A 288,358-nucleotide genomic window follows, 5' to 3' on the forward strand; every position below is an offset into this window, starting at 1 on the left:
GTATTTATAGAGAAGACTTCATGTGACAGGCCTTGTGATAAGTGATTTATATAGATGATGTCTTTAATTCTGACAGCAAGGCACTGAGGTCGTTTCAACTTTACAGATGATGAAACTATGCATTTGAGTCACACTGCTACTTAGAGCTCTGTGGTCAGACTTGAGGCTACGAGTTATAGAGCGTAAAGCATTTTCCTGGAATAACCTCATCTGGAGTAATAACCCAAATTGAGAATGGGATTCTGGATATTAAGAGATTTGTATGAAAGTTCTGAGTAGCAAAACTCAAATTGCATAAAGAATGCTGAAGACTAATTTGCCTCTCATTATTATTTTTTTGGCGGGGGGATAGGCTTTAGTCCTACTATCAAAGTCTTTCCAAAATCGGAACTATGATTTCCTGAGAAAATGTGCTTGATAACTTCTTAAAGCTCTAGAAGTCTAAGGGCAAAAGAAATCTTCAACAAAAATTTCTGAAGTAAAGAGAGTATTAAGATGGAGAAAAGCAATGAAAGACTTCCATGATAGCTCTCTACCTTCGCTCACTGGTAGCTTAGTTTTTTGTAATAGTTACATATTTAAGGCTAAAGAAATGTTATTAGCATTTTAGTAGCCCCGGGATCTTGATATACATACACAATATGTAAAAGCTGATAAAAACTTTTTATTGAATTGATAAAAACTTGTCTGGAATTTTAAAAAATATCTCAGATTTCCTCAAGGAAATCTTTTGCTGTGCAAATGCCTGAGGGAGGTCTGAGAAATGAATGGTTAACATAATCTGAAAGACACTTAAAAGATAAATACATTTTCAGATAATGCGATCTTGATTTGTGACCTCATTATGTCTATCGTCATTTGACTTCATGAAACATGCAGTTTTGTATACTGTTCTGGACTATTATTTGTTTCGCACATTTCTGGATTTTTGTTTTCTTTTTAAGCGAATAAACCTGCAAATACCAACAGCAACCTGAAATTGAAACAAAACAAAAAATTGACTAGACTCAGAAGCTCTGTGGAAGGAATCAGTTAAAAAACAAGTTTTCTCCCCAATTCTAAACTCTTCCATTGGACTGCAGAATTAGGTGTGACTATATTTAGAGCCCACTTGTTTATTTAACTTGTTAACTCTGCAGTGTTGTCAGAAGTAAGGTGTAGTCCTATGATGGAGACCATGGGCATATATCAAAAACTAATTCCTTCAGACTATTGGAAATAGATGCATCTCCTAAGTTAAAGCTTGCCAAAACAAGATCATCTGACATTGGAGCCCGTGGGGAAGGAGTGATAGAAAGATTGCCATATTCATAAATAACATCCATGATTTCTAACTCAGAGATGACTTATATATTCCAATGCACTCAGCTTTGTTATATTTGCTAACACATTTTTAATTGAATGGCAATTGTATTATTTTGGTAGGGCTGCCATAACAAAGTACTATAGCAAATGGCTTAAACAACAGAAATTTATTTTCTCTTAATTCCAAAGGCTGATGCCTCTCTCCTTGGCCATTCTTTATGATTGTCTTCTCCCAATATCTTCACATGGTCTTCCTTGTATGACTATCTGTATTCTAATGTCATTTTCTTATAAGGGCACCAGTTACATTGGACTAAAGCCATTTTAACTTACCTCTTTTTTTTTTTTTTTTTTTTATTAAAAAATTTTTTTTTCAACGTTTATTTATTTTTGGGACAGAGAGAGACAGAGCATGAACGGGGGAGGGGCAGAGAGAGAGGGAGACACAGAATCGGAAACAGGCTCCAAGCTCTGAGCCATCAGCCCAGAGCCTGACGCGGGGCTCGAACTCACGGACCGCGAGATCGTGACCTGGCTGAAGTCGGACGCTTAACCGACTGCGCCACCCAGGCGCCCCTTAACTTACCTCTTTAAAGACTTCGTCTCCAAATACAATCATATTCTGAGGTACTGGGGAGTTGACTTCAACATATTAATTTGAGGAGACCACAATTCAGACTATAACATAGATAATTATATTTCATATATTATCATATATAATCATGTGTATGTGTGTATGTGTCTACACACACATGCACACAAATATGATTCAATGTGTGTGCTTAAATAGAGAGTGGAAAAAAACAGGAAATTCTTTTAAGTTAGGGGATCTGGTTACATATGACTTGTATTTACAGAAGATAACAATTGATTAGATAACTTTTGCTTTTATTGTAGCAAACTTTGCTTACAAACTATGACATTTAGAAAGGCAAGCAGGGAAGCTGTGACCCTCTTGTACCTAAGGACATATGCTCATGTGTGAGCACAGTGCCTACCCAGATCACTTCAGTTATTTGGGTTACCTGACTGGCCTTTAGGCATTTGAGTTTAGAACAAATGTCCTGGCCACTTACAGACCCTGTCATGTTAACTGGACTGATTTCAGACCTTCTCTTCCTGGAGGGAAGGAATGGTGTTTTGATTTATTGTTTAACACAAATTCTGAAGGTGTGGCTTGCTTAAAGTTTATAGCTCAGCATCAAGTAAAAAGAATTCAGGATCCTTGATGTTTGCTTGGTTAGTGGGCTTTCCTTGTAAATACATTTTCAAACATAGATTGGATCTATGTTTGATACAGTTGTATCAATTCAGTTCAATTAAAACTGTGTCTATATAAAAAAAGTTGAAAAGTGAAATTTTTAGCCATACGTCTGTGGTTTTATAACTTACATTACGCCATGAAATTATCTATTTTATTTATTTTTCATAAATTTATTAGGGTTATATTCATAATTAGCTATCTTTTTTAGAAGGAAATGAAAAATGCCAGTGTGTGTGTTACATAATTTTGAAAAAAGCTATTTAGATGATTGAAATTTTTTACTCTTCCCTGGGTTGGCACTGTGGGATAAATATGACCACAGACATTTACACAGTATATGTTCTATGAAAGTTGGAAATTGGAGAGTATGCTGACAGATTATAAGCAGGAACAGACTATCATCAAACGAAGGATCTACCCGAGTTCTAACTCATGCCAACACTCAAGTAAATCATAGTAAATGAACTTCGTTATAATCTCACAAAATATTTATTATGTGCCTAATTTCATGGAATTTTAGGTTTGATCTGCCTTGAATGAATTTCATACAGACAGATTTTATTCTTCAAGGAATTTACATACCAGGATACATTATGCTAAGTTTCTTCATGTGGAAAACCAATTGTGCATTTTAAACCCTCAAATGATGCATACACAGCCGAGGTGCACTCAGAGTTGATGAAAAATGAATATACTAACTTAGATATTTTTCTTTGTATCTGCCATTTTTCTCATTTTAAGCTATTATTACTATTACTCTTATTACCTTCTGGTAATTCCCTTTCAGATGGCCATCCCCCCTTTTATTCAACACCTGTACACCTACATGTTTCTAAGTGTATAAGGTTTGCATTTTGACAGAATTAACTGGGAATAAATCCATTGGAAATTCTATTTATCCTGAGCCATGGTTTGAATTTTGCTAGCATCCACTCCTACTCTTGTTTCTTAATTTTCTCATCCTGGTCACTGAGATTTGCCTTAGCAAACTGTGTGACGTAGTGAGACAGGCAACAAAGTCAAGCCTTTGGTTCTGTGTTCCACTTGTCAATTCCTGCAATTACGTTGTGACTCAGGGACAGCCACTTCCAAAAGACCTAAGAAGTATTCCAAAAATGCCATGTTAATTCTGCAGTGACCTATGTTGTTCATTTTACTTGAGGGTTCACCTGATTTAAAACTTAACATGACTTTGGGATATAGGGATAATTACTAGGGCCTCAGTCACCTTCATCATATGCCTGTACATCTTGGGAAACTGAAAGTTTGCTAGTGTTTTGTTTCTGTATTGTGCTGCTGAGCAGGGAGCTGTTAGCCCAACCACACTCCAGTGGCTGACTGAAGCGCAGGACAAGCAGATTTTTAAGAGATGATAGTGGGAGATAGGGTAAAGAGAGTAAGAACCAGCTCTTGCTTAAGAGAAAATATTTCTTAATGATCCTGACATGAGCCCAGAGGCTCTGGCAGACAACAGAAGTGTGACCTTTGTGATTTGGTAGGCAGGCTGTCACCTGTCTTGGCATACTCTGGAGAGATTCCCTGGAGAAGTGCAAACGCCAAACTTCCCTTACACAACTGCCTGGAAACGTAAGCCTTCACCATTGACTTTCTGCTGGGTGGTCACCCCATTTTATTTTTGCTGATTAATTAACAACCAACTTAATTTCCAGCTTGCTGTCCCTAAATTTCTTACAGCCTATACTGTTTGATTTCTCACTAGTTCCAACCCCAGCTGATTGTTTTTCTCCCTAATCCCTGCATTTTTTTTGTGTGTGTGAAACTGGTGGTTTAAAATGAAAGGTGATCTTGCAGAGAAAAGACAAACTTCTTTATAGTCTCAGCAGCACCTCCAGTCAGCTCTTCATTTCTGATTCAAGGTGACTGCTTTTTGTGTTACATTTCTTATCTTAACATTCTGTTTCAGGAGCTGCCAGAACATTCATTTTGTTTTCAAAATGAATGCAAAAATCCCCAAAGCCTCTACAAGACCACTGAGGCTTACTAATTAGATTCATTAAATAGTACTCAACAGCAAAGGGAATTTGTCTCTTATTCTGTTTTCTTTTTTCTGCCAAGACTACCTCCCTACATTTTTTTAATAAATAATATGCTGTGTTTAATGGTCCCTTTTGCTAAAAACATTGAGTTGCAAAGTGTTGTTCTGTTTGACTTCGCATCAGTGCAACTTGGTGTGTTTTCCTTCCTATGGCTGCATCTGGTGTACTGGTATTCAAGGGATTATAAAAAAGTAAAAAATATGATTGGCATGATGTCTAATTTTGGAGCTGTGAATGTGCTAGAAGAAATAGCATAGAAAACCTTTTTGAGGATTCTTCTCCTTTTAAACATGAGAAAAAAATCTCTTACTATACTGGCTTTAAAAAATTCACACAAAGTCAAATTCACTTTTTTATTATAAATTTCTGAATTTTAATACACCTGTAAACTTTCTGAATGACCAATACAACCAGGATAGAGAATAGTTGCAATACTCCCAAAGAATTCCCTTGTGTTGCTCCTTGACCATCAAAACCTTCTCCAACCCTAAGTCTGGTAACCAGTAACCTTTTTTTCCATTGGGGTTGTTTTGCCTTTCCCAAATTGTCTATAAATGAGATCATTCACAATGTAAACTTTTTGAGAGGCTTCCTTTAATTGATAGAATGTCTTTGGAATTTTTTCATGTTATTGTATATATCAATTGTTAACTTCTTTTATTTCTGAGGAGTCTTGTGTCATATGTTTGTACCAGAGAGTCGGTTTATCCATTCTTTCCTTGAAGGTCATTTGAGTTGTTTTCAGTCTTTTGGTAATTATGACTCTACTGTCATAAATATCCATGTACAGGTATTGTAAGATTGTGATGGATTTTATGGTAAGTGCAAATTTAGCTTTATAAGAAATGATCAGGCTTCTGCTTTCTGGTGTGGCATGTAAGGAGCTTAGAAACTACCACTGTCCTAACAAGCAAAAACCAGAATATACTGAAAAATCAACAACTCACCTTATATTCATTTTAGAAGTGAGGTCACAGAGAAAACTGCTGCTCCAAAATTAGACAGATAGGTAGATACAGAGAATAGCAGATCACTGGAATTGAAAGCTTCATGGGAGTGAAGACTGGGGAGGAAACAAAAATTCTAAACTATAACTGAAGAATTTCTGGAGGTTCACTGTGGGCAAGTCAGAATTTAAAACTCCAGGGAATCTGACCTTAGAAGGACCCCCCCAAGTTTTTATGAGAACCCTAAGTTCTCATGGGGAATATTAGAGAAAAATCCCCTTGTACGTTTACGCTTCCTGAAGGGATAGGAGAAATCTAACCATTTCGAAATATGCCAGAGCATTCTGTTCTTGACAAGGCCTGCCTCTAGAAAAACTAGTTAACTGCCTTCCCTGTTTTTATCTTATTTTTCCTTCCCTGCCCTTATGTTCATCTATTTGGTTTTTTAAATTCCACATGTGAGTGAAATCATATGATATTCGTCTTTCTCTAACTTATTTTGCTTAGAATAATAAACTCTAGTTCCATTCACCTTGTTGCAAATGGCAAGAATTCATTCTTTTTAATCACCAAGTAATATTCCGTCATGTGTGTGTGTGTGTGTGTGTGTGTGTGTGTGTGTGTGTACACATACCACATCTTCTTTATCCATTCATCATTCAATGGACATTTGGGCTCTTTTCACAATTTGGCTATTGCTGATAGCGCTGCTATAAACATTGGAGTCCTTTCGAATCAGTATTTTTGTGTGCTTTGGATAAATACCTAGCAGTACAATTGCTGGATCATTGGGTAGTTCTATTTTTAATTTTTTGAGAAATTCCTATACTATTCGTCAGAGTGGCTGAGCCAGTTTGCATTCCCACCAATAGTGCAAAAGTTTTCCCCTTTCTCCGCATCCTTGCCAACATCTTTTGTTTCCTGGGTTGTTAATTTTAGCTATTCTGACAAGTGTGAAGTGGTATCTCATTATGGTGTTGATTTGTATTTTTCTCATGATAAGTGATTTTGAGCATCTTTTCATGTGTCTGTGCGCCATTTGGATGTCTTCTTTGGAAAAGCATCTATTCGTATCTTCCCATTTCTTCATTGGATTATTTGTTTTTGGGGTGTTGAGTTTGGTTAAGTTCTGTATACATTTTGGGTACTAACCCTTTATCTGATGTCATCTGCAAATATCTTCTCCCATTCTGTAGGCTGCTTCTTAGTTGTATTGATTGTTTCCTTCACTGTGCAGAAGTTTTTTGTTTTTGTTTTTGTTTTATCTTGATAAGGTTCCAAAAGTTTATTTTTGCTTTTACTTCCCTTGCCTGCAGAGATATGTCAAGAAGTTGCTGTGACTGAGGTCAAAGAGGTTGTTGCCTGTTTTCTCCTCTAGGATTTTGATGGCTTCCTGTTTCACATTTAGGTCTTGCATCCATTTTGAATTTATTTTTGTGTATGGTATAAAAAAGTGATCCAGTTTCATTCCTCTACATGTTGCTGTCCAGTTTTCCCAGCACCATTTACTAAAGAGACTCTTTTTTCCATTGGATACTTTTTTTCTGTTTTGTCTAAGAGAAGTTGGCCATACGTTTGTGGGTCCACTTCTGAGTTCTCTATTCTGTTCCATTGATCTATGTATCTTTTTTTTGTGCCAGTACCATACTGTCTTGATAATTACAGCTTTGTAATACAGCCTGAAGTCCAGAATTGTGATGCCTCCAGCTTTGGTTTTGTTTTTCAACAGTACTTTAACTACTCTGAATTTTTTCTGGTTCCATACAAATTTTAGGATTGTTAGTTCTAGTCCTGTAAAGAATGCTGGTTTTATTTTGATAGGGAGTGCATTGAATATGTAGATTGCTCTGGGTAGTATCAACATTTTGACAATATTTGTTCTTCTAATCTATAAGCATAGAATGTTTTTCCATTTCTTTGTGTCTTCAATATCTTCCATAGTTTGCCGTAGTTTTCAGTGTATAGATCTTTTACCTCTTTGGTTAGGTTTCTTCCTAGGCATCTTATTGTTTTTGATGCAATTGTAAATGGGATTGATTCTTTTATTTCTCTTTCTGCTGCTTCATTATTGGCGTAGAGAAATACAACTGATTTCTGTATGTTGATTTTATGTCCTGCAACATTATTGAAGTCATATATCAGTTCTAGGAGTTTTTTGGTAGAGTCTTTCAGGTTTTCCATGTAGAGTATCATGTCATCTGTGAAGAATGAAAGTTCACCCTCTTCTTTACCAATTTGTATGCCTTTTATTTCTTTTTGTTTTCTGATTGCTAAGGCTAGGACTTCCAGTACTCTGTTGTACAGCAATGGTGGACATGGTCATCCCTGTCATGTTCCTGACCTTAGGGGGAAAACTCTCAGTTTTTCCCCTTGAGGATGATATTAGCTGGGTATCTTTCTTTACGGCTTTTATAGTATTGAGATATGCTCCATATCCCTACTTCCTGGAGGATTTTTATCAAGTAAGGATGATATATTTTGTCAAATGTTTTTTCCTGCCTCTATCGAGAGTATCATATGATTCTTATCCTTTCTTTTATGGTGGTTTATCATGTTGATTAATTTGTAAATATGGAACCAGCCCTCAAGCCCAGGAATCAATCCCACTTTATCAGATGAATAATTCTTTTAGTGTACTGTTGAATTTGATTTGCTAGTATCTTGTTGAGAATTTTTGCTTCCAATTTTATCAGGGATATTGGCCTGTAATTCTCCTTTTTAGTGGGATCTCTGTCTATTTTGGGAATCAATAATTCTGGCTTCATAGAATGAGTTTGGATGATTTCCTTCCATTTCTATTTTTTGGAACAGTTTCAGAAGAATAGGTATTAACTCTTCTTTAACTGTCTGGTAGAATTCCCCTGGGAAGCCGTCTGGCCCAGGACTCTTGTTTGTTGGGAGATTTCTGATAACTTATTCAATTTCTTTGCTGGTTATGGGCCTGTTCAAATTTTCTATTTCTTCCTGTTTCAGTTTTGGTAATGTGTGAATTTCTAGGAATTTGTCCACTTCTTCCAGATTGTCCAGTTTTTTGGCATATAATTTTTCATACTATTCTCTTATAATTATTTGTATTTCTGTGTCATTGTATATGATCTATCCTGTTTCATTTATGACTTTATCTCTTCAGTCCTCTTCTTTTTGAGAGGTCTGGCTAGGGTTTATCAATTTTGTTTATTCTTTCACAGAACCAGCATTTAGTTTCATTGACCTGTTCTACTGGTTTGTTTGTTTGTTTGTTTGTTTGTTTCTATATTGTCTATTTCTGCTCTAACCTTTATTATTTGCCTCCTTCTGCAGGCTTTAGGCTTCATTTGCTACTCCTTTCTAGCTCCTTTAGGTGTAAGTTTAGGTCGTGTATTTGGGACCTTTCTTGCTTCTTGAGATAGGCCTGAATTGCAATGTACTTTCCTCTTAGAACTGCTTTAGCTGCATCCCAAAGGGTTCAGACTGCTGTGTTTTCATTCTCATTTGCTTCCATTTATTTTTTTAATTCCTTCTTTAATTTCCTTGTTAAGCCATTCATTCTTTAGTAAGATATTCTTTAACCTCCATGTATTTGAGGACTTTCCAAATTTTTTCTTGTATTTGATTTCAGGTTTCATAGTTGTGATCTGAAAATATGCATGGTCTCTTCTCAGTCTTCTCAGTCTTTTTGTACCTTTTCAGGGCTGATATGTGACCCCATATGTGATCTGTTCTGGAGAATATTGCATGTGCATTTGAAAACAATGTGTATTCTGCTTTAGGATAAAATGTTCTGAATATATCTATTAAGCCCATCTGGGACAGTGTGTTATTCAAAGTTTTTGTTTTCTTGTTGATTTAAAGGAAATTATTAGATCACCAAGGATGACTTAAATGATTCCATGAAATGAAGCAATAACCATATCATAGGAATTCCAAATAAAGAGTGGGGAACTGGGGCAGAAGATTTATTTGAATAAATTATAGATGAGAACTTCCCTAATCTGGGATAAGAAACTGGCATTCATGTCTAAGAGGCACAGAGGACTCCTCAAAATCAACAAAAACAAGTCAACACCATGACATATCATGCAAAATACAAAGATAAAGAGAGAATTCTGAAAGCAACTAGAGAGAAAAGGTCCTTAACCTTAAAAGGGTAGACACATAAGGTTTGCAGCAGACCTGCCTACTAAAATTTGGCAGGCAAGAAGGGGGTGGCAGGAAATTTTTAATGTGCTGAATGGGAAAACTATGCAGCCAATACTTCTTTATCCAGCAAGGCTGTCATTCAGAATAGAAGGAAAGAAAAGTTGAAAAGTTTCCCAGTCACAAAAAACTAAGGGAGTTCATGACCATTAAACCAGCCCTGCAAGAAATTTTAAGGGACACTTTCTGAGTGGAGAAAAAAAAAAGACCAAGGCAACAGAGACTACAAAGGACCAGAGAATATCACCAGAAGCACCTACTCTACAGTTAACACAATGGCACTAAATTCATACATTTCAGTAATCACTCTGAATGTAAATGAACTAAATCCTCCAATAAAAAGGCATAGGGTATCATAATGAATTTAAAAAAAAAATACAAACAACAACAACAAAGCAAGATCCATGTAAATGCTGCCTATAAGGTACTCATTTTAGGCCTAAAGACAACTGCACATTGAAAGTGAGGGGGTGGAGGATCACCTATTATGCTAATGGCAGTAAAAAGAAAGCCAGAGTAGCCATACTTAGACAAACTAGATTTTATTTTATTTTTTTAATGTTTATTTTTGAGAGTGAGATACAGTGCATGACAGTAGGGGAGGGGCAGAGAGAGACAGGATCCAAAGTGGGCTCTACACTGACAGCAGAGAGCCTGATGTGGGGCTCAAACTCACAAACTGAGATTATGACCTGAACCAAAGTTGGACACTCATCTGACTGAGCCACCCAGCACACAAAACTTTTAAACAAAGACTGTAGCAAGAGATGAAGAAGGGCATTATAGCATAATTAAGGGGTCTCTCCATCAAGAAGATCTAATAATTGTAGATATTTATGCCCCCAACTTGATAGAACCCAAATATATAAATCAACTAATCACAAACATGAAGAAACTCATCGATAATAATACCATAATAGGGGGGCGTATTGTGACTGATGGCTCAGTCAGTTAAGCACCTGACTTTGGCTCAGGTCATGATCTCATGGTTTGTGAGTTCGAGCCCCATATTGGGCTCTGTGCTGACAGCTCAGAGCCTGGAGTCTGCTTTGAGTTCTGTGTCTCTTTCTCTCTCTGCCCCTCCCCCACTTGTGCTCTCTCAAAAATAAATAAATGTAAATAATACCATAATAGTAGGAGACTTTAATACTCCACTTATAACAATGGACAGATCATCTAAACATTGATTTTTTTTTAATAGTGATTTTTAATGTTGCATTCCTGAGATCAAGTTCAGTTTGGTCATGATATTTTATGTTTTTTATTTATTGCTGGGTTATTTTGCTGGTATCTTATTGAGGATTTTAGCATCTGTGTTTATGATTTATATTTTCCTGTGGCTTTATTTTCTTGTACTGTTTTTGTCTGATTTTGGTTTGAGGACAATCATCAAATCATAAATTAGTTGGTAAACATTCCTTTTTCTTATTTTTTCTGAAAGACTCTGTAAGATTTGTATTTTTTTTCTTTAAACGTCTTGTAGGTTTTAGTGAGATCATCTAGACTTGACATTTTCATAAAGGGTTTTATCTGTGATTTCAGTCTGTTAGATATAGGACTATTTAGATTATTTGTCTTATTAAGAGAATTTCCTGTTATATGTCTTTCAAGGAAATGGCCCATCTTCCTCAGGTCAAACTTATGTTCATGGTGTTTGTGATAGACTAAATGGTTATGCCTCTTTCAGATTCTTATTTAGAAACCCTAATTCCAATGTGATGGTATTTGGAGATGGGGCCTTTGGGAGATAATTAGATCATGATGGTAGAACCTCCAGGAATCAAATTATTGCCCTTATAAGAAAGAACCAGAGAGCTAACTAGGTATTTCCTCACCATTGGATGATACAGCAATAAAATAGCCATCTGTAAAACAGAAGGAGGGTCCTTGCCAAGAACCTGACCATGCTGGAACCTGATATGGGTCTGTAGGTTATCAGAACTATGAGTAATAAATTCATGTTGTTGATAAACCAAACATTTTATGGTATTTTTAAATAACAGCCCATGCTAAGGTCATGTTGTTCCTAGTATTCCCTTATTAAATTTTAATGTCTGTGCAGTTTATAGAAATATTCCTTCTTTTATTCTTGATATTAGAACTTGATGTTTACTCATTTTCTTTGTCAGACTGGCTATAGTTTTATCAGTTTTGTTGATGTTGACAAAGAACCAGTCTTGATTTTGTTTTCTCTATTGTTTTTCTATTTTCAATTTCTCTGATATTTGTTCATGTTTTTATTTCATTTTTATGCATGCTTTGGGTTTATATTGTTTCTCTTTGTCTAGATTCTTAAGACACAAGCTTAAATTGATGGTTTGAGGTTTTTCCTTTAAAAAAAAATATATATATATATGCATTTAATGCTATACATTTTGATAACTCATGACTTTGGTACATCCCACAACTTCTGATATGATGTATTTCTTTTTCATTTAATTCAAAATATTTTTGAATTTCTCTTGAGACTTGCTCTTTGGCACAGTAATTACAGAAATGTGTTGTATAATTTTCAAATACCTAGAGGTTTCCAGATACTTTTCTATTTTTGATTTCTAGTTAAATTCTATTAGGCAACAAGATAAAATTTGTATAATTTCACTTTTTAGTAAATTTGTCAATTTTTTGTGACCTAGAATATGTTCTATTTTGGTGAATATTTCATATGCACCTGAAAAGAATGTGTATCTCAGGCTGTTGGGTTGAGGGTTGTATATATCTCATTTGGGTGAAGATAATTGATAGAAGTTCTGACACTGATCTCACTTCTGATTGCTAACTTAAATTTTCAGGACACAATCTAGTGTTTGTAGGGGTGGCTTTTTTTTTCTTTTTAACACCAAGCAATTCTCTAGGCACCACTAGGGTATTCTACAATTCAACTCAATTCCGATACTGTCTACCTAGAGATAGTATCAGATCCCACGGGTTAAGATAGCATCAGTCTTGTAACACCCCCCTCATCAGATCAGGGTGAATGTCTATATTTTCACCTGGGCTTCTGACTCCCAGGCTGTAGATAGAAACTTCCAATAACCTTCTGCTTATATTCTGTTAATTTGCTAGAGCTGCTCACAAAACTCTGAAACATTTTACTTAACTAGATTACGGGTTTATCATGAAAGGGTATAACTCAGGAAGAGCAAGATGGAAGAGATGCATAGGGCTAAGTATGGAGAAAGGAGGAGCTTCCATCCCCTCTCCTAGTATACCACTCTTCCCAAATCTCAACTGTGTTTACCTACCCAGAAGTTCTCTGAATATCCTCCTTAGGGGATTTTTATAGAGGCCTTAATTACATACCAACAATTGATTAAATCAATGGCTATTCACAAGTAATTGACTCTTCAACTTTCACCTTCCTAGAGATCAGGAGGATAGGACAGAAAATTCCAACCCTCTAGTCACATTATTGGTTCTTCTGGCAATCAGCACCCATCCTTAGATGTGGTTTAAAAGTCATCTTATTAACGTAACAAAAGACACCTCTATTGCTCTCAACTCCTAGGAAACTCCAAGGGTTTTTGGAGCTCTGTAACAGAAATGGAGATGAAAACCAAGTATTTATTTCTTATTATAACTCACAATATCACAAAGTATTGTTCAAGTCTTCTACTTCCTTGATGATTTTCCAGCTACTTGTTCTATCAACTATATTCAAGTGAATGTTGATATCTCTAAATGCATACACAGGTATTTTTAAGTTCTTTTGTTATACATATGCAATTTATACTTATTATATCTTCATGTTGAAACATTCTTTTTATCACTATACAATATCCCTCTGTATTCTGGTAATTTTCCTTTCTCTAGTCACTCCAGCTTTCTTTTGATTAGTATTTACAGTATAACATTTGCTACTTTTTTTTTTTACTTTAATCTGTCAATATAACTATATTTAAAGTGAGTTTTGCATAAACAACAAACATTTGAATATTTTTAATCCAATCTAATTATCACTGTCTTTAAATTGGTGGTCTTAGATAACTTATATTTTATGTAATACTAATGCATTCAGATTTAGATTACCCTTTTAATATTTTTTTTCTATTTCACCTGTTCTTTATTTTTTAATCTTTTTTGCCTTCTTTGGATTTTGAGAATAACTTTAGAATTCCATTTTAATGTATCCATTGAATTTTTCACTATATATTTTTTATTTATTTTACTGATTGGGGTTTATCATATCCACTTGCCAATTTTCACACTTAACACAGAGTCAATACTTTACATATTTATGTGAAATGTGGAACTCTTACAATCTTTTAAATCTCTTTACTCTCCTTATGTTACAATTGTCCTATGCTTTCTATCTGGATAAGTTGAATTTCCGTCAGCCAGTCTTAAATATGTATTATCAACTGCCACACATACTTAAAGGAGAAAGATAGTCTATTATATTTACAAATATATTTACTTTTTAAAAATTTTATTTCCTAATTTATCATGTTTTCTTTTGGCAATCATTTCCCTTTTGCCTGAAAAACTGTCTTAGTATTTCCTTTAGAACAGTGTTTCTAGAAAGAAATTATTTTAGTTTATCTTCATCTTAAAATATTTTTGTTTTACCCTCATTTCTGAAGGATATTTTTTCTGGATACAGAATTCTTGGTTAACAATTATTTGCTTTTGGCACTTAAAAAATGTGTTCAACTGCCTGCTGGCTCCCATGGTCTGTGGTAAAAAATCAACAATCATTAAAATTACTGTTTCCCATATATATTACATACCATTTTTCTGTCTATTTTAAAGGTTTTGGTTGTTTTCTTTTGACCTTGGTGTTAATCAGTTTGATTAGGAAGTGTATGGATATAGTTTTTTTAAGAGCTTATACTGTTTGTAGTTCACAGAGTTTCTTAAATCTGCAGACTTTTTCTTTCATAAAATTTGGGAAGTTTTAAGATACTATTTTTCTATTTTCAGGGGGTAGGACACAAACTTTCTCCTATACTTATGTGACTACAACAACACCTATAAGAGATCTTTTGGTATTGTTCCACAAGTCCGTAAGGCTTTGATCACTATGTTTTTCAATCTTTCTCCTCTCTGTTATTCAGAATGAGTTATTTCCATTAGTTTACACTCAAGTTCACAGAATCTTTCCTTTATAATTTACAATCTCCCATCGAGTCCTTCAAGTGAGATTTTTATTTTGGTTGTTGTATTTTTCAATTTTCAGAATTTTCACTTTTTAAGTAACTTATACTTCTAAAATTTTCAAGCTTTCTGTTTATTGCAAGAGTTCTTAATTTTAATTCAAGAAAGTTGATTATGGTAACTGTTTTTAAATCTGTGTCACCTCATTCCAGCGTATGTCTCTGTGTTTGGCATCTGTTGATTTCCTTTTACCTTGAATGTTGTTGAAATATTCATGTTTCTTTGTATGTCAATTTTGTTTTGTGTCCCAAGTATTTGAAATATTACCTCCTAAGTCATTAAAGTCCTTTAGAGAATGTTGACTTGTTTGTTTTAACAATTTTGTTTGGTCTAGGTTTTAACTCCTGTCTTATGTAAGCTGTGATTTAAATGTCAGTTCAGTTTTTAAAGAGTTAGTTTGCTGTTGGAATTCACCCTTATTATGTGTCACCCACGGACTTGTCTGGGAACTGGATGGTGGCCTACAGCATACATTTGTTCTCAACTCATTTGATTTTGGGATCATTTCTACAGTTTCATAGTTTGGATTTAATATATAGCTTTTCTTCTTGATCTTTTGGCAAAATTTCTTTTTTTTTCCCATGCTCTACCCATTTTATAGTCTTTCAGAGGCTACCATTCTTGTTTTCTGGCCAGAAAGCAGAATTTTAAGTTCTCGCATACTGTTGCAAATCTCCTGCGAACACTTTTTTTTTCCCTCCAGGGCAAATAAGTGAACCTGGTTGCTGCTACCAATCCCTACATCACAGAATTGAAGTCTGAGGAGTAGCTTATGCCTCCAAGTCAGGGAGAGTTGGGAGAGAAAAATGAAACACAGTATATTCACCATTCTCTCCCTGAGGTTCCCTCTTCCAGTCCTCTGGCCAGAGAAAGAGGGTTTTCCATGGCCACATTTCAGGCAGTCACCCATTCAGACTGCTCTGTGTTCAAGAAGGATGATGGAAGGGTAAAAATTAAAAAAAAGAAAGCTGGCCACTGTGCTAGTCTTTCTCCAAGTTTTGATTTTCCTCTCCAATTTACTAGCTATTACTTTTCACAGTTTTTGGATCAATGTTTTAAACATCCATCCAGAATTTTAAATTGTAATAAATGGAAGAGGTAGGCTGTTTAATCTACCTTAACCATACCAGAATCTTGCCGCATTGTCATTTGAATATATATCTTAAAAAATAATCTTCTTGTCCTAGAAACTTTGAGAATTAACTGTAAACTAAGGAGATAAATAGGACAGAGAATCCTTATTTCAGTTATCACAACATCGATAACAATACAAGTGGAATTCATTAATCTCCATGATCTTTTGGTTCTTACATTGTATTTCATATTAATGCTAAATGAGGTGAAGGATCACCAGGGTTAGTGGCAAACACAAAATTAATTAAAATTTCATTACCTGGGTAGCAAAGATACTCTTTTGTTTTGCCATTTGCATAGCCTTACTTCTTCAAAAAGATTAAGTTTCCAATAAAGTGAGAAAACACAAAGTGGACACTTCTGTGTTTAATTCTGAAAGAAAGCACCAGTTCCAATTATATTTCCAAGCAGAAATGCCTATTTACCTACCATGGAAGCTACTTAACTGTTTTTCCCTCATTTCTTGCGTCTACCAGATGAGATTGTGTGGGGGATTGCCAGTTTCCAATACAGAGAATATCCCCTAATAGATTCACATTTGAAGGAGCTGCAGGAGGCTGGTGTCAATCTAGCATTTTATTAAGAAGACAGCATATGTGAATTGCTATGCAGCAGATGTGTGTATATATGAGGCTCAACTCAGTAGAACATTTCTACAATTTCCTTCAAGGGGTAAAAAAGATGAATAAAAAAAAGCCTAGCAATTGTTAATCTGGATCTATAAACAGCAACCCAGTTTGTTCTCCAAAAGCTTCCAGATGCTTTATTTGGAAATTTGGAAGATTTTACTGAAACATTCTTTTCAGACAACTTTTCTCCCTTAGAGTGTGATATATATCCTGCCCCCTTAAGTAAAAAGATATTTAGTTATTAATTCATTTAAATGATCAATATTCACATACAGACCTCAAGTGATTTAAAATAGTTTACAGGAAGAATGATCCAAAAGATTTTGAACGAGGGCAAGAAACAACCTGGATATTGTTTTCCAAATCCTCCTGTTATATATTCCTTTTTCTGAGATTCACAGAATCACATCCTTGGCACTCATATTATTAACTTATTGGTGTTATCATTTTTGTTAATAGCTCTTTGGAGCACTTAGTATATGCTGGGAAGAGAACTAAATGTCTTATATACACTTAGTTCTCACAATAACTGCATACATCATATACTATTGTTACTTTCACTTTTAAGAAAAGTAACTGAAGCTTAGAGAAGTTAATTGCCCAAAGACTACTAGATATAAAGCAGCAAAACCAGGATGTGCATACTGTTCTATATGACTCCAATGTTCATACTCTTAACCACTATAGCATACCTCCTTTAAATTCATACAAAGAAGTTGAAGGCTAATAATAAATTAATTATTAACCTCCCCAAAACAAATATTTGAATTTAAATCAAGTTCTCAATACTGAAGGCCTAGAAGGCCTGGTTATTAAGGGAATTTCAAGCAGGTTGGTAGCTGGTATAATTTGGATTAGCGGTATTTTTCAGTAGCTTTCACATCATAAATACCAGGTAATTTACAATTGCATTTTTTAATAGGTTCCATCTCGGTTAGTACCATGTTCAGTCCCCAATACTGTGTGACATTGCACGGGGAAACTATTCCAAATCAGTGTGGTTCTTTCTATGGATATGAACCAGTTGTACTTGTGTGGTTGAGATTATACACATCTAGTACAGGATTTAACAAAGTGTAAATTATAACTTAGCGATGTGTTCAGAAAATATGATTTAGTAGATGGTACCAACATTAAAATATAGGGAGGGAAGGAGAAAAAGAAAGGAATACGAGAATAGAAAATATCAGTATGTATTATGAGAGCTAGTTACTGTTTCATAAAATATTTGTACCTGGTATAAGTGCTAACATTCACTCCAGCAGGACCAGCTGAACTAGTTACAATGATGAAGTATTTTTCCATAGTTGGCGTAAGACAAGGACTCCTTTGACCCCTAGTGCCCTCTGTCTCTGGACACAACACCTCCCCTGAGCCCTCCCATTAAAGCTCTTCAGAGTCTAAAAGATAAAGTGTTTTCCTGTTTTCCTGATGAATTAAGGTCTTCTAGCAATACCACTCCTGTCTGTTTTGATCTGTGTCCGTGCCAGAATATTTCATATATATTCCCATTTACATCTGTGTGTATATTCGGGTACTAAATTGTGATTTAAAATGTATATTTTTCTAAGGATCATGGCAAACATAATTTCAATCCCCCAAGTTAGTTAATCTATGCCATGGTTCCCAATCAGGAAGAGTTTGTCCTCTTGGGGAATATTTGGCCATGTCTGGAGACATTTTTGGGCATTTCACAAGTAGAAATGGGAGAATGGAGGACTGGACTGTCATTGGCAACCAGTGGTTAAAGGGCCAAGAATACTGCTAAATAACCACTGTGCAACACACAGCCTTTCATAACCAAGGAGTGTCTGGCCCCAAATGTCACTAGTGCTGAGACCGGAAAACCCTGGTCTGTCAATATATATGGAGATGCAATTTTCCATTTTCTTGTATATAACATGCTATAGTTGTTATTATTCTAAACCTTTTTATCACAAATAGATTTTAATTTTCTCTATTTTGTAAATTATGTTGCTTGAGCAAGATGTTTACTGTGAGATTTGGAGAGTTCTGTTCTTGACTTGCGCATACTTTTCATTTTATTTTCTGTTGTATCTAGATTGTGAAATGTCTTCTTTTTTGTTTGAGTTCTGATTTTCAGGACAGCTCCCACAAAATTATAGTTATTACAATCTCTGATTGGTTTCAAAGGATTTTCATCACCTGGATGAGGAATGAGTGTTTGTTTTCCTGATGAGAACTGTGAATAACCCTGGCACAGCCACTCCTCTGGGTAATGCTGAGTTTATAGGCTATGACTGGGTAAATATTCACAAATTGGCAGTGGATTACTCCTTTATACTATGCAAATTGTAATGTTAGGTTTAGGATAACTGCTACAAAGCTATTTTATTGAATTTTACAGTTTCCATTTAAACATGTCTTGTAATATTTTTTTCTGGAAATAATTGAAGCAAGCAACAAATTTAAAAAAGAAAATTAGTTTCTGCTATCTCTCTTGTTTATGATATTGTGTTTTTGTTGCCAACATGTTTCTTTTTAACTTAAAAAATAAAAAATAATGCATGTGCATGGACAAAAGATGAAATATTTTAGACCCTAAGCCACTATTGAATTTCTAGGGAGTTAACACTCTACAAGTTGAAAAATTACATTTGTTTTACAGAAATAGGGTTATTATACTTATAGAAATATGTTGGAAATTTTTTCATATCAACATGGATACATCACCCTTAGTTTCACATTGTGATTATATCACAATTTAACTATAAGTAAAGTATGTATACACTATGAGTATAATATATCATATTTTAATGTACTCATATCTCTTACTAATGTTTATTTGGTTCTCCTATTGTAAATAATGCTTTATTAAACATCATTTTACATTTATTTTTTTTTATTCAGGTATATCTGTAGAATCAGTTTCTAACAATGAAATCAATATGTAAAGTCGGATACTAACATTTATGTTGATATAAATTGTTAAATTGGTTAAATCTGATTTTTGAGACTAGGTTAGTTAAAACATTAACAATACTAGAGAAGGAAAAAATTTGTGGGGCTGAGATAAATAAAAGCTTGAAAATTAGTTTCTTTCTCTTTAGATTTGAGAGAAAAATTGAAGCTTAGATAGGATAATAGTAAAGAACATAAAAATTCTCCTTAGAGACCTCTTGTAGTTTGAATTTTTATGTTATAGCCCTGTAGTATCTGTTTTCTACTGTTTTAATTTCCTTAAATCTTGTTCTAAGCTGTATTATTTTTGAATAGGTACTGATATTTGTGTTTACTATTTAGTTAAATAGTATTAAATAGAAGAAGAGTGATTATTATAATCATATGCTACGAGCTAAGATTCACTTATTTGAATATGAATTTTATTCAAATTCAAACCACTAAGCCATGACCAGGGCACCAGTGTTCCCTCGTTGGCAGCTTGATCCAATTACATAAATAATGTGCAGGAGGAAATGAATAGCCTCATGTGTGTCAAAATATTAAGTGATAGCAAATGGAATATTTAGTGGTTAAGTATCTTTTTTTTTTTTTTAATTCAGTGATATACAGTCTAACAATTTACTTCCAACTTCATTAATAGCTGCTTACCATAAGATTGTTTTAATAAAAGTAGTTTCACAGATTGGGATGTAGGAGGCATGTTTACTGAAAACTAAATTATGGTAAGAAAGAAACAAGGCTGCTATCTTTTTTCTCTCTTCTTTGACTCAAGTATGTGACATTGTTTTGAAGACTAAGTTTAGTCCCAGTTTGTTAAGAGATGGTAAATCTAGTGAAAATTTTATCAATCCAAATCAAACATAAGAAGGAAGTTAGGGATAAAGGTCAGAGCTTCTACCCATGAATGAAAGCTACAACCATGTTGAGACACAAGGAAATGCAAATTATTTTTCAAAGCAAAGGGAACTACAGAATGACTCTCTGAGTGGTGTTTATCAGTATATTTTATTCATTTTCTTTACTTGATGTCATGGGACCAACTGTTACTTTTGTAGGATTTGCTTTATTGTTACACTTTTTTTTTCTTTTTCCATTGCATTCTACTTTTTTTTTTTAATGTTTATTTTTGAGAGAGAGAGAGAAAGAGAGTGTGTGCAAACAGGGGAGGGACAAAGAGAGAGAGGGAGACAGAGCATCTAAAGCAGGCTACAGGCTCAGAGATGTCAGCATGGAGCCCAACGTGGGGCTCAAACTCACTAACTGCGAGATCATGACCTGATCTAAAGTCGGACACTTAACCAAGAGTCACCCAGGTGCCCCCCATTGGGTTCTATTCTAACTAGTGTGGTTTTCAGGATCTGATTGCTATTCCTTATTGGCTCTTTAAAATAATCACTACATGTTTATTGCAGCAGTCCAAAGTTTATCTTCATTCATAGTGTGTATACATCTTCATCTAATAGTACTCTTTTTGTGATTGAAATTTCTCAAAGGGCAACAACTTTGTTGCTGTAAATTTTCTGCTTTGTGTCTAGTCTTGTGTCCTTTGCCAGTTGGCACTTCATTAATTATATTCTCACAAAGCATTATGAACTGCTCACATTTCTGAAAGAGAAGGACAAGTTAAGAGGTATGACTTCTAAAATTAAGGCTGTAAACTGCCACCTGGAAGATTCTGAAAATAGAGATTAAGTTAAAACTACAAGGAATGTGATATTTTTTTGTAAGGGCTTTACTTTTTGGAGAAGTTTTAGGTTGAGTAAAATTAAATGGAAGGTACAGAGATTTCCTGTACATTCCCTGCCCCCCATACAAGTATAGCCTCCCCACATTGCCAACACTCTCCACAGTTGTTACAATTGATGATCTTACATTGACCCATTATTATCACCCAAAGTCCATAGTTTACATCAGAGATCACTCTTGGTGTTGTGTATTTTATGGGTCTGGACATACATAAAATGACATGTATCCATCATTGTAGTATCATACTGAGTAGTTTCAGTGCCCTAGAAATACTTTCACTAGGCCTATTCACTTCTCCCTCCCTCCTAATCCCTGGCAACCTCTGAACTTTTTTACTCTGCAGTTTTATCTTTACTAGTATGTTACCTAGTTAGAGTCATAGAGTATACAGACTTTTCAGATTGGCTTCTGAAACTTAGTAATATGCATACAAGTTTCCTTCATGCCTTTTCTATCTTCTTTATTTATTGGGGGGGGGGGGTGGTTGGGGTCAGAGAAAGAGGGAAAGAAACAATCCCAAAATCCCAAGCAGGCTCCGCACTGTCAGTGCAGAGACAGACGTGGGGCTTGATCTCACAAACCATGAGATAAAGACCTGAACCAAAATCAAGAGTCCAATGCTTAACTGACTGGGCCACCCAGGAGCCCCTTCTCCATGCCTTTTCATGGATTAATAAGTCACTTCTTGATAACCCTCAATAATATCTCATTGTCTGGATTTATCACAATTTATTTATCTGTTCACCTACTAGAGGACATCTTGGTTGCTTCCAGGTTTGGGAAATTTGGATAAAAGTTGCTGTAAACATCTGTGTGCAGGTTTTTTTGTGAACACCATGTGGAACATCTTTGCATGGGCTTATTTGTCTTATGCACATCTTCTTTGATAAGGTATCTGTTATGATCCTTGTCCACTGTTTACCTGGGCTATTTGTTTTTCTTATTATTGAAATTTAAGTGTTTGTTGTGTATTTTGGACAATAGTCTTTTATTAGGCGTATCTTTTGCAAATATTTCCTTCAGTGAACTGCTTATCTTATCATTATCTTCATGCCACCCTGTTTTGATACTATAACTTTGTGGTAAGTTTGAAATCAGAAATTATGTATCCCAACTTTATTCTCCTTTTTCAAGATTCATGTAATGTGATTTTTTTTTTAGAAGACTGTGGTTTTTTTTTTTTTTTATTTTAAGGTAAAAATTACAACTTTAATTAGTTTAATGTCATATACCATTAAAATATTGAACATTGAAGAAGGGGGCTTTTATATAAGGTACAGAAGAGATGAGATAAGATTTAACAAAAAACTAAAACAAAGATGAGTGCTTACAGAATTTCTTTGTTCCATTTTCCTGCTAATATAGTGGAATACTTATAGGAAGATGATGTTCACTATAACAAAATAAAGCACTATTTAATATAACCTAGGGAATTATTAAGACTTCAGCAGAGGGGCGCTTGGGTGGCTCAGTCAATTAAGTGTGTGACTTCAACTCAGGCCATGATCTTGTGGTTCATGTGTTGGAGCCCTGTATCAGGCTCTGTGCTGATCGTGTGAAGCCTGCCTGGGATTCTCTCTCCCTCTCTCTCTGCCCTCCCCCACCCATGCTCTCTTTCTCAAAATAAATAAACTTTAAAAAAAAAGAAAAAACAAAAAACTTTAGTGGAGCCTTCATTTCTTAAAAAAAAAAAAAAGCTGCTGAGAGTGACAGGTTATTTTTATGTAGGAATTTACAAGTAGAATATTACCTGAAATTCATCCGAAGCAAGTGAGAAAATGGCATAAAGAATAAAAGGTATAGTATAACCCAGTTATTGTTTGGGGAACATTTTTTTTGTCTTGAAAAGAATTTAAGACTCATGCAAACCATTTATGTAATAAATCTATGTGATCATTGTATTTAGAGGAAGTGTTATATTTCCTTATATTTTGCTTTTTGAGTGGATTTTTCTTTATAAAGGCAAGGGAAGTGGCCCTGGTGCCAGGCTTAAAAGGCAGCTCCCCATGCAGGCTGTGGCTAAAACCATGGATAGAAAAGAGTCCAAAGATAAAGCAAGTATGAGAAAATCAAAAGTTGCCAAATCAAAGTAGACAGCCAACCTTTGTCTTTTATTTTATTTTATTTTTTTTATTTTTGATGTTTATTCTTGAGAGAGAGAGAGAGTGCAAGCATGAGCAGGGGAAGGGCAGAGAGAGAGAGCTAGACACAGAATCTGAAGCAGGGTCCAGGCTCTGAGCTGTCAGCATAGACCCTGACACAGGGCTTGAAATCACAAACAGTGAAATCATGACCTGAGTTGAAGTCAGATGTTTAACCGACTGAGTCACCCAGGTGCCCCCAGGAATGGGAGTTTAATGTCAGTTTATTAGGAGTCAACTCCTTCAAGCCCCAGGATACATTTAACAATAGTTAGTGGAATCATTTATTCGGCCTCCATGGAGTTGGGCTTGCTAACTTGTCAATCGCCCGAGTCTTTATGGTGAGGAAGATTTGTGTTTTAGGGATGCTGATTCCAAACACAGCCCTCTTCCTCAAGTAGATGACTTGGAAGACTGCCTCTTTCTCAAGGAACATCTTCCTAGTTCAGACACTTAATCCACCTTTCAGTTGTCCGATTTATTTTCTCTGAGTGTCATAATCATTGACATTCTAAACTTTAACACCCTCATATTCTTACTGATGAGCACATACCATGATTACAAAACAAAACCTGAGTACAAGATACTCAAGTACTCTCAACAAGGATATTCACAACACTAATCATTTGTACTTTTCAAATTATGTAAATATCAGGTTATATAATACCAAGTGTTCATGGATTTTGTTTTTCCCCACTGAAGATAGTAAGATGAAGTTTCCTGCCCAAAGTCACAAGGATGAGAACCCATGTCTTGAGGGTCTTCCACTGAACGCCAAAATAACCACTAAGCCAAACTCAAACTCAACCAATCCTGTGTTCACCAAATTTCCGTAACTCATGGTTTATAGTTGCATACATATGGCCTGATTTTGTTTTATATCTTCCTAAGCTTAGCTTTTCTAGTCTATGCGTTTAGTTAGAAGTTCCTTATGCAACCAACACTTATATTACTAATTCCAACCAAAGAAGATAAACTAGGAACAGCTTAATATCCTGCCTGTCTCTGCAATGCTAAAACTATTGGTTAATGGTCAGGCAACTTGATTGTTTGTTTGTTTTAATTAAGTGTATTTATTTATTTTGAAAGGGATAGAGACAGTGTGAGTGGGGAGGGGCAGAGAAAGGGAGAGAGAATCCCAAGCAGGCTCTGCACCGTCAGCACAGAGCCTGACATGGGGATTGAACTCACAAAACCATGAGATCATGACCTGAGCTGAAACAGAGTCAGATGCTTAACTGACTAAGCCACCCAGGTGACCCCAGGCAACTTGTTAACTATGGTAGAATTTGTGGTGACTTGTTAACTGTGGTAAAAATTGTGCCAATGCTTGTTCCCAAGACAAGAAGCAGAAAAGGATTTAGAGGAGGCAAAGTATCCAAAAGAAGGAAAATCCTTTCATTTAATGAAATAAAAAAAATTCTCTGTAATTTGCATTTTAATGAAATGTTAATTATTATTTGAGCGAAAAAAGTTCTTTGGGAAGGCAAATTAGAGTGTTCTAAGATGATGGTGAGGATGATCCAAATTAAATACTGAGATTGATGGTTTGATTCAAGGTTTTTTGTTTCCTTCCATTTTTCCTTCTTCTTTCCTTCTTTTTTAAATTCTAGAAGTGTGTGACACTTCTAACACTGTATGGAAAAATGAGGAAAAAAATCAATCTTAAAAAAAAATTCCATTCAAGGAGAAACAACCCTAAAGATCTTAAAAGTTCTTCACAATAAAATTACTATTTGTAATTTCTTATTATAATTGAAGTATCATCTGCTGGTGAGTTTTTCCTTTAGAAAGGCCAACTCCATTTATCATTGTTTAATTTTCCAAACTAAATTTTTCCTTCCCTGTATACAGTATAAGCAGCTTAATTTGTGTCTTTTCCTTGATACCTGCTTTCTGAGCTTCTGACTTGTTTGTTTGGTATCGCTGGCAAATTTACAAATATCTGAGATATATTTTTGCTAAGAATAATTGAACTTATATTTTTGTTTATTAGCATGGAATAATAAATCAATGAGTCCCTTCAATTATCTCAGAAACTCCATTTTTGGTTAAGTAAGATCAATTAATTTGGCTTACATATACGCTGAATTATCTCTTTAGGAAAAATGGCTAAAATTTGAAAATAAAACAAAATGTTGTTTATTTGACTTCAATATAGTATTAATTTTCCAATCAGCCTATCTAGACAAAATCTGATGCTCTCAGTGTAGCTTTGGCTAATGAATGGAGCTTGGATGTTTTACAACCCTCTTAAGTTAGCTATTAACTTGTAGAAACTGGTGTCTTAGGACTTTTTTTCCTTTTCAATAGGGAAGATAATCCTAAAGTCATGGTTATTGTTTTGTAGGATATCAATATTTTTCTAATACAGCAATCTTGTTTGAGCAGTCCTTTTCACAGTAAACATATATGCTTTCTCAAATCCTTTCCACATTATCTTTTATGTTCTGCTGATTCGCCCATTAGTACTCAAAGAAAATTTTGGTATCTGCTTAGTCTCTATTTGTGCAAAAATTTCACGTTTCACAATTTGAAAATCAACTTTTCTAATATCTTTAGACATTGTGGTTGAGTACACAAAGTTTTTCAAAGAACGTAAGTAGTACATGTAAAAGACATAGTCTCTGTGTTTATAATCTCACATTCACTTGGAGAAGCTATGATAAAGGCATTAAGCATGATTTTTTTAAAAGAGATATTTGTATCTTGGGACATGAATTTAGTATGTGGAAGGGTATGTTTATTCAAATTTTTGGTCTTATTTAGGTAATTTAGATAAACATTTTCCTGCTTCTAGATCACTTAGGGCCCAGACAGCAGTGTTATTACATATCTGTAGGAACACCTATCACTACCTGGCATCTGTGAATAGTAGATATTTTGCAAATATAAGGATTTTTTTAAAATTATTAGATAGCAGCTAAAGTAACTATAACATACCTATTTTATGATATGTCAAAACAAACTTGAGTTGCAAGAACGGTTTCTTATTTTGTTACAGTCTGCCATGTAACAAATTAAAAACAAAATACTGATGCCTCCCTCATTTGAGGGGCAGGGTAAGTCCCAGTCTTACGGAACTAGCTGAATTGAAGATGTTGGGCATACACAAATTACCTCTTAGTTTGTCTCCATATAACCAGATAGGCCCCCTGTTGAGTCCCTTTTGAATTATGAGAGAAATGAGCTCAGTAATCATTGCACTTTTGGTGGAGAGGATCTCTTGATGGGTACGTTCCTGTCTAAGCTAAACTCAATCATTCTTATACATACAGGGTCCCTGATTACAGCTATAATATCCTGAGAAAGGGGCCAACTAAAGAAATATGAGCAAGCCATAATCGCATTACAGTAGCCAATGACAGGAAAATTCTTAGTGTCAGTTGAGAGAGGAATATTGCCATTGACTTCCAGTCAATTCCACGGTTATCTTTTCCTGTGCTTTTGATCACTTTTAATGTTTTCCTTCATTACTCAGGATCTTTCAATTTTAAGCTATACTAATCTACCTCAAACAATTTAAACCAAAAAGAAAATGTGTGTGCCCATTGAATAGACAGTCCAAAGACAAGTTCATTGGACACACTTGGATTAGTGAGTTCAAACAGCATCAACAGAGTTCTCTCTTTCCTTGCCTCTTAACTCTGCTTTTCTGTTTGTCTATCTTCTGGGGTACATTCTTTTCATTTGTCATTAATAAGCCTACACATAGCCACAAACCTCCATTATCTTTACAGTTCTCTATCTGAAAAAGATACCATCTTTACTGAGCCCTGTAGCAAAAGTTTCAGGAAGAACTCTAACTGGTCCACTATGAGACATCCAACCATCCTAGGAGCTATGATTATGGCCAGAGGGCTCAAGCTCTCTGTAAGCCAGTACTATATATACCTTATTCAAAACATATACAGAATAAAATTCCAGAGAATAATCCATGTATACTAGGATAAATAACATCAAAAAGATTTCAATAAGAATTTTAATTCAAGTAGCTATAACATTAATTCTGACTAAGGCAACTTTCAAAGACATTTTGAAAGAGACAGCATTTCCTACTTTAGAATAAATATATACATATGTGATATATATATATATATATGCACATATATGTGCATTTATACACATGTGTGCACACACACATACATCCCTCCATATATTTCCAATATCACCTGGTAAATGGTAGGTGTTTCATAATGATTCAGATTCATTATTACAAAGGAAATCTGAAATCATGGTAAAAGTTTCCATAGCATTCTTACTGTACCACTTCACAGAAAGAAACAGGTTATTTACTTGTTGTCTGTGTGACCTTGAACAGGTCACGTAACATCTATAACCCACCATTTTTTTCATCTGTAAAATGGAAATAATCATACATGCCTTAATTTTGTCATACGATTGTCTTTTCTAACAGCAAAGTATTACATAAATGTGAAGTGATAGTAAGTTCCTTTAAAAAAAATCTCCTTAATTCCTTTTAATGCCCTGAGATATTCTTCTATGGCAGGATTGAATTTCTAACCCTTACTATTATTATTTTTTATCTCCTCACTCAAGTGATCTTACATGAGACTAAATAAAGGCAAAAATAATTTGTGAGCACACAAACACACGGAAATGATATTTTGAGGTGAAATCAAAGAAGCCAGAAAAATGCTTTATTTGTCTTGTACATAGTTACTGTGAAAAATCTACAAGACTTTTCCTTTAGTCTATGGAGATTAAAGACGTACTTCTTCCTTTCCAGGCCAAGACCTGAGGCAGGAGTCGAAAGGAAATCTAAGGGAGTAAAGAAAATGAGATCAGAGAGAGATGGGGCTTATTGACATCCGTATGAGCTAGACTTTATATGAGCTGCTTTTACACTATCTGGACTATATATGCAAGACTGCCTCTCACATATACAATGCCTTCATGGGATTAGGAAAAGGATTTATCTGCCTCCTCACTTCACGAGTTACAAAAAGTCACCTCTTCTTGGTTTATACAGCCCCATAAATACAGGTTGGCCAGGAATGTGAGGCGTGAATTTCATCCTTCATTTAGTCCCTTTGCTGTGAAAGTACAAAATCTACCAAAGTTTGTGTGAGTGTCTCTAATTGGCTAATAAAACATTGTCTTCATTATGCAAAAGGTCTATACCTGCTTGCCTTCCCAGATGTCATAGGAGTATGGAAAGACTTTATGTAGTAAGGAATTTCACCTTACCCAAACAGAGATCTGCGCTTTGTTCCAGGTTCCTGGGAAGTAATCTCTAAGCCCTTGGAACTTCATGCTTGATAGGAGAGTTTTGTTTTTCCTGGAGGCCTGGGTCACTCCAGAGTTTAACAATGTGATTCAGGGTAGAGCCCGTGGGTCATGTAGTATCAGCTCAACCTCCAGAGCAGCTGGGGACTGAGATCAGCCACAAGCGCAGTTGGTCATATTTACATGAAGGAGCCCCAATAAAAATTCTGGATTCAAAGCTTGAGTGAGCATCCCCAGATGGCAATATGATGCACATATTGTCGCTTGTCAGTACTTGTAAAGTAATACTCCCCATGACTCCATGGAGGAGAGAATGACTAGAAGGTCTGCATTTGGAGGTTTTTTGGACTCTAAACTATGGCCTCCTCCCTTGCTAATTTTAATCTTTATCCTCTAGCTGTGATAAACTGTAACATTTAGTGAAATCTGTGAGTCCTTATAGCTAATTTTCAAATCTAAGGGTCATCTCTGGGGCCCCCAAACTTGCAAATGGTGTAAAAAATGATGAGTCTTGTGAATTATGAATTATCCTCCCTCTAACCTCACAGGTTTTTATTTAGAAAATGGCACTGCAGTACATTTTAAGGGCTAATTTGCTCTAGTCCTTCTCTTCTATGAGGTTGCTTGCTCTAAATTTTATGAACACACAGGCATATATATATGAGTTTACTCTCGGTTTTAAAAAATCTCAAAACGGTATCAGTGACCTGAATTATTTCCATCTTCAACATGCAGCTTTCAGTATCCCTGTGCTCATTGATCGAGTCAAAGAAAGTATAGGGAGGATAGCATGTGGGAAATTTTTAGTGGTCTCCACCTGGAAGAAGCACTTATCACTTCTGATCACATAACATTGTATAGAACTTAAACCTGTGTTCATGCCTGATTGGAAGGTAATCTGGGGCATAAAGTATCTCTGTGTGCCCAGGAAAAAAAGGAAATAGATGTGGGAACAGCTGGCCAATGTCTGCCTCACACATTCATGTTTTGTCTCCTCTAATCTTCTCAGACCCGTTAGGCTATCAGTAGTTAATATGATTAATAGATTAATAATTATGTTTTAATAGGTGATTGTATCTTAATCATATATTACACATTTGTAATATTCTAATGTCTCAACTCACAGAAGTGAACATTTGTAGACATGTAGCTACCAGCAGGGAGGACTTTGGAGACTAGTGTCTATTCCACTTCCTTGAATGACAGCTCCAAGATCAGCGTTTGGGCCACCCAAATTTTGTAATCCCTCTGTCTCTAAGTTGAGGATGACCCAATTATTCTGCTGGTAAGAACGAAAGCATAAATGTAAAAATAAGGTAATAACTATCATTTACTTAGTGTCTAATATGGGAAAGGCATTATTCGAATAGTTTCACATGCATTATTTCATTTAATCCTGACAACAACCCTGAATAATAGATATTGCTAGGAATTGTTGGTGCTGGACCACCAGTCACTGTAGTTTAGCTCAAGAACCAAGCCACTCTACTATGCTACTTCTAATTTCATTGGATGGCCTATGGGAACTCGGCTCCTCTAGCTTTTCTGCAAGTTAGACACATTCGTACTTTTTGTAGTGAACACATACCATGTGTTAGGAACCGTATTAAACTACCTTCTCAGCTTCCATTGCTCTGTTAGTGTTTTTCTTTCCCACATATCCTACATCCTTTCAATTCCCTTGCTTCAAGTGCCACCTGCTCTCCTGAAAATGAAACGTGGCATTTGCCATTTATATTTGCTATGCTCAGCAGTGTCCTGGAAAACAAATATAAAATGACAGCTCCACTCCACACTATCTCTGGGTTTCACACTTCTGTTTCCCTTTGCAAATCTGGGGAAAATTCAGAATTCTTGTGAGAAAAGTTGTTGATGGAAAATGCGGCTTCCATTTTCTGACCTTTAGAAGACTCGTGTAGTACCTATCTCTTGAGCAACGAAAATGCAGAAGGAAGCAACCACACTGTTCCCTAGGGAGAAAGGGGAATTTTTATTATGCCTAGCCTGTCGTCATTACCATCACCAAATAGTGTTTGCTAAGCCTCCAGGAGCACGAGGCAGTGGGGTGGTTAAATTGGCATCCTTTCCTCCTCCCAAGAGCTTGCAGTTTAAATAGAAACCGAGCAGCAAAGACAAACATATACAAGGTCAGACTGAGACCAACACTAACACATTAACATACTCATTAAAATAGAGTAGAGCTCATTATAATTCAATAAGAATGGGAGGCAGCCCGATGCAATATGAAAATGTGCTAAACTAGGAGTCAAGGGACTTGGCAGCCTGCCGGTGTCTGCCTTTGAGCAAGTCACCTCACCTCCTCTGAGGTGGAAATGCTTGGGAAGGTTTAGGTGAGGTAGTTTGGGAGGTGAAAGAACAGACTCTGGAGTCATAAAGCCACACAGTCTCTGTAGACGTGAGGAAGAGATTTAAGCACCCGGAATCAATGTGTCTGTCCTCCTTGCAAAATAAAAGACTCCATTTTTTAAAAGGAAGAAACTGTGGCTATGGGAAGTCAGGCACTCACTGAAACATCATTTGACTGGAAAAAGCACAAGACAAACAAAACTAAGGTGGAATTTAAGGACTGGAATTCTAAGTTCGCCTTAGGGAAATTGAAAGTGAATATATAGATATCGATAGATCGATATCTATCGATATCTATAGATCTATAGGTCGATATCTATACATATCTATAGATATATATTTATTCACTCTGATTCAGATTAAACAGTGGCCAGAATCAGGGTATTCATCAACAATTTGATGAACATTACCCCTCCCCCAACTCTTTGAACAAATAATATAACAAATAATACAAATATGAGCAAATAGTATGAATCCTTAAGTGATTCTTCCAGATCTTAGGAATGTTAGAATGTCCTCAAGTTAAACACTTTTAATTCTTTTATTTGACCCCCAATTCTCAGAGGTCCTACATGTGTTACTCAAAAGCCATCACTCTGTGGTGGTTATCACCAGTAATGCCTTTGTGTTTTCGGTTGCTTACAGAGATCATCATGCTTTTTTTTTAGGGTGACTATGGTATGTGATGAGAAACATTGTCTCTAAGAAACAACAGGCTCAGAATTCCATCTGCCCTTCTGTCTTAATGTCAGAAGGAAAATAGTAACTGTTTCTCCTTCTTGTATTGTGACTATTTCTACATCAATTTAATTCCCTATCATCACCTCAATCCTACACTAAAGTAGCTTGATGCTTTGGACTCACCAGGGAAAGTGTCAAGCGCATGGAAGTGAGAAAAAGAAAACTACACAATAATATATTTTTAAGTATCATCTGGGTTATGCAGTAAAATCTCCTGTTTCTATCAGGAATAGCCTGAGAGTAGGGGAATTTATTGCATAAGGTTACTCTTTCCAGACAGTATGCAGGCAGTCTTTAACAGGGGGGTGCTTGTGGGGAGAACCTGGTGGGTATATAAGGTTTACAATGCATTTTTCTTAATATGGCCTAATATAGCCAAGTGATTAGAAAACCCATGGTCATAGGGCACCTGGGTGGCTCAGTCAGTAAAGCATTGACTCATGGTTTCAGCTCAGGTCATGATCTCAGGGTTGTGAGATGGACCCCCACGACCAGCTCCACACTAATAGCACAGAGCCTGCTTGGGATTCTCTCTCACCTCCCTCTCTCTCTCTCTCTCTCTCTCTCTGCCCCTTCCCCACTCACTGACTCTCAAATTGAATAAATAAACATTACAAAAAAAAAGAAAACTCATAACCCTAGAAATCATCACATCTTGTGCTGGATTTTGCCATTACAATTTGAGTCTCACATTGTGAGATGATGAGAAACTTGGACTTATCCTTATGTTTATTAATAGAAAATGATACCTAATTGACAGTTGGTAATTACGAGATTTCCAGGGCAAGGTCAGTGTGGCTCGAAAAGAATACATTGGAAAGTCTTGGGGTAACCGTTAGAAGGACAGAAGCTGAAGAGTTGACATTCAGACAGTTAAAGGATTTTGCTTACTTCACTTTTGGGAACGGAGCCAACTCAGCACTGATCTCTGGGATTCTGAGCAGTAGCCTTCCTGTTGGTATGAGAAAGCTATCAGCAGCAATATTCTTCCTCCAAAGAAATTAGAGCCAAGGGACCATCTGATAAGAAGTGGAGAATGTAAGTCCCCTAGGCTGGCAGGAGCAGACCAATTAGCATCTCATTTTCTACCAGAGCTAATTAAGTCATTGCTTGCTGCATTCTGCCTCAGCACCCTTCCGTCTCAGAACCATGTGCCTGTTGAGCCTGAGGCTGAAGGTTGTGCTTTACACTCTGCTTCTCTTGGGCTCGGACTCACTTTCCCCCTTGAAATTAATGGACTGAGACAGGTTCCAGTAGTGCTGGGAACTTTTATGTTAGAAAATTCTTGCCTGAGGGTGCTGGTTCCATTGGAGATTGAGAAATTCAGCTGAGAATGGGGCAAGAAAGGATATAAAGGGCAAATTTGAGGTTTCATTCCAGGAGACCACATCACCCTCCAATGGCAATAATAACTAACATTTATTAAATGTTAATATGAACTAAACACCATACTAGGAGTTATACATTCATTATTTTATATAGCCCTCACAACCATCCCATGAGATAGGCATTTCCACTATTTCACAGAGGAGAAATCAATTCACAGAGCTAGGAAGATACAGCCTGAATTCAAATACAAATCAGATGAACCCAGAGCCAGTGCTCTATCCATTATGGTCTTGGAATAAATACATATTAAACTACTTTTCTCCCCGTTTTCTTTAATATCAGAAGCAATGGCTCCTTTTCTCCCTTTCAGTTTCCAGGTAAGAATAAATAGATGATATTCAAGAACTAGTAAACCCATTATTAATTAATTAATTTAATTAATTGAATTTATATGCTTATATATTTCATATGTTTATATATGGAAATCTATATACATTAAGTTAAATATATTTATGTAAATTATATATTATATAAGGACATATAAAAATTTTTCCTGTCAATATAGTTTTAGGATTAAGAGGTGAGAAAATGACAGTGACAACATCAAATATAATGTTCACAATAAGTAGGCAAAGTCAGTTCATTTCATTTCACACCTATTACTTCTTTAGGATAATCCAGTTCCAACTCATCTTCATCATGACCACACTAAGGCCCTCCCAGAGATCCTATAATCACAGATAATATTAGATTTTTTAGAAGAGCTTCATTATGATAAGACTATATGGTGTATGAAGATTTTATTGAAAAAAAAAGGACATTTATACTTATCACTTCATTACTCTTGTAGTTGAATTCCCACACTCCATTTCTAAACCATTCTAGGAAATTAAAGTCTTCTGTATATAATTTGTGATTTGTTCAAAAGTTTTCCTCTTTGCTCAAATAAAATGTGTGTGGATACATACATGTATAAGTGTGTATAAAAAGGTGTCTATATGCATAATAATTTATGGCCTCACTTCTAGAGACCTTCAGATCTCAGTATAAATTCTCCTTACTTGCTGGGTAAACTTGGGAAAATTACTTAAGCTCTCCAAGCCTTGCTTTCCCATATTTGTTAGAGCTTCTGGAAGGATCAAACAAAATAACTGCATGCAAAGCACTAAGCATATTCCCTGGCTTATGATAAGCAAACCCTGAATAGTTCTGTTATTATTTATAATTCTCCTCTGGGATCACAGTTTGCTCAACTTATCCATCTTATGTATAAGAAACTGGAACGGATTACAAAGGTTTCTGAACTTTTTTTCAGTTTCATTTGTGATGGTATCACTCCTCATTTTCTTTCTTCCTCATCATTTCAATTATCACCAACTCTCTGCCTGTAGTGGTAACAAGTTTTGCTATTGAGCATAAAGGGAAAAAATAAATTAAGTATGAGTGTATTAACCATATCTTTTTTTTTTTTTTTTATTCTGATGCTTTGACATCCAGGACCTTGCTGACCCTGGAGGGCCTGTTTCTCCCAGGGTTAGCCGATTCCTAGAGATAATAAAAACTTGCTCAAGATCACCCTTTTCCAATGTACACCAACCAATCAGAGCCCACACTCTCAAACACTTCCTTTATGGGGCTCTCACACTGAGCCGATCCCCTTACCCTAATCATGCCAGAGGTTGGGGCACACAACTAAAGACAGCCCCGGTGCACTAAAGACCGCTGAAATTATTCAAATTATCCACTCCTAAGCATGCTTCCTCTGCCTCACTCTTCTTTCCCATGGAAACTACTACCAAGGCTATTGACTATATTTCTCTCCCCACTCCCTCTGCCTCCTGGCTGATCCCAGTGTTTCCCTATGTGCTGCCCATGGTGTGACATCCTCATTCTCAAGGGATCTGTGCATGTAAGAAACTAATTTTCAATGGCATTCATCTCCTGATCTGTTGGCTTTGCCATACCTAAATAACACTAAAACCTATATTTTAAAACAATGAGTAATTCCAAGCTTAGTAACAAATATATCTCCTTTTCATGTGACTGTAGGGACCCTGAGAATAGGGACCATGTCTGCACAAAGCCAAGTGATGCTCAGTAATTATTTGTTGAATGAATAAATTCACTGCATATCTAAAATATGCTGACATATCTTTATTGGAGAGATTGTCTGCATTGTTAAAAGTTGAATGCATGTATACTCTCATATTGTATGTCTCCTAGCTTGTTCCCTAACAGGAATTTGTTTGGTTACTTAAATGCATATAAATATGCTAATTTGTTATACCAATGGAAAAAACATGGCCCAGAGTAAAAGAACAGTCCTTTTAGGGCTCTGGAACACTGCCAAAGTAGGTTGAAGAAAGGGTTCAAGGTTAGGTGTCCTTAACTTTTGACGGAGGAGAGAAGATACATCATATTCTATCGGCCACATAATGCTGTTGGCAAGCTTCCTGAGGCTTCTTTCTTACTAAGATGTGATTTTTTTTTTAACAATTTGCAGGCTATTAGACAGGCTCTTTGGCAAGAGACAACCATTTCTGATGAATCCTTGGCTCAAGGCATACCAAGGATTTAGAGAGAGGGTGGATCTTGCCATCCTGGAAGAGCAAACAGTATGGAAATAACCCAGATACTAGTTTTGGGGAATTACCACAACAGGGACTCTCGGAAATATTAAAGACTAAATCCAATATGTCTTTCTGCTTTCTCTAGCATCTGCTCTGGCAGGTTGAAAAATAATATTAAACAAACTTATTTTACCCAGGCTAATTCTGTTTCTGCTTTCAAGTGCTTCATTTACAATCTGTATTCAATAAATATATGCTTAAAAAACATATATCTATGTTTAACACATGATTCTATGTTTAGATGCATCTTTTCTGATGAAGTCACCTAAGAAACAACCAACTCATTAAGCTTTACTTGCTAAACAAGATGAAATTTTCCTTAAGAAGCCAAACTTACATTAATGTTTTTTTTTTTTTTAATCTCACATGTACCTTAGGACATTGTCATAAAACTATAAGCTCCATTTAAAAACAGATTATAATATAGGGAAAATTATGAAAGACTGAAAAGGACCGAAAGATTATTGAGTGTCCTGTCCTGTACTCCTCTCCACGTTCTCTCTGCTTTTCATTACTTTTGAGCTATTTTAAAAGCCTTTAAGTTGGAGGAAGCTAATAGTTACACAAAGGTCCTTGTCCATGACAGTGTAAATTACGTCCATTGGAGATTTAGTTAATTGATGCCCTGTGGATATTGACCAGTTGTCCTAGTTCTGCCTCTCTTAAGTACATTCATTTCAGCGTTCCGAATAGGCCAGTATGGTCACACAGTCACCTTCCCTTTAGATTTTCTTTGGAGAATCTAAAGTAACATCTTACTGGATTCTCTCCTTAATTAATGAGTTAAATACCAAGTTTTGACCTGTGCTCATTTTATATCTACATGATTATACCCTCTTTTGAAAATGTTATCTTTAAACTTTTTTTTAAGTTTATTTATTTTGAGAGAGAGAGAGAGTGGGGGAGGGACAGAAAGAGGGAGATAGAATCCCAACCAGGCTCTGCACTGTCAGCACAGAGCCAGATGTGGTTCTCAACCTCAGGAACTGAGTCAATCTCATGAACTGTGAGTTCATGACCTGAGCCAAAACCAACAGTCAGATACTTAACCGACTGAGCCATCTAGGCGCCCTGAAAATGTTATCTTTAAACACTAGTATTGTACAAAAACAAAACAAAACAAAATCTCTGGTTGGGGGTGGGGGTTAGATAAATAACAAAGGCATAGCCCCTGCAATTCATGCCTGTCTAAATGGCTAATTTGATACAGGCATAGATTCTCCCAAGGCTCAACTCAGGAGTAGTTTCTAGTACTAGATGGTGAAACTTTTTTTCATTCTTCCAAGAGAAGTTAATGATTTCCTCAATAGTTTCTTTCCAAGTGACTCCCTGGAGCTAAGCCCTTACAGCTTCCTTCCCAGACTGCAGCAATTTCTTTGGTGCCTCTTGAAAAACTTCATTCCAACTATTGGAACAATTTCTGCAATTATCTTGCATTTAGAGTTTCCAATCTAAAAAAAGTATACAATGTATTGCATTGTTTTGTGCACAACCCTTATACTTCAGCAGGTAAGGCAACAATTACCAAATCAATTTCTCCAGCATGTTACCTTTAGAGATGGAACATCCTGGCTTTTGTTTCTGCTTTTTATGGAGTCTTTTAAACTGCTCTTGTATTCCACTCAATTGTGCTTGTGAGTGCTTAAGACGATCATTAATGCTTTATGAAGTGGTGCATTATTTGTTCAATGAAATTCAAAATCTGTTCTAAACAATTTCAAATCAGAGGTGACTGACTGCCGGGAACATTTACAAATACCTCTGTCTTAGGATGGTTAAATGCGCAACCAAATAGACAACAACCTCTGGGCAGAATAAGCTACATTTCTCTTAACTAAAATTTTCTTTTGCCTTAAGTAGACTAAAATAATTGAAAAAAATTTAAACCTGAACAGGTTAAGAGGAAGATGTAAATGTGACTACTGAAGTGATATCCCAAATAATGCAATGTATTTATTATATTCTGGTTGGGAGATAGCTTTCACATTGGATAATCTTAGATTTGTTTATAAACCCTCAGTTTATTAGCTGTGAGATATAGACAAGTTTCTCACTACCTCAAGTATGAGATTATTCATATGTAAAATTAAGATAACAATATTCATGAAGTTTTATGAGGGTGATTTACATAAGGCATGAAAATACTTAACATAGTGTTGACATATACTAAATACATGATAAACACCAGTTATTTTTATCTGATATATTAATTAAAAAGTCAGAGCTTGAATTGAATTCCCTGATTAGGTATATCCATTGATTTCTAATGCCAAGTGCAATGCCTTGTACACAGTAGAACAGTCCATGGTATTTCTTGGCTGAATGATTTATTCCATTCCTGAACATAATGAATTCCATTCCTGAATATAAGAGGTTTGAGCAATGATGGTAACGTTAAAAAAAGTAAGCAGAAAATGAGACCCAGGCTTCTGGGTGGCTTAGTCTGTTAAGTGTCTGACTTCAGCTCAGGCCATGATCTCACAGTTTGTGGGTTCAAGCCCCATGTCGGACTCTGTACTGACAGCTCAGAGCCTGGAGTCTGCTTCTGATTCTATGTCTGTCTCTTTCTCTGCCCCTCTCCTGCTTGTGTGTGTGCACACGTGAGCTTGCTCTCTCTCTCTCTCTCTCTCTCAAAAATAAACTTTAAAAATAGGGAAATAAAATGAGACAAAGTACAAGTATGAAAAGCAAACTTACAGGTTTTTATTGGGGCTGGGGGCTGATTTTCTCCAATTATTATCTCAGGATAATTGCATGTGTCAGAAGGAATCCTTTTAGAGACAAGATAAAAATGTAAGCAATAAGTGGATGAAAAAGAAAGGAAGGAAGGATATGCAAAGTATTTCTATTTTCTGGGTGAAATACTGAAACATAAAATGGCTAAATAAATTTTTATGGACTGCACTAGGAGTAACTTTATGAGTATAAATAAGTTTATTGGATAAATGAGTCGTATCCATTAGAGCTGACCAGGTGAACAACTACCTGCCATGCAGACAGGCTGCTTTGAGAACAGGAGTGTCTGGGAGACTCAGAAAGAAGAGGAGAAGGAGTCTCGTTGTTACTTGGGGTTAGAGGTTTATATTGGAAAGGGGTCTATGGTGTGTGTTCCTTCAGGAATCATAGGGTAGGGTCCAGTCAATGGTGAATGCCAGGAAACAATAGGTGTGTTTTTAGAAATCACCAAGGGTAAGATGTATTGATGCCAACCTCAGCCAAGATTTGTTTGAAACTGATATCTTGGAACATGTTTGGGATCTGGCTCTACTTAGGTGTTATCAGATGTTTGGGTCCTAGGACAAAGTTCAGAAAATGATGAACTTTCTTGTTTACCCCTTGAAGTGGGAACATGGCTTCTTTGGCTTGGTCAGAGGCAAAATACACAACATGAGTAAATGGGACCCAGCAGAAAAACAGCAGAGATGGAGCCTGTTTGAAATGGAGTACCTTCAGCTTCCTACCTCACCTGGAAATTCTTTTGCTGCTTATTGAATTTGTTTAGTGATAGTCTCCTGTTGCTATCCTGATGGAAGCACATGGGTAGAACTTCAGAGTGTTAACAAATTAAAAAGCAAAAAAAAAAAAAAAAAAAAAAAAAAAAAAGCAAAGCACTTAGAAGTTGAGGAATCAGAAGCCTGTATCATGAGATGAAATCAATAGAATAACAGATATTTAGCTTGAAGAAGAAAAGACCCAAGATGAGATAACTATCTTGAAATACTTGAGCTTCTTAATGAATTAAACTTGATTATACTTATTCAGCGAGACTCCTGAGAGGTAGCTGAGAGCCATGGCTGCCATTTAAGAACAGATGAACTTGTAAAACATACATACTACCCATCATGGTAATAAACCTCCTCATCAGAGAATTTCAAGTAGATGCTGGACCATCATATCTTAGGGATATTACAGGGTTGGAATAGATAAATGTGAAGGCCCTGACACCCCCAAGATTCTGTGTTTTATTACTGTTTAATTCCAGTAAGTGTTGTCAAGTTTTCAGACTCCAGGCTGGTTTTGCATGCATCAGAAAAGTCTGAGACAAATTTAGAGCCCAGAATTTTTTCTACTTATTCCATAAGACAATAGAATATGTGGTTCCCAACTTATATTCCTCTCACTTCATTTATCATGACTGAAATCAAATTGAAATATAATATTTGTCTATTATACTAATCCTCAGTGAGCAATTCTCATCCCACTGGGATCCTTTTTGAATAGGGAAAAATCGGGGCGCCTGGGTGGCTCAGTCGGTTGAGCGTCCGACTTCAGCCTGGTCACGATCTCGCAGTTCGTGAGTTCGAGCCCCGCGTCAGGCTCTGGGCTGATGGCTCAGAGCCTGGAGCCTGTTTCTGATTCTGTGTCTTCCTCTCTCTCTGCCCCTCCCCCGTTCATGCTCTGTCTCTCTCTGTCCCAAAATTAAAAATAAAAAACGTTGAAAAAAAATAAAAAAAAAATCATTTGAATAGGGAAAAATCTGACTTTAGGATGACAACCTGATTTTTCCCTTCTCATTCACCCAGAACACAATAAATTTTGTTCTTGTAACTGTTACCGGTTCTCCCAGAGAGATTCACCCAGCACATCCCCATGCTGGCTATTTCCTTTTCCCTATGGATGATATTACTCAATTTTTATATTTAGACACATTCAGGCTACCTCATAGAAGTTTCTGAGCTCTGCTAACAATGGGATCTTACCAGACATTAGCTGGTAATAGGAGACAAGTTTGGGGCAGTTGACAAAATAGAGAGTGATAAATGCAAGAGAGAGCCCTGACCCTAGCTATTTGAGTAAATTTAGTTTCAGACACTTCAGTCTTCTAAACTTCAGCCTCTTTCTCGGTGCCATGTGATTGTTTCTGCCCTGGTTTTTTTAATGAGTAGTTTTGATGCTTAAACAAGTCAGTGTATTTGGGAAAACTTCCTATAAAATACAAATTATTGCTAAAACATGAGGGATGCAGAAGATGGTGATTGTTTGCAATATCAAATCAGTTTATGAATGTGTTCTCTACAATGTACATACAATATACCTCAGTTATATATGTGTGATAATTCTTGTTGCTTCTTTTGAGTTGGGATAGTAAGGGTTTTTGTTAGGAGACTCTAATTCTAGGTCTGCTGCTCTGTGATGTTGGGCAAATCCCCAAACTTTTCTGAGCCTTAGTTTTCTTACTTGTAATAAGGAGATATTAGGAGTTCCTGATAGAATTTTGATAACAGTTAAGAAAGTCAGTCATATGGAAAGCATTTAGCACCGAGCCAGGCATATCATAAGCATTCAGAATGTAATTGTTAGCCTTGACTCTAGAGTTTAAACAGCAGTACAAATCATTTGTAGCAATAGTTGGCTTAAGCCCTTTAAAACTGCAGGGTTTTTTTTTCCATTTCATTAGAGGCAAGATAAAACAGTATTACCTTAACTATTCTTCCCAGAGATCACTAAGATCCTAAGTGGTGTTCTGGTTTTTGTTTTTTTTTTTTTTTATTTATTTATTTTTTTTTTTTGTTTAGTCAATAAATGATAAGATGATTTCCTAGAAGCACAATTAGCTCACAAGCTGGCTTGTTGCACTAGTAGTTTTCAGAAGACAGGGAGGCTGACTTTTTCCTGTGCCTTTGAAGATACAGTGCCATCATTTGTAATGTAGATAAGTCTCCTCTGTCTACTCCCCACTTCTATTTCTTAACATGCATCCATGTGGGGGAAGATCCTGGCAAACATCAGGCTGTGGAAAGGAATGATAAAAGGCAATGACAGCAAAGAAAAAAATGACAGGAAGTAAAAGTATATCCCCCTCTGTGGGTAGAGAGGGTGGCTCCTCTTGTTCCTTCCACTTGGCCTTTTTAAAGACTATCACAGCCTGGCAGGGAGAGAACTTTCAGTGTTAACAATAATGGCATTATTATTCCCTTGAGATGTTTTGGTCCTTTGGAATTCTTCTCTTTCTTTTAAGGGGCAGGTAGTAAAACAAAGCAGCCCATGTGGTTCTCAGTAAGATTTCCATTGCTCACGTCTGGGTCCTAGTAAGAATGCAATATTCATTGAATAAATGAATGAGTGAAATAGCAGTGCTTTGACTCAAAACAGATGTTGCAAATAGCAGAAAACCTGTTACAGATGGACTCCAATAGTTAATGCTCACAGTAAAATCAATGTTACTCAGTGGAACTTTCTGTCAGATTCCACTATAGAAGAAAAGCAGGGGACCTATGCAAATTAGCTGTTACAGTCCACTAAACAAATTAAATACAGTAATAAAATAAAATAATACAATAAAAGAAAATATTAAAATAAAATAATAAAAATAAAATAAAATATGGGTCCCTGGGTGGCTCAGTGGGTTAAGCGTCTGACTTCGGCTCGGGTCATGATCTTGACGTTTGTGAGTTCAAATCCCATATCCAGCTCTGTGCTGACTGCTCAGAGCCTGGAGCCTACTTCTGATTTTGTGTCTCCCTCTCTCTGGTCCTCCCCCACTCATGGCCTGGTTCTTTCTCTCTCAAAAATAAATAAAACATTAAAAAAATTTAAACAAAAAAATACAATAAAACAATAAAATAAAACAAAACAAAATAAAATAAAATAAAATAAAATAAAATAAAATAAAATAAATCCATCCTGAAAAATCAGAGGAAAACTTTGAAAAATATGTAAAAACAAGAGGGGATTATAAAAGATGTCCAATCTATGAAACTAAAGCAAGCAAGTGTGAAGTATGGGAAATATAAATTAGAAAAATACATTTGATGAGAAATACAATTGCTAAATTACAAATGAAGATAGAAAAAATCAAGCAATTATAGAAGATAAAAAATAGATTTGGGGGGGACAAAAGGTCATACAAGATAAGAATAAAGTGACAGAATAGTTGAAAGACATGAATAGGTTCAGGAGTTCCTGTTTCTATGTATGAGGATTACTTGATTTGGGAAGAAGGGGCACAGTGTTGCCAAGAACGCACAGAGAAGAAATATTCAGTGAAATAATAGAGTGTACTCAAATATCTTCCTGAAGGGAAGGTTTGACGATTGCAGATCAAAAAAGTTCACAACGTTAAAACAATTCAGACCTAGATATTTTATTTTAATTTTATTTAATTCAAGGATAAAGAACATAATCTTTAGATATCAAGGAATATATTAAAGTCATATGTATAGGAAAAATCATTCTCCTAAGCTTTGCTTCTAGAGTACAAAACACCAGAAAGAATGTAATCATGCTGATAGTTTTGAGAAAAAGAATTGTAACTCAAGATATCTGTAGTGATTTAAGTCGTGGTTTATATGGAAATATATATACACATTTATAACACATGTATTACTTGCATAAATGTGTGTGTGTAGAAATCTTAGGAATAAACAAACCAAACTATTATAAATCATTTGTGATGGAAATACACATATGCATACGTAGCTGCCTAAAAAAATGAATTAAAAAATTCAAGATTAGGTGATGGTAAAAAACATTTGATAATGCTCAATGAAGCCAATTGTCCAAAGTGTAATGTTGTAAAGCTGAATCTTCCCTGAATAGACTGTTTTAAATTCTTTTCTTTTTAATTTTTTTTTAATATTTATTTATTTTTTAGAGACAGAGAGAGAGACAGAGCATGAGCAGGGGAGGGGCAGAGAGAGACAGGGAGACACAGAATCCCAAGCAGGCTCCAGGCTCCGAGGCATCAGCACAGAGCCTGACGCGGGGCTCGAACTCACAAACCGAGAGATCATGACCTGAACCGAAGTCGGGCACTTAACCGACTGAGCCACCCAGGCACCCCGACAGCTGTTCTAACTTCAAGGGAATGAAGGAGGAAAGCTCATTTCAACTTTGGGCTTACACCACCTTCTCCAACATTGAGGAGCCCTTCATTTACTGAGTTAGAGAGGGGTGTTCAAGATTAATAAAGTGAAATTCTATTTCCCATTTGGATATTCATTCTTCATTCTATACTCCCCTAATCTTTCAGTCCCAGAGAGCAGAAGGATTGAGAGGTACCCCCTTTAACGGCAAACATGCAATTGAAATGAGACTGTTTTTTTGGAATCCTCAGTACACTGTCGTTACTGAGTGAAACCCTTCTTCATTTCACTTCCAATGTTAAGTATAAATCACTAACACTTTGGTAAAACAGATGTTGAAATTAGGCATTTTGAAAATACTGTGTCCTCAGCTTCCCTTGAACTCTAGGGGTCTTACCATAAGAAAGGCTCTTTTGAAGGGTAGGAGACATTGAAAATGCTACCTTGACTGTGCTCTGGGAGTTCTGGGAAAAGAACATTATTAGTGACAAGAGTATTGTATAGAAAAGGGTTTTAAGCATTTATTTAAAGTAAAAGATTAATTATAAAGAGCTTTCTCACTGTGTACTCCTTAACTGGGACATTTGTAAGAGGTTACAAAACAACCCAGCAACTTTTCCAAAGATTTTGCATTCATGACAACATCCTACCAGGCTATAGAGTGTGAGGTTTCAATCTTCCTTGGTCATGTAAAGAAATTTCTGGTTGTTTCTGAAGAGCTAAATAAGTAGGGAGAGGTATCCTAATTTCAGAATCCTGAGAAAGCAATTACTGCAAGGCTTCTGGGTTTTAAGAGAATTGCTTTTTAGGAAGGGAAAGAGGGAGAGGGAGTAGGAGGAGAGGGTGATGGGAAAATAATGATGAATCCTGTCAGTAAAAGTATATATACCTTTAGTTTATTACCAGGCTGTGCTTGACCAAAAGCCAAAATAAGTAATTTAAAGCTGGGTTTCATTTCACTCTATGACAGCCAAAATTTACTGAACAGAATATGCTAAACAAAATGTGGATGGAGAACAATTACACTTTGTCTCATGTAATTCATCTTTTTAGTTTTAAAGGAAATCCTAAGCATCGTCTTCCTAAGTCTTCCAATAAACTGGAAGGTTACCTCTTTCTAGTAATGTTTCTTGGCATCTGCTAGATTTAGTTATGGTTGAGCAATGCTGAGCCCATTGGCAAAGGATATAGATACTCTGCAACCTGAGATCACTGGCAGAATTGCTCAGCTGCTTTAATCACATGGCTGTCTTCACTGTTTACCCAGCACCTTGTCATCCTGATACCCTTGGAGTGACCCTATTCTAGCTAGGGACCAAAGTGTACCTATCTTGTAAGGTTCATCTCAAGTACCTTTTTCTCTATGAAGCTGTCTCCTACTTCTTTATCCCACATGGACTTTTAAATTTTCTTATCTCTTAGTTGCAAGGTGTCATTAGACTGATAGAACTTAACAATTAAATGACCTCCCATTGACTCAAGATAATCATCCTTGTACCCTGGATTTGAAGTTAACCTCTACCACTTATGAGTATGTGATATTCAGCAAACTACTTAATCTAAGTGATCTTTTATTTCTTTTTTATTCTTTCTTACATTAGTGTTTTTTGAAATTGCATTATATTTATATTTATTGCATTTAGTCCACTACTTGCACAACAATTTCTGGTTCTCATCTCCTTTTTCCATTCTCTTTTTCAGTTTCTTTTTGCCCTCAATGAACAAAAATACTAATTCATATATTCTAGTGCTGGGTAAATTGGATTCTTGACAGACAGTTAAAATGTATTTGCAGATTAAAAGCTTAATGAAAAAGAGTAATGATATTTTCTCTAGAATAGTGGGTCTTGAAAAAAAGAACTAGGAAAAAGTAACCATGCTGTTTTAGTGATAGGCTATTTAAAAAGAAAAACAGATGGAAAAGCAAATGGTCAGCCTGAATTAGTATTATAACATTTGTGTCAAGAAGGTATAATCTAGAAGACTGGGCTTTCTTTGCCACTCTGTGAAGCTACCCCTGAACTAAATGCACCACTGCAGCCTAAAACAAATGTATGGTTAAGGGAAATCAATACAGTTAAGAATACACTTCAGAATTTTAAAGAACTAAAATATGTCTGGAGGTTTTTAATATTGTTTTTCCCTTTAATAAATTGTCATGTTTATATGGAATCTGAAATTGAGACTCTTCTTAGTAATAGAACTCCCTTATCTTGTTTCCCTATAGAACAAATAATTTGGGGATAAATAATTTGTTAAGCTGCTTGTATGAAAGGAAAGCCCCTGAAGGGGTCTGCTCAAGTAATGATGCTGGTCACTGAACTGCCCTTTTAAGGGGGTGAATAGTTAACTACATAGATTTAACTTGGCCAAGCAGGGTAAGTCATCAGGGGCCAGAGAAGACATGCTGGAAGAGGAGGTTTATTGGTTGCATGAGAAAAGAGCTGGCAAGGAGACTGAGACCATTGTGGCAGAGGGCAAAAGAAAAACTTACAAAGTGAACAAACATATCTAATCTGTATTTTTAGTAAGTGGTCAAAAACGTAACATGAGTCTTTTAGGTAACCTCCTTAACAAACCTTATTTCAACTCTGCAGGCACTCAGTCGTGGGGGGATTTGAAGCTGACATCCAAAGAAAGATGTGTCTGATATAGGAAAATCATGACTGTTGCAGTCTCCTTTATGTCTCTGTTTTTAGGTATGTGACAAAATGCTACTACTTCAAGGTCAGTGCAGTCAAAAGCAGAAGCTGACAGTGGGTGGACACCCATTGCTAACAATAGTTTGCTAAGATCCAAGTGAAAAAGACAATATAGATGAACATTTTTAAAGGCTATCTTCCCATGAGTACCTTCCCCAATATTCTTACCTATCTTTTTGCCTTCTTTTCCATTGTGGGAGGCCTATTCTTTTTTATATTATTATAGTATAACTGGAGATGTTGTTGATGATTACTATAATTATTGTAATAGTGTTACTTACTATGTGCTAGGTACTTTTGTAAGTATTTTCCATGTACTCAAATAATTCTTACCATTATTTATATCACCGTGATCATCCACCCATGGGGTTTGGTCTTATACTAAAACCTATTTCCCACCCTCTCCTGTCTCACCAGAAAATCTATGAAATACACATACACACACACCAACAACCACCACTACCATCCAGAAGTACATTTCCCAAAGGTAGAGTTATTTGCTCCAGAATAATATCTTTGTAAGCTTCGGCACCTAAGATCCTGCAGACAGACTAGCTGTTCAGACAGGCATTAATTAATGTAATTAATATTACTGTAATTAATATTACTGAGGAAGTTCACAATCTGAACATTAATGATTTCAATGAAAATATTAGACAAGAAATAAATTCTACAACCAAATCTTTGTTTTATATTTTATAACTTTAATATTCCTACAAAGAACTAAAAAGTGAAGTTATAAAAAAAACATGATAGCAAACATCTCCCTGGTTCACAGTTTTGTTCCAAATTTTTTATCCTCAGTACTTTCAATTATTCATTCATTGAGTATTTTCTAAAGTTTTTCAATAAACTCAAATAAAATAAAAGAAGTGTTTTAGTGGGAGGTGGAGCCTGACCTTATGTGAATCTCCTGAGTGACATAGTGGCTCCTTAACAAATAAAAAAGAAAGTCTCTGCTTTACTTCTAAGGATGAACTTTAGTTATTTTATTATGATAGAAATAAGATAAGACATGGTAGAGATGTAAAAATACAAAACAAAAGGGATATGTGTTAAATAGAGACAAATTAGGGGTGTCTGGATGGCTCAGTCAAGCGTTAGACTCTTGATTTTGGCTCAGGTTATGATCTCAGGGTCAGGAGACAAAGCCCCACATTGGACTCCCTACTGGGCTTGAAGGCTGCCTAATATTCCCTCTCCCTCTCCCTCTCTCCTTCTCTCCCCCCTCCCTGCTTCCCTTCCTCCCTTCCTCTCTTCCTCTCTCTCTCCTTCCCTCTACTATCCCCCCTTGCTTGCATTCACACAATAAATAAATAAATAAATAAATAAATAAATAAATAAATAAATAAAATAAAAAAAAATAGAGACAAATTAAAAACCTTCTATGTAATAACAATAGCATTTATTTTGCATTTATTACATGCCAGGAACAATACATTGAAAACAGCTTATGATCTGAACAGGAACAAAATCTTTAGTGTGGAAATGGGAAATGTCCACCTTCTCATACAGTAGCTACAATAGCCTTTTAAAGTCACTGCCCAAGCAGGATGGCTCATTTGATTAAACGTCCACCTTCAGCTCAGGTCATGATCTCACAGCTCATGAGTTCAAGCCCCATGTCATGCTCTGTGCTGAAGCTCAGAGCCTGGAGCTTGCTTTGGATTCTGTGTCTCCCTGTCTCTCTGCCCACCCCCCTCAACCCCCCATTTGTACTTTGTCTCTCTAACTCTCAAAAGTAAACATAAAAAATGTTTTTAAGTCAGTACATAGGATTACTATTTTCTACAACCAACGAGGAGGGTGTCTGACTTGTTTGTTGAAATCTATCACTGGCGATTGAATGTGAGACTGGCAATACGTATCTTGAAACTGGACTAGAACCAAAGAATGAAGACCAAATTTAGGATCTCTAGAGTTATCGAATAGAAAATTGTTCCTGGCTCCAGTCCTAGTATTTTTCTTGGCATCTGTTATTCTTCAACCATTGAATGTCTCCATTTAAAACTACCTGGCTTTAGTCCTCAAACATGTAATATCTAGCAATAATACTAGCTGTGCTAGATCAGTATTACAAGGCTATAAAATGTTTCCTGATGGTTAATTTTATTGTTTGGTGAGGTCTATGGTATTTTTGCGCTGCCATGATAATTCTACAGGACAGATTAAAATTGACTCTGCTCATCCAATGCTACCCCTGGTGTTGAGGAGTAGGTCAGCTTAAATGTCTACAATATAGCCTCAGGAGAATTAGAAAGACCTAATAGAACATCTCTCATGGCACATGTGCACACACACACGGAAGGCGGGACGGAGGAGAATTCTTTAACTTCAATTCCTCCATAAGCGTTTTTCAGAAAGACTTTCATAGGTATTGCTGTTTGAAAAGTTGGAAAATAACCAAGCGGATGCATGTGAGTTGGTCCTCTTTTTGATTCATGAGTTATGCTGCACTGGATAGCTTTCTCATGCCCTCTAGATCATCTTTCTCTATCAGCCTGCTCTCTGCTTCCCACAGGATTGGCTGCGATTCTGGACCCTGTGCTCTCTTCCATTGAGTTGACAACTGGAAAGAAAGAAAGATGGTATTCAGGGTATTTATTCTCCCGACTCTGTGGCTTCTCCTTGGCCTGGCTGCATCCTTTTACTAAAGGTAACATCTCTTCTCCAGGTGGCCATCTCTACATGACTCTTGTTAAGAATTTCTGTAATTGCTCTGTCCACTCACCCCTTCAGGGGTGCAAACAGTTCTGGTGGTGATCCAGCCATATCTTTGTAAGTAGTTCCTTTATTAAAGTCCCTTGAGTTGTCCTAATTTGAATGTGCCATCTGTTTCCTGCTAACACCAGACTAATATATACATGACCAGATCTCAAAAATTAATAACACTAAGTAGCTTCTGATGATTGAATAGCTTTGTTAGAATAATTCAGAAACTAACTGCAAAAGGTCCCTTCTATTTCATGTCATGGCCAGTATATCAAGGATCTGCTAGCCTTCCTGGATTGTTCTTCCAGTTAGATAATTTCATCATGTTCTTATTCTGGTTTTCAGAGTGTTTTCTAAAAGCAGTTCCTTCTGAAATGAAAAATAATTGAATAGCCTACTTCATGCCTTCTTCTACTATACATAGGCCCCAAACACCATCCTTCACAATTTAAGTTCTCTTTTCTGTCTTCCTTTTTCAGGGTCAGTTTCAATTTTTCCACCCGTGAAAAACCTTGCCAGATGGCACATTATCAGGATCTGTGCCACTCTTCTGTTCCTTTAGTACCTTTTATTTATACCAATACAGAGTGTACTATAAAATGTTGAAATTGCCTATTTAATTGCTATCCACATCTATATATTTAATATGATATCCTTAAAGATAGGAATTTTATCTTGTTTGTTCATCTATTATATCTACCCTAGTGCCTGGCACACAGTAGGCATTTCAATATTGTGGGAAAACATCATGGACACAATAAGGTTGGATTGGGCTCACCTAGCATTTTATCTACAAACCAAACTATTGCCCTAGATTTGGGTAGACAGTGGGGATTATAGAACCCCCCAACCTCTAGGAAGTAATCTCTGAGACTTCTCATGATTTGTATAATAATCAAATAATAGTGTGATACCTGTGTGTTGAGGGTCAAGGCTGATATTGTGAATATAATTCATTGAACTGTTTAAACATCAGGGAAAGTATAAAGTTTAAATAATTTTAAAATAAGGTGCTAATTTTATTATTACTGTTCTAAAAAGTATATCAGGACTGGTAGACCTTTCTACAATAGTATTTCACTGGGGACATACTATATTTTCAAATCTCCACACAATATATTAAAATGTGTTTAATCCTTAATGGAATTTCTTCTTTCGATAGCTAAACAGTTCATTCTGGCATGCAGTTGTAAAATTGCTTTCTCTTATTTAATTCACTTCAGGGAGAGCAAAAGAGCATGTGTTCTAAGAACAATAACATTTTGCATTTAGATGATTTATTTTAAGAAATAGCCTATAATACTTTGGACCTTGAAATTATCACATGAAATAAGTCCTTATGTACTTAAAGAATGTTTTAAAACCTCGTGAATATTTGAGTAAAAGGAATAAAAATGTAAGTAGAATGAATGAATGGATGAATGAATGAAGTTTATAGATGAAAATTTGAAACAGTGAGTCCTAGCAAGATGGCATCATGTAATTTACTGGGATACAGGAACAGAGTGAGACATTTATTTAGTATTGGATGAATGTTTAGACACCTCTTGAGTCCGGTACAATATCGATTGTGATAATGCTATACGCTTGAAATATTTCCAGCTGAAAAAAACCCACTAGAAAAAGTTTGCAATTTCTCTAGTGTTCTCTAAGACAATAGATACTGTAATAATGCTAGATTCACATTTGCAAACATATAGTAAAGAAAAACACCTTAGTAAATCCCATGTGGTACAGATATAAGAATGCATAGTCCTACCCTTAAAGTGGAATAATCTTATCTGACAAACAATAGTGTTTAATAATTACTTTTTGAATGAATAAAAAAGCAAGGAAATATCAATATCATTAATAACTAAAATATATTAATTACACCTAAGGGCCTAACATTATACATGTATTTGCTTCATTTTTATTCTTATAGCTTTATACAACAGGTATTATTCAGTTTCACCAATTAGAAAACTAGAATTAAGGAAGCTGCTAATTCTATTCAAGGAATAAAGTTTGGGAGCCATAGTACCATGGTTTGAACTCATGTCCATCTGAGCTCAAAGCTGTTGTTTTTTTTTCCATAATCTAAATCAACCCTAGAGTGCTAGAAAGGGCCCATATATATAACTGGAGAGGTCCTAATAACTACCCAAATAGTAAGGAAAAGTAATTGTTGTCCAAAAGAGAGATTTGCTGCTACTTAGCAGTTTGGTGGAATGAGGTCGGTTTCAAAGTTTAAAAAAAACAGAATGATGAAAACAGCTAATTGCCTCTCACTAGCTTACTATCTCCAGGATGTTAGGTTCTCTAATAAGAATCTGCCTTGGTCACAGGTATAAAAAAATAACTAATTACAATAATCAGTGCGACCCTTTCAGCTGAGTATAGCAAAGGAGACTGGTTGAAAGGAAGAAAAATGACATTAATTTGGATGTATCTCTACTCATCTTCTTCACTCATTTTAGCAGAAATATCTCTTCCTTCCATTATACAGTGTGCAAGAAGCCATCAAGTTGGGTGATGCTCAGTAAAATTAGGGTGGCAACAGGGAGGGAGATAAATGGCAGTCAGCAGGAGTCTCTACAAGGCCCCAAGATGATGCTATGTAGCTGGGAAATCTGCGGAAGAGGTGATGTTCAACTTGTTGCTAGAAGCCATTGAATTGGTTAAAAGACAGGTTATTATAATCACCTTTGAAGAAAATGAGCCAAACTGCTGAAATATCCATGACATCTGAGGCAGTTGTGGGTATAGCTGGCGAAGAAGTAACTTAGGAGTCTTGGTCTGTTGCCCAGCATGAGTTAAGGAATTGAAAATCACTGCTGAGCTGGAACAGCATTTGGGTATCTTCTGAAAAAATTAGCACTAATAAGAACCAGCAGTAGAAGATAAGTGCATTTGGAGGCATGCCTACTGGCTCAGACTTACTCTCACAGTAGACACAGGATGTAAGATGTGGCAAAGAAATTGTAGACAGGAAAATTGGGTTGACAATGTGGTTGATACAACTTGACAGTGATGATAGTGAATATAAATGCTGATTTTATTTTAATAGAAATTACCTTTTTAAGTGCCAAATATATGTTGATTATAATTTAAGTAAGTTCTGTTGCCATTAAATTCATGTTTTGAATATGTGTTAAGGTCAGTAATTACTGGGTTGGAAGATGCCCTCCTTCTTCCTAAAAATATAACAGTGCCTGATTGCAGAAGTTTTTTTTTTAATTATTTTTTCAGGAGAATTAATTTAATAAATTTATTTGAAATCACCCTGTGAGCTTTGCAAGGTAAAGAATCATTTCTCGGGGCGCCTGGGTGGCGCAGTCGGTTAAGCGTCCGACTTCAGCCAGGTCACGATCTCGCAGTTCGTGAGTTCGAGCCCCGCGTCAGGCTCTGGGCTGATGGCTCAGAGCCTGGAGCCTGTTTCCGATTCTGTGTCTCCCTCTCTCTCTGCCCCTCCCCCATTCATGCTCTGTCTCTCTCTGTCCCCAAAATAAATAAACGTTGAAAAAAAAAAAAATTAAAAAAAAAAAAAAAAAAAAAAAGAATCATTTCTCATTATTCTCCCCTCAAAGTCTGACACAGTGTTCAATATGTAATAAATATTGATAATGTATATTTGTTGATGAAATATATGATTAAAATATCTGATACATCACCAAACCAGGGGTAAGTTGGATAATTCCTTTTGAATTTTAGCGAACTTTATAGCTAATGACTTTAAGAACTCATCCATTAGCAACATCATAATATCCAGGAATGGAATACGTTCCCAATGTCTTTCCCCCTGCCTCCCATAAATGTCTTACAAGGTGTTTAGTTATTTTAGATTCTGTTCTCAGGGGGATGGTGCCTTTTTTCCTTTTCCTCCTCTTCCTATACTTTCTTAACATTTATTGAACCCTTACTGTTAACCATGTTGTATGTTAATCTCTTTATTTGCAGTGCCTCCTTTAATTTTCAAACAACCATATGTGGATGGTTCTGTTGTATCTAAACAAGTGATAAGACAGTCCATGTTTGGGAAAATTAAGTACCAGTCCATGGTAAAGCATTCATAAATGGCATATTAGACTAAAAACCAGGACCATCAAAGTCCTTCATCATATATTATGCAATTGCCTACTCTCAAGGTTTCTTGGGGTAACTCTTTCCTACAACACAGTGATAGACATGGCTTCAGTTTCAGTCTTCATTTGTTTGTGTACAACCTTCATAATTTTTGTATGTATTATCAATACTGCAATTAGTTAACACTAACATACAGTGCCTACACTATTTCTGTCACTGTTCTGAGAATTTATTTGTATAAACAACTTTAATCCTCCAGTAATCCTATAGGTAAATATTAGTATCCCTATTTTTTACAAGCTAAGGCCCAAAGAAATTAAGTGGCAGAGTTAGAATTTATGCTAGAATCTGACCCCAGAGTTTAATTTCTTAAATATTATACAATATTATTATTCAGTATTACCAAAGTACTAAATACTTTTCTTAAATAGATTCACTATGCATTATCAGTGCAGAGTTCAAGGTTCCATTTCATGAACCAGGAGATCATGGCCTGGGCTGGAATCAAGAGACTCTTTCAATATTGTGGGAAAACATCATGGACACAATAAGGTTGAATTTTTCTTAGTGAATAACTCTGGGAATTTAATATACATATAACAAAATTGGTATGAAAGAAGAATTTACATCGACAGAAAAGCATCGACGTTTAGATCCAACTCTGCTATAAATTACTGTGTTACTTTAGGCTAGATTTTTAATTCTTAAATGTATCAGTTTCTCCTGTACAGCGATTCATTTGGTTAAGTTTATGATCAATTTGGGTTCTAGAAATTTTTTCTGTATTCTTTTAGGTGATGGTCACTCATGCGTGACCACAAGGGAGGACAAAAGAGGGGTTTAGAAAAACAAAGGCTATTATACTCACAGGTCCTGAAGTCACTGCACGCCAAAAGGGAAGTCACACAGGAGAGGTGCCAACCAAGAAGCCAGCTCAACCAATTTAGATAGAAAATAGAGAGCAAGGGCCTGTGAGCAGGTGCCTTTACTAACGGTCAGAGTGGAGTACACAAGGAAAGGCCTGAGACGATTTCACTGGTGTGTTCAAATGTTACTAGGTCATAGTTAGGGGAGATCAGGAAGAACTTTTAGCAGGGGCCAACTTTATCATTCTGGTGCATCTGATCACTTGTGTAAGGTGCTCACAGCATGCTTGTGGGAATGTTGAAGCAGCAGGAAAGAAGAAGAAATAAATAATAACTTTAAAAATACCATACAAAATTAGTTACTCCGATCCCTCACATATCCTTGCTCCCAATCCTTGCACCAAATTCGGATAAAAAAAATTAAGGCTATAAAAGTTATATCTACACTCTACAATAACAGAAGGAGACTTCGATATCTCACTTACAAAAACATATAGAACACCCAGACAGAAGGTCAATATGGAAATAGAGGACTTAAAGAACACTAGACCATTTGGACGTAACAGACTTATACAGAACTGTCCACCAAAGAATTTCCACCAGAAAAAGCATTTCCCTTGAGTGAACATGGAATATTCTCCAGGATAGACCACATGTTAGCCAATAAAGCAAGTCTTACTTAAGAAGACTAAAGTCATACAAAATATCTTTGTGATCAGAATGGAATGAAAATAGAAATCAATAACAAAAGAAAAAGTAGAAAATCTACAAATATATAGAAATTAAACAGTGCACTCTTAAACTACCATTGGGTCAAAGAATAAGCTAAAAGGGAAATTAGAAAATATCTTGAAACAAATGAAAATGAAACACATTGGAACTTATAGGATGCAGAAAAAACAGTGTAAAGCGGGAAATTTATAGTTATAAATCTTATATTAGAGAAAAAGGTCTTCTATTGTCAACCTAACTTTACACCTTAAGGAACTGAGAAAACAACAAATTGAACCCAAAACTAGCAGAAAGAAAAAAATAAAGATTAGAGAAAAGATAAACAAAATAGAGAATAGAAACGTATAGAGAAAATCAATAAAACCAACAGTTGTATCTTCAAAAATAGCAACAAAATTGACAAATCTGTACTTAGACTAAGAAGAAAACAAAATTAACACAACTAACATCAGAAATGAAAGAGGGAAGACTACTATTAATTTGATAAATATATAAAGGATTGTAAAAGAATACTATGAACAAGAAATTGAGTAATCTAAATGGACAATTCCTAGAAACAAACCTACCAAGAATAAATTGTAAAGAAATAGAAAATCTGAACAGACCTAAAACTGGTAAGAGAATTAATCAGAATTCAAATACTACCCAACAAAGAAAATTCCAGGACTACATGGCTTCACAAGTGAATCCTACCAAATGTTAAAAGAGCAAATAAAATTAATCTTCCACAACTCTTTCCAAAAGTTGAAGGGGAGGAAATACTTCCATACTCATTTTATGAGGCCAGCCTTACTCCAATACCAAAACCACACAAAGACACTACTAGGAAAGAAAACTACAGATCAGTATTCCTTATAAAATAGATGCACACATCCTCAATAAAATACTAGCAAACCTAACTCAAAGATATACCAAAAGGATTATACACCTTGACAAAGTGGAAGTTATTCCTGGAATGCAGGGGTATTTCACATCTGAAAATCAATCAAGAGAATACATTACATAACAGATTGAAAAAAAACAAAAAAAAAACCCAGAATCATAATGCAGAAAAATATATGACATCACTCAACAGCCTTTCATGATAAAAACATTCAAAACACTAGAAATTGAAGGAAATTATCTCTACATAATGAATACCATTTATGAAAAGCCCACAGCTAGCATCATACTCAATGGTGAAAGATTATAAAAAAATAGGGTGTTCATCTTGACCACTTACATTCAACACAACACTGGAAGTCCTACTCAGAGAAGTTAGGCAAGAAAAAGAAATAAAAAACATTCAAATTGGAAAGGATGAAATAAAATATCTGTTTGCAGGTGACAGCATATTTTATGAGGAAACCCTAAAAAAACCCCAAAAACCCAAACCTAAACTGCCACCAAAAACCTCTTAGAATTAATAATGAATTCATCAGAGGTAAACGATACAAATTCAGAACACAAAATAAGTTGTTTTTGTATAGTAACAACAAACACTCTGAAAGGGCATTTAAAAAATAATTCTAGTTAAAAATAACATCAGAAATAATAAAATACATATGAGTAAATTTAACCAAGAATGTGAGACTTGTACACTGAAAAGCACAAAAACTTTCTGAATAAAATTAAAGAAGACAACAATAAATGGAGAGACATCCCGTATTTATGGACTGGAAGACTTCATATTCTTAAAATGTCAGGACTGTCTAAAGTGATATACGTATTTATATAATCCCTTTTAGAATCCCAACAGTGATTTTTGCAGTAACAGAAAAATCCATCCTAAAATCATATAAATCTCAAAGGACCACGAACAGCCAAAACAATCTTGAGAAAGAATAACCAGCTGAAGGTCTCACACTTGCTGATTTCAACACTTATTATAAAGCTATAGTAATCAGTGGCGCCTGGGTGGCTCAGTCGGTTAAGCCTCCGACTTCGGCTCAGGTCATGACCTCGTGGTCCGTTAGTTCGAGCCCTGCGTTGGGCTCTGTTCAGAGCCTGAAGCCTGTTTCAGGTTCTGTGTCTCCCTCCCTCTCTCTCTCTGACCCTCCCCTGTTCATGCTCTGTCTCTCTCTGTCTCAAAAATAAATAAACGTTAAAAAAAAAATTTAAAGCTACAGTAATCAAAGTAGTTTGATACTGTCATAAAGATAGATGTGTACACCAATATAATGAAGATCTCAGAAATAAATATTTATACATATATATGTAGATATATATAGTTAAGTAATTTTAAACAGTGTTGCTAATTCAGTGAGGGAAAGACAATCTTTTGAAACAAATGATGCTGGGAAAACTGGAAAAAAATTAAGATGGACCTTTACTATACACTATATGTAAAAAATAACTCAAAATTGATAGAACAGATAAGCACAAGAGCTAAAACTAGAAAACTTTTAGGAGAAAACATGAAAAAAGCTTCACATTGCATTTAACAATGATTTCTTGGATATGACACCCAATACAGTCAACAAAAGAAAAAGAGATAAATTGGATTACATCAAAATTAAAAACTTTTGCCTATTAAAAGACAACCAACAGAGTCAAAGTCAATGTAGGGAACTGGATAAATTATTTTCAAATTTTGTATCTGGTAAAAGGTTAATATCCGTGGTATATAAAGAAGTATACAATTCAACAATAACCCAATTAAAAATGGGCAAATAACTTGAATAGACATTTCTGCAAAGACAATACACATATAACCAATAGGACATGAAAAGATGCTCAACATCACCAATCATTAGGGAAGCTCAAATCAAAACTACAATGGGATACCATTTTTACATCCATTAGGATGTAGGCTATTATAAAAACAACAGAACAGGAATGAAAAATAACAGTTGTTAGCATGTGGAGAATTTGGAACTATTAGTCATTGCTGTTGGGGTTATAAAATGGTGCAGCCACTCGGAAAACAGTATGGCATTTCCTCAAAAATTAAAAGTAGGATTATCATATGATCCAGCAATTCCACTTCTGAATATATACCTGAAAGAAGTAAAAGCAAAGACTTGAACATATGTTTGTCCACCCATGTATATAACAGCATATTGACAATAGCCAAAAGTCAGACACAACCCAAGTTCTTAATCAATGGATGAAAGGATAAATGAGATGTGATACAGACATATGATGAAACATTATTCAGCCTTTAAAAGGAAAGTCTGACACGTTACAACATGATGAACCTTGAAGACATTATACCAAGTAAGTCACAAAAGGTCAAATACTATATGATTCTATTTATATGAAATACCTAGGGTAGTCAAATTCATGGAAACAGTGGTTGACAGAGACTAGAGTGACGGGGTGAATCGGGAGTTATTATTTAATGGATACAGGGTTTGAGTTGTGGAAGATAAAAAATGTTCTAGAGTGATGGTTGCACAACAATGTGAATGTACTCAAAGTAGATTTTTAAATGGCTAAAATGATAAATATTATGTTATGCGTATTTTGCCACTTTTTTAAAGTAAAAAAAAAATGTAAGCAATCACCAAATCATCGTTGGTTTTTGACAACATGCAACCCAGAATTGGCCCTGGTTCCCTTAAATCTGCCATAGAATCAACTGACACAATCTCAAATCCTATTAGAAGTTTCACTCAAATCCTTTTACTGAAATGTCCCACCATTCCTTCATAGTGCTTTTTCCCTCCCTACAAGGTAAATAAATTATTTATATATAATCAAAATTTAAATTAATATGAATATATGTATATGTATAAAGTATATATAAAGTGAATCCACCATTTAAAGAATTTTTTCTGTGAATTATTTTTATAACAGAGACTCTTGCTACAGCACATATATAATGCCAAATATTTCATTTAGATTAGCATTAAGTTAAAATTTCTTATGTAGATTTTCATTAAACAGCCATGGAAACCTGAATCCACAAAACTCATCCCCTCACCCCTCAGTAAGGTCAACAATTAGTGGTGCTGCTTCTCCTGCAGCCTCTCAACACACATGCACTACTAGCTTAAGTTTTCACTCTACCTCACATATTACCCATGACACAAATTAGATGCCAGAACTATAATTTTGATCCATAGCATGCAAGATTGATCTTGTGGAATATTTTGTGCCATAGCTGTGAAAGTACAAATATGCATTAGTGAACATGAATAAAACTATAATAATGACTATAAAAATAATAATAACTATAATATAATAATAATCTAGATAATGATTTATTCATCAGAATGTCCTTCTTAATCTTATTTACAGCAAGGATAGCAAATCAGCTTCAATTCCTATCTCCATCCTGATTACATTGAGATTGTAAGCTCATTTTCTCTAGGGCACTGCTCCTAAAATCAGTGGTTATTAATATGCCCACTATGTAGAAGATGCTCAACAAATGTTTGCTGAATGGATGCGTGGATGGATGGATGGGTGATGTTTAACAGAAAATTGTCTTGAGAAAGAGATATTTTTTTTTAGGCCCTCCTCTAGCCTCAGTGTAAAAGAGTGACCTTACCTTGTTTCACAGGCAGAAATAGTGAAATTTTCACCCCACGCATTTGTCAAATTTGTAAAGCATTGCTTTTCCAACACATATGTACAGGCAGATAACTTGGAGATCCTATTAGAATGTAGATTCTGAATCAGTAGGACTGGGATGGAACCCAAATTCTGTTGATCTAACAAGTTACCATGGGATTCTGATGTTGCTGGTTTTCAGGCAACACTTGAGTATCACAGAGCTAGACTGAACAGTGGTCCTTGCTAAAACCCAGATTGTCTCGCCCACAGAGTTTCTGACTCACTAAATCTGCAGTGGAGCCTGATAATTTGCATTTCTAAGAAGTTACTAGCTGATTCTAATGCTGCTTTATCCCACATTACTACCACTGATGCAGACTATTCTCCTCCCCCATGCCCCCTGTAATGATACATGAACTGACAGGTTTTATGGCATATTAAGTCACCTTGCATTTTACAACCCCACTTGGGTTATTTCCAATGGCTGGTGCTTCCTTTTGCAGCATTCCAGAAAGAACCCTGGACTGTGATCTATTTAAAATATTTCTGGGGCGCCTGGGTGGCTCATGTGGTTAAGCCTCTGACTTCCGCTCAGGTCATGATCTCATGGTTTGTGGGTTTGAGCCCCGCATCGGTCTCTTTGTTAACAGCTCAGAGCCTGGAGCCTGTTTCGGATTCTGTGTCTCTTCCTCTATCTGCCCGCCCCCTCCCCTCACTCCATGCTCATGCTCTGTCTCTCTCTGTCTCTCAATAATAAATAAATGTTAAATTATTTTTTTAAATATTTCTAAGAAAGCAATGACATTTGCAAAATAACTACTGGTATATGTCTTGGGGGATGAAGAGAATTATTTTCTCCCTACCTCACATAGTTAAATACTACAGACATTCTCTGGGGTTTTAAGCTGACCAACCTGTCCCTGTAAAGAGAAAAACTACCTGATGTCTATAGACATGTGTCAGTCACAACCCATGACACTTTTCCCTGGCTGAGAAGCTTAAACAAAACAAAACAGAGTTATGAGCATGATTGTATCTGGCAAGTATCCATAACGAGCTATCTACAGCTGAGCTGAGGTATTGACTAACCTTTTAGAAAGTTTCATTTATCACTCTCCTATGAACTGTGAAATCGCTTTCAGAATTTGGTGAATCTAGTTCTGTAATTTATCATTTATCACCATGACATTGGGAAAACACTGTGCCATTTGAGTCCCCAGAAAATATATTACAGAGAAAAGGAGAATCTGATGATTTCTGAGAGTGTAATTTGCATACGTCAAGAGAAATAAACAAGCTCAAAACCCAAAGAGCAAAGGGTTGAAATGCCTAAGACTTGTCAAATGTGGTGTTTATAATAGAACAATTAATCTCGAATGAAAAGAAATCATCTGACTTTCGAGAAATACAGTTCTGCTCTGTGTTACCAGTGTTAAAGGACAATGGAAGCACATTAAAATTTTCATGACCTTATTTGAACATATCCTGATTTGAGTTGAGCACCACCCAAAGCAAAAGTGGTTAGCAGTGCTTGCAGGACAGGAACTGGGGGCAAGGTTTTTATAGAGAACTGAAGCAAAGCAAATAAATGAGTTGATTGGTTAAACTTAAACAGTTGCCTGATTTCGGAAAGCCTAGGTGCTTTTGTGATTGGTTGTTCTTAAGTTTTACTTTCTCAGATTTAAGTGTGTTGACTCTAGCTTAGGTTTTGGTTTGTTTACATAGATTAGTTACCATGGCATTAGAGCCACCAGGGTCTGATAGCCTCCTTGTTTAAACACTTCAATAACATCAGTTTGATTTCAGAAACTCATTCCATGACTTATAAAATAGCTTTATTTTATATTATTTTTTTTTAATTTTTTTTAATGTTTATTTATTTTTGAGACAGAGAGAGACAGAGCATGAATGGGGGAGGGTCAGAGAGAGAGGGAGACACAGAATCTGAAGCAGGTCCAGGCTCTGAGCTGTCAGCACAGAGCCTGACGCGGGGCCCGAACCCACGGACCGTGAGATCATGACCTGAGCCGAAGTCGGCAGCTCAACCGACTGAGCCACCCAGGCGCCCCATAAAATAGCTTTAAATAGCCAAAAAATAAATAGTATATAAATACCTACAGTGAAGATGCTATATAGCTGGACTACAGAAAATATTTTGACTATAGACTATAGTTTTTTTTGAGGGCTGGGCCTATTCTTGATCCCAATTTTATCTCAACATTTAGTAAAGTGTTGGTATGGTGTTGTTATATAAACTTCAGACAGCGTAATTTCCTTTGGTATGCTTCACCTGTTCTGTGTACTGGACATTTGAAGGGCATCTCATAAAATGGAAAACACAATTTTGAGAAACATGACGAGTCATCTCATATTTTCCCCATTTGCTTGTGATTAAAAAAATATATTTAATATATTTTAATCAATGTGATGGATTAGTAAATGGGAAACTGAGATTTAAAAATGTATCTTCTGCGACACCTGGGTGGCTCAGTCATTTGAGTGACTGACTCTTCATTTTGGCTCAGGTCATGAACTCAGGATTGTGAGATAGAGCCCCGCATGCCCAGCATGGAGCCTGCTTAAGATTCTCTCTCTCCCTCTGCTCCTCTCACCTCAAAGAAATAATAATAATAATAAATAAATAAATAAATAAATCTTTGTATTAAAAAAGTGATTTATTTTGAGAAAGAGAGAGTGCATGTGCATGAGCAGGGGTAGAGGCACAGAGAAAGGAGAGAGAATCCCAAGCAGGCTCCACACTGTCAGTGCAGAGCCCCACATGGGGCTTGATCCATGAACCATGAGATCATGACCTGAGCTGAATTCAGGAGTCAGACACTTAACCAACTGAGCCACACAGGTGCCCTAGATCTTCTGATTATATACACAGAATTTTCTTTGCAAAATTATACATTTAAAAAAAGCCTGAAAAGTTCAGATTTTTCTCAAAAGGAAATTCTTCCTTGAAATCTTAACTAACTTTCCACAATATCCCATAAGGTTGAAAGAAAGAAAGAAAGAAAGAAAGAAAGAAAGAAAGAAAGAGAAGAAAAGGAAGGAAGAAAAGGAAAGAAAAGAAGAAAGAGAAATTGATTTGAAAATTATCTTATTAAGTATGATCACCAGTGGTCTCAAGCACTGCATGTAGCATTGTCGAATAGCCAAATTAAACATTACTGAGTTGTAGGTTCATTGCTTTGATAAGTATATATTTACTATTTCTGTTGTATGTTTTCTGTAATTAGTATAATTGCCATACTTTACACAGAGAAGGCAAATGTTCTTCAAAATGCTTCTCACTAAATCATTACTCTTCTCAGAAGCATTCAGTGGCATACTGTCTTCAAAAACCTGGATGCTTAACAAATCAAATCACCTCATGTCTATGCCCAGTGGTCAAGATTCATAGTCCTTCTTCAGTTACCCTCTACCTTCTCAACCTATTTTCACCTCTTAAAGCATCCTTTATCTCCACAAAGCTTATAGACCCCTAACTTCACATTCTGTACATACATTCTTCTTCCTCAACCACATCACATACTCACTATTTATTTTGACTCCAGGTTAAAAACTCGCCCAATTTGAGATGAATTTCTTGAATCACTTAGTAGCGACTTTTGTTGTTTCCATAGCTTAGAATTTTGTAGCTTTCTTGGAAAATCCATACTCTGATTGCCAGTATGGAACTGAGCTCTTTCTTATTCTCAATCCATTTATTTCTGGTGAGTCTAGTAACACTGAATGTGGTGATCTAGAAAGAAACCCTGGGAGAAGTAATAGTTGGTCTGAGGCCTGAATGATGAGAGCAGTGACTTCTATGTGAATTTAAGGAAAGCATTCCAGGCAGGAATGGAATTTGCAGCTTTGAGCAAGTGAAAGACATAGTAGGTGAAGCATGTAATGTATGGTGGGAGACGAGTGGAAGATGAGGTTGAAGAAGTTTGCCGGATGAGACCCTAATAGGACTTTAAATGCATGGTGTTTGGATTTTGTGTGATGAGCACTGAAAGCTATTGGAAGATTTAAACTAGAAAGCCTATATGACCAGACATATATTAAAAAAAAAAAAAAAAAAAAAAAACATTTTGGTGACTGAGGGAAGAATGTGCCAAAGGGTGTTGGTGTAAATCTGCTCTGTGAACATGGACAGACCCTTACTGGCATCTTCAGCTGTCAAATGGAGGTAACAGCTTCAGTGAATAAGGAATAAATTAGGTCTTTTATATGAGAAAAGTTTAGGCAAGAGTGTGATGAACAAATACACATATTAGAAAAAAATCTTGGGATTTTCAAGAAATCAAACAAGTAATAGGAATAAGTTATTCAGAATAACAGAGGAACAAAGGAGAATAATATTTTCCACTGACTCACCTACCTAATTCATTGGTTTCCCTCATCCTTGTTTTTTTCATTCTCTGACTTCAAGAGTTAGTTTTGGCTATTTCCTGCTGTCAGTGTCACCTACCTTATTTATTAAATTATTTATTAAAGGGGCACCTGATTGTCTCAGTGGGTTAAGTATCTGACTCTTGGTTTCGCTTCAGGTCCTCATCTCCGAGTTCCTGAGTTTCAGTCCCACATTGGGCTCTATGCCAATAGTTCAGAGCTTGCTTAGGATTCTCTCTCTCCCTTTCTCTCTGTCCTTCTCCTGCTTACACTCTATCTCTCTCAAAATCAATAAATAAACTTAACATTTTTTTCAAAAAAATACTAAATATGTTGGGAGACAAGTAGAGTGGAATGGTGAGTTGGAGACAAAAAGGAAGGCTAAAAACAACAGAGAAGAAAAATTATTGTGGTAATCTTTTAAAAAATGCTTGAGATATCCATCTGTCAATTTTATTAGATCACTGCACTTCTCCCTTTGCTGCCCTCATTCATGAATCATCAATGAAACTTGCATGGCGAGGAGAAGTGAATGATGCAGTCAAATTGATCTGCTTATGTAAGCTCATATTTTGTGAATTAAGAGTGAGATATTAATATAGGCTTTCTTTGACGCTGTGCACAAGGGATGTACAAAGTATGAGTAGGGTATTTTTTAAAAATTAACATGAATTTTGCATATTATTTTTAGCATTGAAGTCATTGTGTGTGAGAGAAATATTCAGGACAATAAATTTGTATCTCTCTGTCTGAAAAAGAAAAGGGTGTGTTTCTCTAATGGGCACTTCTTATCTCTTAATGATCATTATTAATACAGGAAATTTTTCAAATTTTCTGTTCCCCTTTTGGCACATGATTTTCAATCTGTCTTAACACAGTGAATTTGCAGTGTTATATAACCTAGTTTAGATCCAAATGTAGAAACATTCCTTTGGCTTCATATAATTCAATACTCCTCCAAATAATTTTCCATTTTATGTTAATATTTTGTTGCACAGGTAATAGATAAATGGATTTTCCTTATAAGAATTTTAATTTGTGAGGTACCTGGGTGGCTCCGTCCAACTTTGGCTTCAGGTCATCATCTCATGGTTCGTGAGTTCGAGCCCTGCACTGGGTTCTGGGCTGATAGCCCAGAGCCTAGAGCCTACTTTGGAGTCTGTGTCTCCCTCTCTCTCTGTCCCTTCCCTGCTCATGTTCTCTCTCTTTCTCTCTTTCTCTCTCTCTCTCTCTCTCAAAAATAAATAACAGTAAAACAACTTCAAAAAAGAATTTTAATTTGTTTCTAAGGCTACAGTTTACTTCCCCCATTACCTACAATATTAGGCATTTCCTACACCTTGAGGTAACTACTTGTCGGTCAGTTTGGGAAAACTTCTAGTCATTTTTTATTTATATTTACACTCATGCAGTATATTCATTTATATAAATACATCAATTCATAAAATATATAGTATTTTTCATATAAATGTTACCAATTTATACATATTGTCCTGGATTTTACTTTAATTTAACACAGTATATTGGAAAATATTCCATATTTTCATACCAATTATTTTTTAGCTGTTATATATTTTACATGAATTTTTTAATGGAAATAATTTGAATGCTTTTAAGTAGGAGAATTAATAAGTATTTTCTATTACTTTTCAGACCAAGATGGACTTACCTCCCTAAATAGAATTTCTGAAAAAAAAATCAGTTGTCAAGGAGAAATATCAAACTTAATGATTTGCTTCCCAGTAATATAATCCCAATGATAATGAATTATTTCAGGGTTCTAATTTAGATTTAAATATTTTTTTCTTTTATAATCTAGTCATGAGAGTGACCAAATGAAATATAATGAATTCTGCAGAACCTCAATTTCTTTATCTGTAGAATGGCTGTTCTATTAGATCTGCTGCCTTCATGGCATTATCAAGAAGAAGCATTGGAATAGTAGATAGGAAGCTAGAAAGTTATTACAGACTATACCACAATAGCTAGTAGAAACACACATTTTTTTTTTTTTTTTTTTTGCTCTTTATCAAGTGAGTAGTTAAGCTATTGCTGCATTCCAAACCATCTCCAAACTCAGTGGCTTAAAATACATTTATTATTTCTCTTGCATTTGCATCATGTCTGGGGTTAGGGAGATCTAGACTGGTTTGGCTGAGCTGGCTTTCTTCTTTGTGACCCTCACTCTTTTAGACCATCAAGTTAGCTGATGCGTATTCTTCTGTTGCTGAGAGCAAGCATGCAAAGTGAATGAAAGCAGGTAGGGTCTCTTGGGCCCTAGGCTCAGCATATGTACCCTGCTCTTCTGTCTTTTTCTGTTGGTCAAAGAAATCCCATAATAAAAAAAAAGATGTCAAGAGTTAGACACAAATATGATCCCTTTAGTATGAAGAAAGTCATGTAAGTGTGAGTACAGGGAGAGGTGAATAATGGGGGCCAAATATGCAATCTACCATAGCAGGCTGGTTTTTCTTTCTTTTTTAAATTTTTTTTTAATATTTATTTTTAGAGAGAGTGAGAGACCGAACATGAACAGGGGAGGGGCAGAGAGAGAGGGAGACACAGAATCAGAAGCAGACTCCGGGCTCCAAGCTGTCAGCACAGAGCCTGACGCAGGCCTTGAACTCACGAACTGTGAGATCATGACCTGAGCCGAAGTTGGATGATTAACCAACTGAGCCACCCAGGCACCCTGGTTTTTCTTTCTATCTTAGCGTCTTCAAACTTCAATCATATCTTAACACACTTAAGGATATTTTATTTTCATAGGTTGATATACTGTTTTATACTTAGTAATTTAGCCTGTTTTGAAAAGAATTTCAACATCAAAAGATGACCACAAAATGAACATACATCAATATTTAATATATGATTCCACATAACACCTGTCATTTTATATAGCAGTAGTGGTATACTACTTGAGGAACCTTTCATCTATTAGCAAATCATAGAATGGTAAATACTAACATAAATGTCCTATTTTCTGAATTAGTCATAACTAATTATTGGTCACAACTCAGCATCATCCTGGGCTATAGCTTAGAATATATTAAAGAAGAAATAGTTAATATAGTCATTATACTATCTCAAACATAACCTGTCTCAAATGCTAGATTGTCATCAGTTCATTGTTGAATTCTATGAAGACACCAGATCTTCTCTTCAAATAAATTACATTTCTAGAGGGAAAAATATGCCTATGAGCCAAGTTGCTTTGTGAAAACACAGACAAAATGAAGAACATAGTGATAATTCGGTTCATAATTCATCTCCTTGAATGACACTAAGACAGAGAACCTTTTCCAGATGGCAAAATGGTTGGAGTAGATACCTTTTTCCCTTCTTATAACACTTTGTAATTAAAATAGCTGAAAATATTTTCTTTCTGATAAGAATAATGAGAACATAAGACAATCCTTTTCAACAGATTACTCGTCTGCCTTTCTATGTTTAAGTAGTATGCATTAATACCTAACATGCTACATGATTAGGATACTTAGAAATAACCTGTGGAATATACTGTTCTGGTTAGAAACGTAAGACTGAAACATTCTATAACCAGATCATTCTTAGCCCTTCATCCCACTAGGCATATGCTAGGCCTGCAGCTATGAGCCCTACAAAGATAAACTGAATCAAGAGTGGTTTGAAGATTGGTTTCCTAAAACGTGGACCAACTTTCTTAGTGGTGGGTCTAGAAGAACTGTTTTATGCTGGTTCTCTGATGACCCTGTACAATATAAGCCACATAGGCAAGGCTCAACCACAACTGACATAACCCTTAGCAGAATGCCCTGTGAGCTTCCAGGACCAGGTAAAGATAAACAGTTTTGTGAGGAGCGGCTGCCAGACAATTTGTCACTTAATTCCTTATCGTGAGGGAGGCTTTCATGGGGCAGTTTCTCATCTGTCTCTGTAATTCTGATAGGGTAGGGAGCTTTCTGCCTTGTCCCCTTTTAGTTTATAACTGCAAACTACAAAATTGCTTAATTGCAGTGTGTAATTGACTCCTCAGAAACAAGGTGTCCCATAACTCATTTGCATGTCATCTGGTCCCTTTTGCTTCAGTGTTATCCTGTGACACGGGGAGCTGACATCATTGCTGATCTTCTTATTGCTGTGTCTGTATAAGTAATAAATTGTGAACCTATTTAGGTTTAAATTTTCTTTACTAGGTGAATTTTTCAGCTTTCTTGAAAAATTTGTCCCCCTCCTTGGGCTGGTAAAGTCACAATGCTCTTTTGTAATAATGACAACTGGACTCCTTGTGTTTGTTGGTCAGGTATGGCACTGTGGAGGGTGGGAGTGGATATGGTTGCTAAAATGTTCAGTAACCACGGAAACAACTAGTTCTGAATAATTACCCCTGAGATGGCTGATGAGTTGCTTTGGTAGTTAGAATTAGAGATAAAGTAGGGAGAAGACTGTGAAGCTAATGAGAGTGTATGGTGGATGTTGCTCATTCTTCTGCACCACTGGCAAATCAATGGCACTTCCCTCCAACTAGTGGTTGTCAAAAGATGAAATACTTCCTAGAGTATTTCAGAGCAATTAGTTATTCAGAAAATAATTCTCTGCTCTTACAAGTACAGAAAGAGAGAAATTAGAAATCAATCTGGGCAAAAGCCTAGTGAGATTATAGAAATGTGACTCAGCTGGTTGGCAGATGAGGGAACTACACTAAGTTTGCTGGATAAGAAGGAATGGAATTAGTTGGTTAATGATCAACTCTATGCCCTAAGCCACCCTAGCCACAACCACCTTCTTCAAAGACATAGACACAGAGGAAGAACATGTAAAAACAAATCAAGACTTACTAGAATGAGTTTTCACATACATATGAAGCAGTGGTCTGCCCAGGATGAGTTTTCATTTTGTGATAAGCACTCATGGAAGGAAGCCTGTAGGAGAAGCAATAACTTTTCTTAGAACCATTGTAACTCCAGCCTGGACTAATAATAGAGATTATGAACATCCAGATAATAAAATAGTCACCTAATAGATGATATTATCCCTCACTTTTAAGCCATGAGAAGGACACACAATTTGAATATTTAGAAATAGCAAAAGAAAATCCCTAGCTAGCTTTGCAATCTCCTTTGGGCAAACAGGAGGCATGCCATGAGGACCTTAAACCCCTTTGGCTGAGAGGTATGTGCTATTTGGACCAATGTAGACCTGATATTTTTGATGCCACCTTTCCAACTACATTTTACTCTCTTCAAGAACACACAGGACTAGGTCAGAGACTAAAGTTACCAAAAGAGGACTAAAGGTCTTATTCACTGGTTAAGATGTGTTGAGGATTTTATGCTAACTAAGGGTGCCAAAACTTTTTAGTCAGGAAACACCTATGGGTGTGATTAAAAAAAAATACATAATTTGAAAAAAAAACTCTGATTAGACAGTAAGCTGATTAGATTTGTAGGTGGGTCCTTTTGTGGAAGTACACAATCAGTAACTGGTAATGTTGCATATATTGTAGCATTTAGACATGTTAAGGATGTGTAATCTGCTCTTGATTGTAAGAAGTGTTCTGGATGGGGAAATAACATAATGACAGCAGAGACTGTGGAAGATTATTTAACTGGGATCCTGTAAGTCTTCCCTTGTCTAGTCATGTAGTTACTGTGAAACAGTATAGGATACAAGAGGGGCATGAATATGAGGCAATCATGACATTGATCAAGGTGCTAGTGGAGGAAGAGCTGTGTATAGAAACATTATCAACTTATAATAGCCTTGTGTGGCCACTGAATAATAGTACTATTTTTCAGCCAGGAAATACATTGAGAATTAATTCAATACATAGTTGTTAATGTTTATTTTTTTTCTTCTTTTTTTTTTTTTTGGAATTTATTATTATTTTTTTTATATGAAATTTATTGTCAAATTGGTTTCCATACAACACCCAGTGCTCATCCCAAAAGGTGCCCTCCTCAATACCCATCACCCACCCTCTCCTCCCTCCCACCCCCCCATCAACCCTCAGTTTGTTCTCAGTTTTTAACAGTCTCTTATGCTTTGGCTCTCTCCCACTCTAACCTCTTTTTTTTTTTTTTTTCTTTTTTTTTTTCTTTTTTCCTCCCCCTCCCCCATGGGTTCCTGTTAAGTTTCTCAGGATCCACATAAGAGTGAAACCATATGGTATCTGTCTTTCTCTGTGAAGAAATGGGCAGAAAACATGAATAGACACTTCTCTAAAGAAGACATCCGGATGGCCAACAGGCACATGAAAAGATGTTCAGCGTCGCTCCTTATCAGGGAAATACAAATCAAAACCACACTCAGGTATCACCTCACGCCAGTCAGAGTGGCCAAAATGAACAAATCAGGAGACTATAGATGCTGGAGAGGATGTGGAGAAACGGGAACCCTCTTGCACTGTTGGTGGGAATGCAAATTGGTGCAGCCGCTCTGGAAAGCAGTGTGGAGGTTCCTCAGAAAATTAAAAATAGACCTACCGGGGCGCCTGGGTGGCGCAGTCGGTTAAGCGTCCGACTTCAGCCAGGTCACGATCTCACGGCCCGTGAGTTCGAGCCCCGCGTCAGGCTCTGGGCTGATGGCTCAGAGCCTGGAGCCTGTTTCCGATTCTGTGTCTCCCTCTCTCTCTGCCCCTCCCCCGTTCATGCTCTGTCTCTCTCTGTCCCAAAAATAAAAGAAAAAAAAAATAAATAAAACGTTGAAAAAAAAAAAAATAGACCTACCCTATGACCCAGCAATAGCACTGCTAGGAATTTATCCAAGGGATACAGGAGTACTGATGCATAGGGGCACTTGTACCCCAATGTTCACAGCAGCACTCTCAACAATAGCCAAATTATGGAAAGAGCCTAAATGTCCATCAATTGATGAATGGATAAAGAAATTGTGGTTTATATACACAATGGAATACTACATGGCAATGAGAAAAAATGAAATATGGCCTTTTGTAGCAACGTGGATGGAACTGGAGAGTGTGATGCTAAGTGAAATAGTTGTTAATGTTTAAATGGGGGCTGGATCACCAGGTATTTGGCCTTAGTCCACTGCCTGGGATAGAGACAAATGATTTGGACTATTGGTGATGTGTTTGTATCATTGGCAATGTTCATTTGTCCCTTAAGCATCTCAATCAGTGGTTTCTGATTTGAAGCAATTTTACCCCTCTCCCCATGGAGCATTTTGCAATATCTGGAGACACATTTTGCTGCCAGAACTGGAGACACTGAAAGTTGCTCAACATAAGACATTCTGTCCATGTGTGTGCACACCTGCACACCTGTCACATACACACCCTGTGGTCCACACTGAATATACAAGACATTCTAATAGAATGTGGAAAGCAACAGTAGTCACCTCTAGGAGTTACAGTGAGTATTAATTAAATGCAGGTTAAAGAACTGCACAGTTGTTTTCCACTATATCAGTCCTGTGGTTGCCATTATGTGGGTTCAGCCTCCTAGTGAGGTCATGCTTTAATTATACTTTGCTATAAAGCATTTGTCACTATGTATAAAGTATAAGGTTAGTGTATAAACTCTATGAATAATAGTTTTTTTAGTTACAGAATTTAGAGTAATAGTTTCAGTAGTTGTCATAGATCAAATGGTAGTGGAATATCTAAGAATGCCCAAGGGAGCCACTAGCATGGACAGTTAATCAGAGAAAGTCGTAGTGGTTGTTGTACTACTAGTAGTAATAAAAATAATAACCCATACTCAGTGAATACTTGTTATGTATGTCCAAGTATGGGTTCTGCAAAGCAACTCTGAGACAGAGTTAGCATGCCAAACATCAGTTGGGATCAGTACTTATGGAAGGGAGGAAGGCAGTTTGGGGTGGAGAAAAAAGTTGAGGTATGAAGCAATTTCAGCATATATGCTTCAGCCAACCTAGAAGGCCCCCTAGGGCTGGGATGACCTTTTGGAATTGCCCCTAAATTGGTACAAGGGATTAGGCCTGTATAACCCATGTTGATACATCACTGATGTAGACTGCTCTAGGGGAGGCATGACCTTGGGTGAGCAGTGTGCTTCTGCTAAGGCAATTTCCTGAGGTCTAGAAGCACTGCCAGCTGTTTTCAGCAGCAGCTAAGGGAATAAATCCATTCTTTCATCTTAAAGAATGCTCCTCAGGGAATCTACCACAACGTACAAGGAACTGGGCTTAACATCTAATGTGCATTTCCTTAAGTTTTCACAGTACACCAAGAGGTTGATGTTATTATCTCAACTTTACAGATGACGTAATTAGGGACTAGAGGGATTTCATAACTTTCCCAGGAAAAGCAGCATGATTCATTTTTATAAATATAAATTATATATTTATATTTATATTTTATGTATCAGTATGTGTCAATGTGGAGAGAATTGAGTCAAAGCAATGATGTTAGGGTCTAGATATGTGTATTTATTACTAGTGTCTCCTTCATTCTCAAAAGTGTCCAGTTTAGATGATAAAATAGAAGGTTGCCAAAGGTAGGACCAGTGCTAAAGGTACCAGAGGGCAATGCATGGAAACTTGATGCAAGGTGGTGTCAAAGACCAACAGAAAAGGACATAACATGGGTAGAAATTAATAGGACAGACTAGGGGTTCTTGGTGTAAAATCCCCTAGACCAGAAAAATCAGCATAGACTGGGAACTGGGCTCCACCCCATAGCTATTGAAACAGACAACCCGGTTAAGAGGTTGTACCTGTCTACCACATATAGTTTCAAGGAACCCTTCATGTAATTCTGATACTTTTGCAATTTTTTTTTTTAATTTTTTTTTTTCAACGTTTATTTATTTTTGGGACAGAGAGAGACAAAGCATGAACGGGGGAGGGGCAGAGAGAGAGGGAGACACAGAATCGGAAACAGGCTCCAGGCTCTGAGCCATCAGCCCATAGCCTGACGCGGGGCTCGAACTCACGGACCGCGAGATCGTGACCTGGCTGAAGTCGGACGCTTAACCGACTGCGCCACCCAGGCGCCCCTACTTTTGCAATTTTAAGAATCACTTGGATAAATTCATAGACTGATTTGGACAAGGTGTTTGTAACTACTTGACTATAGTCAAGAAGCACTAGTTTCTCAGCAAATAGAGGAGAGATTCCAGGAAGAAATGTTCATTTTAAAGTTAAAAATTTTCACAGCACTGTGATTCACCAAGCCTACAAGTTCTTTATAGTTTTTTCCTCTTATTTCAAATAGGTAGAAGCTTTGTATTAACTTTGAGAGTCAGCTGTGTAGCCCCAGAAACCTGGTTTCTGGTGTGGTTGGTTGGTCTTTCTCTCATTATATAATGGATATGTAAAAGGATATGATAAAAGGATTAATATATATACATATACATAACATATACATATCATATACATATACATATACATATACATATACATATACATATACATATACATATACATATACAGAATAAGCTTAGGAATTCCCTGAGCCTTCCCTGATGGGTTAACAAGGCATAAAGAATTAGAAAGCCATAGGATGTACACACCCAAGTTTGGGTAAACAAGATTAGGTAAATAAGAATAGGTAAAGTGGGGCAAAGTTCCCAGGATAGGACAAAGGTATATGAGGTAAGCAAGATTAGGTACTCAGCGTGGAAACGTCCCCCCCAATTTAGCATAATAGCAGAAAACTGCTTTCACAAGAAGGAAGGACCAAATTAGGTAAACAGGTAAATAGGGCTACAGAATACTGCAGGGAAAGTTGCCCAGAGCAGAGCTAATTAGTAAAAGAAAGGTGCCTTGTCGACCCTGAGGTAGCGTGCTCTGTCTTTCTTGTCCCCTAAACCAGTTTAGGTAAACAGAGGTGGTGCCTCACATCTGCTGTAAACAACCTTCTGCCAGGCGCCAGGATTTTGTTTTGTATTAACCCAAACCCCTAACCCCACATATTTTGAAAACCCCCTTTCCTTCATGCCCATGACTTAATGTTCACAGTTTCATTGTCTCTTTGTGTATGTCCATCACCATGTCTGATCCTAATAAAAACAAGAGCAAGGACCCTTAATTGGGGCTCTTGTCTTCTCCTGGACATTAGCCATCTCATGCAATTTTAATCCTGCATCCCACTTTCTTGCTGGATAGGAAAGAACTCCAGACCCAGAGTCTACAACATGTATATATAATGGAAAGATTAATGCCTGTTTTACCTCTCCCACAGGTTTTTCACGAAGCCGAAATAAAATCATATATGCAAAATTATGTATAAACTGTGAAGTGCTATGTAGTCATAAAGTAGGAAACTAATAGTGTGATTCTTAGCTAGATATTTTTAGCACCCAGAAAGCACAATATTTGCTTGATAAATCCATGTTCAATTTTTGTAAAATCTTCTTAAAATAGTAATTTTTACTGTGAATGTTTTCAAATATTGAGAGAGAAAAACAATTTTAAAAAGGCATTCTTTTATTATTTAATAAATCTAGTTTTCCTTCTGGCTGTGAGACCAGGAGTTAAAGTAGTATCTCTGGTTTCCTTTTCTTCCTGGGCATATCAGTTTCCTCTGGGACGCTCAAAATCACCAGTTGGGAAAGGCAAGGGTGAACAAATAAAGGACTGAAAAAAATCTCATCATATTTTTTGGATTGCATGAGTGTTAGTGAAACCATCCAACAAAATGAAAACTGATCTCTTTGTACTCTTAAATCCATGTCAATACTCACCAGGCCCTTCACAGAAGGCACACTTAGCTTAGGGACATCTATTTCAGCAATATTAATTGAGTCAGCATATAACTTATCCTGGTCCTGGTAAGGGAATGTGTAAGTTAGTTACTGCCAGAGCCAAACTCATGTCCCTGACTCCTCCCCCCCCCACCCCAGGATTCAATCTATTGGTGGTGGTTTTTTTTAAATTTTTTTTTTTTCAACGTTTATTTATTTTTTTTGGGACAGAGAGAGACAGAGCATGAACGGGGGAGGGGCAGAGAGAGAGGGAGACACAGAATCAGAAACAGGCTCCAGGCTCTGAGCCATCAGCCCAGAGCCTGACGCGGGGCTCGAACTCACGGACCGCGAGATCGTGACCTGGCTGAAGTCGGACGCTTAACCGACTGCGCCACCCAGGCGCCCCTCTTGGTGGTGGTTTTAAAAATGTCAGTTGTTTGATACTTCTCCCTTGAATTGGTCTTGACTTAGTATTTTGCTTCTAACAAATAGAGTAATTAATGGTGTGTGATTCTGATATAACCCATAAAAGCATTGGGGCTTCTCTCTTGGATTACTTTATCTGGGGGGTGAAAGCTGTCATGCTGTGAGCAGTCTGTAGAAAATCTCACAGGACCAGGAACCAAAGCCTCTGGCAAAGAGCCAAAGAGGAACTGAGGCCTGCCAACAACCTGTGGAGCTGTGAGATTTTAAAAGTTTGTTGTTTTGAACCACTAAGATTTGGGGAAATTTGTTACACAGCAACAGATAGCTAATGTAATTTATCTGTCACAACTAAATGATTGTTTAACTTAAAGTCTTTTGCTTTCAATTGATCCCCAGATGACCAGAGAGATATTTCATAAAGAGAGTAGATATGGAAACTTGTTCTTATCCAATTTAAGGGCTTTTTCTATAAAGTGTTTCTACTAAAAGATTTCAGTCTTCAAAGCTATCTCATAATTAATGGAGACATTTTTAGGATTTTTTTTTAGAACAGTTTTAGGTTCACAACAAAACTGAGAGGAAGGTTCAGAGATCTCCCATATACCCTCTGCCTTCATGCATGCATAACCACCCACATTATTAACACCCCCTACCAGAGTGTTGTATTTATTACAATTGATGAACCTACATTGACATGGCATAATTGCACAAAGTCCATAGTTTATATTTGAGTTCACTGTTGTACGTTCTATGTATTTTACAAATATATAATGACATGTATCTATCATTGTAGTGTTGTACCACATAGTTTCACTGTCCTAAAAGTCCTCCGTAATGTATTCATCCCTCCCTCACTCCCTCCTCTCTCACCCCATATAACCATTCATCTTTTTACAGTCCCCATAGTTTTGTCGTTCCCAGAATGTCATATAATTGAAATCATTTAGTATGTAGCCTTTTCAGATTGGCTTCTTTCACTTGATGATATGCATTTAAATCCCTTCAAATCTTTCGTTTTACTTGATAGCTTTTTCTTTCTTTCTTTCTTTCTTTCTTTCTTTCTTTCTTTCTTTCTTTCTTAGCACTGAATAATAATCCATTGTCTGAATGTGTTATAGTTTATCCATTCACCTACTGAAGAACATCTTGGTTACTTCCAAGTTTGGGCAGTTATAGATAAAGCTGCTGTAAACATCCATATACAGGTTTTGTATGGACTTAAATATTCCTCTCTTTGGGTAAATACCAAGGAGCATGATCGCTGAACTGTATGATAAGAGTGTGTTTAGTTTTTTTTTTTTTTTTTTTAAATATTTATTTATTTATTTAGAGAGAGAGGGAGAGAGAGAGAGAGAGAGAGAGAGAGAGAATGAATCCCAAGCAGATCCACACTGTCAGTGCAGAGCCCGATGTAGGACTTGATCTCATGAATTGAGAGATCATGATGAGCCAAAATCAAGAGTCAGACGCTTAACCAACTGAGCACCCCAAGTATGTTTAGTTTTATAAGTTAACTACCACACTGTCTTCCAGAGTAACTATACTATTTTTCATTCCCAACAGTGATGAATGAAAGTTCCAGTTGCTCCAGCATTTGAAGTTGTCAGTGTTCTGGATTTTGGCCATTCTAGTAGTCATGTAATAGTATCTCATGTTGTTTTAATTTGTATTTCCCTGATGGCATATGATGTGAAGCATTTTTCATATGCTTATTTGCCATCTGTAAATCTTTGGTGAGGTATCTGTTAATGTCTTTGGCTCCTTTTTTTTAAAAATTGGTTTGTTTACTTATTGTTGAATTTTAAGAATTCTTTATATATTTTGGATACAGTCCTTTAGCAGATTTGCTTTTTGCAAATACTTTCTCCCAGTCTTTGGCATATCTTCCTATTTTCTTGATAACTAAGTATTCAAAAACACATTCCTCTGACTTGTGTGTCAAAGCCAAAACTTGGGTCTGGGAGTTGATAGTTATGTTGCTGCAGCAAAGAGTTTTCTTAGCATCTCTTACGTGGTGGGCATGCTTATCGACATTAAGCATCAGACTGAACAAGGCAACTTCTTTCATTCCTTCAACACCAGCCATCAGGTCTGATTTACTCTCACCGGCTCACTGAATTCCTAAAAATTCCAAAACTATTTTGAAATAAAATCTCTATCATATTCCTTCCCTATTTCCTCTACTCTTGCATTATAGGAAAATAGTCTTCAAGAGAGAAGAGAGGTCATATTTCTATTAACTAGCGAATATGAGCATCAGATGATAAGAGAAATTACAAAACTGTATCCTTGTAAGAATGACTTTTTTTCTGAATACAGATGAAATAATGTTTATTAGCCTATTTTATTATAAAAGCAATGAATGTTCCTCCTGGAAACCACAATAAGTACAAAATCAAATGTCATATATAATCATATCAAAAATGATAATAATTATAAGGTGACTTCTAATCAGTCTCTCAGTGTCTTCTTCTCATTCTCAGTGTGTGTGTCTGTGTTATGTACATGTACACACACACACACATATATATATATATATACATATATATATATACATATATATATATATGTATATATATATATATAAAATACCATGGTGAATCCTTGCATTGGCATAATATTTTTTATTTTAAATTTTGACTTAAATAATTTCCAGTTCTGTAAATAGATGGACTGTGAAGCCATTAGGAGCAGAGTGTGCATCTTAAATATTTTCATATTTATCATCATGTCTATCATAGTGACTAAAATGTAGCATGTGAGTAATCATAATGTCTAATAGTTACAATGCCTAATAATTGTTGAGAGTATTATTCTATTTTAATGGAGTAAAATGATTCAAAGAGAGCACAAGGCTTATTCAAGTTATATGGTTGTTTCTCAGTAGATTTGGGATCAAGAGCCATACAATGGCAGTACAGCTGCCTCTTCTCTAAGAAGGTATATGACTTTCCTGGGAAGGCAAACTGCTCTCTTGGGAAAAGCATTGATGGAAAGAATGACTAGACCCTGAAGACCAGAGTGCAGTTGTCCTTTGATCTTAGCTTTCCCTTGTAGTTGTGAAAAACAGTGTTATTTTACCTAGAACTGATCAAAGCCCAGGTCCAGCCAGAAGTGAAAGGAGATGAGAGATGGACCATGCCATTGGAGTGTGCAGAATGTGTGGCTTCTAGAAAAGTGTCATGCTTTTCATTTCCAAAGTGTTGTCTTCAGACAGTATAGAGCAGTGAAACTTTGACTTTTTATTGTTTTCTTGACAAAAAGACTGCTTCAGAAACCATCTCAATGCTGCTTGCTCAATCATTCATCCACACTAGGCAGGAATTCTGTCAAAACTTGTCATTTTTATTTAAGCAAGGCCCTGCCATAGAGCAACTTTATTCTAATCATACTCACATTCAATTTGACAGTTTCAGATATCTTGTATGTCCGGTGTACATGCTCAGATAGATGATTTATCACCAAACATTTCTCTGTCGGCAACTCTGATAAGATTCTCACCTTCTTTTAGCCCAATTTCTGGGGAGCAAAGAAAACCTATATTAAAAATATCACAGTTTTCCAGTTCTCTAAAGATAGTGTGAGATGACACGTTATAGAAACAAACACAATTTATTGTTAGGAGGGGGAAAAGGCCAATGGAAAGTAGTATTAAAATGGAATACTCACTGAGAATTGAATCCTGAACTTTCTGATTTTCTCTTTGAATTCTATTTTCCCAGGGGAAAAGATTACATTGATCCAGTTAGTTTTGGGGGAGTTTATAAAACACTTTAAAATTCAATTTTAGTGTTATATTAATAATGTTATATAAACTGAATCTTCTAGCACACTAACCTTAAAAAGACTAAAGGTCGGAGAAGAACATTACTGAATTATCTGCTTAATTGGTGCTGCATGAAATACTGTCACAGTAATAGTATTAGCATTTCTCATTTCTTAAATGTGTATTATGGCTCAAGCATTCTATTTGCTGTATATATATTATTTCATATAATCCTTACATTAACCCTCTGAGGCATTATTATCTCTATTTGCAGAAGAGGCGAATGAGCCTCAGAGTAGTCAAGCATCTCATTCAAAGTCATTGTAAAGAGATCATTTCAGGGAAATGGTCATCTATGAATTTTCTGTATAGAAAATTAGGTAACTCCATGAGTATTTTTAGGAGATGTGGGACCACAGACTTGTGCCTCATAGTGAGCTAGAGAACTGATGAGGGAAAAATGATATAAATGGACTTTGACCATGAGCCTTTTCAAATAGTCACAGTCTATGTTCAGACTCTCAATAGACAGCGAGAGCAAAAATAAGTGACTCCCCAGGTATGGCAACACCCACTTTGCACAGGTTGTTAAGAATCAGAGTCCTCTGGCTGACTAAATGTGTCCCTAGAATCTTTGAAGAGACGAATTTTATTTGGTCATTCAACTGTCTAAAGAAAATGATAAGTAAAGGTTATTTGTTCCCACAAAATATTCATGTCCTCCCCTCACGTCCTAATCCTTGCATTGGGTTAGAGTTATATAATGAGTTCTGGCTCTGAGAAGCGACTCTGTCAATTCCAGGCCAAAGCAGTTCTAGAAAAGTACATTGTTGAACAAACTGATGGAATTCTAGTAAGGGCTGTAGTTTAGTTAATAATATTGTACCAATGTAATTTTTATCTTAAATTTAAAACAAACTATGCTTAATAATGTTAGAGCAAGTAATGGTAGTTATGAGTATTGGAAATATTGGGAGCAGCAACAGAATATTTACCAAGTTCCAAGCACTGTGCTAAGCACAACATGAAAATTACATTTTTAAATTCTAACACCAATCCTATGAGGTATAAGCGCTCTTAATAATTGGGAATATATAATGAGAATAATGATGACAATAATGAGAAATTGGTCATCAACTTTTCATGTTACTGAAACACTCTCGGGGCATCTACCCAAACTCTAGAAAAAAACATCTTTAGATTTGGTTGACACTGACATTCTCCAAGGTTATATAAACAGTGGAGTTGGAATATTTCTCCTGTTTTCCTGCTTTCTGTAACTTAATAATTTGAGTAACATTCTATCCCATTTTTCTAATTTGTCAAATGAAGTTAGATGAGGTAAATGTGTGTTTCTCTTCACGACTGAATTCTATAAGGTTACTGTTATAAAGATCCATAAATAATGATATTTTTTTTCCTCTTCATGTGCCTGAGTGTGTTTGAGAGTTGAACGGATTCCACAATCCCTTCTGTGTAAGAGAGGTATGACTCTAAACAAAGACATGGACAAGAGTCAGGCTTCCATATGTGTTTCAGCAACAAGAATGATAATAGCTTGGGGTGCCTGGGTGGGTCAGTTGGTTAAGCAATCAACTTCGACTCAGGTCATGATCTCACAGTCCATGAGTTCGAGTCCTGTGTCAGGCTCTGTGCTGACAGCTTGGAGCCTGGAGACTGCTTCAGATTTTGTGTGTGTGTGTCTCTCTCTGCTCCTACCCCCTTCACACTCTGTCTCTCTCTGTCTCAAAAATAAACAAACATTAAAAAAAAAGAATGATAATAGCATAACAACACATATTCTGCCTATAAAAATGTACCCAACAGAAGCTGAAGTTCCATTAAGACTATGTTGGCCAAGTCATGGCAAAGTGAAAAAAACAAAAACGAAACAAAAGCTATTAAAAAAATTAGCTTCTTGATTTAGAATTATGCCCAGTTACATAGCCTTCACATACATTTGGCATATGGGTGCTCTGGGTATAAGGTCTCAGGAAGAGATAGGAAGGGGATCCTGAATATCCATATCCTGAGATAGCACCCATGCAAATATTATTTTTCTCTGGCATTTTAAATTACTATTTTTAGACCTTTAAACCTTAGAATTAATACCCACTCATGCACTCAGAATAATATCATGGCACTCCTTATGTACCTTACGCTCTGCCAAGCATAGGGTATTTTTTGTGTAAGGAGTCTAATTCCATTTTTGATGTGTGATGGCTGAGGGCTTTTAAGCCCGTTCTCTTTCTGCACCACATCTGGGAAATGTTACAATAAAGCTTGGTTACTCCCTCCTTTGGAGTCGGACTTCAAATCATACAATACCTGGGCTGTGCATCTTAACCAACATTCCCCCAGTCTTACCAACGAGCCACCTTTAAGCCAATCTTTCTCTAGTTTCATTTTTGGACCAGTTAGGAACCTACTCCTGTTCTTCCCAGAAAGTCTCATTATGTGTAATAAACCTTTACATGCCATCTTGGTGCATGTGTAACATTATCAGTCTCAACATCCAATCAAATCTGGGGTGGAGTGGTCTATCCTATCTATGTGAAATAAGCAGAACATCTTGCACATTTGCTTTTATAAAATAAGACAATGATTTTTTTTGAAAAGTTATTAAGGGAAATAGGAATTCAGAAGAGATTAATGCCTTGACTAAAAGTCCCATTTCTTACTGCAAAGTGGCATGGACACACCCAAGATCTTTAGGTTTTCAGATGATATTCTCCTAAAAGTAAATTCCGAAAAGTCAACAAAGGAAATTAAATGCTTATAAAAAGATTACCATGAAAAAAGTAACAGTACATAGTAGAACTCAGCAATTACAGACTATTGCTGGTTCTACTTTAGTGTCACAGAAAAGAAGCAAAGAATAATAAGCAAGTGTCTAAATTATGTCTGCATACTTAATCATTTCTGAAGCCTTAAACTCTAGTGGTTGATTTTGACCTTCCATTAAATGGATGTTATGTTTATACTCTACTGTTTTTCCATTGATTTAATTAAGAGTCTACATGAAAAACTCTCATGGTAAGAAAAGTACTAGAATGAAATGAAGGAAAAATAACCACATTCTACATACCTAAAAAATTAAATCCTCTTGCCTCCTTTTTATTCATTTCATTTCATTTTATTTTCACTATAGTTAACAGTGTTCCATTAATTTCAGGTATACCATATAATGATGCAGTGCTTCCTTTAACACCCAATGCTTATCATAACAAGTGTACTCCTTAATCCCCATCACTTATTTCACTCAGCGCACCACTCACTTCCATTCTATTAACCATCATTTTCCCCCTTTATATATGTTCATCTGTTTTGTTTCTTAAATTCCACATGTAAGTGAAATAATATTATGTTTGTCTTTCTCAGACTGACTTATTATGCTATTTTGCTTAGCATAATGTTCTCTGGCTTCATCCACATTGTTGCAAGTGGTGCGATTTCATTCTTTTTGATGACATATATGTATATAATATGTATATTAATAATATAATATATAATAATATATTATATTAATATAATAATATATTATTATATTCTCCAGAATGGTTGCACCAGTTTGCATTCCCACCAACATTGCAAGAGCATTCCCCTTTCTCCACATCCTAACATGCTGTTTCCTGTATTGTTAATTTTAGACATTCTGACTTGTTTGAGGTGATAACTCATTGTAGTTTGGATTTGGATTTCCCTGATGATGAGCGATGTTGAGCATCCTTTCATGTGTCTGTTAGCCATCTGGATGTCTTCTTTGGAAAAGTGTCTTTCATGTCTTTTGCCCATTTCTCAACTGGATTATTTGCTTTTTCTGGGTGTTGAGTTTGATAAGTTCATTGTAGATTTTGGATATTAACCCAAATTATCATATATGTCATTTGCAAATATCTTCTCCCATTCTGTCATCTCTTTAGAAGTCATGTGCTAACAGTACATGCATTAATGGTGAAAGATAGTTTAAATAAGACAAAAATTCACAGCAATCCATTTAAAAAGTGGGCTTTTGATTTTATGAGAAGCAATTTGGTAATCCTTATAAATTTTACCTAGTAGATCACCTGTTATTATATAGTTTATAATGTCAGGCAATGTAGTTCACCCTTGTGAACTACATGTTGTGAACAACAGGTTGGTTAGGGGCACTGAATCAACTGCCTCCAATAATACTGTGCAGTAGAAAAAAATACGCATTTATAACTTTCGAATCCCTCAAAACTTAAACTACTAATTGCTTTCTGTTGTCTAAAAAGCCTTACAAATAATGTGAACAGTTAACACATATTTTTGTTATATGTATTATATTTTATATTCTTATAGTAAAGTATGCTACAGAAAATAAAATGTTATTGAGAAAGTCATGAGAAGGAGAAAATACACTTACAGTACTCTACTGTATTTATGTAAAAAAATCTGCATATAATGGATACACACAGTTCAAACCCATGATGTTTAAGGGTCAACTGTATGTTTCATGCTTTATGGCTTTAAAAAGCTAGGAAAACAACCAGGTAATCAGGAAAAATATGGTAAGGATTACAATATTTTTAATTTATTTACCTAATTTAGTTAATATACTCTGGGTTATTTGTAACAGAGATATACAAAATTATTGTATATATGGTTAAATTAAAAGCCAAGAGGCGGGGCACCTGCGTGGCTTTGTCTGTTGAACATCCAACTTCAGCTCAGGTCATGATCTCATGGTTTATGAGTTCGAGCCCCACATCAGGCTCTGTGCTGACAGCTCAGAGCCTGGAGCCTGGTCAGATTCTGTGTGTCCCTCTCTCTGTGTCCCTCTCCTGCTCACACTCTGTGTGTCTCTGTCTCTCAAGATTATATAAATGTTAAAAAAAAAAAAAAAAAGACTCAAGAGGTACCTGGGTTGCTCAATAAGTTAAGCCTCTGACTCTTGGTTTTGGCTAGGTCACAATCTCGTGGTTTGTAGGATGGAGTCCCCTGTTGGGCCCCGTGCGACAGTACAGAGGCTGCTTGGGATTCTCTCTCCCCCTCTCTATCTGAACCTCCCTGCTTGCATGTGCACATTCTCTCCCTCCCTCCCTTCCTCTCCCCCCCACCTCAATCAATCAATCAATAAGCATTAAAAACATAAATAAAAACAAGGACATTGCAATGTGGTGAATCAAAATGTGCCTTGCTTCCTTGAAGTTTTATTCTCTAAAATTGCTTTTCTCAATGAAATTACATATAATCAATCAATTTGACTAAACCATCTGGTGTTGCATTACTTGGGCTGAAATGAATACAGTTTTCTCCAAGAAAGTTAGCTCTTGGTGCTGTATTTCCAAACTAGTATAGTCCTCTGACATAGGTGTTTTCTTGCAGGTGGTATGCAAAATCCCAAAGTAATCATGCCATATTTTCCTGGAAGTTCCAATTCCACTCAAACAGTTTTGGAAAGATAACAAAAGAACCACAAGAATACATTCACTAGAATAACTAAAATTAAATGAAATGATAACAATAAATGTTTCATGTATATGGAACAACCAGAATGCTCATACATTTTTATGGGACTGTTAAGTATTAGAATATATTTGGGAAAAGTTGTGATTGTTTCTTATAAAATTAAATATATATCTACCCTATGACCTGGCAATTTCATTAGTAGATATATACCTAATATGTATGAAAACATATGCTCACACGTGATTTGAAAAAGTGTTCACATCAGCTTTATTTGTAGTAGCCTTAAACTAGAAAAAAATTTATTTTTCATCAAAGAATAGATAAACAGATCTAGGTATATTTATACAAGAAGATACTACTCTTAAAATATAAAGGAATGACTGATATGTGCAATAATCATGGATGAATCCTAAAAATATTACCCAAGTGAAAGAAGCCTTACATAAAATAATACACATGGTGTATTTCCTTTTATATAATCTTCTAGTACAGGTGAAACTCAACTATTGTGAAAAGGTCACAAAAGTGATGGTCTCTGGGGAGATGACAGATAGAATTCCTTGGGCAGGTAGGTGAAGGACCTCTCTAGGGGTGATGATGTTACATCTTTTGATGTTGGTTTATATTACAAGCAAATGCTTTGTCATATGATGACGCACTTATAATTTTTGCATTTCAATGTTTAGAAATTTTATCCCTGAGGGGTAGGTGGGTGGCTCTTTTGCTTAGGCGTCCACCTTTTGATTTTGGCCCAGATCATGATTTCATGGTTTGTGAGATCTAGCCCTATGTTGGACTCCATGCACTGACAGTGCAGAGCCTGCTTGGGATTCTTTCCCTAGTTCTCTCTCTGCCCTTCCCTCTCTCTCTCTGCCCTACCCCCCCCCTCAAAATAAATAGACTGAAAAAAAAAAAGAAATTTGATCCCTGAAAATGAAGATGGATTAAGATAGTGATGGACAGTTGAACTATTGGTTCAAAAGCAAATACAAAAAAAAAAAAAAATAGAAATTATATTAATGTACATATTAGAAGGGGAAGGATTGTAAAATAAATAGTTTTCAACATGAAATTACATAGAAACATTATTAAAAGTTCTATCTTTTGTGATCTTAATGTCAAAATTAAAGTACAATAACTTAAAATAATATTTTCAACTGAAAACATGGGCTGATGATCTGATATAAAAAAATTGGGGGCTATTAGCTCAAAACCAGCAAAAATGAATATACATATTAGGAGAAAAATCAGATATTCTCAACAATTTTGATGAGATTATCTATTATAAAAATAAAGGGAGAAGAAGGATACCATAAGAGTTACACTAACGCAATAAGATAATTGGTCTTTGTAGCATAATTTAAAAAAAAAGCCTGTGTTCTACTTACATGCTTGCTTGCAGTTTTATTTTAATGTTGTAACACTGCAAATGAACCTAGTTTTTTACGTCCTTCATATATGAGAAAATAACTATTCCTCAATTGTATAAACCCACTGACTTCTGATTCCGGCACAGTCATAGCTACAAACATCTTGAAATTCTGGTAACATAAATTATTCTGGAAGCAAAGTTGGAATTACAAAAGGAAAAGAAAATCTATAGGTGACAGAAATAAAGAGTAAACAACACCTAAGCAGCAAGAAGGGAATGAGGACCAGGGTTATCCATCATTTTAGTTGAGGAGTTTAGAATTAAAACATGACCCAGGATTAAGAGAGAAGTTCTTGGTCTGAAAAGGAACGAAGACTCCTGGTTAGTCATGTCACAGGATGGATTATTCTTCCTACTTGCTTGGGACCCTCTCTCAAAAATGTTTAAGTTCCTGAGTGACCTTAGACTTGTTAATTTTCCTGCTCTGTGTCTCCCCTTTCCTTATTTACAAAATGAATATTGTAGTTACCAATGTTTGGGCAGCTTTTATTCAAAGAGGAATCTGTTATGTTGGAGGATAGAAATGCACTAAATTTAACAAGTAGTCATAGATAATAAAACAGTCAACTCAAAAAATCTTAGGTAGAGACACAAAAGGTGACAGAATGGTGAAATCGTTATAACCACAAGAGTGAAGTAAATGGGAGTGCAAACAGAAGGTGGATTATTTTGAGTTGTTGGGCTTTTTTATAGGCTTCTAATCAAAATTGGTGGCTCCATAACACCTGCCTCTATGAGGTTTTTTTTCACATATTTTAGTCCCTTACTTTATACCTTTTGAATTTCCTACCAGTTTCTTTCCCATCCCATCACACTTGTCCAAACCAATCAACAAAAAGATTAAGATCCAAAGTCCTAATGGATTCTAGTTCCTTCCTCATCTACCCAGTGGTTGCCTCCCCACCTGGCACACTATCTCCAGCCAAACTGCTCCTGGAGTAACCTCAGTTGGAGACTGGAGACTGTGATATTTCTGTTCCCTCTGCCTTAAATACTCTTCCCATGGATTTATTGCAAGACACTCACTCCCACTCAGTTCATGTTTTTACTCAGATGTTGCCTCATCGATGAGGACATTCTGAACACACCAGGTCAAATAACATCTCCCCTGCCTTTCAGTACAATTCTCCAAAGTTAATGCAGTCAATGCATCAGCGTGTGTTCTATTAATATATGAGATAGGGGGACCCATCCTTTTTGGCTTGATAATACATAGTTATGGCCATGAGTATGATTATGGAAACGGAGATATACACATCTAATTATATAGATGGTTCTTTTCTTTCTGGTGGTACAAATAAATCATTTGTGTTGTATAATATTAAAGCCATACATACCAGTAGAAAGAAGAAAGTAAGCCTTCTTCTTCTTACTGTTCCTCTTCCCTTGCACCCTCCTGCCTCCCTCTTTTCTTTCTTCTTCTCTCTCATTTGCCCTTCCTCTCTTTCTTCTTCATACCTCAAAGATGACTGTTGTGTTGAGATGAGCATTCTCAAGATTTTAGTAAACCCTTCTATATGTTTTAATTTTACATCTATTATGTATCTGTGTATATGGCACACACACACACACACACACACACACACATATATATATATATCCTTTTTTTACATATGGAATATACGTGCCAGATGCAACTTGGTGACTGTATCTATATCTGTTTATGTAATTTTATATTCTGCTTTTTACACTTAGCAATATATTATGGATTTTTTCATGTCAGTGAGCTTCAATCCACATCATTGTTTTAGCTTCTGCATGATAATATATTACCTGGATGTACCATGCTTATAATAATCAGCCTAAATAATCAGGAAAGATTATATAGGTAGCTAGACAGCTAGCTCTATAGCTAGATAGATAAATTTATTTTATGACAGAAATAGTAGGCACTTTAATGTGGCAAATAATTGATTAGCGAACAATTTTTGTTGGGTTAATTAAGTTTAAGCATATAAAATAACTTAGGTCCTACTTTAAGTCATACAAAAATAAGTTTTAACTAGAATAATTAATGTAAAAATAAAAGTAAAAAACTATTATAAGATATACAAATATAGTTTGTAACTACTGTTTAAGGAAGACTTTTTGAAAGAAAAGTACATAAACACTTCTGTGAATTAAAAACTTTCTATGCTTTAGAAATCATAAAGCTTAAATAGTGGGTAGACTGAGAGAAGGTAAATACAACATCTGTGTATGACAACAAAGGCAAAATATGCTCACCACAGCACAAACACCTACAAATGAATAAGAATGAAAAAGAAAAAAAAAAGAATGAAAGAAGAGATAAAGGGAGAACAATATACAGAGGATATGCATAGTCAATTCACAAAAGAAATTTGAATGATCACATACATAAGGAGAGGTTTTGAACCCCATGAACACAAAGAAAAATGCAATTTAAAACAAAGCAGCACAATTTCACACCTAGAAGATTAGAAAAAGTATTAGAAGTCTTAAAGTGATATGTATCAGCAGGAATAAGAAAAACATTATTCTCTCATATTCTTTCTGGTGGGAGCCTAAATTGATGAGCCACTTTGGAGACAAATGTTAGTAGATAGGAAAATCAAGAATAAGAATAGGATTAACACAGCTAGCTGCCATCTCTTTTAGACTATAGGTAGTGCATGTAGGTTCTTCTTTGATTAATTTGACTTGGAAAAAAAAATGCACCTAAATTCAGAGGATTTATAGAATCCCTAAAATCTATTCATTAATATTCTAAGGTGTCCATTAACTTCTACACCGAAGATCTCTGGTGTATAACTTCCATGTTTGCAATCTAACATCATATAATAAATATCCAGTAACTAGCAGAGCCTTTATTAGAGACTGACAACAATTTAGACATCTCAAAGCTACTGGTAGAGCAAGAAATGGGGCTTTCTCTGTAATAACTTCACCCTTGGGGTAGTTCTAGCTGAGAGGCAGATGACTGACTGCTGTACACTGATGTTTGTGCCCCTCCAAAGTTCATATGTTGAAATCAAATCCCAAATATGATGGTAATTGTAGGTGGGATGTTTGACAGGTGACTAAGTCATGAGGATGGAGCCCTTATAAATGAGATTAATGCCTTTATAATTATAATTATATATATATATATATAATTATTATATATATATATTATATATATAATATATATAGTTATAATTATAATGTCTTTACAATTAATGCCTTTATTAAGGCATTATAAGTATGTGTGTGTGTGTGTGTGTGTGTGTGTGAATGTACATGTATATGGATATAACCTATTCTTTAACACGAACTAAGTCACTGCTTCTCAAAATGCTTCATAAATTGAATCTACTTTTTTTATAAAAATTACTTGGAAAGTTTTTAAAACAATTTTTTTAACATTTATTCATTTTTGAGAGACAGAGACAGAGCACAAGCAGGGGTGGGGCAGAGAGAGAGAGAGGGAGACCCAGAATCTGAAGCAGGCTGACAGCTCAGAGCCTGATGCTGGACTTGAACTCACGAACCATGAGATCACTACCTGAGCCGAAGTCAGAAGCTTAACTGACTGAACCACCCAGGCACCCCTACTTGTAAAGTTTTTAAAAGTACAATCTTGGGCCCAATATTCAGATTCTGATTCTACAGATCTGGATTGGTGTCTGGTAATCTGTATAATTTAGATGTATTCTGTGACTTTTCACTACAACCATCTCCATGAGTATTTACTTTCTTCACTCTCCTTCCTAGACCTTATGGTCCATCAGTTACATTATAGTCTTCATGACACACCATCTTCACATCTCATCACATCTGCCTCAATTTTTTTGCTCCTCTGTTAGTCGTGATCTTAAAGATGATTTTCCTTCACCGATGAGCACGATCCCATTGCATTTAGTCCCCTTAAGATTCTGGATCATTACTGACACAATTATTTTCTTTATCTTCAACATTTTGCTTATGACTCCTTTCCAACAATATTTAAACATGTAAAATCATCTCCTATATTCAAAAGATAAAAATTTCCCTTCACCTCTTTTAAATCCCCTGGAGCTATTTTCTTATCTCTCTCCTTCCATTCACAACCAAGAGTATTAAAGGAGTTGTCTGCAGTTGCTGTCTCCATTCTTTGACCTTCTATTTGTGCTTTAGACAACTACAGTCTGACTTCTGCCACCTCCACTCAGCTGAAATTGTTGTAGATAAAATCACCATTGACTTCTTTGCTACTAAATTCAATGGAAACTTCCCAATCTTGGTCTTAGTTAAACTTTGTGCAGAACTTGATCTGTTCATTAACCTCTCCTTACATTGCACTCTCTTTTAGAGGAGGTGGGGTTCTGTGACACCACACTCTTCTTGCTAGGTCCTTCTGAGCCTTTTTATGGGATTTTCCTTTGTTTTCCTATACTTATATTCACTTTTTTTTTTTTTTAATTCTAAACATTTCTCTTAGTAATCCTATCCAGTCTCTGATCTTGGTATACTGTTTTTTGTTTTTTGGGTTTTTTTTTAAATGTTTATTCATTTTTGAGAGACAATGTGAGTGGGGGAGGGGCAGAAAGAGAGGGAGACACATCATCTGAAGAAGGCTCCAGGCTCTGAGCTGTCAGCACAGAGCCTGATGCGGGGCTCGAACCCATGAACTGAGAGATCATGACCTGCGCCGAAGTCGGACACCTAACCAACTGAGCCACCCAGGAGCCCCTCATTTACTGTTTTCTAATAATTTAGGCTATCTTTCGAGTCTTTATCTGTCTCTTTGGTTCCAGTCTAAGTATCCAACTATCTACTACATATCAGAACCTGGATAATACTATTATTAAATACAAGAATCATAATAATTGAGAAATAACTGAATCAGGCTCTCCATTAAACCCATTTCATGAATTATCTCAGCCTTATGTAGAGGTTCAAATAACGTCCCCATTTAAAGGAGAGTAAACTAAGGCTTAGAGATATTTAATAAATTACTCAACACATGTAACTAGAATCCTAGAATCCAGAGATAGTGTTTACTTTCTAATACCACACCACTCCCCATTTCTTATACCTCTTCTCAGGATAAATATTCTCCACCAAAACTCAAATCCAGCAGGTCCTAAACTGAAATCTTCCATTTAATTCACTATCACAATGATTTTCCACTTCTCCATCAATTCACACAAGCAAGAAACTGGACTTTTTGGCTTACAGATCATACCTAATAAATCACAAATCTTATAACTTCTACTTTTCTAATACCTTAAAAAGACAGGGCTTTCTATCTATCCCCACTGTTTGAAACATAATTAATCCTCCCCTGAATCAATGCAGCAGCTTCCTAACTGGTGTCCATGCTTCAGGTCCTGACCCTTCCAATCCATTTTTCACAAGGCAGTCTGAGTGATTTTCTAAAGTCAAATCTGATCATGTCACTTCCTTGCCTACTTAAAGTCTGTCAATGCCATTCCACTGCCCTCCGGATAAACTCCTTACCAGGGCATACAAGGTCATTTCTGACCTAGCATCTCCTTAAATCTATGGCTTCCTCTACCTAAAGTACTCACTTCATTTTAAGCTCCAGCCATTGGACACTATTTGTAGATCCCTGAGCATGCTGTACTCTGTTTCAGTTCTAAGATTTTAAAAGATTTTTTTCTCCTGCCTAAAAAGTATCCTTCCTCCCCCATTCAATGGGTCCTTCACAATTCAGCTTTGATGGAGCTTCCTCTTGTAAGTCTTGTCTCTCCTGCCAAGATCCTCCTGTGTTCTCCCAGCATAGTTGTTTTTTTTACTGTAGAATTTATCACACTGTATTATCATAACTCATTTTCTTACCTGTGTCTGTGCACTTTATATCCCTTCAATGGTGGGCATCATGACATTAGTTTTCCTCAGAAGCAGAGCCTGAGGGAAGGATTCAAGTGCAAATAATTTGGAGGGTGATCTCAGAAAACACTGGAGGCAGAGTAAAGAAGTGAGACAGGGAAGGGAAACTAGTCATTGAAGAGCTCGGGAGCTTAGGTTAATGGAGCTCAATATGCTGAGGTACTCTGGGAGCCAATGTAAAACCTGTGCTTCAGAGTTACCCCATCCTAGGAGAAAGTTTGTGTATTCACATATCATCCTGGTTGCACTGAAGGTTACAGTTGTAGCGCTGATTAACCCCTCAATCCCAGCCAAACCTGAGTAATCACCCTAACCACCAGCTCTCACCAGTTACTAGTTGAAGGCAGTTAAGGGAAGAGGGCAGGTGAGTAGAGGAGCAGGTAGTAACTCCCTGACGCTTTTAGTGTGCTGTGTAGACAACAAAATTAATTCCAGTGATCCAAAAGCCCTCAGTCGAAGAAATTTAGGAGCTGGCATTTGAAAGTAGGTCCAGTAAACACTGGATGTTGGTGATGAATATGGGTCTCCATATTCATTCATTCATTCATCCATCTTCATGCATGTAACATTTGCTACAGCCTTGTTTACTATACTAGACTTGATGTCTCCCAGTGTCTGGCACATAGAGAGTGCTCAAAAATATTTATTAAGTAAGTCTCTCTCTCTCTCTTTCTCTCTCTCTCTATAGGTAGATAGATATAGATATAGATATAGATATATTTATATAGATATATAGATATTTCTTTTTAAGAAGGAAGCAAGTTTCTGTGATTTGTTTATTTTTTTGTCCTCAGCATGGAGCATTAATTCCAGCACTTAGTAAATGTTTAATAAATATTTTGAACGAATAATTGAATGAAGGTCTTACTGAATGAAGTAGATGATCCGTAAGGTCCTTGTAAGCTGGGACATTCTATAATATTTAAAAAATCAGTATGTACCTTCCACTGTATCCTCTTCAAACACGTCACTTTATTATCTGTGTGGGTGCTATGCAATGCAGAGCACATGATTTAATCACCTATACCCAGGCCACATCAGGGAAGAGGAATGTTACAATGTTCTTTCATCAGCCTCAGAGCAGAGTGATGGTGACTAATTGGACAAGGGCCACCATGACCCAATTTTGGGGCCCTGTCACTTCAGAAATATTTAAAACCACACTGTGGGATGGTAGAACATAGATTGACTGCTGCCACCTGACTCCACTAATGATAGAACTATAAAGAGAGCTCCAATCTCCAGAGCTATTATTCTGGTGCTTCCCATGAGCATTTTCTGTATTTAAAAAAAAAAAAAATGGAATTTAAAGGGAGGTGTGGGTGTGGAAGAAGCTGAGTCTTCAAATAGCTTTCTGAAATACCATCTGAAACAGGAAGGGCTTTGAGGAAAGGACTGTGGGAATGTGTTTAAACAACAATGGAAAGTGGATGTGCTCTATTTCTGGTTTTTAGAACACTTAGCCTTTAAAAAACCTTTTTGTTTGTTTTGGCTAATTGTGTATGTACCACTGTCATCTGCTTTGCTGGTATTTTTTTTTTTTTTTTTTTAGGTAGAATTCCTTGTTGTCTAAGAAAGCTCTCTCTTATACTGACTACATATAATGTATTTTAAAAATCCAAATTTTTATCATGGCAATTTTCTAGTTCAGTAATATATCCTTTTCCTGATTATTAGATCGTGTGCACAGATAAGGATTTTAGAAAACTCAGAGAGTGATTTTTTTTAAAAAGCACCAATAATCCCTAATGTTCCAGACAGTATAAATATTATTAGCATTTTTTTATATCCATCCATTTTTTAGTACATATGCTAGCTTCCTACCAAATTTGGAAGTTATCTTTATGATTTCCTGACTTAAAATATGCTAGGGTACATACTAAAATTTATTTTGGGGGCCAAGAGTTAGTATCCAGAGAAATTACAGGTCATGATTTGCTTTTAATGGGAATGATTTTTGTAGTGCCTTCTCATATGGGTGGCAAAAGACTTTATTCTTATTGGATGACTCTTTTTGGGAGCTGGCTTTCAAAGCAGTTGAGAGCTAGGCACAGCTAGAGGGCATGTGACTCTGGTCAGGGGAGATGGACCCACATCTCAACTCAGTACTAAAACTGAGTAGAGAAAACAGTGATTTCAAGTCACGTGTCACAAAGGCAGTTAATTTTTATGTAACTAATTCTTGACAAATGTATATAGCACACATCAGGGGAATAGCTTTTAGAATTTCCTAATTTGGTGGCACCTCGCTGGCTCAGTCTGTATGCTATTCTTGATCTTAAGGTCATGAGTTTGAGCCCACATTGGGGGTAGAGATTACTTAAAATAAGAAAATAAAATGGTTGATGTGGCAAAGATCATGTGTATTTCACCCCAATTTAAAAAAATTTAGGGGCACCTGGATGGCTCAGTCAGTTAAGTGTCTGACTTTGACTCAGGTCATGATCTCATGGTTTGTGAGCTCAAGCCCCGCATCAGGCTCTGTGCTGATAGCTTGGACCTGGAGACTGCTTCAGATTCTGTGTGTGTATCTCTCTCTCTGCCCCTCCACCCTCTGTGTGTTAATTTTTAAAAATTTTTTTTCAATTAAAAAAATTCATTTGATGAGGGCTCATGATTCTCTTAAATTAAGAAATGAAGGCTATTCTATGGGTGAGATATACATTGTAGGTATATTTTCCACAACAACTGGATTATTCTGTTCATACATCATGCAGAATATTTTCCAACTATTAATATGTTATTTAAGTTTTTCTGCTTATGATTACATAGTTAAAACTTCTGACTAACCTACAAAATGCATTTTGTAAAGTGAACCAGTATAAACCTAAATAAACTTAACACTGGATCTGCTGATCCTCAAGAAACTACATCCATATCCTTCATTCTTTTTCAAAGGAAGTATTAGTACTTAGGATGTTTATATGAAATTCTACTCATAACATATAATATATAAATGGTAAACCTGGAATTAATGTAGTCCAAATTTCTCATGAGGAAATTCTGAGTCTGGTATTTTTTTTTTTTTTTTCAACGTTTTTATTTATTTTTGGGACAGAGAGAGACAGAGCATGAACGGGGGAGGGGCAGAGAGAGAGGGAGACACAGAATCGGAAACAGGCTCCAGGCTCTGAGCCATCAGCCCAGAGCCCGATGCGGGGCTCGAACTCACGGACCACGAGATCGTGACCTGGCTGAAGTCGGACGCTTTACCGACTGCGCCACCCAGGCGCCCCTTGAGTCTGATATTCTTATCTTTAGGTCACAGTACTGGTTAGTTTCAAAAACAGAGTCAGAATAAAATTGATTTGATTTTCTTTTTCTTTTACTTTTTTTTTATTACTCTTTGTTTTTTAGTTTTTTTATTTTGAGAGAGAGTGACAGAGCATGCAAATGGGGGAGAGGTAGAGAGAGGGAGAGAGAGAAACCCAAGCAGGCTCTGCACTGTCAGAGCAGAGCTCAATGTGGGGCTTGAACCCACGAACCGTGAGATCGTGACCTGAGCCTAAATTAAGAGTCAGATGCTTAACCAACCAACTAAGTCACCGAGGCATCCCTGATTTGATTTTCTATCAAGATTCTTTATATTGTTCCCATGCTTAACAGCCAACAGGTCTATTTCATTTTTATGGTAGATTGATAATGTTTATGGACAGATATAAATGAATACAGAAAAAAATATATATGTAATTGTATCCCTTTTAGTATTTTTGAGTTTTTAAAAAATAAACATATATACTGAAAAGGACACATCAATAATTTTCACAAAATGACCTATCCATGTACCCAGAGTGCAGATCAAGAAACTATTAACAGTTCTCAGAAGCCTCTCTTGTGCTCAGGAATCTTCTCCTCTACCTGTTCCCATAAGAATTCTCCTTACTCCATCACTATAGATTAGTTTTTTATTCTTATTGAATTTTATATAAATGGAACTTACAGATATCCTCTTTTGAGTTTGGCATTTTGCTCTGTCTTATAGATGTGGATTCATTCATGTTGTTACTTGTAGTTTGTCTGATTCTTGTAAATTCTGTAGTGTAGAATATGCTATTGTGATAATATTCTACAGCTTTTTTTTTATCCATTCTGCAGTTGATAGGCGTTTGAGTGGTTTCAATATATAAGCTATTAAAAATAGTACTCTGATTAATCTGTTTCAAAAATAAAAATATACATACATTGTGAATATTCTAAGTGACAATTTCGCAAATCATAGTGAGTGGCATTCATTTCACAGCCTTTATTTTGAAAATTCTCCTTTATCTCTCTATTGCCTATTATGTATAAGGATTTTCTATATTTTAAGAAAGATTCAGAGGTAAAAACTGTGGCCCCCACTTTTAGGATGCTTATAGCTTTACAGGAAAGGCCACGTCATGTATACATTTTACAAGTTTGGAGAAGGGTAAGGATTTTGTGATCAGATCTTCACTTCTGCATTAATGGTTTTTACCTACTAAATTTCAAATTCAGTATACTTTTTTTTTTTTTGGCCACTATATTGTACATGGTGCAGGTGTATTAGTTTGTAATGTAAAATCATTTTCTACCATAGCTCAATAAAAGCTTGAAAGCCCTAGTTTTCATGGTAGTAGCAGGAATATTTTTACTTTAGTTTTTTAAATTTTTAAAAAATGTTTATTTATTTTTGAGAGAGAGACACACACAGAGTGTAAGCAGGGAAGGGGCAGAGAGAGAGGGAGACACAGAGTCCAAAGCAGGCTCCAGGCTCCGAGCTGTCAGCACAGAGCCCGACGTGGGGGTTGAACTCATGAGCTGTGAAATCATGACCTGAGCTGAAGTCGGACACCCAACCGACTGAGCCACCCAGGCATCCCAGGAATTTTTTTTACTTTAATAAATGTTACCAATTCCCTACTGACAAACTAGGGAGGTGAGCAATTATATATTTTAGTTTAGTTTAGTTTTTAGTTTTTATTTAAATTCTAGTTAGTTTACATATAGTGTAATACTAGTTTCAGGTATAAAATTTAGTGATTCTGGGGCACCTGAGTGGCTCAGTTGGTTGGGCTTCCAACTTCTGCCAGGTCATGATCTCACAGCTCGTGGGTTTGAGCCCCGCATCGGGCTCTGTGCTGACAGCTCAGAGCCTGGAGCCTGCTTTGGATTCTGTGTCTCCCTGTCTCTCTGTCCCTCCCTCATTCATGCTCTCTCTCTCTTTCTCTCTCAAAAATAAATAAGACATTTATTAAAAAAAATTAAAATTTAGTGATTCAATGCTTACAACACCTGGTGTTCATCACAAGTACACTTCTTAATCCCCATCACCTATTTAACCCATCCCCGCCCCCCCCACCACCTCCCCTCTGATAACTATCAGTTTGTTCTTTATAGTTAAGGGTCTGTTTCTTGATCTGCCATTCTCATTTCTTCTTGTTTGTTTGGTTTCTTAAATTCCACATATGAGTGAGATCATAAAAATATGAAATGCTTCACAAATTTGTGTGTCATCCTTGTGCAAGGGCCATGCTAATCTTTTCTGTATTGTTCCAATTTTAGCATATGTGCTGCCAAAGTGAGCACAGGAGGTCAACAGTTAAATATAAAACACTTTTCAGAGTACTTTAAGATTCTGTATTGTTCAGTCCTTGGGTAATGTCACTGTGCCTAAAAACCAATATACGTTCCAAAGAAATGCATGTCGGCTATGTAACTGCATATATATGCCAAAAAGGACAATTTTGAAAGAAACACTGTTTCATTACTGTTAGGTACTAACAAAGATTCTCTCCTTGAGCAAACCATAGCCAGCTTCTCTGAGCCCTTTATCTCAAGTAGGCTCAACTTTTGGACTGTGTATTCATTTTTGCATTGCCCAGTTTCACCAAGAATCCTGTTGAGTCAGTCTAGCACATATCCCTCTAAGCCTTGATGTTCCCTTTTAGTAATTTTCCATCCAGTGACCCCTACTGTACTCCTTGACCATAAATCCCCACTTGTCCTTGTATTCAACTTGTGGTTGAGCCCAACCTCTTCCTCCTACTGCAGAATCCTCCTTGCAGTAGTCTCTCTTGAATAGTCTTTCTTAATGTTGTTAACAAGTGCCTTGAATAATAATTCAAGTGCCTTGAATATTCTAGTGGGGCTTTTTTAAAAAAAATATATTCTCCTAGGGAAACCCAATAATCCACCACCTTCTAGTCTCCTTTCTTATTTATATCTTACAAATATAAATAAATATAGATAGAAAATACATAAATACAGTTGAAACTTGAATAACATGAGTTTGTACTGTTTGCATTATATGCAGATTTTTTTTGATAAATATAGGAAAGTACTGCAAATGTATTTTCTCTTATGATTTTTTAAATAAAATTTTCTTTTTTGTAGCTTACTTCATACTAAGAATACAATATATAATACATATAACATACAAAATATGTTAATCAGCTGCTTATGTTATCAGTAAGGCTTCAGTCAACATTAGTAGGCAATTAGTAGTTAAATTTTGAGGGAGTCAAAAGTTATATGCTGATTTTTCATCTGCACAGGTCAGTACCCAACCCCTGAATTGTCAAGGGTCAACTATATATGAAAATTAATGAAAGAAAACCAGCATAAGGCATCCTCCATATATATGTATATGATTTGGGAAGAGGTAAGGATTTTGTGATTAGATCTTTCCGTTTTACTCTAATAATTAACACCACCTGTTGAATTTCAAATTTAATAAAAAATTTTTGGCAATACAGTGTAAACTCTGTAAGGACAAAGCCTGTGCCAATAGTTGTTACTTCCAAAACACAGTGTAGTGCTTGACATATGGTAAGTACTCAACACACTTACTCAGTTGAATCCTTACTTTACAAAGGCATCAAGTATTTTGGGAAAAAAATAATAAGAGTAAAAGGGGAGAGACAGAGTCAGTAGAAGCTTAAAGAAGGAAAGGGACTCAAATTTCGGTACCAAATATAATTGGACTACTCTTCTGTTCAGCAGGGTTCACATCTGGTCTTCATGAGGACTTGGTTCTTCCTGACTTTCAAGGAAGTCAGGGCCCTGTTCAGTAAGGAAGTCATAGTTTTATACCCTGTCGGATGTTGGGTTCAGAGGGTCTATGGGTTGATCCGTTCTCCATATGGTTTTATCCATAGTCTCTTTAGGTTAAGTTGTGCTAATAGTCTCTGTTGTCCCTATAGTCATTTTATTTACAGAAATAGGACTCTGGCTTTGCTATTTTTAGCTTCAACCCATTATAGAATTATACCCTTGGGGACCCCTTAACTCAGAAGCCACATCTCTCTTTAAACTGAGTGAGAGCAGATGCGAAATATTGGCTCAGATGGTCCACACTTGGTTAAAGTAGCTCCAGCCTGCTTTGCCCTATAAATCACTGACTTGGCACCCTTGCATGGGGCTCACCTGAGGGCCATGGCTATTAGCCTATATTAACTCTCCAAAAGCAGTTTCCTGAAGGCATTTACCTGTTATAAAGCCAATTGGAAAGTTGTTCATGTTGAACAGAATACACGGTATAAAATATATCAGTTTTTAGTACTCCAATAAAATTCCTTTTAAAGACTACTTTTTTCATAGACTAGGCATCAACTGAAAAGACCTATATTTAACCTTTAAATTTTTTAAATATTTATTTATTTTTGAGAGAGAGAGACAGAGTATGAGTGGGGGAAGGGGCAGAGAGAGAGGGAGACACAGAATCTGAAGCAGGCTCCAGGCTCTGAGCTGTCAGCACAGACCCCAACGCAGGGCTTGAACTCACCAACCATGAGATCATGACCTGAGCCAAAGTTGAATGCTTAACCGACTGAGCCACTCAGCCACCCAAACACCCCCTAAATTTAACCTTTATAATCAGAGTTATGATGACTGTTGTGCAAATAAAGAGGCTTTGTCATGCACCACATGTACTAATTTTTGGAGAGATTTATTGGGTAATTTCTATCAATTTCTCTAGAGCTGTTCTCCAGGCTTTCTCACCATGAGGTATACCCCACGAGGCTAATCTCTCTAGTCCACACTAGCTGGTTTTCCATGCTCTCTAGTTTCCATTTGGTTTGACCAATGAGATGCTTTAGGTAGGAGAGGAGAGAATTCTGGGTACTTGTTCTCACCCTCCCTCCCTGCCTGGCCACTGTTTGGCAGTAGCTATATCATCTATCTAAAGCCACAGCTCCTGTTGGTGGCTTCTGTTCTATGGCATTTTCTAGGTTCCAATACTGCTCCTTTCTCTTGCACTTTCAGGACTTAGAGTGGTGTGGTAGGCAGAATAATGGTGTCCCCAACATGTTGATATTCTAATCCCTGAAATTTGTGAATATGAGGCCTTACTTATCAAAAAGGACTTTGAAGATGGGATTAAGCTTAGAGTATGGAGATGAGTGGGTTATTCTGGATTATGTAGGTGGGCCCAGTGTAATCACAATCGCCTTTATACATGGGAAGCAGGAGGTTGGAGCTAGAGTTATGAAGAAGGAATCAGAAGTTGGACTGATATAATTGCTGGCTTTGAAGATGGAAAAGGGCCATCAGCCAAGAAATGCAGGAAGCCTTTAGAACCTGAAAAAAAGCAAAGAACCAGTTCTCTCTTAGCGCCTCCAAAAGGAACTTGGCCCAGAGAACACCTTTAGGTTAGCCAGCGAGACTACAAACTTTGAGGTATGATCATGAATTTGTGCTGTTCTAGATAACTAAATTTGTGGTAACTTGATGTAATGGCAATAGGAAACTCAGATGATAATGCCTTTCCCATGATACTACATCATCCTTTTATTGGTGGACCTTTGTGAATAATTTCATTAATTTTTCATTTATCCCCTTTGAGTGTGCCATCTTGATTTCAGCTAAGATGCTGTTAAATGCCTATATCTCAGTGCCGGAGATAAATATAGATATTCATTGTATCATTCTGTATAACAATACAATTTTCAGAAATTATGTTAAGAAATAACATAAATTTTGAGAATACGGACTGGCTAAATAAATTATGGTATTGCTATCTGATATAAAAATAGAACACCAGAAACTGTTTGTTATATATGTACATAAATACATGCATAACTGTGTGAAAAAAAATCAGGCTACAAAACAGATCTATATCTATACCTATCCTTCTGTTTGTATCCATATTTATACCTGTATTGTATAGTTAACTAGCTAGCTAGCTAGTGTCTCACTATATAAAGGAAAAATATAAATGATGATTTTAGTGGTTAACTCTTGCTAGTGGATTAGGATAATTTTTTTTTTAGTTTTTCATATTTTTTCAAAACTTCTACAAGGCTTTCATTAGTGTTCAGAGAGAAAGTTCTAAAGCAGTAATGAGCCTTCCTTACATATCGTGGAATGCTTTGTATTACAGAGAAAATCTTTTCTAGTTTCACCCAGTTAGAATAGTAATTTCCTCTACCTACAACTATTTAGTGCAGCTCCATTTTAGTTACTTATATTCTTATCTGACTTCTCTATCATATTAAGGGCATTTTGAAGCAGAGAATGCCTTAAAATTTATTTCTTCCTATACTTACAGTGCCCTATGTGAGGCTCTTGATATGTGTTTACTGAAAGCTTTATATTAAGTTGATTTTACAGATGCTTCATCCAAACTTCTTTGATGAGGGACTTATTTTCAGACCCATAAAAAATACAAGTGACAGAAAAAAATAAGAGGCAAACTCATAGAGCAGGGAGATAGAAGATAACCTGGTTTAAGATGCAAATTTTGCTGAATTATTTATATCAGATTCTTGTTACAGAATTGTTCATTTAAAATTTGTTTACTAAGAGGATTAAATAAATATAAGTACTTAGCTGAGGTAAACATTAGGATAAGGCTACTCAAAAATCCCATCAAATACTGAAAGAAATAAAAGAAAATAGCCTATCATACTTTAGTCAGACTGGAAAGTCTCCATGGACTAGGTAGAATCTTTAATTAGCAACTCTTCAGAAAATGAACAGAGAAAGGCATTCCAGCAATGTGTCACTGTTTTGGAAAAGACTCAAGGAGGAAATAGGACAAATGAGTCAAGACAACTGTGTGGAAGATATGACAGAGTTTAGGAGGGTCTGAATGTTAGATGATATCAGTTAACATTAGCAGAGGAGTGATAGAATTAACATCAGTCAGAAGAGACCAATTACCTTCATTTACATATGAGACTGAGTCTCCCAAGATAGGAATAGTTAGGAACATCCCCAGATGTGACTTGAATTCTCTATCCTAGGCCCAGTGACATTTTGTTTTTCTTTTAATGGCAAGAGTCCTCAATTATGATTGAGTCCTCATGTTGATTTCTTTAAGGATTTTATAAATTAGCTACAAAATAATTTATTGACTTATAAAAATGTACTATATTAAGATGTAAGTACACCTTTGTTGATAATGTCACTTATGTTTATTTAGCAATCCCATTACACATTTCCATGTTTTTAAGGGAAATCTTTACTTTTTAAAAGATAGCTACACTTGTGTCTTTATATGTATCATCTATGGTAATTGAAATGATACACTGTTCCACTTGGGAGTAATTGTTAGTACTTGGCTCTATTCTTTATATACATGAATTTCCCAAGTATTGCATGCCAGTAAAGATAGGTATTGTTTATTATCTATGTTTATTATTCCCACAAAGTGGGAATATGTAGTAATTAACTTCATAAATGATAATCCATATTCTTAAGCAAGATAGACTAAGATCTCATGCCCTTTCTTTTCTGTGCTGAGGAAAATTATTAACATGCAGTCCTTCTTTGATATTAACTCAGTTACTCCTTACAACAAAATTATGAGTTATAAGCCATTATTATCCCCTATTCAGGAATAATAGGTCTTGAGAGGGCCTGGATTTGAACCTAGGTAAACTGAAACAGCCTCTGCTTTTCCATTTTGCTCTAAAAATAAAAAGGGAAAATGTTTATATCCCAAATATGGCAGAAGAAAGTTACAACTGGATTTATAATTGGCCTATGATTTTTATTGTCAGAACTGGTAACAATAAAGCAGTCATAGCACTTTCTTGATATAATAGAAATAATGAGCCTATACCGAGGAGCCATAGGAAAATCTTTAGTTGTCTATTGTCTCAAGTCCTAAGGGACAAAGGCCAACTCTGGGTCTGGAATTTTTCAGGTAACTGGAGATGTCCTCTTTCAAACAGCATTCTGAAAGCAGCAGGTAACACCGAATATTGTTTGATCATTACATTAGAAAGAGAATAAAAGAAATGCAAAATTTATCACATTATCTCTTTTACTGCATATTCTAAAATTTCTGTCTCATTGTAATAAAATATTCAAAGCGAGGTCAAGATCAAAGAAAGGCATCCTCAAGTTTGGCGGATCCTCAAGTATTAACAGAAAGATAAAGTATTATAGAATTTTACTTCCAAATTCTGAAATGCTCTATGACCCAGTAGAAAGAGCAATGGTCAGATGCCTCTCCCAGGTTTGCCATTAACTGGCTGTGTGACCTTTGGCAATTCAACCAGCACTAAAAAACATAGCAGAGCTTTTGGTCTAGGTCATCCTCCCTTTCTCCTACACATTTGACAAAAATTCATAGTGACAAAGCATACAGACAGCAATTTTTGACACAATCCCCAAAGACTGCATCATTTGGTTAATTTAATTTGACCTTCATCACAGACAAAAATTGTTGCTACTAGTCAGAATAATATGAGACTTAAAAAGGGGGCTGAAGGCCATACAATGAATACGCACTCAGCTAAATATAAAGGCATTGAGTTAGACAGAAAACAAGACCTAAGTGAAATTGTTTTTTAAACATGTCTAGAAGGTGAGAAAGATGTCTAAATTGGATGCAGGCAGCCATGAAAAGCCAAGAGAATGACAGGCAGAGGAAGGTTAGGGCAGCTGTGCTTGTAAAGGATTATGCTACTTTCTTTTGAGAATTTCAGAGGACTTCAATAAAATATGACACTGTCTCTGGAGCATATCTCCCTATGTTTTTAAGTTTGGGGGTACAGGGAAAGGTTTTTAGGCCTTAAAAGTAATCTGTAAGATTTCTTCAATAAGAGACTCTCAGATTTGTATAGTTTAAAGGAATGTTTGCAATACAAATACTCTTTAAAAATGAAACCTCATGCTGCAGAGTCACATTAAGACATATGTGAGTATTGTTGGATATTTTTAAAGACAGCTTATATGATGGAGGTGGGAGGATCATGGTGGCAGAATATCGGAGGCCCTGGAAGTGAAAGAAGACATTTTGATCATTTGTTGAGTGTCACTACATGAGGTGGCATTGTTATACCTTTTAGCTGATAAAATGGAGGATTATAAAGGATGAATTAATAACTGTCAAACAACAGGCAAATGGTAGAGTCGGGATCCCAATTATGTTTGACACCAGTGTCCGTATTCTTAACCACACCACAAGTTTGGAGGTACAGAAGGCTTGAGCTTTACTTACTTGATGTTATTACTTCCTTCCATTTCCATTTCACACCTCAAATATATCTCTTAATTTCTTCAAAGTGAGGAGCATCACCTTGCATAATATGATCACACTGCTCACAAATAAAGCTCACATAAAAGGAAAGCAGCATTGGGGAATGCTACGAGAAAGAAGTCACGGTCTTCACGACAAACAAGTCCAACCAGACCACTGACATGCCACCATCAATTAGAATGCAGCATTTTTATTGGAAAAGTCCACATATTAGGCAATTCCCTTTGTGAAAAGGTTTTGAAATACACAGATGGGGAGCAGCTAATAATTAAGATTATATATAACATATATTCATACTGCCAGTACTATGCATACATTGGAAAGCTAGCTTTTTTTTTTTTGCGTGTCCCCATTACAGAATACATTTCAAGTTGACAATAATGTGTTTCTCACCATTGAAAATTTGCCGACAACTCTCCTAAAGAGTCAACATTAAATTGTTAACAATTCAAAACATGAAAATAATTAATTCTATTTACATGTCTTTGAGGTTATATATGAGAGTACTGATATATTAAAGATTTGTAAAATTGGCAGCTAAATGTGTTTCAAGATTCATCCAGATGACTCAATGAGGACTTCACATAGCTTTATAACAAAGCCACTCTTTCTTTTCTACTCTTTTTAGATTATCTATCAAGTTATACTGGCTATGATTGAATTCTGACTTTAAGAAATGGTTGCTATAAAGAAGAACTGACAAAGGGTGTTATTTTAGAAAAAAAGGGGATTCAGGATGAATACTTAAAGGTGGAGCTCAACTCATCATGTTTGAAGTCTGGGACAACCACTTCATGTGATTATCATTTAGTTGAAAGAAGCCACAGTCATAGGTTCAACCTCCATGTAAGTCATTCATTTTTTGTTTTATTTTTAGAAGTTAATTTTCAGTGTTTTTTTTTTTTTTTTTTTTTTTTTTTTTACAGAGCATAAAAAACAACATTCTGAACACTAGTCAGGTATGTATCCTGCTCTTGCCTGTCCTATGTCTTCAAGTGGAATTGTGGATGGGTCAAAGCTAACTCATCCCCAAACCTGGAAAAAAATATACAAACTCTAATTATGCCCTAGTAGACTCATTTTTGTTTTTTGCATAAACATATGACTTAAGTATTATTTTAAAAGGAGTGTGGACTTTGGCTATTGTTCATTATCAAAAAATTATTTTAGGCAAAGTTCTTTGGATCCTTTTGTTCATTTTCACAAGATCAAGTATCACTTGACCATGCCTATGTTCAAAAGATGAGTCACTGGTTCCAGGCCAGCTCAGAGAGATTCACAGAAGCATATGAAGCCAATTTACTTCAAACCCTATCTGTTGAGCACCAACTATGTGCCAGGCACTATATAAGGTGCTGAGGACCCAAAGAGGAAATGACAAGGATTCTGCCCACAAGGCACTCACAATCACTAGAAGCAGATCTTGAGATGGAGAATAAGTTCTGTTATAATCTACCAACCTAAAAGGAAGAAAAAATAGCGGCAAGCACATACAATTACTTTATACTCTATGAAATTGGGCATATTTAGAAGTGGCAAATGTCAATTATTCAGTCTATATTTTACTTAAAGTGTTCTAATCTGTCCTACAAGGAAAAGAAAAAAAAAAAAGCTGTTTGAATCTTCATGCGTGAGGGGAAGGTAGAGAAAATTCCTCCCTCCAATTCCAAACCCAAACCCTTATCGTTACATTCATGATTCTTTTATTGCCCAAAGACACAGAATAAAAGACAATGCTTTGTGATGTTAACTTCATTCCATTTATTTTGGTTCTAAAGAGATGCATGCATTAAACTTGAAGCATTCTACGTTATTGAAATATTTACATCATTGTACATGTGATGTGGAGGAAAATTTCTTCCTATCTTGGGATAGAGGTGTAATAGATTTCTAGTCTAGGCTCTTATATTTAAAGTGATTTGTGATTTTTCTCAAAGGAGGGAGATATTCTACTGGGATCAAATTTACCACAACCTGCCCCCAAATGAACATAGGGTGCAGTTTTGGACATTTTGCATCTAATTGTATTTTGAATTAAGGACACCACCACTGTAAACGGTCATGGCTTTCACTATTTCAGTTGGTGTAGCTGAAAGGTATCTTGTTGATTTCAGTGTTCTTGCTCTAATTTCACTCTGCCTTGCAGGTTTGAAACACAGCAAACATTAGAGTTCAAATTACACTTACCACAGGAGAGTTGGGCGCAAACAATATGACATTAATACAATTTAGCAGGTTAGAACATAGAAACAAATTCAAATTATCATAAACCACACAGGGGATTATTTAAGTGGACTTTAGAAAGGACATCTCCTCTCCATGAGATTTAGTGAATAAGACCCACATCAATAAAACCCATATCTCTTTCACAGGTAAAGGTAGGAAACCCAATAAACCAGATTGAACAAGCAGAAGGCAGTGGGGAAGAAGATCCGTGCATATGAGTCCATTTTGGCGATACGGATATGTATCCTCCCATGTCTCCAAGCTCCTGTTCGGCAATCTTCAAAACAGCAGAAAAAACTGGCACAGTCCTTGCCATCGAGACACTCATACCCATATTCTTCATCTCTCTCTTGAAGGTGAGTGGCATTGTTCATTTGAATGGTTGCTGATCTTGGGCGGATATCAATGGTAGGGGCCTGAGACAGGGTAGGGAAGAAGAATTAGATACACTTGATAAATCCTAGATTAAGTCTCCACAATGTCACCAATGTGAATGATGAATCTGAAAATGAGTACTCAGGAAATTGCTATGACATCGTGATCTACAATGGTAAAATTGAACTTAGAAGGATAGCACATTTGCAGATTTCAAATTTTGAGCTTAAGCAGTGCAGCTGAAAATAATACCATCAAGCTAATAGCTATAGCAAGAAGATTGAACACCAAAAGAACTCAAAGTTTAAAGATTTAAATCAAACAACTACATGGAATTTTAGTCTAGTAAATATTAGATGTGAGATTGGTTACATGAAGGCATTTAATGGTGTTGCATGTGAGTAGAACAGAGAAATAAAATGCATTAATTTTGAACTCAAATTTTGTGTCATGCTTACCTATAGGCAAATGGTAAACCCCATTACACTGAGCAAAGTATAATGTACTAAATGCTATTAAAAGAAAATGTTAAAATATATACAAATGTAGGAGTTTCTTAAGTATAGGCCACAAATGGTATGGCTTATGTTTTAAAGACATATAGTGCTTTGTCTAACATTTACCATCTAGAAGCTTTAGAACATCAGCAATGTTTACCTATATGTGAGTCAATATTCAGAAAAAAAAATGCTACCACCTTTTTAGCACTTGAGAAGAAACTAATATCAATAAACTGAATGATAATTTGATCTTTGCTGTCATATAAATTATGAAATAACTAAATCTCAATGATTAATTTAATTTGGAGGAGTTTGTTTTGGATATTATAAACACAAATCCCAGTGTCTCTGAGAAAATTATCAGAATTCAACTGGGAAAAGAAATATCATTGCAGTATTGCATGATAGAGCCAAAAGGCCCCTGGATTATTCTAGAGGAAAGGGATGGATATTTTAACTTAAAGCATTTCAAAGAGTATTATTTTTATAAAACTGACAGGTAGGGTTCAGACCAATGGAGATTATTAAATTTACTTAACAAAAAACAAATCTTATTTTGAATTCAGATTTACAGAGTTACATTTTAAGAACATATATAGTATATATGTTAGGTGCTGTCAGTGAAATTGGATCCTATTTTTATCTGGGAAGAGAGGATAAGTTTTGGTTTTGATGTTTAAAGAGGCCCTCTTTTCTAAGGACATCTCATAGAGTTTGCAGCTTTTGAGCTTCATATAGGGTCAACACTTCTGTGAATTAGTGTAGGGTTGATGACTCAACTCTGGAAATCTATAAAGCTTTCTTCATCTCAAAGCCCTTATCTTTAGTAGAATGCTTAAAGGTCTACTCACTAAAAAACAAAAGAAGTCGAAACACCATGTAAGCGTTAATAATTAAATTCAGCAGTTGCATGCAGTGAATTTTCATTCCAAAAACATTATACCTTGAAGGAAAACATCCGAAGAAGCTTTGGGTTTGTAGACAGAAAAGAGAATTGCATATTTTTTTTTAATTAAAAGAAGGAAAAAAAGAAAAGAAAAAGACAAAATAAGACAAATTAAAAATACATTTTAAAAACATAGTAAGTAAAATGAACTGAAATTATAAACACAGAAGGACAATTCTGAACTTGGAATAAAGTATATGCCTAACGTTGGAAAATGGAATTTGGGGATTTTAATAAATTAATCCACAATTACTTAACTATAAAAGCCAGTGTTGTCCACTTGTGAGGAAGCTTTCCATAGCCTGGCTTCCCTGTATAGAAGTATTGTGATTTTTATTTTCTAATTATTGTCAAAGAAGCCTTAATAGGTAAGTCTTAATAGAATGAACCAAAGAGCATATTAAATGGAAAAATAAGGTTTCAGCTTTTCCTTCACAGCTTAGTCTCTTTTTGTTTTGATAAATCACTTGATTGTCTTAAAATAGGGAATCCATGAAATTCTCAGATAATTTAATTTTTTTTTCAGTTTCTTTAATCTCCTCTGCAATCATATAGCTGTTAGGGCATAAAGGCTTTTTCCGCAGGACTCTTGTTTAAAAGCACACCCTCACATCCTTATTAATGCTGGAAGGTAATAATGCTGAATGGTATAGAACTCTATTCTTGGGAAAAATAATGGAAACTGAAGAATGGGGAGAAATAATAATTTAAAAAAATACAACAACAAAAATAAAATAAGGTTAGAAAAAATGCAAAGACAAGCAAAACAGAAAGGGAAGGAAAGGACTGCATAAAGCATAGTGAATAGTTGGGAAATTAAGGATAAGCATTTCTTTTTGTTTTAATTACCAAGAATAATGATGATTTTTTTTCTTTACCTGTTGCAAATTGTTACATTCAAGTAAATATATGCCATTTGTAGAATCTCACCAGGTTTCCTGGAGATCCATCAGGATACAACCTAGAATCAGCTATATTTCCTCATTATAATTTAGTTCCCCCTAAGTTGGTGGGCCAGATAGCTAGCCACTATCAAGGCCCTCATGGCCCTTACAGCAGACAAGGAAGGGCTATAAACTGAGGAGGCTAGGGTGACTTCCTTTGCCCCTGACTTAGAAGGGAATGGACCTTAACTTCCACAGGGCTTCCTATGAGCCAGCCGGCCACATTCAGGTGCATAAATGGGTATACTTGCTCTCTTCAACATCCATATTAAAAGATAATTGCTTTAGGCTTGTTTATCTGTGCCTTTTTATTTAAAGTTTGATGGCAAGGTGAAGTCATCCTACCTTTTTCCAAATCATTGAAATCAATCCTTGTCGGTAAGTGTATAAATCATCAACATCAACCATCGTCATCATCAACTATTAAAGGTAAGGACTTCCATTTGTAAGGTACCATGTAATGCTTTTTACCTTCATTGCCACAGTAGCCCTTTGAGGTAATTATTATAAAAAATACATATTTTGTATATGAGTAAACAAAGTAACTTGCCCAAACAACAGAGTATCATTTCATTTAAAAACAAAATGATATACATTTTGGTATGAAACCAATAGTAGTACTCTGGTGGTAACATGCACAGAGACAATTACTTGCAAAAATGTGGTGATCTTTGAAGTTTCAAGAACATTATGGCTTCCTAGTGGAAAGCCTTGAATGAAAATGTTATTTTAAAATAACAATAACTGGGGCGCCTGGGTGGCACAGTCGGTTAAGCGTCCGACTTCAGCCAGGTCACGATCTCGCGGTCTGTGAGTTCGAGCCCCGCGTCGGGCTCTGGGCTGATGGCTCAGAGCCTGGAGCCTGTTTCCCATTCTGTGTCTCCCTCTTTCTCTGCCCCTCCCCCGTTCATGCTCTGTCTCTCTCTGCCCCCAAAAAAATAAACGGTGAAAAAAAAATTTTTTTAAATAACAATAACTTAAGAATGTTATTGTAAGGAACAGAAAGGTGACAATCAATAGAAAATAAATGCAGGTGTCAGCAATATTTATAATTCCCATGAAATGAAAAGAGTGGGAGTCTTCCTTCATGAATCAGGTCTCTCCCAAATAACTAATGACCAAAATGAATTCTTATGTCCTAGACAAACTCATACATTCTGTTTTCATTTTGGAACCCAAATCACTGAGGTTTAGTCCGCAGACAAAGACCCAACAAAAACAAAACCAGGTGGGCTTCTACATAAAAATCTCCATGATCCCAATGGGAAATGATACATACAGGGTTTTTCTTCTTTTTGTCTTTATCCTTGCTTGGTTTCCGGTTGCTGACAAAATAATGCAGGGTGCCATACTCCACCAAAGCAGAGAAGACAAAGATGAAGCAAACAGATACAAAGAGATCCATTGCTGTGACATAGGAGACCTTGGGGAGTGACTTCCGGGCAATAGTGCTGAGGGTGGTCATTGTCAGGACAGTGGTGATACCTGAAGAAAGGTACAGTAAAACAGACCATGTGACCTTATCAGCAAGTTGGGTAACTGAGTCACTACTGAAACAAAATTTGTTTTGTGACTGCTGATAAGCAACCTCAATAAGGGAAAGGAGGCACAGGTGTAATCCATTCGCTCTTCCCACAAATATTTATTGCCTGCCTACCATGTATCAGTTACTATGACAAGCACTGAGTATATGCTGAAAAATAAGATGAACATGTTCCCTGAGCATATGTACCTTACATTTTAGTGACAAAGAACACTATAAATCAAGTAAGCAAAGAAAAGTATACTTACAAATTATGGTTCATGCCATGGATAACAGCATAGGTGTTGAAAACCTAGTTAGATGGAATGCTAAGGAAAGGCATCTTTGAAGAGGTGATAGTTAAGGAGCTTAAAAAGTTAGAAGACACCAACTTTTAGCTAATTGCAGAGTAAAAGCAAGATATTGAGGAAGGGACACTATGTCTTTTTTAAAAAAAAATAGAATACCTAGCATCTGGGGAGAGGCAGGGGTGTCAAGGTGATACTGGGATAACAGAAGTTGTATCATGCATAGCATGCAAAGGAGTTTGCATTTCATTTAAAATACAAGGAGAATCCATTAAATGCTGTTAAATAGAGGAGATGTGCTAAGTGACACGTTCTGATTAATGAGTTTTTTAAAGGATATGATATAGAAAGAAGATGGTGGAGTAGAAGAATCATAAGTTCACCAACCTCACAGATATACCAAGGTGTAACAACTACCTATATTGCAACTCACTCTGAAAATGACCTGAAGATTGGCAGAACAGATCTTCTCTAACAGCTAAAGTAATAAAAAGAAGGCTACATCAAGAAGGGTAAGAGGAACAGAGATATGTTGAGGAACTTAACTGCTGCAGCTACCAACAAGTAGGAGGGACATCAGAAGCATGGAGGAACAATGGGATCAAGCCCCATACTGGGCCCCCCCAGCCCTGGGCTCCTACACTTGAGATGAGTCGCTATGTCTGGTTTTAAAAATCAGCAGGGCTTGGGGCAGCTGGGTGGTTCAGTCAGTTAAGTGTCTGACTCTTGATTTTGGCTCAGGTCATGATCTCACAATTGTGAGATAAGAGACCCATGTTGGGCTCCATGCTGAGCATATAGCCTACTTGGGATTTCTCTCTCTCTCTGCTCCTGCCCCACTTGTGAACACTCTCTCTCAAAATAAAAGTAAATAAACATTTTTTTTTAAAAATCAGCATGGCTTAACTCCAGGAGAGCCAGAAGGTTATAGGACACCAAGTCTTGACTTTTAAAGAGCCAGCACTGAAGAAGCAGTAAGAAAAGTGCCAACTTTTCAAACACAGAAGAACCAGTTTAAAAAGGATATTTATGACTGATTTTCAAATATGTGCCAGAGGGTCAGAAATCTGCAGAAGCTTTCTCCAGGAAAAGAGGTACTGACAGGCGCCATTTTTCTTGGCATGCTTCAGCCTAGATGTCTGGATGCTTGCAAGGGCCATTTCTGAAATTCTCTTCTTTGTGAGCAGCACTTGCACCACCCCCTCATTCCTCAATAGGTCCATCCCACATAATCCACCCTCCTCAGCAGGCACCCCTCCAAAGTGACTGCTGTCCTGACATAACCGGCCAGGTAGCCTCAGTTGGGACCAGTGACCCCTCAAAGAGTCTATTGCCCCTATAAACAGGCCTCTCCGCTAGCTGTGTGAGGGGCAGACCCCACCCACCAATGTGCCCACAGCAGTACAGCCACAACAGGAAGATGCACACACAGGGGATATCTCTGGGGCACCTGGCTCTGGAAACAAAGGTATATTATGCTGTGGGGCACCACAGGATGCCTTCACCATAAAGCCACTAATTTCAAGATCAGATATAGCTGACCTACCTGATACATAAAAACAAACACAGGGAGTTACACAAAATGAGGGGACAGAGGAATATGTTCCAAAAAAAAAAAAAAAAAAAAAAAAAGACAAAACCACAGAAAAAGAGCTAAACAAAATGGAGATAAGCAAAATCCCTGGAAAAGAGTTCAAAGTAATGGTCACATGACTTGAGAGGTGGGTGAGTGAACACAATGAGAACAAAAAAATAGAAAATATAATGAACTAGTCAGAGCATATAATAACTGTAATTAAAAATGCACTAGAAGGAATCAACAGAAGATTTGAGGATGCAGAAGAACAGATGAGTGAACTGGGAGACAGGGTAATGGAAAGCACCCAAGCTGAACAGCAAAAAGAAAAAAGAATTTGAAAAAATGAGAATAGGTTAAGGGATCTCTAAGACAACACAAGCATACTAACATTTGCATTATAGAGGTCCCAGAGGAGAAAAGAGAAAGAAGGGAATAGAAACTTATTTGAAGAAATGACAGCTTAAAAACTTCCCTAATGTGGGAAAGAAAAATGACATCCAGGTCCAGGAAGTCCCAAGCAAATCCAAGGAGGTCCACACCATGACACATAATTAAAATGGCAGAATTTAAGATAAGAAAACAGCAAGAGCGGGGCAAACAGTTACCTAACAGGCAAAACCCTCTAAAGTCCTCAGCTAATTTTTTCAGCTGAGACTTTGCAGGCCAGAAGGGAGTAGCATGATATTAAAGTGCTGAAAGGAAAAACAAACCTATAAACAACAATACTCCACCAGAAAAGGCTGGTATGTAGAAGGAAAGAGAGTTTCCTAGACAAATGAAAGTTACAGGATTTCATCACCACTAAACTGGCCTTACAGGAAATGTAAAAGGAACTTCTTAAGTGGAAAATAAAAGGATATACCTAGAGGAAAATTATGAAAGAAAGAAAAATCTCAATGGCAAAAGCAAATATACATTAAAGTTAGCAAATTAATCATTGAGCTAGTATGAAGTTTAAAATGCAAAATTAGTATAATCAACTATATCTACAAAAATTGGTCAAGGAATACATAAAATAAAAAGATGTTAAATATGACATCATATACATAAACATGGAGAGTAAAAATGTAGTGTTTCAGAATGTATTTGGACTTAAGCAGCCACCAACTTAATACAGACTACTATATACTTAGGATGTTATATATGGACCTCATGGTAATCACAAACTAAAAACTTAAAATAGATGCACCCTCAAAAAATAGAAAATAATTGAAGCATAACACTAAAGAAGGTCATCAAACTATGAGGGAAGAGAGCAAAAGAAGATAGAAGTATAGGGGCACCTGGGTGGCTCAGTTGGTAAGCATCTGACTTCAGCGCAGGTCATGATCTCACAGTTCATGGGTTCAAGCACTATGTCTAGCTCTGTACTGACAGCTCAGAGCCTGGAGCCTGTTTTGCATTCTGTGTCTCCCTCTCTCTCTCTCTCTGTCCCTCACCTGCTCATGCTCTGTCTCTCTCAAAAATAAACATTTAAAAATATTATTACTTAAAATTTTTTTAATGTTTATTTTTGAGAGAGAGAGAGTGGGTGATGGCAGAGAGAAAGACACACACACAATCCAAAGCAGGCTCCAGGCTCCCGGGTATCAGCACAGAGCCCAACGTGGAGCCCAAACTCACAAGCCATGAGATCATGACCTGAGCCAAAGTAAGATGCTTAACCAACAGAGCCACACAGGAGTCCCTAAAACAAAATTAAAACAAAACAAAACAAAACTATAAAACAATGAGAAGACAATAATTAAAAATGGCAATAAATACATACCTACTGATAATTACTTTAAATGTAAATGGACTAAATGCTTCAATCAAAAGACAGAGTGACTGAATGTATTAAAAAAAAACAAAAAACAAAAAACAAGACCCATCTTTATGCTGCCTAAAAGAGACTCACTTCAGACCTAAAGACACATACAGACTGAAAGTGAAGGGATAGAAAAAGATATTTCATGAAAAGGAAAGTAGGAAAAACTGGGATGGCAATACTTTTTTTTCAGACAAAATAGACTTTAAGGCAAAGGCTGTAACAAGACAAAGAAGGGCATTACATATAATAAAAAGACCAATGCAACAAGAGGGTATAACACTTGTAAATATCTACACACACCCAACATAGGAGCACCTAAACATATAAATATTAACAGACATAAAGGGGAGAAATTGTCAGTAATACAATAATAATAGGGGACTTTAAAAGCCCATTTACATCAATGGATAGATCATTCAGATGGAAAATCATTAGAGGAACAGTGGCTTTAAATGACATATTAGACCAAATGGACTTAATAGATATACACAGAAAAATCCATCCCAAAACAGAATACACATCCTTTTCAAGTACACATGGAACAATCTCTAGGGATAGAACACACATTGTACCACAAAACAAGTCTCAATAAATTTAAGAAGCACAATTATATGAAAGTAGAGATTGGGACACCTGGGTGGCTCAGATGGTTAAGCATCTAACTTGGGCTCAGGTCATGATCTCACGGTTTGTGAATTTGAGCCCTGCATGAAACTCTCAGCTGTCAGCACAAAGCCTGCTTGGATCCTCTGTCCCACTCTCTCTCTTTCTCTGTCCTGCTCTCTCTCTCTGTCCCTCCCCTGCTAGTTCTCTCTTTCTCAAAAATAAACAAACTTAAAAAAATACTTTATAAAAAAATAAAGTAGAAATCAATTATAAGAAAAGAACTGGAAGAAACACAAAGACAGCCCACTGCTAAAGAACAAATGAGTCAAGAAAGAAATCAAAGAGGAAATAAAAAAATACCTAGAGACAAATGAAAATAGAAATAATATGGTTCAGAATCTTTGGGAGACAGCAAAAGCAGTTCTGTGAGGAAAGTTTATAGCAATACAGACCTACATCAAGAAACAAGAAAAATCTCAAGTAAAACTTAATCTCAAATCTAGCTTTACACCTCAAGGAATTAGAAACAGAAGAATGAAGCCTAAGGTTGGTAGAAGGAAGGAAATGATAAAGATCAGAGTAGAAATAAATGAAATAGAGACTAAAAAGGAAAAGAAACTAAAACTTGTTCTTTTAAAAGATAAAATTGAGAAATCTTTAGAAAGACTAATCAAGAAAAAAAGAGAAAGGACTCAAAGTCAGAACTGAAAGAGAAGTTATAACTGATAAGACAGAGATATAAAAAATAACAGACTATTTTGAAAAATGTGTGCCAAAAAAATGGATAGCCTAGAAGAAATGGATAAATTCCTAGAAATTTACAATCATCTAAGACTGACTCAGGATGAAATTTTTTAAAAAATGAGCAGGCTAATGGGGCACCTGGGTGGCTCAGTTGATTAAGCATCCGACTTTGGCTCACATCATGATCTCCCAGTTCGTGAGTTTGAGCCCTGGGTCAGGCTCTGTGCTGATAGCTCAGAGCCTGGAGCCTGCTTCAGATTCTGTGTCTCCCTCTCTCTCTGCCCCTCCCCAGCTCACACTCTCTCTCCCTCTCTCAAAAATAAACATTAAATTTTTTTTTAATTTGAAAAATGAACAGGCTAATTACTAGTAATGAAATTGATTTGGTATTCAAAAAAACTCGAACAAACAAAAGTCTGAGACTAGATGGCTTCACAGATGAATTTCACCAAACACTTGAAGATGACTTCATGCCTATTCCTCTCAAACTATTCAAAAAATGGAAGAGAAGAGAATGCTCCCAATTCATTTTATAAGGCCAGCATTACCCTCATAACAAAACCAGAAAAGACACTACAAAAGAGAGAGAAAGAAAATTGCAGACCAATATTCCTGATAAATATAGATGCAAAAATTCTCAACAAAATGTTAGCAAACTGAGTTTAACAATACATTAAAAGGATCATTCAATACTATTAAGTGATATTTATTCCAGGGATGTGAGGATGGTTCAGTATGTGCAAATCAATCAATGTGATGTACTACATTAACAAAATGAAAGATAAAAATCATTTTAAAAAATCATATCATCTCAATAGATGCAGAAAGGCATTTGACAAAGTTCAACATCCATTCATGATAAAAACTCTCAACGAAATGTGTATAGAAGGAATGTACCTCAACATAATAAAGGCCATATATGAAAAACCCACAGCCAACACCATAATCGTGAAAAGCTGAAGAATAAGACAAGGATGTCCACTCTCACCACGTTTATTTAACATAGTATCAGAAGTCCTAGCTATAACAATCAGATAAGAAAAAGAAATAAATGGGGGCACCTGGGTGGCTTAGTCGGTTAAGCATCTGACTTCAGCTCAGGTCATGATCTCACAGTCTGTGAGTTTGAGCCCCGTGTTGGGCTCTGTGCTGACAGCCTAGAGCCTGGAGTCTGCTTCAGATTCTGTGCCTTCCTCTCTCTCTGCCCCTCCCCTGCTCACACTCTCTTTCTCTCTCTCAAAAATAAACATTAAAAAAAAAAGATTAAAAAATTTTTTTAAAAAAGAAAAAGAAATAAATGGTATCTGAATTGGTAAGGAATAGGTAAAACTGTTAACTATTTGCAGATGGTATGACACTACATACAAAAAACCCTAAAGACTCCACCACAAATCCTTTTAATTGCATCAAAAATAATAAAATACTTAGGAATAAATTTAACCAAGGAAGTGAAAGACCTGACTCTGAAAATGATTATAAATTGAAGACAGCACAAACAAGTGGATAGAACATGCTCATGATTTGGAAGATCTAATATTGTTAAAATGTCCCTATTACCCAAAGCAATCTACAGATTCAGTGCAATTTCTGTCAAAATAACAAAAGCATTTTTCCCAATCCTACAATTGTGTGGAGCCATACAACATCTTTCATAGCCAAAGCAATCTTGATGAAACGCAAAGTTGGAGGTATCACAATCCCAGGTTTGAAACAATACCATGAAGCTGTAGTAGTCAAGAGTATGGTACTGGCACAAAAACAGACACATAGACAAATGGATCAGAAGAAAAGAGCCAAGAAATGAATCCATGCATATATGGCCAATTAATCTACAAGAAAGGAGGCAAGAATATGCAATGAGAAAAAGAAAATCTCTTTGATAAATAGTGTTGGGAAAACTGGACAGCTATATGAAAAATAATGCAACTGGATCACTTTCCCGCATCATCTAAAAAATAGACTCAAAATGGATGAAAGATCTAATGTAAGACCTGAAACCATAAAACTCCTAAAAGAAAACATAGCTGGTAAACTCATGGACCTCAGCCTTTGCAATATTTTTTTTCTGAATATGTCTCTCCAGGCAGGGAAAACAAAAGAAACAATAAACAATTGGGACTATATCAAACTAAAAACCTTTGGCATAGCAAAGGAAACCATCAAGAAAACAAAAAGGCAACCTACAGAATGGAAGAAGATATTTGCAAATGATATCTCTGATAAGGGGTTAATATCCAAAATATATTAAGAACTCCTACAACTCAACACTAAAAAAGTAAAGAATCCAATTAAAATGATCAGATGATGTGAATAGACATTTTTCCAAAGATGACTCACAGAAATGGCCGAGATACTCATGAAAATATGCTCAGCATCACTAGTTATTAGGGGAGTGCAAATCAAAATTACAGTAAGATATTACCTCACACCTGTCAGAATGGCTAGTATCAAAAAGACAAGAAATAGCAGTCTTGGCAGGGATGTGGAGGAAAAGGAACCATTGCACACTGTTGTTAAAGATTTAAATTGGTGTAGCCACTCTGGAAAACAGAATGGAAGTTCTTCAAAAAACTAAAAATAGAAGTACTACATTATCCAGTAATTCCACTTCTGGGCATTTACCTGAAAAAAATGAAAACCCTAATTCAAAAAGATATGTGCACCCTTATGGTTATTGCGGTGGCATTTAGAATAGCCAAGACATGGAAGAAACCCAAGTATCCATTGATAGATGGATGGATAAAGATAACATGGTATGTACACACCATGGACTATTCCTCAGCTACAAGAAAAATAAAATCTTTCCTTTTGTGACAACATGTATGACCCTAGAGGGTATTATGCTTAGTGAAATAAATCAGGCAAAGACAAATGCCATGTGATTTCACTTATATGTGAAATCTAAAGACAAATGTACAAATGAGCAAACAACAACAAGAATAGAAACAGACTCATGAGAACAAACTGGTGTTTGTCAGAGGGGAGGTGGGGAGGGATATAGGCAAAATAGGTGAAGGGGATTAAGAAGTACAAACTTCCAGTTATAGAATAAATAAGTCATGAGAACCATGTGGCTCTCTTGGGCCATTATGTCTTAGTTAAAATCAAGTTTCCTCTGATTTTCTGTTATGAAATTCTCAAGAGGGGAAAGATCTGTGCTGGTTGAAATCACTTCACAGAAAAGAGTAGCCTTTCACAGAGAGGGAGGAACGACCAGGGAATTGCAGTTATAAATCCTATCCTCTTTCCTATATTATTATTATGGAATAACCCATCTCCCTTCCTAGTCTGTATACTCTGAGACAACAGAGAAGACCTCTATCTTAATGTCCTTTGTGATTTTATGGACAAGTGTGGTTCTTGGACTCAATATCTTTTGAGTTCATAAATGAAGCAATCAATGAATAGTGTATACATGAAAGGACAGAGACAGTTACCCTACATTTGAAAATAGGATTTCATATTGATGACTTGGAGGAGAGAGTTTTAACTGCACATAAAAGCAGCTAACATTTATGGATCTCCTTCTTTGGCCAGGTACTGTGTCAGGCACTTGATGTATTATCCTCACAATGAGGATTATCACTGTTATCCCTTTTTTTTGCAGGTGAAAAAAAGCACCGAAAAAATAAGAAATTTGTCCAAGGTAGTAAGTGACAGAGATGAGATGAGATGCAAGCCTGTGGAATCTGATTTAAAGCACAATGCTCTGGGGCACCTGGGTGGCTCAGTAGGTTAAGCATCTGAGTTCGGCTCAGATCATGATCTCGTGGTCCATGGGTTTGAGTCCTGTGTCAGGCTTTGTGCTGACAGCTCAAAGTCTGGAGTCTGCTTTGAATTCTGTCTCACTCTTCTCTCTGCCCCTCCCCACTCATGCTCGCTCGGTCTCTCTCTCAAAAAAAAAATAAAATATAAATAAATAAATAAAATGCTATGTTCTGACCCACATTGTTATATTCTTTCGTTCTCTACAAATATGTATCTAATATGCAGCATGAAGCCCCAGACACTTGGAAGCTAGTGTATATTCCTAATCTGGGATGATGTGGACTGTGGGTCTTCCATATTGCCATGGTAGAACTTCAGCAATGGCCAAATTTCTCCTCTACAAACTGGGATGGTGTGGAGAGGGGCAGACCCCATAGTATTCTCATGAAGATTAAGTAATGTTCATTAACTGTCAATTCCTAGTAAGATATCAGTAAATGTAAGATATTTATTTTAGAGAACAGTCTGCTTCTCAAACTGAAAAAGCTTCACTTTTGTTGTCTATGCATTAATTCATGTAGAAGTTCTTGACTACTTAATTACAGTTGATATTTGGGGGAGGAGAATTTAAAAACTAAATTGGGACCTGACCTTCCCTTCACCTTCAGGCCTCAAGCCACACTTGACCTATGGAGGAGTGAAAATGTCAGTATTTATAGTAGATACCATAGATAAATTCACTTCAGAAAATCTGACAGATCTGACATGTAAGTTAAACACTTATCAAGCAAGTTGAGAAAATGTTATTTAGGCTACTTGGAAGTTCATCACAGCCATTTAAAATAAAAACCTTAAGGAAACTGTTTCATGATATTTTCAAGTTTCTGCTGGGAGCCTCAGGAAAGAGAACAATGAGTGGCAGACAAGTGTAGTTTTAACTCATTCACCAATCAACAAGATAGCTGGGGGTGGTTTTTAAGCGCAGTTTTGCTAAGCAAAGAATTAGACTTCTCTTACCTGGGATGGATGAAAAATATCCACAAGTTTTATCAATTCCTCCAGTCCTGGCATCAAGTAAGCTCTCAGGCATGTTACCTCATGTTACTTAGGTGAAAAATAGGTACTTAAGTACCTCAGGTTACTTAGGTGAAAAATACCAACTGGTATTTTTACCATTTAATCCATCATCATTAAATCATGATTAAGGTTTACCAGCTACCGCCTGCATACCAAACTACATTCAAGTGTTACAAGCTCCAAGATAACTGCTCCCCCCATGCCCTTGTGGTCTGAGCTCAGAAAGCAGCCAGAATCTGAGCCACACAGGTATATTTATCTCACTTACTAAACAACTTGCCTATCACTATTCTGCAGCAAGAAACTTATGATCCACAGGGGTTTAGAGTCATCTGGTTTAACTCCAGGTTATAAACACTGAAAAAGGTAATATGATCACACATTTGAATCACCTGCAAAATTGCTTTTTAATCCTGACACCCAGGCCATGATTTCAAAAATGAAATCGACATGTCCTGTGATTGGACTGAGGCAGCTGTACTTTTAATGGCACTCTGGTGATTTAAATGCACAGTTAAATTTAAGAAGTTCTACATCAGGAGAAGACAGCAAAGTTAATACAGAGAAACTGTGTCAGTTCAGCTGGCCCACCTTTCCCCACTACAGCCTTCAACAAGGCCTCACAGAGCAAATATAAGTCCCATTATCCAAGGTGCAGATAGATGTACTATCTGCTGGTCCTGTGACTTTGTTAATGTCATTTAACATTGCAGCCCTCTGCTTACCCCTAAAATATGTGATAATAATTTTTATTGTCATTTCAACTTCTATATGCACTTGTAAAGAGCAGAAAGGGCACAGGTGCTATATTAAACATGCAGGACTTGTAGTCAAAGATTAACAAATAGGAACACCTACCTGTTATTTGTTCAGGGACCTCTCCCTCATTCCTTAGCTCACTCACCTAGATCCCTTCTCCTACCATGGTGCTTTGCCAATGAGCATTCACTTAATGGGTGGTCGAAATGAATTACCAAATGGTCTTAAGAGGGGTTTTGACCAGCGGAAGTCTGAATTTCAAGAGAAGAGATTGATTTAAAAGCTTTTCCTTAAAATATCTTTGACAGGGGTAGATTGAAATGCATTAATGCATTTGTTCCATCCATTCTTAAGAGCATACATTACTTGAATAATCACTGAGGTACCAGCTATGCACCAGGCACTATACTGGGAATGAAAAAAAACATTTACATTCTGTTGTGAGAGACAGACATGTGAGCATGTAATGCAATGCATTCTAATCACAGTGACAAGTAATGGTCCTAAAGTAATAGTCTCAACATATTTTGGATTTGTTTCAACTTAAAGTATCAGACAAGATCTCATAACTTTTGAATAGGATTTTTAATAAAGTACTCCATATAACAGAAAAATCAAAATACAACTATTTTGAAACATGGGAAAATAAATTAGGTTTAGAAGAGGATAAACATGCAAATGATGTCTTCTTCCCATAACATCTTTTGCCCTCAGTTTTAATAACCTGGTACAGGTCATTTTGTCTGAAAATGACTATCTAGTTGACCCTTGAACTACATGGGTCCACTCTATTCAGATTTTTTTCAATAAAAACAGCACAGTACTGTATTTTCTCTTCCTTATGATTTTCTTAGCATTTGCTTTTCTCTACCTTACTTTACTGTAAGATCATACAGTACATAGATCATGTAGCATACAATGTGTGTGTTAGTGGTAAGGCTTCCAGTCAACAATAGGCTATTAGTACTTAAGTTTTGGGAGAGTTAGAAGTTATCCATTGATTTTTGCGCAGGTGGAGTCAAAGCCCTTAATCCTCACATTATTCAAGGGTCACCTGTAGTTGCTAACATTTCTAAGGCCTTACTATATTTCATATGTGTTACATAGAATATGTAACCTAATAAAACCCTACAAGTTAGGTACAGAAAATGATATATGTTCTCCATTTGAAGAAACTGTGATTTATACAAATTAAAGAGCATTTTCAAGGTTATATTATACATGTGGGTTGAAATCCAGGTTTATTGGATTTTAAAACCCAAGCTCCTGACTATTGCAATTGTATTGATTCTCTAGCCAAAGACTGAGCAAGAGATGTGGTTCTAGTTTTCACAGAGCTGATGAAAGAGGATTGTGATTTTATAATTCATCTTTCGACAGCTCTATTCTTAGTTATCTAAGGGATTTTACGTAGTATGAAAATATCATTCATGGACCTAGACTGTAATGTCCCTGTTAGTCTGTGGCTTTGTAATAATCTATGTGAACCTTCTTCCTCACATGAGGAAAGATGTATGAAAATACAAGGTAATATCACATATACAATACATCAAGCAACCTCAAATAATCTTAAAAGAATGTGTGTGTGTGTGTGTGTGTGTGTGTATGTGTGTGGTGGGGGGTGAATGGTGGTGTTCCAAAAATGTTATAGGTATTTTTTCAAAAATAGCATTTTAAATTTGTTCTTCTACACAGAGCCAATGGCTGTGTATATGTCTTCAAATGTCATTATAATAATTGTGGATGTTGGAATTAATAGACATCAGTTATGCACTGGTAAATGTGTGACAATTTACTGGGGAAAAAAAAGGCAGTCCTGATTTTTAGTGTTTGCCTATTTCCATGATGTTAATACTCTCACCTGGGCTGACTTCAGTCTACCAATGTGACATCTCTCAATACAACTTTTGGAAAGAATAAACACAACGAGCTCTTATGAGTTTGCGTGAGCAGCTCCAAAATATAACTGCCCAGAGACCAAAACAAAAATCTGTTGAAATTAGAAGTTTGATTTTTTCCTAGTTAATTGAAATTTATTAAGAAAATTTACCAAAGAAAGCAAATAAAGGTAATTAAGGAAAACTAGAACTAGAAAACTTTTAAACACTTTTTTTTAAAATTTTTTTTTCAACGTTTATTTATTTTTGGGACAGAGAGAGACAGAGCATGAACGGGGGAGGGGCAGAGAGAGAGGGAGACACAGAATCGGAAACAGGCTCCAGGCTCTGAGCCATCAGCCCAGAGCCTGACGCGGGGCTCGAACTCCCGGACTGCAAGATCGTGACCTGGCTGAAGTCGGACGCTTAACCGACTGCGCCGCCCAGGCGCCCCTAAACACTTTTTTTAATGCTAATTTTCTTCAAAATGAAATAGGGGCACCTAGGTATCTCAGTTGGGTGTCTGATACTTGATTTCACTCAGATCATGATATCAGGGTCATGAGATTGGGCCCTGTGTCAGGCTCTGCGCTGAGTGAGGAGTCTGCTTAAGATTCCTTCTCTCCATCTCCTACTCGCTGTCTCTCTCTATCTCTCTGCCTCTGTCTCAATATGACATAACACAGCATAACATAACAGCATTTCTATGTAATTGCTGACTGAGGTAAAAGCAAATCAACTTAGGGGAATGAAGATTATTGATATTGGGTACTTGAAACACTAAAACACAAAGGAATGTGTCTCACCTAAAGAAGTCCTGGCTGGAACAGCGTCCTTATTGATCCAGAAAGATACCCAGGATAGGACTACGATGAGTGTGCAGGGGATGTAGGTCTGGATGGTGAAGTATCCCATTCTTCTGCTCAGGTCAAAGTAGACAGACATGACCACATAATCTCCTGGAACAGAACAAAGATAGCACGATGCAAACCCTTATCAAAACTGAAAAGCATTTAGAATAGGAATCCCAGCAATAAACCCATGCTGATATGGTCAATTAGTCAATGACAAAGGAGGCAAAAATGTACAATGAGTCTCCAATGAATAGTTTTGGAAAAATTGGAGCTACATGCAAAAGAATGACACTGGATGAATACCTTACACTATATGCAAAAATAAATTCAAAATGGGTTAACTTGAATGTAAGACCTGAAACCACAAAAATCCTAGAAGAAAACATAAGCAGTAAGCTCTTCAACATCAGTCTTAAACATATTTTTGGACCAGTCTCAGGCAAGCACAACAAAAGCTAAAATAAACAAACAAGATTACTTCAAACTGAAAAGCTTTTCAGTGGTGAAAGAAAGCATCAGCAAAATGAAAAGACAACCTACTGAATGGAAGAAGATATTTGCAAGTGATATATTTGATAAGAGGTTAATATCCAAAATATATAAAGCACTTACATAACTTAATATAAAAAATCCAATGAAAAAAATGGGTGGTACTTGAAAAGACATTTTTTCCAAAGAAGACCTACAAATGCCAAGAGGCACAAGAAAAGATGTTCAACATCACTAATCATCAGGGAAATGCAAATCAAAACCTCAGTGATATATCACTTCATACCTGTCAGATTTGCTATTATCAAAAGGACAAAAAAAAATAGCAAGTTATTGGAAAGGATGTGGAGCAAAGTCAACCACCCTTGTGTGCTGTTGCTGAGAAAATAATTTGGTGCAGCCAATATGGGAAGCAGTATGGAGGTTCCTCAAAAAATTAATAATAGAAATACCATACAATCTAACAATGCTACTTTTGGCTGTTTACCAAAAGAAAACAAAAACACCAATTTGAGGAGAAATATTCATTTCTATATTCATTGCTGCATTATTTACAATAGCTAAGATATAGAAGCAACCTAAGTGTCCATCCATAGATAAACTGATGAAGATGTAATGTATGTACGATGGAATATTATTACACCATAAAAAATTAAATCTTGCCATTTGTAGTAGCATGGATGAACCTAGAGGGTATGATGCTAAGTAAAATAGAAAAAGACAAATTTCACTTATATGTGCAAACTAAAAAACAGAACAGAAACAGATTCATAGGTATAGGAAACAAACTGATTACCAGAGTGGGGAGGGGTTGGGGGAAGGTGAAATAGGTAAAGGTGATTAAGAGTTACAAACTTCTAGTTATAAAACATAAGCCGTAAGGATATAGCCAATAATATTGTAATAATTTTATATGGTAACAGATGTTAACCAGATGTATCATGGAGATCGTTTTGTAATGTATAAAAATACCGAATCACCATGAGGTATACCTAAAGCCAGTAGGTTATTTTATGTCGATTATACTTCAGTAAAAAACTGCAAAGCATTTGAAAATAAGCATATGTTGAATTCTCATGTTCACACATTTGAGAGTTCTGTACAAGGGGTATGTTGAAAACTATCTTTTGCCCATTTGGGTTAAAAAAAAAAAAACAGATTAAACTGACTTCTGATCCTTTCATAAGTAATGTGACCACTAGATGAAAGGAAACCTTTTGAGCATATTGATAATATTTTTTTCTTTGAGGTGTTTTTTGATGGTGCCTTGGCTGCCTACTTAAATATATACAATATAAAACTTTTTGCTTCGTGGGTAGGGAAGGAAACAGTACCTATAATGAACCCTAAGATTTGTAACAATTTCCTCTTATTCTCAGGACCTTTCTCTATGCAAGCCACAGAACAATATGCTGGTGACTGACACCAGTAAGTACCTATTTTACCCAGTTTATAACCAAATTTCTATGCTGAGACATTTTTCTCATGTTTCATTGAATCTTATGGCTTTCCTTCATAACACTGCAATTCTTAGTTTCTCATTCATATGTGTGGCTATTTTTATAAATATCTGTCCTATTAGAATTTATTGCACGAGTTCACAGTGTCTCTTTTAGCATACCGTTGCACTATCAGTACTTAGCATCCTAATTGACTCCAAATAGGTATTCAGTAACATTTGTTGAATGAATGATCAAAAGAAAGAATCATGTCTTTCATTTTGTATGATTCCAAGTGAAATTTTAGGGAATTACATTTTTTAACTAGATAATATGCTATGGAGACACATTTCAGTTACTATACATTTATATTTTCTTTATACTCTTAGAGAATATTAGTTTCAAAGACTATGTCTGCTCTTGCAATGGGAGATGAACCTGAGACCACTTCTCAAATCTTGTTTCTTTTCTTTACTAAATTATAATTTGTCATAGAATACATAAAGAACAAAATACAAATCCTGTGTTTTGGTTTAATTATTTGGCTTTGTGCCTATGTTTCTCTACTTATTTAGGAGATTTAGATTTGATTTGAAAATCAAGTACTTTAGAAGCCTCAGGCAGAGATGACTGACTTAGCAGAATGAGTTGTGACTCCTCAGTCCAGGTCTTCCTTCCCACTTGCAAGTGTCATTCCACACCCTTCCAAGCTGATGAGACAGGAAAACCCCTTGGTTACTCCTCCAAGGAGTAATGACTTTCCTCTAATCCTGCAGTTTCCTAAGTGGGGTTATGAAACCTCCTAACACTGCCTTTTGGTGGATTAATGTACTGTCATTTGTCCAAGTCAGGCTTGGTTAAGTCAGTGACAGTGACCCAGACACTAACTGGGAAATTCAGCTTCCATTTGACCACAAGTTCCCTCTCAGAGATCAATGAGTAGCCATTATTTAGCAACTATTCCGGAAGACATAAAGGTAGGAATTTCTCACTGATATTAAGTAGGTCTTGATTAGTTTATGCTTCTCTCTGTTGATTTATCTGCACTTAAGCTCTGTAAAGTCATGGCATTTCATAAATTAGTTTGGTCTCTGCTTTTCTTCTAATTTAGAATATAACAGACACAGGCTATGATCGTGGAGTAAAAACATTTCATTTGAGATTATCCCAAGGAATGTCTGTCTTTTTCTTTCCTGTTTCTTTGATCAGAATACCAAAGGCAAATTCAAGTTCTCATATGCTAGATAGGAAAAACAAGGCAAGGTTTTCTTTTTACATAATTAATATTCAGTGGCACTTTTTCTCCCTATTTTCAGAGTCCTTGAGAGTTTTCTGCACATTTTAAACATGTGTTTAAGTGAGACTTTACAAATTAAAATATTTTAAATAAATCTACACAATATTAGTAACTTCGTTTTACTTCGTATCATGTAAGTGAATGAGAATCTATACTTTGGCATTAATGATCTGATTCTTTTAAAGGTGAACTTTAATTTTGTCTGAAGTTAACAAGATAATTATCTAATTCAATTCTCCACTTCCTTTCAGGTCAGAATCTAAACTTCCATAGCTTATTTATCTATCAATTTCTATTTTAAGGTAATAGCTTCTGAGCATCTTTCATTTTTGCCAGCAAATCCAAAGCTTTTCTACCACTAGATTACGAATTCAAACTTGGGAACAGGCCATTTAAGAGCAAAGCAGCTTCACAGTGACAGCCTGATGCCTGTCTTATCTCTAAGGCCACATCCCTTTTTGTATTTTTAAAAACTCTGGGCCAAGAAGCCTATAAAATCAAATCCTCTGAAAGTGCCACATCAGTGATTCCTAAGCCCAAAATGTTTAAACGCCAACCAAGTCAAAAGTGGTTATTTCACTCACTTCAAATATATTTCATCTATTGATTTATTCTAACATATGATATTTAAAGTCATAGCATTTTATAAATTAGTTTAGTCCCTGTTTGTGTCCTAATTTAGCATATAATAGACACAAGCTATAACTGAAAAGAGAGGAAAGAGTTTGAATGACATCCACTAAGGTCCATTCTTTCTTTATTGTTTTATAAGCTTCTCATGTCTGGTTTTATGAAGAGACCATCAATGTCAATTAATAATGAATTTCATTTTTTTAAGCTATGTTGTTAATCATATTAAACCTTTAAAATTCAGCGTTTATTAGGGTGTTTAGGATTTTATTTCATATATAAAACTATTTCCTAAAAACTTAAAGATTCCACAGTAGAAAAGTCTTCCACCCCAATGAACATCTGAAATAATGAAAACAAGTATTTTCTGGTTACCTACCATATAGTAACAAGGACCTACTGTGTACAGAGACTGGGGCTGAATGATTTGCATACATTATCTCAACATCATCAATACTTTGTCAGGATGGTGAGTAAAACAAATACTTCACTTTGTTCCTCACTCATGACTCTTATTCCACTTAAATATCATTGAATAGAGTATATATTATTCTACTAGATTGACTTGAAGGCATTATTAGTACTATGCTTTTCTTTACATTTTTTTTATAGTCTCTTCTTTATTTAAATCAACAAACATTTTTGAATCACTGCTATGCATAGAGCATTCTATTAGGGAATATGGAAATTAAGACCAATGGAATCTCAAAACTTATTCTAAATTAAATAGATTAAATGGGGAAAAGATAATTTTCTTTTGACTATAATTAAGATAGAGACATGTATTGATAAAATGCATTAGATCTAATTTTATCACCCCTTATTAAATGCTTGAATCTGTGGTATCCTTCTCTGAGGTTGCTTTTGACCATAGGAAAGCAGGAGAGTTGATTGGCCACATTTTCCTTTGGGGAGTTTGTTTTTAAATTAGATCTGTAAATCACCTCACAAAAATAAATTTAAAATGGACTGAAGATCCAAGTGTGATCCTACACAAGGAAAACTACAAGAGATATAAATCCTACACAAGGCAAAACTACAAAAGAATATCTTTATAATCTTACTGTAAAAAGGCATAAAACATAAAAAGCATAATGGAAAAAATATTACGTATTTAGCATGTAAAAGAACTCATGGGGCACCTGGGTGGCTCAGTTGGTTAAGCATCTGACTTTGACTCAGGTCCTGATCTCACAGTTGGTGGGTTCAAGCTCTGCATGGGGCTCTGTGCTGACAGCCCAGAGCTTGAAGCCTGCTTCAGATTCTGTGTCTCCCTCTCCATCTGCCCCTTCCCCGCTCATGCTCTGTCTCTCTCTCTCTCTGTGTCAAAACTAAAACAAAACATTAAAAAAATTTAAAAAAAGGTACAACTCCCGTATTATAAAGAATGCTTTAGGGGTGCTTGGCTGACTCAGTTGGTAGAGCAATGTGACTCTCCATCTTGGGGATGTGAGTTAGTCCCAGGTTGGGGAGAGAGTTTACTTACCTAGATAGACAGACAGACAGACAGATGACAACTTAAAAAAATTTTTTAAAGAATGCTTTAGGCAATTTTAAAAGGCAAAATACCACAGCCGAATAATCTATCTCCACAATAAGAAATCAAAGTCTAATATCACTGATACATAAACAATTCCCATTAATCATTGAGAAAAGAAACCCAAATTTTTAACTAGGTTAAACAAAATGAATGGCAAATGAATGGATAAATGAAGAGTCTCAACTTTGGTAGTGATCAGTGAAAGGCCAAGTGAAAGTATTTCATTTTCAGCCTATTACATTGGGGGACAAAAAATTTACAGTACAGACAACATGTAAACAAAGAGCTGCACACTCTAGGTGGGGGTATACTTCACTTTTTGAAAGGTAATATGGAAATAGCTTTTTCAAAAACATATTTAACTTCAAGATATCTAGAATAAATACTTTTTCCCCCAAAAAATGCTTTGTAAATATTGCCTTTCAAGTGGCATGAAGTTTTCTCCAGGTTTGTTGTGTGCTCAAAAGAATGAGTAGCATACCTTGGGCAGAATCACAGTCCCTGAGCTTATGGAGTCTAGAGTATTATGGGGAAGTAATGACTTCAAAATTTAAATGGTAAATGGCTGCTAACTTCTATACATGCTGTTCCCATGTGTTTCTGTGTCCATCACCTGCCCACCATTCCCAATGACTGCTCAGAGTCCTATTAACTTTTCTGGAATTACATTCAACATTCTTTCAGTAACTAGATCCTGTGAAGTCAGGGGAAGGGAAACACGACTAAACTGTAATCCTTGCCATCAAAGACTCCTCAGGCTAAGAAAGACCTAGGGATATGGCATCACTACTCAATGGCAAAGGGTCTATCAAAACATATACATGATAACATGCCATGTTTTTTTTTTTTTTAAGTTTATTTATTTTGGGAGAGCGCACCTTCCTGCAGGGGAGGGTCAGAGAGAGAAGGAGAGAGATAATCCCAAGCAGGCTCTGTGCTGTCAGTGTGGAGCCTGACATGGGACTCCATCCCATCATCCGTGAGATCATGACCTGAGCCCAGATCAAGAGTTGGATGCTCAACTGATTGAGCCAGTCAGGTGGTCAGTACCGTAATTAAGTTTCTGGCAAGAAACATATCTGAAATTTCTGCATAAATATTCCAATCTTTGAGAGCCTTAAAGAGATCCATGTTCCTCCTCACAGTCCAGACCCCTTAGTCTGGCATGGGAGGCTGTCTATAATCCGAATTTAACCTAAACTTTTCTATTTCCTTCATGTTCTTTAAGCCCTAGACAAAGTAAATTAAATATTTTTCATTTCACACTTCTATGATCTTTCTGTCAGGAAGATCTGACCTCCTCTGTCTCTCTCAGATTCCTAGCTCATCTCCTTGCTCCTTTTCCTCATTCCAATTTCCCAATGTCCCAACACCACCACACTACCATACACACGTGCTCTGTACTATGACTAGACTTGTGCTAAGATGGTAGTTACCTTAAGTAAAATACAGAATTAAACAAAATTCAAAAATCTATTCCTCCAGTTCATCAAAGGCATTTCAAATGCTCAGTAACTATATACAGTTTGTAAGTACTATATTGCGATAGTACAGATTTTAGAAAAGCTACTTCATCTTGGAAAACTCAGTTGGACAGTGCTAGTTTAGACCAATCTTTCTAAAATGCATTTCTGCTCATGCCATTCCCTTCATGTTTCTCAGTATACAATCCATACTGCTTAACATATGCTTCTGGTCCATTTTACCTTGATCCATACTGAACCATCCCAGCTGTATCTCACACCATTTATCATCTCTCCATTTAATGCCCACCCAACCTGACTTACTTTCTACTCTGCCAAGGGGTATTGCTCATTCTTATGTCTTCATATCCCTGTTACCTCCAATTTCTGGAATACCCCCTGCTCCTTTGATCATGTCACACACATATACATTCCTCTAAACCCTTCTATAAGTATCCAATGATATCAGTACACACTAAAATCCTTTAATTTGCCCTTTAAGACTTTGTATGGTCTTTCCCCTGACTCTAGCCTCTAACCTCATCTTAAATAGTATTCCCTACACTCCAACTGGGGTTCTTGTGATTCCTTAAATGGCCCTGCTACTTCTTGCCTTCGGATCTTTTCATATGCTGATTGTCTTGGCTAAAATTCTAATATCCCTATTTTATTTAATTAACTCCATTCTGCCTTCAGATATCCATTAATTTATCCCATCATCAAATAAATCAATAGATCTAATGTCTTCAGTAAAACCTCATAGTAGGTATGACTATTAGAGAACTGATCACAATTCAAAGTCTATGATTGGTGTGAATGTTGGATTACAATCTATAATTAGTTCACAAGTTCCACGAGGGAAATAGCCATACCTATTCATCTATTTTAGTCACAGCATCTAGTACAGTGCCTGGTACACAGAATGAGTTCAACAATTATTTGTTAAATGAATAAATGTTTTAGCTTAGAAAGTCATGCAGAAAATCTTGGGTGAGCTCTATATCCAAAACATTTAAGAACAAGGCAGAGATCACCATGAGCTTTTAAAATATTAAGCTTTCACTTTAGAAATTATTGCTTCTGGAAATATTTTTAGTGGACACCTTGCTGAACTTAATCCCCGGAGATGTGAATATAAGGTCACAGTGAGCTGTTAGCAATCTTAACCACTTGCCAAGAAGAAAAAAGGGATAGGAAATCAGTTATATCAGAGTGACTGCATTATGCTTATTAAAAAATCAATTGGCGATTTGAGTTTCTCAGCCAGATTCAATTAATGAGAGAAGAAAACAAAAGGGCTTGGCTGCTGAAACAGATCAATCAGTCTTCTCCATTAAGTCTAATAGTGTGTTTTCATTTCAAAACGTCGCCATTTTTATTCCATCTATTATTTCTTTAAACTCATATATGGAAAAAAAATAACAATTTGAAAAATTAAAATGGAAAATTAAAGTATAATTTATAATTTTTAAATTTTTTTCTAGGCTAAATCTATCTTTTAAAGTCTCCCTCTGACTTCTCCACTGAGCAAAGAGAGGATAGGATTATGAAGACATCTGCTTCAAGTTATATTCCCTAGAAACAGAGGTGGAGTCAAGAATTCCTGCTGGGTTGAGTTACTTGTGGGTTTAAGCTTTCAGAAGAAGGGGAGTGAGAGAAGGAAGCAAGAACTGGCAGTGGGAAAAACTGCTAAGCATAGATTTGCTTCAGTCTAAGGAGGAAAGCTTCTAGGAGATTCTGGAACAAAGTACACGACAGAGTTAGTGCCACCTGGAGGCAAGAGCAGCAGCCACGTGTACTCTGTAGGCTAAAGTGTAATGGTCTTAATCTCCTTGTTGAGATGGTTCTGTCTTGGTCAAAGGCAATTCTGGAGAGAAGGAACAGTGGTGAGCTGTCAGCAGTCACCCCTTACAACACCTGGAGGATGGATACACCAACTCAGAGAAGATGGGAAGGAGGGTACATCAAAAACATCTGCTCTAAGGACTGTGATGTCAGACTGGCTTGGTTCAAAAGTCCTAGTCCTGTCACTAACTGGTTGTGCGATTTGGGGAAAGTGCCTTAACTCTCTGAGTCTCAAGTTCCTTATGTGTAAAGTAGGGATACTAAGAAAACTCACCTCATAGGGTTATTTTGAACCTGAAACGAGTGAATGTATGTAAAGTGTCTGGTATAATTCATGGCACATAATAAAAAGCCCATTAATGTAATTTATAAGTACAAACTAGCATAATCTATGTAACATTATTAACACCATTCTGGCACATACAAGCATGAAGGAAATAGTACTCCAAAAAAGAACTGGTTAGAAAGGGTCTGAGAATTTATCTATATCAACCTATTCCATTCTCTTAAAGATAGAGGGGCAGTTGAGATCCATCAACCAAGTTTGGTGTTTTATCTAAGAACACAGAGCTATCTTGTGGCAGACCCCAGACTTCTGCCTCCCAAAGCAACATTATTTTTGTAAACAGCTCATTTAAAAAACAGTTCATTTAAAAAAAAAAAAGCTTCATTTTTGAGAGAGAGACAGAGTGTGAGCAGGGGTGGGGCAGAGAGCGAGGGAGACATGGAATCTGAAGGAGGCTCCAGGCTCTGAGCTGTCAGCACAGAGCCTGACACGGAGCTCAAACTCACAAGCTGTGAGATCATGACCTGAGCCGAAGTCAGATACTTAACTGACTGAGTCACCCAGGTGCCCCACAGCCTGTTTATTTTGAGCCAATGGCTAGGATCATGGAAAAAAAGCAAAAAGCAAACACACAAATAGAAAGTCAAGCAATTATTGAATATAGTTAATACAGAAAGCTGGTTTGGATAACTGGGGGCTCAAACCACAAAGAGAAAAATTCTTTTCATTTGCTCTTGAACCTTTTATGATAGGCAAATTACTTTTAGGAGAATGGAAACTTAACCATACTAGAGATTTCCTCCTGGAGAATAGCTTCGCATAGAAGGAAGCTTAGTATTTGTAAAGATTCCAGAGATGAGTGATTTTCTCTAGATTCATTCAGTGAACCTAAGTGTTTGCTAATAACTCAGTTCTCTGTATTTCTGTCCTAGAAAATTCTCTTTACTAGTGTAAATCACTTCTCTTTCTCACCCTCTGAAGAAGCCACCACAATTTCTTAGCTCAGTGTGACCTTTTGTAATACAATTCATTGTTTTGGGTCCATTGTCAAATTCCAACAATGTAGCAAATAAATTCACCTTGGGATTTATATAAATAAAACAACTCTGGCTCAGAAGTCTAAAGCTGAAGATACAAATGAATGTGTTTGCCACTTTGATCCATCCAAAAAGAATGCAATTTCTCAGCATAATTAAATCTAACTCCTACAAACATCTGACTAGATACTAAAACATGTTTTATGTAAATTCAGAGTAGGTTGTAGTAGCAGGAAATATACTGAATCCAGTTCCAGAATTCAAGTTACTACTAATGACATTAACAAGGTTCAGAGACAAGGGCAAATTGTTTACATTCTCCCAGTAAAATAGAGATAATCATACCTATTGCTAAGGCTGCTGTGAAAACCACATTTGCTAATTGTAGCAAAAGTGCTTTGTAAAATTCAGAGACGATGATACAGTTGTTTTGCAAAATAACTTCTATGGCATTGGTAAGTGAGCTTCCTCCTGAGGTGATATCTATATATTTTTTATCCTTTGTTAAAAGGCTACCTGCAACCATCAGGAATAATAGTAAAGCGTTCAGTCTTGTTCTTGTTTGTATGAAAATCAGTGTGTCCATGAAAATCATTAATACCATCATTTGAACATAGTTCACAGATTTGTGTCATAAAAATCATCTGTTCAATGATTCACTGTTCAATATGTAACTGAAGTATGGACTAGTTATATATCAATAGCTTGGTAGTCAAAGGTGACAAAATATCCTTTTATGTATATACTGTGACACCACCAGATCTCCTAATTTCTCTCTTTGAGAAGTCCCATTGTAGGGGAGATTTTAAAGTGTGAATTCATATTCCACTCAGCTCTCATGGCTGTAAGTTGCTGACTGGAAATATTGTCAATGGCTCAGGAGAGAGATACCCGTAAGAAGCACACACCATAGCATAGTTAAATCTGTCAACTTGAACAAGAAAATTAAACTGGCCTAATAGAGGTATCACTGGATATTTGAGAAATCCTAAGAAAAGTAGCAGTTGTTTACTTCCAGCCAACCACAGGTAAGTGCTGGATGAGGAAGGACTTCATGCTCCTTGTAATTAGAGGTTATAACTGATTTGTCACAGTTGTGATCCCAGGGCCACAGCAAATGGGTCAATATGTTATATTTTCCCATCCTGACATGTACATGATGAGACTGCACTTTACAAAGGAAAAGTACAGAAATTCTACTTGTGGCCTGCAGAAAGAAACAAGATTTCCCAATATGAAAGGCATGGTCCAAGGTCTGTTCATGAAGAATGGAGTCTTTAGCCACGGGCAGCCAGTTTCCTCTATTTTCCCTCACCTATTAAACAGGAATTTCCACACTTTTGGAAAATACTGGAAAGTAAAGATTCCACTCTTTCTTCTGCTTCATTCCTTCTGTTGTCTGATAGGCAAAATTGAGACACATGCCCACTTAGGTGTTTCCTTACTGGATAGATCTAATAATTTCTTGCATCTGTTCTCCATTTGGTAAGGTCTCCTGAGTCAAGCCAAGGACTAATTTTTAGAGGCTAATCTAGAAGTTTGTCCTACTCAGTCCCTACTTTAGGTACTGAATTGTTCTCAGCCAGCTATTCTAAGCGAGTAATTGGTCTTATACACCAACTTCTCCTCTGAGTTGGGTGATGCCAAAAGTTAGATATGCATGATAAATTAGTAAGAATCCTGACTGTGATTACAAATGTATCTTCCAAATCAATGCTACCAGCAATAAAGATGGTATTAGAATTCTATCTGTTGGATTTATAGATGTATGCCACAAATGGTTTCAAAATCAGGAGGCAAAGAGCAAAAGGTTGTTAATGACTTTAATTCAAACCCAGAAAACTGTTCCAGAGAAATAACCATGTCAGTAGAAATACTGTAATTTCTTGTTTTTATTCATTTGATGGGCCCAGCATAATTTTGTGTTTGAAGCCAGACCTGATTAATCTAACCCAGGCACTGACATTTTCTTAAAGAAAAGACTCCACAGCAGTTGAGAAACCTAGTGTTATCAGAACACCAAGCTTTCTAAAACAGCTTTGAAAGCAGCTGGAAAAAGAACATCCAAATTCAGGCAACTGCAGGCAATGGTTGCAAAAGGTCAAATCACAAAATGTTCCCCAAGATGTCAAATCACTCCTGGGGATACTCTGCAAAACTGTAAGCTTAAAAACTTGACCTCACTTGCTCTTTGTTCAATACCCAAGCAGTCAATTTTAAAGCTTCCCACCCCCATCCTCCACTGGAATTCTCTCACCCTGGAAGTTTTACATTTTGTGATATTCAAGATAATTTTTAGGATGTCTGGTAAAAAATTACTAATATATTTTTTAAAAACTGTAAATCATATAAAACTACATATAGTTCTAAAACACTCAACTTCTCTGAGAAAGGAAGCTTTATTTTGGTAGGGAAAGCACTAGACTCAAAGTCAGCAGACCTATGCTCTAATTCCTGCCTGTTTATGATCTTGTTGTGTGATCTTGGGTAAATCCATTTTCCTTTCTGTTTTTTTTTTTGTCTTTTTTGTAAGATAAAACTAAATCAGTTAGATAATGAATCTCGTCAAGACCCTACATAAAATGTTAATTATTCTTTTAATATTAAATTTATTATTAGGGATGTTTAAAGCTACATATTAAAACATATATTCAAATTTCACCAACAGGAATTGTAAAATCTATGAAAAATGAAGAAATATTTGACAAAAAGTAAAATAAAAACTGGCTATTTCTTAGTTTGGCATTAATTCGCTCGACAACCTTAAGCAGGTTTCTTAACTTGTCTGGTCTCAGCTTCAGCACATGGAAAAATAGGGATAATAGTCATCTGTACCTACTAGAATTCTAGTGAAGGTTAAGGGGAATGATTGCTGTAGAGTGTTTGGAACACGGACTGAGGCATCCTAGGCCTTAATAAACGTTACTGACCTTTATTACCGTTATTTTTTTTCCTTTTCCTAATGTTTTCACTGAACTGAGAGGGTCTTATGACCTTGAAAAACTAGTTTAGATCAGAGCTGTTGGTTTTGATTTGTATCTACAATAAACATCCAATTTTCTCCACCATCAGGAAGTCAAATCTTAATCCCATTCCTTCCTTCTCTGATTTTAAATGTAAGAATTCTATAGCTGTACATCTGACAGAACCTCTTTTCTTGCACTGTAATGGCCTTGGAGTCAAAGACAAGAGAGCAGAACAATCTATCTTCTTCCTTCCCCTGAAAAGACTCCATTGCAGACATAACAACTTAAGAAGCCACAGTGTAGCCAGGATATAAGAATGCCCCTAGTAGGGGTCAGCAGGCCTTATACTCAATACCTGACACTATCTACTCAAGACTCCACCCCAGGGCTGATGAGATGACATGTGTCCTCTACTCAACTATGAGACAGAGTCATCTCCTTTTATCCACCAAAAAGCCCTTGTTGTGACTTGATTAATAAAAGAAAGTAATATAAAGAGTTGAGAAAAGCATGCAACCACATCCATTTTCTGATTATACTGAGATTCACATCTCAAGGCTTTTTGCTTTGTATGTCAGAGAATGAATTCTAGCATTGACCTGTTTGCCACATGGAATGTTGTGTCTCTTTCACTTTATGAAGGATAGTCTAGATTAGGGGGTTGATGCTCAGCATTCTTTGTCCACAGGGAAGATAAAGAATTGTGTTTTTGAACAAAATGGGCTTCTGGGAGCAAATGTTCTAGGAGAGAAATTATGTGAACCAATGTATGTAGGTATCTGCCTCTTATTTGGCTTCTGCTATTGCAGGATTGATATAAGAGATTATTAAAGGCCCTCCAAGTCTTTTTTTTTTTTTTTTTTGAGTTGGCACTTGTTTTATTTTCACAGATGGTATTCCATGTCTAATTAGCATCAAGAACAATGGTGTAATGCTCTGCTCACCAAAAACTGAAAGTGTCTTTGGCGTCATTATATAGAGGGTTTTCAGTACTTTCATTGCTGAATTAGAATTTGGATTTGATCCTAGGGTGTCAAAGCTGAAAGAGAATTTAGAGATCGGGCCAGTTCCTTCATTTTCCAGATGAGAAAGTAAACCTCTGAGGAATACCAGAGCTTGCCAAAGGTCACACCATAGAACTTTCACCAGAAGCTAGGTCTCTCAATTTACCTCCAAGAGCTTTCTTATTTTCATTAATACCATCATTTGAATAACTAAATTGTGAGTTGTAAAATTGAAGCATGGTTTTATGCATTAAACATTTAATTAGATGTTCTCTCTCCTTTCCCATGCTTGAGTTCCTACGTAAACTTCAGAGTTAACCAATTCTTTCTGTGGAGTAACCATTTTTATGGTTTGCAAATAAGAAGGAAAAAATATTAATTGTAGAGAGCTGTTATTTGCCAAGAACTATTGTTCTGTCAGCATTGAGGCAAGAACTTCTTGTCAGCTGATCCCAAGAGATCTCTCAAGGAGGATTTGATGTTGAAATTCGTAAAATTGTAGCCTACTTGGAATCTGGTATTTAAATAATGGCAAATTGAAGTCCCTTGCTTCCCTTCTATAACCTTCTTGGAAGGAAGAAAAAAATACCACTCTTTGTTTTCAATCAGTTTCTAAAGGATGTGTGATTTGTAGAATTTATTAACATTAATCTATAGCTCCTTTGGCCCAACCAATTCTTTGACAACATATTGGATTTGATGGCACGAAGAAGTAATTGTAACAATTCACAAAACCTAGTTTTCAAGCTATAGGATATTAAAGAATTGAAAATAGCTGCTTTAAATTAAATATTACTATATTTAATCTTTATATTGGTAGGGAAGATACTCCTGGCCATGTTTTAAGACTTCCGTTCTGCAAAAAGAGAAGCTCTCTCTCTCTTTTCTTGTTTGCCATGTATGTTTTGGTGAACAATCTGCAATCTGCCACAATGTCAAATTCACCAAGCTTACATGCAGCTCATCTTGTTTTTAAGCTATAAGATTTTAATTTCATTAGTAATTAAGGGTACACTACAATGTGTATCTCAAATAAACTGAATTATGGAAGACAGACTCTTATAGTAGTCATACAATGAAGAGAGAGGGAATAGGAACCAGCCTGCTGGAATAAGACATCCGTATTACACATCAACATCAATGGCAAATATTTCTCCGATTCTTCTTAAGAGATAAATACCAGGCAAGTTAGAAGCGGAAAAGTTTTGTTAAACAAACAAAAACAACACCTATAGGCACAGAAAAAACTTAGACCCTCAAAAAACAGATAAAAATTGGCCAAGTAAAACAAATAAGAAAAACTGGTTAAACTTCTCAGGCATACTAAATTTTATCAAATATATCATACCAAGGCATTTTAGCAAAATAAAGTATTAAACTATACTTAGTAGACATATACATCTATTTTCATAACTATTTCATTACAGATTGATTGACTTTAATGTACTTGAATAAAGAATTATCTGAGATCAGTGCTGACTAAACATAAAGTAAGGAAGGCAAACATCCCCAGCCATTCTTTGCATGAACATGAATTCTACAATTTAATGCAGACTCAAGTCCAAAAATTATTGGGGTAGGTTTTACTTCCAGTATAGATTCTTTTCATGTAAGATCATAAAAATACAACACAAGGCGATGTGCCCAATTTAGAAATTACGTGAGGCAGCTACTATTAACACAGTTCCCAATAAGGGACAAGAAAAGCTAAATCTGATATACCAGAGCTCATCATGGGAGCAGAATAATCAAGTACAAGGAACTAGAACAGTCTGAAAATAGGAAACATCATGCCCTAACAGTCATTCAATCAAGGTTGATTTGATTGTTTTGATGACTAAAATAATCCACGTGAGAAATCCAAAATGAGTGTGAAGAATTCAGTGTCCTGTACACACATACACACACAGTGCTCAAAGCTTAGTTACAGCCATCTCTACAAAAGCTGAAGAAAACATTGCTTGAAATGAAACATAGGGGCAGATGTGTTTTCAAAAAACAATGGTTACTTTTAAAGGAACTGTTGACATTTAACTTTCAAATCTGAAATTAAAAATGAAGTAGAACCTGGTGCAGGATATGTCTGAAGTGAATTAGAGCCTTGATTTCCCAGTGGCATAACTGAGACAATGTTTGAATTTAAAAACTGTTCCATATTTTATGAGCACCCTAAAATTTTGATATAGAATAGCAATCCTAAAATGACTTTGGCCAAAATGAACTACCAAAGACCTGCACTGAGAGAGACCCCAGTTGCCAGGAGTGGATATGCAGATGGGAGGGGGGCTCACTAACTGCCCAAAGACCCCTACTGCCCTTTGACCTCACTATGCAATGAACCTAGAACATTTTTAGTAGGGAAGTCTTTTATAAAAGGCTTTTAATTATTGGGCAATACTTGAGACAAAGTGAAAACTTTTTAGGACTACATTTTTACCATATTTTAGGCATTTTAGGGCTATTCTTTTAGTTATTTTTGGCTGTTACCAAATTGAAATCTCTGAAAGAAAAGAACAGCTTACCACAGGGTTCCAAGGGTATCCTTCTTCTATAGCTCATCTTTGGAGAAATACATAAAAAAAATGTGGTGACATAAACATTCCCTGCAACCCCTCATGGCTCCTCTATAGAGTTTGACCATTGTTCTTGTTAAGAAAAGACACTGATAAAGAATAGAATACAGACAGATTCTCTTTGTTCCTAGTTCTAGAGTAATTCCTTTAAACAACTGTTACTTTAGAGTTAAGTGAAAGATGTACTAATAGAAAAAGAGAATGCATGTAGCTTAGACTTTAGAATTAGAAGACATCTCAAGGATCATCTAATCCAGCTGTAAGTGAAGCTCAGGGTTAAAATGATACATCCAGGACCACACAATTAGTTAGCATCAGATCTAAAATATGGAATTCCGGGAGGCTGATTCTCAATTTCCATGCTGAATTTCCATTAAAAGTGTTGTACATATTTTTTGCTGCATGCACTGACAAAATAACACAATAACCAAAACGACAGAAATATGTAATTCTAGATATCAACTTGTTCAATAGCTGCATCTTAGAAATGAAGAGAGGGAAGCCCTCACTCCTCAACCTTCCTCCCAGAGAACTGGAAGCTATCAGTGATCCTCTGTCATAGGTTCCTATGTGTAATGTGGCGTAAGAGGGAGAGGAGAGAAGAGAAAGGAACTTGGCATTGGAGAAAATTGATTATCTGCCTGCTGGGAGCTGAGCTTGGAGCAACAGCATTTTGCAAGTACTTATGTTTCCTCACTACATGTCACAGGAAGGGAAACCAGTGCAGTTTCTAGCATTGTTCCTTGAAGAGCTGTGGCATGCCGTTATGTAAAACAAACCCAGACAAGGGAAAGGATGCCAACAGTCTCTCCACACTTAGTCAACTGTCCTCCAGGGAGGGACTGACTGTCTCTCTGCCTGCAGAAGTAAAATAATGCCACTTGCAGAATGTAGGTTGAATGACCAAGATGAAAATCTGAGCTGAAATCAATCCACCTCCTCACTGTATCTCAGCCAGGGAAGAGAGCTCAGGATAGCTAAGCAGGAGAGATAACATGGTTTGGCATGTAGCCATGTTCTCTAATCCCCAGGAAAGGAAGAGCATTCAGAAGGTTGGACCAGTAGTTACAAGAAAACATGGTTTTCCCTTTTTTGGTTAATTCTGAAGATCTAAGAAAAAACATGATAAAGGCTGAAATTGTATATTATGTTTTCCATTTCTCTGGTCTTTTCCTCCTGATGCTCTCTGTCCTGTTTGGCCAAAGATCTCCTTTCTGCCCCCTGCCCTACTTCATACAGGACCTTGTCTGACCTGCTTGCCTTGAGCAACATCTACATTCTAGTCAAGATTATGCAATGAAAACAGTGTGGGCTTTGAGATCAACTCTGGAAATACATCTTAACTCTAGTTCTTAATAGATATACAACTTAAGGTAAGTTACTTAACTCTATGGAACACGTTTCTTCACATCTACACTCAACTCTTTTCTGTGTCACATGCCCTCCCTTTTGACTTATCTGGTAGAAAGGAAGACAATATGATAGACCAGGGGTCTAAATGATTATCTTTCCTAGCAGCATTGCATTTTATAGGGGATTCCTGGAGACACAATGCTTTAACTCAGTCGACAAGATTTTCAAAATTGGGATCTCTGGGATTCATGAGTCCAGCCTCATATCCAGAGCCACTGAAACTAAACTGAGAAGGCTGACAGCCTAAACCACCATAAAGTCAAACCTTAGTACTGCTCACATCTGGAGATATGAGCTTCCAGTGATGGTTGGATTACATGATGAATAAGAATAGTCCCAATTCTATAATCTTATAAAAATCTTAGATTTAGTTGTAAATCCTAAACAGATTACATAGATGATTAGAGAGAAAAGACAGGCTAAAACATTCCAATATGAACCTAGAATAATCTTAATTTTTTTTGAGCACAGTTTTAATTTTGAAGGAAAATCCATTTATTCCAAATATCTAAGGTGCATGCAATAGTGAAGATTTTCCTGTGAAGAAAGATGACATTTATGTTCAAAACACACACTTTGTCAGTGTGTGGAGATTTGATAACTTTGCTAAAAACAATCCTTAACATGAACCATGGAGCTTCAGGCAATCATGGTCTCTTAAATTTCTATTACTTATGTGTTTGTACTTACTTGTTTTCCTCTCTTATCATCTCTTAATAGTGCCACTGTTGAATTCTAATAATGATAGGTTTGCAGAGGTAATGATGCCTGGGAATTACCTCTGAAATTTTGGAATTGTAAGTTTTAAAAAGTTAAGGAATATTTATTACTATTGGAAATTAAATATATTTATAGTAATCAATGTTTATTGATCATCTGCTATAAGCCACCCCCAGTGGGAGGAATTGAAAATACACGGGTGAATGAGAACTTCTCGGCTCACAAAGTGCCACTCATGTACAATGAGAAGTAAACAGGTAATCCATAACACTGTTACAAGTGCCACAAAAGAAGAGAATGAAGGAAGAGAGGTGCAAACATTGTCAGGGGTTGCTTCATCTCAGCTGAATCATGAAGGACAGAAAGAGTCGTCAGGTGAAGAATCCAAGAAAATGCTACGTAGAAGAAAACAGCAAGTGCAAATTCCCTGAGGCATGTGAGAGCCTGAAATATTTGGGAAACTACAAACAGTTCTGTGGGTATCAGGTAGAGCTTCAGGATTGAGTGAAGAAGGCAGAGAGAGAATGCTTGGAGAAGCAGATATTGAGGCTTACATATATTATGCTAAGGAATTTGGAATTCGACCTGAGAGCAATGCCCAGCATTCCCTAGGCCTTCTGCCACATTATCACAGTGAACAGGGAAACCTCATGATAACGTTTGCCTTCTTCTAAAGTTTCAACTCTATTTAAAGCTTGCAGGTAGAGTCTCACACTTGGTATAAGCTCATTCACCCACAACTGAGGTCAAGAGTGAATCCACATAGTAGTGTAAGACTGTGATTTCCCTAGCCTTTTCCAATTGTCACGGATCAGTTGGGGAGAGGCCTGGATCACATACTGGCATAAACATATGATTTTCCAGAATGCCTTTCCTCATCTGTAAGGTTGAAGGAGGAGACACAGATAACTTCTCCCTAGCCATACCCTCAACAACAATCCCAGCAGTAGCCACCTTGAGTGTTCCATATCTAATCAATATGCTCAGATCATTTCCCACTTATTAAAGATTTTTAACTCTTGGCTCACTATTGCACTCTCTGACATCCTTTATGTAAATTCTGAGTTGTCAAAGATCACTGTATGATCTTTATAAAACTCTTTGAGTTCCTTAAATCCCTCTAGTCTGCTGATATAATGACAGTGACCTCAGTGCCACTTTATTCACCCACTTGTGTGGCACTGCAACACCACTTTTTTTTAAAATGTTTTTTAATGTTTATTTTTGAGAGAAAGAGAGAGAGAGCAGGGAAGGGACAGAGAGGGAGACACAGAATCTGAAGCAGGCTCCAGGCTCTGAGCTGTCAGCACAGAACCCGATGTGGGGTTCAAACCCACGAACTGTGAGATCATGACCTGAGCCGAAGTCAGATGCTCAACTGACTGAGTCACTCAGGCACCCCTGCGACACCACTTTTTAAAAATTAACTGCAACTGTTCCCTAATCTCTACTGTTTGAATCCTACTATGTGACTAAAATCTCTTGTTTCTAGTTAACTTTCTCTGGTACTCTGGTCTCCAAAATCTTTTGACCCAACAGGGACCTTCAATCCATAGTTTCTATAAGCTTTTTATTCTCCCTTGTCTCCTCGGTATCCTCTCCTCCCTTACTCTTTGTAAATTCTTTGTCTGATCATTACACCATCCCCTTATACTCGCTCAACTTTGTTGCCATTCATCACATGCATCTGTGAAAACCACCACCTTGGTTAAAGTAAAATTCCTTGTACTAGATGCCTATTTCTAGTCTCGCTGATCTTCTTGATGTTCCTGAGACAGCCCAAGAATCCTTTTGCCTTAGGAACTTCACAGTAATTAACAAGTAGTATCTAGAAATCTGAAAATCTTAACTCCAAAATGGTGTATAGGACCCCAATAAACCTTATATATCAGACCTTAAAGTATAACTACTATGTTACAATGAGGCCTCTTTAGTGCCCATGTTACCCACAACCTTGGTTGGAAGTGGTTTGGTCAGTAGAACCCAGATGCCTATTATTTTACTCTCCTAACAAAATTTAAAATTATTCATAAAAACAAAAATTAATGCTAGAAAGGATACATGAGGAAATAGTGAGATAATATTGAATATCCAGAGAATTTAAAAGGACTCTAGCACCAAACATAGTTGGCCCAAAGATTCAACTGGAAACAAATAAATATAAATTCTAGGAATTAAAACATATGTATCTAGGCCATAAATTTTTCTAGTTGTTTCTCTACCAAAAGTGAAAATCTTAGGATATAGAATATTTATCCCAAGGCCTTTTGTTTTCAGACTTAATTATTTGAACTACTGAACACATAGGAGGTACACTTGGAAAGATACCATGATGCGACCTGAGAAACCCTGTCTGGCATTCAGTTTTTCATATGCTTAGGTGCAAACATGTCCCTCTATTCCAAAAGGAACCGAGAACAGTGTACCTTATTTAAATGCATTTAAAAGGCACTTAAAAAATGCTCTTTCTGGATGACTTATGAGATCCCTTGAGCTATTTTGTATGGCAGTATTTCAGTTCTGTTTCATGGCTTTTGGAAATATTTAAGGCAAGCTAGGAATGAAGGGCTGGATCTCTAGCATTATGTGCCAAGTAGAAAATTAAGAAAGGGAGTCAATTTTTATGATTTTTAGGTATAGATTTTCAAGTTAGACCAAGTTGAAGGTATGCTTCATCTCCACTCCCAATGTTTTCCACCCTGTGAAAGAACTTCATTAGAATAACACTACTATCCACTCTATAGAATTTCAATCCATCCCAGGGAAGATGGAATTGTTTAGGTGAGTGATGAGCTTTAGAAGAAGCTGGACAGTCATTGCTCAGTGCCTTCCTGTTCCTCCTTCTTCTTGGCAGTGAGTGCCTAAAGGACATACCTGTTTCACTTGTTATCCAGGTATGGGTGATCTTAGTTCTTCTGGATGGGTAATTCTAGTTCTGGGGTTTAGTATTGTCAAGCTCATGCTCACATAGGTATATGTGAGATTTTTCAAAATCAAATTCTCTCCCTCTCTCTCTGACCTTCCACTGCATGCACTCTCTTTCTCAAAATAAATAAACTTTAAACAAACAAACAAACAAGATCAGCCTTGCCAGTAATGAAGAAAACACTTTGGTTGCTTTCCATTTACTTGTTTACTTTTTCAATCGTTTTAGAACAGGAGAGGCAAAAATGTCATGTTACTAATTGGATTCCTTAAACACTCAACATTCACAATTGTTTGAATAAGCTTGGTCCTTCCTACATCTGAGCTCTTATCCTTGGTTAAATGCCTCTCCTCACTCCTCAGCCTAACAAAATCTCACATTAAAACCCCATTCATGCATGCAATCTTCTAGGGAGCCTGCTCTGGTTTATTTTGCATCTCTAAGCCTATACTGAGCATTGCTTTAACTCAATTTACTGTCCTAATCTTGACTTGTTGCTTACTGCCCTGTTTTGATATGTGAACATAAGGGATTGACTTTCCTCATATATTTTGTGCTGATTTATAATTTAAAGATGGTGCCCTATAGTGGGAGTTATTTTAAATGTTTCACACACAAATGAAAGTGTTAACACAATGATTATTTAAGTACATTCTTTGGAGTCAGAAGGGCCTGTTTTCAAGTCTTGGCTTTGCCACATACTAAGTGACACAAGGCAAGCTTCTTAACTTCTCCAAATCTCAGTTTGTCATCTGCAGAATACTAATAATTCAGTTCCTCACAATTACTTTTTCTCAAATATCTAATGATTATCATGTTTAATATGTTCTAAAGTGCTTTAATTAATATTAAATGTTAATATTGGTGGTTTCTTGGCTGTATCAGAATCTACTTATCTTACAGGTATTGCAAAATAACATAGATTTTAAAAGGTGTCTTAGGGGCGCCTGGGTGGCTCAGCCGGTTAAGCAGCCGACTTCGGCTCAGGTCATGATCTCCTGGTCTGTGAATTCAAGCCCCGCATCGGGCTGTGTGCTGATAGCTCTGAGCCTGGAACCTGTTTCAGATTCTGTGTCTCCCTCTCTCTGACCCTCCCCCATTCATGCTCTGTCTCTCTCTGTCTCAAAAATAAATGTTAAAAAATTTTTTTTTAAAATACAAGGTGTCTTAATTTTAGAGATACTAAGATATAAAATGAATGTGCACTGTAGAATCAGAGATTAAGTTAACTTTTCAGAAGGATTTATTGAGAATATATGGCAGATTCTATGTGAGGGTATAAAACATAGACCGAGAGACAATGTTCCTACCTTAATGAACACCAACAAAAATTATATGGGAAATGTATGAAAAATAATAAAGTTAGGGATTAAAAGCATCAAAAATTGAAGACAAATTTTTATTCAAAGGTAATTTTGACTTAACTACAATCGACTAAAAAATCAAAAATAAACTTTAAAGGATGTTAGTAATGGTAAGAACAAGAAAAAAATAATCGTACAGATGTCCATTTTAAACTGTAAAAAAAGAACCTATATCACACCAAACCTCCTGATGAGACAAAAGTATAAAAATATTTTTAAAAATAAAATGGATAAAGTTTTTTGACAAGAAATGAAAGCACATAGTTTGAAGGCATCAGGTAACAAAGGAGGCATCCAGGACCTCTCTCAAAATTCTAGAAAAAAGAAAACTACAGTCACTTATATTTGTTGATTCAGCACTTTCATGTTGCTAGGACAGTAAAAAAATGGAGTTCCAGGACAGACCAGAAAGGGGAATCTGGAAAACAACCTAAGCTTTCAGTTGAGTTTCTAATTATTATTTCTAATATAGAGAAATAATAGTGATTTTTCTGTTGGCATTTGATTTAGTGATTTTACTGAGTTTTTATTCCGGAGAGAATCTTTCAATATTTCACCTCTGAATATTTGCCTTCGTTTTTTTTTTTTTTTTTTCTTTTCTTTTTTAAATGCTGTTTATTGTATTGGGGACATTCCTTTTTATTTTTAGTTTACTAGTAATTTTTATTATTAACGTTAAGTCTTCTAAATTAATGTTTTTGCATCCAGAGATAGAATCATATGTATATCCTTTTTTATTTTAGGACTGTGATAAATTTAGCATGTAATTATTGATTTTATAATATTAAGCCAGTTCTGCATTCTAAGAATAAACTTGACTTGGTCGTGAAATAATATTCTTCTTAAATAACACTGGAGTAGATGTGTCAACACCTTCATTACAATTTTACCTCCAAGTTCATGAGCAAGGTTGGTCTGAGTTTATTTGTATGTGTTCTTTTTTCTTGCTCTTTTTGTTTTTGCTTTTGTCTTTCTTGTTATTATTCTTGCCTTTCCTTCTTGTTCTCCTCCTCTTCTCCCTTCTTTTCTTTCTCCTTCTTGGGCTTTTTCTATTTGTCTTATAATGCGCTTTTATGATGTCTAATGAAAAACGTGCAGGACTTATACATGCATGCATGCACATGCACACACACAGACATCCACACAAAAGGTATGATTAAGTAACAAATTAAGAAGATCTAAATAAAAGGAGACATATACTTTGTTCATAGAAGGTTGATACTATAAAGATGCCAGCTGTCCATAAAAGATTTATAGAATCAATACAGCATCAATTGTCATTTCAGGTATTTTTAAAGTTGATAATATTGCTTTAAAATTTATAGAAAAACATAATGATATTTTTCTATATGGTAACCAAAAAAATCAAGCTGAGGAATTATTAGATAATTAGATTAGGTAACAAGATGTTTACAAACTAGAGTCATTCAGACAATGTGACACTGGCACAAAGGTAGAAAATCATACTACATTTACTCTAAGAAACATATATATGGTCACTTAACCCATTATACAATTGCCACTAACCTGCATCTGGAAAAGACAGTCTTTTAAAAAAAATGCTGATAACATCATTGAATATACATTTGGTTAAGTTTGTTGCTTGATTGCTACATGACACCTTACACAAAAACAATTCCAGATGGATCATGGATGTAAATATGAAAGGTCTAACAATAAAATGTAAATTCTAGAACATAGAAAAATTTCTTCTTGACATTGGGATAGGCAGAGAGATCTTCAACATGACACAAAAGGCAGTTAACCATAAGAATAAAATTTTGTTACATTAAAGTTAAGAACTACTATTGATGAAAAAGCATCATGGAGAAATTAAATGGCAAGTCAGAGAATGGGAGAAGACATATATCTATCTGTCAAAAGCCTTGTATCCATATATTCAAGAATTCCCACAAACCAGTAAGAAAAACAAAGACAAAAAAGTTGGATAGTCTTGAGCAGACACTTTGCAAGGAGAAATAAGCAAATGACCAATAAGCGTATTTCAGAAGCCATTAGGAAAATCAAAGTTGAATCTACAAAGTGATGCCACCATTCATCCATCAGAGTGGCTAAAAATTAAAATTAAAACTTAAAACAGTAACTTTTCATGGAAATCCCAAGACTTGGCTAGAATGCACAGTATCTAAAACTTATACTGAAAGTATAAAGTGATAGAATCACTTGGGAAACTAGCAGTTTCTACAAAAGCTGAACATCTGCTTTCTTTATGGCCCAGAAATTTCACTCTTGGTTATATATCCAAAAGTAATGCATAAATGCACCAAAAGATATGCATATCAATGCTTATAGCAATGTTATTTATAGTAGTCAAAAGTAAAACAATCAAAATGTTCATCAGGCATAAAATAAGTTGTGGTATATTAATGAAATTGCATATTACATATCAATGAAATGATTTATTGCTGCTCAGAACATGGAAGAATGTATTGAATCTAAGATACTAGATGAAAAAGTTTGCATACCATATGATACCATTCATGTAAACATCAAACTGATAAAATGTCATGTAAATTTCAAAACCTGATAAAAAACATAGCTCAGAAAATAAAAAACCAGAATAGGGATTGAGGTAGTGGTAGGTAGGTATTACTAAGAAGGTGTATTAGGAAGGCTTCTGTGGTGTTAGTATTATTCTATATTTTTATTTGGGTGGTGAAAACATGAATGTGTTTATTTTGTAAAAATTCATCAATCTGAAAACATTGTTTTTGCACTTTACTCCATGTGCTTTATTCTTTAATAATTACATTGGCCCAGAGATAGACACAAGGATCAATGGAACAGAATAAAGGAGCCCAGAAATAAATCTACACATATATGGTCAATTAATCTGCAACAAAGGAGGGAAGAATATACAACGTGGAAAGGATCCTCTTCAGTAAGTGGTGCAAGGACAACTGGACAGGTAGATGCAAAAGATTGAAACTGGATCCCTTTCTTATACCATACATAAAAATAAACTCAAAATGGAATAAAAACCTAAATATAAGATCTGAAACCATAAAATTCCTAAAGATAACATAGACCATAATCTCTTGGACATTAACCTTAGACAAGTGAAACAAAAGGTAAAATAAACTATTCGGACTGAATCAAACTAAAAAGATTTTGCATAGCAAAGGAGCCATCAACAAAACTAAAACTTACTGAATGGAAGAAGCTATTTCCAAATGATATATCCAATAAGGGGTTAATATGGAAAATATATATTTTTTAAACTCATAGAACTCAACACCAAGGAAACCCCACAAATAATCCTATTAAAAACGGGCAGGCGGGGCGCCTGGGTGGCGCAGTGGGTTAAGTGTCCGACTTCGGCCAGGTCACGATCTCGCGGTCCGTGAGTTCGAGCCCCGCGTCAGGCTCTGGGCTGATGGCTCAGAGCCTGGAGACTGTTTCTGATTCTGTGTCTCCCTCTCTCTCTACCCCTCCCCCGTTCATGCTCTGTCTCTCTCTGTCCCAAAAATAAATAAACGTTGAAAAAAAAAATTAAAAACGGGCAGGCAATATAGGCACTTTTCCAAAGATACACAGATAGTCAAGAAACACATGAAAGGATGTTCAACATCACTAATTATCAGGAAAGTATAAATCAAAAGCACTATGGCTAGTATCAAAAAGATAAGAAATAACAAGTGTTGGATAAGAAATAAGTGTTGGGGAGGATGTAGAGAAAAGCGAACCTCGTGCACTATTGGTAGGCATATAAATTGGTGCAGCCACTATGAAAAACAGTATGAGGTTTCTGCAGAAAACTAAAAATAGAATTACCATATGACCCAGTAATTCCACTACTGGTATTTACCTGAAGAAAACAAAAACACTCATTTGTAAAGATACATACACCCCTAAGTTTATTGCAGCATTATTTACAATAGCCAAGATATGGAAGCAACCTAAGAGTCCATCAACAGATGAATTGATAAAGATGTGGTACACACACACACACACACACACACACACACACACACAAGTACAGGCACACAGGCATGGTGGAATATTACTCATCCATAAGAAGAAGAAAATCTTGCCATTCACAAAAACATGGATGGACCTAGAAGGCATTATACTAAGTGAAACAAGTCAAACAAATACCATAATATTTTACTATATATGCAATATAAAAAACAAAACAGGGGCATCTGGGTGGCTCAGTTGGTTAAGTGTTCAACTCTTGACTCTGGCTCAGGTCATGATCTTACAGTTCATGAGATCAAGCCCCGCATTGGGGTCTGTGCTGACAGCACGAAGCATATTTGGGATTCCCTCTCTCCCTCTCTCTCTACCCCTCCTCTCTTTCTCTCTCTCTTTCAATAAATAAATGTTTAAAAGTGAACAAAAAACAGAAATAGACTCATAAATACAGAGAACAAACTGGTGATTGTGGGAGAATGGGCAAAACAGGTGAAGGGGATTAAGAGGCACAAACTTCTAGTTATAGAATAAATAAGCCACAGGGATGAAAAGTACAGTATAGGGTGTATAGTTAATAATATTGTAATAATTTAACATGGTGATGGATGGTAACTACACTTCATATGGTGAGTATTTCATAATGTATATAATTGTCAAATCACTGTGTTGTACGCCTAAAACTAATATTTTATGTCAACTATACTTCAATAAAAAGCATTCATAAAAAAGCAGAATATTGTTGCAGGTGTAAAAGCTATAGTAAGCAAAGTTTTAGGTGGTATATGTTGTCTAGAAATATCTATTTAATTGTTATTTGGCTTATATGATTTATATTTTAAGAGATCATAAAATGTCAGTCATTAACAGGTCATTTCCATCTCATGGAATTTCACAGACCCCATAATAAAATTTCAGGATTTGTTCTCAGTTTCATTGGTGGGGCCTGTAATGCCACTACTGGAAATGAGGCTTAAAATATATGATCATGAATTGCAGATGGGAAAGCAAAGAATAAACTCATAAAATATTTTAAGTCTGTACATTTATGGTGCAGGTATCATCAAGTGATGTGGCTCCTGTAGTGAATAAAACACTAGATACAACAATAAAAGCATGGTGTTTTAACCCTAGCTCTGTCACAATTTAACCCAGTGTTCATTAGGCCTCAACTTCTCCATTTCTAATGAACAGATTGGGCTTGAAGTCTAAGAATTCAATATATGTACATAACGTGATTAAGAATGTTAAGACAAAGACACAAATGAGCAACTTTTGAAATTGGACCCTTCAGAATTTCTTTTACAAGATTCCTGTCTTCTATTTCTTAGCTTATACATTTATATTTTATCATTCACGCTATTGATTTCAACAGAGTTTACAAATAACCAGTTGGATAAACAGTTTTATTCCTCTTTAGCCCACACTCACCTCCACACCACCTTTCATGTTGTCACTGACACTCACAGAGGTTACTCATAAATTGCTCAACAGTTTCACTTCCTTGGGGTAGAAACTTGCACTTGAGCTGTGTATGATAATGCTCATAAGTGTATCCTGATTTCTTATCTGTAGATATTTTCCTAAGAAAATAATCCAATTCTAGAATGGATTGAAGATAGTGTTCTGTTAAATAAAATACAAAACACCAAACTATATTTTGCCCTCTATATTATCCATTTAATCCAACTAAACTTTGAAGTAAATACTGTTTTTTCCATTTTACAAAGAAATGGCCATTTAAAATAGACCACATGAGTGACTCACTAAACTGACCAGTTGTGGGTTTGTGGTTTAAACCTCAACTTTTCCTACTATTGAACCCATATTTTCCCAATGCTTGTTTAAAGAACCAGGGCCAGCTGGAAGTTAATAATTCTAAGTTAAATCAGTGTCTTCCTAGATGTCTGCCTTTTGAAATATTAGAATCTTTACAGTATTATTTGACCATTGAGACTCCCACATCACCACATAGCTCTTAGTCACTTTGGTCAGATGTTGTAGTAAGAAAGAAGCCATACCTTTTGTTACATTCCTGTCATATCTACAAAGAGAACAAGAGTTTCCCTGTATCTTTGCCATGTCTGGATTAATTTTCTGAAGAAGGTCAATGTACTCTCCTTTCCTAGGAGCTATTCCAAGACCTCTACTTAGCACTGGTGGTAATCATAGGCAATAAAAAAAGTACAACTAAATATGCCAGGGGACTAAAAGGCATACAAAATACAATAGGAGGGACTTCAAATGATAGCAAATACAAGACAGGAATACAGGATGCATTACGCAATATAATATGGGAAGAAACTTGTTAGGGATGGACTGAATCACTTATGCAATAGGAAATAAAAAGGCCAGCTTATCCTTAGCATCTGAGGCAGCACTTCTAAAACCTTATTATGCCTAAGAATCACCTTGGGATCCTGTTTATAATGCTGAGTCTAGGGCTGCACATCTTGGGATTCTAATTCTACAGATATGAGGAGGGGTCTAGAAGTCTGTATTTTGAGTAAGTAGCAGGAGCAATGCTGGAGTACCCATAATGTCTTCTGAGAAAAAACACTCTAAAAATATCAGAGGAGTAAAGGAAAAATTAACAAGGTGATTCTACTTTGTTTTATTTCAGAGCCCTCACATTGCTATAAAAGAGGAAAGAACCAATTGTCTTTTTAAGTCATTTTAATGCCCTGCATGGGTGAGAAACACAATCATTTGGATCAACTGCAGAGATTGAAGTAAAGACATAAAATCCTTTCCCCCACTCGTCTTGGGGATAAATGTGTTCCGAAGCCATTTTCTAAAAAGATTTTACAAAATGAACACTATGCATATGACATGGATTATGGAACAATTCAGAAGAGTCTGGAGCAGTAGCCATAATCAAGCATATTTGTGTTACGATAATATTCATACTAAATGGGACATAATCTATAACAAGCCTCATGTCTTTATAAGTTCTTTCAACCAAATTTGTTGAGATCAAGTTGTATTACTTTTATGATGAAATAAAAACTACAACTGTCAAATTAACACTTTTACTTGAAATTAATTACTGTGAATAAGACACTGAGGACTTTAACAGCTATACTTTATTAAACACTTAATATTTGCCTGGCATTGTATTTAGTGTATTACATATGATCTTATTGTTGTTTTCACTATATTCCTATGAAAAATATCTTTGTGGTCTTATTGTAAAGGTGAGGAAACTGAGGCCCAGAGGTTAAAGTGACTGGTTCAAAGACAGGCTAGTGAGTGGCAAAGCCAGAATAGGAGCATGGCTGAGACTCTAACGATAGTCTTCTTTATACTGTGCTTTTGCTTTGCTCAAAAATTCTCTTGTTCACCATTAAGTTAAAAAAGAAAAATGTGCTTCAGTGGCCATATAACTACAACTTTGAAATCTTTTTTTTTTTTTTTTGTTAATTCCTAAAATGTTTTACTAAGTGTCTGTAGAATGCTTATGCAGTTTACAAATATTCTTTCTGGACCAGGGTAGAAAACCATTCACCCCCTTTGAAGTTAGACATGGCCATGTGATTGCTACTGTAGTATAATCTAATCTCTTTGGATTGAGACAGCACTCATAATCTGCTCTTAACTGTTTTATATTATTGGCTTCACTTTCATTCCTAGTTTATACAGTGACCGAAGTAAACATTAATAATGTGTAAATTTTGCTACTGACAATACCACTCTTTCCTACCTTGGACCATTTCCACCAAGAATGCATTTTTTAAAGAATACAAGAAAAATATGTTCTGTTTAAGCTCTGATACCAAATATATATTTTTTTTAACCTCTAGGTTTTACATTAAATGAGAAGTGGTAAATTTGATACTGATATATTTTTAACTGATTTTTCTTTTTACCTATTTATTTTTCTTGGTACTAGGATTTTATTCAAATATTCTCAAGGTTTAAGAAAATGAGCATCATTATAATTTACTTACTATCTCCTCCCTCCCTCTTTGAACCAAGTACCTTCCTTTCTTACCTTTGGGTATTTACTCTTCTTTCTCAGCCACTCAATTTGGGAAGTACTCATCCCACTCCATATCCTATGGAGAGGATTACTGGGACAATCCTATCCTCATGGCTAGAACAATTGGTTCAGGAATGTGAAACTGACCAAATTCAAAGTTAATAGGGGGCGACTGGGTGGCTCAGTTGGTTAGGCGTTCAACTGTGGTTCAGGTCATGATCTCATAGTCCATGAGTTTGAGTCCCATGCTAGGCTCTGTGCTAACAGCTCGGAGCCTGGAGCCTGCTTTGTATTCTGTGTCTCCCTCTCTCTCTGACCCTTCCCTGCTCATGCTCTGTCTCTCTGTCAAAATAATAAATAAACATTAAAAAAAATAAAGTTAATAGTAGATAAATACCAGGAATTCCAAGGAGAGATTTTGTCTTTGACAATGTTGGGGAGATATGAAGTCTGTTGCACTGTGGCCATTTACTACCAAAAGGTGAGGAGTCAGATGTTTCCTCTAGCTGTCTTCCTTCAGTTGTACAATAGACTTTTATGGAACATTCTCTGTGTCAGGTCCTGTGCTAGTTGCTAAGGAGATAACAATGAAGATGGACTTCCATAACAAGACTTTCAGTCTTATAAAGGAGAAGCCCTCTCCTCAAATACAAAGAGCTTGTGGTAGGCTGTCTTTAGGTGCATTTTAACCTAAAAATTTACAAAAAGTATACTTTATTCACCACTTAAAAAAATAGACCCAAGACTCTTTCTTTGGAGAAGATTCTACCAATTGTTTATCAGTGTTACCTTCCCCACATAAATAGATCCTAAAATTATAGACCATAAATCTAGATTCATTTACTTTAAAAATTTGAAGTATAACATTTGTTTTAATATCTATTATTTTGATAATCACTCACAATTAACCCACACCCAAATATATGACTTCATGTAATGTCTAGTGTGTCATTAAAATAGTTTGCCATTCATAAACATATTTGGGCAAAAATAGAACTCTGGATAAATAGTAAATTCAGCAGAATTACATAGACATGTAATAGAGTCAACCATGAACCTCAAATGTTCAAATTACCAAGGGCATCAGTCAATACTTTTAGTTGAGGGAATGGAAAAAGTAGCTATGCAGACTAGTTTGAGTTGAATTAAACAAGGAGAGTAAAGAGCTTCTCTCCTCTACAGTTTTATAATTATTTCAATGAATAACTAGGTTTTAAGCTTGACAGAGAGATTGATATCTCATGTAACTTTGAACCTAGTATCATGTTTTAAATAAACATTTTCTTTACCACATGTGCTCTGGAATTACCAAATGAATAATGGACAAAGTAACTAACTGAACTTATATAACACTATACAAATGATCCTGTGGAGGTATGTAGTGCTTTTCAATTACAAAGCCAATTTCATATACTTTAATCTCATTTAATTATTAGAGATATTCTCTATGGTTGAGTAAATACGATATTTTGGTTTTATTTATAGGCATGGAAACTGTGGCTAAAATAGGCTAGAAACTTGCCCAAATCCATGCAGCTTACAGAGATGGCCCCAGAGCTCAGGTTACCTGACTCCTCTTCCAGAATTTACCCAAGTCAAGAGGCTAGAAAGATTGATTATTCAAGTGAAACCTACAGGCTGGAGTGCTGACTGTAATTTCCTAATATCACCACTATACAGACAATTCTAGTAGATATAATGTCATGTTTAGACACGAAATTGCAATGCTAGAGCTGTAGGTCTCAAAGAGAACTTGGTACTCTTTTCTTTTTCTCCTGATACCCTTCTTGCTATGACCTATTACAAAATGGATTCCTGAGGGACTGAGCATGGATTGAAAGGTTGGATGAAACATTAAATGACTATCAAATCTGGAACTACAGACAGATCAGATTTTTCTGGACACAATGCTCATGCCTGGTACTTACATGGGCCAAAAATTGAATGAAAGACAGGGAAGTCAACTAGAAACAGTTCAGAATTTTACTCATCATTAAGCCAGCGTAGGTATAGAAATGCCATACTGGCTGGTATGTTAGCAAATGCTCCCCAAATTGGTTCTCAGAGTGCTAGACTGGTAGTTGGCTTCTGCAGACACCTCTCTCCCACCAGCTTCTATCTGGGAGGCATTGAGCATCATAGGTACAGGGGCAAGCATCCCAACTGCCAGAATGAGGGGTGGATGGAAGTAGGCAACTCACTAAATGAAGCCCCTAGAGCAGTCACAATTAAGAACTACAATGTCTCTTAAACAAGATAATGAGCATACTAGTACTTTCAAATTATGTTGCAAATGTATACTAATGTATTTTAAGAACTTGAGATGTTTTTAGAACAATAGTTTCTTCATTCAGGGGGAAAAAAGACTGAGGATGGCATGCTATTGAAGCATGTATGCATTAACATGCTCTGGTTTAGTGAAAAGTATGGGTTTTTGTGTGTGATACTTCATCAGTCTTGTCACATAGAGATTCATGTAAAAGTTATTTAAAATTCAGTTAGATGCAGCTCATTGTCAATCCATTGGACTGTGGGCTGCTCAAGGGCAAGGACTATGGTTAATTTATTGTCTTGAACCCTATTAATGGTGCTTAGAACATAGGAGGTCCTGCGTAAATAAGCAACAAACGGAACTTAGGTGACCTCAAAGAGGTCAGAGCTTTCAGCCACTCTTGGTAGAGTTCAGCAGCATTGCATAGATATACAGAGGAAGGCTTTGTGGTCTCAACTGAGTCTGAATCCCAGCTCTTCTGCTCACTAGCTGTATGACCTTGGGTAAGGTATTATCCTTTCTGAACATCGATTTTTCCACCTGTAAAGGGGCTGTACTGGGGCACCTGGGTGGCTCAGTCGGTTAAGCATCCAACTTCGGCTCAGGTCATGAACTCACTTTTGTGAGTTTGAGCCCTCCATCAGCTGTGCTGACAGCGCAGAACCTGGAGCCTGCTTCGGTTTCTGTGTCTCCCTCTCTCTCTGCCTCTCCTCTGCTCACGCTCCATCTCTCTCTCCCTCAAAAATAAATAAAGATTAAAAAAATTTTTAAGTGGCTGTACTAATATACCCACAGCATGGGGTAATTGAGAGAATTAAATAACACTGGTAGTAGGGATCAATCATTCCAATAGCAAAAAAAAAATCTTTTTTAGATTTTTTAAACATTTCCTAAAAAGGTACAGTTTCTGTAAAGGATTTAAAATCCTGGGCCAGTTAAAACAAAACAGTGGAGAAACCATCTTTCTATGCAGTATGTTTTGAGCGGGTTTACCCACTAATTTTCATGAATCCCTCATCTACACTGACTTTCTGACTATTCTTAGAGTTGGTGAAATTCACCAGTACATAGCATTTAAGAAATAAAAAAGCTGAACCATTCAGGGACATGGCAGGTGACCTTTACCATTTTTTCTTTTAATTACTTAACACAGGGTGAGGGAATACTACAGAGAAATGAAGCACAATGTTGAACCTGCCTTAGGCAAAATCTACTAACATCTCTAGCAAGTGCTCTGGCCATGCTGGTCTCAATTTCCAGTGATTTCTCAAGTAAATTTTAACTACAGAATTATTTTCCCTCTTCCTCTTCATCCCCTGTCCCTCACCAAAAACATCCTCCTAAGGAATTCTACTAAGTACAATGTTTAGGAACCTGGGATATGTGACCTGTTCAATCTGATTTCAATTCCTCTATTTCTCTTACTGCTTGGGAGGGCTTGGACAAGTTACCTAATTTCCTTGAGTTACAGTTCTCTTATCTCTGAAAGGAGGGTAGTTGATCATATCTACTTGGAGGTTTTTATGGGGATTAAGAAAGAAGTTTTATAGAAATTACCAGGGGCAGTTTGTTGTACATAGTATGTTTTCAATAAATAAATCATGTTATTAATTGTCCCACTGAATAACTGTGATGTCTTAAATTAAGCAGCATTTATTCCTAGAGAAATGTTCAGTGAGGATACTCATTCTTAAGAAGAAATAAGCATCTCTTTTTCTTAGTCCCAGACAGAATGGAGACTGGCACTAATGATGACTCTTGTCCTTATTCTTTTGTTTTTTTTCTTTTTTTTAATTTTTTTTTCAACGTTTATTTATTTTTGGGACAGAGAGAGACAGAGCATGAACGGGGGAGGGGCAGAGAGAGAGGGAGACACAGAATCGGAAACAGGCTCCAGGCTCTGAGCCATCAGCCCAGAGCCTGACGCGGGGCTTGAACTCACGGACCGCGAGATCGTGACCTGGCTGAAGTCGGACGCTTAACCGACTGCGCCACCCAGGCGCCCCTCTTGTCCTTATTCTTGCACCCACACTTGCAATCATGAGAACACATTGAATATTTTGAAAGGAAAAGATAATTTTCTTAAAATATGTTTCTAAATCCCTACATGAATTTTAATTTCAAAATGTTTCCCATCCTATATTCTCCATATAAGAGTCTAACTTTTGGGGCTCCTGGGTGGCTCAGTCAGTTGTATCTAACTCTTGATTTTGGCTCAGGTCATGATACTAGGGTGGTGACATCAAGCCCTGCATCCGGATCTGCACTGGGCATGGAGACTGCTTAAGCTTCTCATTCTCATTCTCATTCTCATTCTCATTCTCTCTCTCTCTCTCTCTCTCTCTCCCCTGCCCCTCCCCACTCTTTCTCAAAAAAAAAATTTTTAAATAAACAAACAAATAAATAAATAAAAGTTTAACTTTTGATCTCAAGAAAAGTGAAAGCATTGAGTTTAGCCTGCTTGGCTCTCTCACAAACCCACAATGACTTAAAGATTGTCAAACGAGCAGGCTTTTATTGACTTTAGGTGAAAATGCATTAATCCTAAGGAACATCCAAATTCCATTTTCCTGTGCCTTCCACTGAGTATAACTTTCATTTTCCTTTCATTTGTACATTTAGCCTTGATCTTTTAATATCAGATTCCCCCAGAGAGTAGCAAAAACAAAAACAAAAACAAAACAAAACAAAAAAACCTGTTGCTTTAATAACACCCTTAATTTTGATCAGCTTGTCATCCTCATCAAGTCCTGATGACAAAATCTGATCCCAGGGACCCAGGACTGAAAGGCAAGAATTGAGTCACACTCCCAGCCTTGCCCCATCTGGGGCTGAGATCAATGATTCAATGATTCAGGTTTGTTTTGTTTTGTTTTGTTTTTCATTTCTCAGCTTCCTTACTGGCACAAAGATATATACATCTTTAGGCCTTAGCTTTATGACATGACTCTGGAACTTCAGATCTAGAGGAAGCCTTATAGGTAATTGTTAAAGTGATGACAATGATGCTTTGGATATGTGCTGCACTCCCAACATGTTATAAAGCATTTTCACTTCCATTATCTCATTTGATTCTCCCCACACCTCTATGAGAAAGGACTCCCGCTAATGCCATACACATCTTACTGACAGAAACTAAAACACAAAGGGATAAAAGGATTTGATCAAGGTAATGCAGCAAGTTAGACGCAGACTGTGAGTGGAACCTGGGTTTTAAAACTCTTATTCTAGTTTTTCTGTCACCACTCCATAAGATTCTAACTAATAATGTAGACTTATGCTATCAGCACTGCTAAGCCACATATGACTTATTTCTCAGACAGCACTGAATGCAACATCTTCTGCCAACATAGAAATAGAAATAGGTCATCTTCTTAACTCAGTCATTCTTTCCCTTTTGGTTTTTATTTTTCTTCATTTTATTTTACCTCAATATCTGATACATGGGAAAGGACCTGCCCATAAACTTTTGAGTTATAGAACTTAACAGAGACACTTGAGAGAGTCTGTTGGAATGAAATCTGGAAGCCAATTATTAGATGCTTCATTTCCTATGAAACTAGTTGGGAGACCTTAGGCTGGCCATGTCACTTCCATGGACTTTATTTTTCTTTTTAATATGAGAAATAAGGACACTTTGAGTAGGCAATTCTGGAGTCTCTTTGACTTACATGTTTTTGTCTTTATTACATAACTGCAGCATTGAATATTATTGGTACTGTGGAATGGAAAATAATGAATTTCTCTGACACATTTAGCGTGCGTGTGTTTGTGTGTGAGTGTGTGTGTGTGTGTGTGTGTTAGAGACCCCAATCTGGTCATGGCCAATCAAATCAACAAGTCCACTTAACATCCCTTTCCTAAATCTTTCCAAAGTCACTTTATGGGACAGCTATTAAAAGAGCACTCCCACACACACATCTGCCCTTTTTGGACAAAATTCAGCCTTCTTTCTTTTTTTAGTCTAAATTTAAGGTTACAAAAGCAAGCAGAAGTGAATCATTGCATCAATCACTATCTTCTATGACCTTTCAATAAATTATAAATCACTTTTCTTTTCTCAGTCATTAAATATGCCTGAAATCATCATGCAGAAATATGTGAATTTCAAAGGTTAGGGAAACGAATGAGAAAGAGGGGAAAATACAATTATATTATGATCATGTTGTCCTCTATTTCCAAAGCTATTCACAATTTTCTAGGCATTTTCAGATACTCATACCAACTCTTGTAGGGCAATTATAATTCTTCCATTTTACAGATAAACAAAGTGAGGTCTGACAGGTTAAATGACTTGCTCAGATATATAAACCTATTAATAAAGTTAGCTAGGACTTAAGGCCAGCTCATATCACCCTTAGCCAAGTATTCTTTCCTTTCAACTTTTACTTAAAGTCATGTTTTACTAATATAGTATACATGTCATTTTGTATAGAGTTTTGAGTCATAGAAAATACTTCTAGTAATAGAAAGCATTTTAACTAGCCTTGTTCAAGATGCTCCTGTTACTTCCTCATTCTTATCTTTGTAAAGAAAAATTGACTCTAGCTTGATATATCCAATTATCAACATTCTAAACGTTGCCATCAACTTGAATAGTGGAACATATTAGGTTGTTATGGTATGCCGGGGCATGAGGTACCTTGAAAGCATGTGCCCTTTATTGTATACCACACACACACACACACACACACACACACACACACACACACACACCTGTTGATGTGAATAGCTTTTTTCCTTAATAAAAAGGAAATTGCTATTTTCTACAAATGAGACCCCCCCAAAATGCTATGGCTCAGTCTCAGAGCACAGGTTCAAACCCTGTCTCTGCCACTTCCTAGCTACGTGATCATAGAAATGAAAATAAGGTCAGCCTTCTAAAGCTGTTGCAGGTATATATTTAATAAACCTTGTAAAATCCTTAGCACTGAGCCTGGCATACAGGAAATGCCCAAGAAAACCTGGCTTGAACATTCTCATCATCATCCTCATCACCACTACCACCCGCTCATTATCAACACTACTCATCTGTGCGTAGATTAATAGGAGCAGATCTTTAGGACCAAAATATCTCCTATTACTCACTTATTTGGCGTCAGCCAGTGAAATGAAAATTCCATTTTATATTAGCTTCATTTTAGATAAATGGCCAGGGAACAGTGACTTGGGGACACAGATTCTTGTTGATTAGTTGTAATTGTACTGATAACTAGCCACGCAAAAATGTTTTAATTATTGTTATCCTACACTTCATGTGCTTCACCTATAGAACAGAGGGACAGAATTAATTTTAAGAATGTTTGTGAAGGAAAGTGTTAAAATTATAGCTTTATTGTTAAGATTAAATAAAATAATTCCAATTTTACTTGAAACTACTGTATTTATACTCTTTTGTTATACAAGACTACTACAGATTTTTTAGCATGACAAAATAACAGGAATCAAGACAGCCTGACCTTTTCATTATTTTGTGGCCATTCTTTATTAAATCATGTTCAATTACTTCCTCCTAGTGACAAGAGGATGATGCTAGTTTATTTTTTCTTAGAAGTTACACTGCCTAATATCTGTAAAATTTGATTTAGTATGGGACCAATATTTACAGACTTGTTTTTCAATGTAATTAATAAAGCTGTCCCAGAAGTATAGCAGGGAAAATCCTGCCCATGTTTATAAAATGTGACAGTTCATATCACCCTACAATCATTTCCATGTTAATATTGTATCTTTTCATCTGCTCTTTCTGAAGTCAATTTAATATAAATAGGAAATCATGGCTGGGTCATTGACAAAATAAGCAAGCTTGACCAAAACAGTCTCTTTTAAAGAGAATAATTCTCAGAATCAGAGACATTTTAAAAACTGGTTTCTGTTTTCTTTGAGAGTTCACCATTCCTCCCCCTTGCTAGTGGGTTTTTTCCCTGCCATATCATCTCAAGCTACACCTGCTCACCTGGCCAGGGGATGGGCCATGTACAGCAGAAAGGATTATAATAATGGTAAATTTTGGTTATGACTTGGCAGTCCAAATATTTGTTATCTCCTTCTACCAAGTCTTCCCCTACAAAGGCCTTGACCAGTGACCCTTTGTGTAAGAGAAGCATGCATTCTACCCCATGGGCAACAGGCTTGTCTATGTGACTTGCTTTGGCAAAGGGAATATGAGCCAAATCACTTATGTTTATCAAAGCAGGAAGTTTAAGAATCAGTTTATTCTTCTATTGCCCCCTCAGCCAATAGAATAGTATGCCAAAGAATGGAATATATTTTTTTTCAGCTTTAAATCACTGATATTTGAGGGCTATTGCTACCATAGCATAATCTAGCTTAAACTGACCAATATAGTCCAATTCTGCCATACACAGATGCACAGATGAAAGCTGGAGAGGAAGCTCTCTGTTTAGTGACCTACTCTATGATTTGGACAAGGTCTTTGTCCTCTTTGGATACTTTTCTACAAGACTGGTTATACATAATCATCTCACCTGGAAAATGAACATCACATTATAGAAATACTGTGAAAAGTTAATGAGGTGATTTATATAGAGAGAGCTTACAAATGCTAGTACATCATATTATTTTAGAAGTAGTAGATCAGTACTATTTTAAGGGATCACCAATTCTCAGCACAATATCCATTAGCCAAATTTATACAATTAAGCTCTTAAAAATAATACATTATTGGGGGCGCCTGGGTGGCGCAGTCGGTTAAGCGTCCGACTTCAGCCAGGTTACGATCTCATGGTCCGTGAGTTCGAGCCCCGCGTCAGGCTCTGGGCTGATGGCTCAGAGCCTGGAGCCTGTTTCTGATTCTGTGTCTCCCTCTCTCTCTGCCCCTCCCCCGTTCATGCTCTGTCTCTCTCTGTCCCCAAAAAAATAAACGTTGAAAAAAAATTTAAAAAAGAATAATACATTATGGTCATACTAAGCACACTTGAGGGCAAGTGTTCTTTTTGTTGTAGGACACCAAGTGCCTCTTCTTTCTCCTCTCTGAAAGCCATGCCAAAGCCACTGCCTTACCTTTGCCCTCTCCTAATTTCTCATTCAGAATAAAGGTAGTTCACATCCATCCTCTCTCCCCACACCCACTGTGGGCCTATTTTTCCCATGCCAAATTCATTTTTTCAGACCTTAACTAACTCACCAACCATCTCGATGGCAACACTCTGGGCCTCTTGCCCCCATGGTTACCACTGAAGTTCTCTATACATGATAGATAAAATAGATCTGTTAATTTCTAAGTTTCATGGAATAAGAAAACATTAGGAAGTTTATAGTAGGAACTTGTGGGGACATAAATGCCCACCAGAAGATTGCTTTATAACAAAACTGCCAAATATCAGGAAATACAACACAGCATTTTAGAGGTGAAAGAAGCTTCAAATTCAATATACTCTGGGGTTTTTTTGTTTGTTTGTTTGTTTTTTTGAGACAGAGAAATTGAGGGTCAAAACAAATTATGACTGTTCAAGGTCATTCAACTATATGATAGTACAACCACAAAGACAACTCTTACATAGGAATCAGGTTTTTTTTTTTTTTTTTTTTTTTTTTTTTTTTTTTTTTTTGCTCTATATCCAGCTGTCTCATTTTATCCGGGATAATAAAGAACAGAGCTTTATTGCAGAACAATAATTGTATCAATCTTCAAGAAAGTACAACAGGAAAAAGTGTCAATTGACTATGCAAGGCTGCTACTCAGTAATGTTCAGGAAAATTGCAACCAAGCTTTTATCTGCTTAGATGTGAGCTGAAAAAGACAAATACAGACAAGACTAGATGCACAGATGTCCATCTATGTAACTGCACCACTTTATGTTTATTTATATACCAATATATTTAAGTTTATTTATTTATTTTTGAGAGAGAAAGAGAGAGAGAGTGTGTGTGTTCAGAGTGCACAAACAGGCTCTACACTCTCAGAGAAGAGTCCAATGTGGAGCTTTATCCTACGAGCCACAAGACCACGACCTGAGCTGAATTCATGAGTCGGACACTTAACCAACTGAGCCACCTAGGATTTTATTTAAAATCCATCTGCCAGGAAAGTGGATTATAGAGATAAACTGAATAAACTTAAAATTGATTTGCACTGAATATACTATATATTTATGACAAATAAATCCAGCTGTAGAATATAAAAAAGCAAGTGAAATGTAGATTGGATAGGTTCTGGCACTTCCCTGCAAATCACTGTCTATTCTCAAGCAAACATTGGCTGAATAATAGTTTCCATGTTCATTTCTTTTTGCCTATTAAAAGTAAAAACAACAGCAACAAACAAACAAACAAACAAACAAAAACTTCATTTCCAGGCATACATAAGTGCTCATTTGGGGATTATCTTTCATTTTCCCCAGTTTTCCACAGAGATATAGATGCACTTAGTTTTCAAAATAAGGAAACAGTAACAGAAAAAAGACCCAAAGCTCCAAAAATACAACAGGGACTTTGGTAAACTGGTAATGATGCACCTCACCTTTCCAGAAATGTCACAATCCAACTCTACTCAATCATGTTCAAATGAAAATGAAGACCCAGATGTTTAAGATGTAAATATGTTTAAGATTTTCACATGAAAAATTTCAGTTGGTCAGTACTGACTAAAATTAAATGAAACTCATCCATGTCTAATGATTCATGCTCTAAGCTGGAGTTGGACAAGTGGCTACCAAGTTACAACCAATGACTCTACCTCTTTGGACTAATTTCCCTGTAAGTAAAATTACAATTGGGCTTGATCTTCAAGATTTAGCCCTAAAACTTTACCTTTCTCTATCCATCTCTTTCCACTCTCAGTACTGATACTGCGAGCAAGAAATCACCAGCTAAGAAAGTATAATCATTAGGTGGTTATAATTGATGTCCATGATTGCATTGTCTGGTTAACAAGGAGCTATTACACAGCTCATGAATTACACATTGTCTTATATGTTATGTAGCTCTTCACCACTTACCAATGAAATTCCAGGTGCTTAGTGCTTTAAGTCATGTGAGCCTAAACATACTAGAAATCATGTTTGGAAACTATTCCAGTAAACTCAGCGTTCTTGACTGAAGCTTTATCTTCTAAACAAAGCCACTTATTTATTGTACTTCAATGTTCTTATAGAGCTGATAGAGAAGCATTTAAGGGCAAATCAATTCGATTTGTGATGGGGATGGAAGAACAACTGTAATTTTAAGAAAATGCTATTTTTAGTATTCTTTTTGTCATTATTCTGATAGATAATTCATAGCAAGGAAAAGCTAATTTTGGGGAAGATAAATTGGAAGACAAATATGAAAAATCAAACATTTATGATGTGACTCACCTGTTAATGAGAAGCACTGTCAATTTCTTAAACAGTGGAGATATCGATATATAAAAAAAATAATTTAGTCATGTTTAAGATATTTGTCAATTATCTTTTCCTTGCACTTTCTGACCTATTTCTGCCCTTTGGGAATAGACTGTTCTTGCTTTTCTGAATGAGATAGATTACATGAGAGGTAGGTGAACATGGTAAACAAATTCTGGTCAGCCACTGCTTATATGTCCAGCAAATTCTTTTCTGAGCTGTTTAGCACTGCAATGTGTCGTGACCTTCTTAATAAACTCTTTTTGGGAAAAAAAGTGAAATATTAAAAAAAAATTTCCTCATTGCTGTTTGCTTCCCTTTTCAGTCTCTGATATGCTTAAATTTGCATATCTATAATGCTTGAATAGCATTATTTTCTGAAAGTGCAAAAATAAGAAGAGGAAATTAGTCAATTGCATCAAACAGAGTGAAAAGAATCATTAATGAGTTTGTGTGGAGAGCATGATGTCTGTAGACTCAGTATATCTCCCATTTTTATATTTTAATACTTATTTAATATTTTACATTTATTTGGGGCAGCAGCTTGACAGGAGGGCTCTATTAGTCATATCAGTCACATGGATGAATGTGTCTTTTAAATATGGCAAAGTAGGATTTTCAATTGAATTAGGAAACACCAAAGACTTGGATAAAAATTAATGTCTTGACCTGGTTAGTTCTCATAGACTGTCACAATAAAGTATTAATCCCCAAAATTACTGTAAATAGTAGTCATACAAACCCTTTATTAGGTTTTCTTTCTTATAAGAACAAATAGCAAATACACTGGATCTGACAGTTTCTTAATTAAAACCTTATTTAGATAGTGACCAATTGGTCCACCAAGCAAGTGAATAGTATTAGCTCATAGGCAGTAAACATGCTTCTGAAAAATGAAAGGCTATCATTGCTAAATTGTTTCTCACTTGTTATTGCTATATACAAATATAATTCCTATTCTTATAAGTTAACATTTTTTTGATGCATATATATAGGGTTATTGTATGACTTCATTGCATTGTTTGTGTAATATTATCTATTTTCAAGCTTAAGAATTAACTTTTTCTTTTAATTAATTCATCTCTTTGCCTAATATGTTTATGAGAGGCAATGGGATAAAAATTTGGTATCTGGATAAATAACTCTGCTTTATTGAATATCCTTGAATAAATTATTTAGCCCCTCTAAACTTAAGTTGCTTCATGTGTCAAATAGCAAAAAAATGTATTTCTTAGAGGCTTGTTGTGAGAAATAATATGATAGCACACCATGTTGCACAGATGCTAGAAAGCCATAAGACCCATTGTTCCTTCCTAGCACACAACTGAGCTACATTTCCCAGACTCATTTTATCATCACGGGAACATACAATATTCTTGCCAGTGGAATGTAAGCATAAATAAAGTGTATCACCTTGAAGCCAAACAATTTTCCTTAGATTTCATATGACTTCCTATGCAACCTCTATCTCTCGAGCCCTGTCTCCCCACTAGGCAAGGTCAGAGCAACCTTGGAATTTAAAATTCTGATGTGGAACTTTTCAAAATGTAATATATAAATACTGCAGGGTTACAACTGAAAGAAAGAAAAACATAAAATTTTGGGTTAACATATATACCATCATATGTCACTAAAAACAAATACATGCATGGGACTGTTATTCCCCTTAAATTAAAAATCTAAAGGAGTTTGTTTCTGCATTTGACTTGCTTTGAAAACCTATTGAAAACTTGATGGAGAACATTCCAGGAAAACTTAATTTATAAAAAAAAAAAAGGCATTCCTACATTAGGACATCTATAGTGTAACTGTGGTGACGTCAGAGGTTCTGGATAGGTCTAAGAACAAGGATTTCAAAGAAGCATCTAGTAAAATGCATTCATCTTATTATAAGCAAGGAACTTTCATCCCAGAGATGGCTATTCCTGGTCCAGCTCTCTTTACGTTATTCTAATGTTTTCTTCTATTGAAACCAAACTTATTTTTTTTTTCTAAATCAAAGCTTAAAAATAAAATAAAACTCAATTACTATGAAGTTTTCCATGGATTTATTTTAAGACATTACATTTCTTCAACTAGTTTGAAAGTATATTTTTGACTAAAATGAACTCACAGCTTATTGTGACCCAAAGTCACAGGAGACTGTGAGATGAACGCACAGTTATTTCTCTCCTACCAACTAGGTTTCTGAATTTTTTGGTTTATTTCAACCTCTTCAGAAAAAAAATACTGTTAACTTGTATCTTTTTTCCCCCTTTTCTTTCCCTTAAAATAGTTCACCTCCATTATGAGTAAAGTTTTCAAAAGTGTCTCCCTGGTTTGCCAAAGACATCTAAATTAAAACACATCGTGGAAGGTGGGAGCTCTTCTTTTTTTTTTTTTTTTTTTTTTTCTACTTGGATAATTATTTGACCAATACATATAGGCTGATACAGGTAAAGAAGGTTGGATTTGAGCTTGGTATTAAATAAGGAATATAGGACACAAAGACATGAAGTACGTATTACCTATACAGAACACCTCAGGGGGTTAAGGGTATGGGGGAAGAATAGTGGTCAAGCTTTGAAGGTATAGGGTAAATTTTAAATATTTTAGAAATGAAGCAATGAACATGGACTCTATCCACAGAGCTGGTATTTCTAAAATTGTAGTCTGACCGGTACTGTTGGAAAGTAAGGTAAATTGAGTGATACAGGGACTTTTTATTTTAATATTTATGTATTTCTTATAATAGAAATTAGGAAAATACAATAAGCACATGGAATCCTAACCAAAATGGTGAATTAAAGACAAAAAAAGTAAATAATATCTAATGTTCATGGGTTCACCAAAAAATTTATGAGGATTTTCATGAAATACTGAAGTTTGGGGGCGCCTAGGTGGCTCAGTCGGTTAGGCGTCCGACTTCAGCCAGGTCACGATCTCGCGGTCCGTGAGTTCGAGCCCCGCGTCAGGCTCTGGGCTGATGGCTCAGAGTCTGGAGCCTGTTTCCGATTCTGTGTCTCCCTCTCTCTCTGCCCCTCCCCCGTTCATGCTCTGTCTCTCTCTGTCCCAAAAATGAATAAATGTTGAAAAAAAAAATTAAAAAAAAAATAAAAATAAAAAAAAAGAAACACTGAAGTTTGCATCCTAAAGAAAATATGGAAGCTTTCGTGGTATTCTAACATGGGAAGAATGTGATACATTCTTTGTGATTCAGAATGATGGCACTTGGATCACAGATTCTCCTAAGAAACTTATTTGCCCACTTTTGTAGCCCACACATCAGGATAAGAACATGAAGGAAAAAAGTTCTGCCTGATACTAAAAATCATGTAGATAATTTGGTGAACTGGCAATGGTAACATGATCAGAAAGAACAAAGTCTTCTACTTTAGAGTAAACAATGAGTAATGAGAATATACATAATAGAATTCTGCACTGCTTATTAAATTGAGAGAAATTTTGCAGGTTTATCAATATAATTGTCATAAACAATCAATTCTACAATTGCTACTCATCAACAACTCTAAGCAAGCCACTATATTAATAACATCATGGGTACAAAGATGATTAAAAGAAGTGAATTTTGTGAAATTTGTGATTTATTGAAATGAGGGGGCAGAAAGGGGTAAATAAAAAGTGCCCAAGTCCTATGATCCAGCAATTGCACTATTAGGTATTTACTCAAAGGATTAAAAAAAAAACCGATTCAAAGGGGGTACATGAACCCCAATGTTTATAGCAGCATTATGAACAATAGCCAAACTATGGAGAGAGCCCAAATGTCCATTACTGATGGATGAATAAAGAAGATGTTGTGTATGTGTGTATATATATACACACACACACACACACACACAATGGGATATTACTCAGCCATCCAAAATAATGAAATCTTGCCATTTGCCCTGATGGAGATGGAGCTAGAGTGTATTATGCTAAGCGAAAAAAGCCACTCAGAGAAAGACAAATACCATATGATTTCACCCAGATGTGGAATTTAAGAAACAAAACAGATGAACACATGGGAAGGGGAGGGGGAAAAGAAAGGAGGGAAACAAACCATGAGACAGAGGGGGTGGGGAGGGGCCAGATGACTGAGGGGTATCAAGAAGGGCACTTGTGGTGAGCACTGGGTGTTGTATATAAGTGATGAATCACTGAATTCTAACTCCTGAAACCAATATTGCCACTGTATGTTAACTAACTAGAATTTAAATCTAAATAAATAAATAAACAAATAAATAAATAAATAAATAAATAAATAAATAAATAAATAAAATTAGTAGGGAAAAAAGTGCCTTAAGCAACACAAAGCAGAAATTATGTCTTCATAAAGTGGGTGAAAATGCTCTGAGGGAGAGTTAATGGAATGATGACGATGATGATAATTATTAATAAGAATATCTTCTATTACAGTCTTTTCTGTGTGTCAGAGAAAGTTTTAAGCATTTTTAATTGAGTGTATTACTTAATCCTCAGAACAACCCTGAAATATTGGTGATACTGAGCTTAAATATATTAAATAATTTATACAAGTTAATATTCAAACTTGAGCTGCCTGACTCCAAGAGTACACATTTAAAAATCGCTCCATGTTGTTTTGATGAAAGGTAGTAAAGACCTCGTTGAGGAGATGCTATGCTTTTAAGCCTTAAAGTCATAAAGAAAGTAGAAAGGATTTGCGAAGCCATTCAGAGAAGAAAAATTAAGATTCAGTGTGTGTATAGGATTGGCTATTTATATTCAGAAAAATATAGTTGGATTAGTTCTGTCACAAGGTGGGAAATTATAGAAAACAATGTTGGAAAGTTCCTGAGAACAAAAACTTGTGCTTAATTGACCTACTAAATTCTTGAAACATGGTGAAAGTTGTGTTTTCAGAAGATCCATTAGACCACAGTGGGAATAAAATAGCATAATAATTAAGAGCACAAGTCTAGGAACAAATCACTTGAACTCATAGCCCAGGTTTTGTAACCGATCCCTGCAGTAAATGAGCCTCTAGAAGTCTGTTTCCTCATCCACAGTGATACCTTGGGTGTGATGTGTAGGAAATTGGACCATGGCTATGAAAATTCAACTAGGTTGTTTGGATAAAAAGTTTGCTACAGTACATGTAGTTAGTGCTCAGTAAGCGCTAGCTTTTATGATTAATGTGTAAAAGATAGACTGTGGAAGACAGAGACTGACAGCAGGGACATAACTTAATAGGCTACCAACACAGTCCAGATGGGAACAGACAAATCCTGAACTAGGACAGGGGCATTGGCAACAGAAAAGAGGACAGTTACACAAGATGCTTTAGAGGCATAAGTGCCTTTGTGATTCATTAGAGGTGGGAGGTAGAGACATGACTCTAACTGTTCACGCCTGGCTCACTGAGACAATGATGGTGCTATTCCCAGATGCAGAGCAATTATAAAGACATGATGGTTTGGAGGAAAAATCATGGATGCAGAATCTGTTTTGATATATTGACTGTGAACTAAAGATGTTCTTCAAGTCATATCCATCTACCACCAAGGCAATATTATTCTCAAGTATGATACAGATGTGACTGTGGGGAAATTAAGGTGGGAAATTAAGAAGGTTCAGGTGTTGTGAGCAAAGGTTGTCACTGATGACATTGAATTACATGGTGAGAAGATTCTTTCCTGAGAAATGGTCCTACTCTTCTGTTTACATCAATGAAATGTTTTACTTTGGTGCCAGCTGCAATTTCCCATTTCTCAAGTATCTTTCCTTCCCTCATTTTCAATATACTCAGTCTGCAGAACACTAATATATGCACTTAAAATTTAAGAACATTTGTTCGCTTTTCATTGTATTTTTGCATCAAATTCTATTGTGTCAAATGCTTCTGCTTTTTCATTATGGCCCTAATATGAACTTTCTTTTTAAAAATTCATTTTACTAAAAACAATAATGAATCAATTTAAAGAAAAAAATACTAAGGAATCAGCAGTATAGTCACCACTTGAATATAATAAAATCATGAGAGGTGGGCTTGAATGAATGAAGGTTAGAAAGCCTTGCAGTAAGCTAGGTCAGATATTAGGCAATATTCCCACCCAGTTTTGACCAAGGCTTCTTAAACTGATATACATTTATGGTAAGTCTAGGAGAAAATCACATTGTAATAATGTATTTAAAAGGAGTATAAATTTAAAAGGAGTATAAATTTAAAAGGAGTATAAATTTGATCTGATAATTTCCCAAGAAAGCTGTTTTTATAACTTCCTTGTAGATATTAACTAGTTGTAAAGCTCTGCTTTGAAGGTAAGAATGGCATCAGAAATCAAACAAAAGGTCATGCAGAAACTTCAAGTCATTACAAAATCAACTGTCATGAGAATCAGGCTGCCTCTCAGCATTGGTGTTAAGTTTCCATTCAGTCCTTTCTCTTCACAAATACAACTAAGATGGCGCTGCACACAAAATACAAACCAACAAGAGCAGGGAGTGAACAACAAGACCAACAGGGAGGCTAACCACCGTATTAAAATTCACAAATGATGCAATCAATTTATTCATGCTACTCAGTATCAAATCTGATATCAATGCAGCCTTGCTTTGATTTCCCTAGGAAGATTAATAGCTTTGTGACACCTTGGTAATATTTCTTGCCATGCTTTAAATAAGTAGGTCGTTTTCTTCTGGAAATATCTCATAATAAACAGTAAATACTCTAGATCATTCTCAAGATGAAATATTGGGGAGGGAATGATTTAGGCCCTATGATATAAAGCCAACACTTCCCTTACCACCATTTGGTTTTAATGCCCCTCCAGGCTCAAATGACTAAAAAGACTGGCTAGTCATCAGTTTTGGGGTTCTGTTTTAGGGTGCTGGAGCAATTACAGAAATATGAATATACAACACAATTTAATGCCCAATTTCTCATTCTGGAAGCATGCAGACTTAGAAATTATTTTTACACATGTTCTTCCTTTCACAGATGGAAAACCAGTTCTAAGGCAATCCTAAATCTTTTTTAGGGACCAAATAAAAGACTGTTCTAGTACTTGATGTTCAGGATTTGCAGTGAATAAGGGAACAGAAGGCCACTTTTCAAAAATATACTCAAGCATTTCTTTGACCTTCTTTTATATTCTTTTTGCAAATTAAGAGAGTTGGAGAAATATGCAAACACTGTTGATAATAGTGTTAAGACCAGATAGTTCTTTGATTTGGAGAATGATGGTTATGAATATATAATCTTAAATTTCTATTTTTGCATAGGTCCTTAACTTGCTTCTCTATGTATAGCAGACCAAGACCTTATTCCAAATTAGTCAACACAAAAGTATATTCTATGAATTTCAGGGAAAAAACTCAGGTTTGTGCAAATAAATCAACAGAAAACAGTTCAACTCACAGGAATATATATCAAAATACATGTCTTAATAGACATTAAGCTGAGAACCCATCATTTATATTTGAAACTGGGACATATCAAACTCACTTAATTTTAAAAGGAGTAGCTGGAATAATTTGCTTGGAGTATGTACTCAACATTGCAGAGGGTTTATACTGGCCACCCAGGAGACAGATATGGTCTCTGAAATAGGCTTAAATTATATCACATGGGTTTTCAAATAAATTCAATTAATGCCATTGAAATCCATGATACTTGTTGTAAAAATAAAGATTTTTAGTTTCTTTTAAGAAATCTGAGCTCCTGACCACGTTAGGTCCCACACGCACTTGTATTAGTAAAAGCTACTATGTATTGAATGCTCACTAAGTTCCAGGTATCATTCTAAGCACTCTTCTTTTTTGTTTTTTTGTTTTTTGTTTTTTCCTTTATACACACAGTATGCCTGTGAAACAGGTTTTTTGTCCACATTAGTTATCTGGGAGATTTAATCCCTGAGAAATTCGGTAATTTTCTCAATATCTATAGCTAGTAACTGATGCAGTTGGGGTTTGAAACGAGGCCTGTCCCTTATCCATAATAGAGCCAGTTCAAAAATTTAAATTAGTGAATGCGGAATCAGTCCATATCCATTATGATCACATTTCTGTACTTGCAGAAAGTTAATTTTCCCTGTGTGATTACTTTAAATGCTGCTATTTTAATATACCATAAAACTTATTTCCTAAAAGAAACATTACACCTACACCTAATAAATATTGTCTGCTTTTAAAATAATTGCTAGTCATTTTTGGTTAAAGAAATTAAGCAAATAAGTTACTAATCCAATTTTAATCCATTTTGCTTCAAACTGATAGAATCCATTTATATTTATCTATTATGCTAGAATACCAATTATAATTTTCTCTGGTAAATTAAAACACTTCATTTAATTTTCTGCATATCATTTGTAGACAGGTATTGAAAAGTCTGTGAAGTATTTATACCAGAATATTAACTCTGGAAGGGGTCACTCAAAATTGCTTTCAAGAGCATCTTACCAGAAGTTGTCTTCACTACTTCAGTGGTATTTCTTAGTCCAACAAATGAAAACTGATAAAGCCTCCACGATCTTGTGTCACCTACTTCAACAGAACTACGCTTCCATTGGTAGACAATTTCTTCACGTGGATAGCCATCTGCCATAAGATGGAAAAGCACATATTTAAAATTATTTATAAATGAATGTATGTAGCAACCACCTTCCATAACAAGACACTGAGGTGAGTATGAGAGAGATGGCGTTTTAAGTTAGAAAAGGATCTTGAACTAAAGAGCATCACAATAGAGGAAATAAATACATGACATCTTATCCCAACAAGAAGTTAAGAAGTCATAAGGTCAAGATTACCCTTGAAAATAACTTAATTTGCATAGAAGATATGCTATACATGTTTTCGGATATACTATATGCATGCTTTACATTGTCTGAGGTAAGATATAAAAAGTATCCAATATATGATAAATAGAATAGCACATATGCAAGATATTATTTTATGATGATGAGGAGTAAACAAGGCAAGGTTTTGAGAGTCTTGCAGAAACAGAAAATAATGAAAGAGGAGACTCAAATGCCTCTCCAGGGTATGCCCTTAGAGTGAAAATAACCTCAACTATTTACATTATTCTCTCTCTCTCAATTTGTTGGGACTTCATTTTAATACATGCAGAAATCTACAATTAACAGTAGTAAGTAGTGGGACGCCTGGGTGGCTCAGTCCATTAAGCATCCAACTCTTGATTTTGGTTCAGGTCATGATCACACGGTTCATGAGTTTGAGCCCCATGTTGGGTTCTGTACTGACAATGTGAAGCCAGGTTGGCATTCTCTCTCTTTCCCACTCTCTCTGCCCCTCCCCCCCCCAAACTAAATAAACTTTACAAAAAAGTAGTAAGTAGAAATGCCAAGGGGAAGATACCAATGAGCACTATGTAGATTCTGAAGAAGTTAATTATGTTCAGCCAAGAGAACAGAAAGCCTTCATGAGAGAGGTAGTGCACTGATTATGTAGAGATTATCAGTACCATTTGCTAGCCATAATACCCTAGACAAATTTCTTTGTTTTTTTTCCCTCAATTATTTGTTTCTTTATGGAGATGATGGTCGTACTTATTTCATGACTGATGGCCAATGTATAATTGTTGAGTGGATAAACATTATGAAGTAAATTATAGAATAAACTCTGTAGGGGTGCCTGGGTGGTTCAGTCACTAGATCATGCAACTCTTGATCTCAGGGTTGGAAGTTAAAGCCCCATGTTGCGTGTAGAGATCACATAAAAATAAAATCTAAAAGAAAAGTATAAACTCAAGTAAAAACAGATAGATAGATGATAGATAAATGATAGATAGATGATAAATAAAACTAGACATCATCTCAACTATTTATGAACTAATAATGCTATATAAGTCTTAATTTTGGAGGCTGATTGACTACCTGGAATAGGATTCCTAACGTGTTCCCTTTTTCTTTTCTTTTGGTCCAACTAGGCTTGTGTTGTGTGCTTATTAACTAAGATGCAAGAAAAAAGAAAGCATGATCCCCAGACTGGCATGGAGAAGGGGTAGGGGACAGGATGTGTTGAACCAAGAAAAAGAATAGTAATGTTAGGGAACTCCCTATGGAGAACATGTTGATGATTTAACTTTTTTGATAGCAGTAAGAAACATTAAGTTGTGTTTGGGTTCAGAAGACAAGTGTCCATCAGTGACCTAAAGACACAGAAATCACCAGCTCTAGATTTTATCTGACTCAGAAGAGTAGTCCCAGTTGAAAAAATAATAGAAAAGAAGTCTCATCTCCTAAAGCTTGGGGAGGATTTTACTTAAAAATATTCCATTCTTGGATAAAGTAAAACATATGAAATAAGATTTATAATGGGAAATTTTCTTTTTTTAATTTTCTTAATGTTTTATTTTATTTTTGAGAGAAAGAGAAGCAGAGCATGAGTTGCGGAGGGGCAGAGAGAGAGAGGGAGACATAGAATCTGAAACAGACTCCAGGCTCTGAGCTGTCAGCACAGAGCCAGATGTGGGACTCAAACTCATGAACCCATAAGATCATGACTTAAGCCAAAGTCAGGCGCTTAACTGACTAAGCCACCCAGGTGCCCCCATTTAATGGGAACTTTTCTAAATAGATATGATAGATAGTGATATTTTTCCTCTAGTTCCTTCTGGAATTTATGTAATGATGAACAGATGATTGCTGCTTTCATCATTGATTTTTTTTCTTTTTGAAAGGACAGCTATTATTATTTAGTTGGTTTGTATGGGTCTCTGTCACTCCCTGCCTGGGAAATTCTACTTATAGAAATATAAACTTAAAATTCATAATAAGTTTTTCATTCTGCCTAGTATCCATAGTTGTCAGACCAAAAATAAGAAAGAGGTGAGCAACCTAACATGGACCTGAACGATTAGTGAGGCAAACATCTGGGGGACACTGAAGCTTGGGTTTAGTTCAGGCAGGAAATTATCTATGAAGCTTAATTTGTATTATAATCATCACAGATCATTTTGCTATATAATCTATTGCCTGATAATAATAATAATTAATAGAAATAATAGAGATTTTTACTGAATCCTATTGTGTGTGAGGTAGCATATCAAGCATTTTACATATATTGCATCAACAAAACAATATTGTGGGAGGGCACATCTCAAAGTCTCTGCTGGGCACCTGAGATTGTGGACTCACTGAAAGATTTAATAATTTGCTCAAGTCTATAGTGATGGAGTTGGGATTTGAACTAGACCCAAAAGACACCAAAAATTAGTCTTTTATTCACTGGTAGATAACTAGTTCTAGATATTATTCAAACTCCATATGAAGTGGGTAATTTTCAATTTTGCTACCTTTAATGCATATACTGAAATCAAAATAAGCAGATGATACTGTAAGGGAGAGAATAAATAGCAAAGATGCTGCTATTCTCTTCTTCTGAGCCAATTGGGGGCAGGTGGGAGCCGGGAAGAAGGATGTAAAACCTACCATTATAACTTTCCAGTGAGTTCAGGCCTGGCTTTACAATCCTTCTTGAGAAAGGTGTCTGGGTGGGGCATCTGGGTGGCTCAATAGGTTAAGCTTTGGACTTCAGCTCAGGTAATGATGTGGGGCCTGTGGGTTTGAGCCCCACATTGGGTTCTGCGCTGACACCTCAGAGCCTGGAGCCTGCTTTGGATTCTGTGTTTCCCTCTTTCTCTACCCCTCCCCTATATGTGCACTCTCTCTCTCTCAAAAATAAATACAAAAAAAAAAAAAAAAAAAAAAAAAAAAAGAAAAATATCTCCAGGCAACCACTGTGAATTTATTAAAAATTTATGCCCCAGTGAAAGCTACTTGTAAATTCTAATAGAATAGATCCTTTTTTGCAGGAAATCACTCTAATAGGGTTAAGCTGGTATTATGATGAAAGTAACTGTCAAAATCTTCAAAGTCAACAACATTGCTTGTTTCTGCATTCTCTAGGAGTATCCCAATTAGTTGGCATTGCAATTAGGAAACTGTTGGTGAGAGAGGATACAGAATACAGAATGAGATTACTTACAGCTGGAAAACTCCAAGGGGCAGGAATGTTCGTCCATTGGAAAATTGTGCAACTGCAATTGGCACTCTGCATCAATTGTCAACCTAAACAGAAGGATATGAAACACAAATAGAAAGAGTTTAGACACAGTTTTAAGAATGTACATGAATGCAATTTTTAATGACTATTCTTCATCTTTGTTCCTGGAAAATATATCTCATATTCCTATTGATAATTCAAGGTGATTCTCCCTGAAGAAACCCACCAAGTCCAGAAGAAAATTACTTAAGACTTAATGTAGTCCATTCATTTTCACAGAACAAACAATAGGATCTCATTGGCTTCAATTCCATTTTTTCCAAAATTTATGACCACATAATTTTTTTGGCAAATTAATTGCACACATGAAATTGCTTGGTGAATATATTTAACTTAACAGAACAAATTGTTTTAGGAACTTAAGCTCATTTACTGTTTGCATGTAAATTAATGCTGATAATTCTCAGATCTTATCTGCTAATTAAAGCAGAACCTTCTTTCTGTTTGTAAGTACTTGGTAGCTGTTAGATTTAAATTACTATATGTGAGTTTTAACATACTTATATTTCACAATGGAGTATTATGCATTCTTATAATGGAACACTATGAAGCCATTAGACAGGATGTTACAGAGTAGAAGAATACTTAATAGCAAACAAGAAATGTTAAATACACATATACAGACATGTTCGAAAAATGTTTGCCAGTGAACCTCAATTAGTTTGCATCTGGGGTGTTTATTAAAGTTACAGATTTTCTGGATCTCGATATAGGCTAGGATTCTAGGATGGAGAAATTTAATGGAGTCCCAGATGTTTTGGACCATCTTTGGACAAGTAGGAATATACTCTAAAATTGTAATGGCAGTGGGTTGATTATTTTTAAGATTTCTTATTTGTTAGCTATATTTCTTACAAAGTACAGAGAATAATCTTGAACTAATAAAAGTATTATTTTATAAATATTAATTTATTTTAAAAGATTTTATAACTCAGCATAATTATTAATTGGGGAGATTTCATTTTTCTATGGTATAATAGAGCAACTACTGATCTTAAAATATAAGTAATAATTATTCAGCCTTTAATCATCTATGTGACACTGGGTATGATAAATTTTTCTCTCATTTAATAGATGTTATTATCACTTTAATGTACTTTAACTTGTTCAGTCACAAAACTAGCAGCACAGTTGATATTTGAACCCAAGATTATTTGTCTCTAAACCTGAAGGTTTTAATCATTGTCATTCAATAATTATATGCTCTTCCAAAGAAAAGGTTTTATTTGTAAGTGAAATTATAATTAATTTGATATTTTATTATTTTCAAGTTAAACTGGAATTATTAAAATTGAAAACAGCTTTAGAAAGATTGCAGATACAAAAATAGATACACACATATATAATCTGTGCACACACAAATATTCATAACTTATAGACTGGCAACAAGAATAAAATCATCTCTATAGATTCACAACTCATTCAAACTTTGAATCTTACAAGTGGAATTTTTGAAGTAACTTCCATAATTAAATATTGGATAGAGATTCTGCAAGTTATTACAAGTTAAAAAATGACTATAGTTACGAGGACAATAAAGGGACTTGAGATAGTGTGAGTGACTCAATTTTGCAAAAGCTAGACTGAGCTCTGATTTATCAAACTTTGATTTCCACTAGATTCTAATTTCAATCACTACCTTATCTCTCATTTAATGAAACCCATGATGAATACAAACTATATGCAATGAATTTCTTTTGTAATTGTGGCCATTTTTCCTAGTTACTGATCTTGGTGGGGGAATGTGTCATGAGGGTGGTGGTGCCTTATTTCCAATAATCTCCATAAATTCCTACCTAATTCCTCTAAATAAAAATGTAACCAAGTAAAAACATTAAACTTACTAATAAAGCTTTGAGATATACCTTCTAGCATCAAGACCCCTGCAACCAGATAGCTGCCCTTAAGTCATATACATAGAAATTCTGGAGAGCTGCCCTAATTCATATTGATAGTCAAATAGAGCTAAGAACCACAGTCAGATCTGTCTGGTTCTTAAGTTTATATACTTACCTATTATGATGTTTAATAATATACTTTCACCCATTTGAAACCTCAACATAAAAACATTTTAAATGCATGTAAGTAAAAGGGGCGCCTGAATGGTTCAGTAGCTTGAGTGTCCAAATTCAGCTCAGGTCATGATCTTGCAGTTTGTGAGTTCGAGCCCCACACGGGGCTCATTGTTGTCAGGGCAGAGTCGGCTTCAGATCCTCTGTTCCCCCTCTCTGCCCCTGCCCCGTTTGCACTCTCTCAAAAACAAACATTTTTAAAATAATAAATAAATAAGTAAATAAGTAAATAAATAGATAGATAGATAGATAGATAGATAGATAGATAAAAATAAAGTGCTAAGATAATGGCATACAGGAATTTAAGTAGAAAATCTCCCAAAAGTTATTTCATATTTAAGTTCTGAAAATAAAAGATACCTCCTGCAACTTATCCCTAAAGAAGTCTATTCCCAAAATAGCCAATAAATTAAGTCAAATAGCCTATCAGTGTAGTGGGGAGTGGGTGCTGTCAGATAGAATTCATTGTAGTTACTTGCTATTGTGCAGAAAAGAAAAGGAGGTACAGGAGATCTCCACACCAAAATTTCTCCTTTAGCAATGGTTTCCTTGGAAACAGAGACATTTCCAAGCATAACAACTGGAGATCCCAATGGTAACTGTGTTTCAGTCTCCTTATTTTAAAGTATCAGGACACACATGCAAAAGCCAAGGCAGGCACAAAGATCAGGTAACCTTATGAAGTCATGGGACATTTCATGTCCGTGTGAGAAAACAGAGTTCTTACATTAGTCAAAGAAATAAGTTCTACCTATGACTTTGCAAAGCATATTGAAAACAGAAAGAAATACAAATTTTGTACTACCACATACTGTTTTGATCAAACATGCACACCCTGATGTAGGTTTTAAATTTCTTTCATTCCTCTTGTCTCAAGAGAGTGTGGGTGATCTTTCTTTTATTCCTAGAGATTCCTCTTTTTGTTTTTCAAAAGAATACCTTAAAGTGTAGAGCACTCGGCCATCATTCCAAATTCTCAGCATCCTATTAGGGGTGGTTATCCAGTGTGCATCAGCTTTCTTGGAGTTTCTGAAGAAAGTGTCTGGAATCCAGATTTTCCCTACCATGTTGCTATTCAATCGGAGGACTTTAATGGTGCTGTTAAATTTCAGACGTCTGTCATACCACGTTTGAGCAAAAAATATGTCAATTGTATATTCCTGTTTTTTTTTAAAAAAGAAGTGAAATAGAACATTTTAAACACAGAATTGTAATGTAGAACATTTGTTTGTATTTATCATTTGTATTCTCATTACCAACATAAAGCAAAGGTACTCTGGTTTTAATTAATTTAAAGAAGGCAAAAGCTTTGCTAAGGAGATACATCCATCTTTTATAGGCAAATTGATAAAAAAAAATAGACCTGTTTAGATGAATTCTAGCAAAAGATCATAGTTGTAATATAGTCATTTGCATTCAGTGTCTGTACAGCAGTTTCTCATGTTACTTTGGGCCAGCTAATTCTTTGTTGTGGGGGCTGTGTTGTGTATGTTCGAATGCTTAGTAGTAGCATTCTTAGCCTCTACCCACTAGATGCCAGTAGCACCAACACCACCACCCCCAACGCAACCCCCTGCATATTGTGATAGCTAAAAATATCTTCAGACATTGCTACATGTATCTTGAGGAAAACAATCACCTACGTTCAGAATCACTGCTAAAGAGTGAACAAAGTCCATAATACTCAAAACAGTCCTCAACTGGAGCTCTGGAGAATGGCTCAGTTGCCTCAAAATAAAATTGGGATCTTTAAGAACCTGCTGTGTTAGGTAGTGTGAAGATGGAAAAGGAGAATTCACATAAAATCGTTTTGGTCTGGCAGATAGCAAAAACCAAATGCAAGGTAACTTTTAAAATATTTTTACTATTATAGTTGTCCTTTTCACTAATAACAAGGAAATTAACCCATTAAAAATAATTTTTACTAATGTGCTAACTCCATCACAAAGCACATTCACAAAGTGCTGTGATGAGACATGATTCTGTAATGACTATGCTCAAGTATACATCACTAAATTGGCAAGTGATTGACCCTACTTAAAGAGAAGTAAATTTGATGTGAATTCAGACCATTAGACCTGGAATCTGAACACCAAAGTTCTGGTTTGTCACATTTAGATATTATTTAACATTATTTTATAACAATTTCACTGATGCCTATAAATGAGAAAAAACTCAGTGTTCTTAGAATATGAGAGCTGAGTGTTGGGAATCATCCACATTTCTTGTCTAATACCATCAACCAACCACCACTTTATAATGAAGAACACACATAAAACAGGAAGGTTACCCAAAAATACATAGCCTGTCAGGATCAGACTAAAATCTTCTTCCTTTGCCTCACTTGCATTGCTCTGTGTGATTTCTTTGCACCTCCTGCTGAGGTGTCTCACTGTAACTGACTACATTTCCACTGGCCTAAGCCACATAACACTTTGTTCCATATTTGTTGTCTGTAAGTAGTAAGAAAGGAACCTATCTTATGAAATTCTTTATCAACTAATTAGTGACGTACCAGTAGATAAAGTAATTAAATAATTCTAAACTACATTTTGGCAAGAAGCATGCATAAATAAATAAATAAATAAATAAATAAATAAATAAATAAATCCATCCCACAAAAATAAAATCTGTTTTTCACTGAACTGGCATTTCATAAAATGCGATCCTGGGATAACAATTCTGGGGACTAGTACTCCCGAAGTTAAAAGTTCTATGTTTAAATAAACTACCCATATAGCTTCTTAGATATTTACATTTTACATTAGAATGCTAAATATGCTGAAAATTTTATTTATAAGGAAGAAAACTGTTGGTATTTGTTTCATTGTTAAACAAACGAACTTACTTGCTTGGAGTATGTAGGTGATATACTTTATCATCACTGTACATGAGAACACTTAAAGTTTCTCATCTCTCTGACTCAATAGAGTGTCCTTATTGCTAGCTTGATAAACACCATTTCAAAATTATAGTATCACTAATATTATGTTAGGTTAGGTATTATGTTATAGCATGTTCTACTCTATTCTATTCTAGACTCCAATCTAGTTTCTTAGGTCAGATTTGTGCAGAAAGAATCATATAATAATAAAGCTACATTTATCATTATATCTAATTCACTATTTTCTCTGATAAATAATTCTAGTATGAGGCAAACTCTGTTCTCTCTACCCCATCATTTTCCAAAAACTAGTGGAACACTGTATTTTATTTTGTAGTAACAAGTACTCACCAAGTAAGCAATGATGGTTGAATTTTAAAAGTATAACATATTTACAAAAATTAATTTGTACACATATGATCACATTTAAGTCTCATAACAAATTATAAAAAATAATTATCTTCATATTACAATAAAAAAATCTGAACGACTATCTCTCCCTTATGGATTTTTTGTTAGCATATTCTTTGCTATTTTTATGATACCACATCTCCTCTCTAATATGTTAACAAAATTGACAAACCATTAGAAACTTACCATATTAATAGCATTCACTGGACCGATGCTGTTCACATACATGTCTGTGTGAATTAACGTTGGTTTCACTTTAAAGAGAATGATAAAGATATGTGAATTAAACATTTTAATGTTTTAGTCTGTATTATTCTAGAAATAGATTAATTTTGCCACATTAGAAGTGATTTATTCACAACTAATTTGGTGTCGGTGACTAATTTATTACATTTAAATAACTATTTACTTTCAAAAAATCTCCTTTTAAGCACGTAAATGCAGTAACTAAGCATATTAGAGTTTTGAAACTGATTAACCTTTAAAATTACATTAAGATGAACAAATAAGAAAACACTGCTTAGATTTTCTTTAGCCTTCTCTACATATCGTGAATTTTACCATTTTTCTTCAAGCCCCAGAATCTTTTGGGCATCATAATCTGACTTGACCCATGTAGAAAAAATAACTACTTAGTGATCTAGAAAAACTAAGCATTAGAAACACGAAGTAGACATTTAGTGCAACAAATATTGTAAGTTTCTTTTAAAATATTTCCCTCTGTTGATTCCTTTCATGACCACTTAATTCTCATACACTTCAGCCAACACAAAATCAATCTTCCTAAATGATTTACTCAATCGTGTGACTCATCAAATAATATGAGGAAACCATATGGAAACTCAATACACACCTATTTGTCAAAGATGAATGATATTAAAACTCATGAAGTATTTCATCCATGACCAAATGGATGTGCTCCATTTTCATTTAACAGTTAATGAACAAGGATTCATAATATCCTGTACTTCAAGTCAACAAGTACATTTTCTCTCATCTTTATCCACTTTCCCTGAAAGTGCCATGCCCTAATTTTCTGTGTTGGATTGAATTCTTCAGTAGTCCCTGCATCTATGCCCCTGCATTTACTCCAGTGAGGCTACTTCTCTGCCTCTGAATTTGGGGCTTGACCATCTGATTTGTGTTGGCTAATACTACACAGATAACTGAGTACACAAGTTCTAATCCCAAGCATTAAGCCTTATGAGCTTCTACTTTCTGTCTCATTCTTCGTGTGTGTGTGTGTTTTTTTTTTTTTTTTTTTTTTTTTTTTTTTTTTCATGATAAAGATACTCCTGGCTAGTCTGCTGCTCCCAGGAGTAGAATGAGAATACAGTTTTCTTAAATGAGCAGCCCTAACCTGGCTTAGTTTAGATTAGACCACCCTTGGCAAAACGTTAAATAAATGCTTATTACTATATGCTACTGAGAGTTGTGATATTTTATTTCACAGAAGTACGTAACTAATATATCCTTTCTTCTACTATTATTTTGATATTACTTCATAACATTTTGATATTATATATACATATAACATATAACATTTTGATATTACTTCATAAATCAATTGTCACATTTCTTCTACAGCCTTTGTCTAAGATGTCTAGGAAATTTTGAATTTCTAGTTCTCAGGCCTCACTTGAAGATCATCTTTCTTCATTTTGCATTTATCAATGCCCTCCCACCTCCAAGCCTGAATGCTATTTATACATTCTGTATCCATCTTTACAACATATAATGATCATTTAAGTATTTCTGATTATTAAAATATGCTAATTTTTTCTTCCTAAGTGTTTGCCTCTGCCTGTGCCATATCACAAAATATTTTAATATACCTCCTATATCAGGCCGAAGTTTATTGTCATATCCTTCCAGGAGGTTATTTAAGATGACAGTGACATCCCCCTCAGGAACTTTTGGAGTCAAGACCCATGTTTTGTTAGAAGCATAATCTTCATAGTCATCGTCAGATTTTTGGCTGGTGAGGCTAAGAAAACAAAAATATTGGTCAGGAAACATATAGACTACATCCAAGAGGACTTTTACTCACAGACCACTGCGGAGAAAGGAGAAATGAAACAGAATTACAGGAAGGTATTACAATGGATGAAAATGACATTTTTCACTGAGGGTTAGTCTAGCTAATTAAACTGCATAAATGTAAATTAAAATGTATTAAAGTGTACTCTCCAGTTTTCCAGAATGCTCCGTCTTCCCATCTGTAAGTATATTTTTGCCTTTTCCATAGTTGATTTTCTTCCTGTCTACCTGCCCAACGTCATGAAGGACTTATTAAGAAAAAACAATTTTTGTGAATGCTTAAACTATTTTAAGTAATGCTTAAATGATCATAACGTAGTTCAAGAATTCAGATGTAATGTCTACTTCTTCCTCCTCTACGAAGTTAACGTGCTCCAACCTATTAATGAAAGTAAGAGACTGATAATTAGATTCACTCCCACAAACCACCAGACAAGCCTCTCCCCTCTCAATTGAACTACTAAGGAGAACTCAGTCTTGCTGCTTTTTCTTCCCCCAGGGTGTGTGTATGTGTATTTTTTCCTCTCACTTGCACTGAAAGCAAGGGCGGTTCATTTATCTTTGATTGTTTAGAACCTGGCACTATGGAGGTTGGTTGTAGACTTTAAACCAGTCTTTATTACAGTGAAAGTTCCTGATCTGAAAACTCATACTAATGGTTAATGTACTATAATTGTATAATTGGAATTACCTACTTTGAGTGATCAAAAAGCCATATAATATCCTGTGATTCAGATTTCAATGCCTGAACCTGGGAGAAACCCCCCGCATGTAGACCAGAAGTTAAGGCTGACTTTGGAAAGATATTGGAATTCCTAGACCTTGCTTCTCCTCTTGCCCCAAGGTCCAACTCCCCTCTCCCTGCCACCCACACAAGAGAATTACATTTTTCAGATCTAGGGCCAATGTAAATCTTGCAACAACTGCCATTTTCATTTTTAGCAGCATTCAGTGAATATTGGTTATTTCTATGGTTTATGGTAAAATTTTTAAAATTACAAACTTAAAATGTAAAGTGTCCCATCCCTATCTTCATTTACTTTTGTAAATATATGGTAAAGAATGGATCTGATCAGAAATCAAACCATTGCCACATTACCCTGAATATACATACATACGTATGTACATACACACACAAACCATATTTATCATCTTTCTTCAATCACACTCATTCATCAATTTACATATATAAAATATATGTATGTATATGTGTGTATGTATAGGTAAATAGATGACTACATATGGCAGACGAAAGCTGATTGCATGATTAACCAGGTTTGAGAATGTGGATGGGAGATGAAGTTTTAAAAGTAATCACTGGCATGGATCAACTTAGTAAGCAAGTAATCTCCTCTTTCATTCCTTTAAAGCTTTATAAATAGGAAATGTTATAAAAACTGAGCCACACATCTGCATAAAACCTAACATAGCCAGCCTTACATCTTGCACTTCAATTGCCTTAATGACTTTAAACAACATTTAAATTTCATAAAGCACCCATATAGGGGACGATGGGCTAGACAAAGCTTCAGGGAGCTCTCAAAGAGAAAGGCCTTGGTGCTGGTGGAGGCAAGTTCTCTGCTAGGAAAATCCTTCTTGGACCTCAATTCATCATTTCTCTAGAGCACTGCTGAACACTGCCTAATAGAGCTCTAATCCTATGACCTAAATCCTACTAGTTTAAGAAAAAATAACAGCTCTCTGATAAAGAAATTTTCAAATCCCTTCAACAACTTTGAGAAAAGACTGTGCTTAGCCCATTGAACATCATCACTATGGAATTGTACCACCATTTAATTCATCCATGCAAAAATGTCTTTAAAAAAAATTTTCTCCCTCTTCCTTTCCCCTGCCTTCTGTGTGTCTCTTTCTGTCTCTGTCAGACAAATGCACCCTATTCAAGTTTCTTCAAGGGAAGGGAAGAAATGTTAAATCATTTGGCTTGCTCACTTACAGCAACTCCTCATACTAACAACTAAATGACCCAAGCATGATGGTGCTGTGTTACTGGTGTTACCATCATCTGGCAGACAAGTAGGAAAAATACATTAAGTAAAAATACAAAGGATACTTGCTTAGAAAGAATACCACTTTGTAGAATTGCACCAATAATTTATTTAGAGTCATCATCTGTTAGATGCCAAAACAATAAATAAATCAATTATTTCATATAAAAGTATCAGTGACAGATTTTATCATACTTGAGGATGCCTACTGAGCCAGAGAGAGGTTAAAAAAAAAAAGAGTTGAGAAATTAAGAGTATACATTTTGAAGTTAGGAAGTACTAGTTCTGCTTTCTAGATTTATCATGTCTTTCCTCTATCACTTACTATTTAATGGCCTGGGGCATGTTATTTAACCTTGCTAAACTTCACAAAGTTATCATCTTTAAAATAGAGTTAATGCTAGTATTCTAGCATTTTTTTGACATTTTTATGTCAGATTAAGATAATGGTTATTAACTGTTTCACACAGTACCAGACACACAGCCCTGAAAATAGGTCCATTGTAATTATTGTTATAAAGTGACCACTGTTAGATTTATACCCACAGGTCCAACCATGTAACTAAAACCTGAATCTATAGAAGCTGCTTCCAGGCTTTTATGTAACACATGCTGAGAAGAACTAAAAACAGATGTTTTCCAGGAAGAAAAATAATGAACCCCTACATTATAATAAATGAAGTTTTTATTCTCTAGAGTTTTCCCAGCTGAGGTCTAAATTAATGGGACTGATACATAATCTGGGATTGTTTCCAGATTTGTCTTAAAAAAAGAAAAAAGCATCTCTTTCATTCAACATCGGTTGTTTCTTCAGAATTCTGAGGAGTCAAGACTTCATTTATAGGTAGGCTGTCTAGAAATAAATGAAGTCTGATCATTAGAAAAGGCATTCTGCGGAACTGTTAACTCCATAAGAAGGCCTGGGTGGAAATAAATTGATAATGATTCAAGAAAATGCACTTGACCGTTGAGTGCGCGGAGCACAAACATAAAGGTGAACTTCTAGCTAACAGCATCTATCCAAATGCAAGTCTTTAGAAGCAATTACTTCTTCTTGTACACTTTAGTTTAAAAAATAATCTTATAAAGAGAGAGAACCAGTATTTAAATTAGTCTTAAATGAATTTAGCATCCTGAAAAACATTTTTTTGTAATCTGAGTAAAATTTGTCAAAGACAATACCCAAAAAGGTTGTAAATTTTTCATCCTTGAAAGCTTTTTATTTTTTATTTTTTGAATGTTTATTTATTTTTGAGAGAGAGAGAGAGAGAGAGAGAGAAAGAGAGAGAGAACGTGCAAGCAGAAGAGGGGCACAGAGAGAGGCAGATATAGAATCCGAAAGAGGCTCCTAGCTCTGAGCTGTCAGCACAGAGCCCAGCAGTGGGGCTCAAACTCCTAAACCCTGGAGGTCATGACCAGAACAGAAGTCAGATGCCTAACCTGACCCAGGTGCCCCTCATCCTTAAAAGCTTTCTAAAAAAAATGTGAGAAAGCCATCTGACCACGAACCTTGGACAAGCAGCATGAATATCTCCTAAAGATATTAATACAAATGCAGAACCTTAGGCCCCACTGAGATTCCTGAATCAAAATCTTTAATAAATTTACAAGCGATTCATCTGCACATTAAAATTTGAGCAACTCAGTCTGTGTTTAAACCAGTGATGTGTACTCCTGGGCGGAGCGCTGCGGGAAGGCTCTTTAAAAATACAGATTCCCAGTTCCCCCTTTAGATCTGAGTCTCCATGTTGTAAATTAGGTTATTATATTTTTATTTTCATGTTTACAGGTTTATGCATTATTTTCATTTATGCATGATTACAAACATGTTTTGAGTTCATGTTTATAATCAGAAACAAAAATTGATTTTACTTAGAAAAGTAAAAGTGGCTTAGAAAAAAACAAAAAAAAAGAGGGCAACTGGGTGACTCAGTCGGTTAAGCTTCTGACTTCAGTTCAAGTCATGATCTCATGGCTTGTGATTTCAAGCCCTGGGATGAGCTCTGTGCTGACAGCTCAGAGCCTAGAGCCTGCTTTGGATTCTGTGTCTCCCTCTCTCTCTGTGCCTGCCCCACTTATGCTGTCTCTCTCTCTCTCTCTGTCAAAAATAAACAAACATTAAAAATTTTTTTCAAGAAAAACAAAAAACAAATACTTGATTGATGTTCAGTGAAAGTTCAATTATATAGAAGAAGCTAAATATTCAAATTTTGGTACATATTCTAGATGTTTGACACTAAAGATTAATCATGCAGTTTATGGAATTTTAAATTTTAATCCATGTATTTCACATTTCCAGAAATTCAATAAGGATCTAAGTTTTGTGAGAGGAAAAATCTCGTCATTGTATCCTCCCAGGGTAATATAACAGCAAACGCTTGGGTGAGATATAAAAACATCTGTCATTTCATTCAGGTATCTTAAAACCCACTGGTATTTGGCATCATAAAGGCAGAATATATATATTTTTTTTCTTTCTCTGACATATGTAGGTAAGTAGAATAAAAAATATACAAAAACTCATTCATTTTTATGCTTGAGCTCTTTTTAAATAATTCGTGTTTCATTCGTTCCTAACATTAGCTTCAATATTTTGTTGGTACAAATCTCGGTTTATTTTTATTTTATAGGTGCAATCAGTTAAATACAGGGTATTTTATATGTCAAAATAAATCTCCCAAGACATATATGTCAACAAAATAAAACCTTTTGAATCTTTTCTATTAAAAGTTCCTACGCATTGGATTCTCTCCTCTGTTAACATTACCTCTTGTGAATCTCCACTGCTTATATAACATAAATCTCTGTTCTCAAAGAGATCCCATTCGACCTCGCATTCTCATCAGGCCATAGAATCCAGTGAGAATCCTCACACTCCAAAAGCATCAGGAACAGAAGAATGTGCTATTCCTTACATCATCATGTTACCCAAGTTTGATGAGTTCTAAAAACTTGGCCAAGCTCCAGTACATTTACACATATATTCCTTCCTCCTACAATCTTTTCCTCTCTTCACCTCCTAAACCAGTATTTTGTATGGCTTATCCCTTCTTACTTTTCAACAGAAATAACCTTCACATAGAAGTCATCCCTTATTGTCTTATCTAACACTGTCACCCACCCCACCCTTCATACGCAATAGCCAGTCCCATGATTGCTTCATAGCATTTGTTACAATGTCTGGGTACTGATTTGCTTATTGTCTGTTTCCATTACTAGACTATAAATTCCATGAGTGCATGCTTAATTAAGATTTGTGAAAAAGAAATATTCTTGCTAACCAGTTTTTCTGAGGTAAATAATAATACCAACAATAGCTACTTTCCAATATTCACCATGTCCTAGGAATAGCTTAAAAACTTCACATACATTCTCCCACTTAATCCTTAAAACAGTGGTATTCCTTTAATTATCCCCATTTTGCCAATGAAGAAACACAATGTTTCCACTAGTCACTTCAGTTTGCCAAAACCAAAACATTTAACCATTATGCTGCAAGGCTTTGAAAAAGAAACTGGTCCAAAGAATCTGCTACCATACATTCATGAAAAAATAAGATCACCCAAAATAAATAGTTGTTCAAGCTCATTTTCCTTTAGGACAATAAATTTGTTTATGCCTGAGCTCAATAACAGTATGGCAACCTCAGCACAAAGTTAATAATATTCAAACTTCATAAGCTTGTTATTCCAGATACCAAAAATTTGATCTCCCCATACCAAGGACTAAAAGCAGAGATGCCTGGGTGGTACCTGGGTGGCTCAGTTGGTTAAACATCTGACTTTGGCTCAGGTCATGATCTCACAGCTTGTGAATTCAAGCCCCACATTGGGCTCTGTGCTGACAGCTCAGAGCCTGAAGCCTGTTTAAAATTCTGTGTCTCGGAGGATCCTGGGAAGATGGCGGTGTAGGAGGACGCTGGGCTCACCGCGCGTCCTGCTGATCACTTAGATTCCACCCACACCTGCCTAAATAACCCAGAAAACTGCCAGAAGACTAGCAGAACGGAGTCTCCAGGGCCAAGTGCAGACGAGAGGCCCACGGAAGAGGGTAGGAAAGGCGGAGAGGCTGTGCACACTCCACGGACTGGCGGGAGGGAGCCGGGGCGGAAGGGCGGCCCGCCAGCCAAGCAGAGCCCCTGAGTCTGGCTTGCAAAAGCGGAGGGGCCAGCTGAAGTGTGTTCCGAAAGCAAGCGGGACTTAGCATCTGGGAGGTCATAAGTTAACAGCTCTGCTCGGAAAGCGGGAAGGCTGGAGGACAAAGGGAGGGAGAGTTGCTAAGCCCCGGGACAACAGAGCTCAGTTTGGCGGGGAACAAAGTCGCTCGCCAGCGCCATCTCCCTCGCGCATCGCCCAGCCAAAATCCCAAAGGGAACCAGTTCCTGCCAGGGAACTTGCTTGCATCGCGCAAACACCCAATGCTGTGCTTCTGCGGATCCATCCCTCCAGCGGGTCTGACTCCCTCCCAGTGCCAAAGGGCCCCTCCCGAAGCGGATCACAGAAGGAAAAGTGAGCTGGCCTGCCCCTCCCAGCCCTGTGCACCTTGCCAATCCACCCCAGCTAATATGCCAGATCTCCAGCACCACAAGCCTGGCAATGTGCAAGTAGCCCAGACGGGCCACGTGACCCCACAGTGAATCCCGCCCCTAGGAAAGGGGAAGAGAAGGCACACACCAGTCTGACTGTGGCCCCAGCGGTGGGCTGGGGACACACATCAGGTCTGACTGCAGCCCCACCCACCAACAAGTTATTCAAGACAGCACAGGAGAAGTGCCCTGCAGTCCTGCACCACTCCAGGGACTATCCAAAATGATGAAACGGAAGAATTCCCCTCAGAAAAACGTCCAGGAAATAACAACAGCTAACGAACTGATCAAAAATGATTTAAACCATATAAAAAAAAGTGAATTTAGAATAATAGTCATAAAATTAATCACTGGGCTTGAAAACAGTATAAAGGAGAGCAGAGAATCTCTTGCTACAGAGATCAAGGGACTAAGAAACAGCCAGGAGGAGCTAAAAAATGCTATCAATGAGATGCAAAATAAAATTGAGACAATACGGCTTGGATTGAAGAGGCAGAGGAGCGAATAGGTGAACTAGAAGATAAAATTATGGAAAAAAAAGAAGCTGAGAAAAAGAGAGAAAAAAATCCAGGAGTATGAGGGGAAAATTAGAAAACTAAGTGATGCACTAAAGAGAAATAATATATGCATAATTGGTATTCCAGAGGAGAAAGAGAGAGGGAAAGTTGCTGAAGGTGTACTTGAAGAAATAATAGATGAGAACTTCCCGGATCTGGGGAAGGAAAAAGGCATTGAAATCTAAGAGGCACAGAGAACTCCCTTCAGACGTAACTTGAATCGATCTTCTGCACGAAATATCATAGTGAAACTGGCAAAATACAAGGATAAAGAGAAAATTCTGAAAGCAGCTAGAGATAAACGTGCTCTAACATATAAAGGGAGACCTATAAGACTCGTGACCAATCTCTCTACTGAAACTTGGCAGGCCAGAAAGGAATGGCAGGGGATCTTCAATGTGATGAACAGAAAAAATATGCAGCTGAGAATCCTGTATCCAGCAAGTCTGTCATTTAGAATAGAAGGAGAGATAAAGGTCTTCCCAAACAAACAAAACCTGAAGGAATTCGTCACCACTAAACCAGCCCTACAAGAGATCCTAAGGGGGATCCTGTGAGACAAAGTACCAGAGACATCGCTATAAGCATGAAACCTACGGACATCACAATGGCTCTAAACCTGTATCTTTCTATAATAACGCTGAATGTAAATGGACTAAATGTGCCAACCAAAAGACATAGGGTATCAGAATGGATAAAAAAACAAGACCCATCTATTTGCTGTCTACAAGAGACTCATTTTAGACCTGAGGACACCTTCAGATTGAGAGTGAGGGGATGGAGAACTATTTATCATGCCACTGGAAGTCAAAAGAAAGATGGAGTAGCCATACTTCTATCAGACAAACTAGACTTTAAATTAAAGGCTGTAACAAGAGATGAAGAAGGGCATTATATAATAATCACAGGGTCTATCCATCAGGAAGAGCAAACAATTATAAATGTCTATGCGCCGAATACAGGAGCCCCCAAATATATAAAACAATTACTCATAAACATAAGCAACCTTATTGAGAAGAATGTGGTAATTGCAGGGGATTTTAATACTCCACTTACAGAAATGGATATATCATCTAGACACACGGTCAATAGAGAAACAAGGGCCCTGAATGATACATTGGATCAGATGGACTTGACAGATATATTTAGAACTCTGCATCCCAAAGCAACAGAATATACTTTCTTCTCGAGTGCACATGGAACATTCTCCAAGCTAGATCACATACTGGGTCACAAAACAGCCCTTCATAAGTATACAAGAATTGAGATCATACCATGCATACTCTCAGACCACAATGCTATGAAGCTTGAAATCAACCACAGGAAAAAGTCTGGAAAACCTCCAAAAGCATGGAGGTTAAAGAACACCCTACTAAAGAATGAATGGGTCAATCAGGCAATTAGAGAAGAAATTAAAAAATATATGGAAACAAATTAAAATGAAAATACAACAATCCAAACGCTTTGGGATGCAGCGAAGGCAGTCCTGAGAGGAAACTACACTGGAATCCAGGCCTATCTCAAGAAACAAGAAAAATCCCAAATACAAAATCTAACAGCACACTTAAAGGAAATAGAAGCAGAACAGCAAAGACAGCCTAAATCCAGCAGAAGAAGAGAAATAATAAATATCAGAGCAGAAATAAACAATATAGAATCTAAGAAAACTGTAGAGCAGATCAACAAGACCAAGAGTTGGTTTTTTGAAAAAATAAACACAATTGATAAACCTCTAGCCAGGCTTCTCAAAAAGAAAAGGGAGATGACCCAAATAGATAACATCATGAATGAAAATGGAATGATTACAACCAATCCCTCAGAGATACAAGCAATTATCAAGGAATACTATGAAAAATTATATGCCAACAAACTGGACAACCTGGAAGAAATGGACAAATTCCTAAACACCCACACGCTTCCAAAATTCAATCAGGAGGCAATAGAAAGCTTGAACAGACCCATAACCAGCAAAGAAATTGAATCAGTCATCAAAAATCTCCCAACAAATAAGAGTCCAGGACCAGATGGCTTCCCAGGGGAGTTCTACCAGACATTTAAAGCAGAGATAATACCTATCCTTCTCAAGCTATTCCAAAAACTAGAAAGGGAAGGAAAACTTCCAGACTCATTCTATGAAGCCAGTATTACTTTGAATGTAAACCAGACAGAGACCCAGTAAAAAAAGAGAACTACAGGCCGTAGCAATTTCTTACTTGACACATCCCCAAAGGCAAGGGAATTAAAAGCAAAAATGAACTACTGGGACCTTATGAAGATAAAAAGCTTCTGCACAGCAAAGGAAACAACCAACAAAACTAAAAGGCAACCAACGGAATGGGAAAAGATATTTGCAAATGACATATTGGAAAAAGGGCTAGTATCCAAAATCTATAAAGAGCTCACCAAACTCCACACCCGAAAAACAAATAACCCAGTGAAGAAATGGGCAGAAAACATGAATAGTCACTTCTCTAAAGAAGACATCCGGATGGCCAACAGGCACATGAAAAGATGCTCAACGTCGCTCCTCATCAGGGAAATACAAATCAAAACCACACTCAGATATCACCTCACGCCAGTCAGAGTGGCCAAAATGAACAAATCATATAGATGCTGGCGAGGATGTGGAGAAACGGGAACCCTCTTGCACTGTTGGTGGGAATGCAAATTGGTGCAGCCACTCTGGGAAACAGTGTGGAGGTTCCTCAAAAAATTAAAAATAGACCTACCCTATGACCCAGCAGTAGCACTGCTAGGAATTTACCCATGGGATACAGGAGTACTGATGCATAGGGGCACTTGTACCCCAATGTTTATAGCAGCACTCTCAACAATAGCCAAATTATGGAAAGAGCCTAAATGTCCATCAACTGATGAATGGATAAAAAAAAAATTGTGGTTTATATACACAATGGAGTACTACGTGGCTATGAGAAAGAATGAAATATGGCCCTTTGTAGCAACATGGATGGAACTGGAGAGTGTGATGCTAAGTGAAATAAGCCATACAGAGAAAGACAGATACCATATGGTTTCACTCTTATGTGGATCCTGAGAAACTTAACTGAAACCCATGGGGGAGGGAATGGAAAAAAAAAAAGAGGTTAGAGTGGAAGAGAGCCAAAGCATAAGAGACTCTTAAAAATTGAGAACAAACTGAGGGTTGATGGGGGGTGGGAAGGAGGGGAGGGTGGGTGAGGGGTTTTGAGGAGGACACCTGTTGGGATGAGCACTGGGTGTTGTATGGAAACCAATTTGACAATAAACTTCATATATTGAAAAAAATAAATAAATAAAATTCTGTGTCGCCTCTCTTTGTTCCCCTCGCCTGATTGTGTTCCCCACCCCCTCAAAAATAAATGAACATTAAAAGAACAAAAAAAAGCAGAGCTTGTAATTTAACTTCATGGATGTGGTCAAGCATCTCAAACTCTTTATCAGTTTGGAGAGCCGTGCACACTCCAGGAGCTAGACATACATATCAACCAGTTCATTTTAAACAATGTCCCCCAGCCACTGCAAAAAGTGTCAGAGCAGGTATGGAAGGTGAAATATATGTCTCAAAGGACATGGGGACTCATAATGTGATCATGGGAGGAAGGGACTCCACTCTGCATCGTCCAAGAGGACTGGGAACTCTCACAGGATGCTGTGGTGTTCTGTAAACAAGAGCAGTGGGGCACCAGTTACTCTTTCACCTAGGGCCTTTAGTGGCCTATGCGATTCTGTACCTCCCAATAAGGACATGTAAGGAACCTGTGCATAACCTGTTGGGAATGCTCTCTGCCCGTGTGTGTACCCAAGTGCAGATATACAAAAAGGGGAGTGTTACAGCAAGGAAGCAAATCCCTAAGTATCAATTCTGGTAATGAATTTTCCTATTTATGATGATTTCCTTAGCTCTTACCAGGTTCAATTTTTTAATATTAGGTTAACAGCTGTGGAGCTGTGGGTAAATATGCTTATTTGACTGAGTCCATTATCACACATATATATTCCAGTGTGTAAATGCAAACTGTTTTTTTTTTATTAGCAATCACCAACGATCCATATCAAATAACTGTCTGTGGGGTTTTATTAGGTAAGATAAATTTCAAGGCAAGTCTCAGAACATTCAAACTAAATTGGGGAGCACTGGAATATATAATCATAAAGCCTAATGTAGGATAAGCTTCATGGTGCCCTGGTTAGCTTCACAACTATGTATTTAAAAACTCTGATTCTTTGTATCTCACCCTTCTATCCTCCACGGTGTCAGGTTCAACGCAAAGGTAGCTTGACTTTGCAGTCAGGAGAAGCTAACTCCAACTCCTAACTTCTATGCCTCTTTATTTGCATCTATGAAAACATAGAGAAACTCTTCCAGAAATTCTCTCAAAAAGAAGGAAGTCCTCAGAAAGTCTAATTTCGTGCATCACTAGCCAAATACATAGGAATTCACACATATGAAACTATGATCCAAGGCCGAGGGTGGGATTATGTTAATTATTTTAGTCTAACTATCCTACCACTAGTATCCAAGATGGAATTAGCTTCACAAAAAAGCATGAGGACTTCACAGACACCCAAGGGAAATTGGGACAATTAATAAAGTGAGGAGAGGAAATGTGGAAAAGGCAATCACAACACTGATTGGGGTCCAGGGGTGTACACAGACAAAAAAAAAAAGAAAAGAAAAGAAAATCAATGTTAGGTCTAGAATTATCCCTGAAGTCCATTTTCTGTGGGTTAGCCACTTCACCATCCTTGTTGGTTTGTTTTAACTGTTCTTGAATAAAAGTGGGAGACTGTGGAGCAACTAGGACTCATTCACTACTGGTGGGAAAACATTTTGGCATTGTCTGCTAGTGATAATCACCCCCAAAAAGTCCATCCCTAGATTTATTTCAAAAAGAAACACATGCACATATCCACTCAAAGACTTGTCCAGAAATATTCGTAGTTGCATTATTAGTAATAGATATAAACATAAAACAAAACATGACCCAAACAGATAAGAACATAATTCAGTAGAATGGATTAATAAAATACAGTATATTCACATAATATTATACAACAATACAAATTGGTGAACTATTACTAAATTCAGCAAAATGAAATCTGAAAAATAAAAATTTGAGCAAAAGATACTACACATACACTCATATACACACACCCACATGCTGTTTCTGCATATAAAATGTAATAAAAGGCAGAGACTTCTGGGTGGCTCAGTTGGTTAAATGTCTGACTCTTGATTTTGGCTCAGATCATGATCTCATGGTCGTGGGATTAAGCCCCATGTCTTGAGATTCTCTAGCCTCCTCTCTCTACCCCCTCCCCTACTAGTGCTCTCTCTCTCTCTCAAAATAAATAAACCTTTAAAAAAATTTAATAAAAGGCAAAATTCAACTATCGAGCTCAAAGTCAAAACAATGGTTTCTTTGGGGAAAGGGAAAGAAGAAAATGAGGAAGGAGGTGAGGCTGTTTCCTAGGGTGCTAACAATATTTTATTGCCAGTTGTGGTTGGTGATTATATGGATTTTGTGATGATTCATTGAGCCATCTTTAGTCCTTTTGTACTTTGCATACATTTTTGCTTCACAACAACAATAACAACAACAACAAAGCATTTAAAAATTAGGTTTAGGTGTGAGCGTTAAAAGTAGAACATTAGGTTCCTAAGAGCAAGAAATGTTTCCGTCTCCAACAGTGTCATTTTCAGAAAATTTGCCAAGTGCCTGCCACTTGACAAAACACACAATGAATAGTTTCCAAAATACTGAATGAATCAAGGAGAATGTGGGTTATTTTTAAAAATTGAATGTTGGCAAAATTCACATGGTAAAATTTACTCTATTTAAAAATGTACACATGTAACAATTATAGCTAATATTAAAATGAGCTGCTCATATAATATGCCATCATATAATTGCCATCACCTTTTTTGTTAAATGCTATAATTCTTTGCATGTGAAAACTCAGGTAACATACACTGAAGATGTCTTTGAGAGTTAAAAAGGAAACAAGGCCATGGCTAACTCTAAAAACCAGACACCAACTGTCTCTAGCTGTTGGATAAAATAGAAATAAAGTGTTGATGGTAAATTGTGCTAAGAAAGAAATGTCAATGAATACTAGAATTCTTATGGTGTAAACATTGATATTTATATAGATAATAATGATTTATTAAACTGGCACATTCCTAATTTATCCCTTTACTTATAAAGTATTTTTATGTCATTTTTTTTACCAAGTAATAAAAATAATAATATTCTCAAATTCTTGTTTGGGTAAACTTTGCCACAGAGTAAAAGCTATGGCTTCAAAACCTGAATGATCTTGGGAAAGTGAAACAACTCTTCTTGCAATCTATATACTAATATGGAACTTTTAAAAGGCAGTACCCTAAAGTGGGGCCATAACATGTTGATCTCATGCAACAATTTTTTTTCTATGAGGTAGCAGAACTTAGCCACTGCACTTGCATTATTGTCGGACTGTGACAACGCAGTGACAAACTCGGCCAATATAATTTAGGGGGGCTGCTCTCCTTCATTCTAGAAATACACAGTTTTCTATTTTTAGAAATAGTGTTTCAGGGTACACTGGAAATTCAAGATAGCATTATCCTCAAAATTTATGTCCTATTAAGATCATCCCATATCAGTATTTCCAAGAACTTAGGACAATTGTCCTTGGTAACCAAGGCAGCTTTAAATGTCACATAGGAATAGCATTAAGACACTGAAACATGTAATTTGAAATTTTTCCCTTTTTAATTTTCTTTTAGCATATTCAGTTTTATTAAGGACACTGTCTTGGTTTATTTGTAATTTGTCTTTAGCCACATTTGCCAATTTACTTATCTGCTTTCTAAGGAGAACATCAAGCTTAGCACTTCTAGTAGAAAGTAATATATACATTTAAAATGTGAAAACACCACCCTGGTTTCATTGTATTTACTTTGCAGTTGTCTTGCACTATGAAAAGTAAAAATGATTTTTAAGATTTTCTTTTATTATTTAATGTATTAAATAAAATAATATGCTTTAAAAAGATACCAGTTTTATGAAAGATATCAAGGAAATAAATGATCAGATGTCACTGAGATGTGGCAAAAACCATGAAGGTAGCCAAATTTGGGAAATAATGCCTTATAGATTTAGATTTCTTGGTCCTTCACTTAATTAGCATGTATTTGAGATTCTTTTGTGCAGAGCACAACTGCAGATGGAAAGAAATAGAAAGTTCAATGCTGATATCAAAACACCTTTCATCTATTTGAGGAAACAAATACCTGAAAAGTTAGAAACAGGCAACACTTATCTAACAACACAAGGCAATAATAAAAACACTGTCATATGGTACACCATGACTAATCTCTGTCTGCAGTACCTCCAACTCAATGTTAAGGTTATTTCTATGAATGTGCTTTTGCATTTGCTGCAAAACCTTAATTTCTGTAGTAAGAAGGATAGTTTTCTCTGGAACATAAAACATTTTGAAGAACTGATACAACTTTTGCTCTTCCAGCAAAATAAAAGTCACACATATAAAAACTGTTCCCATATTTGCAAGGAGGCCACACATGTGGTTAGGAGGAACTCTGTGTACTTTCTCCCAAAGGTTAAACTGTCCCAGATTTAGGTTAGTTTAAGGGTCACTGAAAACTAGTGTAAGAAAATGAAGGATGGGGGCACTTCGTTGGCTTAGTCAGTAGAGCATGTCAGGGTTATGAGTTCAAGCCCAATATTGGGTGTACAGATTATTTAAAAAATAAAATCTTAAAAGAAAAGAAAATAAAGAAAGGAAAAGAAAGAAAAATGAAGGCTGATTCTATTATATCCAATATCTACATATATTCAGATGTTTATTCAAATATATTCAAAATATATCGAAAATTCCTATCTTTGGACACTGTTCTGTGAGAGCAGAAAGTAAAATATTCCAATTTTGTTTTAATATTCAGATGTTTGGAAATATGGAGCTCATTTATTCAGGTGGCTGATTGAATTTTCACTTTTATGTGGAATTTTACCAACATAAGTACATACATCTGAGTGAGCATAATTATAGAAAATTTTTTTTCTCTCCTTTTTTTCTTTATTTTCTAAAATTGTACTGTATCTTTAAGTTCAAGTCAATACAATTTCCAACACCTTCTCTGTGCCCATGGTTACTTCTAGATCACTCTTAATGTTTTATTATTTGGCTCTTCCTGCCTAAAACATTTTCTTAAAATCAAGGTTTTATTAGTCACTTTAAAAAATTAATCAAATCTGTGGCACCTGGGTGTCTCAGTCAGTTAAGTGTCTGACTTCAGCTCAGGTCATGATCCAGTGGTTCATGGGTTCCAGCCCGGCGTCAGGCTCTGCGCTAACAGCTCAGAGCCTGAAGCCTGCTTCATGGATTCTGTTCCCTCTCTCTCTGTCCCTCCTTTGCTCATTCTCTCCCTCTCTCTCTCTCTCTCTCTCTCTGTCTCTCTCTCTCAAAAATAATTAAAACGTTAAAAAAATTAATCAAGTCTTATCTTTCAGTTTTCTTCCTCCTCAATTTCCCTATCCCTGTTATATAAGTAATCCATTTTTATCTCATTATAATGTAAATTTACATAACTAGGAATTATAAATACTCCAGATCATAGAAATTTTTATTCAATCATTAATTCACTTTCTATTAATCATTATGAAAGTATTGCAGATGTTAACAAAAAAAACTGTACTGAAAATGAGAATAAGTGCTCTGTAGATGTATTTTACAGAGTCCATACTTACTTTCGTTCTTAGAATTCCAAAACAATGTAAAAAAAAGAAATCCCAATAGAATTTGAAATCACCCTAACTTCGCCCCAGTTTAAGCACATTTTAAATTGTCATGCTGGTTCATAGGCAAATTAAAAATTTTAACAGAGAAAGCCCAGTTTTTATCATTTATGTACTAACAAACTTAGATCCTGTATCAGGAAATAAGGTTAAAAGCTTTAAGTGATAATGAATTCACATCATGTACAGAGTGCCTTAATGGAACAACAATGTCAATTAGTGTCTTTTCTAGATAGTGTATTATTACTTTTTTCAAGAGACTGATAACCTAATGCACAAACTACAAAAAGAGGCTCCCACAGAATCCATACTTCCATGTGTTCCCTAACGGTATTCTTTCCATTCTTTCCAGTATCCTCAGGTACATAATCACCAGTGGTGTCAAAGTAGATCAAATTGCTGGTTACCATTTCAGTGATATCACTATCAATGGAAAAGTCCGGATTAATTCAGTCAAGAGTACAATCTCGAGTCAATATAAAAGAAACTTCCATCTCATCTGGAAAAACTTAATATGATCATGTTGTGTAAGCATTCCAGAAAAAAAATAATCTAGTAATCCATTTTTAAAGTTATTATTCCATAAGATATTTAATTCTGTCATACAAATAGTAGATTGCTGAGTAATAGTATGTACGTTTAACCTTATACAAAATTGTCCAATTATTCCCACTAGCAATGTATAAGAGTTTCAGTTGCTCCACATCCTTACCAACCCTTAGTCTTGCCAGTATTTTTTTTTATTCTACCCATTCTGATAAGCGTATACTGGTATCATAATGTACATTTACATTTAATGGCTATGACAGTTGAACTTCTTTTTGTGTGTGCTTACTGACATCTCAATAACTTAGATGAATCTCAAAAGCACTATATGGAGTCAACTAGATGATGCCACTTATATAATATTCTTCAAAAGAAAACAACTACACTAATGAATAAAAGACCATTTTTTGCCAAGATTTAAGGGAGGGAGAATGGTTTGACTACAAAGGGTGGTAGGAGGGAGTTCTTTTGGAATGGGGAGTAATAGAACAAATCAGTATCCTGATACTGAGTTACAAGAATTTATGGTTGTATTAAAATTCATAAAACTCCCTACCAAAAAAGTTATGCTTGATGTTAACCTAAAAATGAAACAAAGAGCTATTATGCTGTAAACTTAAATCACTGAACATTTGAAAATATTCTTTAATATGAGATACTTGTGAAATTTCCAGATACTAAAGTATGAGGTAATTGAGTCTAAACATTTAAAAATCTTCTGGGGAAAAAGGAATTTTATTAATGAAATGGTAATGTGATTTCCTTTTAAATTGGTACAATGATATTTGGATTTCTTTCAGCTTTTTAGATGGAATATTACTTTTCATGGCTTTGTTATTCACAGATTACGTTCAGCAACATATTTTATGGATAAGAAATAAGTATACTTTTGTTAATGCTCTTGGAGAATCCCTTAAAATCTAAAATTCAGTCATCCAAATAACTGCTCTTAAGTCATATTGATTAATTTGGAAATAAGAGACTACGTTGCTACTTCTTAGATACAGAATATTCATCTTTATAAAATGTATTTGTGTAAACACATTATTTAAATATAGTGCAATCATTTCATAACAATGCCACAAAATAATTACTACACTTCAAATAATTGACATAATAGCAGAATTAATAACTAACTCTTGATCCCACTAAGATTCTGTAGCAAACTGTAGAACGCTACTATATATAACTCTAAGGAAGGTTAAAGACAAAAATTTCATTAATTGCAGGCAATTGAGAATTGGTAGGTAAATTGCAACTCTTACCATTCCCCAAATCATAGAGGCACATTTCTTCCTTAAGAAAAAAAATTGATGGTGTTATTATATAAGGCATTTCCCGACACAAACCCCTTATCTGGAATATAATTCAACTTTTTCACTAAAGCTACAACTCCATGTAATAGGAAGTAGATTTCTGCCTCCTAAATCCTATGTCCTGACTTTTTCATTCTTAGTTACTATCCTCCAGCCATCGGGGCCTTTTTTTAGTTCCTAAATCACACCAAGTTCTTACTCCATTCAGGACCCTTGCACATGCAGTTACCTATGATAAGAACCATCTTCACTTCAATCTTTTCATGGAAAATTTTTTTAATACTCATATAAACTCAATTTCTTATCCATTAGTCAGAATGGCCTTTCCTGACCATTCTACCTAAAGTAATTCTTTTCTTTTCTCCATCATATCAAATTTTTATTTCTTCAACACTCACCTCTCTTTGAAGTTTGTTTGTGTACTGTTTTTCCCTAGACTGTAAGGTCTAAAAGAATTAAGAAGGTATCTATTTTTCTCATGGTTTTATCTCCATCCCTTAGTATAGTGCCAAACAAGTATTAGGAATGCAGCAAATATTTATTTATGGCAGGAAAGCAGGAGACAAGAAGGAGGAAATTTGTCTGCTTTACATTTGTTAAATTCACGTTTAACATAGCAATTTAAAGCTCAACAAGAGTCTAATGACATCCCATGTTAGCCTATTTCAAGGAGAAAATGGACAGAATCACATGGACCTATAGGTTGAAAAAAATGATTGAGCATGAAATGTTTACCTGGTTACACAATTTCCTTAAATCAGAGGCAGTAAGTGAAATAAATAAATATAAAATAGAATATTTTCTATAAGTAAATTTATAAAAGTATAATTATAATATATAATAAATAGTATAGTGTTTTGCTTTTAAAAGCACGTCTTTATTCTAGAAAATAACTTCCACAAGAGCAAGGACTGGTTTGTCTCATTCAATGCTTTTCAGCATCCGGCATAGTGCCAGGAACATAGTGGCTATGGATTAAACAAAAAGTGATTCACAAAATAAACAGGAATTAAGAAGGGCACTATTCAGATCACCTAAATCAGAGTATGTAACCACTAATTCCAAACTTCTGCTTTATGTGCATTTTTCTGATAAATTTCATTTATACCTAAACATCTACTAAGATTCTACTTAGGAGATTACTTGGAATCTAAGGTCCAAATAATAAAATTAATGAGAAAATATCTCTCTCCCTATTATGATTCTCTACAGAGTCTACTTTCATACTTATTCATCAGAGAAATTGAGCTGTATATGGGAATGGTAGCATATCTACAAAAAGGAGCTCTTATCATGGACCTCAGAATCTGTAAATGGCCTGTTGACCACAAGGGTATTTGAAAAGTCACATGTTTCAAGGAGTACTTAATGGCCAACAGGGCCATTATGTTGTCCATTGAGTTCATTTTATTTGTTGTTTATTGTATTATATAAATATTTGGGGGAGGTGACATGTGGTGTGACTAAGAAGTTTTCTTTTTCCATTTAGGTAAGGTATCACTACCGGATATTTTTCATCCTTTTAACTATAAGAATTAGTTCAGTTAAATATCTTTTACTATGATCTCTCCTTTTTAACCATGAAATAGAAGAGATTTATATTAAAAATATTCTTCAATCCTAAAACATCTCAATGATGGAAATTCTGAATTATAGAATTTCAAAATCTTCAAAAGAAAATTGAGAGGGAAGAAGCTATGAAAGTAGTATGTGTAAAGGAGATAGGAAAATTAAACTAGCATTTGAAAGAAAACAGTAAAATATAGTGGGAGAGTCAAGTTGTATCTGATGAGAAATCAGAGGCTGACACTTGAGAGGTTGTCAGGGATCAGATCATGAAAGACCATATTGAGTATTCACATGCCCAGTTTGCCTGGGAAAGTTCCAGTTGGCACCTGTGATCCTGACAGAATTATTAATAATTATACCCTTTCACTATAAAAATGTCTCCATTTTGTATAACAAATATATGGTATATTACCTGCAAGTCTACCTAAGACAACTGGATCTTATGGTATTAGGGGAGTTACTGCAAATATTTAATGTGGCAATATAACAACCATATTTGTATTTCAAGAAGTCATTCTGGGGGCCCCTGGGTGGCTCAATCGGTTAAGCCTCTGACTTCAGCTCAGGTCATGATCTCATTCATGGTTTGTGAGTTTGAGCCCCGCGTCAGGCTCTGCGCTGACATCTCAGGGCCTAGAGCCTGATTCGGATTCTCTCTCTTTCTCTCTTTCTCTCTCTCTCTATCTCTCTCTCTCTCTCTCTGCCACTCCCCCCCCCTTTGTGCTCTGTCTCTCTCTCAAAAATAAATAAAATGTAAAAAATTTTTAAAAAATAAGTTATTCTGAAGTAGAACTATTATTATTTGCAGATAACAATATTGCATATAAAAAAATCATAAGGGACCTATAAGAACTACTGGAATAACTTTTAGAACAAATACCAGAGGATATAAAAGTAATATACAAAATATATTGTTTTTCTATATAATAATAATAAACAGAAAATAATTTAAAAACCTAACTTAAAATGAGACAAAATACTTAATAAACTTAAGGAGAATGTGCAGTGTCTACATTGAAATATATAATTAGTGAGAAGAAATTAAGAAAACCTAAACATAAAGAAAGATAAACTATGTCCATGGATTGTAGGACTTAACATTGTCAAAATGTCAATAATTTTTAACTTGATCTATACATTCAGTACCACTTCAAAAGAGACACAGCAGGACATTTTTGTTTTGTTTGTTTTTGTATAAGTTGACAAATTTACTAAAAATATGTGAGGATATAAAAAATGTAAAATAGACAAATCAGATCTTACAAAAGAAAAATACATAAGGCTCTATTTCATATTCAGTGCCTTGTTTCAAGATTTATTACAAGGCTAAAATGATCAAAGTTATATGGTACTGACTTAAGAATAGTCAAGTAGACCAATGGAATAGAAAACAGATTTCAGAAACAGACCTCAACATACATGTTAATAACATTTTGACAAAGTTCAAAGGAATGTCAATAGGAAAAGGAAAATCTTCCCAGAAAATAGGGCTAAGACCATTGGATAAATGTATAGGGGAAATGAATCTCATCCTCTAACATATTAAATGAAAATAATAAAAAATTGAGATGGATCAAAGAGAAAGCTATAATTACAAAGCCTCTAGAAAAAAATATGAAAATATTTTTGCAAACTTGGGGGAGGCAAATATCTTAGATAGGATAGAAAACCACTAACCAGAATAGAAACAATGATGAATTATACTTTAAAATTGAATATTTTGTTCATCTAATCAGTAAATAATAAGCCCATAGACTGGAAAAATATTTTCACTACTTATATCTGACAAAGGACTTTTATTTATAATTCATAAAGTACTCTACAAATCAAAAATAAAATATATCAAAACAAACAAAAAACCTGAATAGGTACAACTTTACTCCCACTATAATGGTTAAAACCCCAAAGGCTTTAGTTACCAGCTTCTGACAGGTCCCCAGTGATCCTTATCTTCCTGGTATTCACACATTCACACTTTTACCTAAACCTTTCCCACTGTGTATCAGGATTGTTCTCTGTTACTAACACCACATGGCAATAGTATTGGTACATAATTATAAGATTTTATTACAAAATTCTATGGCTTCTATCTTGAGTTCTCTCTTGCACACATGAGCATTCTCTCTTTCTCTCTTCTTTCTTTTCACTCCACTTCTCCATCACCATGGAAAGGCCACCATCAAGGAAATGGAGCTTCCTATCAATATAGGAGTGAACTTGGGAATGGATTGTCCAGAACCTGCAGATAACTGGAACCCTGTTCAAGAACTTTATTGCAACCTCATGAGAGATCGTGAACCAACTAAGTCACCCCTGGATTTCTGATCCTCAGAAACCTTGTAAAATATGCTTTGGATACCTGCTTATATAGAAATAGATAACTAAAACAAAGGCAGACAATACCTAAAGTTGTAAGGGTTTGCAGCAACTTGAACTGTCACACACTAGAAAATTGTTCCAATAATTTCTTATAATATACAAATAAATCAATTCTGTGTCCCATCAATCCCACCAAGAGAAACGGAAACAGGTCCAAAGAAACACTTGTACAGTAATGTCCTTGCCAGCTTTGTCCAAACTGCTTCAAATTGGATACATCAAGAAAAGACTCAGTAAACATGCTGTAATTCATGCCATGGATTCTTAACAATAAAAAGGAACTCATAATATCTGCAACATTATTATGTCTCAAAAACGTTATGTTTAGCAAAAGCAGCTAGGTACAACCTGTTGATTTCATCACTATCAAGTTCTAGAACAGGAAAAAAAAAGTCTATGGTGAGAAAAGCCACAAGAGAGACTACCAGAAGAAGGGAGGAAAGGGAGAGGAGACAGGTAGCTAGTTGGAAAGGAGCACAAGAAAATCTACAGGTGTGATGGAAAGTAATATATATTAAAAACCTGTATGTGTGTGTGTGTGTGTGTGTGTGTGTGTGTGTAGGAGAGATGGTTATACTAGTGCATACATTTGAAAAAATTTCATCTAACTATACACCTAAATTCTGAATATTTTATTACATCCCAATTGTCTTTATTTAAATAATATATTTGATACAAGGAAAGTCTCTTTGCTGTGTGGTAAATTAGTAAGATAGCAAAACTGGAATCAGAACGATACTTTGGGTGACTGATATAGTACCCTACACAACAGATAATGTTGAGTTTAATTCTATAATCATACCTATTAAGCACAAAGAAAAACATGAGTTAGTCATGACACTTAATAGCAAAATATCAGCTTGGATTGTCTCCTTCCTCCTTACTCTCCAGGGTTTGCTGGACAACAACATGGGTTTACTCTGAAAATGGGTTGAGTAATTTTGCTCAGAAACTCAAAGACAGTGATTTCACACTATCTCTGGAAAAAGATGCTCCTTTGCATATCATTAAGGAAGCTATCTTCAAGAAGTTTCATATGTTAGCATATATTTTCTTATTATATTGGCATCTAATTGACATCTGTTAGAAATATTAAGTTTACAATAATGATCTAAAATCAATGATTAGCATAGGCATTCTACAAACTTGGGGACCTCTCCCCTATTTTCTTTTCCTATACAAGTTAAGGTAGGAGACTAAAGAACTAGAGAATTTTTATTAAGAAACTCTCTTCTGCACTCTCCTAAAATTTGGAGTTTAACAGAGGTGGAGGAGACACTTCTGCTTCTAGGAATATCCCCAGGAAATAGACCCTATAGTAGTAACAAAAACAATAACAAAAATGACATCATACAAGGGATGATTAACATGTGTGAACCCCTTTACATGTATCATATCAATTACTACACAAAATAATCTTATGTAAAATTATTATCTTCCTTTTTTTTATTTGAAGACACTAAGACTACATGAAGGTGGCTGAGGGCCATCAAGTGATGGTAGGGATAGCAATTGGAATTCTGGTCAAGTGTGGCTCCATAGCTTATGTTCTTTAAGGACTACATTACACTATAGGACCTATTTGCTTTTTTGTTTTTACTGGCAGCTGTATATGCTGAACTTAGAGTGAGATACTGTTAGGAAAATAAAAAGGCTTTTCTTTCTTCCTTTTATAAAAAAAGACAAATTTCAGGGAAAAGAAAATGAATTTTTAATTATTTAATTGAAAAAGAATTATTAAAGATCTATTAGAGGCAAAGCCCTTCTCTAAAAGCCTGGGTTATATCAGTAGACAAATCAGCAACCTTGCTTTCATTAATCCTGGCTTCTAGCTAAGGGAGGCAGAAAATGAAAAGTAAAAAATAATAAACCTGTAAGCAACATATAATAAAATTATCTGCTTAATTACTGAAGGCTTGAAGTATAAGTAAGGATCAAACATAGATGAGGATAAGTGGAATTTTGAGTACAAGGTTGAGGGTTGTTTGCAACATTACATTGAATAATCAGTGTAGGCCTCATTGGGAAAGTAATATTTGAGAAAAGACTTGAAGTAGGTGAACTAGCCAGTGGATACTTGGAAGAAATATTGCAAATGTAACAGAATTTTTTAATTAAAAAATTTTTTTAATGTTTATTTTTGAGAGAGAGAGACAGAGAGAGAATAGGCGGGGGAGGGGCAGAGAGAGGGAGACACAGAATCTGAAGCAGACTCCAGGCTCTGAGCTGTCAGCACAGAGTCTGACTCAGGGCTCAAACCCATGAACTGTGAGATAGTGACCTGATCTCAAGTCAGACCAGACACTTAATGACTGAACCACCCAGGCGCCCTGGGAACAGAATATTAAATATACTTTCCCTGTTGTCATGACCAATGTCGAGAACAGAGAAAAAATGGCAAGAAGTGTTAGGATTTCATTTAATACAAATATGTTAGGCACCAAAAAGAGGCAGACCTTGCTAGAGAAGGCTAAAACAGGTCATGGGTCCCTTTCCCTTTTCCCAGTTTGGAGCCACATAATAGATGTGTAAGGAATCAATGACAGAGGTGTTCTTACAGAAGAAGGTTATTGGCCTATGAGTAGAAAGAGCTATGCAATTTCATATCCCCTCCTCCCATGGAGGTATTTGCTCCACTTCTATCTCAAGACAATTAAAAGAAGTCACAAAATCCACTCATAGATGTCCACTGTGAGAGAAAACTAAGGAGGGCAATTGCTATCCCTACCCCAAACAGAAAATTGCATACCTGCTTTAGTGCTCTCTGAAACAGAGTGGATAGAGAATTCTTAGGTAAATTTGGCCTTTATTCTCTATAACCTGAAGAGTCTAAATGACTAGCCTGATTCTTTCCTGAAGAAGTCTAAAGGTAATAGGCTTATTTGAATGACCCAATAGTGAATAGAGTTAGAAAGATCTTCACTTCTAGAATCTGACAGGGAGTTTGCTAAGTCTATCAGTTCATATTTTATTCCTCCCTCACCCCCTCCCTCCTTCCTTCTTCCCTCTCTCTCTCCCTCCCTCTCCTCTCTGCCCTTCCCATGAATGCCAAAACAAATAAATGCCAAAACAAAACAAAATCATGTTGGAATTGTCTTTAAAAACTGTCTATCTGGTGAGATGATGCTAGCAGAGAATCAGGGTGGATATATTTTGGAGTGGAGCTGAAGGGGTGTCATCCAACATCAGCCATCATATAGTATAACTCATGTCAGGGAATAATGTGATGCTATAGGTCCCCAAAAGTGGGAAGGAGAAAGAGGGTAAATTCATAGAACCCATCCAATCTCCCCATGAAAGAATAACTCAACATTTAGGTATCTGTCACCCAGATAATACAAAGTAAGATCTTTCTCCTCCTTTAATTATCTTCTATCTTTCCACTCCAATCTCAAAAAATAGTCAAAAACAGCATAACAAGAGCATAACAAGCATAACAAGAACAGCATAACAAAAAATAGTCAAAAACAAGCATAACAAGCCAAATCCTAGGTCAAGCCTGATCAAAAGAATAGAAGAAAAAACAAAACAAAACTCACTGGGAGGTTGAAAGATCAATTTAGATGAGAGTTTAATACCTAAAAACAAGATTATTCTAAACTCTAAAATAAAGAGAAAACTTATAGGATTTGTCTTAGATATTGTCCAGGTGTGAGGAAAAGAGATTCAACAGATGAGGTTTGAAGAGAAACACAATTCTAGGCTGTACATAGCAAGTTCAATAAATCTGTTATTGGGAGGTTCAGGCAAATTTTAAGTATCATCTCCTAAGAGAAGACATGAAATTAAAGATCTACAAAAATCCTTAGAAAAAAAATAATGAAAGACGAAATCAAGGCAACTAAACTAAATATTCAAGCAGAAATAATATTACTACTTCAATATCTGGGTATCTCTATGTTCAATATGTTAATATTTAATGTTGACATTTTTTTTTAAATTTTTTTTCAACGTTTTTATTTATTTTTTTTGGGGACAGAGAGAGACAGAGCATGAACGGGGGAGGGGCAGAGAGAGAGGGAGACACAGAATCGGAAACAGGCTCCAGCCTCTGAGCCATCAGCCCAGAGCCCGACGCGGGGCTCGAACTCACGGACCGCGAGATCGTGACCTGGCTGAAGTCGGACGCCTAACCGACTGCGCCACCCAGGCGCCCCTAATGTTGACATTTTAATCACCTCAATCATACAAGCAACTGCTTAATTAACTTTGGCATATGATAGCTTAATATCAAAGTGCTTAAGCTTTAATTTCCAGAGGAGTATGAATTTACACCTAGAAATTGGGGCTTTATTTTTTTTCTGAGAATTTTTGCATGCACATTCTTTTCTCTGGTCTCATGAGTTTGATAAGGAAAATAATATTTTCTTTGTGAAAGCTGTAGGAAATGAGATATGGAGAAGTTAAGGGACTAGTCTGAGTCTTCTTGAATATTAGTTGTACAGCAGGATTAAAACTGCTCTAATCACATTCTTAGGGCAATAATCCAAACTACACAAGTATAGCCAGCCTTTTGCTTTCTAACGGTAAGAAAATACTTGGATTGTTTTGAGATATGAAAGGCCTCTCTAGTTGACTTTACTGGGAGGGTTGTTTGCTACTCATTTCTCCCATATTCTGGAGAATAAATATCCTTTAAAAGAAAATAAAAAAACCCTTCTTTAAGTTACACATTAGTGGCTTGGAGTAAAAATAAAATTTAACTCCAAATCATATTAATCCCTATAGTATTGTGATAAGATTGCAAAATATGGTAATAATTCTATATCATTAAAAAATCATTGTATAACTCTATAGATAAAATGCCATGTAAATGCTAAATAAGTAGCACTAGCATTACACTCTCCACCCATTAATAAGGAAAACCATATGAATAGCAAATAAAATAATAGTGGGGAAAACAAGAATACTTTTAAGCAAAGATCCTTTATAATCATTGAAACCCTGCCATGAACACAAGTTTGGTTGTAGAACAAAAGTCTATGTAGTAAGACAAATATGTACTATGTAGTAAGACAAATATGTACTTCAATTACAAGTATGTGTCATTCCAGGGGCACCTGGGTGGCTCAGTTGGTTGAGCGTCTGACTCCAGCTCAGGTCATGATCTCACAGTTTTTGAGTTTGAGTCCTGCATCGCGCTCTGTGCTGACAGCTCAGAGCCTGGAGCTTGCTTCAGATTCTGTGTCTCCCTCTCTCTCTGCCCCTCCCCACTTGTGCTCTGTCTCTCGCTGTCTCTCAAAAATAAACAAATGTTAAAAAAAAAAACATTTAAAAAAACAAGTATGGGTCACTCCAGCAAAGTCTACTTGTATTTGAACAATGAAAAGCCTGTTTTGGAATGGCTAGGAAACTGTGGCAGTGACAAGGAGACAGAGCCCTACTAACATATTTACAACAAAGATAAAGTCTCCAAAGTTAACATTATTTCCCTTCAATTTGAAAAATTCTTTTTTTTTTAAAGTTTGTTTATTTTCAGGGGCACCTGGGTGGCTCAGTCAGTTGGGTGTCCAACTTCAGCTCAGGTCATGATCTCACAGTTCATGAGTTCAAGCCCCAAGTCGGACTCTGTGCTGACAGCTTAGAGCCTGGAGCCTGCTTAAAATTCTATGTCTCCCTCTCTCTCTGCTCCTCCCCCACTCATGCTCTGTCTCTCTCTCTCCTTCAAAAATAAGTAAAAACATTAAAAAATTTTAACTCTATATATTTTCAGAGAGACAGAGACAGAGACAGTGCAAGTGGGGAGGAGCAGAGAGACTGAGAGCGAGAGACAGAGAGAGAGAGAATTCCAAACAGGCTCCACGCTACCAGCACTGAGACCAATGTGGGGCTTGAACTCATGAACTGTGAGATCATGACCTGAGCTGAAATCAAAAGTCGGATGCTTAACCAACTGAGCCACCCAGGCACTCCTAACTTGAAAATTTTTTGACATGGAAGCAAATTTCAAGTGTGTAGAACAGAGACCTCTATCATTAAGTATTCTGTAGTTCAATTATTTTGAGGAGATTATTCTAAATGAAGTCTAAGATATCAGACAGACATTTATGTAACTACTTAAATTAAAAGCCAATTCTTAAATTCCTGACTATAAGTCAAATATTTTGTGTAGATGGTGATGGGCAGCTGGATTTTGAGAAATACTGGGTGATCATATTTTTCTTTTTTCTTTTTTTTCCAGGTACATGTTTGCCCCAGGGTAGACTGTTTGAAATTTTACACCTACAACTAAGCAATTAACTATGCTGAGGAAATTATTTTTCTTCTAAATAAAACCAAGTGGAGGATTTAGAAATATAGGAAAGAATAAGGTTGTAGCTAGAGATGAATTCTGTTAACAAACAGGGTTGTAGTGAAGAATCACAAGATCCTCTCTACAAGCAGGATCATAGCCTGTTAAAGTTAAAACTATGAAAAAATTGGTTATGGATCAAAATCTTTAGCAGCTCGCCGTAAGAGTCACCTGAAGCATTTCTGTTCAGAGAACAGCTAAGAACAGAAAATATTTACAAGTCTTGAACTCAGTTTTCTTCTTTTATAATTCAGTGTGGGGTACCTAAGTGGCTCAGTCAGTTAATCATCCAACTCTTGGTTTCAACTCATGATCTCAAGGTCTGTATAGGTTCAAGCCCCAAGTCAGGCTCTGTGCTGACAGCGTAGAGCCTGCTTGGGATTCTCTCCCTCCTTCTTTCTCTCTCTCTCTCTCTGTCTGTCCCTCCTCTGTTCATGTTCTATCTCTTTCAAAATAAACTCAAAAAAATAAAAAATAAATTAATAAATGAAATAAAATTCAGTGCTCAAACTTCAAGGTAAGGGTTACATTTAATATCAAAAATTTAATCAAATTCATGTCTATTCAATCTATCCTTGAAAAAAATTGTTATAAAAATCTTATTTTATTCTGATATAAATAAAATATATTTGCTTTTAACACTTATTCCTATTTATTCTAAAAAGTTTCTATTACATTAAAATTTCTATTTCTTTTTTCTTGTTAGGGTATCTTTACTCTGAGGTGGAATGTAGTTACATTGAAAGAGTTTATAAAATTGTAAAATTTGTTTTAAAACCTGTATGTATGAAAAGTTGTACATGGAGTGTATGTAGTTTGTGAATATAATTACACACACATTCACACATGTATGCATATTTTATTTTTTCAGCCAATGTTTACTCACACATGAGTTGGGTTTACTAAAATTCTTTCTAGGTATTCCTTATCCTTTGTGGTTTATATAATATGCCCAATGTTACAAATGAAAAATTCTGTATATGAAATTGACTCATTATGCTCAGTTGAATAATAAAATAGCATTAATCAAAGCACTTGTAAATATTAAATATGGTGATACATAAACTTCTAGAAATCAGCAAAGTAAATACCACTTTTTTTCAATGTGGGTCTAGGGTACTTATTGAAAGTGAATATTCCTGAGATCCATCCCAGAAATAAAGATTCAGAATCTTTCAGTGTAGGGTTCAGGAATCTCCATTTTGCTAAGTTTTTTAGGTGATTCTTATGACAGCACTATAAACAAGATACAGGACAGTTTACATAACTTTGAGTTTCAGAAACTAATATTTCCCACACAAGAAGAGATATTAGGTGCTAACATCCTCATCCCAATGCTTTATATCCTCTTTGTTTTCCTTTGGTATAAACACAACGTAATAAATTTAGTCAATTTAATAAGGGGTAAAAACTTATTCTTTGCAGGGATATAAATGAAAAAGTCAATTAAATATTTGTTTCTTAAAGTTCCCTTCAACTTTCTAGGTGGTTCTACTGCCACTATTTACCCCCCAAACCTCTTTTAAATTGGCTCCTAGGATCCCACATTTTCCCAGATGCTTTTTTGTCCTCCTTTAGAATCAGCTTTAGACATCAAAGCTTCTATTTCCATCCAGCCCTATTCAGCCACTCAAATGGCTTTTTTTTTTATGAGATTGCAGCAAACTAAAACTCTGATCACATTCTCTGCACTAAACTGCAATGACTCCATTCCCTCTCATTACTGAGAAAATATGCAAATCCTCCTATTGGAGAGTTTACATTACACATTATTTACATTATTTAGAGCTATCTAAAAAGCTCATCTAGGGTACTAAGCAAAGAATTGAAAATTAAAATGTATCACTAAAGTTTTACTTTTTATATAATATTGGAAAAGTCAGAGCTGTGGCAACAAAAAGGCATGTTAAATATGATACTATTATGAAAAATAATAAAATTATATATTTTTCATTAAAATAAGGCTATTGGAGATAAATAAGAATATCTTCATTGATTTAGTTATAAAATTGTTTACTAAGATAGACATGAAGAGGAAGGAAAGACATATTTCCCTATGTCCTGTCTAGATTTCAATCCACAGGTTTCATAACTGGTAACAAAATGAGAATGATATTCTATCCATAAGCAACTATCAACTCTTTAATTCCTGAGACAAATTAAGAGCTACACAAAACACTGAACAGAAATATATATGCATAATTTTTAAAAAGAAAAAATGATTTTCCAGGATTCCACTCAAATGTATTGCATAGAACAATTTCCAGTGAAAGGTAGTATACACTTCTGAGAAAGCTACCTAATCTTATACTCTTAATGAAAACACATTCTATTTTTATAGTAAAGAACAAAGGTATGAAGAGTGCTGAAAGAATTAAGCAGAACCTGTCTCTGCTTAAAAACTCCAAAAAAAAAGCTTTCACTCCTTGTTTTCCCTGTGTCTCTTCTTTATCAGAAATCTTTATCTGCCAATACCTACCCTAGATAATGGAGGACCAGAGAAGTTAACTAGAAAATTTTGATAAAATAAAAGTTTAACCCTCATGCCTTTTGTCTTTTTTTGCCACAACTACTACACAAGAGTATCAACTCCCACAAAAACCTTAGGGCAATGACTTGATTTCTTCTATAGCTAGTTTTTTTCTCTTCTTTTTGTGGGGTGCTAGGTGGAGGAAGATGAGAGTAATTCTTCCAGAGCTTTACTTCAAAATGACAGTATAGAGGAAAGTAAGAAACGTAAGTAGTGGACTTCTAACTTGACTTTGGCCCTGGCTAGAAATCCTGAGGGTATGTGTACGTGAGGTCCAGGGGCTATTCAGGTGTGTAGATAAATGATGATCTATAGGTGGAAAAATATTCTCCTGATACTTTTGGTGCAATGAAGTTCAGGAAAATTTGGGTGCAAAGCACTTCAGAGAATATAATTTTGCTCAGCGTTTTTAGGAATTCATCTTTCCCTTACCCATTTTCCATTTAGTGCAGCAAGGCTTTAAGGTATCAATGCATAACTTCACAATTTTGGCTTAACATTTACTTTGTTCAGCTTATTTTTCAACACTGCAGCAAGACCACCTCTTTTCTAGCCATATATCCTCTATAAATTCATCAACTACATTATCCACCCCATGCCCCAGTCCTCCTCCCACCTCCTGGAGGGTGTAGAGAAATCAGAATATCCCCCCCCCACCACCACCACCACCCCCAGAGGTTTTTAGTGCTCTCTGGCTCCCTTGGCCTTCTGTCTGCACTATAGGGATGTCCTGTATAGAATTAGAGATGTCCTATGGGATTAGATAAGCTTCTTTTCCTTTTGGCCCTAACTGGGACTGCTGTCCCTGGTGCTGAACCATGTCTGCCCATCAGGGAATCTGCTGCTAAGTCAATGGGGCTGAATAGAAAATCTGGCTGACTGATTTTAAGAATGTCCCGGTGCAGGAGCAAGCAATACTTTGGTGTACAGGAACAGAACCCCTCCCTGCCACATACATACATCTCCTGGGTGTGATCCAGGATCCCATTTGCAGTTTTCTGCTCTAGACCCCCCACCCAAAATGTCTCCAACATGGCCTCAATTGCCGGCATGTATCAGTTCAGCCCACCTCCATATCAGATTGCAGTATTATCAAAATGCTACTCCCCAAATACAAAGTCTTCATGACGTTAGCTTTTCTACTCTAAAACAAAACAAATAAAACCAAAAAAATTAAGAAATAAATGAAAGTGACCTTCCTCTTTTCTCCCTCTCTTTTCTGCCCCCCTATTTTCACATTCCCCTCATTTATAACCCCATATCCCAGAACAGTGTTTAAAATCTGGGTGGTCTCCCTATTTCCACATCCCTCCCCCTCCCCCACGTCTCCGGAACAAAACAACGCTGAAAACAGCACATCTTACCCGGGGTAGAGCGATAGCAGGAGCAGAATCCACACCATCATTTTCTGTGAAAATACAGGAGTCGAGTAGTCTGAGCTTCCTGTGCTCCATATATTTGTCGGACTCATCGCTTTTTTTCCTCCTCTGCCTCTAGCCTCTTGGTTGCAGAAGGAGCCCTCCCCTTTGTATTATTATTATGCTTATGATCTGATGGTGGCTCCCCCCACCTGCCTCTAGTAGGTCCCTTCACTGAGATGCTGTGTTGCCATCAGCTCTGGGAATTAATATTCAGGGGGCAGAAATAAGATCAACACAAACGCTTGCAGATACCATCAAAGCGTCAGCTCTGGGAGCGGCTTCCAAGACTAGGGGAATAATGTATTTGAGGCAGGGGGAGGGTACAGGGAGAGACGCACACCGAGACAAATAAGGGAGAGAGATGCGCGCACACTCTACACATACTCCTGCCCCTGACACTTACACATACTCCCCCGGTCCATCGTTTTAGGATTATTTGTTTGCTGTTTTGATTTTTTTTCTTTTAGTGAGGGCAGGCAGGGCTAAGGCTGTGTGTGTGTGTGTGTGTGTGTGTGTGTGTGTGTGTGTGTGTTTAAAAGAAATTTAAAAAAAAAATCAAAGAGTCTCTGCGCGATTAACTATCACGCAGATTAACTATGAGGTCAAAGTGGAAGTGATGCACGCTGCTGCAGCACGAATTAACACATGCGTGGTGTCTTCCCAGCGCTTTTAAACTCCTTACTGCACACACAAGCATGCAAAGACTGACTTTCATGGGAACGAGAGATGCTTTAGCAAGCCCCTAAACTATATCACCAGTGACAGAAGGTTTGTCTCATCAGATCTGCCAAGAATCCTTATTAAAATCGTGAAGTCTTAGAAGTCACGGTTACACTGTAGGAGGAGGAGGGGCAGAAGTGGGGGGTGGGGGAGGAATGACCGTTTCTCTCTAAATCTCCCTGTAGGGAAACAGATTTGGTGAATTTTCCATTTGAATGAAGGGAGAAAACATTGATAGAATTAAAAGACAAGAAAAAATTCTATGCTCCCCAGGATTCACTCCTCCCTTTTTTGTTCCCCTTCCCCAGTGAAAATGTAAAGACACGAACACTTGAAGGATGAAAATAATTACACTGAGATAGTTGTTTAAGTAAAGAATATAGACCACAAAATAGTGGCTACTTTTTGAAGAGAGTTGGTCAAAGGGGAAAGGTCAAGAGGACATTTAAATAATATAAGGAGATTTCTATTCACTGTATGGGAATTGCCTTTTTTGTTGTTGTTGTTCTGCTTGGTGACAATCCTGAAAATTTCTGGGGTGGATGAGTCGTGGTAGCATGCTTCCTTCTTGCTTAGAATGTTACCATGGATACTGATACATGGGAGATATCCCTCTGTGCCATCCTAGTTCATCTGCCACAGAGGAAACCCCATTACTCATCATAAGAAGAAAGTGAAAATTGTTTCAAGTTTCCAGTAGAGTCCAGACCACAGCAAAGATGTTTATGAACAGATACAGGTGAAGAGGACTAATAAGATGCCTTGTTGCCATATAGCAGGGAGTCATTTCAAAACCAGAGGCTTTTCTACAGAAAGTCTTCCAGGTGGGGAACTTGAGTAAGGAGTCCAGGAGGCAGAGGAATAGAATATTCCAACCACAACCCTAAACTCTGCCCAAGGAAAGCAGAGAGAATTGATAGAAGTTGAGGAAATTCATTCTGACAATGAAGCAAAAAGGGTCTAACAGACACACCTGGAATCCTAAAGGCCTTAAAAATCTGCCTCATTTTATGACATTTAAACAGAATCCAGTCAAAACAATAGTCACAGGAAGCAGGCGAGTGACTTCTTTCTATTGTTATTAAAATAGAGGGAGAAAAATTGTAAATCTCTATCTTTGTAATTTTCTTGTTCCTTGCTATACTGTGAAGAACTTTGGCCCTCTTTATGTTTACATTTATTTACAAAAAGATGCTAGGTTGTTAATAGTTGTATCTTTGTTTTGTTTTAATTTTTGATGTTTATTTGATTTTGAGGGAGAGAGAGAGAGAGAGAGAGCATGAGCAAGGGAGGTATAGAGAGACAGGGAGACACAGAATCCCAAGCAGGCTCCAGGCTCTAAGCTGTCAACACAGAGACTAAAGTGGGAATCAGGTTCGAGCCCAGGAACTATGAGATCATGACCTGAGCCAAAGTGGGACACTTAACTTACTGAGCCACCCAGGCGCCCCAGCTGTATCTTTGTTTTTAATGAAGATATCCTACTGTATTTTTGTAGGCTAAGGCCAGATGCCTACCAAAACCAAGCCAATAAGATAAATGAAAGAAAAGGGCTGTGTTTCTGAATAACTTAAGGGCTGGAAATGATACACATTGAAGTGTTCACACCCCTTCTGAATGGAGTTGCCACTGCTCTGTTCTAGTTAGAGTTGCCAGAGAAAATGGAAATAAAATTATGAGAAATGTTCCCATTTTTAAAACACAAAGGAAGCCACACCAAACATATGTAGGCCATTAGCTTGCAAATATTGTTTATAGCACATGAAAAATTGATGTGACAATTCTGTCTTCTATATTTCCAATTTTGCATCTTAAGGTTTTTTTCCTCCTGAGTTTAGTGACAAGCATATTAACCTGAGAGAATGAATGCTATCATATTCCCAAAGTAGTAATTCACATATTGATCCCTTATCACTATCATAACAGTCTCTGTAAATTCTAATCTATTTTAATAACGGAACACCTTTCAGCATATTAAAAGAATCTGTGAAATTTTACTTTTTTAAAATTTTTTATAGCATTTGTATACAATTTTACCTGCCCTATTCCTGGCTAGGCTTCAGTTTGCCTCTCAGGACCTTTCCTGTCTGGTGAGTACTCTGAAGAAAATTATTTTAATATATTTTCTAAGATTTGCAATACATATTATATTCACTGGTATTTGGAAGACACCTTATCCACTAATTTATTTTTTAATTACCTTTTAGTTACATTTATTCTTGCCCATTTTTAAGAAAATATGTTTATAACACATATTTAACCATTATTTGGTAATTATGATGCTTATACTTTCATTGTAAATGATATATGTATACCTACACAAATATGCATTTATATTAAAATTTTAAAATTTTTATAAAACAGAAAAAAAACTACTACCTGATTCTGTCATCTAAGCAAGCCATTGTCAATGTTTGAGATTCTTTTTGCAGTTTAACTTTTTCTGAATAAACTTTTATTTTTACTAATAATTTGACATTATTATTATTATTATTATTATTATTATTATTATTATTATCAAAAGTGAATTATGAGGTCAAAAGTTGGACCAGTTTGGTTGTTGATAGCAAATCTCTTATCACTTGGGAAATCAAAGTATATTATTGCAGTTCTAGTCCTGGTAATGTAGAAATTGGCTAGCCATCCTGCATGCTAAAAATTATAAGTAGTGGACAAAATAGTAAACAAACTGTGTAAAGTACTAGAAAGTTACCAAAGCAAGCAGAAAGTATTGAACATCTGACCACAGAAAGATGAAACTGAATTGGATGAGATGTACCATTATGTGGCTTTTCCACAGAGGGCAGTTAAAGAATGACCAACTTGTCCCTATTAGCCACCAATTTGCCTGATTTGAGCATGGGAGGTCCCAAATTCCAGGAAAACCCTCAACCCCAGAAAGGATGGCTAAAATCAGAAGGCAGCAATCTTATTAGTTTGAGATTCCAAAGAAGGACATGTGGGTGCCTGAGCTGCTCAAGCTGAGGGGGAAATCACAGAAAAAAAAAAAAAAATAACAGAGAACTAAGAGTCAAAATCTGTAAGCAAACTTCCCTTACCTGTTTGTTTTGGGGTGAAAGACACCAAAAAGCCTGGAAAAAAGTTAAAAACAGACTGAAAAAGCTAAGCCAGTATTTCAGCTGCCACTCAGTGCAGGAGAGACTGAGTTTGGAATTTCAATCCACCAAGTTAGAGGATCATAATAAATACATCATACTTTTCTTAAAAACCCTAGAAGGACCATGACCCTTCTCTGCTGTAGGAACAGGATTTGTTCTAAGCCTAAGGACAAAACTGAAACTAACCTGAAAACAATATAGAACTAATCCTGCCCAAGATGAAGGTCATTTGTCAATAATTTAACTCCTAATAAAACAAAAATCAACCTTCTTTAGAGGACTATTAAGAATCAGAATGTTGATAACATAGAAATTGTTTTGATACATGGTAAAATTGCTTGATTCATGATAAAAAAAAAAAAGACATTCTAAGTCTTATACATACAGGATAATAGGACACATATTTTTTAAAAATAGCATTCAATATAAACAAAACCTGAGATGTAATTAGCAAATAAGGGATATTCAGTCAGCTAATTTTATCATGATAGTTATGTGGTCAGTGAGTGTACAGTAGGGAATCTCAGCAAAGAAATAGAAACTACTTTAAAAAATAGAAAATTCTAGACCAAAATGTATAATACCTGAAAGGTATGGGTTTTAATAACAGATTGACAATTGCAGAATGGAAGCAATAATCAGTAGAATTAAAAATAGATCAATAAAAATTATCTGACATAAAAATCACAGAAAAAAATATTGAAAAAAAATTTAAAAGAGCTACGAAAATCTGTGTGACAGTCTCAAGCCTCCCGATAAGCTATCGTAGAAGGAGAAGAAAGTAAAGCAGAAACATATTTAAAGTAGTAATAGCCAGGGGCACCTGGGTGGCGCAGTCGGTTGGGCGTCCGACTTCAGCCAGGTCACGATCTCGCGGTCCGGGAGTTCGAGCCCCGCGTCGGGCTCTGGGCTGATGGCTCAGAGCCTGGAGCCTGTTTCCGATTCTGTGTCTCCCTCTCTCTCTCTGCCCCTCCCCTGTTCATGCTCTGTCTCTCTCTGTCCCAAAAATAAATAAACGTTGAAAAAAAAATTAAAAAAAAAATAATAAATAAAGTAGTAATAGCCAAAAGATTTCCCAAAATTGGTAATAAAAAATTTATTATAGATCCAAGAAGTTCAGTGGACTCCAAGCAGAGTAAACATAATGAAAAGTACCCCTGGGAACTTTATAATCACACATATAAAATCTAAAGATTAAATGAATATTTTGAAAATATTCAGAGAACAGTGAAACACTTTAATTGCTAGAGGTTAACATTGCAATGATGGTTGACTGATCAAAACAGTTTGGGGCAGGAAACAGTGGGTGACATCTTTAAAGAGCTGAAAAAAGGTATATATAGAATTCTATATCCAGTAAATGGATCCTTCAAAAGTGAACCCCCATAAAAAAAAGACATTTTCAAATAAATGAAAGGTGAGAGAATTTGTCACCAGCAGAGCTGCGACAGCATTAATAAAGTAAATTCTTCAGGCTGAGGGAAAGTGATACCATATAGAAACCCAGATCTACACAAGTGAAGAGCGTTGAAAATATGTGAGAAAAAAAAAAAAAAAAACCACATACCTTATTGTGTTTCATGTAAAAGAGACCTTTTACTTTCTTTCTTTTTGTTTATTTTTATTTGTTTTCAGAGAGAGTGCTTGTGCACACTGGGGAGGGGCAGAGAAAGAGAGAGGGAGAAAAAGTCCCAGGCACTGACTGTGAAGCCCAATGCAGGGCTCATACTCACGAATGGTGAGATCATGACCTGAGCTGAAACCAAGAGTTGGTTGCTTAACTGACTGAGCCATCCAGGCACCCCAAGAGACCAGAATTTTAATGCAAATATTATAACAGCTCATTCTGGAGTTAATAACACATACGTGTATAATAGCACAAAGTATCTCAGAGATGGGGTTAAGTAAATTACACTGTTCCAAATTTCTTCCATTTCATGAAGTGACATAATAGCAACTATAAATAGACTGATAAGTTAAAGATGAATACGGCAACCCTTAAAGCACCCCTGGAAATACTACAAAAGGATATAGCTAAAAATCATTAGAGAAATTAAAACCAAATACTAAAAAATAATTCATGAATGCAAAAGAAGGCAAAAAATTACAGAATGGGGAGGAAATAACAAGATAAGGAGAATACAAATAGCAAAATGCTGGCTGAAAATAGATATAAATACAAGGAGTATTAGAAGATATAAAGTGCTATTTATTATAATGACAAAAAGATTGATTCATAAAGAAGACATAAAAATTAGAAAATTTTACACACCTGATAATAGAGCTAAAAATAAAATGAAGCAATGACTGACAGGAGAAATAGATCTATCCCACAGTCCTAGTTGGCAATATTAAAAGTCTTCTGACTTCACAATTATACAACAGTATGCTCAATAATTATAGAGTAAATTAACCAATGTGCATAACTATGAAATGTTCATTAAACAACCTCAGTAAATTTCAAGATTTTGAAAGCTTATAGTATATATTCTCTTACAACAAAAGAATTCAATTGGAAAACAATAATAGAAAAGTTCCAAAAACTGTGACAATTGAACAATATATGTCTAAATAATTCATAGATCAAAGAGGAAACCACATTTGCTTCAAAACAAATGAAAATACAACATATCAAAATTTGTTTTGTGGAGCTAAAGCAGGATATGGAGAAAATTTATAATTGTATATATGTAGAAAAGAAGAAAAATTAAAATTAATTGTCTAAGCTTCTGGCTTCAGTAGCTAGCAAAAAGAATCAATTAATGAGTTCTACATATACATATTCATTTGACTTTCAACAAAGCTAAGCCATTTTAAAGGGGACAGATTAATATTTTAAACCAATGAGGTTGGAAAAATGGGTAAATTTTATCTTATAATTATTATTTTTTAAGTAGGGCTCCACACCCATCATAGGGCTTAAACCTAATGACCTTGAGATTAAGAGTCATGGTCTGTTGACTGTGCCAGCCAGGTTGCCTCCAGATGGATGTTTTTTTTCAAATAATCTTTGCCTTTTATTCTATCATACTTGCAAAAGCTAAAAATTATGGTCTTTAGAAAGACTATCTTCATGACTTTGGGGTAGGAAAAACTTCTTAGAGAAGATATAAAAATTATTAAACATATGACATTAATAAGTTGAACTTCATAAAAATAAAATTTTCTGTTTATCTAAAGATTCCACAAGAAAAAAATAGAAAGAAAGAAAAAGAAAAGTCAAGTCACATACAGGGAGAAAATATTCCCAATGAAAATATCCAACAAAGAGCTTGTATCCAGTATACATAAAGAAATCCTACATCTTGGGGCACCTGGGTGGCTCAGCTGGTTAAGTGTCCAACTCCTGATTTCAGCTCAGGCCATGATCTCACCACTCATGAGATACAATCCCATGTGGGGCTCTGTGCTGATGGCACAGAGCAAGCTCAGGATCCTCTCTTTCTTTCTGTCTGCCACTCCCCTGCTTGTGCTGTCTCTCAAATTAAATAAATAAATATTAAGAAAAAAAAAAGAAAGAAATCTGGGGCACCTGGGTGGCTCAATCTGGTAAACAGCTGACTTTAGCTGAGGTCACGATCTCACGGGTTGAGTTCAAGTCACCCCCACCCCCCACCTTGAGCTCTGTCCTGTTAGCCCAAAGCCTGGAGCCTGTTTCAGATTCTGTGTTTCCATCTCTCTCCTCTCTCCTGCTTGCTCTCTCATCCAATCTCTCTCTCTCTCTCTCTCATTCTCTCTCAACCTCTCTCTCAATCTGTCTCAAAAGTAAGATGAAAACATTAAAAAAAAAGAAATTCTACATCTTATGAATGAAAATACAAACAACCTAATAAAAATGGTCAAAATACTTGAGTAGGCATTTAATGAAAAAATTGTATGTGTATCTAATAAGACATGAAAAGTTTCTCATTGTCAGTACTCATTAACCAAATATGAATTGAAACCACAATGATTTTTTTCATATTAACAAAACCGGCAATGCCAAAATTTTAGAAGGTGGAGAGCAACCAAAACTCATTCTTTTTCTGGTGAAAATGTAAAATGGTACAACAATTTTAGCAGTTTCTTACATACGGTAAACTTCTGCTTACCAGATGACCAAGTGATTCTACATCAAGATATTTTGTCAAATAAAAATAAAATTGTATGTCCCCCCAAAAGCCCTATACAAGAATTGTGTTGAAGATTTATTAGATGTGGAACAATCTAAATATAATCAACAGAAGAATGAATAATCAGATTCCATGCCATATTTAAAAAATGGAAAAATAAATTTCTTAGCAATAATCTTAAAAGCCACTTACTCACATGCACATATACATAAACATGTATCTCTATCTATCTATCTATCTATCTATCCATACATACATACATACATACATCCACACAGACACACATACACACAGGGGCACCTGGATGGCTCAATTGGTTGAGTGCCCTACTCTTGATTTCAGCTCAGGTCATGATCTCAGGGTCATGAGATTGAGCCCCACATCAGGCTCTGTACTAAGGATGGAGCCTGCTTAAGACTCTCCTTCTCCCTTTGCCCTTCCCCTGCTTGTACTCTCTCTCCCCCCTCCCCAAAAAATAAAAATAAATAAATAAAATATATATACACACATACATATATACATTCAGTAACATAGTTGAGTCTCAAAAATATGTTAAGCAAAAGAAGCCAGGGCTAAATAAATAAATAAATAAATAAATAAATAAATAAATAAAACATTCCAGTTATATGATCTTCAGAGTCAGCAAAATAAGTCTATGTGACTAAAACCAGAACAAAGTTTGACTATAATAAGTGCTAATTGAGGCACAGGAGAGATTTCTGGGATAAAGGAAATATCCTATATCTTGATTAAGAAGGTTAGTAGACAGGTTTATCTACTGATAAAATTCATGAAATTCACACTTAAAACCTAAGCATTTCACTATATGTTAATTTCACTTTAAATTTAAAATTTTATGGATAAAGTAAGTAGTATCCTTATCAAAAGGCATAATTTTTATCAGGAACTGTGCTGTGTGACATTGGTTGATCTTCCTAAAAAAAACCACAAGGCAGGAACTATTACCATTGCAGTGTTCCACAAGGGAAGATTAAAGTTTAGGGAGGTTCAATTATTTGCCTTTAATAACACACAGACTGGTTATACAGTCCATGGCAGAGCAAATATTAAACCCAGGCAATCTGATTTAAGAAACTGAACTCTTAAGCACGATTGCATGCAGTTTCTGAGTAACATGATGGCAATTTAAAAAGCGACAGTTTTTATGGGCTTCTCTAAAACTTGAGAAGCATTATGTTGTAATACAGAAAGCATAGAGTCCAGAGTCAGGAATCTTGGTTCTATCAACTGTGACGTTAGGAAATTCACTTCATTTCTCTAGGACTTATTTTCTCATCAATAAAATACGGGATGATACGTGTGGTATAGATGGATCTTTTCAGTTCTAACATTCAGCAACCTATGGTTCCAATAGCATTTTGAGGGTAGTGGCGTGGAAGGAGTATCTATAGTTCCTCCGAATAGATTTATCTCCCTCAATTACAGCATGACATTCACAGGGTCGATGTCTATGTTCTTGCATTAAAAAAAAAAAAAAAAGTTTGGCTTTATTATCTCAATCTCAGTCTCCTTCTGTCTCCTGGGAAACTCAAAGTACCTCAATGCTCAGGGTACTAGACAAGCCACATTCTGAGGAAGAGTCTATGTCCCCATAGTTGAATTTGGACTGACCTTGAATTTGCTTTGTCCAATAGAATGTACAGATGTGTGAGTTCTGCAGTCTGAGCCTCAAAGGGCATCTCCACTTTTATCTTCATCTCCTTGGAATGCTCTTGCCATCACATAAAAACATCAGTTCTCCATGACAACAGGGCATTTGCTTGCTTGATTTTCAGTGCACTTTATCCAGCACCTAGAAGAGAACCAGGAACATGGTATGTGTTCAATGAGTATCTGCTAAAATCTAAAAGTTGAATCTTATAAAGCATGCTCCAGAAATGAGTCCATTTACATTTGTAATAACAGTACATAAATGCTAAGAATGCCAAGTTGGCCATTCTTTCAAAATCACAGCGTATAATTTTTTTTTTTAATATCAAAACTATGGTCTGAAAATTACAAGCATTCTCAACATAGACTTACCATGGCACACCATGTAAGCACTTGATCAATGCTGTGAATTACCTTGTAATGATTCTCAGATGTTCTAGGCAATCATGACATAGTAAAGCAGACTTTTCCCAGGCTAATGTCTCTCATTGCTAATTATGGGCCTCCCAGGGATTTTCTTTTAGACTCTGGAGTCACAAGAGTGCAATTGAGTGTGGCAATGTTAGTGGATAGGACTGGTGGGGCAGACAGGCCTGAAGCTGTATACAGTTTGAACTCCCTGTTACTGGCTCCAGAATCAAGTACCCCATACAAGAGGATTTTAAACCACAGGGGAAAATAAGGACAAATAAAAATAACAGCAAATAATTATAATGATAATTATTGGCATTCTTCAAATCAGTTTAATTTCATTCTTTTTGTTGTTCAGTTGAAAGGTCAACCAGCTTTTAAATGATTGATTTCATTTTTTAAAAAATTTTAATTTTCAAATTAAAATTTTTTAATTTAAAAATTAATTAATTTTAATATTAAAACTTTCTAATTTTTTAAATTAATTAATTTTTAAAATTAAAATTAAATCCTTTGGTAGGGGTGCCTGTGTGGCTCAGACAGTTAAGTGTCTGACTCATGATTTTGGCTCAGGTCACAATCTCATGGATTGTGAGTTCGAGCCCAACATTGGGCTCTGCACTGACAGCATGGAACCTGCTTGGGATTTTCTGTCTTCGTCTCTCTCTGCCTCTCCATGCTTGTGCTCTCTCTCTCTTTCAAAAATAAATAAAGATTTTTAAAAAAAAGGAGATTTTTAATTTTTTCTCTTTTTTTTTCTTTTTTTAATGTTTATTTATTTTGGGGAGAGAAAGAGAGACAGAACATGAGCAGGGGAGGGGCAAAGAGAGGGAGACACAGAATCTGAAGCAGGCTCCAGGCTCTGAGCTGTCAGCACAGAGCCTGACACGGGGCTTGAACCCACCAACTGTGAGATCGTGACCTGAGCCGAAGTCGGATGCTTTACCTACTGAGCCACCCAGGTGCCCCTAATTTCTTTAATGTTTAGTTACTTTTGAGAGACAGAGTAAAAGTGGGGGAGGGGCAGAGAGAGGGAGGTACAGAATCTCAAGCAGGCTCCAGGCTTTGAGCTGTCAGCACAGAGCCTGACGTGGGGTTTGAATCCATGAACCATAAGATCATGACCTGAGCTGAAGTCAGCTGCCAGACTGACTGAGCTACCCTAGTGCCCCAAGAAGAAGAAGATTTAAAAAAAAAAAAAATTAACTGTGGTAAAAATATAAATATAAATCCCATCATTATTGCAAACATCACAGTTTATTTCACATAGTTTTCATCAGTAGAAAACAAATGTGGAAACTTAAAAAAAGAAATACAATATGGATCTACCAAACTGAAAAAACTTTCAGGGGACTTGGTGGCTCAGTTAAGTGGTTAAATGTGTGACTTCAGCTCGGGTCATGACCTTGCAGTCCCTGATTTTGAAACCCACATCAGCCTCTCTTCTGTCAGTGCAGAGCCTGCTTCGATTCCTTGGTCCCCCTCTCTCTTTACACCTTTCCCAGCAGAGGTGCTCATGTTCTCTCTTTCTCTCTCGCAAAAATAAATAAACATTAAGAAAAAAAAAACTTTCAGTTTAAAATTTCAGACTATTGTATTGAGGAAACTAATTTCAGCTCCTCAAATTGACACTTAAAACATGGCTTCTTTAAAGTTACAGAAAATATGTACAAATTTCTACTGCCTTTGTCAAAAAGGGAGAGGTTTCAACACGAAAAATTAATCCATGTTTTAAGTCTTACTAGAAATCTTACTACATGTGTGAATCACAACTGATAAGGATTTATTATATTTGCCTCATCCATATATGGGCTAATAATACTGCTGTGTGGATTTATATTTATATATATATATATATATATATATATATATATATATATACACACACACACACATTATACAATTGATGGGCTATATTGTAAATTTAATAAATATTATCTATTATTATCATTATGTATTTTTCTATTATTTAATAATATTCATCAAAATTTATTAGCACCTAAGTTATCAGGCCTTAGTGTAGGCATCATTTATTTATTTCATTTCTAAAGTTTATTTGTTTTTTGAGAGAGAGAGAGACAGCAAGTGCATGCAGAGGAGGGGCAGAGAGAGGGAGACAGAGGATACAAAGTAGGCTCTTCACTGACAGCAGAGAGCCTGATGTGGGGCTCAAACTCAGGAGATCATGACCTGAGTTGAATTCAGACGCTTAATGGACTGAGCCACCCAAGCACCCCCAGTCTAGGCATCATTTAAATGAAGTTGCTTGAAACCAATTCTGTGCCTTTGCAGAAATTACAGTTTAACTATCTGAACTGCTACCATCTCACTCTTAGCACACCCTTTCCCCATCCTCCTCCGTTTCCTATGTCCAACTGCAGGCAGAACAAACTCAGTATATCTAATACATAGGTTCTATAATATCTTTCTTGCAAAAATTCATTTCAAGTCTCTGTGCTCATTATTCTTTCTTGCACATGAAATTTCAGGCATATCTCATAGCTTTTCCTGGCACTGTCAGCTGACAAATGACTAGGTATTTACCAGGTACTAACATGTACAATTCAACTTAACATCAAACTCTAAGCATTTTCCAGTGTATAACATTCCTGCTGCAGTGAAGAGACCTACCTCATGATAAGATATCTGAAAAGAGAAGGGGAGGCAAATTGGCATTTCTGCTTTTCCTTGGTATATCTTCCCTCACTCTGTCCCTAATGCAGAAGCACCCACATAAACACAGCAAACACACACAAACATGTACACACCTTTTAGCTGTTTTTTAACAAGGGGCAAAGGGTAGATATCACTTGATTGGTTTATCAGCATCTGGTGCAAGGGCCTTAGATACATAGTTGCTATCTTCTCATATTGCACCTTTGAGTGTTCCTAAGAGATATCCACTAAGAGCCACCAGAAGTTTTCTGGTACAGACAACGCATCTGAGTGGTGGTGAGGATTCCCTAAATTTGTACATTGCCAGGTAGATCTCGGTCTTCGGTCTTCATACTGATCAGAAAGGCTTTATGTGGAATCTCTCAAGACAGCCCACAGCCAACTCCCTTTCCTGGGAGCCATATCTGACTCATGAAAAACACAATTTTGTTGCCAAGCTCTGAAAGTACAGAGTGTTTCCAATGCACCCAGTCTCTTCCTCTGCTACCAGGAAACTCTAGTCATAGTCTCTTGTCTTTAGACTGTCAAAATCTGAGTCATATGCAGATCCCTCCGCCCCCACCCCCATCATTCTCCAAAGAACTCTTATCATTCTCTTTGAGTGGTGCATATATATATATATATATATTTTTTTTTTTTTTTTTTTGAGAGAGAGAGTGACTCAGAAAGTTTGTAAGCAGGGGAGGGGCAGAGAGAGAGAGAGAGAGAGAGGGACAAAGAGAATCCTAAGCAGTCTCTATGCTGGCAGCACAGAGCCCAAACAGACCTGATCCCACAAACCATGAGATCAAGACCTGAGCTGAAATCAAGAGTCAGAGGTTTAACCGACTGAGCCACTGGGCACCCCTTTGAATGGTTCTCTTGAATTCCAAACCTGTGGCCTAAAATGAAGGGAAGAAATCCTAACAGCTAAAAAGTGGAAGCAATCCCAGTATGTGTCAATAGGTAAACGGATAAACCAAATGTGGTACTTATATACAATGGAAAACTTTTTAACCTTAAAAAGGAAGGAAATTCTGACATATGTGACAACATGGGTGAGCCCTATGAACACAGCGCTAAGTGAAATAAGCCAGTCACAGAAAGACAAACATTGCATGATTCCACTTATATGAGCTACTCAGGGCAGTCAAAACCATAGAGACAGGAAGTGACATGGTTGCTAAGGGCAGCAGTGAGAAGGAAATGGGGACTTATTGTTTAATGGGTATGGAATGTCAGTTTTATAAGAAGTAATGTGTTTTGGAGATGGATGATGGCAATGGTTACTCAAAAATTAGAAGAGAGAATTCCGTTGACATTGATTCCTCAATTCATATTAGCAAAGCAACTACTTCACTTATTTATAAAGTTTATTCTGATTTGCTTGAATCCTTTTCCTAAAAGAAAATTCTTTTGAACTTCATTCTCCAGACACCCAGGTAACCAGTATGCTTTCAAGTTCATTTATTAATTCATGCAGTCATTCATTTAACAAGTACTTTTAATTGTCAGCTAAGGTGTCAACACTGCACCAGGTGTTGGTGATATAGAGGTAGGTACACCATGATTTTTGTTCTCAAGCCCTACACAGATTTGTTAGGAGGGCAGCCTGGTGTTCACTTTCAGGGCACTGTATATACATTTTGGAAAAATGATTTAAGAAGATAAATACTTGTTGGTATTCTAAGAGATTATACATGGCTGATTTTGGGAATTTGATATTGAAGAGGCTATCAACTAAAGGCATGTGAATGGCTAAGTTGGCTAAGCGTCTGACTTCAGCTCAGGTCACGATCCCATGGTTCTTGAGTTTGAGGCCTGCACTGGGCTGTGACAGTTCAAGCCTGGAGCCTGCTTCGGATTCTCTGTCTCCATCTTGTAGCAGTGAGTCACACACATAGAGTTGGGACATCAAGGCTTTCCTTTCCAGGAAGCAGCTTTATTTATGCCAGCACGGGCTCAGCAGGCTAAGACCCAAAAGGCTGAGCCCCGAGCGCAGCGGGGGTTTGCCATTTGTACAATTTTTGCTCCTTTGTCTCCCATGTATGGCAGCATACAGTCTGAATGGGTAGTCTGTATTATAGAGGTGCATGTGCACATAGTCAGGTTGTCTTCCTTATCTTGAGGTTTTTACCACATCCCTTAGGGAGGGGCTCTACCACACTCTCTCTCTGCCCCTCTCCCACTTGCACTCTTTCTCTGTCTCTCAAAAATGAATAAACATTTAAAAAAATTAACTATCAATTAAACATTTTTAAATGATTGTAGTTCATTGATATTCTACTTTTAAAATTAAATACTTTAATACTTTTTATTACCTTTCCATATTTCTATTAATCACTATCAAATTATTCAGTAAAAAATTATGAAATATAATGTGGGACCTAAAATTGATTTTAGAAAATAGTCAACTAATGTTTCTACTTTTAGGAAAAGAAAGAAAGAAAGAAAGAAAGAAAGAAAGAAAGAAAGAAAGAAAGAAAGAAAGAAAGAAAGGAAGAAAGAAAGAAAGAGAGAGAGAGAGAAAGAAAGAAAGAAAGAAAGAAAGAAAGAAAGAAAGAAAGAAAGAGAGGGAGAGAGAGAAGGAAAGAAAATCAGGCCAAGAGAGTTTTAATGACTAATCCAAAGTTACTCAGCTAATCAATAGCAGAGTGAGGATAAGAAATAAATACAGTGTTCCTGACTGGGAAATGATCTTCCTCCCAAACCACAACAAAACAACTTTAGTTTACAGTTTAAGACAACAGTATAGATTATCACCATAAAATATTTGTTTCAGTACTTCTTGAATCCTCTGCAATATGAGATTCTTTCCCGTTTATTTTATCCTGTCTTCAACGGATAATTTACTTTTTATTGAGTCTTGCCATTTAACTCTTCAATATGGTAGAAGGCCAGTTATCATTGATGACACCAGGGGATGAAGAAGAAAGGCATGCATACTCCTGAAAGGCAGAGTTTTGGGGTGTTCAGGTAGGTAGTTGCAATTGGTTGTGAGTTTAGTTCAATAATACAACTTGGTTTGAACCATAGTATTGGTAACATTCTCAACCTCCTACTTGTCCCTTCAGATAGCCTTATTTCTTTCTTGGAATCTTGATTCTACCCAGGTAATTACCGACTGACAACTGACTATTTTATTTTCACTACTTTTTTAAAAAGTACTTTGTATACCTTAAGTCTACATTCATGTAAGCTGTGATTGTAAGTTTTATTTCTCTTTGAGAAAAATTTGTTCATTTAAACTAGGCTAGCATTAAACGTTTAGTATGAGCAAAGAGATATGAAAAACAAAATGTTCTTTCCTAATATAAAAATCTATGCTTTCAAACATTTTCATTTTGCTTTAGACTATATTAACCTTGTCATCTCCAGTTGCTGGCAGGGAGGACTTATCTGGTCATTTATCATTTTATTTCAGACTTTGGGCTTCAGTCTTTAAAAGAATGAAAAATTCCTGGACAATTCAAACTCCAGTGTGATATGCAACTACTTAAAGGGGTTGGTTGTTTTGCTTTGTTTATTTAGGCATACTTAACTAATGAATACAGAATTAACTTTAGAACAACATGTTACTTATTTTATGAATAGCTCTTGAGTAAAATGCCATGCTTCTTCAATTTTTTAAAAAGCCAAAGATTGATTTGTGTTGAGGCGTAGGTTAAGTAACAAGAAAATAAAAATAGCACAATTTACATTTGATGAAAGATAAGATAATGTTAAAAACAAGGAAATATGTGTGTTTCATCAAGACTATATTAAAATATTTAGTGACATGGAAAATGTGGGTGACATTTTGCTAAATAAAGAAGCAGGATATAAAAGTATGTAATTATATAATTTTAATAAAGCTTTAAATTATTGAAAGTTGAGGAGAGAGAGAGAGAGGTAGATGGGGGGATGGTAGATAGACAGATACTTAGAAAGACTATATTGTGGCTGCCAGAATTGACTGACTGGATAGTGGCTGAACTTCACTAGTTCTATATTAATTATTTTTAATACCTATTTTTTTTAACGTTTATTTATTTTTGAGACAGAGAGAGAGCATGAACGGGGGAGGGTCAGAGAGAGAGGGAGACACAGAATCTGAAACAGGCTCCAGGCTCTGAGCAGTCAGCACACAGCCCGATGCGGGGCTCGAACTCATGGACCGCAAGATCATGACCTGAGCCGAAGCCAGCCATCTAACCGACTAAGCCACCCAGGCGCCCCTTAATACCTATTTTTTAACCTTTTGCAGTCAAATGCTCTACCCCTGAGCTATACCCCCAGGTCTATTATTTACCCTTTTGAATCTTAGTTTTCACATCTGTAAAATGTGGGTAACACTGTTAACTACTTTACAGATCATTATGAGTAAAATAATCCCAGTCAAGTACATAACATAATAATGAGCAATATCATAATATAATAGTGAACATTTACTGCTAATATTTTAACTATATACATTTTTATATACAATTTGCTGTGTGCAAATTTTTACATAAGTGTCTCACCGGTAAACAAAAAACATTTAAATTTTTGAATTTGATATTTGTTTCAGTAAACATTTATCAATCACCTATTATGTATAGGTTTGTGAGAGAGATATGGACATATACATGTGCCATAATGCTATGAAGTCAGAGAATGGTAATCACAGTGGGTGGAAAGCGAAAATAAGAGAGTTCAAACTTAAGAGCCAGGGAGTGAAAGTTCAAAAATGAGAGCATAAAGACCACATGATTTTTTCTCATGATTTCTATTATTAAACATACTGTAGGGGTGCCTGGATGGCTCAGTTGGTTAAGCGTCCGACATCGGCTCAAGTCATGATCTCACAGCTTGTGAGTTCAAGGCCCATGTCAGGCTCTGTGCTGACAGTTCAGAGCCTAGAGCCTGCTTCATATTCTGGGTCTCCCTCTCTCTCTCTCTGCCCCTCCCTGCTCCTGCTCTGTCTCTCTCTCTTAAAAACAAACAAACATCAAAAAAAATTTTATACATACTGTACACCCAAGAGGAAGCAGAGGATGAAGTGAATTTAATTCTTTATTGCCTTATCTGTCTTCATTTCCTACATGCCCTCACAATTGAGCATTCTACCAGGTCTGACATTATTTTAATAAAATTAATTTCATGGACAATTTTGGTATTTACAGTGTTATTTAAATTATTCTCATTTTTACTTTGCATGCAGCATTGAGAACTTAAAATCCCAACAATTAAGGAAAACAAATTATAAATTATATACTATTGTTTTCAAACAGAACCATACGGTTATTTGTTCAATGAACTCTAGTGACAGGTAATTAAATCTAACCTCTTTTATTATTTTATTTTATTTTGTTTTGTTTTCTTTTCTTTTATATTTTTATTAGAGAGAGAGAGTGCAGGTATGAACATGTGCTTAGGGGAAGAGCAGAGGAAGAGAGAGAGGGAAAATCTTAAGCGAGCTCCACACGTGGAGCCTGACACAGAGCTCGATCCCACAACCTTGAGATCATGACCTAAGCCAAAATCAAGAGTCAGATGCTTCACTCACTGAAACACCCAGGCACCCACACCTCTTCAATTTCCAAAAAAATAATTTGAAGTTGCAGCACCTGAGTGACTCAGTCAGCTGAGTCTCCAACTCTTGGTTTTAGTTCAGGTCATGATCTCCCGACTCATGGATTCGAGTCCTGTACCAGGCTCCACGTTGGCAGTGCAGAGCCTGCTTGAGATTTTCTCTCTCCCTCTCTTTGTGACCCTCCTCCACTTGTGTTTTCTCTCTCTCTCTCTCTCTCTCTCAAAATAAATAAATAAAACGTAAAAACAATAACTTGAAGTCTGGAAGCACTGAGTGACTGCATAATATAATATAAAGAAAGGGCAAAAGAAGCAGGCAGAAGCCTTCTAATCTTTCTGTGTTTTCCTCCATCAGAAAATACACATTTCTCAGAGGAAGAAAACTGGTCCTATGTGTGTAAGATATATTTCCTTTGTTAAATCAACTATGACAAGAGGACAGGGTCACAAGACGAAGTGGTCACTGTCATGAACCCTCAATACTAGCTGCCTCAGAAAAGGAATTAGTGAATGCTTCGTACCAAGTACATCTTAGCTGGTTCATATGTGTGATCTCCTTTAGTCTCAACAACTCCTTGAAATAGGAAGCAGTGTTTGTAAATTTCACAAGTAGAAAACTAAAACTTAAAGAGATTAAGTTACATTTAAAAAGTAACACAACTAATAAGTGTCAGAGCTTCCCTTAGGAACTAGATCTGCTTGATAACGGAGGCCATGTCCCTATCCACTATTCCATGCTATTGGAAGAAATTCTTTCAGATCCTCTGCCGCCCATGCCATGTCCCCCTTCTTCCTTCCCTCTTCCACCCTTTAAAATTATGGCTTGTCCTTGAAGAGAAACTTCAAGTCAAAAGAAAAGACATCCTTGCATTTCTCATTTAATTTACACCCATCTACTATGCATTAAATAAAGAACCATTATAAAATTAAACTGAATCATCGAGGTGTTTTTTATGCTCTGTGCACTTTAGTACTCTGTATACCTTGTCAGAAATTCTATAATTGCTCCTTAGAAAGATACTTATTTGCAAAAGCTTTCAGTCAGATATTTTGGTGCTTAATCGACACGACACAGTTTAATATGGTATTAAATTCTAAACCACCAGTGCAGATAAGCATAAGCTTAGTACACTTATAATCTTTAAAGTTTTGATTTTTATTTTGGTTTTGAAAATTATATGTTTCATTATATATGGACTGTGCCCCCTTCAATGAAAAACTTAACCTATATTTGTGTAACTACCTCCACACTGCCTTAGGTTATTTATCTCTAGCCAAAGACATTAACAAGTGGCAAAGGTTATTGTTGAGTTAAATTCCTAAACAGAAGTAAATGGGACAAGATCACTAGGGAAAGAGGATATTTGTGAAGTGGAATAAGTGAAGTCAAATCCAGTTCTGATGAGAGGTTTACACTCTGACGCCCTTCCTCTATTGTTTGCATCAATACACACAAATATTTTCAAGCCTACCTAATGTTTTTCTTTCTTTCCTTCTTTACTCTTTCTTTCTTCTTTCTTTATACCTTTTGTTCAAGTAATCTCTGCACCCAACATGGGGCTCGAACTCATGACCCTGAGATCAAGAGTCACATGCTCCACTGAGTGAGCGAGCCAGGCATCCCATGTTTTTCTTTCCTATAGTTTATGCAAACAACAGTGGGAAAAACAGGAGCAAAAAATAGAATAAAGAAGTGTTTTCAGTCTCCTAGAACTATTGGGAATATCTTGGAGGAAATAATATACATAAGTAAAATGTGATATTTGTTGTGTTGGCCTCCATCTCTTACTCATTAGATGCAACTATTAGAAATAGAGTGATAAAGAAACTGTATTAAATCTCAGTCACAATTTGCAAAATGGTATCACTCATAGGTAGGAGATTGGGGAGATTGTAGTCAATTGAATTTCTAGTTGTGGGGCCGGGGGGAAAGTCTGTAAAATAATTAAGAATAATTCACAGACTATGCTGATGTTACTTCTGAGAAATCAGTCTTTATGCTTTTTATAATATTCCCCTTTTGCTGATTGTAAAAGGAATCCACATTCCAGGTGCACTACAATTAAACTTTGGATTGCAAATAACTTGTTCTGTGAGTGTTCTGCAAGATGAGCAAACATTTCTAATAAATTTTAACTTGATAAATGAGCAATGTCTTGCAGTGTGAGTAGTACATGACCCTGAACATCACATGATCACAACTGATCCAATGGTTCTTCTCATTCTCTCTCTCTCTCTCTCTCTCTCTCTCTCTCTCTCACTGCAGGATTAAACCCTTCACTCTATTGCCTTATTGCCAGTTACATTAAACACAGTATGTAACAAGAGTTTAATAATATTGTACTGTAGTCAACATCTGTTAGTAATAATCACAGGCATCCTACACAATAACCCTCCTGTCTCTTGTCTCCCTCACACCAGCCACGAAAGTTGCCAAAGGTAAGTGCAGGTTAATTTCTTTATTTTTCCTTTTATTTTGTACTTTCTTTAATATTTTATATTATACTACAGTATTATAATCATATAATATATAATTATATATAATCATATAATATATAATTATATATAATCATATATATGATTATATATAATCATATAATTATAATTTGGATTACAAATTGTCTCTAGAACAAATTATGCTCACAAACTAAGGTTTTACTATATTTGGAAAATGTATAAACAATAGAGAAGAAAGTAAAAGAAATTCCCCTTTTAATGCTGGCTGTTTGCTTTGGTCATTACATTAATGCTGGCTGTTTGCTTTGGTCTTTAAAACTCCAAGTGTGATGATTAGATAATATTCCATCATGCTTTGTCTGACATGTCTTTTTATTTTTTAATGAGTCCTTTTTTATTGGGCATCAACATAATTTCCAAATATCTGCTGTTGTAAATAAGACTTACAAAAACTTCTTATGTGTAAACCTATGATTACCTCTCTACTTGGTTCTCTGGAATCATTTCTTGACATTGAATTATTGAGTCGAAGGGCACAAGTATTCTTAAGTTTATTTATTTATTTTGAGAGAGAGAGAGAAAACACAAATGGAGGAAGGACAGAGAGAGAGGGAGAGAGAGAGAATCCCAAGCAGACTCTTCACTAGTTAGCACATAGTCCAATGTGGGGCTCGAATTCATGAACTGTGAGATCATGACCTGAGCTGAAGTCGAATGCTTAATGAGCTCAGCCACCCAAGTAAAATGGCACAAGTATTTTTATAATGCTTGACTTTTGATCAATATTGCCAAACTTGTGGAATTTGGTGGCAACCAGAATTTAGAAACAGACCGTCCAGAGTAATAGCTCTTTTCTTTCACTTGTTTGACAATGGAAGGCTAAGTGTTCTTTTTCTTCATGACACACCTCCCCACTTCACTTTGTGTTATTTAACATATACTATTGAAAACCTCTGTGCCAAGCAATGTGTTCTAGGTGTCCTGAAGATATAGCAATGAATAAAAAGGGAATAGTCTTTTCCTTCTTTGAGCTTATTTTTTAGGTGGGAAGACTGTTGTTAAAAACAAAAACACATACTAATAAACAAACCAGTTGTGAGAAGTGCTATTGAGAAACTAAATAAGTTGGGTAAGAAGCGATAGCAGAATGGATAACTTGTTTGTATTGAGATGGGGTCAAGGAAGGCCTCGCTGAGTCCTTAACAAATACTCCCTGTGATGCTTCATTTATTCTAATAAATAAGTACCTTATGGCAATTCTCCCTTCACTTTATCCTAATACTTTTGTATCAAAATATATCAGAATAAGTATTTAAATGAGTTAGATTTACTTGAAAAGTCACAAGAAAATGTTTTTATAGCTTAAGTAAGACAAAAATCCAGGATTCAAAAAGATGGGGAGTCAGGAGAATGGAAACCTTCATAATAAAAGTGATATATAAAAGAAATCAAAGCCCAACTATAGACCACAAATTTTTAAAAACTTATTTTACTCAAAATGTATTATTACATTATTCTGCCAAGAGTTTGTATAACCAGCAAGCATTTCATTCCAACAGAATAATGAGAACATGTTCTAACAGTCAGTTAACAGAAGAAAAATTGCAAAAGGCCAATAAATAACTGAAAAAAAAAAAGAGAGATTTAATTATACCAATAGCCAGGGGAATTCATATTAAAACAACTGTGTGGGGACACCTAAGTGGCTCAGTTGGTTAAGTTTCGACTTCAGCTTAGGTCATGATCTTGCAGTCCATGAATTTGAGCCCTGCATCGGATTCTGGACTGAGAGCTTGGAACCTGGAGTCTGCTTCCGATTCTGCATCTTTGGATTTCTCTGCCCCTCCCATTTGTGCTTTGTGTCTCTCTTTCTTTCTCTCAAAAATAAATAAAAAAATATTTAACAAAATTTTTAAAGCTATTTAAAAGAATTATGTGATATCCTTATGCCCATCAGATGGGAGCAAATGCTACCCTTCCAAGACTGAAAATAAGAGATGTGTTGGTTGCCTAACCACAACCAATTACCTCTTTATTTCTGAAAATAACCAAATTCATTTAGTTTTTTCATCCTTGTCAACACACTCAAATACTAGAGACTATGCTGGCTCTACTTGCAATTCCAGGGTTAAATCTTGTTGAGTCAATCCATTTCCAGTGATTGGTTTAAGCATGGATTTCTCATATAACTCAGGCCAATAAGATAAGAGGTAAAATTCTGCAGGTTTGCATACTTTTTATAAAATAAATCAAGAAATCCGTTTCTAAGGTTTTGCACAGTGAAGTAAACCATCAACCAAACCAAAAGGCAACCTACTAAATGGGAGATGTTATTTGCAAAAGATATATCCAATAAGGGGTTAATACCAAAAATATATAAATAACTTCTACAACTCAACATCAGATCAACAACTCAACACCAGATCATCAGGGAAGTGCAAATCATAACCACAATGATATCACCTTATATCTATCAAAGTGACTAAAATCAAAAAGATAAGAAATAACAATTATTGATGAGGAGGTGGTGAAAAAGGAATCATTGTGCACCTTTGGAAAGAATGTAAATTGTTAGAGCCACTGTGCAAAACAGTAGGGAAGTGCCTCAAAAAATTAAAAATAGAAATACCGTATGGTCCAATAATTCCACTACTGGGTCTTTGCCCCAAAATAATGAAAACACTAATTCAAATAGGTATGTGTAACCCTGTGTTTATTGCAGCATTATTTACAATAGCCAAGCTATGGAAACAACCCAAGTGTCCATCAATTTATGAATGGATAGAGATGTGGACACACACACACACACACACACACACTCCACCGGAATGCTATGCAGTCATAAAAAAGGATAAGATCTTGCCATTTGTAAAATCATGGATGGATTTAGAGGATATTACACTAAATGAATTAAGTCTGAGAAAGACAAATACCAAATAACTTCAGTCATGTATAATCTAAAATATAAATGAAGTAACAAAAAAGCAGAATCAGACCTATAAATACAGAGAATAAACTGTTGATTGCCAGAAGGAAGCAAGATGGGGGCATGGACAACATGGGTGAAGAGGATCAAGAGATACAGGCTTCTAGCTATGAAATGAATAAGTCATGGAAATATAAAACACAACATAGGGAACATAGTCAGTCATAGTCAATATCGTAACAACATTTTATGGTGACTGACAGCTGCTACGCTTGTGGGGTCATAGCATAACGGAAAGAGATGTTGAATCACTATGCTGTACACCCGATATTACTGTAACACTCTGTGTCAATTATACTCAACGAAAAGGAAAATTAAACATGTCCATTTCTGTATCTGAATGGTGTTAGATCTAGAACAGACACCCAGAAGAGCTACAGCCTCTTTCACTATCTTGGAGAGCTATAAAAGGATAGAACAGAAGAGGAATGAGATCGCAAGAGTATCCTTTCATCTTCTGAACTTAGAGTTAAGCAAGATAATGAATCTTATTATTATTTAAATACACTAAATTGACACTTTCTATTCATTTCAGCCCAAAGTACCCTGGCCAGATCTCAAATACTAACAGTGATAACACAAATTATTTTAGCATTTTGGATAATCATCAGCAAATAACTAAATAAACTAAATTTTTCACCTCATTTTGTCCCAGTTAGCAATACTAGAAATCTTAAGAATATGTCCAGTTTAAATAAAGTATATACATCGCAACCTACTTGTAAAAGCCAAAAATAAATAAATAAAAAGAGAGAGAAAGGAAAAGAAAAAGAAACCTTGGAAATAGAAAGGGCCTTACAAAGCTGTAGGACTAAATATATTTGGTGCATTTTAGAATGGCATGGAGTTCTATGGAGCACTATACAACATTTAAAATTGATAAAGTCGATCTATAAAATGTAGGTTGAAAAATATTGATATCACACCAATTTTATTTATTCATTTATTTACTTATTTACTTATTTGCATAATCTCTACATCCAGTGTGGGGCTAGAGTCACTACCTAGAACTCATGACCTCAAGATCAAGAGTCATGTGGTCTTCTGACTGAGCCAGCCAGGTACCCCTGTACCTCTTCTGTATTGGAGGAGTTTTAAAATCATATTCTTAGGCATAACGAGAAAATTGTGATGGAATTTTGAACAGTGTTCAATCTGAAAGGGATCTCAAAGATCATCTGTTATAATCTTCCCATTATATGAAAGGGGAAACTGAGTTCTGAAAGGGTTATGTTATTTGACCCTGTTCTCATAGGTAGAAAAGAATCCCAGCATCCTGAATTTCCCATCTATATATGGATAAATTTGTCCCTGATGGTGAGATCAATAAATGGCGAATGGTGTCAAACTGACTTTCCACGGGAGGGTAAATAACCATTATTTCAGGGGCTCAGAAAAGTCTTCTATATTAAGAGACGCCCCTGATTTATTAGAGACAGCATGCCTTAACACTTAAGATATCAGGTGCCAGACTCAGAAACATTTCAACTGGAAATCTGCATTTGTCATATCAGGTGTTTACTCTTTTAGTTTACTTAACCTGAGATATGGCTTCCCCGTTCTACATAATAGGAATAATTATCAGAGTAGTCCGTAAGAACGGTTTCCGAGGCTTAGGAAACACAAATATGAAAATATTGGATTTCCCAATCTACAGTTTTGGTAATGTCAAAGTTCACTTGTCTTTTTAAGAGGTACGCATTACAAATTTTGTACTCATTACAAAATTTGCTTCCAATTCTTAGTCTACAGAGGAGTTTCAGCACAAGATAAGGAATGAAGATCGATCATTTCTATTTTTTGACAACTTTGCTGATAATTTCATCCCATACTCCTGTATACAAACAATCCATGTGGAAGTTGTAAGAGTCATTATCAAATATACTTTCCAACTGAAGTTTACCCAGTAGCTGATATTACTATCAAACTTCATTTACTGGGGACTTCACAGGACAAGCTTGAACTGATAATTAATAAAATATTGATATATTTAATAAAATAATTATAATTTAATGAAATATATTTAATAATACATCCAATTTAATATGAATTAATTAAAATCAATTAATAAAAGATCATTTTGAATGATAGTTTTACAGTTCTACAAAACTATAAGTTCATCCAATCAATAGAACAGAAATTATAGAACCAGGAATCCAGCACTTTATTTCATGTATCTGTTTAATTTTTTTTAAATCTATATAGCCTTTGAATGCCGTTTTATTTTGTCTTACATAGTAGTAACAGGCAGGATTTCACCTTGCTTTATTGGAGACCAAAGAGCTATAATATCCCTCTTCCCATGCCCAGGGAAGTGGGGCACAAGCAGTGGACTCCAGTGTAGTCAGCACATACTTTTACATTTGATCCAAAATGAATGGCTGAGTTAGAAATTAATCAAGGTAGTATAAGTAGTTAGTATCAAGTATTAATACTATTCCTAAAATATTCCCTGTTACCATATCTCCTTGATGTTCTCCAAGAAGATTTTGAATAGAAAGAACATTGTCACAGTATAGAAGGCAACAATGTTAAATCTAAAATCAGCTCTTAAGGTTCACTTAATCCAACCTCCCCACCCCCTGTGACTTTACACAGGTTATCTCAATTTGCTGCATCTTACATATTTCTAATCATTATATAGAAATAAAAATAACCCTATATATACACAACCTTGGTAAAATTGTGGAAGAAATTGGTATGTGTGAAACAACTTTTCAAATTTTGAAAACCCAATAGCCACTAACAACAGCGTGACAGGTTATTTTTTCCCAATTTCACACTCAAATAAAACATAGTTCCATATGGAGTGTTAACTTTTTATTCCATTCCATTCAGTACATTCACCTGACTTCTCTCACCTCTTAGTCTTATCCTTTTATGAGGACTAAGAATCTAAAAACAGCCAAGTAGGATGTGGGTCATATGATATTTGTAGAGAAACTTGAGTGAGACACACTTCTATATTTAAAGTGAAAATTCTTTGGCCTGATTAAAAGAAGGCAAACCTAGCCAGAGACCTCTTCTTTTATTTTTATTTTTTTAAACTCCTAAGTCCAGATTAATGTTTTAGGGTTTAGATCAGGGCAGGAGGTGGGTAGGTAGAATAGGATGATGAGGAAATATTAAAGGTAAAGGAAGTCTTTAGTAGTATCTTAAGAGATCAATAGATAAATCTATGCTCTTATAAACTACTTTTCTACTATTTTTATAGAGTATAAGTATGCTCAAAGTTTCAGTTCAGTTTGCTTCTCTGCACATTCTTCCACCCCATAATAGATCCTAATATTCTACTGGGATATCCTATATTCTCTAATTACTATACCCTTTTAGGAAAAGGTAAAGAATAGAACAACTTACAACAGCATTTCTCAAAGTCTATTACCCAAATCAGTAATCCCATGGAATGATACTCCAAAGGGGAAAAGAAATCGGAATCAAATACATTTAAGGAAAAATGTGTACATGATTTCCTGCTTAGGAGAATCACATGGCTTAGGTTTTGCATCCTCTAAAATAATCTGTACTAAACTTATCACCTTTGTTTGATAATGTATTTCCCAAAATTGTTTGCCCATGAAAGCCTATTGTGCAGAACTTGCGTTAGGTGGAATCAGCTTTATGATGGTTAAATAAGTGAGCACTGCTTAAATCTCCAGCCTTAGGCTACACATGGGATGTAGACTTTGACCTGTAATACAGGAGGGAGAAACCTATATGAGTTGACTGTACCACTTTCTACTACCCACACCTCTCCTTTGAGGCCTGATAGCTTTGACTTCCCTGTGACAGATGACAATTCACCATGTAGTAATAGTGATAGGTCATCAGTCAGGTCCAGTGAATTCATCAAACATATTTCACAGCTCTTGAATGGAAAAATGGTGTCTCAAATGGATGTAAGTGTTGACCTGTTTCGGTGCCTTCCATGTGTGGGGTGTGTGCATGCACACAAACACAAACACACACGTTCACATCTACTCCAAAAGAACTACAGACTTAAATTTGGTTAAGAACCTGCTTCTTTGAGAATCATAATGACATAAATTCTAGTTCTTATCAGTTTTTTTAATATTCTTTATGCCAGAAAGATCTAGGGATAGGCAAAGCTTGAGTCAACAACTTAACTACACCACAGATGAAAAATAGGTAATGAGAGTAGCTAATGCCGGGGATCCCAAGTAATACTCTTGGTTTGTTTGTTTGTTTCTCTTTTTAAAATTTTGTTCTGAGTTTTAATTTTTATTTAATCAAAAATACCTATTTTAAACACAAATGTTGCCCAGTTTTCTATCACTTTTCATGAAATAATTTTTAAATTCAATATTCAGTAGATACAAATTGAATATGCGTGCAATATATGTAAGGGGTAAATAATAAAGATAATGGCAATCCCTTGTGGGCACAGAACTCAGTTTCATTAAAAGATTATTAACAATACCCTAATGTTCTCTATATGCCCAATTCCTTTTCCATCTCTTTCCCTACATCCTTAGAACAGACACTATATTGAATTTCTTTACTGTTTCTTTGTTCTTTTCTAACTGTTCATGTTTATATCCCTAAACATTTTGTTTCATTTGAAATATATCTTAATGGAGTTACACTGTTATTCTCTACTTTTTAAACTCAATTTACATTTTATGATCTATCCAATATTGTTCTATCTATCTATCTATCTATCTATCTATCTTGTTCTAGAGTGGTCTATTGAAATACTATATCACAAATACTTTAACTCTTCTAATATTGATAATTATTTAGATTATTCACTGTTCAATTACAAAATAATTCTTTCATAAACATTCTTGAATATTTTTTCTGGTGCACATAAACAAGGATTGAGAATACATAGGGCATATACTTAGGAATGGAAAATAGTGGACATGTAGTTTATGTAAACTCAGTGTTATCAGGTAACACCAAATTATTTTTCAAAGGCATTATATAAACTTTTTCCCCCACCAGCAATATATCTATTAGCTCAACAATGTCACTGACATTTGGCATTATCTACTTACACTTTTTTTGGGGCAGAGAGCACAAGTAGGGGAGAAGAGCAGAGAGAGAAGGAGAGAATCTCAAGCAGGCTTCATGCTCAGTGTGTGTAGCCTGATGTGGGGCTCAAACCCACGAACCATGAGATCATGACCTGAGTTGAAATCAGGGTTGGATGCTTAACAAACTGAGCCACTTAGGAGCCCCAGCTACTTAGGATTTTTGTAAGAAGTATTGAGATTACCAGTTTATAGTTTCTAATCAGTGATTAAGTCTATCATCTTTACCCCTTCATTTAAAAAACATTTACATTCATTAGCTCACACTCCTCATAAAAAATTCATACATAAATGTGAATGCAAGGGAGTTCACTTCCTATGAGAGGTGTATCCTTTGCTAATGTAATTACTGAATGTATTATATTTAATGAGAAACATATTCAATTATTTATCACTAAATATGCCCTAAAAATTAAAAGACAAAATGGGAAATAAAAATACAATGCTAACCAGCAGGTATACTTAATGCATGGGAAAAATCATAATCCATCATTATTTCTTTGTGTTTGCTTTAAAAACCACTGCATCTGAACATATTTAAAATGATCTTTAAAAGAGAATACTTGTAAAGTTTACTTACATCTTTCTACCTATAGATAAGTTTATAAATGAATGATAATTCAAGTATGGCTGGCATACCTTGTAATTAATAATTAATATGTCTTCCTTCCTCCCTTCACTCTCCGTTTCTCCCAATAAGTGTGTTTAGTGGTTTACAAAGAAACAGACATTATGCTAGGTCCTAATCTAAATATATGCTTATTTAAAAATAGTTTTATATTCTAGAACGATTTTAAAGCAATGTTTAAAAATATCTGTACATATTTTTAAAATATCTGTACATCTATTTTTTTTTAAATCTTCTGTATAGGCAGGGAGTGGTAAAGGGAAGCTGTGTACTTTATTAAAAAATATACTGATCCTCCAATCATAATTTCTCAGTTGTTTAACAAAAGACCTATAGGTCTTATGTAAATCGCTTCTCTGCTTAGCAACTCTATTTCCCTCATATACAGAAAGAGAGGATTGACTTTCTGGAATTCATAAAACGTAGTACAAGATACTCTTTCCCTGTTGAAGGAATTAAAGTTTCAGTTTGTTATTATAAACAAAAAATGTAGGGGCGCCTGGGTGGCGCAGTCGGTTAAGCATCCGACTTCAGCCAGGTCACCATCTCGTGGTCCGTGAGTTCGAGCCCCGCGTAGGGCTCTGGGCTGATGGCTCAGAGCCTGGAGCCTGTTTCCGATTCTGTGTCTCCCTCTCTCTCTGCCCCTCCCCCGTTCATGCTCTGTCTCTCTCTGTCCCAAAAATAAATAAACGTTGAAAAAAAAAATTTAAACAAAAAATGTAAATTATGAATACTTATTAATTTCAAATGTAAACCTTTCAAGCCATATGTAGAATTAAGACAAAATATAATGCATTCTGCCCAGTAGGTGGTACATCTGGAAAATCTCGATTGAGGAGAAGTGGACAAGCAGGCATTTAAAAAATTACCCTTGTGATCCATTGACTGAAAACCAACAAAAACCAAGCAATTTACAATGAATATATATATATATATATATATATATATATATACATTTGAAATATATACATATGATTATATATTTATTACCCCTAAATGAGATATATACATATATATATATGCCCACATCTATCTCTCTCTCTATATATCTGAAGATATCATTGATATGTATACTATATATATTCATTGATTATATATAATCACATATAATTGTACATATTATTTCCATAGGTTAAATTCCTGATATTGGTAGTTAAGTCCAAGGAAGTACACTTTTTTTTAATATTTATTTTGATAGAGAAGGGACACATGTACAGGTGGGGGAGGGGCACAGAGAGAGAGAGAGGAAGAGAGAATCCCAAGCAGTCTTCACACTGTCAGAACAGAGCCCAACCCCACAAACTGTGAACTGTGAGATCATGACCGAAATCAAGAGTTGGACACTCAAATGACTGAGCCATTCAGGCACCCTAAAGGAGGTGTACTTTTTAAAGTATTTAAAGTTACTTGCTGAAAATTATCTAAAAAATGTCCCGTGATTTACATTACTACATTACCACTGATTATATTTGAGATACAATATCAGGCTATTTTGAGCTGAGAATTAACAGAAAGTATTGATTTCAGTTTATTTAATAAGAAAATTCATAATTTCCCATTACTGAAAGTTACAGAAAATAAAGAGTTGTTTTCCACAATAATAAAAATATTTAAATAAATAACTCAACTCTCACTACATTACAGGGTGTTACATTTCAGGAGTTTTTATTTCAACACCATTTGTGAATTTGTGCATAATTATTTATCTACTTTTAACATACAAAGTGGAGGAGGGATAAGAGATCAGAGATGTAGATAGACAATCCTGAGTAAATCGTTAGGTAATATGTAACTCAAGCTATCCGGTTTGCCTATGCCCCATTGGAAATACTCTTGTGTTCATGTGGGTGTTGTGGGAGGAGAGGGTTAGGAGATGGACAGCTACGTTTTCATATAAATGCTGAGATGCTGAATTATTCCAGGGATTTCACATAACTGAATAAATTAGCTCAAGTTACTTGGTAGGCAAATGAAGTCACACATAATTCTCAGAAGATTCTTGAAGAAGAAAGCCTCACTATTTAAGATTGTTACAAAGAGGTAGCAAGTGGAGAAAAACAAGAAACTTATTTTTCAAATAACCATCCTTAACGGATCTTACAAAGAATGTGCTAGAGAAACACAGGATTGAACATCATGATGATTGTTCAGAGAAGATATAAAGGAGTTAACAAAAAAGAAATTTTGGTTACCAAATCTTGCCTTTAGCAATTGTTCATTGTATATGGCACCTGTTATATCTTGTCTCTTTTATAGATTTTGAGCTTTAGTTTGGAAATACAGCTATTTCAAAGCCATGTACACATGCCATAGAGAATAAAGGTTTGGCTATGCTTCCCCAATAAGGCCTAAGCACTAGTGAAGTGAAATTCTTTGCACTAAATCTGCAGTTACACCTTGTCCAAGCTAACACAAAATAATTAAAGGAAGCAAAGAGAGCCAGTGGTGCTATTCTTGCCTTAAGAGATTATATCACCTCAATTAATCAGAAGCAAAAATGTGCATTACCTTTTTGGTAGTAAGAATATAAATATCATTTTAATCATAGTTTGACCATAGTAAAATAACACATGATCACAATTTGCAATGATATTTCAGAATTTTAATAGGTGTTGGGTGTTTTGTCCTCCAAACTAGGAAATGCTCCCAAAGCCTTTCTTGTCAGTGGCACATTTTCCCTTGTGTAAGGCAAGGTTTTAACTGCCTCGATTCACAAAAGTTTTTATATGATGCTATCAGGTACTACCTGGAAACATTACAAAGAAAAACTTAATCTGAGGTTACCTTAGTAAAGGTCTAATAAATAATATAAATTTTAGGTATATAAATAAATAGTATATAAATATAGCAATGTATTGCCATTGTGGGATGCATTTTGTGTGTGTCTGTCTAGTTTTGGTATGAATGCTTTTTCATTATATTATAAGGTAAACTTTAGGAAAGTGTTTGGTTCATACAAGCTGTTAATGATTATTTAAATGAAGAAAACCAATTAAACAATAGTGCCTAAATGACTACTGGGTATTCTGAAGACATTTCTCCCATCTGCCTGGTTGATTAACGTTTTTCCTAACACAATAGGGAAAAAAGGAGACTCACCATCATCTCATGAATTGACATACCTCTTCCACTAAGCAGATCACTTTCCTTTATTAGAACCGTGTTCAACAAGACTAACAATGGCAACAGAGGCTCTTTGAAATGGTAAGGAATAGCAGTGGAAAAAGTAATCACTTTTACTTTGAAGTTATGCTATCACAGGAGACAATTATCCTTTGCAAGCAAATATTCTTACTGTAAAGCAGTATCTATAATAAAAAAAAAATAGCAATAGAAGGATGCATCCCCTTTTGAGGAGCTCAAAGACTCTTCCCCTGAAGCAGTAATACAGAAATGGAGAGCAAATCTCAATTTGAATTAAGCAAACCCAAGGCTTGACAGGTATGAAATTTAGGCTTTAAAATGCAGGTGAGTTATACATTTTATCAACTGCAATGTTACTTTGACTAGAAAGGCCTCACTGACCATGCTATCTAAATTTCATTCCATTTGTAGCATATTTCACAATTTTCATAGAACTTATCACTATTAGAAATTATCTTTTTTTTATGTTTATTTATTCTTGAGAGAGACAGAGCAGGAGAAGAGCAGAAGGGAGACACAGGACTGTCTCATTGAGACAGAGCTGTGTCACTGAGCTGTCAGCACAGAGCCCAACATGGGGCTCAAACTCTCAAGCCATGAGATTATGACCTGAGCCGAAGTCAGACACTTAACTGAGCCACACAGGCACTCCACTATTAAAAATTATAATTATTTTTCTTATTATCCTTATTGTCAGTCTTCTTTACTAGAACGTGATTTCCCTAAGAGAGGTATTTTGTCTGTCTTGTACATTTCTAATGGCCAGGAGATCTGCATTCAGTAAATATTTGTTAAATGAGTTAACAAATGAGTGAATGAAATAATGAAAATGAACACTGATGTGGAAATGTTGTGTTGGGGTTTGGAGCCAACGGCCAAGAAAGAATTCTTGAGACATCTTCAGGGCAAAAAGGTGGCGTTTATTAAAGCATGGGGATAGAACCTGTGCGCAGAAAGAGCTACAATGAGATTGTGACAGGTGACTGATTATATACCTCCAGGTTGGTAGGGAATTAGGGATAGCGGGTTTGTAAGAAATTTTGAAAGTAAGGTTTCCAGGATCTTGAAGGGGCTAGCTGTTGTTAGCAAAGGTCGTTTACTACTTTCTAGTAAACCCTCAGTCAGAAGACCCTTTGAATGTAGATCAGTGGGCTATAAGCTTGGAGTACGATTGTCAACATTTACCTTGGGGGCAAGAGGTAGAGATAAAGGACATTTCAAAGGAATTTTTATATGTTAAAGTAGATTTACAGGATGGGGGGGAGGGTGTGGTCAGCTAAGATTGTTTTTTGCCCTTAGCTGCATCACTGAAGCAGCTTGAGCTCCTAGAGGAATGTCACTCTGCCTGTATCAAGTACTTGTCAATGGGCTGTAAGTAGCAAAGAAATTTGTTTCTTTTGCCTTTGTTTTCCACATCAAACATCACATCCAAATGGAGGTAGATTAGAAGTGGTCTTGCTCTCTGTGACTTAATTGTCTAGCCAAAAAAACCAGTTGAACTAAATTTGCATAACAGTGAAGTTAGCTCAGAAACAAAATGGCAAGGTTTTGAGATCCCTAGCCTTGAATCCAGAGGGATGTGGGGTAAACACTGCTTTTAGACTAGTTCATTGCTTTGGACTAGCTTGCAACTGTGATGAATCACCTAACCATCTTGGGTCACAGTTTCATTTGCTTCACAATGGGGATAAAACATTATCAGATATTGGAAGATTTAAAATAGATAATTTATGCAGTGTTTGGTATTTTATTAAGTACTCAATAAGTGGTAGCTCTGAGAATTTTTATTAGGAATCTGTGGGGTTCCTCCTGTACAAAGTGAGTTCATATATCCATAGGTCATCGATTACAACATGTCAAATTGAATTTTCCTCAGTGTCCTTTAATCTTTAATTCTACATGTCAGAGTTTATATCTAGAATGGGCACATCAGTTATACCACATGTAAGGAGTTGACACTATACTTAGGTAGACTTTAAATACTTTCTTTTAAGAGGCAATTTAACCAACTCTATTTTGGAGACATTTCAAAGCTTTATTCTGCATGAATGTACCTCAGGCAGTTACAGCAAGGGATGTCTCTTTGTGCTAGCTTGATATTCTTTCTTTATTTCATATTGGATTGAGCTCACCGGAGCTAAGTGATAAATCAAGGACATTTACTTGAAATTGGTTTGTGATTTTACAAATGCAATGCTGGTAAAAATAAAACAAGTCATTTGTATTTAACATCCACAAACATGACTTCAGAGTGGAGAAAAAGGATGTGAACTGAATTAAGTCAGAATTTGAATGCCTACATGACCTTGACACTTAACTTTTGCATTTGATTGACTTTTGTGGGCTTTCCCCCCAATTCTTTCTAGCTACTTAGGAAGAAACATTACTTATTTGCTTTGGGCTTGGAAAACACCTTCCTAAAAGAAAAGAACTTGTATACTAAGATATTGAAATTAAAAACTCTATTAAGTAACTTTTCTTCTCAAGTACCATTATTACTTAAGCCCTAGAACACAACACTCCCAGAAGGCATCTTTGTTATGTATTCTTAAATACAGATACTCTTACAGAAACGATCAGGAGAAGGTAACAGCCTCTACCAAATGAGTATCTCTCAATTATACATGCTAATGGACATAGGGAATAGTTAGAGAATTTCAAACATCAAGCAAGCTTCAAATTATTAATATATTGTTCTGACAAAATTATATATTTCTCTGATCAGAAAATATCTAAGTTTTTTGCTAATCAAATGAGAAAAGACAGTAAATTAAAAAGCTCTAAACAAAAAGACTTGCTATTGTTGTAAACCTTTATTTTTTTTTAAGGCAGAGAGATTATATAACTTCTTTGGATGAAGTGAAACAATATGTAAAGATTCACCCACTATCTCTTACTTTTGCCTTCATTTCCACCCCTTTCTCAAGGCTATGCCTCACATCTTTCTTTGAGGTCAGCAGAGGAAATTTAGCACTGTGGTTTAAGGAAGATTTGTTTGTTTATTAAAGTTTATTTATTTTGAGAAAGAGAGAGACAGAGGTATGGGCAGAGAGAGAATCCCAAGAAGACTCCATGCTCAGTACTGAGCCCAATACGGAGCTCCATCCTAAGACCATGAAATCATGACCTGAGCAGAAATCAAGAGTCAGGTGTTTAACTGACTGATCCACCCAGGCACCCCCAATTTTTTTTTTAATATTTAGACTATAAGCTTCATATGGAAATAAGGTTAAGAGAAGACTATTGGTTCTGACAAAGCTGGAGTAGCTGTCATCAGACCATCCCACTATTAAAAATATATAAACTGTAAAAGCTGGTGAGAGTATTTAAAAAAAATCAGTTGTCTGCTGCTTGGTATACTCTGGATAGCAGGTGCCATTATTGAGAGAAGGGATACATAGATGTTAAACTCCACTATTACCTTGGCTTTTCCCCTGAGAGAATGTTGTAACAACAGGGTCAGCAAATAGACTCCCCGTCTTTTACTATTGAACTATTTGTCAATCCTTGTTCTAAAATGTGGCACAGGAACATAGGTTCCAAGCAGAGTAGTGGTCTCAACCAGCAGAGGACATAGAGTTGGAGTTGAAGGCTGCCCTCAGAGCTGGGGTTTGGGAAATCTGGCCATACAGAGAAAGAAGCAGGGAAGGAGCTTTAGAATCCTATATAAACGACTATTCTTGGCTTCTTTACCAACCCCTATGCTATACATACATAGCAGTAGATTTGAGGAGGCCTAGAAGTGAGAACCACTTAGAGGCTGGAGATGTGGACAAGTCTTTCAGAGTTTTTACAATATTGGGAGAAAGAACTTTTAGTCTGAGCCCAGCTACTGAGAAACCCAAGAAGGGCATGGCCTAGGAATAAGGATTGTGCCCTAAGTTTATTATTGTTGTTGTTTTTAATTTTTTTAATGTTTATTTTTGAGAGAGAGAGAGAGAGAGAGAGAGAGAGAGAGAGACAGAATGTGAGTGGGAGGGGCAGAAAGACCGGGAAGCACAGAGTCAGGAGAAGGCTCCAGGCTCTGGGCTGACAGCACAGAGCCCACATGGGGCTGGAACGCAGGAAAGGTGAGATCATGACCTGACCCAAGGTCCAACACTTAATCGACTGAGACACCCCTGGATTGTGCCCTAAGTTTAAGGGAAAAAATGAAATTGAGTCATCTCTCAAAAGCCTCAAAGTTTAACACTGTCAAGTTAATCTGTGTGTAATCTATCTGCCTGACATATTTTAATTAAATACTCTTTAGAAGAAGGTAATATATATCAACCACGTATCTTCCATGGTGCCCAATGCATGATATGTATATGATATATACATATACACATACATATATATTCCATATATATACATACACACACACACACACACACATATATATACATAAGAGAGTGACAAGTAATCAAGAGGAAAAAAGATTCAGTCATAGCAAAATCAGTGATGACTGAGATAGGAACTATAGACAAAGTCATCAGTAGAACTATAATCATATGATAAAGACACCTGAGAAAAGGATAAAAAAATGGATTAAAAAAATACAGAATTTCAACAGATATAGAATTCATTTAAAATCATTAAATAGATATCCTAAGACTGCAAACTAAGAATTCTAAGAATTCTTCAGTTGGTTTTTAAGAGCAAACTGGACACAGAATAAAGCCCGATTTGTGAATTAAAAGACAAATTAAGGGGCGCCTGGGTGGCTTAGTGGGTTAAGCATCCGACTTCGGCTCAGGTCATAATCTCGTGGTTTGTGAGTTCAAGCCCTGCATCAGGCTCTGTGCTGACAGCTCAGAGCCTGGAGCCTGCTTCAAATTCTGTGTTTCCCTCTCTCTCTGCTCCTCCCTGTTCATGCTCTGTCTCTCTCTCAAAAATAAATAAAAACATTTAAAACATTTTTAAAAAATCACACAAATTAATAGAAAAGATCCAAACTGGAGTACAAACAGAAAGAAAAAATTTAAATAGTACTTAAGTATCTAAGTATCATATTACGTAGTGTCTTTCAGTGTTCCTTTAAAAAGAAAACTATTAGAGCGTAAATAATATTTGAAGAAATATTGTTCAATAATTTTCTTAATATGATGAAAATAATTAACCCACAGATTCAAGAAATTCAGCAAATCCCATACAAAATAAATACAAAGAAATGACACCTAACTAAGTGATAGAAAGTAAACATCTCAGGGGCATCTGGGCTCAGTCAGTTAACCATCCACCTCTTGTTTTTGGCTCAGATCATGATCTTGCAGTTTGTGGGTTTGGGCCCACATCAAGCTCCATGCAGACAGTGCAGTCCCTGCTTGGGATTCTCTCTCACCCTGCACCTCTCTCTCTCTCAAAAAATAAACTTAAAAAATTAAAAAAGAAAGGAGACATCTCAAATATAACCACATAAAAGTACATAACAGAAAGCAGTAAGACTGCAAACTTTTTAAGAAAGTCTTTGAAAGTACAAAGAATCTTTGAGTGTTAAAATAACAATACTGCCAACTTAGAATTCTGTTCAGGTAAAATATCCTTCAGTAATAAAAATGAGAGAAATGTTTCTTTTTTAAGATAAAAAAAAAAAGCAACACTGATATTTGATGAATTTATTGCCAGCAGGGCTAATGGACAAAAATTAGCAAAGGGACCTCTTCAGGTTAAAAGGAAAATGATCCCAAATGGAACCCTAGAATTTTAGGGGAAAAATACTAGAAAGGTAAACATGATAATAAATACAAATGAAGATGAATAGTAGCTACTTAATAAAAGAAAAATAATGCCTCGTGAAAGATATACTGAAAAATCATATTTAACACCAAAGATTGGAGGTGTGAAATGAAAATGAAGTGTTACAAGTTTCTTTTATTCCCTGAGAAGTGGTAATGAATGAATTCAATCAACAGTGTAATAAATCTAGGATGCACGTTTTAATTTATATGGTAACCACCAAAAGAATAAAATGAATAAAAAAATAAAGTGTTAATGAAGAGCTAATAAAGGAATAACATTAACACTGATTTTTTCCCTTGGCTATGTTGACTACCAATGGGCCCATCAAAGGTATTATTTCTTGCTCTTCAACTTTTTTGTTTGTTTGTTTGTTTGTTTTTATTCATAGCATTTCCCTTTGACTTCTTTTAGAATTTCCATCTCTCTACTTGTATCACCCATCTGTTATTGCATTTGGTCTACTTTTCCATTATATAAAAGGTATACTTGGGATGTCTGGGTGGCTCAGTTGGTTAAGTGTCTGGCTCTTGGTTTCAGCTCAGGTCATGATCTCATGGTTTGTGAGTTTGAGCCCCACATCGGGCTCTGCACAGATGGCATGGAGCCTGCTTGGGATTCTCTCTCTCCCTGCCCCTCCTCTTGTTTATGCTCTCTCCCTCAAAATAAACTTAAAAAAATGTTTTTAAAGGTATACATACTGGAAAGGAATAAATCAAACTCTATTCATAGATGACATGAGTGTCTTAGAAACTCTCAAAGAATCCTCAAAAACTAAACAAGACAAAAACTAAAAACAAATGTCATGAAAATGAAAAGCATGTATAAGATTGCTGTATATATATGGCTAATATACAAAAGTCAATTGCTTTTCTTTATGCCAGCAGTGAACACTGGAATTTTTAAATTAAAAAGTCAATACCATTTATAATAACAAGAGAAAAAAGTACCAAGTTATAAATCATACAATATATGTAGAAGACTACAACACATATATAAAAGAAATCAAAGATCTAAATAAATGGAGAATCATTCTCATTTATGGACTGGAATCAGTATTATTAAAACATCAATTTATCCCAATTTAATCTGCAGGTTAGATACAATTCCAATAAAAATCCCAGTAATTAGAAACTAATTGTTACTTCTTGTCTGTTTGATTTTAGCCATTCTGACAGGTATAAGGTGATTTCTCAGTATAGTTTTGATTTACATTTCTTTGATGATTAGACAAATGGATAAGGAAGATGCCATGCATATAACACAATGGAGTATCATACAGTCATAAAAAAGATGAGTTTGCACCATTTGTGACAACATGGATGTACCTAGTGGGTATTACACTAAGTGAAATAAGTCAGACTGAGGAAGACAAATGGCTATATGATTCTACTCATATGTGGAATCAAACAACACGAATGAACAAACAAACAAAAGAAGTAGAATCAGACTTATAAATTCAGAGAACTGATGAATGCCCGAAGAGAGGTAGATGGGCAAAATGGGTGAATGGGAGTGGGAAGTATAGGCTTTCAATCATGGAATGAGTAAGTCATAAGAATAAAAGGTGCAGCATAGGGAACACAGTCAATAATATTAGAATATGTTGTATGGTAACAGGTGGTACTTGTGGTGAGCATAGCATCAAGTATGGAGAAGCTGAATCATTAGATTGTACACCTGAAACTAACGTAACATTGTGTGTCAACTGTATTTTTTAAAAATAGCTCAAATAGGGAGTCTGGTTGTCTCAGTCAATTAAGCATCCAACTCTTGGTTTCAGTTCAGGTCATGATCTCATAGTTCTGGGTTTGAGCCCCACATTGGGCTCCAAACTGACAGTGGAGCCTGCCTGGGATTCTCTCTCTCTCTCTCTCTCTCTCTCTCTCTCTCTCTGCCCCTCCCCAACTCACACTCTCTCTCTCTCTCTCTCTCTCTCTCTCTCTCTCGCTCTCTAAATAAACTAACAAAAAAATTACCACAAACGTCTATCAACAGTTTAATGAGTACATACACTATATATATAACTTGTTTACTCATACATCTGAAAATGAAAACATCAAAATGCTAAAAATTATTCTCTATGAATGGTGAATTAGAAGTGATTTTTGAAAAATTAAATTTCTGTGTTTTTTTTTCCCGTTTCTTGAGCTTTTTGCAGTGAGCACTTATTACTCTTTAAAATTTGGAACATACATACAAATCAAAGATGCTAGTAAAAGCAAGTAAACAAACAAACACAATCAGTGTTTGATGCTTCAGTGTCAGAAGAGGACTTTCAGAAATAAGAAATGACACCCAGAAATGGAGACAATTACACTTACAAATTAGCATGTATAATTCTGTTTAGCTTTAGACAAAGTAAAAGATCTGAAATAATTTTTATACAAATTCTACTAGCGTTTCAAGCTCTTGTGGACACTTCGTCTAGCCCACTGCACCTTGAGGCATTAATGTCAGGTCGTAGTCACCTTGCATTAACTTAGACCCATCCCGATAGCAGACTACTAAAATTAGAAGCTTTTTTTGGAGATGAAATAATGACAGCTTAAGTGAATTTTGCTCCCTCTTGAGAAAATGCTAGGAACAAGGTACCATCTGGTAGGTGTATGTACACAAGTCAATACAGTAACAATGAACTGCATAACAGTTCATCACGTCCTTTTGAGAATAAAATGGCTGCAAAATCAAAAGTTCACATTTGGAGCAGTGTATTTCATATATCTATTAACTTTACACCAAATGATGCTCTTAATATTTTCTGGAATAAAGGACAGTAGGCTACAGAATATATTTTAAAACATTCTACTTAATCACAAGGGTAAATCTGAGTAAAAATTACAGATGTTTTGAAGTATTAAATGGAGTAATATGCATGGCCACACTTATTCTCAAATATGTTTAATAAACATTTTTTAAAGTAAGGTGATGAAGGGTAGAACATGACTTTTTAAATTATTTTCTATAGAAAAATGATAAAACTTATTTTTACATAGAAATAATTTAGACAGCATTTGACCACCTATAGTTCTGTGTGTATGTATGCATGTATATATATATATATATATATATATATATATATATATATATATGTATATATATATGTGTGTGTGTGTGCATATATATATATACATATACATATATATATTGTTTCTTCCATTATTTTAAAGTTTATTTATTTTTAATTTTTTTTAATATTTATTCATTTTTGAAAGACAGAGAGACAGAGCACAAGCAGGGGTGGGGCGGAGAGAGAGGGGGACACAGACTCTGAAGCAGGCTCCCAGCTCTGAGCCCAATGCAGGGCTCAATCTCACATCATCTCAGATCATGACCTGAGCCAAAGCCAAATGCTCAACTGACTGAGCCACCCAGGCACCCCTAAAGTTTACTTATTTTTGAGAGAGAGAGAGTATATGTGTGTGCCTGCATGAGTGGGGGAGGAACAGAGAGAGAGGGAGAGAGAGAATCCCCAAATCCCAAGCAGGTTCTATGCTGTCAACATGGAGCCTGGCACGGGGCTTGATCTCATGATCTGTGAGATCATGACCTGAGCCAAAATCAACAGTCAGACACTTAACCAACTCAGCCACCCAGACACCCTCCAATCCTCTTCATTAATGTCATAATATTCTTGCAAAATAATAGCAAATGAAAACCAATAACTTAAAATGAATAATAAGGAAGTTATGGGCATCCCTGAAAGGAAGGAGGTCATTAACTTTAGGAAATTAATGTAATCCATCCAATTAAGAGATTAGACTAGAAAATTACCTGATGTTAATAGATTCAGAAAAACAATTTGAAAAAAAAGCAACCACAAAATATACTGCATTTTAAGTAGCAAACTAATAAAGTCCTGATAATATGTGTTTATAGAAGTCAGGGGAATGATTACCTCTAGGGATAGAAGGATGATTTGACTAAGGGAAGGCACTGGAATCTTCCAAGAAATATTATTCCAATATTATATTTCTTGATAGTGGTTTCATGCATTTAAACTTTTCAATTAAACACGAATTATGTAATTACATATTCATGTTTGATGTATTTTATCTAGTTAAAATATATCACAATAAAACTTAAAAATAAATCAAGTTATATATGTTATATTAAAAATCAAGCATTATCAATCTCTGGTCACACAACAATTTTAGAAAGCTTATAGATACCATAAAATAGTATTACAAATTTGTGAGATTTTTTTAAATTTTACAGATAAAATGCAAAATTTTCACTTGTTTCTGGTTTTGCACTATTTTGATTTGCAACTTTTACCCCAAAATGATTTTTGAAGAAAAAGGCAAACTAAGAACATTATGTATCACTTAATCATAAACAAAATAAACATAAAATAATCATTCAGAAGAAGTTTCTTATTATCAACGTGACTGTATCTTTTGTGCTTTTCATTGTTCAAGATAAATGGAAAGGAAGAGTACAATTATTATGTCTTAATGTGCTTTTATTCCAAATCTTGTGGTTTTGCTCAAAGTGAAGAGAAAGAAGAAAAAGAAATTATGATTTACCATATGAATGAAAAGTCAGCCTATTTTTAAAGACTTTTTTCTCCTTAAATCTTCAATCATTTTTGGAATTTCCAATTCAATCTTTTAAACTATGAGAAATGCTTTAGGTAATTTGGATAAAACACTGACATTTAAATGATGTTTAAAAGGTACTATAACTTGAAGCTTTAAAAATGAACCATCAGTTTTAGTCTTGCTGTTGTTTTAGAACTGCAATTAAACATGCCATATGTTAGCTAATCTGCAAATAATACATCTGTGTTCATTTGTGGAATTTCCCTCCTCCAGACTTCTATTCCAAGCTCCACTTAAGAAGCATCCTGTGAGTTACAGTTACCACACTTTCCTTCTGAAGAAGAAAAGGCTGAAGATTTGAAGTCCTCCATGTAGCCATGTGTAATCCATATTTAGCATAAAATAATTAGGTTCTTGGAGGGGAAGGAAAACAGAGGGATAATATAATTTTTATCACCTTTTCACCAATAGTCAAAGCCTTTACTAAGTATCTATAATTCATCAAAAAGATGTTAGGAATAATAAGTGTAATACATAGTTTTACCTTAAGAAATCTATCATACGATTGAAGAGATTATGTACGGATATCACACACAACCACAAATTGTATGAAGTAACAGATGCATGGGGGGAAAAGTATACATTAGAAGAGATAAGGAAAAAAATCACACCTTTGAGGTGCATCTTCTTTCCTGGCAAACTATTAATTTTTCAAAACTCCATTTAATGTCACTTCCTCCATAAATACTTTCCTGCCCCCTCCACCCTCAGCCCAGCCCTCACTCATGGACAGATGTAAATCTTCCTTTCTCTGTGCTCTCACAGCATTTTCACAGATTGCTAGGACTTTTGTGTTCTGAGCCTTTCCCTTCAGCCTGTACCTAAAAGCAACTACAACTTCAGCAAAGCTTTCTCTTTTTTTCTTCCTCAAAGTGTAAGAAAGTGTCCCTTTTTTGGGTTAAGTGATTTTGGTTACATGCTTTTTTGGGTTAAGTGATTTTGGTCTTGAACAATCTAGAGAAAAGGAGGATGGGAGAAGGACCAAGTTCAGAAGGAAGTATGTATCTCAATGCTTGGATGTTAAAAGGATATATTAGAAAACTTGCTCTAGGCATTTATTAATCAGGCCATTAATCAGACCATTTTCTTCACAACATGTGAAGAAAGAAGAGAATCCCTCTTCAATATCTGTTTGTAAATCATTCTGTAAAATAGTAAACAGTCCTTAGAGGCTAAATCATATGGGTCATGGCTTCATAACCATATAGCCATGGCTTCACAGACCTAGAACACTTGAATATTACACTTTTCATTATACATGGAAATAATCTAAATTTGTAGTGGGATAATATTTTGATACTGTAATTGTTGGAGATATCCTTTCCTCTCTGCTGTCCCCCTCCAGTCCACCCCCTCACTCTGCTTTTTATGTAGTTATTCACATTAAAATAGATCAGAGTGATGCATCAAATGCATAGAAAAAAAAGTTAAAAAAAATTCTTGAAACTTTGGAGAGGATTTAACCTTGAAAGCAAAAGGTTTTAGTTTGTATAAGTTTGCTAATTTAGAATTCAGAGGGCTAAGCCCTAAAAAAGAGAAAGCTCATATCATAAAAAAATATATATATTTGCAAGAAAATAGACAAACTGTCCTTATTCCTAAGGCCTAAGAATCATAGTAAGGTTAGAGAGTTTTGTGGGGTCCTGAACAAAAAGAACAGACTGTCCAGTAGCATGCTGTCAATGACTGATTGTCCAGGAACCAATGGGGGGCTGTGCCACATCCACAGACACGTGAGTGCCATCTAACATCCATATGGAGGTTATAATCCATGTAAGACCTGCTAGCCAATGTTAATAGGTTCAGCAGAAAGGATATGCAGTTTTCCAAGCCATATCCAGATTATTCCTTGCCAATAAGGTCCCTCCTTTTGCCTGTAGGGCAACACACGAAACACAACAATGGAACAAAGAAACACCACCACCCTCTCACTTCCACTTTAAAAAAGTTAAGAAAAACAAATAGAACTTTAGATACGTAGAAGACAGATGATAGTTTAAGAGTTGAAACCTTCAGCTTGTACACATATGTGGGGCTATAGTAATTACCTAAAATTGTTTCACATATTAGTGACTCTCAATGAAGAACAACTTTATCCCTTCCTTCTGGAGACATCTGACCATGTCTGGAGACATTTTTGGTTGTCACATGTTGGTGGGGAGGAAAAGATGGGGTTGCAGAGGATGTGCTATTGGCATCTAATGAGTAGATTCCCACAATGCTGCTGACTACCCTACATTTCACAGAGCCACCTTCTTACAACAAAAAATTATTTATGGCCCCAAATGTCAAGATCATGGAGATTGTGGAAAACATGCCCTAGAGCATGGCCTATAGTAAAACATGCTTTCATCATGCTTTCTCTGTATTAGGACATGATCTGCTAGCACATGTGTAAATTTTATTTTTGCCTAAAAAAATAAGGATAAGTGGAAGAGAAGAATATCTCTGCAAATGGGAGAGAAAACTCCCAAGATGATTTTAATTCTTTTCCCCCAACTCTGTGTTCAGTGATATCATATTGGCAACTTGAAATTGGTCATAGTGGAGTATTTGCATCAAAGAAGCTGGCAAACATAACAAATAGGAGCTTTGTGTTTTCCCCAGAGAGCATACCACGGACAGTCAGATTAGCATTTTTAAAAAATTTAGTAGGAGCTAGTTTGGGTAATAAGAGTGGAAGGAGGAAGCCGAGTTGGAGTCTTACATTAAGAGTCCAAGTGACAGATTGTTAGACCTTACTGGCCAGGTATATTGGGGTTGTAAAGAAGGGGACATATTAAGAGAATTAAGGAGATGTAGTAGTGATTAATTGGATGTGGGACATCAGTTGCTTTGGGCCATTCAGTGGATGATGGTGCCATTTACTGAAATGAGAAACCCATGAGGGAGAACAGGTTTAAAGTGAATGGTGGTAGGTTATCTTTTGGACATGTTAAGTTTGACCCACCTCTGACATTAAGTTAAAACATCAGTCAAGCATATGGACACAGACACATGTTCAATAGTGTTAACATTATAGAGGACTAATATTTCCTATTGTTACTACTTCTGAATCCCAATATTCAAACTGAATTGGAATTAATTTCACTTAATGGCATGGGATTTTATAATTTCATCCCATCTTATTGCTCCTCCTCCACCATCACACGTATTCCTTCTTTTTCAGATGTTAGACATCAATCTGGAAATCCCTATTCTGACCCCAAGGACTTCTGTTGCTTTTTAGTGAGCAATTTTTATTTATAGCTAGACCTATGGGTGAACAGCTTTGTCCTCTCAGACAATTAATTAATAAATAGCCCTCAGACAGGGCTATTTATACCTGTTGTCTTCTCCAAGAAGACACAGGTAGTTTCCACAAAGTCACAGCAAGGGGTAGGCAGTCACCATGGTCATGGACATGCTACATGCCCAGAGAAAAGTACACCGAGACTTAGAGCCTCTGCAGGTAAATGTGATTTAGAAAACATGAAGAAATGTTGGTCATGGCACTACAATCATGTTTGGCTGTCTTGGAAAATTTTCTCTTGCGTTTTGCTTTAAAATTCTTTGGGAAAGACAAACAGACAAAAAAATAAAATAAAACTCTTTGGGGAAAAGGCCAATGTCATGAGGAAGACCATTTAGAAAGTGACTGCAGCATTTTGGGTAGTGAGACACATGATGTCTAATGCTGGCAGGAGCAAGGGTGAGCAAACTGAGTTAGCAGGTATTATATTTATGCCTAATATTGTCTTCATCTTTTGACATATTCTTTCAAGCCTCTAGCATTTCCCAAGAGTCAAGTGAATGAATTCTTCCCTTGCCAAATGCCAGATGGCTGGCGTCTTATTTGTGGAAGTAAAAATAATTAAACAAATCCTTCTCTAATTGTTTTGCCCCATCCTCAAATGCACAAGTCTTTCTGGGTCTTTCTTCTAGATGATGGATAAACAAATGCTGAAGTTTTAAGTGTCCTTGTTTAAACTCCAGACCTCAATTCATCCTGCAATCAGAGCCCAAGTTTCCCATAAAAGTTATTAAACAATTGTCATAGATCTGGTCTTCTCCACTACTGCTGGGCAAGTGGTGAGATGAAAATAGAAATATTTCTCTCTTAAAAATAATGTATCCTCCTTGATTTGTATATTCCAGAAGTTCAAAAAAAAAACCTGAATTTGAGTCCTATTTCTGCCAAATGAAAATTATATTGGTATCTAGCTCATGGAGTTTTGGAAAACATATAAAGCTTGTAGGGTAGATCACCAGACTGGCATTTTATATGGACCTAACCAGTAATGTCTGATAGCTACTATGGACCAAATTGGCCATCTTACATTATATGTGGATCATTTTTCATAGTCCTGAAAAATTGGCTGTGCAACCTCTACTCTACAAATTACAAATGGATGCATAGTATGTAGAGTAAAATTCCCATAGTAACATAGCTAATGGTGGCGGGGGGAGAACTGAGATTCAAACTCAGTCTGCCCAGGTTCAAAGTAATTGTTCTTTTCAATATGTAATTATTTCTCATATTAGACCTGGCTTCCCGAACTCCGCTTTTATTAGCATTACACCTAACTTACCTATAATCACAAGTTCTTAATATTAATTCTTAACATATCAAGAAAAAATACTAATTATACAATACTTTTTTATTTTCATGTCTAGTGAAAAAATAAATCTGTCCAACTTAATAAATATGTGTTAAGTACCTAATGTTTCAGGTTCTGTATTAGCTCAGCAATAGTGAAAATTAATGCAAAAAATCACTAAAATTATTCAATTTAAGGGTAGGATGCACCCAAATATTGATAGAGTTATAGAAAAAAGGGTAATCAAGTTCAAGATTACTGGGATCATAAATTGGCAAAAACAAAAACAACAACAAAAAACCCCACAACCTTTGGGCAATTATTAGATGTTATCTACCGGAATGGAAAATATTAAATATCTGATTCCAGTTTAGATTCATAATCCATATATTCTTTTGAATGCATGGAAGGAGACATATGCATGGGTATTCATTTCAGTATTATTTGCAGCCAGTGTGTGTGTGTGTGGGGGGGGATGGTAACACTCTGAAGTTCAGTGACAAGATGAATGGTAATTATGTCTATGTTCCAGAACACTGTGGATTAGTTACAGTGATTGAAAGATTTGTATCTACTTTTTCAGAAAGAATGCTAAGACTTTGTAAAGTTAAGAATGTTTCAGAAAAGTATGATAACATTTCTTTAAAAATCATTTTTCCTCTATTTTGCAAAAGAGTAAACTGTCTTTATAGATTAAATTTCCAAGGGTCAAGAAGATCCTTTTATGATACAAGCTCAGGTCTATCAAGTATCTATAAACCATGCTCCTAGACTAGGAGGATTCAGAGTTATTATAGGTGGAGGGAACATCAGATTGTCTAGTTCAGTGGTCTCTTGCACGTATTCCTAAGGGCCTAAGAGGGATCCTGAGTTTACTAAGAAGGAACATCCTTGACTTTTACTCTTCCTGTGTACTCCTGTACCCCTTGATACTTCAACTACAAATTTTTATTGATTTTAAGAGTTTACTGGAAAATAATTTTAAGAAGTGTTCTATTTTACACCCCATGTGAATATGAATGCCTCAAATTAAAAATAAGGGAACTAAAGCCCAGAGAGGGAAGCTAGGTTGCCCAGAGTCACAGAGCAGAAAACAGGTCCATCTCCAAATCCAATTGATCTACTGGTATATCATGCTGCTTCTATGCATTCTCAGATCCTATCCCTGTGCCTCTTTGTACTAGGAGAAAAGGTCCCTAACTAGGAAAGGTCATGAAGAAAATCAGGTAAGAGAGGCACCAAAGATCAAGCAAACAGAGACTGGGCCCCAAAGAGGGAAAACTCAAGCTGCAGATGGAGAAGAAGGGTGAGGAGCCTTTCTTCATATTTTTGCTTTTGACATACATTTTCAGAGGTTCTGTTTTTCTCCTGGAGCTGGAATAAATTTTCAAAGGGGACTAATTGCACTCTCTTAGGGGAAAAAAGTAATTGCTTCGCAGTTTAATTGAATGAGGACAGATTAGTTTCCGCCGGTGGTTTGTCTTCTTTTAGTAGTGGAGACTCACTGAAAATGAGCAGCCGATGAGCAGAGGAAACCAGTTCTTAGGGCCCAAGCTGTTGGGTGCTCAGAATATAAAAACTGGTCTCATTTCCTCTGCTGAAATTTCAGGGCTTATTTGTCTTCTTGTGTTTACCCTTCATCATTAGTTCCTGTGGCCTTCACATGCCACCAAGAAGCTCCAAACTTAGAAATACTTTTTTACAATATTGTATGAAAATACTCTAGTAGAAAATAGGTCACCTGCTTTAATAAATTTGGGAAAATCCCTTTCAAACCCACAGCATCTCCTTTTCACACCTATAGGTAGAGCTAAAGAACATCATTCATTTCAAGAATATTTATTCGTTAGTATTTAGGAAGACATGCTTGTCTCTCACTTTAGGTATTTCTGTGTCAAAGGACATCAGTTAATGTAAATATTGGCTTCTCCCTGCCTCTTCACCTACTGATTCTCTAGGAGGGAAAAGTGACCTTAGAGGATTAGAATAACTGAGAAGAATAAACTGATCAGGTTCAATGTAGCTTCTTTTTCCCTTGTAAACCAGGAATCTTATCTGATGTTCCAGGGGCATATTCTTTTGCATCAAGCTGTCCTAGACGGGAATTGCCTGAGATAGAAAGGGAGAGTCTGCTATTTGTTGAGTAATGTCAATACATTACAGCTAGTAATGTAGATAATGCTTTGACCTCCATCTGGCCCTCTTGTTCTGTCTGCCCATCTCTGTTTCTTTTCATTTTCTGGAACACATGTGGAAAAGATATGGCCTCTCAGAGACCTCGAAACCTCCAATGTGTCAATTACTCTTCCAGATCTGGGGATGCAATGGTGATATTGACAAATAAGGACTCTTCAAATGGAGCGTGCATTCTAGTGGAAGAAGCAAATAATGAAAAAAAGCACTAAACAAATATGTTTTAGGATGGTGGTATGAGACAATAGTTAACTGAGGGTGTAACTTCAGATTGAGTAGTAATGGACATTTAAACTGTTTCTAAAAAGAGAAAGACAGGCAGGCATGTGAGAATCTGGGGCAAAAATATTCTAGGCATAAGGAAGAACACATGGAAAAGATCTTGGCATGTTCAAGGAACAGGGGGGAAAAAGAGGCTAATATGCCTGGACAAAGTGATAAATGAGGGCAAATTTAGGGGAATTAGAACAAAGTGATAGGCATAAACTTATTTGTTCAAGTGAAAGAAATGATACATTTTTGATACAATATCATAGGCATGCTACTTTTTAAGGTGGTTATAGGGAAAGAGATATAGGTACTCATTCAGATCTTTCCTTAAAGGAAAGATCTTTCCTTAAAGGAAATGTTTTAAAGTCTGAATAGCAAGGAATTTGATTACTGAAATTCCAATGAGTATTTTGTTTTTATTGTATTACTTATTGTTTCATGCCCAACACCCTATTCCCCAGTTTCATATTTTCTTATGATCATGCACAAAAACAAGGAGCTTATCTGTGACATGCTGTCATCTCACTGGGTCACACACACACACACACACACACACACACACACACACACACAAACACACAGGCTGAGAAAGACACAGGAAGTGGGAGAACCTATTGAAACTTTTCAAGAGATAAGCAACTGACAGCTGGAAGTCACATCTGGGTGGTTTTTACGTCTATCTCTGCTATCACTTGTGGATTTGAACAAGCCTCTTGATCTCAATTTCTTCAATAAAAATCAGGAGAATCTTAACTCTTCCCTTCTCTCAGCCACCCAAAGAAAGGAAATCCTTTTCAATTCTATCTCTGAAATATTTCTTAAATTACTGCTCTCCTTTCATCCCCAAGTTAGCTAGACAGACTATCTCATCTGCCTCCAACTTTTTTCTATACAACTTGCCTCTTCCTCCATCTTGTTTCACAATTTATGGAGGTTTAATAATAATGCCACAAAGGAAGAAGAGTGCGCAGACAAATGTAGAGCAAGATAGAGTATGCAGCTCATTTATCTGAGGAAGAGCACAGTGTTCCCATGAAGTGATTCATTCTAGGAACAGCAGGTTGAGAAAGGAGAAGTAAACACAGTTAATTCTGCAGTAGTGACATTGAGTGAGAGTAAGGGTATTGAACTGTTTAAAACACCATACATGTATAGCATGAGAAATATTTTATGTAGCCTCCAAGATGCTAAGACTTAAAGGAAATTGCATACAGCATTCAAATATTTACCCTCTCTTTAATCTTTGAAAGATCCAAAGACTAAAGATATTTAGTCTACATGTTTATATGGCAACTATTATCTGTCACTATGTAGGAGTTGCCCATCTCCAGAAGATATGCATATTTGTGACTTTGTTCATCTCTACCCTGCTTACTCCATCAATTTATATTGCCTGCCTTTCTCTTATAGGTAGTGAAATTTATGTCTCTTGTCTTAAGAGAATGCAAGGTGATGCTCCTAAAATAACAAGGTAATTCTATTTATACATTCTAATTTATATATTCTAAACCAGATATGTTTTTATATACTTGCTTTTTACCTAACTTGCCCTGGGGACTTGCACAAATCCCAGATAGGCTTCAGTTTGTGCATCTGAATAGGAGATAATATTTACCTCACAATATAGATATGTAAATTTAGTGTTTAAAGTATTTGAAAACAGTGAAAACCAACTTAGAGCTTACCAATTAAGTAGCTGTTGCTGAAGATTGCACAGGAATTTTGGAAGCAGTGCTCGGGTTTTCTAGAGTAAGAACTGGTGATTAGGAATCCAACCTGCCTTAAGCAATTTAATGGCCATCTATTTTGCAATGTTCCAGGCATCCATAAAATCTTCTTTCAATAACATCTTAATTGTTCTCATTGGAGAACAAACCCTTCCATATTAAAATCCATTTAATTTGGTTCTGGTGGTATTAAATTCACATCTGGCTTTAGGAGTAATTGTATGGCTCAGACTTCAGCCATTTAAAGCATGGCAACCCTCTCCCTCTGCCCTCTATCATACACAAAGAGTGATTTGTTCAGAAATGGGTAAGTAGACAAACCAGAACTAGTGATGTAGGTGATGCACTCATAGGATTTTGTTGAGATGATTAAAAGAATCTCTAACTCCTTCCTGTCCTTGGACAGTGAGGATATAACTTTGGACTGTCAGAGGCCACCTAGTGGAAATAGCTTGGAAGTATCCAACATAATTTCAGCAAAGCTGGCTGAAAAATGGATACCAGAGAGAATAGACTTCATGATATATTCTTGGACTTTGGCATATTTCGGTTCTGTGAGTCAGGAGATGCCAACACAAATTTCACCAGTTTACAGGGAGAGCCCTATGAAAATGAACCCAACACAGACCAAAATGTAATAGAGAAGTAGAGACAAACTGAGGATTGATGCAATTATTTAATTTCCTGGATCCTGTGGTATCTGCCCGAAGTCTTTCATTTATACAAGCCAGTAAGTTCATGTTTATATTTCATCTAGTTTGAGTTATATATTGTTACTTGAATCTTGAAGACTCTTTATAAATATATTACAGGGTCAACACTTTTTGCCTTGATATGTAGCCTTTAATTTTACAGTTCATTTTATTATTCATGAATGACTCCTGTGAATTAGTCTGCTCTAATTCAGCCAAAAAATCCAAGAAAGACCATAGACCATCCCTGCCATATACTCCTAAAGTATTTCCCAGTGGCCCTTCATATAGTATATAGTAGACCCTAAATAGATGATGCCTGGTCATAAGGATTTGTTGATTGATGGGGAACAGTGGATGATTGCTATTTGTAAGAGTACATTTGATGGATGAACTAGTAATACAAGCTGACCTGGTGGTGGGGGGTGGGGGTAGGGAGTATTAAATAACTTCTATCCACACTAGTATCCAGAAGCTTAATTTCATATTGTCTTATAGTCAAGGAGCACTAACATGTATAATAATTGCCTACAAATAATACTGACACTGATAATAGCTAGCTAATGTGAATTACACACTTTCTATGTGCCATATACTCTGCTGGCCACTTCAAGTGCATGATATCATTTAATCATGTAACAACCATGTGAGGCACAGAACTTACTGTCCTGATTTGACAAATGAACTTGGGGCTCATTATAATTAAAAGTTTTTCCTAGCGTCTTATAGTGGTGGTACTGTGATTCAAATCCACGTAGTTTCCCAAGACTGTGTTTTGAATAAAGTCCATGAATGTTTGCCAAGAGAACAGGAATTCAACCACCAAAGACTTTTACTTATCAGTTAAGAAAGATGTGCATTCAAGTCAAATCATTTCAAATATTCTTCCACATCTGATAAAAATCTATCCAGCACCTTTTGCATAGTCTAGTAATAGACATATACTAAAACACATTTTTTATTTCTATAGATTTGCCAGGAAAAAAAGCTAAACTAAACAAGGTCTTTTCTGGCTCTATATTCTGTTTTGGCAAAATTTGAAAAGATACAGTTTTTCACAAACTGTGTCTTGGATAAATTATTCAAAGTGTAACTTTTCTTCATTGCTTTCAAATACCACATTGGCCTTATGTCCTTTACAGGCCATGGACTTACTCAGAGTGAGAGTTCATTGCTTTCCTGATGAATTAGAAACATCTGTGAGGTTGATCGATTGCTCATCTAGGAAGGACAAAGTGAAATACTATTAATTCTTTATTAAGGTTAAAGAAGCATCAGCATTACCAGAAAAATTGATATGCCTAGTCAGCTAACTGAAGGTTTATGTTCACTTGATATATTGAATGTCATCTCTTATGTGAAGTCTGATTTATGCTTATGTGATTAGCTTTTTAGAAATACATAAACATTTTGTTTCATTATAAGTATATGTTCTTTTTAGGGTAATTTAGTTTATTTATCTACTAGAATATGTAACAGTTACTTGACCTTGGAGAATGAATATATAACAATTATACAGAAAGCAAAAATTGACTCAATTGGAAAAGACAAAAAAATGAAATCTAAATATAAACACAGAAAAGTTTAGAGGCACCTGGTTGACTCAGTCAATTAAGCATTTGACTCTTGATATCAGCTCAGGTCAGGATCTCATGGTTCATGTGTTCCAGCCCTGAGTCAGGCTCTATGTTCACAGTACAGAGCCTGCTTGATATTCTCTCTCTCCCTCTCCCTGCCCCTCCCCCTTTTTTGCTTTCTTTCAAACATTTAAAAAATACATTTAAACACAGGAAAGTTTATGCTGAGATCTATTACAAATTAAATCTTAATATCCTTCCATTTCTTTAAAGAACCATTACTTCTACAAACAGGAAAAAAAAAAATAATGGCCTAAAACCTTTTTGAATCTTAAAAGGTCAAACTTGACTGTATGGAGTTATTTTTAGTTATGCTTTGTAATATCTTTAACAATCAAGAAGATAAGAGACTTATGCTTCTATTATTATCTCAGATGATACAAAGATCAAAGCCGGTATTAATTTTTTTTAATAATTACAATGTAATATGTATTGATAAAGTTACTTCTCTAAAAAGTATTCATAACTAAAATGATTTCCAGAGCCCAAATAAGAGTCAAAAGTGAAAAATATTAGAAGAATCTATAATCTGTTTAGCTTATTATCATAAATCGACTTTCCATTTGTAATACCAAAGCAAAGAATTTAACAAAGCTTAGACAGATTATGGATTCTTTAACTATAATTAAACCTATTTCATAGTCTAAGGTCTGAGTGACAAAGCTAGACTCTGGAACAATTTAAGACAGTCAACATTTTAGTAAGGATAAAGGCCATAGAAAATCTGATTAAAGGAGGCTTTTGAAACATTGATATTAAAAACTTTATAGGACATAAAGCAAATTCCTAAAGAAAAGGAGTCCTGTGAGCATAAGCTTTAGATAAAAGGATTAAGACTTACGTGCCATCTATATTTCTGATTTGGTTACATATTTATGAATACGAAGAACAACATTACTTCTTTACAAGGAATGTGCAGTACAAACAGATACGTGTTCTTTCAAAAAAGCCTCTGAATATCTTCAGGAGATGACTAGACTACAGCTTTAGTATCTCCATTGTGAATATAAGAAAATCTAACTTATTGGAAGACTAATGGGGTGGGGGGAGGTCAGATTTCCAGGCTAAGAATATGTCAAAGAGCAGGACTAAGAATTGTCCAGAAGCAAGCCAGAAAAATATCACTGAGTTCAACCAGTAGAAAGTGGTTCCATTTGAATCCAGCAAGATTAAATTCTTCAATTCTCTGGATACACATTTTCTTTTAGTTAAAACAACCTAATAGAATGGAAAGCAATTTAAAGAAATAGACAAAAGTACTTGTTTTATAGATTTATTTTTATTTTGCTTTAATATCTGAATTCTCTAATATTTGACTCTTAAAGTAGACTCAATTTGCACAAAGTATACACATTTTTAGAACCAAGTCTATATCTAATTAATAACTGCTAATGGTGAACAATGAATGTAAAAAAGGCTGTGTTAAACTTGATGTATATAGCATACATTAAGTTATATAATCATTACCCTATGAAGTGGGTACTATTACTTTTCTAGTTTATCCATGTAGGCACAGTGAGACTGAGTTATTGACCAAATATTCAGCTCTTAAGTAAAAGGAGCGAACCCTGAACCCAGACGTGTTCGAGAACCTGTCCTCTTAACTAGGACATTGCACTGCCTTCTTCTTAAGTGGAGACACTCTTATTTTTAACATTTAAGAGAGTTGCTTTTGCCTAGCTGGTGTTTGCTAGGAACAGAAAAGTATCATAATGACTCTCGTATAATACATAGCAATTTAGCATCTTTTAAAAATGACTGTGAAAGTATTGGGTATTAAATGATTCATGACAAAAATCAAAATCAGTCATTTTCTGAGGCATGAGATAGGAGGAAAGGATGGACTAAAGAGAAGCAAGCAGATAACTTGGAGTTTTCTTGAGTATTACGATAGCTATAGTCTTTTTCTGTCTCACACATCTGTGTGTATGTATATATGTGTGTGTGTATATATATATATATATATATATATATACACACACACACACACTCAATGAAATATTCAACTTACATTGGTAAATTTTTCTATATACAAATTCTACCACAATAAAGCTGATTTTTAAAATATTCAAACTTCAACTCAACATTTTAATGTAATATTAACACTTTTCTATTTTGATAAATGTTTAAGAAGGTATGAGGACTTGATTTTTTGTTAGGCAAGTTCTGAGATTTTTGACAGTATTATACAGAGAAGAAATACTTTTCCCTCAAAGCCATATTAATAGTCATTATAGCTATTCTTATTTTGGTGATAGCTATAAATTGTATAGGGTAATGAGTATGTACAGAAAATGTCAGAATACAATTTATCTTTCTACTTATCAGTATTTTTCATTCAACAAAGTAGGATTTTCAGAAATTACATTCATCTTAGAAATGAATTTAAGTAATGGTTTTGGAACTATACATGGATTCTAAAACTTTATGTCTATTCTGAAATAAGGCATTCACTGAAAATAGTCACTTTTGCCATTTGGCTACACCCATGGTGATAGATATTTGATTCAATACTTAGGTTAAAATCATATGTTCTCTAACTTATTTTCTGATGCTTAATAAGTACATAGGGTAGAGTTCTCTCACAATGTTATTTGGATTAATTTCCTTGCTGCCATTTTTTTTCAGGAATGATTAAAGTAAGTTTCCTGATTTTGATAAGGAGAGTGGCAAGATAAATTTTTCATTTCCACTTTTGAATTAATGCATTTTTATTGCCCTATCTCTAAAGTCCAATGAATTATAGTTCATTTAGTTCAGCATGCCAGAGGTAGATAATTTTATTTTTACATTTATCTTTATGGATAAATTTTATTTTCTATTATCCAACCAAAGTTTTCTCTGTATATCAAAGAAGAATGTTGTAAGATAGCACAGAGCTATTCTGACATTTTTACATTATGCTTTTTTTAAAGATATAGAAAATAAAAGGACATTGTGGCTAAAAAGCCCTATTTTAGGTGGCAAAGTTGTTTATCAAATATTGCTTCATAAACTCACGAATGTAAGATTGTGTGTGTGTGTGTGTGTGTGTGTGTGTGTGTGTGTGTGTGTTTAAAGAGTAGATTTCTAATGAATGCTTTTCTGTTCTTAGGAACTTTTAGATAGTACTAAAAGCTTTGGAGTAATTTTACAACCCTAATATGATGCCACACTTGTCTTACCAACTGGGTGAGTTAAGTTGGAAGATGGCAAAGTCCCTCACTTTGCATCAGTTGACATTGATACCATTGTGTCAAAATCAAGGCTCATGAAATCTTAATTTAGAGGGATTCTAAACAGCAAATTTAAGACAATTCTGAAAAAAGTTTTAATGTTAGTTAATAGCATGGCCTATATAGGATACAGATCTCCCAATTCATATTTCAGTAAAGTCTTTTTGATTTCCTAACAACTTTGACTTATTAAAGAAAAGGAAAATTATTAAAACTTTGTTGGCATTTCTCTTTCTGCCATCTTGGAACTTGTGGAGGCCTGCCAGGAACAACACTTCTAAAAACGACAAATATGTCTGGAAGGCAATGGTCCAAAGTCATTTTTGCTATAAGCAGGGTCTCTGGAACAAGAGGGAGCACACAGCTCCTCTGAAAATTGAAGGTGCTTATGCTCGAGATGAAACTGAATTTTATGTAGGCAAGATATGTGCCTATGTGTAGAAAGCAAAGAACAACACAGTGACTCCTGGTGACAAACCGAACGAAACCAGAGTAATCTGGGGAAAAGTAACTCATGCTCATGGAAATAGTAGTGGGGTTTCTGCCAAATTCCAAAGCACCCTTCCTGCTAAAGCCATTGGCCACAGAATCCATGTGATGCTGTACCCCTCAAAGATTTAAACTAACTGAAAAATAAAGGTGTAGATTTGTTTTCTTGTAAAAAAAAAAGTTAAGTTTTTTTCTGTTAAGGAAACACAAGAACTAATGTTCTCAGTTAAAAAAAAAAAAAAAAGATGTCTTAATATAGCTAACCAAAAGCTTATCTTCACTAAATGTATTGTATGTTTTTTCTGATGTACAACTTAATTTCTGCATTTCAATGTTTTGTTAATAAAATGAGCATTTCACTTATTAAAATATATGTATACATTTTGCCTTACATGAGTTTCTCTTTTCTACTGATATATACTTATTTGGTAGCCTTGAATAAAAGGTACCCTATTCTTATAAGGTGAAACTTGATAGTAAGGAGATATTTTCAACAATGCAAACAAAATCAAAATAAGATCTCAGTTATGTATCTTAAAATGAGATACATTTTAAGAAAATAATTTAAAATACAATAAACTTAAGAAAATTGTGGATAGCTTTGACAGGTGAACCAAAATTCCTTTGATTACCAAAAGTCCAAACGGTTTCATTACAGTAACCTATTAGAGCAGTCTTAGAAGAGAATCTATTTGTATGCTTATATACTCTACAGATAGAGCTAGAAATTTCCATTAAATATGTAATTCCATTCCTTGGATTTTAGTATGTTGCCTTTACATTATAATTTAGTTTAGATTACATAGAATGGTATTTCTTATTTCCCAAGCATAGGGAGTAATTTCCTCTTGACTATACCTCAATTTCTCTATGGGTAGACAATGTATTCTTCATTGCCCAGTATTGTAATATTTTAGTCAATGTTCTAGATGCACTAACACACAGTATTTATTCTTTGTTGTGTTAGTAGAACACCCTATTTGTCATAAATCCAATTTCTTCATCTATTCTTACTGATTTTTTGTTTGCTTGTTTTCCTTTAGTTACAGAAAGAAAGGAGTTATTTTCATTTATGATTGTGCATTGATCTAGTTACCATTTTAGTTACAATGACTTTTTTGTACTAAGAACACTTAACAAGAGATGTACCTTCCTACAGTTTTAAGTATATAACAAAATATTATTAATAGACAAACTGTTGTACAGATCTCTGGAACTTTTCATCTTGCATAATTGAAATTCTATTTCCATTGATTAGCAATTCCCTACTTTCTACTCCTCCCAGCCCATCAACCATGATTCTACTTATTTTCTATGACCCTGACTATTTTAGACACCTTGCATGTAAGTGGAATCATGCAGTATCTGTCCCTCTTTGAATGGCTTATTTCAGTTAGCATAATGTCTTCAAGCTTCACCCAAGTTTTCACTTTGTGTCAGGTATTTCTTCTTTTTCAAGGTTGAATATTCCATTGCATGTATATACAACATCTGTTGATGGATATTTAGGTGGTTTTCACATTTTGGCTATTGTGAATTATACTGCAGTGAATATTACAGTGCTAATATGACTACAATCTCTGTTAATATCTCAATGACATTTTTTTGCAGACAAATAAAACAAAATTCTAAAATTCATATGGAACCACAGAGGACCCTAAAAAGCCAAGACAATTTTTACAAAGAACAAAGCCAGAGGCATCACATTTCCTGATTTCAAAATATTTTACAAAACAATAATAACAACAACAGTATGGTGCTGGCACAAAGAGAAACCCAACAGAATAGAGAACCTAGAAGTAAGTAACAGTTATGGTTGCCTGAAACACACAATGGTGAAAGGAGAATCTCTTTGAAAATGGTGTTGAGAAAATGGCAACAACTGAATAGCCACATGCACAAGAAATAAATTGGAACCCTATCTTATACTGTACACCAAAATCAACTCAAAATGGTTTCAAGGCAGATTTCAGACCTGAAACTGTAGAACTCCTAGAGGAAAACATAGGGGGAAAGTTCCATGACACTGGTCTTAGCAATGATTTTATGGATAGGACCAAAAAAACAAACAACAAAAAAAAAAAAAAACAAAAAAAAAATAGGCAAATGGGACTACATCCAACTACAAAGCTTCTACATGCAAACAATCAATGATAGTGTGAAAATGCACCCTATGGGTTGGAAGAAAATATGTGCAAAATATATATTGGGTAAGGTGTTAATTTCCAAAATATGTAAGGAACTCCTAAAACTCAGTAACAAAAACAGAAAACCCTGATAATCCAAATTTAAAAAATGAGCTCAAGACTGGAATAGACATTTCTTCACAGAAGACCCACAAATGACCAAAAACTATCTGGAATGATCCTCAATGTTACTAATTGCCAGGCAAATAGCAATCCAAACCATGATGAAATATTACCTCCCACCTGTTAGAATGGGTATTATCAAAAAACAAAAACAACAGGTATTGGTCAGGATGTGGATAAACTGGAACTTTTGTACACTATTAGGGGAAATGTAAAATGGTACAGCCACTGTGGAAAACAGTATGGAATTATGGAGTTTCTTCAACAGAGAAAAAAAAAAAAATAGAACTATGATACGATCCAGCAATCCTGCTTCTGGGTATTTTCCCAGAAAACAGATCAGGATCTGTTAGCACATCAGTGCTATTAGCACATCAGGATCTATTAGCACATCAGGATCTATTAGCACATCAGGATCTATTAGCACATCAGGATCTATTAGCACATCAGGATCTATTAGCACATCAGGATCTATTAGCACATCAGTGTTCACTACAGCAGTTTACTGATAGGTGTCTTCAGATTACATGACTATGGCACCTGGGTGGTTAGGTGTCCACCTCTTGATTTCAGCTCAAGTCATGATCTCACAGCCCATGAGACTGAGTCCTGCGACTGGCTCTGTTCTGACAGTGCAGAGCATGCTTGGGATTCTTGCACTGCTCTATTTCCCTGTTGAAATCATACCTTTTTTTCCCCAGTATGGATAGTTCCTTATACTTGTAAATTTTCTTAAATTCTACTTTATCTGATATTATAATAATTAAGCAATTCTCCATCTTTCAGTGCTTTAAAGATGACCTTTAATTTTTTTCTGCCTTCCCCACTTTCAAAATGCTGCTGTGGGCTGCTCCCCTGAATATATTATGTCCTTTTTTCCCCTCCTCTCTTTTTAATATTTTCTCTTTAGATTAAGAATTTTTTTTTAATTTTTTTTTCTTAATTTTTTTTAAACATTTATTTATTTTTGAGACAGAGAGAGACAGAGCATGAACAGGGGAGGGGCAGAGAGAGAGGGAGACACAGAATCTGAAACAGGCTCCAGGCTCTGAGCTGTCAGCACAGAGCCTGATGCGGGGCTCGAACTCACAGACCGCGAGATCATGACCTGAGCCGATGTCGGCCTCTTAACCGACTGAGCCACCCAGGTGCCCCTAGATTAAGAATTTTAACACAATATGTCCAAGACTTGTTTCTTTGGTTTTATTTTACTTAGCATATCTAGAAACCCTTGACTGTGAGATTTAGCTCACTAGTTTTGGAAAATAATAACTCTTTAAATATTATCTAGAGCCATCCACTCTGAGTTTCCAATTTGAAAGTTTCTGGAATTTATGTGTATTTTAATGTTAAAAAAGCACAAGAGAGCTATTTTTTTCTTTGTTCCAAAACATATTTACTCTTTCTTTTATTTCCCTTTTTTTTTTTTTTTCCTTTCTGGGCTTCAACTTTGACATTTCCTACAGGCCTATCTTCCAATGTATTCTGTTTTGTAACATGTGTAAATAACTACTAAAGCCATTGATTATGTTTCAATTTCATTATAATCATTCTTCTAGCATTTCCTTCTGACTCTTTTAGAAAGCTGTACTTAGATATTTAGCAGTAAATGGGCTTCCAAAGTCATTCATTTTCACAAATTGGGAAGTACAAATGTTTAATTTTATGCTATCACTTGTAAATATCCAGGTACTTAAACTCTGCATATAAGTAGATGTACAATGACTTTATTATCAACAGAATATATTTTCCTTAAATTCTAGAGATGAATGATATGCTAGAATTTAACAGAATTCTAATGGATAAATTATGAATAAATTATGAATAAAAAGTGAATGAATATAAGCTCAGGGTTGGTGGGGGCATGGATATTGGTTTGTCTTTTCATTGCTGTGTTCCCAGCATGCAGAAGAAAGCCTGGCACAGAATATGTGCTCTTTGGTGTTTCAGTTGAACAAATGAATTAATAATCAAAGTGGAGGTAAATGAGCAACTCAAGTTTTTTGCATTTTTTCACCTTCTCGTGGAATAAGATCTCAAATTAATCTCTGTGAGCCACTAATCTAATTAATACAAACAGCAACATTAAAAGATATTGTACAGCATGAGTGGCCTTGACTGTGTAATATTAATGAAATGAAAGATTTTGTGATAAAGAATATTATCAGAAATAAAACTGGCATTTCATGATATAAAGGATCCATTCATATAGAAGATAAGGCTGAATATGCATGTGCTTAATGGGATTCAATATATAATGATAGAAACATTGATAAAACTAGAGAAGAAAATAGAAAAATAGACAGTCATGGAGATTTTAATAGCATCTTTCAGTATATGATAAAATATATACATATCAAATATCCACAAGAATACTGAAGATTTAAAAACCAGCTTCAAGCAACTTCTAATTGACATTTTAGAACACACTGAACAACTTGTAGGATACACATGTCTTTCAAATACATAGGCAATATTTACCAACATAAACCATACAGTGGGCAATAAAACAAGTCTCAATGTATTTTAAGGGTAAAAATAAGTACACCATATTTTCTTGTCAAAAGGGTACTAAGTTAGAAATTATTAATAACTAGTTGTATGTCAAGGTCTCTATATATCTGGAAATCAAACACCACACTTCTAAATAATCTATGGTTATGTGAAGATAGCACAAAGGGCATTAATAATTGTTTGTTTATGCTCCTGGTTATTATTAAAGTCCTGGTATTGAACTGCTGTTAGTGAGGAATTATCTATGTTCCTTCCATGTCTTCCATTATTAAATGAACTCCAGCAACCTCACTTAAAAAATAAATGTAAGTAATTTAAAAAGAACTGGGATTAAAATGAACATTCCAAAGACCTAGAGGATAAAATGAATTGGAAGAGCCTGAATGAAAAGAGTGGCTACCTGACTTAGAAACATCCTGGCAGAAAGGGGTCAGGGCTATTCAATACCAGCCAAAAGAGGTTTGCCTTACAGGGATCTTTGACAGACACTTTCCCACTTCACGGGGTAGATCTATGTTTTGCAGGATAAGCCTTACACATGGGTGGCCTCACAGACTGATTTATAAGATCCTATCATCACTATCAACATAAAATCCTCACAAAATGCACCATCTCAATGATTTAATAATCCAGTAAGTGGATTCAAAATGTTTTTAGAAAAGAAACTATTGTTAGTTTGATTTATATTATTGCAAAATAACAACAGTGTCCTAGAGACTACAGACCTTTCTCCCTGAGATGAATGTTTATTTGCAAGATTAGTTTTCTTCTCTCCAATTAAATCAGTAGATTTCACTTCTCCCTTATCTGCTGTGTTCACCTGGCCAAGGTTTTGTGATATTCCAAGCCTCAACAAAAGTACTACTTTTTGACAAACCCATTCCTAACTTTGCACAGGTACAATTGATGGTTATTTCCCATGTGTTCAATAAATGCTTCCACTACATTCTACTGCCCTTCACTGGATACACAACGCCAGTCTCTGTTGCAGACACTGCAATTGTATTCTTAGTTAAGCCTCCCAACAAGCCACATGACAGTATTGTGGTTTTAGCACTGCTATTTTCCCAGGGAGGAAATTAAGCCCATCTTCTAATTTCCAGTGAGCAGTAAGCACTACAGATAGGATTTTAAATCAGATGAACTGAGTCCCAAACTGATGCTCCTGTCCACACTGCCTGCCATCTACTCAACTGTAGGTTATACAAATGTAGATTTATAAATACTGTAACATAGAAGATATAACAAAACATGAAAAAGTATATATTGTAATACTGATTGTTCCTCCTACCATATCCATCTACCCAAAGTATCTCCAAGTTTTCTAGCTATTTACCATCTGAGTCTTTAAATCTGTAATCCTTTATGACCAAAGCATCTTTTCTCACCTTGAGAACCTCTTGCAATCACTCTGATACTTTATTTCAATCTTTTTCTCAGTCTATTATCCATAGAGAAGCAAGAATGGGTCTTTTATAATGCAAACTATATTTTATCACCCTAACTTCAAAATGGTCAATGGCTTTCCACTGCTTCTTGTGTAAGATCTGACTCCATTTCCTTTTCCAGCACCATCCCATACCACATTAACACTCATGCAATATTGTCCTGGAGCACTGGCCTCCTCTCTTTTCCTCAAAAGTTCCAAGATTTCCACCTTGCCCCCATCTTCCAACTTAACTCTGGTTGTTGTTGTTGTTGTTTTCAAGTTTATTTATTTATTGGGAAAAAGAGTGAGCAGGGGAGGAGCAGAGAGAGAAAGAATCCCAATCAGGCGCCATGCTGTTGGCACAGAGGCTAAAGTGGGACTCAATCCCATGAACCATGAGATCATGACCTGAGCCGAAATCAGGAGTCAAACGCTTAACTGACTGAGCCACCCAACTGACCTGCTATTCTTTCTACTTAAAACATGATTACATTCAAACTGATCTATTCCTACAATTCACAGTCATGTTCAAATCTACAAATGACTATCTCTTTTTAATCTTTCGGATCTAAACTTGGATACGATCACTTCAAAAATGCCTTCATTGTTTTTCCCTATCACAGCTCTATAAGCAGTTCCTTAAACAAATACATTAAACTAGCTGGCATTTGGAGGCATCCCTGTACTCACCAGGCAGCGGGTATATAAGCATCTAACAGCCATTCCCCCTACCCCCGTTTCCCAGAGCTCAGTGGCCAGTGGCCAACTTAAAATTTCTCTCAAGTTTGGCTTTTTCCCAAGCCCCATTTCCATGGTCTCCTGGTTGCAGTCATTGGTCAACAACCTGGGGAATTTCCTGAATGAAATCTAAAATTAACTTCAGAACAGAGGGCAGGGAGAGACCAGAGAAAGAGGTAGATCACTCTGAATGGGTAGGGGACAGGTTTAATAAGCAAGGAAACTTACATATGAGATTTGTCCCAGGGAGCCACAAGGCAACTAAACCTCCACACTTCCTTGTGAGAATCTTGAAGTATATATAGAGGCCCTAATGAGGTTTAATTACATATTCATTCCAGGTGATCTCAACATGCCTTACTCTTTCAAAGCTAAATCCTTGAAATGGCTTCAGCTGTGGGAATGGTGGATGTAAGTTCCCTCCAAGGACACAGAGGAGACCAGGAGCCTCCAGTTGCCTGGGTGGAGCTCTGAGGTCAAATGAAAATCACAATCTCTGGATCGTTTCCTTCAACACAACACTCCTAGGCATTTATACCAGGAAAATTAAAACTTGTATCTACTCAAAAACTTGTGTAAGATGGTCTTAGCAGTTTTGTATAGTAGTAAAAACCTGAAAGTAACAAAAATGCCTTCTATTGGTGAATATTTAAACAAATTGTGGTACACCCATTACTCGGAATATAACTCAACAAGACAAAAGAACAAATTATTTCATTGTGCTGTGTGAAAAAAAAAGACAACCTCGAAGGTCAAATACCCTATGATTTCATTTATATAATATTCCCCAAATTCCAAAATTATATAACCATAGTTTGGGGATATGGAGTGGTAGGGGTGGGTTTAACTGTAGAAGCTTAGTAGCAGGGAGATCTTTGTGGGGCTGAAATATTTTTATGTCTTGATTTTGCTGGTGGTTACATAAATCACAAATGGCATAGAGCTGTATACACACATTATAGTTATGTCAAACTCCTGGTTTTAATATTGTACTACCTATTAGGGAAAATGGGTGATAGGCACGCAGGACCTCGCTGTATTATCTATCAATTTTCCATGCATCTATACTTATTTCAAAATAAAATTCAAAAGAGAATTAAGGTATAGGTAGTAGATGAAAAATGCCGGGATATTTACGGTGCAAATTGATAATATTTGGGGTACAGGGCATGCTATTATAACTCGTGTAATCCCCATAATGAAGACATCCTGTAAGGTTTTCTAGAAAAAACTTTCTAGCAAAAGCAACAAAGGATTGTTTTTTCCAAAATTGTGGATTGTGGTGGTATATTTGCATGGAGGAGTGGAAGTGTTGGGGTTTGGATACAGTTATCTTCTCATGTGCGCTTCATTTTAATTCATTCAAAAGGCCTATATTTTCCTCCCAGATGTTTTATTTTTCTATACATGTCCATTCAACCACTAAAGTGAGTAATATTTAATTAAAGATGTTCAGTAGCACAACCTTGTTAAATTCAAAGTTAACATCACAAGACACTCTGTAAGTTATTGAGGACTATGTTATGGTTACTAGGTCAGCAAAAATTGGGGTGAGAAAAAGATGATAGAAGAGGATAAATTATCAGACAAGAAAAAATGTAATTAAAGTCTAGTGTACCAGAAAGTAGTTTAATTAATACTAACTTATCTACAGTGTTTTTTAGCTTCAAGTAAATTTCCAGTGATATGGAGCAAATCTTTTAATACACTATTTTTCCAGTTCAGTAACTCTTCCATCTTCACTTAAATTTATTATACACTCACTTTTAACCAAACATCCCCTAGACATTTGAAACTTGGGCTTCCCAATATCTGATATTTGATAATCACTCAATCTTTAAATGTATAGCCATTTACTCATTCAGGACACCATTAGTTACTCCAAACAAAATTTAATGTTCCTACAAAACATCAGGATCAAAATTGTAAATAGAAAGACTGGCCTCAACCATTAAGGGGCTCATAGTCTAGTGGGGAAAGATGGAGAAAAGGCTATTGCAGTGCAATGTAATAAGAACTATGTGGAGAATTACAGGGTACCACAGAAGTACATGGAAGGTCATTTGACAAAGGTTGGCAATAGTAGAGGAGTGGAAGTGATAACTGGACTGATATTGAAAGCAAGAAAAGTTTTCCATATGGAGAAATTAGAGAAAGTGGTTCAGGCTAAGAGAAGAGCATGTGTGTTTTTCCATAGGAAAAAACAATAAACAAAAACAAAAACAAAACAACAAAAAAAAACCTGTCCATCAACAGTTACCTTTTGGAGTGTTATAAAGAGAGGTTAGTTTGGTTAGTTTGGAGTTTCTTGCATTAGAAAAACAAACAAGTACATGTAGATAGGAAGTCAAAGGGTAATTAACTAGGTTTCTTATTCCAGAAGTGCCCTGATCTGCTGTGTAGAAAAGCTCAGTATCTTTAATAGGCAATATTTCTTTTGGTAGAAAATATTTGGTATGTTGATTTTGTGATTCAGTTTTGTTTTATAGGAGCTTTTTGTTTCTAAATTTTTAACACAGCATATAGCATATATTTTTTGAGTGTCTTCATGTGTTTGCTCATAAATTGAAAGAACACCAATGAAGCAAAGGGTGTATTTGTGGTACGCAATGTAAAGAACATAAGCTAAAATGACAGATAAAGTCTTAAGACTGACCTATAAGATAATTAAGACACTTACCATTGTATAGTTTAATTACAGTAAATGTCTGGCACAGACCAAAGGCAAAGAGGAAAACATTTCGACCATCTGAAGGGAGAGGAGGCATTTGTTTCTTATTTTTTCTTTCCATTTTAAAGATTATAATGGCACGTATGCCCATTATGGGATTAGTAGAACTATGTGAGTTCTATGTTTCAGGGGCCTATAATTTAACTTCATATACACAAGAGCTGAACTCTTTGCTGAGGCTTGTACTTTATCTTGTTCTGTAGGAACTTTGTTTTCCACTACTTGTTTTGTTCGTTCCCTTTACTCCAAGCATCTAAGATATGTCAGAAACATTACTCTTTCAAGAATGTCATTTATTGTTCTGACCAGTTTTGAGTACCTTTCTGTTGATTATTCTGCAGACTGTGTTCTGATCTTGTGTGATCTTGAATCTATTTCCTCACCCAGGTGTTTCTTTCTCTTTTAGGGAGGGCCTTCACCTATCTTCTATCATCACTGGGCCTGCCTCAGCGTGGGTTTTAGGACAGGCTGTGCCAAGCTTGGGAATTTGTCTTCCAACTTACATGGAAATTGACAGGAATAGTATCCTGTATGATTTAATTATACAGTAAGAATGGGTTTATGGGGTTTTTTTTTGTTTGTTTGTTTTTAATGGAATCTCTTCTCATGGGTCTGTCTGTACCTGAAAAACAGATTTAATGTAATTAGCTGCTATTATCCTATCGACTTGAAAACCCACTTTTAGGACTTTTGAAACTTAACTTAGGGACCCTAAAAATTTGCTCCTGGCCAGCATGGGATATTAAAGGATGAGATCATTTCACTGGGAAAAAAAGCTGAAATCAGATACCTCTTAGTGTCAAAAATAAAAGCAATAGTAACAAGCTAATTTTTCCAATTTCATTTTGTGTTTCCTTATTTGATTATTAGAATGGGGAAAAAAATGACATGGTAGGAGAAATCTGGGTAAAAAAAAATCTTTGTAAACATTTTTGAATAATAAATAATGCCATTTGATGAAAGCTGGGTTTCTCTCTTTACTAGCTGTGTAACCTGGGCAAGTTATCAAACTTTCTTTAGTTGTATCACAAGTTATTTAGAAATAAATTAGATAAGTTAGAGAAAATTCTTACAACAGTTCCAGTCGACGGTAAGAGTTCAAAATATAGTAGTTATTATTGTATACTATGAAAATCAGAAATCAATTATTAAATTATACTTGAGTAAGAATTTGAGTAAGTTGTTCCCTACTTAATTGGCTTCTCAGGTTTCTACCATTTCTTTTGTCTGTGATTTTTCTAACACCATCTCTAAGTGCTTCAGAAAAATGGACTCAGTTGTTGAGCCAATGTTCTTGAAGTAGCCTTTTACATGTATCAACAAAACCAAAGTTAGTGTGTAGACTCTAAAATTAGATTAGTAGGAAAAAAACCCACAATGCTTTGCTTTTACATGGAGAGGGAAAGCACAGAAAATGCATGTGTTCTAGTTTTTAAAATTCACTGTTTTGTAGCACTGTTAAAATGACTACCTTCTGAGGTTTGCCAAGTTAAACCCAGCTGGGCCAAATAATGCCCAGCTGGAGCTCCTCCTAATGGAGGTAACTGGATGAAGGTCAAGTGAGTAACTAGTAAAAACTCACCACTCTTCCTATTTGCAGATAGTGGAATGGTTCAGCGCAAGATCAACATTTCTTTCATAATATTAGAGAAAAAAGTTCCAGTTCTAATTATGAGGAAAACGATCCAGTTATTTCTCTGGATATAGAAACACAATTGCTTTTAACAGAAAGGGAATCAATTGAATGTCATCGTAAAGTAATCATAGTATTTTTCTCAGCTAAGTCATCTCATAGCAATTCATGCATAAAATATTTCTTTTCAAAGTTAAAAAAAATCTGTATTCAGGGAGTACATACATTTGATATATCTAAAAGACTGCCTTGTTAAATTTGATGTAGGGATCATAACAAAATTTCAGGATCTCCTGTCTTACTGCAGGTCAAATGCAGCATGCATGTTTCCACTTACTAACTCTGTAGAGGGGCAAACCCAGTCTTAATTTAAGTTGATGAACCATTTCGCTTCTAGATTAGCATCAGGGATGTTATTTACAATTAGTGAAATAACATATCTAGTCTCCCATCTTTATAGGTAATGATTATTTATCCCATAATTCATTCAGATGCTTTTGTGTTTCTCCTTTTGAAAGAGAATGTCATCTTGACGTACTTTCTAAGCAAATTTTTGGGGGGAAATAAAAAGAAGGGTTAACTACAATACTATGAAATATTCTTAAACGGCAGTTCCTGTCAAATGAGAGCAAAAAGACATAAAAAAAGATGGGGCACCTGGGTGGCTCAAAGTCTTGATTTCCACTCAGGTCATGATCTTGTGGTTTGTGAGATTGAGCCCTGTAGGATTCTCTCTCTGCCCCTCCCTCCCTCTCTAAATAAATAAATAAATAAATAAATAAATAAATAACAATCATTTATATTGTACCTGATGGAAAAATAAGCATTTTAGTCAAATATTCTAATAACTGTTTAATTTTTTATGTATAGGAAAAAAAAGTGCAGAAATCAAAAGGACCACTATCATTTAGGAACAAGGACTTTATCTGGGAAATTCTATTGAACATTGGGGATAGAATATGCTCACATTTAGCTACACTTCACCTTGAAAAGGACTTATCTGATTGGTTCTAATTCAGAACAAGGTTTTCTTCTTAAGTACAAAACACTTACCCTTACAAAAGTGGAGGCAATAATTCCTCTTTAACCAAGATTGTATTGATAGTGGGTAATAATTCTTGATTCTGGATTTAAGAAAGGCCAAAGTACTGATACTGAGTTTCTAAATATCTACTTGTTAATTTGAAAGAGAAATCTTCTCCAAGAACAAAATGTCAATGAATGTATCTTACTATGCTCCCTTCTAGGAGAAGACAAATATTAATTAGAAACTAACTGGGTAGCAACCAAGAAATGTTCTGACTATTGTTGATTGAGTAAATATAAATGCTGAATATTAGATTTGGTAGTCATTTGAATTTTAGAATTATAAGATAACAGAAACAAACTGTTCCTTCAGGGCAGAGATCATTTCTTGTTATTCTGTGTATGGTTGGTTTCTAACATGTACCTGAATCACAATGTGATACATAATGTGACACAATATGACATACCTTATTCAGCAGATTTTTGCAAATGCCTGAATACAGTGGACACTCAAGAATTTTTTAAATAAATTGCAAAATGTGCAAAGACAAGTTTATGATGTTACAGGTTGGCTTAGAGAATAAATTATACTTGAAAATTTCATTTTCATTATAAGTAATTCATCTCTTTATTTCCCACTAAACTCCAGCCAATTTTTCTGTTGTATTTAATTTTTTAAAGAGCCTTAAAAGGAAGACTAAAATGTCAATTGTAGGCATCTTACTGTCGAAATCAACAAATGGTACATTCAGCTGACAGATCATACCATCCTGATTGGTCTTACTGGCTTCTTCTTGAAAGGAAAGCTGATTCTTGAAAAGGCTCAGCAACAGAACCAAAGAATATCTTTAATTTTCCCATTAGCTAAAACTGATGCCCGAAAGTCGTAAATCTAAACTTTCAATAACAAGAAAAACAAAACATTTAAAATGAATGATGAATTTAATATTAAAACTATTAATGGGCCAATTGTGCCCTAGAAAGTTAC

General features: G+C 35.8%; 1 protein-coding gene and 1 non-coding gene across 3 annotated transcripts; both read right to left on the reverse strand.

Annotated features, from left to right (window-relative positions):
• Positions 1 to 96,535: 96,535 nt before the first annotated feature.
• On the reverse strand, positions 96,536 to 96,642 carry LOC123581535. The gene has a single exon (XR_006703797.1). It is a non-coding gene; the product is annotated as a U6 spliceosomal RNA (small nuclear RNA).
• Positions 96,643 to 103,719: 7,077 nt separating this feature from the next.
• GABRG2 (gamma-aminobutyric acid type A receptor subunit gamma2) lies at positions 103,720 to 217,981 on the reverse strand. Of its 2 annotated transcripts, XM_045502659.1 has the most exons (10): positions 217,296 to 217,981; positions 185,143 to 185,294; positions 183,494 to 183,561; positions 180,952 to 181,172; positions 177,863 to 177,945; positions 174,314 to 174,451; positions 123,337 to 123,489; positions 109,820 to 110,025; positions 107,594 to 107,617; positions 103,720 to 106,191 (listed from the first exon to the last, which is right to left on the reverse strand). In XM_045502659.1, exons 1-10 carry the CDS (start codon positions 217,400 to 217,402, stop codon positions 105,916 to 105,918), a joined length of 1,428 nt encoding a protein of 475 aa, XP_045358615.1. In that variant the 5' UTR covers positions 217,403 to 217,981; the 3' UTR covers positions 103,720 to 105,915. The 2 variants fall into 2 exon arrangements, with proteins under 2 accessions (XP_045358615.1, XP_045358624.1); XM_045502668.1 differs by lacking the exon at positions 107,594 to 107,617 and having other exon boundaries at positions 217,296 to 217,979.
• Between the last annotated feature and the right edge of the window lie 70,377 nt (positions 217,982 to 288,358).

The sequence above is a fragment of the Leopardus geoffroyi genome, chromosome A1 (genome assembly GCF_018350155.1).
Source record: "Leopardus geoffroyi isolate Oge1 chromosome A1, O.geoffroyi_Oge1_pat1.0, whole genome shotgun sequence".
Classification (NCBI taxonomy): Eukaryota; Metazoa; Chordata; class Mammalia; order Carnivora; family Felidae; genus Leopardus; species Leopardus geoffroyi.

Coding starts and splice junctions, on each gene's coding strand:
- GABRG2 (XM_045502659.1), bottom strand. CDS start 217,402: ATGAGTCCGACAAATATATGGAGCACAGGAAGCTCAGACTACTCGACT. Junction 177,946..180,951: donor CGAGTGCTCTACACTTTAAG/GTATTCTTTTGA, acceptor CCTTCTGTTTAG/GTTGACAATTGATGCAGAGT. Junction 174,452..177,862: donor CCCCTTGGAGTTTTCCAGCT/GTAAGTAATCTC, acceptor ATCTTATGGCAG/ATGGCTATCCACGTGAAGAA.